Here is a 288,358-nt window from a genome sequence, read left to right on the forward strand (position 1 = left end):
TTTCCAGATGGTTTTGCATGGTGGATAAAAAAAGAAAAACAAAATCTATCAGTCAGTTTTGACAAGCTGAAATGCATGAAAGAGCTTCCACTGTGTTTTACAGATGGCTGTAGACACTCACTGTTGTACACCCCTCCTGACCTTCTAGATACATACTAGTGACAATTTGAACCAAAAATTTCAAATATGGATTCATCACTCCATAAGACCTGTTGCCACTGATTTTCAGTCCAGGTTAGTAGCATTTCTCCCAGTTTTCCTTCCTTATGAATGACTTCTTCACAGCCACTCTTCCACTGAGAGATGCTTTCCTTATGTCCTAATGCCCGATTTCTGGCACTTTTTCTTTTGTCATCCACTTATCCAAATGCTGCGTATCATGATGATGTTTTCACTAATAGTTCTTAGTGAATCATCTTGTTGGTGCAAAAATACTATTTCATTCCCGTCAAACTATTTTTTCCTCATCATCTTTTACAGAATCAACTAAAAAATGTAAGCAAATTATGCTAACAAAATTCCTGAAGCTACAAGTATGGCTCCTTGTAAGGAAAATAGAAATGAGGAGTAGCTCAACACTTTTGCACAGGAAATTGTAGCTCCTTGGATGTTGTGCCCTTGAATAACCTCTTTTCAGTTCTTGAATATTTTACTAAACAAAAACAACAACAAAAAACATCGTAGGTAACAGTCATAATTGCTGTTTATTAGCATAACATTTTTTTGTATCTAATAAATATCAAAATGTTAGGGATAAAAGTTTGATTACAGTACATTCCATTTGCAGAGAAGCAGAGTCAAACCTACATGAATCCAAAAGAGAACAGTAGATCTGTCGGGATGAGAGTTATGACCTTTTCCTGGTTTAGGATTGCATCAGCTGATACCAGCAAACAGCACTGCCATAACTTTTTTATATACAGTAGCATCATTTACTGCCATCCCACACTCGTGCAATTTCTGAGGTAAAAAAATACAGCTTTAGTATCGATACATTCATAGAAATATAAAAGCGTCTTTATGTCCTTATTGTGCTTTTATGTGGGGATATTGCCTTCACTCTGAGCAGTTGAGAAAGTGGATCTCAGGATTGATGACCCTGGAGAAAAAGTCTACATTGCGGATCATAAACCAGTTTGGCATCGGTAATATTTGCTCCAGGCCTTTTCACAACATGGGCGACTATCTTGTGCTAAATTAATCAGATTTTTTTTATAAACTAAGCCCACATCCAATAAATATGCATCAGTAAAATGCCAGGTTCAGCTATTAAAGACTGAACTGTGTTTCCTTTAAATAGATAGATAAATGGCAAGCTGGATTTCCACAGGGTGACATGCAGCATGTTAATGTTTGTCTACAGGCACTACTCAAAGGCTCGGATAGGCATGCAGAGAGAGAGAAAGGAAGGAAGGAGAAAGAGAGAGAGGTGTATGGAGAGAAACACTGGAAAGGAGAAACGGAGCGGGAGAAAGAAAGTCCCTGTGCTCAGTGTGACAGACAACAGCAGGGGCTGTGGTGCCTGAGGCACACCATACCCTACCACCACCTCCTTAACCGTCTTCTTCCACCCCCACCTCCCCCACTTTCCTGAGGCCAGCGGTGAAGAGCACAATACTTCCCATCTCTCCACTCACACCGTTCTGTGCTCCGAGTCCAACCAGTCACTGTTCCATGAAATCCAGAGCATCTGACACTGGTTGAATGAGCAAGGAAAAAGGGGTTAAAAGAGAGGGTTGCCCTCCACAACACACCCTCACCGCTTGTTCTAAACCCAGCACTCCCAGTGCTTTCTCCTCCTCCAGCATGAAACCATTTTCAGTCAAAAGCAAAAAAATAAATAAAAAAATCTTCTTTTTCTCCTCCATCCTACATTATGGCACAGGCTTGCTGTGGGGGAAGGACTGGAGGTAAGCTGATAGTTGCCACTACGGACCAGAAAGACCAGAGCTCCACAACCGATCCAAGCCTCTAACAACACGTAGTTTCTATAAGGTAAAGCTAACACACCTAAACCTTCTGTACTTGTTTTCATGCAATGGGAATTTGAAACACGTGCCTTTAAACAAAAAAGAAGAAAAACATCTGAGTTGTGTCCCTGTAAACATTTTCCAGTGGTAGAGGGGACCCCAGTTTATCAGTCTTAGCTTGAGTTTAGGAAAATATCCCAAAAAGTGTTCTTGAAAAAGTCTTGCAGACTCCAAGACATTTGTGATTAAGGTCTGCTACAAATCCTTGGTTGGGTTGTGGTTGACATCCCCGAGTCCAGTTTGAGGAGAACCACCAGAGCTCTGAATAAGACCCTCATGTCCTCCGTCCTGCGGAGGTGGACTGTGTGCACCTGGCCTAATGGAGCTAGAAGCCCTGCCTCTGCAGTGGGGAAACTCTGGAGAGCTGAGGTGCGACAAAGGCATGTGTGGCTCTGAGATCACAGAGGATGGCTGCACTTGAAGGGCCAATGAGCTGGCAGTTGGAGATGGAGTTGAGCTGGGAATACCTATGTCCCCCAAAAGGAGGTCCTGGGTTTTGTGTATGAGGGAGTGGCACAATGTGCTATGCTGCTGGGACATGATGAGGGGGGAGGAAGGTAACGACATGGGTGTTTCTGTCCACACTGTGGCAGTCTGAGAGGGGAATGGTGAAGGGAAAGTCTGACGGGAGGGGGAATGGTGTAGGTATGTGTGGCGTGCTGGGGAGTAGTGTGTGGGGCAGACTACTGCAGGTTGTGGCACTGACGTCATGAGGGTCTCCATGAGTTGAGCCATTCTCTTCATGACCTGCCCCAGGTCGGCCACTTCTCTCCGCAGGGTGCTCACCTGCAGAAACAAACAAGAATCAAGAGACAATCTGCCTGCAACTATGACTGGTATACATCATCCAAAGCACTCCACAAGTATTGAGAATAAAAAAAAATATTGTGTTGGTGTCATATGGGTTACAATGTTTTTTTTGTTTTTGTTTTTGCAGAAGCAAGCTTGTAATTTATTTTAAGTCCCTGTGTGGTAGCTTTTACTGGAATCTGCAGCTCCCGTCCTAGATTCATATGCATGAAGACTTTATAGAAAATGTACACAATAAAGTGCATCTTTATCCCACTCTTCCCACTGTATGTTCATTTTTAAAACTAAAGGCATTCAAATGCAAAAAAAGGGGGAAAAAAAAGGTTGGCTTGGTTTGTTTGTCCCAGCGGTTAGTGCGCCGACTACAATTAGACAACTATTTAAGTTGTTTTTGTCAGTGGATCATTTTGTTAGACTTTGCAGGAAAGTAGTGCAATAACGAGGATCCACAGTGAGCTGTGAAAAAGTACTGCATACCAAACAAACTGCACACCTTGCACCAAGGTACCAAAATTCCTCGGGCCATGCTGCTGAATACAGATCACACTCTCTGCCCCACGAAATCGGAACATGGCTGAAAATTGTTACGGCTGACTTTAAACAATGCTTTTTGGCTGCGTTATAAAAAAATATGCCACTAATGTTATCCATCTATCAGCAATACTGGCTTTATCGTCTAGAGGATGAGTGTCAAATGTAAGGCCTGGGGGCCAGAATCGGACTGGCAAAGACTCTAATCTGGCCCGCTGGTCGGCTTTGGAAAATATGAAGGAGGACATAAGTTTTTGGAGCAGCTATTCACACTCCACCAAAGTAGTTAAGTGACAGATAAACAATTTAATGACATCAAATTACTATTTTTCACTGTCTACTATAGAAATTTTATTTATTTAAAAAAAAGAACTTTTTCATCAATCAACAAAAATGTTATGTCTGTCTGGGTGCTGAGCTACCAGAACTTTTTCTGTAATTTTACACATATATCACAAAGAAAGACTGAAACGTTCTGTTGAAATTGCACTTCTTTTTTTATAATATGAAGATATTTTAGGGAAAACCGAAGAACTAACTTCCTCTACAGGCGGTGCAATAAACCAAACGGAGATGGTTCCTATAATCCGCTAATTTTCTTGATTCCTTTTCATACTCCCTCAGCAATTGAAGGGTGTTCCTCCCAAAGTGTACGGCGTAGTCTAAGGAGCTTGGAAAGATACTTTTCTTTCCGAGGTCCTTAGACTACAATGATCTGGATCACTGAGAACCTTCACATACAATAAAGCAAGCCAAATTATTCCATTAATATGCTCCAAAAGCACAAACAGCACCAGAACCATGGGGAGGCCCAGTTCAGCAAATCCGTGCAGAATTGTAATGAAGGAAGAAATTAGACACATAACACCAAAACTTTTACTAGACTGCAAACCAGTAAAGTTGGCCATTTCAGTTTATGGGGACTGATTCAGATCCAGCCTCAAGTGGCCACTGGAGGAACTGCAGTTTTTAGAACTTGAACACGGGCTTCATTTTGCAGTTCTGGAGGTTTATAGCTACAATCTACAAGACCGCATTTGCTTTATTTTGCTTAACAAATTTGACTTTAACTCTCACATTCCAGTCATTACCATCAAATTGATTTTTCTGAAGATATGACACAAACTTGTGAGGAGACACTGCTAATCAACAAAAAGCCACAGATTATGAATTTCTTTTTTCAGGTCAGCCCTTCCAGGTCAAATATCTATTTCGCGCCTGCCGTTTTGCATGTAACTTCAAGCTGCTATAATTGGTCATTACACTGATGAGGGGGGTTGCTGATTAGTAGCTCTCTGCACGTGGCGTGTCCACAGAAGGCACGACCATGAAGCGCTGCCAACGTGCCATCTGCTTCTGCCAGTCAAAGCACTCATGACCATTCATCAGGCCAATCATGCACGCCAGCGCAACTGGATGCACATCAGCCCCCAGCGGGACACACGACTCCAGGTGGGAATTGCTCCGGTCGCTGCATGAATATGTCAAGAGGTGATGAGGATGAGCACTCAAGTATATTGTGATCACGACAGACCTAATCAGGCTGGGAACTTCCATTTCCTCTCTCAGCTCACATCGTTATGTTGATATATGCCTAGGCGAATGTTGTCCAAAGTGATTATCCGGTTCAGTCGTTTTTAGGCAGGATTTTTAGCGTCTTACAGCATTGAGGTTGTTAAACTTTGATCACCATCAAATCCTACTTTTGCTTTTACCATAGAAAAACATCCCCCCTTTTTCAATCTCTCCCTCTCACATGTGGCCGGGTCTAAACTCTGACTCTGATAAAAATAGAAAAGCCAAGAGTGGCGGTCCAGTCCAATCTGACACGCTGTCAACGTGATTCTAGTATGCCCACGTCAGAGATAGCCGTCTGTGTAGGCGGGTTAGAGAAACAGCAGCAATGCAGCGACAGGTACCCTCAAAGTCAGTAAGAGCATAGTTAGACCAAACAAAGCTGATGTTTACTTATCCATGAGTGTTTTAAAAAAAATCACCCGAGTATGAACAAGTGTTGAGCTGTAGTGCTGCAGTGCATAAATATAGTAATCCAACATATTAAACAACAGCAGGAAATTGCATGAATACTAAAATCCTGATTGCTCTCTATGCCGCCTGGGAGATCATGCAGTGAATAAATTCACAGTGCTTTCCTTTGCTTACTGTTTAGCTTATTGCATGACATACATATGATTGATATGTACTCATTTTAGTTTAATTTAAGACAGGATTATTCAAATTTCTCTTATATGACAGACTGATTTAATTTTATCATCTGTTTAAAACTTCTGCTGTATTCATGCCTTAGTTTCAAGTACCTGACTTTTTCTTTGTTTCTTATTGTTCATTGCCAAAAGTGGGTCGCTACTGATGAGCAGGCATGCCTATTGTGTTGTTTCATGTCTTTCTAGCAGCCTCTTTTAGTAATTATGCATCTAATTACTCAAGCTGTTCAGGTAATGCTCCCATTGCTCCTGCTCTCCTATGTACATGATGATTTCCTTGGTGTAGTACAGAGGTCACCATGTTAGGCCTCATTTGAATTTGAATTTCTCCCACTGGATAAATAAATGGTCCTGTCATGGCGCCAAGTTGCAGGGCAAGTCTAAGAGGCCAAAGAGCAAGAAGTATGTCTTATAGCAGCATGAAGAAAAATCTGGAGTTAAAATGGTGAGAATGTGGTTTAGGTCTGAATGATGAAAAACACTGTTAGCCTTGATGTTAACCTTGTAAGCCTTTGGCTCAGATGGCCTTACTGCATTTTGAAAAAATAAAGTTCGAGCTTTGTTATTCAGTGGTAGTGTCTCCTTTGAATAAAGGCAGAAACAAGAAGTGAAAATTACCCCCTTGGATTATCATCTCAACAGGAACCTCTTCTGATTTTGATTAAAAATGACAAAATTGGGTATCTCACTAATGCTGAATAAATCAGCCAGTACTAGCATAGCTTAAAATAAATGTAATTTCTTTTTGCCTATAAATGATTTTTTTGTCTCCTTTGTCGTGCTTTTGTTGGACTAGTGTACGTTTGCATGGGGAGCTGATAGGGTTCAAATCAAACGCCCCTTTTCATCTCCTATGGTGATCGCTTTGAATGGATCCAAGTGTGGATTAACAGCCTACAAGACCATGCTGAGGTCCTTCCTGTTAACCACCGGTCACCCACAGAGACAGAGGAGGCACAGAGCCAGTGTGCATAGCCGTGAAAAGGCTGTGCCATTGTCTTTCACAATCCTCTCTTTTATAGATTTCTTTCATTACTCATGCTTTACACACATCATGTTTCTACTAGCAACAACAGCAAAAAAAAAAAAAAAAAAAAAGTCCAGAGGATCTCATTTATTTGTCTTTTTTTACAGGTTATCTCTTTCTCTTTTGCTTTTCTCTCTACCTCAGTCATCCCATATGATACACACCAAGGCTTAACAGGAGGAGGCGAACACTCCTCCTCACCTGCCAAGGGGTCTAATGTCAATTTAGCCGCCCGCCAATCAAAACCATAGGAGACAGCACGGCAGTCTGTTTGCGTGTATGTGTGGACATTTTAAGTTTGACAGAGCACCACAAGAATTAAAAATAAAAATATGACTAAAATCTACAGCATTTCAACTGTATGTTAATGTGAAAAATAAAAATAGAGAAAGATTAAGTAAACGAAATGAACTAATAGGGTTTAAAAATGCTTATTTGTTTGTCTTTTTTGCTTCATTACTTCCCTCAGTCCTTTCATCTGTCTTGTGCCTGACATGCTGATACAGCCATATGGTTTGTGCTTACTTGAGCCCACCTGTCTCTCTGTCTCTATCACTCTCTGTCTCACCACAGTCATGTTTCTATGAGAGCATTAAACTTAATCTGAGATAACAAACTCCTCTTAATTCTTGCTCTTACCATAAACTAAGTTTTTAACTTAAAATCGAATAATTTAATATTGTGTGAACTTGCTTTGTAATCCAAAAGGAGACGAGGTCCCTATAAACGCACACAAGATCCCACCTGTTGATCGAGGTGTCGCAGTTGTCCTCTGGTCTCCTCCGCTTTAGCTGCTAATTCGGCTGTGCTTATGTGCAGCATATCTGTAACAAATAAGAAATGTATAATTCCCTTCAATCAAGGACCAATATACACCCCACAGCTGATTGCACTACAGCCATTATACAGCCATTAAGCACTCTGTCTACAAAGTGTTTTTGCATCCGGGACAGTAAATGACATAGGTTCACGTCTGCAAATTGTGCTACATGAAGAGAATACCTGTGGTTGGTACTGAGGCACTGGTTGGTTCACTGACAGGATGGCCTTGATTAGAGAAGGAGAAGGCCAGGGAGCGCTCTGTCCCCTGACTGTCTTCAGTACCATCCACTATCCTGCAGAGAGATATTATTATATTATTGTGCAATAACACTACACAATGTACACATTTTGGTTATTGCATTATGGTGCTATTCCCTAAAATATTTTTAGGCCAGAAATATAAGATTATGTGTTTAAAAACAAACTGAAATTTTCCATATATTTAAAATTCATAGTTTTAACATCAACGCAGTATTTAATTTAATGTGATACATATTTGTGAATATAAAAGGCAATTTAAAAAAAATATGTAGCTGAATTCTATATATATTACAACAGATTTTGTGTATTTAGCCAGTTATTTTTATTTCTATATAAGATAGTTATATAAGTTATATAAGAATAACCAGCTTGTTTGATTTATACTCTATGTCACTGACAAATATTCATTCCATTAAGTTTATTATGTTGGCTAAATTAAAATGATCCAGTCTAAACCATGATGAGCATAAAGACTGGAAATGGGGTTACATCTTTAAAAATACAATAAAAATATCTCTTATAATACATTTTAAACCCTCTATTTAACCCTTTGTCCAACACATGTCATACAATAATGTGTGTTGGACAAAGGGAGAATATGAGTATGATATGAACACCAGTTGACACCAACCCACGTTCATCTGCTTCACTTCCACACATTCAACTGGCAAATGAGTCATGTGATTCCTACTTAAGCTTCTCCAGCTTGTCCACAGTTGCTGTGAAGATGCAAGCCACTTTGCAACCCACCTTCACCTCAGTCTTTCTTTATATATAATGTCTAACTTAACTAATACCACGTCTTCTGATGTCTGCTCTGTTCGTTCTGGGATCTTGCTGCTGCTCCCTGACTTCTGCTTTCCATGTACATGAGTGAAAGTGCATGGAGGTCTCTCATCAGGAATTAATAAATGCAGTTGGTTCCTCCTTTCCATAATGATTCATTCTTGTGTGTGTCATTAGAGAAAGTTTTAACACGACTCTATTCAGTGCTGTGAGAAACTAAATGCCTCCCATGATTCAATAGCTTACAGAACCACTTTTCGCAGCAGTAACTTGCAGTGAAGGTTTTCTGTACGACTTTATCAATAACTCCTATCATTGTGGAGGAATTTTGTCCCACTCTTCTTTACAATGTTGCTTCAGTTCATAGAGGTGTCATGTATGCACAGCTCCTTTACGGTCCTGCCACATGATCTTAGAGGATCGTAGAGGTCTGTTGTAGCTGCCGGACAGATGGCCTCATATTTGACTCTCGAATGCTTTGGTTTACAAAGGAGTTCATGGTCAGCTCAATGACTGAAAGGCTGATTACAGAAACACTTTCTGCTCATATGCTGTTTTTGGATTTTACCAAACATGTTGCTGTATAGCCAAATAGCTTCACTTTGGTCTCATCTGTCAAAAGGACATTGTTCCAGAAGTCTTGTGGTTTTTGTCATATGCAACTCTGCAAACCTAACCTGTGCTGCCATGTTCTCTTTAGAAAGAAGAGGCTTTCTGCGTGCAGTCTTTCCAAACAAGCCATACTTATTTTGTCATTTTCTGATTGTGCTGTCATAAAATGTAACATTTAATATGCTGACTGAGGTCGTCAGAGTCCGAGATATATCTCTTCCATTTTGCAATTTCTGTAAGAATTGCACGTTTCAGGGTATGAAACCTTTCTTGTATACCCTCACTGATAGATCACATAATATAAATTAAGAGGATTAGACTTCCACTAGTCTGGGACAGGGTTTAGTAAATACACATACTGTTTGGCACTGATAACACTTTTGACTAATTTCTAGTTTGTGGCATATGCACTCTTCCAAAGAAATATAAAAATAGACATAGCGTGGATTCACAGGGAAACAGGCCTAGGCAGGAAGTAAGACCAATCAATGGAGAACAAACTCACCTGGGGCTGAGATTGGAAGGATCTAAAGTGTTGAGAGTAATTTCCTGGATCTTCCTCCGAGACCTGCTAGAGTTTTGTGCCACGCTCTTCTGACTGGGTCCGCACATTGGAGACTTCTCACCAGCGTCCCTGAGGTTCGCTGCTCGTTTCTGCCCTGATAACAAAGATACGGTCACGGCCTCTTGCTCCTCCAGCTCCGCATCTTCCTCATGTTCCTCCTGTGCCTCTGTGATAGGTGGATAACCCTGAACCACTCGCCCGTTCCTCTTCACCTCTGACTGAAAATTTTTTTAAAATGAAAGAAACTTCAGAAAGCAACAGCAGATGAAGATCACAATGAATACTTAGACCATTTTGAAGATGACATAATAATAAAAAAAGCAAAATTAAATTAAAATCTAAAATCACTTTGGCTCATCTGCATACCATGGCCATTTCCCTTTTTTCTCTGCAAAGTTAATAAAATGCTTCTTTTTTTTTTTTAAGTAAACAAAATGTACTAATGACTTGTAAGTGCAACGAGTAGCCCACTCAGTTGGATAAAAGGTCAGATCAATAGTTTAGGTTGCAGATTTGTCCTGCAGAACAGTAAATGCAACACCTGACACCTGTCTCATTGAACACAGAGAGCTGCGTCTATCATTAGTGGTCTGCAATGAGCCTTCAGCTATAAGATGAGGTCTCAGTCTGATAATAGCAGAAGTAAAGACCACAGTCGCCTACTGAACCATCGTCCTCTGACAAAAATACCACCAGCGTGAGATTAATGTCTCATCGAGAGAGATAGACTCTTCTGTAAAATACTGGAACAGCTTGACAGTATATAGAGCATCTTATCGCCTTCTATTCTGGTGCCGCCATGATCTAATGACTGCAACTAATTTTGTGCAAAAGTGATCTATTTCGTCCTTCATCAAGTCTCAAACAATGATTGTGCCCATTATCGGTGACTGAAGTCTTCCGCTGAGTCACCCAACAAAGTTTTGCAGAAGCATTTCTTAGTGAGAGCTGATTAAAAGCTGATCAAGTGTATGAGCTGATTAAAAATTCGGTGATGGCTGTTAACAAACAACATGAACTGATCGGACAAGTCTTTTAAATTAATGGCACCTGTCTAAAAGCTGTTTAGCTTCTGCTTGTGAGAGTGAGAATTTGGGTACCTGCGTCTCTAGAGCTGTTGTGGACAGTCTGGCCTTAACCTGGAAGAAAGCCAAGGAGGAAACACAGTAAATGAACTGCAGATAAGAGCAATCAACCTGCCATCTTTCTTTTCTTGCTTTTAATTTACAGGTGAGTCAGTTCACAAGGTTATACAGTAAATTATTTTCTAAAGCCAGTATAAGAAGAGAATAGATGATGATGATAAATACCCTAATGACCTTGATATAGTAGTACTGTAGTGGTAAATGCAGGATAGTAAGACCAAAAAAAAAAAAGCAATCTCAACATCTCAGCCGCAAAACACCCCTCCATCTCCTGTCTTCATTTAAAGTCTATTGAGCCCTGAGATTTGGGCTGCCCCTCTGCACATTAGCCTCACCTAAAAGCCCTGCGGCAGGCAGTGCGAGTGAGTGTGTGTGTTAATGATGTGTGTGCGCATGTAAGTGGGCCAGCGGTGTTTGGGCAGGCAAGAGAAAAACACCTGACTGTAATTACAGCAGTTCAGCTTCTCCAAGTCGGTTCAGCTAGCTCTCTCTCTCTCTGTAATTGTAAAGTTTCCAGACCCTTCTTGCTTTGCCGTCTCTAAACTCATCAGTCATTCTCACACATTAGTACAGTATCGTGATTCATTTCACCGAGAAATTGGCGAGAGCACATTAATTGCTTCTCTTGCACAGCACTGCTGTGGGTAATACCCAGGCATCATTAATTAAACTTCTTTAATCTGAAAAAAAAAAATTTAAAAATCAGGATCTATTAAGGGTGTATGGAGATAATTAAAACAAATGAAAAATTTGATTTGGTGTTTGGCTTTGGGATCCCCAAATCTATTTTGCTTATTTAGTTTATTATTTCATTGCTATTGCTTTAGCAAAATTAACACCTAACGCATGTCTTCTCACATTTTTCTTTCTTTTCTGTAGTTCCTTCTTTTGGCATCACAATCAAAAAAATGGTTGATGGGGATGTATAGTTAAAAATCAGTTTAAATCTCCTTCCAAGGAAAAAATGATTTGATCCCGTGCTAAATTTATAACTTTCCTCATTTATTTTGCTTGGATATTCTTTCCACAATGTAAAATAATCTCATGAGATAAGCTTTAAGAAGCTCCAGACTGAGTGCTATTGCTGATGATGTAACTGTAAATGATGTAACTCTCTCCTTTAAAATGAAACTACCCCAAAGATTACAAACTGTTTATACTTATTTCCCTCGCTTTATAAGTTACCCAATTATGTGTGGAATCAATATACCAATACTTGGATGGACTCACGTGTGCCTCGTGTCCCTCTCTCAGGTTGTACGTGAGATCCTGCTGGATGTCCTGGACGAAGTGGTGAGAGTACTCAGGATAGAGGTCCAACACCTCATAGAGTCCTTTCAGGTTGATACACTGCAGGTCACAGTAGGTCAGGGCTTTCACATCTGCATTGGTTTTTATCACCCGGTTATCCAAGGACAGGTTTGCTCCGATCAGGTCACCTTTACCTGCTCAGGCAGAGAGAGAGTGAGATGGTCAGAAAAAGAGGTGACAGCATAATGCACACTGTGGTAAAGGGTGTTAGAGGCACAGACTCAGTAATCTTTTCTGCAGACGCATCAGGACACATCAGCGTTTACTGAAAAGTTTATAAGCTTGGAGGTTGGAGAGGTCCTGGAGCAGAGTAATGCTTAGACATTAAGAGGATTATTCATTTATTCAAGACTCAGGCTCTATAACTTATTCTGAATTCTAATTAGTAACTTTGTCACTATTATAGACTGTATGTCTTCTAATATTACACTAAGTACTGAGCACAGTGTTCGTTAAAGCAGGGAAGGAAGACACACTCAGCTTGGTAAAGCTGAAAACAGCTGATCTCACTGTAAGCCCCCACAGGTGATAGCTCAGCTAACACACTTTTACAAATCCTGATAGTAACTATTATTAAGGGTGCACTACTAAGGAACCTTGGACTACATATAATTGCTGCTGCCTCTGCAAGCTGCTTTGGAACCCACCTCCACCCCAGCTTCTCCTTCTCACGTGGTGTCTGACTTAATCAGTGTCACGTGTGTTGTAATTTCCACCTGTTCTACTGTGTACCTGGAGCCTTGAGGCTGCTATACCATGACAGAGCCACATACCACCAAACTCCACCTCTATCGAGAAAAGAAAGGCAGCCTGAAATTCTTTATTTGTTTATTACGCAAATGTCTTTTGCTAATTAACGTTTGCCACTGACTTCTCAGATGTTAAAGTATGAAGAGCATAAAGAGGCAACTGCAAATGCATCTGCAAGACCAAAAAGTGAGCACTCTATTAACGGGAAGGCTTCAAGTAATACTGTTTAAAAAGCTAAACACTAATGACCAAGTAATACCAAATAGGAACCAAGTTTAATGAGAGAGAATAAACAGAATATTGCAGCGTTGTTTTGGTCTATAATTATTATTTATAAATCACTTCCACTGCTTTTAGTCAGTTTTACAGTTTGGGTGAAGTGGCTGTGACAGCTGTTCCTCTCCATACAGGATAAAGATAAGTGCCCCTTTAGAGTTAATATCCCTTAAGCAGAGATAAATTATTCATTATGGTCATTTCGTGGTGTGAACGCGGCTAAATTACACCACAGCTGATGGAGTGGCAGTCATGACTGTTCATGTTCTCCTTCTCTGTCGCTTTCTCAGCCCACTCCTTCTCACCCCGGTTATTATTCCTCTCCTCTTTCCTTCGCTCCCTCTGTTTTTAGAGATCCTACTGGTTCAGATATATCAAAACCCTTTGTCACTGACTTTTCTTTCTTTTCCATTGTCTTCCTTCTCCTCCATTCCCTCTTTTTCTTTTCTTGCTTCTTTGTAATTACATTTTTCTGTTGTCTTTTACTTTCCTCAGTTCTCGTTTCCTGCTTTGTGTTTCCTGTCCGCTATTCGTCTGCTACTATGTGTTTCCCAAACTTCCATTTTATTCTTCACATTTTAGCTTTTGTTGCATCATTCTGGTTTTTAATTTGTTTATTTTCATTGCTTTTTTGTCTTCCTATTTACTTCTTTCTTTCTTCCTTGCTGTCTTTCTTATCTTTTTTGTATCTGTTTCTTTCTAGGTTTCTTTCATTCCTGTCATCCCCATCTTCCTTTTTTAAATTCTACTCTCCCTTTTCAGCTCACTACACGCTTCCCCTCCGCCTCCATCTCCTGTTTGCCTTCTAACCCTTTTATCTGCCATGTTTTACTTCTTTCTGAGTTTCAAGTTTCTCTGTCTTCTCCATTTTGTGTTTTCTTTCTTTTCATTCATTTCTTTCTGCTTATCTTTCTGTCTTGTTAACTTTTGATTCCTTCTTCCGTATGTTCCTTCCTTTCTCCCTTCACTCACCAATCTGGACCTCAGCTTGGCTCACTTTTACTCTCATCACTTCTTCTTCTTCTCTTTCCCTTTTTCTTTTTTCTTTTCTCATCACTTTCTCTCATCTCAAGTCCCATCCGTTTTCATTTACTTCATCTCATTTGATTCCTCTTGTTTTACACTCTTCTGCTTCCTTTTTTGCCCTCCCTCTTTCAGCACACATTCTCTCCATCTTCCCAAAGTTTCTCCTCATCCTCTCACTCCTCCTGTTTTTGGTCTTCTGTCTGTTATGTGGTACTGAGCTGTGGCTATGGACTCGCTGTGTGACAAGGAAGGGGGTGATAGAGAGAGACGAGAGACACATGCTGAGAGAGAGAAGCTTTTTTTTTCTTCAGACACTCGAAGTTAGCCTGACCTTCAGCACACAAGCACAGAGACAACGCTCTCCGCCTGTCAAGCCTACATACACATATGCATCCACCCACCCACCCACACACACACACACACACACACACACAAACACATGCCATTCAGCAGAAAACTGCAGAAAACAATTCCGCCTACTCGATACACACAAACAGGAAAACACAGAAACCTTTTTTTCCGTCTTTTTTAACAGGAGAAAAGGCATGCAGGTGTTGTTTCTACAAACAACTAGATACAAACACAAAGATAAAAATGCCAAAAGAGGAAAAAACCATGACAGATGGAGTTTCTTGAACCATCTGGCTGTCTTCTATTCTCTGTCACACGCACTTGTGACGGATAGAGTGTATTCTTGTGTCATGAAGGTCAGAAAGCAAAAGCCAGTATTGTCACTTAGGGCAAGAGGTTGCGTCGCACAGCAGATGTGCGTGCTTGCAGATACAGCTCGAGTGAGTCTACATCTCGATTTGTTCTGCACACAAAGATGGGCATCATTTTATGAACTTTCAGAAAATTCTTCATCTCTAAGCTGAACATACTGGAGATTTCTTTTTTAATCTTACTTAAAAAAATAGTCCATTACTTTAAGAAAAAAGTATTGAGCACTGAAGAAGTTGAATGATTACCTTTATAACCATGTTTAATGTGTTAAAGTCGTTTTAGGAGCAGATTTTGTGACTCTTTAGTTCTTTTATCTTTATATCATTCTACCCTATTATTCAGCTTTGGTATTAATAGTGGCAATGAAGATACAGACAAGACATGTGGGTGGAGAGAGAGCAGATTTGCACTTAATATTTAAGTTCACATGTCTTAGCTGCTTATTAACATGAATATTAGTTGCTTACTATCACTTTATAAGTCATTAGAAAGCATAATGATTTATTCTGCATGGCTGTGTTTTACAACTGCAAGCTCATTAACTAAGTGCTTTCCCTCAAAAATTTACTTAACCGCTTCTTCATAGTAACAAATCTATTATACATGGATTACAAGCTTAATATGGTTTGTTCAGTGTTGCATGTTTAAGGTCGCACAAGAACAACCATTTCTTAAAAAACTAAATAAATATGATCTATTCTCAAGTAACAAAAAAAAAACCCCAAACAAAAACAAATGTCTCTTCAATGTCTAAAAAACTCTTATTAAGACTACCGATTCTATAGAGAGGCCCTGATCATAAATAAGTCCCTCGCAGTTTGACATGTTGCACAGAGCTTTTTGATTGGGCTCTGCCAGTTTAAGATGACCATTTGATATTTGCAATACGTGAGATGTTTTTTACTCAGGCAAATGCATAATAAAAATGAATAATAAGGACAAAGAGACTTTGCTAAAGTGAAATGCAACTTCATAAATATGAAACGTCTGCAGCACACGTTTCTCTGTTTTATCTAATTTGTTCTTCTCAGGTGACACTACTGGCTGTGATAGCTTTTATCTTTATCAAGCTTTATTTTCCTTTATGCTTTATTTGAACCTTTTTCATCTACTTTTCCTTTCATTTGTATTTCACAAAGACTTCTGCTGTATAAGTAAAACAGTCCTTTTTAAATAATTATTGTAATTTCAGAACAAAGACAGCGATATTTTTTCTCGGTTCAAGCTGACTTGCAGCTTTTGAGCATGTTGTGAAATCGTTAATGAGAAGCCCGTTTCTATTTTAGCACGCAGCATACTTTAGAATTGCTGAATCGGGGGGATCCACCTACTGAAATAGACTGTTTTTTGTATTTTTCTGTTTCTGTTGTAGAAAACACAGAAGTCAGTTCTGGCTTCAGATGCTGTAATTAGCTGCTGCTTTAGCAAATCAAATATCGATTTAAAACTGAAAGTGAAAAAGCAAATGAATTTGGCCTGGGGTGTCACATAGAGACCTACTTCAGCAAGCATTGAGGAACTGGGATGAGCAGCACTAAAATGATCAAGACTAGAAGAAACTAAAATGACCTAACTCTGTGAATTGGACTGATTAAATGTGCTAGACTCAACTGGACAGCACAGATTAAAGCTGACAGAAGACTGAATTACACTGCTGTGGAAAAGATTTGATGAATGCTCAGCTGGACATCACTGGATTGTAATAGTTTAGCCTGGGTGGAATTGGACAATTATGGATCGAATGGATCACTGGTATACGATATAAAACAATCGGCAAAGGTTGAATGTCTCTTTCATCACCTGCCAGTCAGCTCCGCTCATCCTCTGTGGACTTCAAGACATCACAAAAACATGCAGCCCAGCTTAAAGAAGAATGCAGCTCCTTCATATTATGTGCACAAATTGACAAGTCCTTCTTTGCCTACTGCAAAAGGAGATTGCTCAAAAATGGCATTTACACTCACTGGCCACTGCATTTGGTACACATTTTCAACTGCTCTTTAACTCAAATGTCTAATCAGCCAATCACACGGCAGCTCCATCCATCCAGCTCCATCAATATAGGCATGTAGACATGGTCAAGGCGACCTGTCCAAGTTCAAAATGAGTGTCAGAATGAGAAAGAAAGGCGATATAGGAGACTTCAAACATGCCATTGTTGTTGGCCGCTGGCTGGTTTGAGAATTTCAAACACTGCTGATCTACTGGGACTTTCCCACACGACAATCTTTACGGTTGTCAGAGAATGGTCAGAAAAGGAGAAAATGTCCAGTCAATGGCAGTTCCCTGGGTGCCTGTTTGGCTCACAAGTTGAGCAGGCAATATGCTGCATGTGCTGGAGGGCTAAATGCTGTGGCCCGGGTCTGACTCAGATCCAAGGCTTGTTGCTGCATAGCCATGTCTCATCTTCACTGCACAATCTAATACAGACAAAAAGGAACCCCCAAGACATGCTTCTAGCTGATTGGAAGGCTGCAGAAGAATGTACAACAGATGTGCTACTGCTGCAGAAGACCACACCAGGTGGCACAAGAACAGGAAACTTAGGCTACAATGTTGCCTGGTCTGACGATTCTCAATTTCTGCTGCAATATTCGAATGAATTTTTAAATATGCACGGATCCATCCAGCCTTGTTTGTGTAAATTGTTACAACCAAGTGAGCATTGTTGCCTAACTGAGCTTAACCACAGCCTGAATATTGTTGCTGACCTATGACCCTGCACCATTATCTGATGGATGCTTCCAGCAGGATAACACACCATGCCACAAAGCTCAAATCATCACAAACTGGTTTCTTGAACATAACAATAAGTTCAATGTACTTAAATGGACTACACAACCACTAGATCTTAATCCAATAGAGCACCTTTTGCAATGTGTTGGAAGATTCACGTCCAGTATGCAGTCGACACATCTGCAGCATCAGAGTGATGATAACTTCAGAGGAATCTCTGCTGAGGCCAGTGAGTTGACTTTTTAAGAAGAGCTTAATAATAATTCACTGAAAATGCACAATAGCCTCTAGGACAATGTAATCCTTCAATTTCAAAACAGTTAGCCTATTTGCAGGATGGGCTTTTACACAAAGAGCCACACAGAGCTTCGTTATTAAGCTTGCTGCCGGGAGTTTCCTTGTTAAAATTAGAAAAGATCTGTTTTCCCTCCGTCTTCCCACCCCCGAGCCCCTTCCTTCTCCCTTTTATCATACCCAGAATGGCCAGCACCATGCCATCTTTCAGCACTTCCATGGATCCTGAGCAGACAAAGAAGATGGCCTGGAGAGCGTCACCCTGTCGAAGGAGGTACTCTCCTGGAGCACAGAAAGAGGTCTTGATGTGCAGTGACAGGGAGCGCAGGCAGCCGCGACTGGCAGAGGCAAACAGCGACAGCTCCAGGATCTCCTTGTTAAGGTGCATGGTGATGTCAGATCGCAGCTCATCTGGGAAGTCCTTCAGCAGCTGTAGAGATGGGGGGAAAAATAGAAACCAGAGAAGGATGTGAGCAGCATGACACTTGTAATTGTAAGAAAAAAACATGTACCTAAAGTTAAAAGATATTATTATTACTATCATTATATAGTAATAATTACCTTTATACACAATTACTAACCAATGCAACACCTGTGGCTGCAACACAGAAAATATAAGGTGAGAATCTGGAGAAACGCTGTCATTTGCACATCATCTATCTGTCCATCCCCTCATCGGGACAAAAATCTGCAGCTCAGCAGCATCACAGCTGATCAATGAGTCATCAGAGCAAGGCTGACTTTAATCAACAGGCCCATCTATAATTCATTTGTCTGGGTTTCATCATCATCACTCCCTCCACTCCCTGCTCTGTTTTCTGACAGCTGTCTTGCAGGCATTCACAGCCTAGAGGGACGAGTTGCTACTATACTGCTGACTGGTTGCCTCCGTTTCCCTGAGCTTGTCAAGCAGAGGTGTTGTTCACCCTGTCTTACTGTGTGTTTTCTCTACATGGTCCTGAAGCCACATTTGCACACTTAGATCTGTTTGCACATGTTTCCTTTCCCTGGATGTTGTCTTCAACATAAACAAAACAAAATCTGGTTTTGAAAACCAGCCTCGAATCATCATTTTTGAAACTGAAGGCCGACAGCTTGTCCTCTAAATATCATCATGCATGGACAAAAAAGTAATGTCTTTTTCTCCCTGTGAGTCAGTGCTCAGGGCTAAACACACCTGTGTTCACAGTGGGTAATCATAGTACCATTGATTGTATTTTCACCTCTACCATGAACCTAAATGTGGCTGACATGTAAGGAGTATGTGAACTTTCAAATGAGTTATCGGTCCCTGTGGGCTGTGCTGTTGGACATTTAAAGTACAAGTGAACAGGCCAAGTAGGGAAAGGGTTAATACCAACTTAAGTAATTACTGTATTTGATGATGATGATGGGATATCGTCAATGCAAAGACACTTCCAATTTCAGTTTAGCAAAAACCAATCAGGCCGTCTTCCTTTCATACCTCGTTACAGTCGATGCCATTGTTGACCGACCAGGTTGTTTGAAAGTACTCCAGCATTCGCTGCTTGAGGCTCTGCGGCAGATGATGGACACGTATGAAGTCCTTGAGATCTTTGGTTTTGGTGTGGTACAGAGACCAGCGTGAGTACATCCTCTGGATAATGGCTGTCACATTACCAAAGACCAAAGCGTGCATCAGTGCTGCAGGTAAGAAGAGACGAAGAAGGAGAGTTAATGAAGTGGACAGTAAGCATGGATGACATACAGTGAAAAATGTGCTGACACTGAATTGTCAAGACAGGGAACAAAAATAGGAAACCTGACTAAACTCTTTTCTAGACTGGTTTTGTATCTCACAGTAAACCAGCTCAAGTGTTACAAGTGCAGCACAATAATAGTAGAAAAACATGGAATTGGACTCAGATCATATGTTGCTCAAAGCAGGCCAGCGGTACATGGAGAGAAACATCTAGAAACAGGAACTCTGTCATATTTTTAAAATATTAAATAAGCAACAGGAATAAGGCTAGTTTTACAACAGTTCTGCCTCCACTTGATTTCTATGATCAAATAAACATCAAATCAACTAAATATACACATGCATATCCTGCAGCTCTGCTCCTAGAACAGAGGAACATTAGGATTAGGTCTGGCAGGGTCATATTTGATTGGGATGACAGATACCTGTCCTGTCCACCTAAGCTCATCCACTTTTCAGCGGTGCTGCAGCTGTGTCGCACGCTGCAAGACGGGAAAGTGGGACTGCTGTGACAGCGATTACTGATTGTGGCATGAGCCATTAATGAAAGAAAACTGAGCTTTAAGCTTCACCACTGAAAACTAATTACATTTTATGTTTTACACTGTTGTATCCCGGTAAGGTCATTTAGTCATATTGTTATTCATGTTCGCATTGAATGATGGAATAAAATGATTTAATTCAATTCCACCCATCCAGTTTGGCCTATGTTTCCATATAAATATGAACAGGTGCTTGGTTCTAGTTTTTATTTCGTGTAAACCCAACAGGGATAGCGTGTGTGTGTGTGTGTGTTTGTGTAAGCACATGTTTGTGTGGTGTGTCTGTGACAGCTACTGCTACTGCCCCAGGCAGCCAGGGACATTTAGCATTTAGCTGAACCAGAATTGGGAGTGTCCACAGGGAAAACCCCCATCACGGTGACCTCTCCTCATCCCCAAAACACAAATGTAGTGTAACAAGCCAGTTTAAACTGGATCAGACATCCTTGCAGTTGTCTGCCAGTGAAATATAACAGCTTACAGTGAAACAAGTGATGGACCAAGATCATCCGTCTATCCTGCTTCACTGCTTATCCGATTTCAGGTAAGGGTCATTTGTACAGGTAAGTATAATTCCACACACTGTTGTCTCAGTCTGATCTCATGATAAATGTAAGCATTTCCATCATTTCCAAAACACGTGTGCACTCAAGTTAATGTGACGATATCTCACGACTGATTGTTTGTTCGTGTACCTCCTATAAGCATGACACAAACGGAGAAGATCTTCTCAGCGTCAGTGTTGGCTGACACATTGCCGAAGCCCACGCTGGTGAGACTGCTGAGTGTGAAGTAGAGTGAAGAGATGTAGACGCTTCGGATGGAGGGACCACTGCCAGAACCATTAACACCTCCTGTGGGATAGTACGGCGACTCCAGACGCTTTCCCAGTTCATGCAGCCATCCTGTTTTAATATAGCGTAAACAGCAAACGGATGGTCAGACAGACACGTGGCATTTGTTTCAATTTCATAACAGCAGCTAATATAAAAATTTAACTCGACTTGTAACAAAATTTCCACAAAATTACCAGCCTTCATTTTTACTGGTTATCATGAAATCCTATGCAGTGAAGAATTTAGTTACACCCTAACCCAACAACACTGTTTCCTAGTTCTAGGAACTGTGGTTAGCTCTCCTATAGTGGAAGCAGATCAGCTTCTCAGGAACCAGAACTGGTCCCAGTTCAGTATAGTGTGGAGACATACAGCTGATCCCAAGAGTCTCCTGGAGACACTGATGAATGGTAATTGGATAGAAGCTCCTCATAGCCGCCTCACTTCAGTGCTTACTTGAGCATCAGAAATGTGTAATTAGAATGCAACACATTAATCCTGGCTCATGTACTGACCTGATATTTTATGACACTGAAATGCAGTAATTGGTGAAAAGAAATCTGCATTGCTCTCATGACCCACTGGATATTGACCGGGATCCAGTTATGAAGATGCAAGAACAAGGTAATTGTGAGCAGCACAGCTTATCGATGCTAACCAAAAATCAGCCCAACGGGCCTCGTTATATATAAGTGACCTGAGGACTAAAAGGGAAGCCTCGTGTTTAGTTATGAGAAGAATTAACACATTTGCACTGATTTTACAATGCACACACATAACTGATACAGTTATTGCTCTCACCTTTTTTTACGGCTCTACCGTAAAGGCTTAAAATCCTATATGAAGACCCTGATGACAAATGCATATACAGGTAAATATAAGATCTCACTTGCAGAAAAAAACCTTGTATCTTTGGTTTTAACGGCACTTCAGAAATTTAAATTTGACTTCTGTCCTGTTCAAGTTTGTCTTCTTGTGCACCTCTACACTATTGGTGATAAAAGCTTTTTTTTTAAAAAAGCAAAAAACAAAACAACCTACAGCCAGCGAGCCTGCAGGTAGTGCATCAGGTGTGAAGCATAAAAATGAACATGACTTTGAAGTTGCTGAGTTTTGGTAATGTCCAGTGTTGTCAGAGGGAGAACATTCATGGGCCAGGACAGCACAATCTTTACTCACCACAAATCCAATTAAGCATATTTCACTCTCTTTGAATTTGTCCACTTCTCCATAATGATATTCAAGTTGAAGGCTAACCGTTCTGACACAGTGGAGTAGACCCTACATGCAGCATAGATGCACAATTTGCAGGTGCACCAAAGAGGACTCTCCGGAGAACAGTCTATCAATTGCAGCTAGCACTGGAAGCAGTCCAGAGGTCAACAGGAAGGTAAAGCTGAAAGGGCCAATTTTAAACGAGTTAATGTTTTTGGCCTTTAGGGATACAGTTTAATCTATCTGTCTGTCTGTCTGTCTGTCTGTGTCTTTTATTATACTAGCCTTTATTATAGCCTTTGTATGAGTCTGAAGTTTTGAGCTGTTTATTGCACAGATTTTGGCCCATAGAAGCTCAGCGTTTCTTTTATACTGAGTCTGACAAAACTAGATAATGACTCCTTCAGCTAGAACAGAAACTGAGGCTGTTTTTTAGCCCCACATTTCGTCCCAGCATTTGATGTCACCGGAGTCAGTTTTCCATTAGCATCTTGTAACAAAGTTGATAACAAATCTCTGCAGGCACACATCACATTACATGTACACTGTTACCACAGTGGTGGGTAGCTCTGAGACTTATTTATTTATTTATTTTCACATGGCTACAATATAATGAATTCAATTAATTTTTGGAACAAAACACAGCAACAAATCTTTTTCTTTCTTTGTCTGGTTCTCTGTGATATTCTAGCAATATTTGTGGTGAATCAGCACATTCAATGTCTTCCTGCGAATGATAGAGGGTGGGAAGATTGTATTACATTACTAATCCAAGCACCAACAGCGCCTGAAGATGCTACAACTGATACTGGCAAAGTGCCCAGTGGCACCTGCGCTATGCTGAAAAAAAAAAGGTCTCAGTTACAAGTCATTGTTTGTTTTGACATCATAGGATTTCGAAGGTGCTCCGAGGAAGAGCACTACAGATGCAATCTTTTATGTGAGACTGTTGATGGAGAAGTATGGAAAAGGTCGAAAAAAGTGGCACTGTGTCTTTGTGAATCTAGAGAAAGCATATGATATGGTGCCAAAGGAGGAGCTCTGGTACTGCAAGAGGAAGTCAGAAGTGGCAGAGAAGTATGTTAGGGTGGTGCAGGACATGTATGAGGACAGATAGACAGTGGTGAGGTGTGCAGTAGGAATGACAGATGGCTTTAAGATGGAAGTGAGATTCCATCGGTGATCTGCTCTGATCCTTTTCTTGTTTGCAAGGGGACAGATGAGGTCAGGCAGGAGTCTCCTTGGACTAGGATGTTGTGACGACACTGAGATCAGCAGTGAGAGCAGGGAGCAGATGGATAAAAATATGGAGGTATCCTCTGGAGAGAAGAGGAATGAAAAACAGGAACTACGTGTGTGTGAATGAGAGGGAAACAAGTGGAAAGGTGAAGGTGCAAGGAGCAGAGGTAGTGAAGGTAGATAAGTGTAAAGAAATGGGGTGAACCATCCAACACAACGGACAGTGCACGTGAGAGGTGAAGAAGAGAGTGCAGGCAGAGTAGAGAGGGTGAAGAGTGTCAGGAGGGATTCGCGACAGAAGGATAGCAGCAAGAGTGAAAGAGAAGGTTTACAAGATCGTAATGATGGTAGGAAGCAGATGATCCACTGTGGCAAACCCTAAAGGAAGCAGCTCAAATAAAAAGAAGAGTTTGAAGATTTGCGGTTTAATTTAAGATTATGGTAAGATTTCCCCCGCCACTGACCAATATCCCAGTTGTTCGTGTTGTCCTCCATTTCCTTCTTGCCGATGATGTACCAGATGCAGGCCATCCAGTGAGCCAGAAGGGCAAACATGGACATCAGCAGGGTCAGAACCACAGTGCTGTGCTGCGAGTAGCGGTCCATCTTTTGGAGCAGCCTCAGCAGTCGAATTAACCGCACAGTCTTCAACAGGTGCACCACTGACACCTGTAGGTAAACAATAAATCAAGGTGAATCTATTTGTAGATAATGAAGTAACTGGTTACATACAAGTTTTACTGTTAAGAACTTTTACATTAAATTGAAGTGGAATTCACATTTTGGATGGTTCTTATTATCAAACAGTTTAAAAAACTGACATTCATAAAACTGACATTCTGTACTAAATTTCAAAGCCAGCATGAACTTTAAATGATTGTCAGTTATTAACAGTAGTCTAACCAACAAATTCTTCTCAAGAGATATAAAAAGAAGTGTCGAAGAACTAAAACATTAAATGTATTTTCAGTTTTCTAAAATTTTTACAGTGTCTCACAAAATCAAGCGAAGCTAACCAGCCAACTCGCTGGTGTTAAGAAGCTCCCCACTATGATATTTATGGGATGCATATCAAATAATAGCCACCGACTATGTTAATAATATTTGATTAAGGCACTTTTGTGCACATGCAGCACTAATTATAGGAAAAAAGAAGGAGGTATTTTTCAGCATTAGTTACTCAGTTGCTCTCTGATTCTATAATGTGATCTGTATGAAGATTTGCTGATGACATAACCTTGAATGCAAGAGAAATCAGCCTGTGTGTTGGTTTTGTGTTTTAACTTAAAATTCCCACCTTCAGCCGAGTTTGCTTCTCTGGACTTTTTATGCCTTTTCTGTTTTCCTTCATTCTGTAACCAATTAAATTTTGGCCCATGTCTTCTGAGCCCTCCTCTGACTTGCACCTGCTCCTCAGGCAAACTGCACGAACAGTCTATCATTTGGGACTTGCTGTCATCTTTCCCCACAGGAGATGTACACACCAGGTATTATTAAGAAGGATGTAGGACAAAGAGGACATGTGATACATGTTACATGTGTATTTGTGTAGCGAGGAGAGGAAGCAGGGAAAATTGGGTGGGAAAGTAGGCCAAAAAAATCGGATTTAAATACTGTATATAAAGATAGGGAGTAGTCAAAGCATCCAGACAGTTATCTTCACTTCCACAAAAATAAATAAATAAATAAAATAAATCATTCAGCTGTGATATTCCAATCAAGAAATGTCCTTAAAAGGGATTATGATCCTGTTCATATCAATTTAAGGAGAAGAAAAACAGGAGATCTCAAGATCACGTCACTATATTTGAAAACATAAAAGTACTTGGTTTTGGATTTCTCTGTGCAGTAGCAATTAGTCACTGAAGTAGTTTAGGTCATCTAAGAGAAATCAAAACACAAAGATAAACTTCCTTAACCCTTTATTGACCGGCCCTTCAAATTTATCTGTAAAATGGGCCCGCCGGTGGGCCCATGGTCAATAAAGGGTTAAAGAAAAGGAATTCTGCGTCAGCTGTGTATAACAGGGCCAAATCACCAACACTGCTGATAAAAATGGTCTCCTGCAAGTGCTTCCAGCAGCACCTTAGGGTCCTCTATACCGAGCAAATGGAACAAAGCATCAAGTGAAGAGTGGCACATTAGAATGATAAAAATAGTGTGCAGGAACACTGGGACCAAAGAGGTCATGCTAGTTAGGCCTTGCATGACCCAGGTTGTATGATATATTCTGTGCACAGTGTTTTATGTCTCAACTAAATATTCAAGGCAAGATAACAAACATCACATTGCAAACATTGCAAAGCTAGCCCCAAAGTATGTGGTACCGGACCCAGAGGTTTTGTCTTTAAAACTGTAGAGGCTGGGAAATTATAGAGAGTCAGAGTGAGGAACCCTATGCATTGAAGATGGGGCCCATCAAAGGTGGCCAGATTAGTACAGTGAGATTAATCAGTCTGTCACACTACAAACAGCCTCTGCCATACACCCAGAAAAGTCGCTGACTAGTCAGCGCAATCAAGACTTCAAGGAAAATGTCAAAGAAAAAGCATAAACTGCCAATTGTAGATAAAACATTTCTCGGTATTGCATAGGTCAGTCTCACGTCTAGACGGTCACTTTAACCTTGCATAGATGTGCAATGCATTGACTGTGGTGTGTTGTTGTAAGGGTACATCTCTGAACGCTAAGCTTATGCAGACAGAGAAGCTAAACCAGGGTCCATTAGAGTACCATGTGCTGACACACCGCTGCATACAATCCACACATTGTATGCAAAGCTAACCACACCATAACAACACAAAATCTGTGTGGATGGATGTCCAACATCTGTGTCCACAGCACATGCATTATTTAACATATGTAATAAAGACTGTCTTTTCTTTGGGACAATTTGTTTCTCTGGCCCCTGCACTGTAAAATGTAATTCTAGCTGTTTGTTATTTCAACATATTATTCTATATCAGTTTGACGATAGATGACTGAAGTTGTTGTTATAACATAGAATTACAAGTTAAAAACGTCCCAATTACACCAAAAAAAGCTAACTTGAAAACTCATGTCCAGCTAAATCAGAAACTTATGTGAACTTGACAATGCGGGTAAGTTGAGCACAGCAGGATTCAAAACTGCCTCACGTGACTGCTACCGAGGTGCATCATGGGGAATTGGCGGTTAACGACATGCTCACTTTACTTGGACGTTTTCTAATCGTCTTCTTTGGAATATGCTTTCAAGGTGAGTAACATTGGTTATAACTATAAGGAAAGAGAGCTACAAAAGTTGGAACATGTTTTGAATTTATGGCATGACGTGTGTTTTTCTCTTTTACCGAAATGTTTGCTTTAGCTAATGTAACTTTAGCCGACAAGGTCCAGCTTGTGTGTCATGACCAAACTTGACCTAATAAACTGACATATGGCCTTTTTTATGGGTTTAATGTGGCGCTGAGCAAATCACAAGTATTGTGCCGCTAGCTTTAAGGTTGTGCACTCACCCTGTTGCGATATTAGCAAGCTAACTCAGCTAATTAATAAAGCTTATTTCATATTGTCTCTGTACTTGTAAATTCCTTTCAAGTTCACAGGCTGTTGTATTTTGGTGGAAGTTCATTTTGGCAATATTTCCAATAACTGGCTGGGTTCAAAAAGACCTTTTTGGCAGGACTCGGATGCTTGTTGTCATCTGTTTATCCCTATGTAATCACTTAAGGTGTTATTAACTGCTGCATGCTAAGCTGCAAGAGTGCACTGAGGACAGAGACAAAATATGGTCTACAAACCAGCATTATATTAGTTTTTATCAGATAGTCCTCCAGTGTGCTTATTTTTTGCTTTAATTATAATGTGCAGTTATTTGTTACCCTGAAATGCTTTATGCTTAACAACAGTTCACTATTTTGACTTATTTTTGAACTCTTGTGATCAGTATGACTAGATTGTGTGAGTTTCCATACTAAACGAGCTGTAGTGATAAAATAATTGGCATCAGAGACACTGATTTTTGGCATGGTATACTGCAGAAGTTTTTTTTTTTTTTGCATAATTTACCTTTTAATTAAACTGCATTCTCTGTATTGTAACAAAACTAACATTGTTTATATGTCAGAAAATTAGCAAACATGAATAAATGGCGAAAACAATATAATTATAACATATATTTTTATTTTACTTATTTTAGGTCTGTGAAGCCAAACTTGATGCTGGGGATTTATTTTTGTCAGTGGAGTCAAATGGTAAGTTACAATTTGTGCATTTTGTCATACTGGAAACACCTCAGATTATATTGTAATTTAATAGCTCTGTAGAACAAATGATATAAAGATTGTAGTGTCAGGGTACTTCTTAAGAAGTAATATGGCACTATTGATGATCACATGCAGGTGGCATAAACTAAATATTCAGACGTGTTACCAACAAATGATTCATTAACAAAAGCAATGGAGCAGACTGTTTAGGTTCTTGTGGTTGTAATAACATCCATAACTGCAAGTTTGTCATTAATTTATTTTCACAGGTCTAGATGATCACATTTGACTTTGTCATTTAAATGAGGTGGACTTGCAAACTTTGCGCTCTTTTGGGTAAATTGCTGTCCACTACATATACACAGAATCTGCACAGTATTTCAGATCTAAAAAGGGAGTATGTAATGGACTTGCTGGCTTTAATGTAAAAAGCCTGTTGTGTAACTTTAATGAGGCAGTTGGACTAAAACAGTATTGCTCATCAAGGTAAACATCTGAGGAATAAGGAAACTGTTACTTGTCCTTTTACTCAGTGTTCTTTTAATCGCACGTTTACTAAAGTTTTACATCACATAAGTCATTTTCACAATCATTCTACTTTAAAAGATTTCAAGACAGAGCTTATTGTTCTCTGAACTTCCTTGTTTGCTGAACGGCAGGTAAAGTGCATCTTTTTGTTTGTTTGCTTTTGTGTGTTTGTGTTTTCTCTAATGGGCCTCAGATGACTGTTTGCTTAAATTTGGGTCTCAAAGAATCTTTTTTTAATTCTGCCTGTACTCTCCACCCCTCTTCTTCTATTGCTCAGGTTGAAGCAGAATTTGCCCGTCTTACATCTGTTGACCTGAAAGGGTTCCTTTTTGCTGTGCTTGACCATTATGGAGAGGTTCGTGGAGCTGTACAAAATCAAGAGCGGCATAGAAAGGCTAACTAGGCTCATAAGATGCTTCGGAGATGATGTAAGTGTTCAACTGCGAAATCTAATCCTTTGTTTAAGTTTTAGGTTATCCAGTTCAACTGATGAACTCATTGAAAGAAAGCTGATAAGTAAAGTCTGTCATCATATTTCACAACTGGACATTTAGTGTGGTAACTTTTACAGAATCTATGTATATTGGTGGTAGGTTGGATATCATATTCTACTTGAATGTCCTGATAAGCCTGATTCAAAATCTCCAATGATAATCATATATTGATGGAATTATGCATCAAAAAGCTGTGAATTTGGAGCTGTCTACATGCTTCATAAACACTGTTTAAAAAGTGTTTTTGTTTTCTTTTTGACTTCTTTGACCAGAGCCCTACACAAAGGAAGAGGACCTCATTTTCTAAAGGAAGATCCCTCACACACTTTCAAGACTGTGAAGGTTAGCATTGTTTCTTTTAGTAAATTTAATAATGACAGCACCACAGTGGATTTTAAATTAAAAAGTACATGTGTACTTTTTCCTCACCAAATGTATTATTACAAGATCTTTGACACTGGATTTGGTCTGGGTTTCAGAGAAACTAACTGGCAAGCTAGCATTGATATTATTAGTGTCTTGTGTTTATTCATGTCTTCACCAGGGTCTTTGACATTTCGCTGCTGTACTGTTCACTTCAGCTTTACGTTTGATTTCTCACATTGTATATTGTAATGGCAGAGATATTAGGATATTTAAGGGGCTGCAGTGGCTGCTACAGCTGTGGGGGGCAATACTTTGGTGAAATGTCCTGGACCCTGGAAAAGAGACTGTGTAGACTGGGTAAGCAATTAAAGGTTACTGGCCGAGAGTCATTGGGCAGCTGGGTAAAGGTGGATGTTGATATTCAGTGCCAATTATGCAACCTGTTCAGCCATGTCTATATGCTCTTTTTTCATGCTGTTAATATAGGGGGAAAAAATAAACTTTAATCAATAAACTGATTAATTCAATTCAATTCAATTTTATTTATATAGCGCCAAATCACAACAAAAGTCGCCTCAAGGCGCTTTATTTTGTACAGTAGATAGCACAATAATAAATACAGAGAAAAAGAGAAAAACCCAACAATCATATCATATGACCCCCTATGAGCAAGCACTTTGGCGACAGTGGGAAGGAAAAACTCCCTTTTAACAGGAAGAAACCTCCGGCAGAACCAGGCTCAGGGAGGGGCGGCCATCTGCTGCGACCGGTTGGGGTGAAAGAAGGAAAACAGGATGAAAGACATGCTGTGGAAGAGAGACAGAGATTAATAACAGATATGATTCGATGCAGAGAGGTCTATTAACACATAGTGAGTGAGAAGGTGACTGGAAAGGAAAAACTCAATGCATCATGGGAATCCCCGGCAGCCTACGTCTATTGCAGCATAACTAAGGGAGGATTCAGGGTCACCTGGTCCAGCCCTAACTATATGCTTTAGCAAAAAGGAAAGTTTTAAGCCTAACCTTGAAAGTAGAGATAGTGTCTGTCTCCTGAATCCAAACTGGAAGCTGGTTCCACAGAAGAGGGGCCTGAAAACTGAAGGCTCTCCCTCCCATTCTACTTTTAAATACTCTAGGAACAACAAGTAAGCCTGCAGAGCGAGAGCGAAGTGCTCTAATAGGGTGATATGGTACTACAAGGTCATTAAGATAAGATGGGGCCTGATTATTTAAGACCTTGTATGTGAGGAGCAGGATTTTGAATTCAATTCTGGATTTAACAGGAAGCCAATGAAGGGAAGCCAAAACAGGAGAAATATGCTCTCTCTTTCTAGTCCCTGTCAGTACTCTTGCTGCAGCATTTTGGATTAACTGAAGACTTTTCATCCTAAGACATCCTGATAATAATGAGTTACAGTAGTCCAGCCTGGAAGTAATGAAGGCATGAACTAGTTTTTCAGCATCACTCTGAGACAGGATATTTCTAATTTTAGAGATGTTGCGCAAATGGAAGAAAGCAGTCTTACATATTTGTTTAATATGTGCCTTGAAGGACATGTCCTGGTCAAAAATGACTCCAAGGTTCCTCACAGCATTACTGGAGGCCAAGGTAATGCCATCCAGAGTAAGGATCTGCTTAGATACCATATTTCTAAGATTTTCAGGGCCGAGTACAATAACCTCAGTTTTATCTGAATTAAGAAGCAGGAAGTTAGCGGCCATCCAGGTCTTTATGTCTTTAAGACATTCCTGCAGTTTAACTAATTGGTGTGTGTTACCTGGCTTCATGGATAGATAGAGCTGCGTATCATCTGCATAGCAGTGAAAATTTATGCTATGTCTTCTAATGATGCTACCTAGGGGAAGCATGTATAATGTAAATAGAATTGGTCCTAGCACTGAACCCTGTGGAACTCCATAATTAACCTCAGCATGTGAAGAAGACTCTCCATTTACTTGAACAAATTGGAGTCTATTAGATAGATATGATACAAACCACTGCAGTGCAGTACCTGTAATACCTACAGCATGTTCTAATCGCTCTAATAGGATATTATGGTCGACAGTATCAAACGCTGCACTGAGGTCTAGCAGGACAAGCACGGAGATGAGTCCACTGTCAGAGGCCATAAGAAGATCATTTGTAACCTTCACTAAAGCTGTTTCTGTGCTGTGATGAGCTCTGAAACCTGACTGAAACTCTTCAAATAAGCCATTCCTCTGCAGATGATCTGTTAGCTGTTTGACAACTACTCTTTCAAGGATTTTTGATATGAAAGGAAGGTTGGAGATTGGCCTATAATTAGCTAAGACAGCTGGGTCTAGAGATTGCTTTTTAAGTAAGGGTTTAACTACAGCCACCTTGAAGGCCTGTGGTACATAGCCAATTATTAGAGATAGATTGATCATATTTAAGATTGAAGAATTAATTAATGGCAGGACTTCTTTGAGCAGTTTTGTAGGAATGGGGTCTAAAAGACACGTTGATGGTTTGGAGGAAGTAATTATTGAAGTTAACTCAGAAAGATCGATTGGAGAAAAAGAGTCTAACTTAACATCAATGGTACTAAAAGTAGCTGTAGATAATATTACATCTGTGGGATGATTATTGGTAATTTTTTCTCTAATGATAAAAATTTTATTTCTGAAGAAGTTCATGAAGTCATTACTAGTTAACGTTAAAGGGATGGTTGGCTCAGTAGAGCTCTGACTTTTTGTCAGCCTGGCTACAGTGCTGAAGAGAAACCTGGGGTTGTTCTTATTTTCTTCAATCAGTGACGAATAGTAAGATGTTCTGGCTTTGCGGAGGGCTTTCTTATAAAGCAGCAAACTATTTCTCCAGGCTAAATGATGATCCTCTAAATTTGTGACACGCCATTTCCTCTCCAGCTTACGAGTTATCTGCTTTAGGCTACGTGTTTGAGAATTATACCACGGAGTCAGGTACTTCTGATTTGAGACCTTAGTTTTCACTGGAGCTACAGTATCCAGAGTCGTACGTAGTGAGGAGGTAAAATTATTAACAAGATAATCGACCTCTGTTGGAGTAGCGTTCAGATAGCTGCTCTGCTCTATGTTGGTACAGGGCATTGAAGATGATAACAGTGGGTGGATTATATTCTTAAACTTAGTTACAGCACTTTCAGAAAGACATCTAGTTTGATAAAGTCTACTCTCCACTGCTGTGTAATCAATTATTGTAAATGTAAATGTTATCAGGAAATGATCAGACAGCAGAGGGTTTTCAGGAAACACTGTTAAATGTTCAGTTTCTATGCCATATGTTAAAACAAGATCTAGAGTGTGATTAAAGTGGTGGGTGGGTTCTTTTACATTTTGAGAGAAGCCAATTGAGTCTAATAACAGATTAAATGCAATTTTGAGGCTGTCATTTTTAGCATCTACATGGATGTTAAAATCACCCACAATAATTATTTTATCTGAGTTGAGCACTAAATCAGATAAAAAGTCTGAGAAATCAGAGAGAAACTCTGTGTAAGGCCCAGGTGGACGATAGATGATAACAAGTAAGACTGGTTTCTGAGTTTTACAGCTGGGGTGGACAAGGCTAAGCATCAGGCTTTCAAATGAATTAAAAGTCTGTCTTGGTCTTTCGTTAATTAATAGACTGGTGTGAAAAATTGCTGCCACACCGCCCCCTCGGCCTGTGCTTCGAGGTTTCTGGTAGTTAGAATGATTCGGGGGTGTTGATTCATTTAAACTAACATAATCATCCTGCTGCAACCAGGTTTCTGTAAGGCAGAGTAAATCGATTTGTTGGTCAATTATTAAGTCATGTACTAACAGAGACTTGGAGGAGAGAGACCTAATATTTAATAATCCACATTTCACTGTTTTACTCTTTGGTTCAGATGTGGATTCTGTATTGTTCTTTCTTTTTGATTTTTTATGTTTAAGTTTTTTATTGCTGGTTTTTGGTTTGTTTTTTGTCTGTTTGGGAGCTGACACAGTCTCAATGGAGATGGTTTTTTGGGGGGGTAGCGGGAGGAGAGAAGCTGCAGAGAGGCGCGTAAGACTGCAACTCTGCTTCCTGGTCCCAACTCTGGATAGTCAGATTTTGGGGGGTTTAATAAATTTGTCCATATTTCTAGAAATGAGAGCTGCTCCATCCAAAGTGGGATGGATGCCGTCTCTCCTAACAAGACCAGGTTTCCTCCAGAAGGTTTGCCAATTATCTATGAAGCCCACATCGTTTCTAGGACACCACTCAGACAGCCAGCAATTTAAGGAGAACATGCGGCTAAACATGTCACTCCTGGTCTGATTGGGGAGGGGACCAGAGAAAACTACAGAGTCCGACATTGTTTTGGCAAAGTTGCACACCGATTCAATATTGATTTTAGTGACCTCCGATTGGCGTAACCGGGTGTCATTACTGCCGACGTGAATTATGATCTTACTGTATTTACGTTTACCCTTAGCCAGCAGTTTTAAATTTCCTTCAATGTCGCCTGCTCTGGCCCCTGGAAGGCAATTGACTATGGTTGCCGGTGTCTCTAGCTTCACATGTCTGAGAACAGAATCACCAATTACCAGAGTTTGACCCCCGGCGGGTGTGTCGCCGAGTGGGGAAAAACGGTTAGACACATGAACAGGTTGGTGGTGTACCTGGGGCTTCAGTTTAAGACTATGCTTCCTCCTCACCGTCACCCAACCGCCCTCGTTCCCCAGCTGCTTGGGGTCTGCCGGGGAACAGCTAGCGGGGCCTACGCTATCTTCGGCTGCACCAGCTACAGGGGCCTGACTAGCTACGGGTGAATGAAGGGTGCGAAGCCGAGTCTCCAATTCCTGGCCTCCAGAGCTGCAAATATGCTACATTTGTTACAGGTATCATTACTGCTAAAGGAGGCCGAGGAGTAACTAAACATCTGACACAATGAGCAGGAAAGTGCAACAGGGACAGGTGAAGTAGCCATGGTGCTAACGAGTCGGCTACGAGCTAAGCTAAGCTAGCGAAACAGTAAAGAGACAGTGAGTGAATACTTTGGCTGTAAATTAGGTAGTGAGCACACAGAAAGGGTGATTCAGATGAAGCACGTTAAGATTATACTATGAAAAAGGGATGTATCAAAAGATTTCAATTAAATTGCTAAGCAGAAAAGCTACTCAGAAACACCACTGTGTTTGAGCAGGAACAGGAAGTGATACTCTACCGCAGAGCGAGCGAAACACCAAGTGACAGCGCCACCCAAAAGAAGCATTGTCTATGGAGCCATAATCTGATCCTGTAGTGTAGCTGCAGTTTGCACATTTCATGTATTCTCAGCCAGATTTGGTTTAGAGCACAGCCAATATTTAGCATAAGTAGATTTAAATTCACACACTGGTGATGGCAAGCTACATTGTAGCCACAGCCACCCTGGGGCGCACTGACAGAGGCGAGGCTGCCGGACACTGGCACCACCGGGCCCTCTGACCACCACCAGTAGGCAACAGGTGAAGTGTCTTGCCCAAGGACACAACGACTGAAACTGTCGGAGCCAGGGCTCGAACCGGCAACCTTCCAATTATAAGACGAACTGTCAACTCTTGAGTCACGATTCAGTCATCCACCCATGTGTGTGAATGACTGAATGTGTAAAGCACTTTGGAGTCCTTAGGGGACTAGTAAAGCACTATACAAATACAGGCCATTTACCATTTAAATTGAAAATTTTGTTTGAATTCTGCAATTGAAGACATGCTCAGTTATTTATGAACATGGTCTTTGTTTAAAGCAAGAAATGGATTTGTAACATGGGGGTGCATATCTCATTCTGAAAAAACTTTAACAACTAATAAGTGTTACCCAAAGCCAATCACCATCATCCAAAGCATCAGTATGGCTCTTCTTTGGAAAGACATGAATTGTTAAGCACACGGGATATTGTGTAATTGTAATTGTGTAATTTTTTTTTTTTTTTTTGTCTTTGAACCCTTTTATAGCCGACAGGTATTGAAGACACGTTTTCTAAGAGGATGAAAGTTGGCATTGCGATGGTGAAAGAAGAAGACATCGATGTGTTGGTTGTCCTTGAGGCGGCAGTAATCCTGTCTAATCTGAGGGATGTCTCAAGTGCCATTTCCATGCTGATGGGCCTTCTTTTTGCCCTCAACATACACTATCCAAAGGAACTTAAGGACATCTTTGAAGTCATTCAGAACATCCTAATGAACATTGGTGGAAGGCAGTGCATCTCACTAGTGCATGGTCTAAGAAACAGACTCTTGCAGAAAGCCATGCAGAACTGTAATTGTATGATCCTTAGTGTTAAGGACAGTTTTTATTTTACTGTTTGTTTTTTTATTCTTGCAAGTTCTCATTCTCACTTTTGTATGTCACTAAATGACTACACTTTACATTCCAGATTAGACAATTACTCATTTGTTCATGGTTTAAGAAACTTATGTGAACAACAATATAATGCTGGACTTTGCAGATGCTTATCTCATGCAAGTCAGTAGTTTTTCCTTTGTTTTGCAATTGAGCAGACTCAAACTAATGTTTCTGAAATATCCATATTATCAAATGTTTCAGAAGCATGCAGTCATTTTCAGAGATATTGGTTCTGTGGAATTTGTTGCAATTGTAAACGAAGACAAATACAAGAGTTTGATGTCTTAGTTGTTATAAACTGATCTTTACTGTCACTTATCAAAGGTTTTGTACTATTTTAATATTTTTTTAAAGTTTTATGCTAACAGGTGTGACTGAGCACAATGAAGTTTAAAAATTTTGTAAATGTAAAGAATAACTTTTCTAAAATAGCAAGTGTCCCGTTGATACATTACATTAATGCAGACTTTATGTTGTTACTTCACAAGAATCACTACTGCTCCTAGAGTATTGGTCAGAATTTCATCTTCACCCAAACTGGGCTCAAGACCAAGTTCAAATTTATTGTTTCACAGGGAGCAGCCTTTGAGTTTTGATGGATTGTGAGCCTGATGAGCTACGTCACTGATTTTTCTGTTTCTCAGATGACTAAGATGGCACAATAAATGGTGAATGTTGGGTGCTCATGAGTAATTGTCTTGTCATATTCTTAAAACAAACTTTCTGTATGAAATGATCAGATAGACTTTAATGGAATCTGTGGGGTTTTATTTTTTTTATGTAAACAACAGAAAATTAATTTAAAGGAATGTAGATATTTAAACCTGAGATCTAAGATAAACCTAACAGGTAGTTTTGCTGAAATGGATGTTAGAAAGCCAAAAAAACCAAAACAAAACTTAAGATGTTTAATACACATTTTTCTTTACATCCAGTCAATCAACTCTGATAATTAAAATGAAACTGATTTACAAGTTCACTCAGCTACCTTAAGGAGCTCAGTTAATTAATAAACTTAAATCAACTTAGCTAACAGATTATGTTAGTTAAGCTAAAATAGATTCCTAAGTTAAAAGAACTACTAAAGTATTTGAATTAACTAAAAAACCCAAGTCAACTGAACTAGGACAAGAGTTTAAACAATAGATTATTTTAATTTAGCTGAAAGGGTTTTCCCAAGTAAAGATGACAATTAAAGGAGTTGAACTGACTAATAAATCTCAGTCAACTAAACTAAGATGAAAGTTTAGACAACATGTGATTTTTCATTAAGATAACAATTGGTTGTGTTATAAGAACAAACTCTATTTCTTGACTTAACTTAAAATTTTAAGGCAGCCCTTTACCTCATATTTTTAAGTTGAAACAACAAGTTATATTTTACAGTGTGGGTTACATTCGATGTGCAGACTCAGATATTTTCTCAGGCTCTGTGCTGATTATCAGCAGGGCACCATATAACTATTTTATGTAGTAATAACTAGAATATATCAAGGGTTGTTTGTGTGTACATGGGTGCATGTGAGGGGACAAGGAGGTGAAGGAGGGAATTACAGTGCTTGAACAAAGCTAAGAGGAGGAGATATGTGGACTGTCCTTATCAGAGCTTCTCCTGCACATGTCTCCAGTTTTATGGTAGCTTGTCCTATCGCCGTGAGAAATAGAGAGCTGGTGCAGCATGAGGCGTAATGAAGCCTCCTACTGAGCCCAGGGGAGAAGCACCATCTCCTCTCCACCATCTATCACCACCCCACATCCCACCTATGGAGCGAGCAGGCTGCGCCACGTCCCATTCTCTCCAGCGCCATGAGTGGTAAGCAATATAATGTAGCCAGCAATGCATATGTGCACCACCTGCTACTTTTTCCTTTAACTTTTCCTCCTGTCACTTCCATCTCACCCCTGCCATTCACATTTTCATTTCCTCTGCTTATCAGGTGTGAAATATATATGCTTTGCAGCCTGATTGCTTACTTCTGCTTTTTGTGCGCGTGAGACCATAAGGTTGCAGAAATGCTCATTATTTCTCCCCCTTTAGCCACGCCTTTAGCCCTGCACGCCTATCACAACAGTATAACCAGTCATGTTTATTTATTTATTTATTTTATTAATGCCACGGTATCGGGCCAATAAGCATGAATAACATTGTTCTCTAATGCCAACAGGGCATCCAGCCATGCAGACCCAGGAGACCTACTCACAGCAGCTAAATCAAGCGGAGGTTTCTGTTTACATCACCTATGTACTGCTGAAAAAAATGTTCATATCAGTAAAAAGCCAGATTATCTCAGCACACTTTTCATTTAAGAAGGAAATAAGAAGTGAATGAAATGTACATTGGTGGTAAACATTTTCAAGTGAAGAAATGCTATTCAAATTTCTGCTCAGGACAAGTTTTTGGACTTCCTGTGTTATTTTCTTGAAAAAATATTTCAGTCAAGCAGATAAAACCAAAATTTCTGTGGGGACTAAAATGTACAGTTGTGCATGGAAATGCACACAAAATTTCAAGGTCAAGGTCAAGTTTATTTATAAAGCACATTTACAACAGCTCATGCTGGACAAAGTGCTTTGTAAACTAAAAAGCAACTAAAATAAGTAAAATGCACAACAATGATGTTAATGGGGCTGTTAAAACAAAAAATGTTTGGGCCAACGTGTGCTAAAAGCCAGTGGATAAAAATGTGTTTTCAGTAAAGATTTAAAATGTTCGAGTGTTTGTGCAGATCTAATATTTAGAGGCAGACTATTCCAGAGTCTGGGTCCTGTCACAGAGAAGGCTCTGAAAGAGTAACGTTTTAAATTGGATCCTGTAAGGAACAGGATGTGGGGAACAAAATGATGCACAGAAACCTTTTCATATATACACTTTCAGCGATTAACCAGTGTATAGACACCCAATATATACATACAAATTACAGCACCCAGAATCATAGACTTGCTTTTGCTTTATTCTATACTTTTCCCTCTGTCCCCTTCTGTTTCCTAAACTTGTGAAATATGTACAAATATTATCTGCATTTTATAATACACAGAGCAATGATCATGGAAAATGAGAGCATTATAGAGACTATGAAAAAGAGCAAGAAAGTGCAAGTGACACAAAACAACAGAAAAGTCACAAGATAGAGTGCAAAACACACTAAAAACAGAAATGACTGAGACATATGACAAAAACAAAAGGGAAACAAAAGAGAGGAACACCGCTGAGGCCCCGTGGCTCATTTCGGTGAAAGATGGCTTCTGTTCTCAAAAGGGACATCAGCATGAATGCTCCCGTCCTTAGAGGAGACTTCACGCAGAACGTTCCTCAATTACTAGCCATTCCTGCTGATCCCAGTGAGGAAATGGAGGAACTCATGGCCTGGTACCCCTACACACAAATCCTGGCCTACTGGGAGCATGTGGTATTTCCATTAATAGAGTCTTGTATCAAACCGGTACCACTGCCTGCAGCAGCCTTTTACTACTCGCATCCTTTCCCTCCCTCCTTACCTTGAAAGTAAACATTTTTTTTCATTTTGCTGATTTTTTTCAAACAGCGGCCTAATTCTTCTATTAACCGTCTCCTTTCATAACACAGATCTGTACACTTTCTTCCTGCTCTTTAATACCTGTTCTGTTCTGAGCATTTATTCAAACATGCACCTATTTGAGACTGGATGCTTGTGTGCATCCATCCAGTACTCCGTACTGAGCTTTTGATCCACTCTACAGCAGCTGAGTGAGCAAACAGTGATATACAGCACAGTCAAAGCATCCCATTCTCTAAATTAGAGACCAGAGAACGAAAAGTTCTATAAGCAACCAATCAAAACCTCCCTAAAGTGCAATGCTTCGACTCAGTGACATCATTCAACCGGGGACAAGACAACACAGTCTACCTAATTGCTCCAGATCTCTGTTTCTTCCTCCTCTCAATTGTTCTTTAGGGGGATATGTATTTTACTAAAGCAACAGAAAAAAAAGTTTTAATGATGCAGATCTGATAGTTATGTCAGTGCTTGCTCAGTCTACGTAATCAATATCCCAAAGAGACACTGAAAGAGCTCTGGAAACCAAATTATGTTGCGGTATTAGGCATCGAGCCAGTTGCTACTCACCACGCTGACTTTCACGGCATAGAGCAGGTCAAAGGGCAACGCGGCCACCAAGTCGATGATAAACCACGTGGTCAGGTAGTGGATGCATATCTGTCGTGCGTCGAAGACCACCTGGCCTGACTTGCTGACATAAGTGGTACGAAAATTGAAAACAATGTCTGGCAGTTGAAGAAGAAAGACACACACAGGCTTGGTGGTTATTATAAAAACTCAATTATTTACAAGTGACAATAAAACAGTTTTAAGACAGCAACCGACCTATGATGAACAATATCTCCACGGCAATGTCACTGACGGTTGTGCTGCGGGTCAGGTCGTCATCGTTACCGATGAAGCACACGTTATAGGGCACTGTCACGGCAACGTAGAACGTAGCGAGCAGAATCAGCCAGTCCCATCCTGCTTTGAATGTGCTGTAGTGTAGTAAGATGAATTTAGACTTCTTGGCATCTGCTACCTTATATTCGGGCAGAGCAGGTAAGTCGCCAAACACATTCTGAATGGGACAAGATAAGGGGAAAAAAGCCAGTTTATCCACCTATTTCCACCTAAAGTCAAGCAAAAAAGAAAGCACGCCTTCTTTTAATTATAAAGATTTTACATATCAGGATATTATGATATGAAAAAAAGTCAAAATTATTATCAAAATTATTTCAATACAGTCACAGATGAATAACAACAATCTGCACATGTTATTATTTATCTAATAAAAATGAAGACAAAATGTAGACAGTGTGTGAAAACACCCCACGATTCAATAACTTGATGTAATCATTTTCTGTATGACTTTATCATTCTCTCACATCATGGTGGAGGAATTTTGGTCCACTCTTCTTGGCAATGTTGCTTCAGGTCATGAAGGTTTGACAGCATTTATTAATGCACAGCTCTCATAATGTTCCAGCTTTACATTTCAATCAGGTTGAAATGGTCACCGTGCTAAAGGTTGGTATGAGTTTGGCTTTCACCAAGTGTGGCGTTGCGCATTATTGCCAGATATCTCTGCTTTGGTCTCATCTGTCCAAAGCACATTGTTTCTGCAGTGTTCGGTTTAGTGAGAAGAGGGTTTCTTCTGACAGCTCTTCCACACATGCTGTCATTGTTCTGTCTTATTCCTATTCTACTGTCTTTAACTTTAACATGTAGAGTTTGAGATGTAGCTCTTGGACTTTTTGCAAATACTCTGAGCATTGCACAGTCTGACCTCGGGGTGGATTTGATGGGACATCATGCTGGCAATTGTCTTGAATATTTTCCACTTGTGAATCTATTTCACTGTAGAATGATGGACTTCAGATGGTTTAGAAACGGCCTCATAGGCAGCAACAATTTCTCTAAGATCATTGCTGATGACTTTCCTTCTTGGCATTATGTAACACACACCTGAATTCTGCAGACCAACAAACTGCCAGAACCTCTTCTTTCATAGAGGTGCTCACACTTGCTAATATTCAGTTAATCAAGTACATTAGATTAGCAGCACCTGGCTGCTACTGACCCTCTTTTGTCCTACTTTTTTCTTCATTTTTACAACACTGCTTTTGCATTTGACTTGATTTTTTGTTAAATAAATAATCACATTATTAATACAGGAATGAAATTACTCAAACTATTCATATTGTTGTAAATTCACTGTTTGTGAGAGATATTTGCTCCTAGCCCTTGAGTGTGTCCATTGTGCTTCACTAACAGCAGTTATCTTCTTAATTCCCAAATTGCACAATCTGTCCCCATCCACTTTTTAAATGAATCCTTCATCACGCTGCATCCTGTCCCATTGTTTGAAGAGGCTGATGATACCTTGTTGAGTTTAATCTTGCTCTTCTCTCTGCTGTGTAGGTGCCCAGAGATGTGGTAAAGTACGGTACTGCTCCGCAGACGAGCTGAGCTGAAAGGAGAGCCTGTTTTCACCCTGCCGCGCCGTCGCTCTGGAAATGCACACAGGGAAAAATTAGTACACACCGATCTACAATACTTTACCCCCCAAGGTTAACTGATGACTGAACCAGCCATTATACTTGATGAAATACATAATATTCTGTCTTGAATAGGAAAACATGAATATGCAGCAGTGGGAATAATTCATTTCTAAGCAAACTGTGTTATTTGATCAGAAATGCAAAGATAGTGAATGATATTTACAGTCATTTGGCCTTTGTTTGGTCAAAAAACATTTATTATGCTTTCATCCGCTGTACTGGACAAACCCATTGACTGATAATGTCTTATTGTGTAAGTACCATCTCGAACAAAACAGTGCAATTTTCAGCTTTGATAAGTCGCCACTGGGGCAAAGAGGCAGTTCAGTAAGGTATATTTTCTGTGGTAAATTGCTACTGGTGTGGGACTGTGTGTAGCAGATAAAGTAGATAGTGCAGGATAGTGCAGGAGTGATGTGTTCAGACTGAGGAGTTGGGTAATGGGAGAAGGCACTTTATTGCTGCTGGGTTCTGGGCCTCATTCTCACCGCTGCGCACCCACAGGAAAGGACTAAGGCTAGATTGGCTTGAAAGGGGATAACGACGATAACAAAGCTGCAGAATAGAAGTGATAACTGCTTCTGAGTGTCCTTTGGAAAGTATATGAGTTCTCTGGTGTGTGTTGTGGGTGTGTGCGCGTGTGGACCACAGACAAGGCGAAAAGACAGGGCTCATCCATAACACGGTGCAGCCTTGGGGGACGCGACACGGCAGGAGCACAGAGGCAGAGACATGCTTATTTTTAGATCTAATGAATTTCCCTCCACTTTTAAAGCCACTCTTGTGTGGGTAGAGGGGGCACACAGGTAGGGAGGGGTGGATGTTGTGCATAAGTAGGGGAAGCCGTCGACAGATTGTAAAATCAGATGGAATAGATGAGAAACTCATGGAGGGATGCAGTTGTGAAAAAAGTACTCAAGGAAGCAAAAAGTCAGGTAGAGGTGAGAAGCAGTTTTGCCAAAGGTGAAAATGTTTGTCATAAAAGAAGAGAACAAACAAAGGAATGACAGGAGAGTGAAAAGATACACAAGAGACTCGTCTTAAGAGCTTGAAAGTTTTTTGAAGACTCTTCACCTCTCATTCAAGAGGCTTCTTCAGCTCTAAAAGCAAAAGGTGGAGAGTCCCACGTATTTAAACCCTAGTGAGTTGTCCCTCGGGAAGTGGTTGTTGACCAATATTAATCATGAAATAAGGTGTGAAAAAAGGTGTGGGTCATTACCACCGGAGGTTTTGGGTGAAACCACTGTCAGACCTTGCCCCACCCTATCATCTAACCTAATGAGGTTACTTGACACATGATTTGTGTGGGGGGTAAGGTGCTTGTGAACGGAAGAAACAAGAGTGACCTTTACCCTTTAGGTGCAGTTGTACAGCTGAGTCTTGTCCTGTCGAGCTCGCTCTTCTATGTTGTGTCATGTCTTTATGTAGTGGCTGTTTGGGTTTTTGGTTAAAGCATAAAGTAGAGGTCATCACTAAACGGAAGATCGGTGGTTTGATCGAGTCTGCATGCCAAATATCCTTTGGCAAAATACTAGATGGCCTAAGTTGCTCTCCAAGTCATCCATGGGAGTGTGAATGGTGTGACTGTTGGAGAGCAATTAACCATAGAAAAAAGTGCTTATATGAATGGGTGAATAAGACAATTTTTATAAAGCACTTTGAGTGCTCAGGTCAAGTAGAAAAGCAGTATGTAAGAATGAACCAGTCCATTTACCATTTACCTTAGTTCACAGGAAGACACACATGATTAATAGTGGGTCTCGAACCCATTATACTGTGCTGTTTGTCTGCGTCAGAGGCATGCAGCATCAGCCTCTTTCCTTTTCTATGAAAAGCATTTCATTATATGGGCAAAAATAACTTTGCTTTCTGCTTCCAGTTCCGCCTTATTGACAGAGTAATTAGGCAAATCCAGAAGAGGAAGGTCTGAGATGAGAAACGTGAGTTTGCTTACTTCACAAGCACATATATTCACACACATTGACTCTGGCTTTAGCTTAGCTTCTTTTTGTATTGATGAAAATTACAAAAGCTGGAAACATTGATTGAAGTTCATTTTTAAATTCCCTATCAGACAGAACATGCTAATCCTGACCAAAGCACCTGATCAAAGACTGGTTTTAGATTAAAAAAACAAAAACAAAAACCAATCTATTGTCTTGAATCACAAGTAAAGGCTTTATACATAATTTATTTAAAGACAGGGACTGATACAGTGGTTAGCACCTTTGCCTCACAGCAAGGTCTTGTACTTGAATCCACTGGACATCTGGGACCTTTTTAGGGTTTATATGTTCTTCCTCATGCTTGTGTGTGTTCTCTGTGGTAAACTCGCAATTATAATTTGACCGCTGGGATAGGCTCCAGCTCCCTGACGCTGAATTGGATGGATGGATGTTATATTAACTCTTGGTCTTTAGTTTGCACTAAAACCTTTTGCCCCACAAACCTAACTTGTACAGTATGCAGTAAAGAAAGATGAATAATAGTATAAGGGGACCTTACTACTTTCCGTTGGAGAGATCAAACACACTCAGCTTCAACACATATTTTATGCAACAGCTTAAGGGGATTGTTTTTGTCTACATCATGAAACACCAGTTTAACTATTGAATCCGATGGATAAGCTTTGGCTGCTTACATTATAAAAATCCACATGCAAAATGAAGATTAAATATTTGGGGGTTCTGGTCCCCGCTCTTTAGAGGACATAACTTCCTGTACATAAATGCACATACAGACCTTCCCTCTTGTCTTCTTGGATGGCTTTGACTTTAGTGTCGGTGATGTCCTTAAATGAAGCCAGAAAGAGCACCACGTCGCCTTTTTCGTTCTTAATTGGCACAATGTCCAGCAGGCACCAGAACAACACAGCTAAAAGGGGAAAACACACACACACACACACACACACACATTAACACTATTTGACACAAAATCTCTGGATTTTGAAAAGATTTACAGTTTGTGCATATACTGGTGTGTTTATGCAAAAGCAACAGTTCCAACGATTTAGACTTATTAGTGAGCCTGTCTACAGCTGGATGCCCCTCGGGGGAAGCAGAGACTTTAAATAGATCAAGCCACTGTTCTCCAGGCACAGCAAGAGATGAACCCATCTCTGAGGTCCCATCTCCTGCTAAATAGATTCCTTGTCAAAGAGACTACAGGTCAGTATTGTGGGCAGTGTTTCTGATAAGAATGAGTGTGCTCGCTGTGGTTATTGTGCACTTGTTAAACGATTGATTTACCAAATGAAAGTGTCATAGGAGACAGATTTGTGCATCCAGAAAATACAAGTAGACCACAGTGTATCATTTTGTATGTACTGTAGATGAGCCAAAAAGTTAACAAAATGCATACTGTGGAATTATCTCCAGCCTGCAGTCTGCCTCAACTTTGTGGAACATTTCTTTTTAGTTCATTGTTTTGGTTCCACAGATCAAAACTTTGGGACTGTTTTTACAGCTCTCATTAAAAGCCACTGTACGCTGCCTGCCGAGCACCGAACAGCAAACAATTAGGAGCATGCTAGTGAGCACAGTGGAGCATTCAGTAGCTAAGGGACAGATGTTTTTCACAGAATTTTGATGAGACTACAGCAGATTGAGAAGAAGAGCAAATATTGGGCTTGGATGGACTGAAAATTTGAAATGAAAGTAAATTGTGTTTCGTGTCCTCTGGATCTGCATATGTGCAGCTGTCTTCTTATGAGTTTACTCCATCAGCTTAAAAAGTGATCAAGTCAGGGCTGTATCTAAAAGCGAGTTTGTGTTCCTTAAGGACCGTCTGGAAGTCTTCTTTATGTTAATTATTTAATCACATCAAATTATACCTAATCCACATCAAGCTGGGGGATTGTGCATGGTTGGCAGTAAATAATAAGGACAATATTTGATAACTTTCATTTACATTTTTTATTGCTAGGTAGGAAGGTGAACATTTTAGTTCTTTAAAAGGATTCATCTTTTTTTAGCACACAATGTCAATGTGACAGTAGAGATCTTTGCTCTACCTTTACCGCTTTTCTGCTCAGTAATTAGAAATGAGTTGTTGATCAAGAGGGATTTCCCATGGAGTTCCCTCCCATCTCTCCCACTCACTAAATCCCCCTCGCCTCATGATAACTAAATCACAGTATTTTTCGTCTCCCCGTGTGTGCGTGCGAATATCTGTCTGCCTGCAAGACAAGGCAGCACTATCAAGTACACAGTGAGAGAAAGAGCCTTCCTGATTGCGATCATGCAGCGTTGGCTTTTCTCAGGCAGACAGACGGAGGACAAACTGAGTCAATCAGCCGCGTTTACTTTCGGGACGCTGCTGTGACAGACGAAAACGAGAGGGATGAGGCAACACAAAAAGGCTGAGGCAGGGGAGGAAGCAGCAAGATAAGGAACAGAGACATAGAAAAAGCGGTGCCAAAAGAACAATGTGGAGATGGTAATAAGACCGGGACTGAAACAAATGGCATTGCCATGAGAGAAAGAGAGAGAGATGAAATGTAACAAAAGGGCTGAGTGAAAAGAAAAGGAGATGGTGGCAAAGACAACAAAGCAAGAGAAAGATGCGGGTAGAAAATCACATCTGTGATGCTATTAGCAAAGCTGTGTATACCCTGCACGACCTGCTGAATTTGCTTTAAAAGCCAATCAAAAATAAATACATGCAAACATGCTAAAAAATCTGACATGTGCACGAATCACCATCTCTGTTTTACTCGTTTTGAGAGAGCATGCAGCATGGCAAATCATCTTCACAGCTGCTGTCAAAACAGCGTAATCACAAACAGCTTTTGATCAGTTCACACAGTGGTGTTTGCAGATCTCTCAATTTCTAAGTCCTCTGCAATATCAGACAGGTTTGTGTTTTTTGAACATCCTCTATTAGGCGTGCACTAAAGTGCAGTAAATATGTTGCATGTGCATGCAAACTTACATTATAAACAGCAGTGAAAAAAAAACAAAGCAAGTAGTAAGGCAGTCACACCTGAGTTCTACTTATTGCCAAACGCACAGGTACAGGAACATCAATTACCCCATGGCTAGACACTAATTGGACTTTTATATTAGTAACCCATCTACACAGGAAGCCTTTAGAATCTCCTCTGTGGTTGATGCTGCTGTGTATTGCCTATTTGATTTTGATGTGAATTTGATGAATGTTGTGAGTTTCGAGTCGATATCCTTTTGGGCTCCTGCAGCTGTCCAGGTCTTTAAGATTTTTGTGACTGGTGGAGCATCACTGGTGAATATTTCACTCATATCCTAAGTGGAAGCTAGCCATTGGTGAAACACCAGTGGCATGTGCTTCATTAACTCTGTGTTTAACTCCCTGATAAAGGTTTGTATGCACTGGAGTAAACATGACCATACCATGAGAATAAAAACATATTTGAAAAGAGATTGAATTGGACTTCTTTGATTGTTTATCCCTCCCAAAGAGCACCTCAAACAGAAACAAATGGAATCCAGGAAGCATTCTTCCTAAAAAAAAATGTTGTTTTTCTTTAAGCACAGGAAACTGTATTTTTGGTCTTTGTAATGAGTCCAAGTAGAAAAAAAGCTCTTTTTGGTTAATTAAAATCTTTTTTCAAACGTCGTTTTAGTCTTTAGTTTACTTTTAACCAACTACAATAACCTTCTGGGCAGGACTCGAGATGTGACAGAACATGTAGGTAGAACAACATCAGTCAAAGGAGAAGTTGGACTTCTACTGTTGACTTTTACTATTCTGGAGATGAAGAAATTTGTGCGGTAAAACCAAGATGGAAAATAATGATTTAGCATCCAATAATTTGGTTACTTTTTAATAATTTTCTGTCTTTCCTCTCACACCCAACCAGTGTTGGTGGAGTCTGGTTCTGCTCGCGGTTTCTTCCTGTTAAAAATGAGTTTTTCCTTCCCACTGTCACCAAGTCCTTGCTCACAGAGGCTTACCATTTCTTTCTACTATTGTTGGGTCTTTATCTTTCAATATAAAGTTCTTGAGGAGTTGTCGTGAATTGGCACTATAAAAAAATGGAACTGAATTGAATTGAAAGTAATACAATGGTCCTCTCAGCTGTAATCTCATCTACAGTATACACTGGCTGAGCCCAGTGCTGTGTTAATTGATGGCAGCTTTAGAGACATTGAACCAACACTGTTTGTTTGAATCAATGTTTAGAAACAACAGCTCGTAAAGTGACAAGCTCATTTGATCAATCTAAAAACATTAACAGCTGCTGGAACTTGCGGTTCTAGCAGCTGTTGCAGGCTCCATCTCAGTGCCAACAGAAAATAATGTCGAGGCAGGTTCATTGCTCACCACTGATCTGTTTGGACAAAACAAAACAGAAATCTCCACAACCGAAAGTGAAAAATAAAGCAATCCAGTCAGATTATCAAGGAAGAGACTTTGCCCAGTTGCACAAGAACAGATTTCTTTTGTTTCCACAGACTTTAAAGATTTATCAAATGTGTCATGTTGAAGGCTCAGTTGGAAACTCACGAATGAGCCCTAATGTGAAGTGAAAGAAAGCCACTAAACTGATAAAATGAATAACTTTCCTCCTGGATTGTGACAGAGGAACTGCTGAGGTATTCACTACCAAATATAACATTTGGCTGGCTGGGTGGAAACATGTTTTTCTAATTATTTTGTAGATTCACAACTGGATCTGTTAAAAAAAAAAAAACCAAACAAATAAGAAATAACAGAAACTCTTAAATGCAGGGGAACATAGCACCATCTCAGCTTGTATCACAGCAAGTGTGCATCCGCTGGTGCCCTGATGATCTCATTATTTTGACTCCATTTTGTTCATTGGCCGGCTCGCTAATCAGTGAATCACACACCAAACCATACTGCACCACAGCTAGTTTCTGGTCTCAGTTTAATTGAAGGAGACGGGGTTAAGGAGTCACTAGCAGACAGCTATTAAAGTTTAATATGTCTCAGCATTAAATAATAACTGTAGGACATTCCCGACTGGTGGCTTTGTTTAATCACCATTTAATGAGAATGGCTCAATAAAAGAAGCAATACATCCATGCCTTCTGCCATTGCTTCATCTATCGACTGGCCCATCTACGCCAGTTTAAATTGACCTTCTTCAGAAATAGCCACACACAACTGCCATCCATTCGTGGAAATCTGAAAGACAAAGTACCCCATGGTGCAGTCACTAATAGCTTTCTGAGCCTGTCTACCATCTATGATTCCACAACCTAATTGGCAAATGGTAAATAAAGGCTCAGACTCTGCACTGCATTGTGAAGCAACTCGGCATGAGCTGAAAACAAATGATAAATGAAGGGAGCCAGCAATAATTGAGCACGCAACTCAAATACTACAGCTAGAAAAGTGACATTTGACTGCATACCTGTCTTTTTATAGAACATGATCTCATCCTTAAACTCTTTGCGCTCCTCCAAAGCCTCGTCAATGCTGAGGATGATGCTTTCGCTTGTCTCAGGACCATACAGGAACTTACAGGCGCAGCTCTTCTGCATGACCTCTGCCCGAGAGAAGCCTGTGAGCTCACAGAAGCCATCGGAGCAGTAGACAATGGGAAATCCCTTCGACACCTGAGCATTGGCCAGGATGAAGTTGCTGTCTGCAAGAGAAAGAAAAGATTGCATTATCAAGGTTATGGTAGAATTTTGTTTTGTTTGTTTTTTTCTATTTACCTGGACTTAGAAGAAATAATGAATGCCTTTTATGAGGTTTCTGCTATAAAGGAAAAATAAATGGCGAGCTTAGGGTAGCTTAGTTCAATTCATAGCTCCTTTCCAAAGAAAAGGAGTGCACTGTTACATTTGGCCAGTGACCGAAAGTAGATATAAAACAGAACTCTAAGAGCAAATTTCATTTTAACTCTTCTTTATTTTGCTGCTTCAAGAGGCCCTTCAGGTCCCAGAACCAATCTCCTAGCAACCAAAAAAATACACCATCTAAATTCACCATTGTTACTAACATTTCTTCTTTTTCTCCTCTTTACCTTGGTGCTTGGGTAGTAGTGTACAATTGTTTTTTAGAGCATTTTCACAGAAAACAGTAGTTCTGTATGTCTGAAAAAAAAAACGTTGATGAACCAAAGCACTAAGGAAACTAAGAGACAGCCTTTATTGCTGAAAAATGAGGCCAATGCAAAAGTGTCTCTAATGGCCACTTGAAGCTCATTCCAAAGGCGAGTCTGTCCCAACAGACTCCTACGACGAATTCAAGAGTATTAAAAGCATGTTTACAGGCTGGTACAAAAAGCAGTTTTGGCCTTTATTCTTCCCCATTTTATGACAACAGTACAATTTAGTGAACTTTTTTTTTTTAATAACTCATCCATTTCGTTAAAGCCTATAATTAGGGGTGTGGTTGCATTGACTGCTTTGGGTCCTGACAATTAATTTATTTCTAATACTGCTTGTACCTTTGGGGGCCTCCTGAAGCATTTTAATGTAATTATCTGAAAAATGACTGACAAGGATCTCTGCAGTTACTTAGCGTTGCAGACCTTTATGCACTATGCACCTGAGAACTCAGTGAATCCACACTGTAATTTTATGTGGTTTTTTACTTTGTGGCAGAGTTGCTGATTCTTAAAAACAACACAGCTTACACTTAACATGGAATAAATTTGAATAACAAAGTGTCATCCTATTACAGTATCAGGCTCAAATTCAGTGAGCTCTTTAGAATGAAAGCTTGCAAAAGCCGATTGCACCTGATTTGAAAAATTAAGATAGGTGGCTCCATACTTTTGTCCATATAGTGTAACCTCTGGTTTTCCAAAGCTAACATGGAAATGGTCAAGACTGTAACATCAAGGATGTCAGAATGTGCAGCCCAGAAGCCAGTGGATGACATCATTGTGGGTATGGCTGTCTTTTTTATACAGTCTGTGTAAAAACCCCAAATTTGCTAACAGATGCCAGCATGCTTCAGAAAGCCAGAAGGAAAACCGCAAACGGGTGTCAATTTTTTTTTTTACCGGCCCACATGCCTAATATGAGACATCTTTCATATTGCACACTGCCATCTCATCCATATTGAAATGAGAAACTAGCTATCATTATTTCTTTTTTTCTGGAAAGCTGAACATTATGAACAGAAATTTGGCCTGCTCATCTGTGGAAACTGTACTGCCAGCACTGGGACACCAAAATGCTTTTATCACCACCAACTTCTGAAACTTCAAACAGTATAAATGGAATCGTTTTCAACTGGTCAAGGAGTGCCTCTCTAGCTGTTTCAATGACTTGCTCTCACTTAGCCACTGCAGTGATATTTCAACACAGAAAAACTAATTCTGATAGGATGGGGGTTTTGTTTTGTTTTTTTTAGCTTAGACACATAAAGGCCTGTGTGGGTAAAATAAAGGCTATTTAACTAAATAAATGAGGGATTTCTGTGTACAAAGAGCAGCAGAAATATGCCTATGAAACTCCTTGAAAGTCCCTGGCTTCAATAAACACTGATTTCTCATTTGTAATACTCTTAGTGAGAGTCGTGTTAAAGATAGACCATGGACTCAGGAGAAATTTTGGTAAAGAGTGAGAGAAAAATCTGGAGAAGGGGATCAGTAAGGGAGACGTGACGTGATACCAGTGAAAAAAGAATCACTGTGCTGAAGTCTATCACAATTAATTAGCCCATTTGTGTCTAACTCTAAATACCCAGTTGAAGTGGACCAGCTGTTTCTACCTGAATCCATCTATTAAGGCACACAAACATACACCCATGTGTGCAAACAAACACCCACAGTGGCAGGATTGTGCAGAATGATGCTGAGCTGTGCTGACAGACAGCTACTGTTTACAGTACAATGCCCATTATACACAACAGTTGACTATGCTGCTTTGACAGTTTCTATAGTGAGTGAGTGTCTATAGGTCTATGTATTTGCATGTCCACTCCTGTAATTTGATAAGCAGTCAAACCAGCAAATCCTTGTCCATGAATTACATGATAAAGTAAGAATACAGATACATGTATGGTTTCATTTGGTATTGAGAAATTATACAGAACCCAGACAAATTTTGAGACATTTGTATAATCAGAGCAAATAAATGAGCTGCAAGCACTTTACTCGATACACCGAACACAAACCCACAAAGTGACACGAGCTTGTTTATAATCACTGGTTGAGACATCCTGCAAAGTGACTTGTTCAATTACGTTTCATTGCAAAAATCAATTTTCTGCATCAGTAAATCTTTTTTTTCTTCATCCCAGGTAATTAATAGTTTTATGTTTTATGTCAGGGTTTGTTGAAGGCAGACACCTTAGATCTGAACTGGGAATTCAACTACAGGGAACAAAAATCTTGTATGTGACACAAGAGGAACGAGCAGCTTGTTCCTTTTCTCTAATCCCATCAAGAAATCAATAATTGCTTCAGCACTCTGACAGTGCTCACTATAAAAAAATATAAATGTCATTATACCCGATGCTCTTAGGTTATTTAATAACAGAAACACACTTGCTTATTAAAGCTTTAGTATTATTTCCATCATCACTATTACTTATTGCTTAATATTGGCTAAGATGTGGGAAAACAGAACAGTAACAGGAAACTGTTTTGGACACTCACTAGCCACTTTATTAGCTACACCTTACTAGTACTAGGTTTTACCCATGGTTTAATGGTGTTTATGCCATGTTCTGATCCTACTCCAAATGTCACAGCAGAAATAAGACCAGACAACATTTTCCAATCTTCTATTACCTAATTTTGGTGAGCCCATGCAAATTTCAGTTTCCTATTTAAACTAGAAATTTTGTCTTTCTCAAACCTCTGTACATACTCTGTAAATCCTAGAGACAGCTGTGTGGGAAAATCCCAGCAGATCAGCAGTTTGTGAAATACTGGTATCGAATGTGCTACAAAGCACAATCCCACGTTGAAAGTTGCATAAATCAACTTTCTTCCTCATTCTGATTCTTGGTTTGAACCCCAGCAGGTTATCTTTACCATGCTTGAATAGATGTACCTAATGAAGTAGTTGGTGAGTGTAGTTTTGGTGGCAATTTGAACTGTAATAACCAATAAATAACCAATAAAAAACAAAATAGTCTTTAGCCTTTCCAAGTCCACAAGTCTGCTTGGGTCTGTTTGATGTAAATTTTGTTACATCTGTGGATTTGGACCAACTACACATGCACCCTGGGTGGTGGACATCAAGCAGAGTTCAAAGAATAACAGCAATGACTACATGACCATCGTGTCTCTAGTCGTCTGTGTCCAAAACAGAGTATAATCTATTTTTTACTCTGTCTTAAAATACTTTCTGGCTATTTGAATACCAATACAGGAAAACAAGTAATTTACAAAAACTTGCATAATTCACTTGCATTGACAGAAAAATTGAAATGTTTTGGTTTTTACCAAGAGATGTGGTAAGCATGACTAGAAAGAAAAAATGTAACAATGTTTTGGATTCATTAGCATACAGAAAAATCAAATTGACAGTGATCCCAATTTGTGAAAAAGAAAAACACATATGAACGTGTCTACGTCAGCCGCAGTATTTGGCCTGAATGGCCCAGACAGATGGTCAGAGTGGGTCTTAGCACTGGGACTGGCTGTCAGGCGTGAGGCCCCTAAGGCTGAGGGTATGCAAAAGAGAGACAGTCAAGACTGTTGGAGACTGAGACTCGGGAGTCCTGAGGAAAGGCCCGCAGCCTATCTCGTGGCAGCTCTCAGAGCACAGGAGGTTGGTGTTGACAAAAAACTATACTGTGTTTGACAGCAGATTACTTTGTTTGCTTAGAATTGACAGATATGCAATATATTGTCTGCACATACAGTATACTTGTACTGGGTCACATGGTGGGGAGACAAGGTCATCTTAGGTAACTTGTTTTACCTGGCATGACCTTGTCTCCCCTCCCCTCATGATCACACACATAATATGAACATACTCTAGAACAAAGCAAACATTAAGCTAAGCATGTACATTAAACTCTATTTTCTTTTCATGCCCCGTGTTAAATTCAATATGTTAAGAACTATATTTAGCCTATAGTTGCTTTCGCACAACAAAATCAGGTCAGGGCAATGAAGTTTTCTTCTCACATGCAGCTCACAGCAGGGAATAGCTTCAGACAAATTCTCACTACTGGAAATTCTCTGTTTGGTTTTGTCTAGGCAGCTGCCTGGTGTTCGGGAAGCAGGACACATGACACCCACTCATTACTGTGAATTCACCAGAAAATTACCTGTGCTATTTTTCCATGGGTGCAACTGAACTTCACATGTGCTTTGCAGTATGCAACTAGTAGGTTAATGACCAGTTAATTTCTGGTCTGACTGTGTCTGACTTCTGACATGCACCTAACCTAACCTATTGGGTTATCTATAGAAAGGATCTGGACTAAAAACACCTTATAATTGCGTCTCAGAACACATACTTCCAACTTACACTTGCTATTTTGAACACATAAGAGCACTCATACCAACAAGTTAGGCTATAAGAAGTGGCCCGATAAGTTACCCATAATGGTCCAAGTTGTAAGTGGATATAGCTGCACACTTCTTAGTCATCAATTATTATTTATTGCTGGGTCTGCTTTAGAGTGGTTTGCATTACATCTATCTGAACCATTCTTTTCTGTGGCTGCCTTTTCCTCTTTTACTTTGCTTACCTATGATGTGCCACAAGGTTCTGTTTAGGGGCCCTTATTGTTTTGGTTATTTCAGTTATTTCTGCTCTTTCTTCAGCACGCTGTGAGCACCTTTAAGGACATCTGTTATCACTGCTATGCAGATGATATTCAGTTATATATCGATTTTAAGTCCCAAGAGCTTTTGCAACAGTGCGCCCCAGACTCTGGAAATCTCCCTGTAAGCTTGAAATCCGTTGACTAAACACCTAAAAAGTCATATTTTTAGACTTCTTAACTTTTGTTTTTATCCTCTGGCATTTTGTTGTGAAGCACTTGTGTGATGTTTATCTTTAAAGGTGCTATAGAGATAAAAGTTTACTTACTTATTATAATGGATACATTAGAAAAAGGGAAGGTAAAAAAAAACAACTACATCATCATTTTTTTGTGTAGAAGATAGATGTGTGGTGAGAGGGTCCAGTAGTTGTAAATATTTGTAAAAATGCAGGAGCTAGAAGAACAGCTTTAGTCACAGTTTTTAACTTTTACACTTGAATTTGTGTGTAATGTAATTAAGTACAGTGTACAGAGTGCTTTACATGAAAGTGTGCTACCATTACTACTACCACCACTACTAAATATTATTATTTTTGTTGGTTTTTTTGTGGTTATTATAAACTTTATTTATATAGTGCATTTCAAAACACAAGATGCTTCACAAAAATAATCATGGTAATACTATTAGTAAAAAAAAAACATTTGAAAAGGAAGAGCAGTAGCCCATGAACATTAAAATAGAGACTAATTATCACCAAGAATTCAAAAAAGAAAGAACATCACAAATTCTACACTAGGAAACAGTCAAATAGATTTTGCATCTACTACTGTAATAACTGGACACTTGTTTGTCATCACCACAAAACTCATTTCAACCTTTAAAAAATAATAAATAACGAAATAAATCTGTTTTTTCAACTAAATTTCCCTATACTTTTCCTTCTCCTTCCTAACCTCCTAAATTTCAGACTGTTACTTCCTTTTCTTGCTCCTCCACTTTCTCAATCACTCCAACTTTACTCCACTATCAACCTTTGCTCTCTCCTTCCTTTCCCCTCCAACTCCTCATGATGTCCCTCCTACCATTTTTGGCTCTCTCTACCTAATTACTCTTCATCTCCTCTCTGGCCTTGGAATTCCATCACACCTTCCTCTTACCCCAATCTGCTTATTACCTGCATTTTTGCACACGTCCACCTTCTTTACTGCCTCTAAAAAAAAGTATAAACTATCTAAGTTTACTTTATCCTTCCTCTGCACCCTGAATCTCTGCTAAACTAAAATTCAATCATCTTTCCTTCTTACTTCTTCTCTGTATCTTTTACCTTCTGTCGTACCCTCTTCACAACCTCAAGTTGTTCTGTGTTCTCCATTTAAATTTTCTTTTGGCTAATTGCTCCAGTGTGGAAGCCAATAGATCATTTTGCCTCATGCTCACATTGCTGCATGACAGCTGCTGGTGAAACCCCACAGGTACACAGAGGATAGAGGGAGGAGAAAAGGCAGTGACAAAGAAAGATAGAGCAGGAAGGCAGAAGAGGAAAGAGGTCAGGAAAAGAACAAAAAGTGCAAGAAGAAGCAAGACACATGTAGTTACAGAGACTACTTATGTAATTAAAGTTAAGTGAAGGTGGTGAGCAAAAGATTTGCAAATGATTTGTGATCAATGAAACTTTCTAGTGTAAATAGTAAAACCAAAATACTAAAAAGACTGTTTTCAACTGGTTTGCTATTTACTCACATACAGAATTTAGACAAACACACAAAATAACCAGCGGTATAAATCTGACGGAAAAGTGCTCTTCGTAATTATGCAAATAACAACTGTTTTCATCACCTTAATAAGCAGGTTTTAGTGAACATAGGAGTGTGGCTCTTGGAATAGAAATTCTGCTTGGTCACTGGATTGGTTGAACTCTGGTCCATATTAAATACCTCAGCAATTATGTTTGCATTTTTATTCAATGTGCGTAGCCTCACAGAGGCACTAGCATGTCTCATGTACACAGAGTTGTTTTATGGGCTTAAACATAAACAAACTTAAACAAAGAGAACATGAACCATATCAGCAGCGGCTAAGGAAACTTTAATTCTTAACACTGTGAGGCTTTAAAACATGCCTTTACAATATAGGAGCTCCATGTCAAATGATCATGTTGGTCGATTTTGTCAAGATTTGTGGTGGAGACAAGACCCAAATCCAGAACACAAAGGCAGACAAAGTAAAACAAAGCAGAGAAAGGAAAGTCCAAAATAAATAGCAGACAATCTGACAGGGAAATGAAGAACCAGAAGGCTATATTTACTTGGAAGACTGAATGAAGACATCAACAGTAGGTGAAAATAGTAAGCACAAAGGAAAAGTAGAAGAAGACACCACAGACACCACCAATTATTCTACAAAGTAAAACAGGGAAATGTCAAAAGACAGACGACATTTGGACACTAAACAGTCTGGGTGAAGGACACAAACACATAAATGAGATCGAAGGAACGCAACATGGAAACGCTGGGGAAGCAGAAAAATAAAATCAAAACAGCAACCAAAATTCAATATGTCACAAAACAACACAAGAACAAAAATGAGTCTGAATTTTAAAATATCACAAAACTAAGGCTCATCAGGACTTTAATAATCATCATCACAGGAATCCAAAAGTTAAAAACAACAGATAACCTCGGGACTGTGAAAGCATTCGTTTAAGCAAAGAGAAAACAGGTTGGGTTTACTACAGTTGATCAGTGTATTTTTTGATGAGTCAGAGGAGGCAAAGCTGAAAGTAAAGTCTTTCACCACCATTCCTTAAACCAGACCCTGGCATTATACAGCTCACAGATCTTTTTCAGTCCTTTGGTTGTACCTGACCAAAGGTGTGTAGACAATGGGGAATTAGCTTTCAAATGTGAAAAGTATAAGAAGCTTTTGACCAAGCTTTGCTCATCCAGGGATGGAGCAGCTTTGTGACAGTAAGCCACTCTCTGATGGGGATCAAAGACTGTTTGGTGGAAGCCACACCTCTGTTGGTGAAACCTAACAAGACAGATCGGGAACACTGAGGGAAATCTGGAGCTTCATTTGAAAAATAAACTGATCAAGCTCTAGATGAGAGCTGTGATATCTGTAACGCAGTCCAATTGCACATCTTTGTTTGTGGACTAACGAAAACTTTTGAGATTACAGAGGAACTGGCAGCAATGCCCTCAGTGAAAAGGTCTATGACAGGGAGTGATTTCTTTGTGGAGGTGACTGCATGCTTGGATAGGCTGTGGCTATTGGGAAAAATGTGAATGCTGATGAAATAGTGAAAAAATGTTGACTATTCCAGTGTTTCATTGTCTAATTGCAATATTAGCCCTTACCATTTCCAGTTTATAAAGAGATAAGATTAATCTTGAGTTCAGCTTGTTGGTGCAATCCTCCACAACAGTCCCAGTTTCTTGTGTGGCCCCTTGGGAAAATGAATTGCCCACCCCTGCCTTAAACAGATGGTATATTTGGGAAGAGGTGAGTGTGTGTTTTTGCTACCTTGTCCGCACACTGTTTTGTCCCAGTTTTGGGGATTTTAAACATACACACACACGGGGAGCAGCTCGTTGTCAGCCTTGTGCCGTCACTGCAAGCAACCCCAGAGCTATTTAAGTCACGACAACAATTCCTATGATGGGGAACAGAGCATGAGGAAGCAGTGGAGAGTCAGCGAGAGGGAAGAGAGAAAGTAGGGAAGTAGAATCGGACAGCACTGCACAGCAGGGAGAAGAAAAGATGGATAGCAAATATGATGAGAGAATGAGAGAGAAGGGGGATGTGGACAGATAAGGGGACTAGAAGGGGAGGTTGAGAGATACACTGTGGCAGACAGATGAGGGTGTTAGAGGGGCACAAGGTGAGGGGGTGATTTGGAAAGTTGAAAGTAAGTGAGATGGAGCTGTGAGAGGCGGAATGATGAAAGATGGAGATGGAGTGTGGTAAAAATTGGTCAGGAAGTGGGGAGATGGATGGAAAAGACCTCACCACCTTTTTGACGAAAATCATGTGGGCCTCTGAAAATGCTGCTAGAGCAGCAGTTACATAACCAAAAAAAAAAGTCACTCTACAGTTGCCACAGTAACCACTGACACACACCATGGCAACCAAGGTTACACATGTACAGTTTGTCTTAAAAGTCGAGTCAGTCATTGTATGGGATAATGAGATTAAGTTTCTGTGCTGTATCAACAAACTGTGTCTCGGTTATTAGTCAGAGCATAAACATTCATACAGTATATGCGTGCACATACTCTCGCACCCATTCTAACAGTGGTAATCCTCTCACACCCTGTAACTGAAGAAGGAAAATCATTACACAAATCCACAGCCTTAATCACCTCTGTGCCCCTTTATCATACAATCCCCAGAGCTCTCACCAAATGAAACATTACAATGTGCATTACATTCCTGTAATTTGCAGGTCGCACACCTGCTGTTCCTTCCATGTCTGTCTCAGTCAGTGTATTTTTCACGCTCCATTGTCTATTTCCCCCTCTTCTTCCAAATGCATAAAAAAAAACAAAAAAACAAAGAAAACCTTTCCTCCTTGCCTCACAAAATCTCACTCAGTTAATTGAGTCTAAAAATGGCCGACTTGGCCCAGGCTTCCTCTAGTGAAACCCAGTTTGTCGATCGTTCTGGACAGTCCATTAGGGATGGTGATTAGGAGAGGAATCTCGCTAATTAGGAGGTTTAACAAGGCAGAACGTCCACGGTGATGGGGAGGCTCTCAGAAGTCCCAGAAGTTTGGTGGAACAGACGAGAGGCTCACGCTCCTTTAAGCTCGCGGTAATAATCAAGTCCAGTGACCTTACAGCGAGGACAGCATTTCCCAGCTAAGTCTGTACTGATGAGGGTGGCTGTGTCTTTTTAACTGAATACTTTATCAAAGCCAGTGGATAGTGCTGGGTTGCTATTAATGTGACACTGAGATTTACATTTTTCACAGTTGGTTTACAGTGAGTATGGAGCTGGCTGTGTTGTAGGAAACAGTTTGTTTGGGATAATACAGGTTAAACAGGTTGTCTAGCAGCTGATACAAAACCTGCATCTCTTTTAAAATCTTGTCAATCTCCCCTTCAAAATCATCCACTCGTGCACCTCTGAACTGCTTCCAGCACAGCGGCTCTCTTCTGTGATTTCAACACAGACATGCAAAGTCATCAAAATACTTCTGTTTGTTTACTTTTGTTTGGAGGATCATTGCTTGTGATGAGCTGGGTCTCTGGTCACGACCGTGCTAGGGATTTGTTGAGTGTGGTTTTTTATCATTTACTGGATAAGTCACCAAATATTCAAACCATCAATGCAGATTTCTATGGCAACATCCTCAGGCACCTGATGAAGAATGTTCAGCAGAAATGACCTGAACTATGGCATGGGACACTGTGTCACACCAACACAATTATCAGTCACCACACACTCTAGTCCCTGTGAATTTATCCACTTCCTTTAAATAAAAATTAAGTGGAAGGATTTGTGTTTTGACGCACTGCAAAGGCACAGCTGGAAGGGGACAGAAGAGGCTTTACTGGGAGTAATCCAAAATTAGGTCTCGTGCTAGAAACCATATTATCACAATAGTTCACTCACGATGCAATATTGTCGCAACTTTTAATATTTTGCAATATGCTGACTGTTGCAATAACATATATTGCAATCCATCACATTTTTTAAAAAGCTAATTATGTCCTCAAAGTCAAACTTTATCAGTATCTCTTTTATCCAATAACAAAAGGTTTTCCCACTTTTCTGTGACGTTAGATCATTGAGCAGACCAACACTACTAGCAAAATCCTCCATAAAACTGAATCAGTCTGCTATTCGGCTGTGATTCAGTGGGGTGGAGTCGGCAATCCCATGTAATCGGTTTCTGATAATACAGCAATTCTGTTTGATAAAAAGTTGACAAATCACTCTTGCTGTCCACATAGACATTCACATTTTACATAAATTTACATGTAACTATCATATTTGCCTTTGTTTTGTATAAGAATAGAACCAGAATAGAACCAGTTGGCAGCCAGTTGAGCCGAGTCCCCTCAAGTTGTGCTCATTGACAAAGACTCACTCAGACTGATGGCAACATGTTGGTATGTCTACATTCATAAACCAGATGACAATCTCTCTGAGAGCGATTGCAGTCAGACAGTGACTGTTTGCAGAAAGGTTGCCTCAAATACTTGTGCAAGTGCTTTACCTTCAAAAGTAGTTGCAGCACTCTGGGCAAACACTTAGCCAGCACAAGTTGCAATTCCTATTTTTACTTATGTGACTGAGCCATCAGTTTGCTTTGAGTGTGTGTGTGTCCGCTGTTTGATGGATTTTATAAGTTCGCTCAACTAACGTTATCTCAGGATGGCGTTAATTTATTTGGTTTACCTGTATTGAAACAATATCGCTACGCAAAATATCGAGATACTGCGCTGTAATGATGTTTCCTCACCTCCCCAAAACACTAATCATACCCAGGAAGTTTAGAAACTCCACCCTTTTGGTCTGAATGGCCTTATTCCACCTTCAGATCAGAGAGAGGATATTTTAGAATATAACTAATGGATCCTGCGTTTAAGTGTGCACACCAATCCTGTGTGGGTAAACACAATAATCTTTACTTTAGTCGTTTTCTGCTAGAGTTAAGCTAAGAAAGTGAATAACAGACCTAGTTACAGATGCATCGCATGGCCACAAACAAGACTTTAAATGAAAGCCAGCGCCTCTTTGTTTCTGGTGGATGTGTGAACAGGCAGCTGTCTCTTTAACATGATGGATTTTTTAGAGCTCCCGAGCGTGCAGCACAGCACCATTACTTTTTGTTTTGTTTGCCCTAAAATGTAAGAGTCTCAATATTAAGTGGGCTTTGGAGAAAATTGGAACAGTAGTGGCAATCCACTGCCAAATAAGTGAGGGCCCCTCTGCACCCTGCAGCACAACAGTCAATGATGATTGATTACTCCCTCACAGTCTCATAACTGCGCTCATTATTTCTTTCACAGCCGTTCTCTGACCGAGGACAATATCGGAGCTGCCTTTTTCACAAGTTTGCATCTATTAATAAGCATCTGTTAAGAGAAGTTAAAGTCTTGCTCTTGTTTCTGTTACTATATGACATATACAATCTTGGTTGATTCCAGCACACAGTCCAGGCTTTCCTCACTTTTATAAACTTTCCTCAAACATACTGTATGTGCGTCAGTGTGCGGTCTGTGGTCTTTTATACTCGGTAATTAGCTTCCTCTGTCTTCTTGCAGGTCACGGGGTTGCTGTTGAGACAAAGCCGTAGAGACACCAACAGTATAAACTCAGCTCACTGGAGGCAGCTTCCTTCATTGTGTAAGAAACTCCAGTAGGCTCTTTTAACATTCACCTTGCAGCGAGTAGTAATCACAATATGGATCCCTCAGCCACTTCTTAAGCATGTAATTAGGTGTGCTGCGTTAAAGAACGTTAATCAGCAGGGAGGAAACTTCTTTTTTACTTCCCTCACGTTCAAAGGCAGTTGAGCAGGAACTACACACGGGCAGTTCGGTGACACAAAGCAGCCAAATGCAGAAAATGTAGCATACTCTCCTGCTTCTTCTTGCTCTCCGGTCTCCCTTTGTTTCCTCTTAAACACATGCTCTCTATCCTTCTCTCTCCCTCTCTCTCGTTTTCATTCACATGCACGCTTAAACATTACGACTGGCGTTGTGTTCCAACTCAACACACAGCTGTTTCAAGTCTTGGCACCAGCAATCGTGACAGTAATTACGTGCCTAGTGGAGGTGGAACTAGTCTGTGCTGAGAGCTAGGAAATAGCAATCTGGAAGAACAGTGCTGCACGGGAAGAAGGCAACACTCTGTGAGACAACCAGACCTTCTGCTTAACTTGGAAGCAGGACACCCCAATATGGTCTCCTTACGAAAGGAGGGCCAGCATTAGATTGCAGAGCCAAGGCAGCAAGTATTGTGTTTTTCATGATGAGGCCGTCTTACCATTAGCGTTGATATATTAAGTGACTGCTGTTTAGATAAATGTAGTTAAGATAACTAAAATAATAAAAATGAATCTTATGCCAAATGAAAAATAAGTTTTGGATGTTGAATGATTAGAATTTCTCACATTGAGTTTTGGAGATTTGTCTTTTTAAATTATTACTAAATCTATACTCTACTCCCCACAATAATTAACTACCAGTGCTGGACAGGTGGTAAGATTAGTCACCTGGATGGTGTAAGGTTGTAGTGATGACAGAAGGTATCACAGCATAAGCCACAGCCATATTCTGTTATTTTAATCACAGCATGGGCAAACAGACCAAAAATAACAGTGATGAGCACTGTACTAAAAAGAGAGTTCATCATATCGAGGGATATCTTTCCATTATCTGGATACATTTAGTCTAACTGGTGATCAACTCACTAACGTAACCCAGGGTTTCCCCAGCATGTTTATCTGAAAGGAGTGGCAACATCTGACCAATCACAAACATGGAGAAGTGTACTGGCAGCACAGAGGCTGATTTTACAAATAAAAATAAAACCGTTATAAAAATAAAAACATGTTTAAAAAAAACAGTGCAGACTGAAAGCAACACATGCAGACAAAGCTGTGAGTGTGTGTGAGTGTGAGAGAGAAAGCACTGTATAGTACTTCAGTATTAAAAGTGTATGAATGTGTGAGTGCTGTGAATGGTTTGGTCAGCAAGACTGCAAAAGAGCTACTATATTAATAAAGTTTAGCCTATCTAAAGCCAGAAAAGAATGCCAAGAAAAATGCTGACTGTGTAAGTTAACAGACTTGTTAGCATCATTTATTATTGTTAGGACCATTTATTAATGCTCATAAAAAACTAAAACTTTGGAAGATTGTAGCCAACAAGAAAAAAAAACATGGAATAAAGTTGTGTCTAAGAATGTGTTTTAATTACTGATGCTCATCAGAGAAACACAAAGACTTTAGATGCTATTAAAAAACTAGACCGTCCTGCTGTCCGTGCACAGAGTTTCAAGCCATCTTCCAGGAATGGTGACGCTATTTTCCAAAGAACTGGTAAATGGACTGGTTCTTATATAGCACTTTTCTACTCTGTCTGAGCACTCAAAGGGTTATATACAACATGCCTCCTTCACCCATTAACGCAAGCAGCTTTTACAATGCTGACGTGGATTGTATCTTACATTCACACTCTGATGGAAACATCGGAGAGCAACTTGGGGTTAGTATCTTGCTGAAGGATATTTGGCACGTGGGCTGGAGCAGTCAGTTGTCAAACTGCCAACCTACTAATTAGTACATGACCTGACCTGTACTCTACCTCCCAAGCTACAGGATCACTAGACAGTGATTTCATACCTGTTGATCTCTAACCTAGAGCATAACCTGCTGCAGAGAAAGTAATCATGTCAGTTACCATAGTAAGACGTGAACTAATTTCATCCAAATGTAATAATATGCTTTAAATACTTACAGTAAACACATTATGCTCATTTCTACCTGCACATTTTTATTCCTTGAACACACAAGAGTAGCTTTGCATAATTTATGGTTCCTAATAATCCTTATTTATCTTATACTCTGTCTTTGTTTTCCCTGCCTTAGCCACTTAATCCAAACCTTTTCTGACTGGCTGCATTTTGCAAACAGAAGATTTCTTCTTCACAGCCAAAGCTTTGCTCCTGTGACAATATTTAGGACGTCTTCTCTCAGTGACATCATACAGGCTAAGAGTAGAAAAAATTGTCTGGAATGAGGCATTTAGCGCAATCTGAATTTAACATTTTATATCCCCATTTGAACAGCTAATCTGAACAGGCATCATCTGTTTTCTCAAAGCTGTTAATAGAATTAATTCTGAGTGTTTTCAGTTCTCTGTAGACTCTGGTTGTGAAAGGGCAAACTCGGTTAATTCAGATAACAGTTGGTTGGAATATAGAAGTTAATATTACTGTCCAGGAAAAAAGTGAAATTAATTTAAATGACCACCACTAAATGTAAAAATATTTTTCCAAGAACAAATCAGATCACCTTAAACAGCTTTCCACTATTGCTTTCAGCCATTTATCACTGTTTAAAGGTCTGACCTGCTCTTGGATTTGGTTGATATGATAGGAGATCGCATAGCAGTGAAACTACCTCTTCCCTTATATTTGCTCTTGGCCAGGCCATCATAGCTAATTTGTCCCGTCAGGCTCTGCTACCTCCAGTCTGCCCCATCTTGCAGTTCAAATCCAACATTAATTTCCTTTACTTCACCAACTCAAGGACAGCAGTTCATTCTCGGGAGCTTGACAAACTGCTTGTGCTACAGGTACAGTACAACCCCAATTCCCCTTTGTTAGGACAGCCCTCCTGCCAAGGCAGCTTAATAGTTGTTGCCATCGTGTGCCTTTGCTGGTCGTCAACCAGCAGATATTTAGACAGAAGTACTGATAAATGTCTCTGGTTATTATTGCTATTCTCCAAGTGAACAAGCAGCAGGAAAGGTAGAACATCCCAAAGAGCACACATACCAATGAGCTAATATGTTAAAATGGAGCTTGAATCAGCCCTAAATGTAGGAAGCACTGTGATGTAATAAAATGTGGCAAGTACTGGCACAGAGAGAACAGACAGAAGTGAGTTTTTAACAGGTTGTCATGACAATTTCTAGTAAATTTAAATTTGAATCACCAATCACACAAAAAGCTACTGTTCATGTGTGTGTTTTTAAAGAAAATGATCAACATACAGCATTGCCTTTGTTCATTCCTGTTTACTCTACAATATAACGATTTGTATTAAAGAGCAAAGACGGGAAAATTCAGCCACAAAGTCCATAATAATCCACGCCTAAGGGCATGAGCAGTTGCCCAAAACAAACAGCAACAGAGCTGAAACAAAGCTGAATGGAAAATGAGAGCAGAGCAGTGCAGATGGATTGATTCTATTTGAGCAGCTGATGATTCCTGAAAAAATAAAATAAAATAAAAAAGAATTCTCAAAGAGAAACACGAGATAGTTGTGAAATACGGTGCTTGGTGTTTAGGAATCCTCATGGTTATTATTGAGAGAGGAAGCAAGAGTTCAGAGTAAAGTTGAAGAAACGTCTGTGTGGGCTTCGCCTGGGGAAGGACTTGCTGTAATGTCGCCGTCGACCAATTAAGTTTGATAAATGTGACCGCTGCTTTCAGACCGGCGGGAGGAACGACTGCAGTAGGCGTCTGCAGGATTTAGCCAGATAATAAAGGTTAACTTCACTGTAAAGATAAAAGAGTGGAAAGCCACAGAAAGTTGGGCTGTGGTTTTTTCTTTCTTTCAAAAACACAAATATTAACACTGGTTGCAAGTTGTGTGCATGCTGCCCAAATGCCTGTCGAGAAGCTGTACTGTAAACTGGGAGTGGACCTTTGTCGCTGTCTGTGGTGCTGAAAGCCTCAGCGCTGTCTGCTTTGGATACTGGAAACAATTTTGGATTACCTTGAACTTTAGTGAAGTCTCTCTTTGGACAAGGAAAAAAGAAATAGAAAGAAATGTGAAATACCTGGTGATCTAATGTCGCTATCTGTATCGAGGACAGCAAGCATGCAATCATACTGAAAGGCACTGACAACTCCCTATTCTCTCTATTACAGGTGTTGGGCGTTTTGGATCAGCCTGCTTTGTCAAGCTTATTCTCTGGAGAATCCCAGCCGGCCAAAAATAAAGAAGGGGGAAAAAAGGAACTTAAATCGCAAACTATTACACATCCTTAAAGGAGTCAATGATTTAAAATATATGGAGATTAAAAAGCAAACTTACGAGTGCCATCAAACCGAGTGGCTATAGTGTCCAGAAACGTGTTCTGCGGCGCTAGTAATCCCTTCATCACAGGCATTTTCCCTGTTTAATGTCGAATTCCCCATCAAAGTTACTGAAGAGATGGTGCAAGTCGTCCAAACGCTTGAGGTGCTCCCATCGAAGGTGCTGATGGCTATATGACCGAGCAGCTATCCAGTCAACTCAGCACAACGCAAAAGCCCCTAGCTGGTGGGGAGCGCACGTGACGCGCTCACCCGTGCGTCTGTTGCGTGTGTTAAGGACAGGAGAAGAGGGAGACCACAGGTGCTGCTCAGGTAAGAGCGAGGGACAGATTGACACTCCCTGTCAGCGATTCCATTATTATGTCGGTTGGAGCCAACGATCATCTATCCACAGCGTGCAGCAGTGAGAGACGAGCATTCTCAACAGCTGTGATTAAAGCCGCAAATCTGATAGTTTCTCGGCGTGGAGACACGGTGACATCACAACAGAGAGAAACAGCTGACTCCTGAACTTTTATTGAAATTTTGATTTACAGCTTTTTAATTAGTTTTCTCCCACTTAGCGCGTCACTCAAGTGAGTCGTGAATTTCTCTTATGCTGTTGCTCAGTGTGCTCTGCTTAAGGACACCGCGGTGTTAAAATAAAGCCAATAAACTACATCAGTTGTGCAGACTGCAAATAAGTCACTTTAAGTAGGTGCACGACTCATTCACGTCGTTGTGTTGGAAGCGTGTCCGCACTGTTTTAGCGGCATCTGGTGGTAGGATCAAGGTACGGCCTGCATGGAAGGCACGGCAAGATGGGCTGAAGTCTGCCATGAGCCGCACAACAGCGCTGCGCAGAACGGATCCGCTGTGCTACATCGCCATCCTGTGGATGGTAAGATACAGATCTCCATAAAGCCTGTAAATGTGCAGCACATAAATGCTGCTTAACTAGTTACAGTTTCTTATATAGATATGTGCATATAACATTACTCACACTGCACTTTATGTACTTTATGTACATATGAAAAAAATAATCTGAGTGTATTTACTGTATATAGTAACCATTTGTAAATAGTAGAAAATACTGGAATAGTTTTGAGGCTTTTATTATTTCTATTTTTTTCTCATATATTTCTCATTCCCTTCTTCTTGTTGACCCTTGTGCTGCTGTAATGTGTGAATTTTCCCAATGTGGGGTCAATGAAGTCTATGTCTTTGTCTAGAAAAATCACTTAAACCATTAAGTGAGACATACAATGAAAATGACATTTAAGAAGCTGCAATGGCAAGACTCAGTTTTATCAATTTCATAACAGTACGGTCGAGTGATTTCAAAAGCAACATCCCATGAAAATGTTTGTCTTTTTTTTGTTTTTGAGGGATCTGGACAAGCATCCTTTTTGTGGCTACAGTGGACCACTTCTTAGTGTATCACTCATTTATCAGCTAAAAGCTTCATTGAGATAAAAATCTCTTTTCTAAGAGAGACTATAACCAAGAGGGCAGCAGAAATTACAAAATATCCTTCTGTTGCAAGATGTTTGGGGTTTTCATTTATATGTTTATATGATTGCTTAACATGGCCGTGGTCAGGAGATATAGTGAGTCATCTACCAACAGGAAGTCAGACATTTGCTTCCTAGGTATGGAAAAAAGCACTAGTATGAATCTATATGTGTGTGATTGGGGGAATGAGACTTGTAGTAACACCTGCTAGTAAGTATGAGTCCATTTAACATTTATTTTAATAGGATTCAAACATGGACTATACTCTTTCTGAGGCACTCTTTAGTGGATTTCCTCCTGTGCTTATGTTGTAGAGAGGCCCACTTCTGATTCTGCTTCAAAATTTTGGACAGATGGGCTCACATCTTTAAATTCTTTGATACGATACACAATTTATAGTTGAATCAATAGCTGCACACTGCCCAGCTCCTGAGGCAACAAGGAAGCCTCAAACCAAACATTTCCACCGTTGTGTTTCCCAGCTGATATGAGGCTCTTCTCTGCAAAAGCTGTTTTTGGTCTGCAGCAAATATGTCTGTTGTTATTGTGGCCAAACAGTGATATCTCTTATTCACTGATCCAGGATGTGTTATTCCAAAAAAAAAAAAAAAAGTTGGTATATTCAGTAGTAACATGTACCTTTGCTCTAGTGTTCTTTATAGATAGCAAATGCTTTTTCCTGATACGACTCCCATGCGGCTCAGATTTGGTTTTGACAACAACATTAGCGACAGATCCTGGAGACTTCTTTGTGCATTAAACAGTTTTGTTCTTAGGCTGAATTTTCTGGAGCGGTAGGTCACGGAGAAACTGACAGTCATTAGAAATCACTGCCGCTTGTAGATGATTTTCTTGCAGTGGAATGATTTGATGTTCTTTTTTCCACAGACTACCAGACTCATAAACATCCTCAACCTTTTTCTAAAGACCTGAGAGAGCTTCTTAGAAGCTGATGACACGGCACACTTCAGAAGTAAGACAGCTCCAGAACTGGCAGAGTACTAAATTAGACAGTTTCCACTTTCCCTACGAGTTTCTATTTATTGGTACTTAATCTGCAAGCCTAATTCCTAATTTTATGGTTCTAAAGAAGGAAAATTTGTACTTTTTCCACATCATTAATCACTTTTCTAATTAAAATCTGCCTTTTTTTCTTAAATCCATGTACTGTTATATACTGTTTAAAAGATGATAACGCGAAGTCATTCTGTGCTGCTGGGCTTGGTCTTTGCTGTTGGCTGTGGGCACTTGTGGTTTCTGGGTTTGTGCGGGTTCTCATCGCCACTCTGTGTTCTGATGTTTTGACTCTAGTGATCAGGGGAACTTGATGGAAATGGGGTTGTCTTTACAAACCACCACACTGCTTGTTGTTGCCCCCCTCCCTCGTCCTGCGGAAACCCTGATAAGGATAAGTGGAAGAGGATGGATGGATGGATGGATGGATGGGAGTAGGACACCTGTAAATACTTTCTTGAAGCCCAAGAAAAAAAGAAAATAAATAAATAAAAGATCATCAAATGCTTCACTTGTTTGGATATTGTTCAAATAGTAAATTTTCTCATGATGTGCTTCTTTTCCACATGATAATATCTTCTAAAATGCAAACCTTTCCTCAACAGGAAACATTCAGTATAAAAAGCAATTTATTTCAGCATAAGCTCACGGTGCTCCTAAGGAGCAGAGTTACTGAGATATTGGCTAACAGTAAGAGACTGCTACTAAAAAGTTGGGCAGGAATGTTTAAGAAACTGCCTCGTGTAATAAAATCCCAATTTGCAAATCCTTATTTTCTCCAGTACGTAAATCAAGAAATAGGACTACATCCAAGTTTTCAATTTCAAGGTTCATGCTGCAAGTACAAGATACCTCTAGGAAATATCTTGAAACCATTAGTAAGTTCATGAACCCACAAATACACACATGTTCAACAAAAGCCATAACTAAACTCCATTCTAGGTCAGTCCCATTACCTACATTGCTACAGCATGGGCCTGAACAGCAAAAGTCAAAAACAGTGCCTCCTACTCAGCTCTTTCCCAAAAGTGAAGCAGCTGTTTTAGTGTTTATGTCATGTGGAAAACGTGTAGTCATCAGGCGCTCCCAGGCCCATCGAAATGTGAATCATATGTCTCCTCTGTGTCTTCAAACAAGCTCACGAACTGTACGCGCATTCCAACAAATGCATTCAGGATCCACATAAAGAAATATGTGAGTCATGTCCCCGAGGTGAGCCAGAGCCAAGTAGTTAAGCACACAGAGCTTCTTCCATAAATGTGTCAGCTAATAAAATTAAAACAGACAGCCAACACACTGCGATGCTCCACCTGAGTAATTAAATGCTTAATGCATCGTTTAATCCTAATCACTGCACCAAATACACATCTTACGTGCATGTGTGTGTGCGCCTCACAGTTAAGTTCATAGCAAAGTGACAGTCGAGCCAAAGTGAGTCGCTGTGGATTCCAGTGTTACCTCACCAGAAATGTTATTAAACCTCCAAAGATTAGAGCCAATTAAGCTTCCGCGTAATTATCAATCAATCACTGTAGCTGTGACAATACTTAAGGCACTAGAGAAAAATTATTTGGGATATTAAAGAAAAACAGTTTACTTGCAGAGCTATCACCATGCTTTTTATAACATTTACCTTACCCCAAAGGGAGAAAAAAATGTATTTCCCTCCACACCACCTCCCATCTGTCCAAATTGTTTTTAATGCTTGCAAACATGGCAACTTTACACTGAACTTTATTATTAATCTACTGCATGAGGTGACATAAATAAACCTCTCTTACAGCAGATATTTTCTCAGCTCAGGTGTAACGTTTTAAATGGCTCTCATTTGGACGTGTCAGTGCCGGAGTGCTGCACACTGGGTCATTGTTATTGATTACTGGGACTGAGGCTTTGTTTACATTATTCATTACACCTGAAATGGCATGTCAGAATGTCTGTGGACATCCTGACACGTGGAGGTAGGGGGGCAATGTGTATTTGTGTTGCAGAAAACATTAGACAACCCTTGTCAAAATTTGGTGCAATGGATAGATTTCTTCCAGCCACCTTTCCCTAAGTCAGATAGCACCGCTAGGGGGCGCCAAAGTTACGTTTCATTAATCCCTCAGCTGGATAGGGATGTTGGTTTAAAAATGCACACAAACCCATTAATATGCACCAATTACAAGTGAATTTAAGATGTTTGAATAGTGCACAATAATAATAACTGTAATGAAGATCATTTTATGCCTATATGCATTTGTACTGTTTTACAGTAATCTCAGCTCCAGCTCTGAGTCTCTCTGTGTTATTTTGGTATAAACAGTTGGACCCTAATCAGATCTGACCTTGTGCTTGTATAATGTACAGTCATGCATTTATGCTGAAGATTCCTTTGCGGCATTAAAGCAACACAATGCTAGCATTTCAACTTCACGTTTTTTGCTATGCGCGGTGCAGGCACACCTAATGAAAGAAACACACACACCTTTGCAGCAGGCTATTTTACATGAAATATGTACAAAGCCACGTTTCCACAGAGCAATACTGGCATCCTCACTCACAATCAACACTGCACGGGATCTAATAATACAAGCAATTACAGAAATGTCACATGACACATCACACCTGCCCTCTTCTAACCAGTACTTACACTTCCTATCTTTTGTCCTTTCTTTCTTGTCCTTTGTTTCCATTATTCCCACAAAACAAAACCCATCAATTTTTCAATCAAGCAAGTAAGTAGGGCAGCATCTCGCATCTGATCCTGAGCTCACAATCTAATCTGAAACCTGGAGGCTCCTAAATTCAAACCTTTTTTTTTCAGAGACTTTCTGATTTGTATACATTTAACAAAGCCACCTTAACCCAAAGCTATGGTTTTTCAGGCAGTGTTTGATACCCATGCTGGTACATTAACAGACTGAGGAGCCTGCGCACGCCCCAGATCAGGAGAGACCTGAGGAGAGACAGTCGCCTTAAAGCCAAGCTATGATACAATGTTAGAGATAAGATTATAGTATGGCCATCTAATATGTTCGCAGAGAGATTTTTTTCTGGGTAAAGATGTTTCATATTAGAGCAAATGATAACAACAGTGGCTGAATAAGAATGAAGTAATATTACCAGAAACTCACAGCCCAAACCCATTGCAAGAGAAAGCCCTGCATTCAAAACAGGAATTTTAGACACAAAAACACTTGGTTGTGCAGAAAATTGCCCCTGACATACATGTAATTCTACATTATATCATCAAACCTTTAATGTGAACAAAAATTCAATAAAGATTGCCGTGTTTGAGTCGATCAAAGTGTAGCTAGTTGTTTACTCCAAGGACATGTAAGATAGCAACACACAAACATCTGTTGATACATTTAAGGGGCCCAAACTAGACACTGGTCATTTGTAACAGAGTCAAAAGCAAACAGCTCAAAAATAGAACTTTTAGCAATATGATGAATTTTATCATCTGATCATATTTTTTTCTCCATCCATCCAGTTTATTAACTGCTTATCCAATTTAGGGTCATGCAGTGCTATCTTAATTTATAACTGATAATTACGGCTGCCAAATACATAACGGCTCATAAGTTTGGAGAATGACATGAGAGCTTATGCTCAGATTCATCAAATAAATTGTAACATTGATAGTAAATAAGCAAAGATATAAGCAAAGTTTTTTTTTCAAAGTAAAACAATCATTTTGTCTTTTCATCACATTTTGCAGCATCAGAGCCTGAATGACCTTTGACACTAGATGTAAGCTTATGGAGGTAATATGGTTATGCTTTTCACTCACACTTCTTACAGGCCATGTGGTCAGCTTGTTTCCACAATAGTTCAGTGACACTGAGATCCATTAACTATGTTTGATTTTCCTTTTTTTGTCCACTGCACTGGACAAAGACAGCCAGCTGCTTCTGCTCTTGTATATTTTGTAATAGTTTGGAGCTATGTATAGGACCATTATCCTGCTGTAAGCAAACAAGTGTCCTAGGAGTATGTCATAGAATTAAATAACGTAGCTAGCCTTCTTTTTTTTTTTATCAAGATCACTTTTATCTTGTACAAATCTCCTACTTTAATCCCACCATATTTATATTAGGCTTTTGACATATTAGGCCTCCTCCTCAGCACCTTTTTCTTTTTTTGTTCCACATCTTAAAACCTTAGTTTTTTTAAAGACAAAGATAGGAATTGAAGGAATTGTCTGTCAGCAAGATGTGCCTGGGGCACCCACACCAACGGGGGCCCCCAAGAGCGCTTGAAACGTCACAAAAGACAGTTTGATTAAACATATTTCTTGTGCATGTGACATATCAGTAGTACAAGTTCATGCTACTGCTATAATCATTTTTACTGTCAGAGCCAGGGTCATGCTCATGCACAGTGTAAGTATTTGCAAGAAGATTGGTGTCCAAGTAAGTCTCAAAAAATGATTTATCCCCCTGGGGCTAAAAAGAAAAGAAAAAAATCAGAGAAAGAAAAAAAAAGGAAGATAAACGTATGTTTCTGAGAATAATCACATATAAGCAGTTAATCATTAAGACTGGCTAACAGTGACATTAGCTAAACAAGAGCTTTTGGTTCAGTCAAGTTGTAGTGAGCTTAGGTAATGCTGCATGGAAACCACAGGCATTAAAGTTAATAATCTAGTGCTAGCTCTCTATTTAGTTAGTTTCTGTTTAATTTATTTAATATTGTCTGGTTTTACATTTGTCATGTGGGATTCGTCATGTAAAAACGAAAAATTAAATTTAGGTCATTATAAACTCTTGTTGTGCCCTTTTGCACATTTAAAAAAATAATTGACTTGTTTTAAAAGGGCACTGTCTGCTCGTTTATTTTATTTCTTTCCAGCACACTAGAAAAACATGATAATGGTTTACTAGATGCATAGTGATCAAGCATGGACAACATATAGTTAATAATGGTGGCACTGAAGTAGGCTGTTGGTGATGAGTTTAGCTGGGGGCGGGCCCGAATCAAATTCTGCCCAGAAATATAGAGAACCAAGAGTGACATCTTTTAATAATTCATTAAATGTGTCAGGAACTAATTAAAATTGGAAATAAATAATGAATTAATTATGTTATTAATTCAGTGAACTTTGAATTAATTAATTAATAAATTAATAAATTAATTGAACGTGGCATGAACTAATTAAAAATGGAAATGAATAAATAATTAAATATGTCATTAATTAATCAAATTTGGAAAAATAAATAAATAAACCTGTCATTAATGGATTAAAATAGAAAATAATTAATTTCTTAAATCTTTCACTAATTAATTGATGTTGGAAATAAATAAATAATGAATTAATTAATTTTCAAATATGTTGTCGAATTTTCCACATAGAGCCTATTTGCAAAAAGTTCTCTGATGTTTTCAGAGATGTGATGTTTTGTGAAAAGAGCAGTACACCCCGCTGCATGAAGTCCGTAGCCTTTTGGCAATTTCCCTTAACTCTTTAGCGCAAGCTCATGAAGAAAGCTTTTTGGGTGGGATTATATTCTGGACATGCAACTCCCCCAGTTTATTGTTTCTTTGATAAGCACAAGAGATTTCATCTATGCTAAGACAATGAAGACTTTTTTCTAAATGATTAAGGACCTATTTACATTTATGTAGATGTAATCACGTAATGTTTATGTTATGTAATCATGTGATAAACCTGGATGAAGTAAAACAACAGGACGCTGTAATACACAGGTACGATGGTTGCTTAGAGAGCAACAGGACTGCTTTTCTTTCTATGTGACCCAGAACATCTGAGCTAAAATTGAGGTCACTGTATGCGCAAGTAATCCCTATGAGCCAGAAGCTCAGCCTTCAGGCTGCTCTAAATGCCTTGCTTCAGTCAGTATTTGTAATCCTGGGTCTGCATGACGTCACTGAGAGTGAATATTTTGGAAATGTCAGTCACATAGCTCTGGCCGTGAGTATTGGAGCCCCACCTACCAAACCTCCCGTTTAAAAGGGGCAGCCAATTAGAAGAAAGCTGGCTCAAAATAAGCATGACCTTAAAGGGAGAGGAGCTAAAATTTCTTCTTTCAGACAGCACCAAGTGGCAGTACAAGACTAACGAGTATTATTTTGAACTGTGAATCACACAAAGCTACTTTAGTGGAGTACCGGAATAAAAATGTGAAGCGTAATAGGTCCGCTTTAAGATCAGGGAGCAGGCGAAACAAAACTGTGCAATACTTTGTGCCGGTAATCCATTTCCCCTTTAACACCCTGACGTGTTGCCTCCACCCATGTAACGGCAGCCACCTCACTAACCACATCATGAGGTTATAATAACCACATCACATCTATGGCGAATGAGGTGGCGTGAAAATCTAACCTAATTTGGGGAGATACGCGACTGTGTGAGCAGCAGGGTGTCCCCTGAGATGAGGCTCCGATTGAGGGAGCTGTGCGGTGCACTGCTAGCACGCTCTGTGAGCGTGTAATGGTCTTAATTATCATTTAGCACGGCAGCCTCATTGATGACGTATCAGGCCAGTGATGAAATAGTAGAGCAGAGAATAACAGAGGGGAAGAAATTTCAACATATAAAAACTTAAAGGCACGTGCACACACAAACTAGTAGATGACACACTGCTGCGAACCTTACTTAGCAAAATACCCAGAGGTGCAAGGGGAATGCTGCAAACACACACATATATACACACACACATGTTTCCGCCCAGCTGAGTGACATCTCTCTCTGTGAATTAGTCACGATGAATGATGTGTAACCAGCCATGACTCGTTCTGGCTGGGGAGATAGCTAATTCACTTTGTTTAATTAGTCAAAAAGTAGTAGAGCACACTCCCGCTCCCCAAACATACACTTGCACTGCACACCATCCACCCTATAATGAACCGGTGGAAAACAGACTGTCTGCCAGCATGAGTGATCTCTGACTCTTCATCTCTTTCTGTCTCCCTCTCGTGCACACACGGAGCGCACACTTCGCCCGCTGCTTTGTGATACCCTCACAGAGATTTGAAGCACTGTCTGAGGATCTCAGCTTCCGAGATGGAGTGCACCTCCTCTGCAGTGGACCGCATGGGGGAGGTCTGCTTACGCTCGGCTGCAGCTTAAGGTTGCTGCAAACAGGGGAGAAGACAAGTTGGTTCCAATGATAACTCATGCAGCCATATCAACACTTCGAGGTACACTGAAGAAGTGAAGCCCCTTGAAGCACTTTAAAGTGAAATTTAGTCATTAAAAACAGCGAAACAGCCATTCTGAGTGTACAGCAATATACCAACTACTGTATACTTTAGCTTAGTATAACATTTACACATATAATATGAGCTGTAGTATAAACACCCTACACTACTGTAAATTTAGTATAGAGCTCATTCCCGCTCTTCCTGTAGTAGAAAAAAGTGATCTTCTGCATATTAAAAATGAGCCTTAGATAATCTTGTGACAACATCAGCGTTCAAAAGTTAATATCAGTGAGCCAGTTCCACCTTGCCCTGCTCCACTTTGTTACCATGGAGAGCTCCAATACCCTAAAGACAATAATAAGTGCGTGCACAGCATGCGGCAGAACATAATAAATAGATTTATGCGCAATTGTCACATTTAATACATTTACGGAGCGCGCTAGTGAATTCATTATTACACCATATGTTAATGCAGCTGGGTCCGTGGATTTTAGAGACTGTGTAGGGAGGTCTCCCCCTCCCCACCTCTCTCTCTCTCTCTCTCTCTCTCTCGCTGTCTATCTCTCCTCGTGCGCACAGCGCTTTGAAGTGTAACCAACAACTGCTCTCCCTGAGTCAGTGGTCTAATATATGACAGGAAATATACTCCAGGAGCTCCACGGCGCACATTGTTCTTTGTGGAGCTTGATCCACAGAAGCAGCGTGCCCCGGTGCTCTGGCTGGGAGGTCGCTCACAACTTGTGCTGAGGCCAGTTTAATCGGAAAGCAAAGCGCTGTCGGGGAACAAGGGAGGATCGATCGAGATAGTTACTACTGACACAAGGGGGGAAAACGAGACAGTTCAGATGGTAAACGGTTATTGTGAGTAATAGGACGCACAGGAGCGTGTCGCGGGACATACAGCCGGGAGAAGCGGATCTGTTCTCCAACTAGAGATCTATGGAAGCGGGGAGAACCATATGGATACAGACGCCGTCTGCGGGAATGGGCTGCTGATGTACGATAGCGGGTCGGGCATGCACGTTGTGCAGACTGAAACAGGTTGGTTTCGCCTCAGTCAAACTTCAGCAGAATCAGACGTCGGACTGTTTGTTTAGCTGCTAAAATTGAAGCGAATCAGCGGCGCTTACAAGCGGCGAACTGGGAGGCGACGGCAGTTTATTGTGGGGAAACTGCGCTGTAGCATTCACTGCATCTTTGTTGTTATAAGGGATTTCAGTGGTTAGCCTCAAAGAGGCATCTGGGTGAAGGTCATCCCCGATGCTGAGACGGATATTTAAACCTTTGCGTGCACGTGTGTTTTTAAATATATATATATTATTATGGCTACTTTATGTGGCAGTTTCCAGCTCACATTCTCTTGACGTTCACTATGTATGCGAATGTTAGAGCAGTTTGCAGTTATTTAATTGGTGTCTATGAGTACATATAGAAAAAAAAAGTTTGTCAATAAAAGTTTAAGGAGAACTGGTATAAGTGACTTTTATTAGCTTACCTTGTGTAGTATTTGATGTTTAAGCGTCTTTATCTCTGTGTTAGTGTAAGACCACAGATGGATCCCTTGTGTAATGGAATCAAGAAAGCTGAGGGCTGTGATCTTGCTGTAGACCCTCGCCCTCCTCCTGCTAAGCTGGCTCGAGTGGAGCAACACGAGGGGGGACCCTCGACCCAGGAGAGGAGCAGACAGGGTAGTCCTGTGGCCAAAAACCCCTGCATGGCACAGAAACCCACCACAGCGAGGTCACAGGGAAAGAGCTGGCACAGCAGAGGTACATGGGGTGAAAAGATGAAACTTAGGGTTTGAACCCATATATGTATTTTTTTAGTTATACACGGATCTTCTGTGATTATGGCTCAGCTGTGTTATCAAATTAATTGAGCTTATCTCATAACCGTAAATGTGTTTTTTAATTTCAGCTAGTTCTGATGCAAATGCATGTATAAAAATATAGCAGTTTAAAAAAATGTACTTTGTATAAGTTGATGAATTACTTCTAATTACCCAAATGGTTTGGTATATGGCATCATGCGTGTCTGTCACTGCAGGGAGCCTGCTGCCGGTGTTCTGTGTGGTGGAGCACACGGAAAGCCCTTTGGAAGGAGAGAGGAGAGAAGAGCATGCTGAGTTTGTGTTGGTTAAGAGAGATCTGCTGTTTAACCAGCTGATAGAGATGGCCCTGCTGACACTGGGATATTCACACAGCTCTGCAGCACAGGCAAAAGGTAAAAAATCACTTGCAGTGCAAAGAAAGCGCCGCTTAAACTCTAAACCTTCCTTATTTTTACCTATGTATGTGTGTGTGTTCAGGTCTGATCCAGGTGGGTAGGTGGAACCCGGTGCCTCTGTCCTACGTAACTGACGCTCCAGATGCAACAGTGGCAGACATGCTGCAGGATGTTCACCACGTTATCACACTTAAAATCCAGCTGCACAGGTAGAGAGCAGACAGCACTCATATCAGTATGTTTGCCTTCAGGGTCATATCTTTGTCCTGTTTGTGTGAGGTATACATTGCTGCACAAATGTGCATTCAGATGAAGTTTACAGTGGTTAAATCACAGATTTTAGTAATGACACTGAGTCAGCATAAGCAATACCAGCACTTTGACGCCAAATGTACTTTTCCTACTGTTATTTTTTGTTTTAAATATCTTCTATGAAAACAGTGTACTGCAAATAAAGAAGGACCTGATATCATTATTGTTATCTGAAGCTTCTTGAGCTTAAGTGTCCTTGTGATTTCTTTATTGCATTAGACAGTACATGTGCTTCAGCATTTAGACAACAATCCAGGTTGGTGTCTTCTTGAAGGGATACTACTGAGCTTCTCTGGCTCTGACCGGAGCTTTTTCAGTAAATAACCATGTTGAGAGATTCTAATGAAATATGCCATTAAGTTACATCATGGAAGGTCTAGTAGTGTTTCACTTTGTTGTCAAAGTAAAACACTGCTGAGCTTGAATATACCTTTAAACAGTAATATACTAAAATCATTGTTCTTTTTTTTTCTTTGACCTTTGTGTAGCTGTCCTAAATTGGAGGACTTGCCAGCCGAGCAGTGGAGTCACTCGACGGTGAGAAATGCTCTGAAAGAGCTCCTCAAGGACATGAACCAGAGCTCACTGGCCAAGGAGTGCCCACTGTCCCAGGTATACAAAAGAGAGATAATAATCTAAACTGGACTGAAATTCAAAATGAGCATTTAACATGCATGCAATTTAATCTTCCGTGCCCTCTTTGACATGTGGCAAAGAGTAAGCAAAGGGTCCAGTAGTTAGACAGGAAGTCCAGATGCAGAGATAGATAAGGTGTGGGGGCAGAGCACAGGAGGGAGAAACAGATAAAGAGAGATGGTTATCTCCTTAAAAGCCATGCTGCCTGCTTGCTGCCTATCTTGATCCTGTTGATTTTCAGTCCTTTGCTGTTTAGCCTTTTCTGCACTCTGGACTGATTCAGCAATAATCTAAATGTAATATCTTCAATTCTTGTGTGTTTAATTAAGCAAATACAGACACAACTGCAGAAATAATTGTCATTAATCACGCAGTGTTTGGGGAAGGCCTTTTTATGAATATTCATAATTATCAACCTGGTCGATCTATTATTTTGCCCGAGGCGTAGGACATCTACAGTCTGATAGAGGATAACTGTTCACCGTTTTCTCTCTACCTCAGATTCCTCTCTTCTCTGCCGTGTTAAAATCTGATACAAGCAAATCCTTCCTCCCCCATCTCTCTTCCTCTCCTATCACTACCTTAACCCCCCTCTCTTGTTTGCGGGAAGCAGATTAAAATAAATATGAGAAGATGAAAGGTGTAATAAGATGTAAAGATTGCACAGGATAGTCTTCAGGGACAAACCGTGTGTGTGTGTGTGTGTGTGTGTGTGTGTGTGTGTGTGTGTGTGTGTGTGTGTGTGTGTGTGTGTGTGTGTAAGAGTGAGTGAATGAGAGACAGAGGCATAGTCTCTGATGACCTGTAGTGTTTTGTTTAACTGCACACTCACACACGCATGTATGCATGGATGCATGCATACCCACACAGCTCACACACTGACACTCTCATCTGTCTTTATTATCCTATTTACCTGGGGGTCTTTTTAATAACACAGATCTGAGTTCATTAATATCAGATGTGTGAACAGCTGAGACACCCAAGCCGCCCATAGCAGGAGCTCAGAAAATGTAATGAATTTCTATTGTCTTTTCCCCTCTGTTTCAGAGTATGATATCGTCTATTGTAAATAGCACTTACTATGCAAATGTCTCAGCTGCCAAGTGTCATGAGTTTGGCCGATGGTACAAGCACTTCAAGAAGTCCAAATGCTTCAAGGGTGAGAGAACTCAAAACACACCTGTGAAGTTTTACAGCATGTCTGATACATTCTAGATACTGATTATATGAGCTTTATCCTACTAACTAGGTGTCATACACTTTTAGCAGCTTGAATAAAAAAATGAACACTTCACCATTTTCATTTTATCAGGAAATTTTACAGTGCAGTAGCAGGGAAAAGCTGTTGAACCCTTTAAAATAAGCCGTATGAATTTGTTTTTAGATATAGCCAAATCTTTGAATAAGTTATAACTATGGACAGATACAATTTTTTATCAACTTTTACAAAAATAGTTGTATTCTTCAAAGTAAACCTTTTGATCTTGGTTACACACAAAGTTCGGTGCGCTTTGCACATTTGTGACATTACTGTGGTGACAAAAGTTCACAGACATCCACCAAAACATGCAATTTAAAAGTGCCCCTTAATTATAATTCAGTACAGTATACCACTGCCAGTTACCTATAACCTCAATATTACACATAAGCCGAATTATTACCAGTACTCCTCAAGGGATTTGGATAAGATTGTCCAGTGTTGAGTTGGTGGGGTGATGTCAGTGGCTTCTGCTCCTCAAATGCAAAAAAATCTTAGCTTATCTTAGCTTAAGAATCATTAACTGTTCAACAATGTCAACAAAAAAGAAAATATTGCATGAAAGCAAACTTTATGATAGAAGTGTTGTATGAAATTGCATGCTATTAGATTAGTACTTGATAAAGTAAAAGTTTCCCACCATTGTAGGTGTCTCCAAGACCAGTTTGTGCAAACCGCACAAACCACCTGTCACAACTACTAAACATGTACAATACAGATTAGAAAAAGTCTCTGAATATCTTTGCTGATGACCACAAATGCTATTTAAAGCCAGGACTCAGTAAACATGGAGACTAATCCTTGAAATATGAAAGGAGTATGTCTTAGAACAACTTAACTTATAAATTAAAGATGATCTTGAACAGGAATCATATCAGTTCCCAGACAACACCCATCTACCATCTGGGGCCAGGATGTTGGTGTCAGCTACACAGCTGCAAAGTCTCATGACTGTATTGTACATGATTGTGATGTAACCATGAAGGGACAGGCTTACACACCTGCCAAACCTGCCAAAGTTCCCAGAACTGGCTTTTTTTTTTTATTCAGGGTGAGGTTTTACCAGTATGACAAACAGTAAAATACAAAATGCACAACAATAAAAAGAACCAGAGCCCAGAGAGACAGTTAATCAATGAATTGTTTATGGAGAACACAAACCACTACTTAGGGCAATAAAAGTGGACTGTATTCCAAAGTGAAACCATGATCCCATGGGTGGAATACAGTGGAGGGAGTATTATGATACATCAAGATGCTTAACTAGCTACAAAATGGCTTCAAATGAAGAAAATCTATCTTCTGGTCCAGTCTAAACTTAGGCTTAAACCTAACAGAGATGCCAGTTGATGACCTGAAGAAGCTTATTGTGTTTTTCTTTACTTAAACTTGCGATCATATATGACCTGGTGACCAAATATTGAAGAAAACCTGGGTTCACCCACTTTTTCCTGCCACAATATAAATCATCCTGTGACTTGGAGATGTTATTACCACTTGAACAATGAGTAAAAAATAGTTCTGTCTCTTCTTTCCTTGTCCTTTACCAGACATTGACAACTTTTCTGACCAGTCCTCACATATGACCCTCAGCCAGCCAGCCACTGGTACCCCAGCTGACCAGAGCTCAACTCTCCTTTTCCCTCGTGGAGCAGTTGCCAACATATCCAACTGCCCACCCCTCAGTCTGCGCCCTCCTGGGCTGGTAACCCAGCCTCTGAGCTCCCAAATGGTCAACCAGCAGCTGGTGATGGCCCAGTTTCTAAACCAGCAGTATGCTGTTAGTCGCATGCTTGCTGGCCAGGGTTTGGCATCGTCACCACAGCAGTATCTGAACCATCCCCCTGTAGGGAGGGCTCCTGCCAAGGTCTTCTCTAAAGCTCCTGATCCCCAAGCCCTGCAGCAAGTGCAGTGCGGCCCGGGTGGAAGCTCTTCTGCCGGACTGCAAAACCAGACCTCAGCTGCGTCTTCCGTTGGACCATCAGAGGTGCCGATTGACATCTACCAGAACGTGAGGGAGGAGCTCAAGAGAGCAGGCATCTCCCAAGCCATCTTTGCTCGGGTGGCATTTAACAGGACCCAGGTATGGTTGCAGGAGAGAGCAGAATAAAAGATGCTGAAATCAAATTTTAAAGCAGTTTTCAACTCTTTGGTGGTGATTAGGTTGCTCGCGCTCTGGTGCTGCGGTGATAGCTAAGTGTGTTCTGTGAATATGTGAGTGTGAGATGGTTGGCACACTGGCATGGCCTTTGCCGTAGTGCCTCCTCCCCCTTGTGCATGTGTGTTTGTATGCGTGTGTGAGTGTGTGTTTGTGCCAGCTCTCTGCGGCACAAAGCCGGTGCCAGCACTGAAGCAGCAGCTGGGCCAACTAATCACAACCCCTCAGAGAACTGCTGCCTCCCTCTCTACCTCTATATCTCGCTGTCCATCTCACCACCTTTCACTCTGGCAGCCCTTCTATTCATTTAATCTCTAACCCCCATGGTCAATCCATCTATATTTAATCTCTCCCTTACTTTGTCCATTGGTCTCCTTCATTTTGTATCCATATCTCCCTCTACTATCGCCTCCTCTCTAACACTAAAATGCTTTGTTGTCTGTGTCCATCATCTTATATTCACTAGTGTGCCCACAGAAATGGGGCTCAAAGGACCGGCTAAGCCCGTTGTTATTATTATTATTACCTTCATTATCATTTTCATCACAATAAGCAGAGTTAGTTATTATCCACCCCCATGTTTCCCTGTTGCCAAGTCCAAGGTGCTCTGGTGCCAGCCATACAAGTTGGGCACGATGCCAAAACGTCATCTAAAAGTGAGGGAAGCATTTGTCATTTGACGACTCACATCAAGCCTCCATCTCTTCAGAAGGCAGGGTTTGCTGGGCAGCTCCAACCACGATCTATTATTTGAATAAGAAGGCTGTTTCCTCTAAAGCCATTTCTCTGCCAGTGTGAAATCTGATTTCCTTTCAGGGAAGGAATCCCTAAAATTTGCATGTGGTGTTTGAACGCTTCCCTGTATAGACAGATACAGACAGAATAATGCTAGATGTACAGGCGAGCAGCATGCTAAGCACTGACTAGAAGCTGGCTGTGAAACCCTAAACTGCAAGGTTTTGTCAAGATGCCACTGAATAGGATTCAGAGTTGGATACGAGGCTATTGCTAAATTCCTTTAGTTTCACAAGAAACTTTATATTTATCATCTTTAAATGAAGACAGTGAAAGAATACATAATATTTCATGAGACCTTTTCCATTTCTGGTTCCTGAGAGACTGGAACTTGTAATACCTGACCTGAATCATTTTGTTTGTGAAAGCTGAACATTCAACATGAAGGAAAAGAATTCAGGTTTATGAGTTCATATAGCTTTAAAGCAGAATTACAATATCTGTCATCCCTCTGTACAACTGAATGCTTACTTTTCCTCTGCTTCAAAGAAATGTTGCAGTTTGGAGTTAGATGAGATTATCAGTAATGCTCTCATATTTGATGAGATCATTACTGATTGTTATCTTAACTCAGTAGTTCTTCTGGCATAAACCTTTTCAGAAAATGTCTATCTACCATTAAGAATGAGAAATGATCCATAAGTAATTCTAGAAGAATAAAGGTCAGCATCACAGCACTGGTGAAGACCTGTTTCTTTTTTTTCTATCATATATGGTGATCATCGCTAACCATTTCTCACTTGAAGGTTGAGATATTGTCTTAAGTTGCCGCTTGTTTTAAATTATGTGAGTTTTGAATAAACTGAAGAAAGCAAAGTTGGTGTCCCTTAAACCATTTTTATACCACTAACATCATGTATGTTATACATTACTATATATAGATCGACCTGGAAAGGATGTGCTGCTAGGACATGTACTAACATGTACTTGAGAAGCCAGAAGCTGTACTTTGAGGAGGTGGTGAAGGAAGGAAACAAGAGAGAAACAAGGATGGATGGAGTGAAGAAGTAAGGGCAGCTATGAAGAGAAAGGGGAAAGGATTCTCCAGATGGCAATCCTGCGGAAGTAACAATGTGCGGTAGAGAGGGCAGTGGACTTTTTGACCAGATTGTATAACACAATCTTGGAGGATGAGAGGATGCCTCAAGAATGGAGAAGAAGTGTGCTGGGACCACTTTTCAAGGAAGAGAGAGTACGTGAGTGAATGACAGGGAGACAGGTGAGAAGGTGAACATGCAAGGAGCAGACTTAGAGGTAGATGAGTTTAAATACTTGGGGTCAACAATCCAAAGCAATGGACAGTGCAAAAAAAAAAAAGTGAGAAGAAGTGTACTCAGGATGGCTCTGGTGGAGATGAGTGTCAGGGTTGTGACAGAAGGATAGCAGCAAGAGTGAAAAGGAAGGTTTACTAGATAGTCATGAGACCTGCTGTGATGTATGGTTTGGAGACTAGCAAAAAGACAGGAGGCTGAGCTGGAGGTGGCAGAATGAAGATGTTAAGATTTCCATTGGGAGTGACCAGACTGGATAGGGTTAGAAATTAGTACATCACAGGGACAGCTCTGGTTGAGTAGTTTGAAGACAAAGTTAGAGAGGAAAGGCTGAGATGGTTTGGACATGTGAAGGATGTTGAATACTGAACTTCCAGGCAGGAGGAAAAGAGGAAGTCCTCTGAGGAGAGGACGCTCACAAGGTTGATGTGACAGAAGAGGATACTAAGGATAGGGTGAGATGAAGATGGTCTGCTGTGGTGACCCCTAAAGGGAGCCGCTTATAGAAGAAGGAAAAAAATCCATCACAAGTATCAACTTACGCTGATTTTTCTGTGTGTTTATCAGGGCCTACTCTCTGAGATCCTGCGAAAGGAGGAGGACCCGAAACACGCCTCCCAGTCTCTGCTGGTCAACCTACGGGCAATGCACAGCTTCCTGCAGCTCCCAGAGGCTGAGAGGGAGCGCATATACCAAGAGGAGAAGGAGAGAAGTCTGACTGGATTCACACCCAGCTGCAACAACACGCCACCGAGGTCCTCACAGGTCAGCCAGCAAAAGACTGAAAGACATGAAAACAAAAGTCTTGTAAACCAGCTGTGAAAGGTTAAAGTTGTTCATAAAACAGCATTGAAATATTCAAGTGTGAGTTCTGTCACTTGGCTCAACTATGCCTGTGTTAGCTCTCAAAGTGGAGCATTTTCAAATAAAAAGTCTAGCTACACTGACACACGTAGCATTACAAGAGAATCATGAACAGAAATCTATAAGAGAATTCTGTAATGGAAACTATAGCAGGTGTCCCATAACCTTTGCCCCAAATAGCCAATCAGCAGCTGAACAAGTAAGCATGTGAACCAGTATTGTGTGAATATGTGCAAAGGATCAAGACAGCTTGGTTGCAGACATAACCATATAGTATTATTATATCAGCAACCTGGACTGAGCTGTTAATTAAGTTGTAGTGTTGTGTAACCTCTGTGTTGACTCCTTCTTTGCAAGATCTTTTACATTGTTCTGTTGATTTTGATATAGGCATCCCTAAGGATACATAAAGGATATGATCCATCAGTGACATTACTTTTACAAAAAAACATAAAAACCTTTGCCTGTTATCTGTTTCATAGTCCTCCTATTGCCCATTACGTTGCATAGCCTGTATTTAAACCCGGTTTTCCTTCTTGTTTGCTTCTTTTTAGTCAAGACTGTCCCCAGTTACAGCAGACAGAGGACTGCGGACAGACAGCTGCGTTCTCAATGTCAGTGCCTCTATCTATGAGGAGATCCAGCATGAGATGAAGAGAGCCAAAGTGTCTCAGGCGCTGTTTGCGAAGGTTGCCGCCTCCAAGAGCCAGGTACTTTGCTTCTTGTTAGTTTAAATCTGAGCATACAAACCACCCAATCGTTTCTATCGCTTGATGAAATGCTCAATTTTAGCATTCATTTATGACTCCATCGCCTCAGTTAAAGCAGCGATGGATACCGTGTGTGGAGGAAAGCCCAGATAATCAACCAGCAGCTGTACTCTGCAGAGGACTATCATCAGTGCATCAGACTGCTATTGTGTCCTAAATTATCACTTTAATAGTCACCATACACACATACACACCACTCGCTTGTGCACACAAACATACAGTAAGAGCACATGCAAGTAAAACGTGATCGCGCGCACAGAGACACAGCAACACTAATACAAATACACACACACAAGCACGATTTGAGTGTTTATTGTTCTCATTTTTATGGCGGCCCCATAAGCTTGTTATTGCCTTTTGTTTTGAGGATAATTTCCCTTCATGGAATGGGGGGATTTTAGCTGTCTCATTTTCTCTTCCTCTCGAGCACATCTCCAATTTTTAGCTTCTTTCTTGCTTTCTTTCTTTTTTCTTTTCTTTCTTTCTTTCTTTCTTCTCTATAACTCCTTATTCTTTCTACTCATCATCAAGATGTTTGGAGGTCATTCAGCGGTCATGCCAGTACAGCCAGGTGGTCCAAAACCCCTGAGGTTCTTTCACTGGCCTCCATTTTTTTTACCTTACTTTCTTTAACCCCCACCCCTTTTTCCCTTTATTCTCTCACACTCTCTCTATCTTTTATCCCCCACCCCACCCCCCGTATTACCCGGTTGTTTGGCAGGCAGAGCCATGCAGCATCTCCCTGTTCTATCTGCACTGTGCATCTGGATGGCATTGTGTGCTAGAGTTGGGCTACAGCCAGGTGTGTGTGTGTGTGTGTGTGTGTGTGTGTGTGTGCGTGTGCGCGCGCGCGCGCATGCGCGTGTGAGCATATCAGCTTGCTTGCAAACATAATCATCCTCAGTTCATGAATCTGAAACTAGCTTGGCTTTACGTTCCTCAATCTGTCACTCACAAGTTTCTTCCTTCGTGATACACAAACAATTCATGCTGATAAGAAAATCTTGCTATAATCTTCAGATTATCTGGCAGATCCTAATTTTTTTTATTTTGTATGTATATTGAGAGCACACTGAACCAGTTTGGAGTCAATGTATAGAGAAAGTTATTGTGAATTCATTTTTTTTCTCCCTTTGGTCAATCCCTTTCACTGTATGTAGGGTGCCAACATACATAAGCAAATTAAATGTAAGGCTGCAAATGCTGTCGCTAAACATGCATCTTCAAATTTCTGCTGGCTAGCTAACAAGTCCTTCATCACCATCTTCAGTATTTCCTCCATTGGCAAGCCAGGCAGTCTACAAGGCTTAAACTGAACCCCAGCTTAGCCTCTTTTTTAATGTGTGAGTTTACTCATGTTCTGCAACCTTTAAATGACCTTTTTTATCTTATCAGTCTGCTGTACTGTACTGTAAGCATTTTAAAATAGACATAAACAGCCTGAAAGGGTTTGTCAAACATAACAGCATAGGCATATTGATATGGTCACGTTGTGCGATCTAAATGTGTCGTTGGGGAGAAAACAGCAGCACTTTGTGCTGGAAATTTTTCCAGTGACATGACAAAACACATTGAAACCAATCCTAACTGAATGTAAGGCTGCTTATTCCCTTGCCCTTTATTAGTGAATGTGCTTTTAAGATATTTTAAGAGTTGTTAAGCAACTGTAGCCACCTTGTGCATATGCACATATTTCCTGTAGGGATGGTTGTGTGAGCTGCTGCGTTGGAAGGAGGAACCCAGTCCAGAGAACCGGACGCTGTGGGAGAATCTATGCATGATCCGCCGGTTCCTCAGCCTGTCCCAGAATGAACGAGATGCCATCTACGAACAGGAGAGCAGCAACATGACTGCACAACAGCACTGCATTGACAGGTTCACCCTGCTCAGCAATGACAATACATTGGTAAGACTTTCAAAAGTGACAAACATTACTATCAACAGACACTCTGACTTCAGTAGATCTTGCTTGAGAAGAAAACTATTATGTACTAGTGTTTTAAACAGCTATATACATGGCAGAAAACACTTGAGGCTAAGGTGTACTGACTTTAATTTTGTAATTTAAAAAAGTTATGGATAAAAAGTTATCAGAAATCTGAAAGTGAATACATCACATTGAATGCCAATAGATCTCTAGGGCGTGCAATGGAAAAGCAGCAGAGTAATGACAGCTAAATGCCAGAGATGTCAGAAAAAAAAGATGATTACCACATTAAGCAATGATCCGTGAGGCTGATTAGTTATTTTTCTTTCCCTTCCATTGCTTGTGCATGGATTGATGGCTTGATTATAGCACAAACTCAAAGATAACGTGTAAAAAAAAATGGTTGCATACCCTTCTGTTTGTGAACATACAGCCCACTGCCTAGCATATCATTGCATCATTGCCCATGTAGTGTTGACAAGAAAAGTCAACACCGCATGGGCAAATTCAGATCCTGATGTGCATTTGCAGACATCAGTTCTGGGTGGCTACACTGCAGATCACCTCACATGTGAACACTAAGGAGATTAAGATCAAACGGTCTCCACTACCCTTGATTTCACACCAGCCCAGATCATCGTGTCCTGTGCCTTTGCTCATATAGCAGCAAATCGGTGTTTAAACTCTGCAGATTCAATTAGATATGGTAAAAAAAACACAAAAACAAAACACAATGGATGGGTGTGCATGTTAAGTAGTAGTTTCATTTTAACATAAAAGGTGACATTTCTTGAGCGAAACAGTCTCTGTTGACTTCACTTTATTTCATTCACAACTATTTAAAGTCAAACATAGTACTGCTCACACTCAAAACTAGAAATGAGCTTCTGCTGACAAAATTAAAATACCAACCTTTTTGCTCTAATCACTTCTAATTTCTCTCATCAGTACCAACGCAGCTCTTTGATGCCACAGCAACACCATCTACAACCCCATCAACCCCTTCAGCCCGAGGCAGGACCTCACCTTTCCCCGACACAACCCTGCGCTGCATCGCCAGCCGAGTCTGATGCTGGCGGTGCCTGGCAGCACTTGAGAGTACGTTTGCAGGGCAGAGGCAGCAGCAATGGTGAGAGAGGGGACAGTAAAGAATGGGTTGAGGGTGGAAGAGAAAACAGGGACAGTTTGGGTGGGGACTGGGGTTGTGCTGGAACCGTGAGGGACAGAGGTGCAGAAAACAGCGAACAGGTATGGGATGGAAATATAGGGAAGGAAGGCATAGATGACATCACGGGAGATGGCAAAAAAGGGAAGGTTAAGGAGAAGCTGTCTGTGAAGTGGCCCAACATGAAGAATGAGGAACAGTGTAGGGCTGGGGTTTGTTCAGAGACAGATAATGAGGTAGAAAGTTACAAGGAGGTCCAATGTCAGGGGTTAAATGTGTCCAGAGATGCCCTCGGTATCCTGCAAAGTTTCATCAAGGACGTGGGCCTCAACCCAGACGAGGAAGCGGTCCACACCTTGTCTGCCCAGCTGGGCTTACCTAAACATACAATTCGCAACTTCTTCAATAGCCAGGACCAAGGACAAAGCCAAGATTACAGCCCAAAACACAGTCGCGACCACAAGCATTGCTGCACAGACCCAAACATCTTGCAGGCTAATGTGACTGCACAGGAACTGGAAGGTGGAAAAACTGAAACAGAACAAAAGGAGGAGAACTCAACAGGAAGAAATGAAACAAGTGAGATGACTGTATTAAAAGAATCGGATGTTGGCACTCAAACTATTCCCCCTATGAAGGAAGAGCAGGAGAGCTACATTTAACCCGCATACATCCAGTAACATACAGCAGCTTGGACAAGCCATACTTACCATTTAGACCCAGGACCAGGTGCTTCTCCTCTCTGAAACATAGCAACTTTGGTGCAAATGCTTCTCACTTAAAATATTGCTCTAGTCCAGAGTCACAGCGTGTTGGTATTTACGTGTTTATAGGCTTGCATTGTTACACACTGTGGAAAGACTAATAAAATACTGTGTATACCACAGCTTTCATAACCAGAGACTTAAGTTATGTAATTACATAAAAAGCTGTACTGTGATTTGAGGATTCTTGATGCACTTGAGACAGTTTACTGTGACTGAACTTTAGTACATAGTTTCCATGTATAGTTATATTTCTGGGTGGAGTGCTGGGAACCAATACAATGAGCCTCAGATTACATATCTCTATTTAAAAAGAGTAAGTGTAGTTGGTTGACTGACATTTTTGAAAAACGGCCATACCAGAAATGCCTTGAAGAGAGTGGCACTGCCAATCATGTTGTTCTTTTGTTTTTTTAGGTGTACCTTCACCATTTTTGTTTTAACCGTGCTCAACAGTGCTTTGTGGTTTGGCTTTTGTCTGAGTCGTTTACTCTTTACTTCATAAATTTCACTGTTCATGTTCCGCTCTTATTAAATAACAAGTTTCCTGTTGTAGTTTTAAATTAAATACTTATTGGGAAAGGACTGGATTCATGTAACACCCATAGTATGTTACTAGCCACATGATGACATTAAACAATATGTCATCTTATAAACTTCAAGTATAACCATTTGGAAGCAGTTATTTTCTAGGGAGAGATGCTGATGTTGACATTAAATTGGTAAAAAAAAAAAAAAAAAGCCAGTGTCAATATTCTTTATATATAAACGGTATATACAGACATGTGACAAAGAAAGTTTGCGTACTGGCCCACTCTTGCTTACAATGTTGAGTGAGTTTACTGAAGTTTGCACTTTTGCACAACTCTCCTAAGGTCCTACCTCATCATTTTAATCAAGTATTGAGGTCTGGACTTTAACTGGGTTATTCCAACACATTTCCTTTTTCAGCTATTCTGTTGCAGTTGTGGGATCATTGTCATGTTGCAAGATGCAATTTTTGCCAAGTTTAAGTGGTAGGAAAGATGGCCTCACATTTGACTCTATAATACTTTGATATACAGAGGAGTTCGTGGTCAACTCAGTGGCTACAAGGTGTCCAGGTCTTGTGGCTACAGAATAAGCCCAAATCATCACCTCTCCACCACCATGCTTGACAGTTGGTACAAGTTGTTTGTACTGATATGCTGAGTTTGGTTTTCACCAAGCGTTGCACTGTGCATTATGGCCAGACATCTCTATTTTGGTCTCATCTGTCCAAAGAAGCCTTGTGGTTTGTTCTTTGCAAAGCTAAGCTGTGCTTTTTAGAGAGAAGAGTCTTTCTCTTGGCAACCCTTCCAAACAAGACTGTACTGTACTGCATGAACTTTAACATTTAACATGCTAACAGAGGCCTGTAGAGTCTGAGACGTAGCTCTTGGGTTTTCTGCAGTTTCTCTGAACATTGCACAGTCTGACCTTGGGGTACATTTGCTGGGAACAATGTGTCATTATGTTAACTCACACACACGAATGCTCCAGACTGGCAAACTGCTAAAAAATTCTGCTTTTATAGAGGTGCTCACATTTGCTGATGATCAGTTAATCAAGTGCATTTGATTATCAGTGGGGTCTTTGTTTACTAACTATCCAGCATTGCATTTTACTTAACAGCCTAACACAGAGACACACTCCGCTCCAAACAGTGTTGAGACTACTGTAAGGTGTAGTGACACCACTTCTAAGTTGCCATATGCATAATTTTCTTCATTATGTTCTGCAAGAAAAAAAGGTATTGTGTTGTCACACATCACTAAATTTACATGATAATGCTGATATATCTCTGATAGGCCGACACTGGCCAATAACATCAGCCAAAAGATGGACAAGCTCCATAAACAGTGACTTTTGAATTTACAAAGAATAATACAGGTTTAACTGCAGAACCTACTGAGCCACTAAATAAAATAAAGGACGAATAATCAATCAGAATGGTATATAAAATGTCTGTACTTGAAATGGTGCAATGTTTATTCCTATATCTCAAGATTGTCCAGTATCAGGCTTATCATTATATGCTAACGAATGACCAAGTTTGTTTCTGAAACAGTGTACACATAGAATTTCTATTCATGTTTGAATCTGTAAATCTCTCAAAATATACAGTCAATATTTTAAAACTCTTTTAAAGTTTAGTTCCCATTTTATTCTTCCCATAGAGTGGGCTGCAAGTGTGCGCAGTGTTTAAAGTTTAGCTCTGAAAGAAAGACTGTGAACAGAGTGTATATTTTAAAAAAAGAAATTTGAAAAATGTTTAACTTTTCACTGATTCATTATGGAGTGCCAAGAGTGACAAAATGAATGAATTAAATACACCATTAAATAATTAATTAAATGTGTCAATAATTAATTAAAATTGGAATTAATTAATTAATTAATTATGACACATTTAATTAATTATTGACATATTTAATTCATTATTTATTTGTTCGCATTTTAATTAATTATTGACACATTTGATTAATTATTTACTGATGTATTTATTTAATTCATTTTAGCAGTCCTGACCTCTGGCTGTTCATGAATTAATTTTATCTGTCAGCCTCACCCATCAAACTCAGGGGACGGTGTTAACGCTGCCACTGCAGCTTGTCTAACATCTGATTGGTTACAGTGCAAAGTAAGGTCGATCCTAGATAATCGATTGCTATGAACTGGTGGTAGTGTGGACCTGAGGCAGCTTGGTATCCCAGAATGCATTTCAAATCCCAAGCAGCAATGGTGCCGGTGCTCTAAACTGTAGGTAAAGTTTTAAAATACCCTGTTTTTCTGTCACCAACTACACTTTTAATGTTTTAGCCGCGAATGTAGTGGCGTAATCTTCATATGCCTGGTCAGCTTGTCACAGGACACAGACACTGTAATTGCTGACCTCATATCAAATGTGTACGTAGACTCAGGAATGTGTTTTAAATGAGCATCGTGCTGTACTAAAATCTCTGCGCAAACAGTGCCTGGCATTGTCACGGGAACATGCGTGTATTAATACATTTATTAAATGTATAAATGCTATTATACTTGATTCTAATCTGCTGCTGAGTCTCTTACACTGATGGAAATGCAGATAACATAGAACATGCAAGAACACCTGTTCAGCCAATCACATTCTTTCCACTTTGATCTGCAACAAACTGAAGCGTTGATCTCTTTTACAGCATAGTTGTGTTGTACTGCTATATTTTTGTGTTCTTTATACTGTGGAGTTCACGTCTCTGGAATAGTTGGCAGTAATAAGGATGATTTTCTGTAAAAGAATATCGATATGACCCGTGAATTAAATTCGTAGATGACCGTTAGATTAGTTTGATGCTGCCGACACTTTCATGTGACCGAGCTTGGAAACTCTGGGTTAACTTAGAGAGCTGAAGATATCCTGGATATGCTGACCTCGCTCCATGGTATACTGGTCTCTGAGGCACCAGCTTGACTGCCCGTTTACTCTCATGATTAATATTCACAACAAAAATATTAGTCGAACATCGTGAAGTCTGTATGTGGTTCACAGTGTCTAACAAGCTTTGTACAGTTAAACCTAGCAGTTACTACATGATGGAAACACCAACATTATCTCTTTTAATAAAGTTTATGCGTCTATACACAGGTCATGCTGATTATTGAACAAAAAACACAAAGATCAGATGTTAATCAGATTTATTTGCTCTCTCCTTAAAGATATTTTAATGCTAATTATAATTCAGAATTGACCACTGAAACAAGTATGACACATATGAACATAAAGACCTGATAGATATAACCTCAGTAAATAAAGTCGGTGCACAGTCAGTGGAGGTTATGACATTTGTGTACCGGGACCTGAGCTTTGTCGGCGGTATAACAGCTCGAGCGTTTGCGATGCGAGCAGGTCTATCACACACTTTGCCGTGAGACTGGGCTGGGCAGACATCTCCGAAATCGTCGAAGCACTTTTGCAAAGAGGCTCTTTGACAAACTGACCAGATATCTGATGATTAAACCACTACATTCTCAGCTAAAAAAATATTAAAAGTGTATTTGGTGACACACAACAGGGTTTTTTTTTTTTTCAAAGTACAGTTCAGTTAGTTTCCACATGCCGGTTGCTGGTGTGGAGAAACGCACACTAAAAAGAGTGGCCACCAGGCCAAAGCAATGGTTTTGACTTGATCAGAGTTAACCCCGCCCCCTGAGTTTGATGGGTGAGGCTGACAGATAAAATTAATTCATGAAGATACGGGACACAGGTGTCAGGACTGCCAAAATGAATTAAAAAAAATACATCAATAAAAATTAGCTAAATGTGTCAATAATTAATTAAAAATGCGAAATAAATGAATAATTAAATGTGTCAATAATTAATTAATTAAATGTGTCATCAATATTTATTTAATTAATTAATTCATATTTAAATTAATTATTGACATATTTAATTAATCATATAATGGTGTATTTAATTCATTCATTTTGTCACTCTTGGCGCTCCATATTTCACAAGTATATTTTTTGTTACTTTAATCTGTTTCAGCCTTGTCATCTTTCAGTAGAAAAGCATTTTCACAAAATTTAAGTGACAATAATAAAGATTTAGGCAAGATTTATCTTTTGATAATGGCAGGAAATAGTTAATCTAGAATCATCTCTGGCAAGCTCTTTTCATCAGATATATTAAAAGTAAAACAGAAAGTGGCACATCATATTTCCCAGGTTTATGGCCCCCATGTGATAAAATCTGCAGAGGCTAAGATAGCTGGAAGGCCACCGTGCTATTACTGCTTTCTGACAAATAAAAAGAGGGTTGCATTCATCTTAAGTAGCATATTGCCTCTAGATTACATTTGCACTTACTAAAATACCGCATTGGGATGTTAGCAATGTAAAGAGCTGGATATGAAGAAAGGATGAAATACTTTAAAAGACACTACGAATCAAGTAAGAGAAGCAAAAATAAATACATAAAAAGATTAAGCTCATTCATCAGGTGACCATGTTAAGCCTGTTGTAACAGATCTGTTAAAGACTGAATCAATCAGCCCTTGTTATGCCCACTGTCTGTATTATTGTTATTAGTACTAATGATTTTCTCTTGTATGACTGTCCCTGTGTTGGTGAATCGGTGTCATTGTTTCCAGCCATCAGACAATATTCCTCTGTGCTGATCACCAGTTCACTCTGTACCAGTGGATCTGTGACTCCCTGCAATCACATGACCCTCAGTACTGCTGGAGTTTTCTGCCTTATGTCTCTTTTTGCTCCTCTTTTATTTGATCTGCGCGAAGAGCTATTTTCATCTGTGTTTCTGTCTCCCGCTCTCTGCCCCTGACTCTCATCTGTCGCTCCTCAGGACTTCTTACATTGATGCTTCTATACCCCACTCAGACAGTGCAGCATTCAAGCCCCATTTGGTCAGAATAGCTTCATAGTGTAATTCAATAAAGCTATGCTCTTTTCTGTCATCTGTTTCCATGACAATACCTTAGTCAGGGCCAACAAAGAGGCCATGAAAGCCTCATCATCAGTAATATTAGCTATAATAATGATGATAATGGTGCTCTTGAAATGCCAGGCCTGTGATGATGATGGTAATAGCGATAATGGTCATTATTCCTGCTTTGTGTTAACCCCCCATCAATGCACAAACACAGCACCACCACCAGTGCACACATTTGAATCAGCAATGTTACTTAACGGCTCCACCTGTACATACCAGGTGGATTTACGCTTTTCCCCATTGTGACCATCTCGCTGCTTTGATTTAATTATATTTTTGTGCATCTTGTGTTTAGTATATTGGAAGCATTTTGTGATAAAGCGGTTTGTTAAAAGCACTCCACGGATAAACTTGACTTGTTTGACCTCAGAAATTGCTGTAATTAAGTCTACATAAAACTGTTTTAATTAACCATCACGTTGTGTAGCCCCTTCGGTGTTCTTCCTCATTCAATGATGTTTTTTATTTCTCCTTGGTGGTGTGATCCACCTCAACATTCTGTGTTGCCATTACAGATTAAGATCATTATTCTTTCTTTTTTTTTTACAGCCTTACCACCCATATTTTTCTTTTACAAAGCAGTATGTTTTAGCTGATGCAGATAAGTGAACTGAAAGGCATAATCTTTGTGCTGATAAATCGGTAACTGAATTTGCAATCTCCTCTGTCTATTTATCTTTGCAATCTAAAGTAGCTGGAGTAGTCTCAGTTTTTTGTTGTTGTTGTTGTTGTTGTTGTTGCTTTTTGCAATCCTGCCTTGTGGGAAGACTGTGCAGAACTGTGGGAAGAAGTACAATCTGTGACATGTAAGTGTGCAATCTGTGAGAATCAGTCCTCTCTCATAACTCATCTATGGTTATTCCTGTTGGTGGAAATATGAATAACTTCATATCTTGCATGTTTCATTCAGAACTATGAATATTACTGGAACTCAATCAGAAGTTGTTAAAGCCTTATCACATTCTAAGAGGTGTCATTTACTGGGCATTTATTCTTCATAGACTGGTTATAGTAATAAAAAGTTCAACCTTTGTTTAGTCAGGTTGTTTTTTGTTTCTTTGTTTGTTTTTTAAAACTTACTGGTTGTTGCTTATCCTCTTCCAGCAGCCAATTGTTTGGGTCCTTGTCTTTGCAGCCTGCTGTCTGCTATCTTCTAGGGCTCTTCACAAATGAAATGAACGTATAACTTCACTATATATTACAAAGAACTTATACAAGTAATGCCATAAAGCCTTGTTATTAATGAATAATTACAATTTTGCTGAAATATATTGACCCCCTTACTTTGCATTTAACAAGCAAGTAAGGCTTAGCTTTTGGACAAATCTAGAACAACCAGCTACCTGCAGGCAGCCAGTAACGTCACAGGCCGGGGGTCACGTGACCAGTCAGCTGGTCTTCAGCCAGTCCGCCTGACACGCTACTGTTTACAAATCAGCGGAGCCCGAGTGAGCAGAATGAGACTTCCTGCGTGATCCGAACAGGTACGTGAATAAAAACTGCTAACGCATTGCTTTTTGGTGCTAGTTCCCGAGCGTGCGACGCAACTTTGTCTCGTTTAAAGCAGAAGCTGTGTGTGTGTGTCGGAAGTAATAACAGGGCCCCGAGTTGGCTCGCTAGGCTAATGTCACATTAGCCTTCCTGCTTCCTGTCGTTTCAACTCTTATTCAATCAACATGAAGAGCTTCAGCTGCAAGAGTAAGTTTAGTTCATATTTAGCTTTGCTAGCCGACGGACGATACAAGCTAGCTTAGCTGCTGTTTGGCGTTTTATTTTGCTTTTTTAGCCCTCTCTGCTTCGATAATCTTCCTGGCAGCCTCCATCCGTGCTGCATCCCAGACGGACCCTGTGTACGTTTTGCTTCAATTTGGACATACCTTGTCATTGATGTAAGTTACGATGTCAAAAAATGTGGGGAAAAACAGCTAATCGTGGGTTTGCTAAATGGAGGACTAACTATGGGTGAAAGATTCAGTGACGAGTTCAGGGCAGTGCAGAGGTTTGGTAACAGCTAACACCACCTGCCTGTGTAGTTTCGTGCGGTTTCACACATACTTCTCCACACTGCCAAGATGAAGTTCAGTACAAATGTCCGTGTGGGAATCTTTCTGCAGGATACTGTGGACTGCAGAAAGGCCTTTTGGACTGGAAAAGGAAACCCAGGGCTAGAAAGGAGCGAGACCCGGGACTTAAACACACCGCCTGCTAATAATATTGGAGGAAATGTTCAGTACTTGCTGACTTGAGTGTTTCTGTGCATTCAGAGTTTCGTTCCCTTTAGTGCAGTGCTTCCTAGCTGTTGTTGGTGGTGGTGTTTTTTTTTGTTTGTTTGTTTAACTTGTGATCTTTTATATGAGGTTACATGTAAATGTCACTGAGTAGTCCAGGCAAGATGTCCCCTTAGTTTGATCTGAATAGCTTTTATCAGCCAAAAGGCACTTTAGAAATGCCCATTTTTAGATTTACCTTGCGACTGTTTGTGGATGTCCTCTTCCCCCATGTTACTAACGAGTTGTCCATTTCAATACAGACAGATGTCTGTCAGATTTCATCTTTGGTAATTAAATCTTTCAGGACCCAGCAAGTTCTTGGAATTTTGGTAAGGTTAAGGTTCCAGGCATGTTCTCAGTCTCTTGCAGAGCATGTGACCATAAAGGCTCTTGAGCTCTCACTGTGTGCTGAAGTAGAGGCATGTGAGTTTGTTTAGCTGGGGTGTTTCACTGTTGCTAAACTACAATCAGCCGTCTTGACTGAAGCTGCCAGTGACAGTTCCTATTAGCGCTGTTTGCTGGATTCTCTTTGAATATTCATCCTGTAAAAGCAGTTTTCCCCCACTTGAAAATGCTGAGACTCTTGTGGATCGGCTGTTACTGTTTATTAGTACTTTTTTAAAAAACCATCTGAATTTGAATGCAAAATGATAAAAAGCATATCCCCGAGCTGAGAGCAGAACTGTAGTTGCAGTTCAGTCAGATGTCTTCAAATGGAAATACTGCAGGCACTTCAGCAAAACGTTTAATACAACTGACTAATCTGGGTTTAGTTTCCAGCTTGTTTAGCCTGGTAAACTTGGAACTAATATATATATATATTTTAGACATCAGTCTGCAGAGTCAGCTTTATAGCTTTACATGTTGAAGTTGCCACACAGCACCAAGGTCCTGGGTTTGAATCCACCCCAGCTGGCCTTGGCCTTTATAGAGTTTTCATGTTCTCCCCATCTCTCTGTGGGTTGTCTCCAGATACTCTGGCTTCTTCCCCCATAAATTAACCTAATTAATTCGGTTAACTAGTTAACGTAGTTATTAAGTCATTTAACTAAGATCAATAAACTGGCAACCTGTTTAAGGTGTTAGAGTAATATATCTCTGATTACCATTGCTAGCTTTGATCTTGTGTCTTATAGGGACAACCAGAAATTGTGTAAACCTTTTAAAAAAAGCAGCTTGGATGCTGCAACCATAGATGATATAAAAGCTTACCATGAGGTCATCGATCATCTTCTGAGTTCTTGAGATTACGGTTTTCCCGCTCTGTTTTTTTTTTTTTTTTTTTTTTTTTTTTTAATTTACATGAAACACTTCATTCATTGATTGATTTATTGATTATACTTTATTCATCCCGAGGGAAATTGGGTTAAGGCTGCCAGCCGTGCCAGCGCCGTCTTACCCATCCGACCATACATACATTACACAAACATCACATGGGGAAGACAGGTCAGAGGGGTATAACATGGAAAAGCACAACATGAGGAAAGATAAGGAGAAAAAAATAACTCCCCCCAGACTGAGCTCCAACAGGGAGATCAGTTTGAGAACAGAAAAAAACACCTCTGCACATAGCACATGAAAAAAAAAAAAACTCTTAATACACCAAAGAAACACATGACAAGCAACAGGGGTGGGTAAAGGGTAAGAGACATCCAATGTAGACAGTACATCCGGGCTCCATGATCCACCGTCAGCATCGGAAGGGAATAAGCGTCGAAGGCGTTTGGAGGGGGGAGGGGGGATGAGTGTATATCTGCATGTGTATATGTCTGTATAACACCATGGAGCCCTGCTCTCAAAAACCGACGTAGATGTAACGCTGTCTGCAAAGCTGCATTTAAGAAATAAGCGCTTAAAGTTTTTAAAACATATTTAGAGCCATGCCCGTACAGAACATGTCATCACTGGGTTGGTTGGTTGTGGTCAGTAGACTGTCTCTTTTGCAGTAATTTGCTCTTCATTGTTTGGCTGTTATCAAGTTAGAGCAGTTTTCCCATAGATTTCTACAGCACCAAAAGTGTTTTTGCGACCACAGATATCGCCATCTGGTGGTCTGAAGTTTGAATGCAGGTTGAAGGCACTTCAGAAGTGTCTTTTTAATTGTCCGTCACTGAAACGCAAACTCAGCTGGATTCTTGGTTAGCATTCCCTGGTACGCATGTCCAAAATGAGGTAATTTTGGAAACCACAATGTCATCGCTCAAACAGTGCACTGTGTAATAAAGGCAAGTGGACAGGAATCACTCATTGTTCTGGTTCTAATTTTAATTTAAACATGTTTAACTCTGGGGATTCATTAACACTTCACAGCTCTCTGAAAGACAACCCATGTGCTTCAAAGAACAGTTGCTTTGCTGTTGCCCAATTATCAGAGCAGACAGGCTTTCCCTGGAGGGCGGTAGTAAAGAGACCATCTAAAATGAGGCATTTCATACAGCTGGGAAAAGGAGGTTCTGCAGAAGTGTACAGTATGGTATGAAAACATGCCAAGATGTGGAAATCTGTTCTAGCAGACCCCAAAGATAAAATCATGAACCTATAATTGAGCATACTGTGGGCTCTATTTAAAATGTGATGCTTCTTGGCTTAGATCAAATGGGAAGTGTTAGTCTTGTGGTTTTTAAGCTCACTTTCAGACCGAATGTGTGTGATGGGAAATGAAAAGTGAACTGTTATGTTGCACGCGTTATGGAAGACTATTAAGGATTGAGGTTTAGAGTGAGACTGTATGCTTAATTTTGAAATCATTTCAGTGTGCTTCCCACAGTCCGGGGCATCAGCATATCTCCTTTGAAATCCCATCTTGGGTAAGAACTTAAAGAAGCCAAATCCTAAAAAATCTGCAAAACTAACACCGGATGATGTCACTGCTACAGTTTGAGTTTAGCTTTGCAAGCTTTTGTTAGCGATTCCCAGTAAGTGATCTTCTACCTCCGAACAGATGGACTCACTGTTATTTGCCTGTTGATTTATTTATGCATTTCATTATGTATTGATTTGATTATTTCATGAAAGATTCGTGCTTTGAATTATTGAGGTGTCTCCAGGTGCCGTGGATTAAATTATGCAGAAGCTAATTTGCCTTGATTATTATGTAGTAAAGTTGGGATGTCATTTTACGTTCGACTCCGGGAAAAAGTAATGAAAGCAGCAGAAGGCTAAGAGAAGACTCGCTTCAGGCAAGGCTGTGCTAACACGGCGAGGCCTCAAGACGAACACCCGCGTCATCTTTCACTCGCTCGGAAAGGCTTGCGGAGACACGCACATAAGATATGCCTGTGCAAAGAACAAGTAGGGATGAGTGATCTCTAAAGTTTAGAGTCACTTTTTACTTTTGGAAAGAAGAGACAAAGCGACGAATGTGACTACAAGACTGTAGGGAAAAGAATTTTCAAAGTACTTTGCATGAGTAATTTTGGTCACAGTGATCATATGAATTAATATTCTATGCAAGATGACTACCGCTTGTATTTGTATTCACTCAGGAGACTTTAAATCTTTCATGCCAATCTTTGAAAGCAAAAGATGCTATTATTGGAAACACCTATTCACACCATTCTTCTGGGGGGGGGTTCCCATAGTTGTGGACTGGTGCCGATTATTTGATAGGATAATGTCCTTTTTAGGAGAGCAGGGAGGGGGGGGGAGCACACAGATTTAAGGAGAGCATTAGTCTTCGAGTAGAACAGATGTTCCCCGTGAAAACAGCCGCATACATTATGCATATAAAATAATTTCTATTTTGATGGCATGTGTAGCTAATTTATCAAGCAGTGTTTCATTCACATGGTTAATTGGTTTAAGAGATGCCTTTGTTGTGTTATTTCCACAATTATTAAATCGAAAGAAAACACAATGCTTTGTGGGCACGTGCTATTCTGTGGGCCTGCGTATTAGGCTAAACATATTCATAAACATGGAATAATCCCAAGCCGGATAAAGAACGAAGGCAGGATTGGTTAACCTAGATTGTGATGTCTCACAGAAAAAGTAAACTTCTCTCAGAAGTTGGCAGCGAGTACTTGGCTCACGGTTTACCTGGTCAGGATATTAATAGTGGGTTTTTTTGTTTGTGTTTTCTTGGAATTTATTTATTTATTTTTTTAATGAATCCATCTTTCTGTTCTGGTAAACCACTCAGTATGGCATTAAATCATTGGGAAATCTTTCTATTCATCCCCTCTTTTTAAGATGAATCAATTAATGTATTTGTATGTGAAAAATGAACATGGGGGAAAGAAACAAAGGAAAAGCTTCTCCTAACTTCTTCAATTAGTTTTCTTCGTATTATATGTTTGGTTGTTAATACGAAGCTTAATTTACAGTCAAAACAGAGAAAAACAATATTACATTATTATCAAACGGAGATTAATTTGCGGTGTGATCAAAGAGGAAAGCACGGTGCCTATTAAAATTAGAGTCATATCCATCATCGCCTTGAAGGTTGTCTCTTTGTGAATCTCAGCACCACGTCCAACATTCCTCCTGCATTTGGATCGCTCCCCGGAAGTCCCGTCCTGACCGCTCGCCAGAGCTGATTTTTGTTTCAGAAACACTGCTGTCCGTGAGCCACGCGAAGACAAGTTTCTTCACATTAAACATCAGTAATTAATGCATTAATTTGCCTACTTAATGACCTCATTAGCTTCACCAGTTATGTTCAATGTATCACAAAGAGCACCGTGGAACATCAGGCAGCTCAAGTGCTTCTTGTTAATTTCAGCCATTCTTCACTGACTGTAATCAATGTCAGTGTTTTATTTTATGTTAAGTTGAAAGTAATACATTCGAAGGGAGACTATGTCGTAGCCCTTTGTGCGATTGCCACAGTGTAGGAAAAAAAAACCTAAAAATACAACCCTGCTATTTTTTTATTTTCTTTTTTTTTAAGCATTGCTTGAAACATTGACTTTTTCCTGACATACTACATTAATTTACTATATAAAGCATATTTCAGTAGTTTTACTTGCTAAAAATCAGTATCAAACTCAAAAAAGCTAATATTGATCAAGTCGGTCCTTCATGAAAATACTTTTTGAGAAATAAATTGTTGGATTTATTCATCGCTATGAAATGCGTCTGCAGTCACTTTAGTCTGGGTCTTTAGTGCTGGGTATTTCTACAAAGCATTTCTTTTATCAACTTCTTTTAAGTTTCTTTCCATGCTGCCTACTTCTGCTCTACTGTATTATATTTCACTGAGTCATTTTTGGCCCTTTAGCAGCTTTGTCCTTCATTTCCCCTTTATTATCAGTCCTTCTCCCTCTACTTGCAGAAACGATCCTTTCCTTCTGAGTCTCAACTGACGAGAAACACAAAGCTGTGACAGTAAGTACCGAGATCAAATGGTGTGCTTGGAGAAACTTTGCTGATTGCGGTGGACTGATTTGCCAGCACTGTTATATAAAAAGAGGTCAGAGGCTACAATGTTCATGAAAAGCTGGCAAAGTCAGGACAGGTTCTGAAGCTGAAACTGAAGCTCTGTGTCCCTGTTAAAAGAAATAAGTTTAGTTTGTGCTTTAACACCAGGACCTTTTGGGAGATCATGTTCAGTTATCTTTCTTGTTTATATCTTTCTCTTTTTTGCTCTTACCTGCTACCTCATTCTCCAGGTCCAGCTGGGTCGCAGTCATGCAGCATCCCAATTTTGAGACCCCCCATCCACTCCAGAGTGAAGATCATCAGGAGACAGGTTTTGACCCGCTCCAGAGTTTCAACAAGAATGAAAACAGTATGTCAACTCTTCAGTTAAGACTTCCAAACCTTTGTTATAGATAACACCTGTAACCATTTCCCCTTCCTTGGACCAAGACCCATATCATAATATACCAATGCTGCAGTCTTTTTGGGACTAACAGGCTCACAACAATGGAGATGATAAGTTTAGGTTCATTCTGGAGATGATTTAAAAAGAAAATTTTGAGCTGACTGAAGTGTGAGTCACAGATGTGGCTCGCGACGCCCCCAGGCTGAGTGTGTTTTTTATGTTTACGTGTGACTGAAAGAAAACGTTGGTGGCTGGCATGTTGTGGAACTGATGAATATTCATACTGAGCGTCCCTGTGGAGCGATCCACTCCTGTAACTAATGCTGATAGACAGCTCTCCAACTTGAATGCATGTTCACCTGCAGGCCAAATTAGACTTATTACGGCCAATAAAGAAGAAACAGAGTATGTTACTTTACTTCCTTTAATCACCTTCTCTGCTTCCCTTTTTGCTCTACTGCGTGCCTTATAAAAGAATAACTGATGGGTTATTGTGATGCAGTAAAATTGTCAAAGTATGCATTTTTGTTGATCTCTCATTGCCTCGTCTAAAAAATATATATAAATAAATAAAAATTGATTTCTGCTTTGATGCCCTAGCACTTGTTGTTTACATCTCCCCCTTGTGGCTGTGTCTGTTCTCAGTAGGAGGATCTCTTGACAGCAGCACTTCGGAGTCTCATTCGACCTTTCTCTCATATAGGTGAGTTATTCCATTAATATCCCTTCATGGTGGTATCATGAACTCGTGGCCCACTTCTCTTAGCTTCTTATCTTGTTTGTTTACTGCTTGATGACACAAGTTGCCCAAGTTGAGTTGAAGCTGGTAAATCCCCTCATGCTTTGCCTCCACCACCCCCTCCCCAATGCAGGAAAGAATGGGACGACTTGTTTCTCAACAGTAATTACCTGGCCAGGATCCGGCAGGCAGGCATCAATGGGCGGCTGAGGAGCAGCCGCTTTCGGAGTGTGTGCTGGAAGGTAACTGCCAGTTGGATCAAGCAGTCCTATCGAGTTTGATTAAGGGGGCTTTGGCAAATTCCCTGCCACAGAAAAGGGAAGTTCTGGTGGCTTACAGACTTTTTCCTCAGTGGATATAACAGCCTCGAGTGTAGTTCTGAAAGGGCTGATTTGTCTGCATGCTAGTGATTTCTCAAAGATGAACTGTTGCATGGACTGATATGTGCATTGCATGTCTATAGCTGTACCTGGAGGTTCTTCCAGAGGATAAAGGGCAGTGGATAAACAAGACAAAGGAGCTCCGGGCCCAGTATGAGAAGATCAAGGAGATGGTGAGAGCACCCATCTGTGGCCAGTGTGGTTCTAAGATATAAATGTTCTCCATTAACCTCACTGCTCATTCATATGTAGAATTTATAGCTGCTTATATCCTGAAACACGGAGCACAATATGCAGCCCATGAGGAAAAAACTGATCACTTATCAAATCATCAAAGGTTGTAACTAATTGTTGTGCATTGTTGTTGTTTTTTTTCTGTCACAGCACATCACCAACCCCCGCAAGGCCGCAGGCCAGCAGGACCTTGTGATAAACAACCCACTGTCCCAGGATGAGGGGGTGAGTTTTCTCCACAAATGTTTCATGTGCAAAATATGACCCTGACACTTTGTGACCTTCTAATAATTATTGATACCGTCAATGACTTATTGGTTTTTAACATATAGATTTACACACTATATTGTCATTGTAATGACAACAATCTCTTCCCTTGATTTTCTTAATGTCATTTTTTTTCTGTCACATCCAGAGTTTGTGGAATAAGTTCTTCCAGGATAAAGAGCTAAAGGGAATGGTCAAGCAGGATGTGTTGAGAACGTAAGTATCTCTGTTACTATTCGCTTTTTTATTTTTTGTTTTCTGTTATTAACATGGCAGGAAAAAAAATCCATGCTCTTTTCGTATTTGGATTAGATTCCCTGAGATCCGATACTTCCAGGATGAAGATGTGAGGACCAAGCTGACTGATATTCTCTTCTGTTATGCCAGAGAAAATGAGCAGTTACTGTACAAACAGGTAACATTCAACATCATCCTGTGTGTTGTTTCAACAAGCTCACACAGAACAAAATGCCTTTTGTAACCTAAGCATTATAAGTGTCTGTAACAGGTGCCAGCCTGTGAATAGATGGCCAGCGTAGCATCTTTTTTGCAAACTGGAAGTGACACGTGGCTGAGCAGTGGCTAACAATATCTAAATTAAACCTGTCATGATGGATTAGAAACCTCGTGCATCACTATTAAAGAAAGACTGACCACAAATGAACTGTATTTGTTTCCTCTCCCTTTATGCATCTTACATTCTCTCTGCCTCTGTCTGCTTTTCTGTCTGTAGGGGATGCATGAGTTGCTGGCTCCCATAGTGTTTGTGCTGCACTGTGACCATCAAGCCTTTCAGCATGCCAGTGAGACGGCCAGCCCCAGGTCAGTTTGCATTTCACTGAAAAGCCATTAACACCTTCAGACCTGCTTCTCTGATGACAACATATTTTTTGTATTTACTTGTCCAAAGATTAAATTGAAAGATTCTCACTTTTTTTCAGTGAGGAGATGAAGTGTCTGTTAGACCCAGTGTACCTCGAGCACGATGCCTAGTGAGTATCAGCCGATCAAAAGGGTACAAAATAAGAAATGTTAGTACTTTTAAAAAATCTCACTACATTTATCTTTGCCTCTCTCTGTAGTGCCATGTTCTCGCAGCTAATGGAGACAGCAGAGCCGTGGTTCTCCAGCTTTGAAAGGGAAGTGAGGAAGGTCGGTTCTAATTTGAAAAACTACTTTTGACACTGAAATTGATTGTGCATTGTAACACAATACCAGCTGATTGCACTGTCATGAAGACATGACATTATATTAACGCTAAATTACAATGTTGAAGAGCTCAGTCCTGGTTAATTTGACCACTCAGGTGGTTACCATGGTAGCAGCAATTGCATTCTTATTACTATAGTGAACATAGGACGAGAGGCTTCGTTGTCAGAAATGCAGACGAGCAGCTGGATCTGTTTGATGTACCCAAACGATTTGTGGAACAAGTGCAGGAACAAACAGAAACCATGATTATCACTGACTGTCAGTCAAATTGTTACTTAAAACACTGAACAAAGTCCTGCCACCTAAAACACTTCATGTTTTGTGAACTTTTTTATTAGCTTTTTATCTTTTTCCACTCCAAATTAAGCAGAGGGTAGAGGCTCTTCAAAGCTCTTAAAGACAAATTTGCAATATAAGACTTTATACAGTCACGGATATCTAATCAGCCAATGACATAGAAGCAACTTGGTGCAATTAGGTTTGCAGACATTGTCAAGTCGACCTGCTGAATTTCAAACGGAGAATCAGAATGAGGAAGAAAGGGGATTTCAGTGACTTAGAACATGATGCCAAATGGGCTGGTCTGTGTTTCAGAAACTGCTGCTCTGCTGGGATTTTCCCACATGCCCATCTCTAGAGTTTACAGAGAATAGTCTGAAAAAGAGAAAATACCCAGTGAGCAGCATTTCTCTGGGCAATAATTTCTTGTTGACATCAGACATCAGAAGAGAATGGCCAGACTGCTTTGAGCTGATGGGAGGGGAACTGTAGCCTGGTTCGACGAGTCTCCATTTATGCTGCAACATTCAGATGGTATGCTCTTTCATGTTGGTGTAAACAACTTGCAAACATGAATCTAACCTACCATCTAAGAACAGTTTAGTGTGGGGAATTTTTGTGGGGAATTTGTTTTTTTTTGTTGTTTTTTTTTCGTTGTTGCCTTTGGGCCAATGTCATTGCGAGCATCACTTAAAGTCCACAGCCTACCTCAGTATGGGCACAATGTGCCGATCTTCTGATGACTGCTTCCAGCAGCATAAGACATCATGTGACAAACCTCAGCCCATCTCAAACTGATGTCATGACCATGACAATGACTTCACTGTACTCAAATGCCCTCCAGTCACCAGATATCATCCTATCCTGTCAATATGAATCAAAAGATCTAATAATTAAACTCCACCTTATTGAATCAAATAAAGTAAAGCAAGTATACTTAACAAAACTCAGAATAGCACATCCAGCTTCTTATTGTTGCTGATGTTCCTCATTTATGTTTGCATGAAGATATTTCAGTTGTGATATTTCTGCTTCCCCAGGGTAAAGAAGAAATGCTGACCACCATCCCATTCGCTCGACCCCAGGATGCAGGGCCATCTGTTGCCATAGTAACCAAAGTCAACCGCATCCAGGACCAGCTGGTGAAGAAGCACGATATAGAGCTGCACATGCACCTCAATCGGCTGGAGATCGCCCCGCAGATCTATGGGATGTCAGTATTTACACCTTTGGGCAGTCTGACTTTTTTTTTTTTTTTTTTTTTTTTTTCCCCTGATCCACTGCTGGACACAAATGCAGTAAAGCTTGTTTTCTGTGTCTTTAGCCGGTGGGTTCGTCTGCTGTTTGGCCGGGAATTTCCTCTTCAGGACCTGCTGGTGGTGTGGGATGCCCTTTTTGCTGATAGTATCACTCTGGACCTTGTGGACTACATCTTTGTGGCCATGCTGCTCTATATCCGAGATGCTCGTACGCACCATTTGTTACTTAAATAATCCAATAATGCCATGTGTTGTCTTTGTAGCATGTAATTTCGTAAGACATACATAAGTGGAAGAATGTGATTTACTCTGGCTCATTTAGTTAGACAGAGTTATATTGCTTTGGACTACAATTGATCTTTTCATATACATAGCATATACAAGCAGAACTGCGGTTTAAGTGCTTCTGTTATGCCAATGAGCCAAAACAATGTAACACAATGTAATTTCAGTCTGCAGTTAATGAAGCTTGTCCATTCGCACTTTTTTTATATATGAAAATAAGTCTGCAGGTTCTTTTTTTTTTTTAGTCTTATATTTTGTGGACTCTTTTTGTTTAGCTTTGTTTTTCTTGGAATGCAGAGTCTAGTCTGTGACAAATAAGTCAAATAGAAAACACTAAGGAAGTGAGACTACAGCTTGAAACACTCTTGGTGATTCACACTTGATTAAAGCAAAACACAAGCTGTTACCAGATTTTTATTTTTTTTAAAGATTCTTCTTAAATCTGTTTTTCTTTTTTTTTTTAGTAATTGCTAGCAACTTCCAGACATGCCTGGGCCTCCTAATGCACTACCCCCCAATAGGAGACATCAACTCTCTGCTGCAAAAGGCTCTGTTCCTTCGAGATCCCAAAGTAAGTTATTATACCAGCGTAATTAACTAGAAAAATAATACATGCTGGTTTTGCTGATAGAATTGACAATTGGTGATGTAAGTCTCTCTAAAAGTGCTGATGTGTGTTATGCGCTCATGTGTCTCTTTCACTGTCTAACTGGTCACAGGTTAAAATGGGGAAGAGAGAAAGAGACTCATGATCAAAATCAGAACAAACTTACAGTTAAACAAGCTCTTTTATCAAGTACTTACTGTAAAGGCGATGCCTCACTCAAAACAAGTTGCCTTGGGTTTTTTGTTTTGTTTTTTTTTTTGTCCCCATCACAGAGGAAGTAGAAGTTTTGCAGAAGTGAAAGACTCATATGCATAGTGGGCTAAAATCCTCGAGCAACACACTTTTAGCAAGGACCAAAAAACTTTTGTGGTGTTGTTGTACTCTCAGAAAGCGCTTGGGTGTAAAAAGTGAAGTTAAAATTGGCAGCAAGTATTTTAGTTTCTCACGCTTGAGAGGTTACATGTTAATGTCGGGGCACTTACAGTAAATACAGGAAACGCAGGTGGAGTCAATGAAGCGGTCACTGCAGTTAATGACAAGTAGTCGTAGCACAAATATAAGCGCATTTTAATCTTGGTGTGTAACAAATGGGCCTCTGTGTTTATGTTTGTGTATGTTTAATGTACAAATAAAATACATTAACCTTAAACTAGCAACCCTTGCATATAAGAGTTTATGGTTCGGTTAGTTAATGTTCAGCTCAGCAGTGCATGTTTGATTGTCTTTGCAACAGCACTTCACTTGTTCCACATTTTGTCATGTTTACAACCTTATTTAAAATGGATTAAATTCATTTTTCACCTCAAAGTCCTAAACACAATATCGTCTAATGGCAAAGGGGAAAACATTTGCTTCAAATTCTTGCAAATTTATTAAAAACAAACATACAACATGTATATAAACAGTCACAGCCTTTGCTTAATATTTTGCTGAAGTACAGTTGGCAGCAATTACAGGCTCAAGTCATTTTTAGAATGGTGGTTTATTTTTGGACAGTTTCTCTCATTCTTCATTGCAGAAGCTCTCAAGGTCATGGTGGGGAGCATTGGTACTCAGCCATTTTCAGATCTCTCCAGAATGTTAAGTCGGTTCAAGTCTAGGTTCTGGCTGCAACATTAACAAAGGAAAGAGACCCCCCCCCCCTTCCCCCGCCAGTCTGAGGTCTAAAGTGTTATTGAGCAGGATATCATCAAGGATGTCTCTGTACATTACTGCATTCATCTTTTCCTTGACCTTGAGTAGCCTCCCAGCTCCTGAAAAACATCCCAATGGCATGATGCTGCCACCACCGTGCTTCATTGTAGGGATAGTATTGGTCAGCTGATGAACAGTCCCTGGTTTCCTCCAGACATGACTCTTAGCATTCAGGGCAAAGAGTTCAAGCTTGGTTTCATTAGGCCAGAGAATCTTTTTGTTTCTTATGGTCTGAGAGTCTTTCGGGTGCTTTTTGCAAACTTCAGGTGGGCTGTCATGTGCCTTTTACTGAAGAGAGGCTTCTGTATGGCCGCTCTGCTACAGGCTTGACTGGTGGAGTGCGGCAAATTGGCCGGTGGTTCCAAACTTCTTCAATTTACATATAATGGAGGCCACTCTGCTTACTGTGACTTTCAATGCTGCAGAAACTGTACTCTTCCCCAGATCTGTGCCTCAATACAATCCTGTCTCTGAGGTCTACAGCCAGTTCCTTGGTCTTCATGGCTTGGTTTGTGCTCTGAAATGGACTGTCAGCTATGGGACCTCATATAGACAAATGTGGACCTTTCCAAACCATGTCCAATCCACGGAATTTACCACAGGTGGATTCTGGTGAAGTTGTAGAAACATCTGGCAGATGATCAGTGGAAATGGGATGTACCTGAGCTCAACTTTGATGATAAATGCATTGGAAAACTTCCAATGTAAAATTCCAGTCCTGAGTTTGATTATGAAAATCCCAAAATGGCACAATGATGCAACTGCAAGACAGTTAAAGTAAAAACAGAAGTACTTGTGCACTTGGTAAATGTGAAACTATGTGAAGTGCAAAACTCTCGTCTAGTTTAGAAATCCAAAAAAGACCTGATACATTTTTGCCAGGATTTTTTCGCCCCTGACCATACTTTTCCTGTCATATGCTTGTTTCTTTCCTCCTGCGGTCTTTCTGATTTTTGCTCACTTAACCAGAGGTCTGCTGTGCTGTTACTTCTCCCATGCAGAACGTTTGTAGTCGTCCCGTTTTATTTGCATGTGAGCTCGACGTTGTTGTGTGAACAAGTTAAATCTGACAGCACGGAGTCTTTGACCTTAGCGAACACCTCACCTAAATTATCTTTTGTTCCTCGTCCAAATTCATTGACCTGTATACTCAACAACTCCACCAAACTCCTGTTCACCACTCTCCTGAGATGAAATTTCAGGAAGGTGTTGATCTGACATGACAGTGTTACCCCCAGGTGAACAGCCATGTCACACCAGGTCAACATCAGATTTATACCTGGAGGGTGGTTGGGGAGGGTTCATCCCTAATAACAGTGCAAGAAGGGGCATGGTGGAGGTTTGTTGCTCATAAGTACTGACTCAGAAACATATATTGACTTATTTATGTAGTCATGCATGTGCACATATTTTCGGTTGACTTGTTTACTCTGACATTACTTGTTTGTTGTGCACAGCAGAGGTTTTTAATCTGTCTTGTTAAAGTTGTTAACAATAAAAGTTCAAGCTTAAGTTATTGTTTTTGTAGAACAACCCGCGACCTGTGAACTACCACTTCCAGCAGAACCTGGATTACTACAACACAAAGGGAGCTGACCTGATGAACAAGACACGGTAAAATAAGGCACACCCTTGTCTTTGAATGGACCTGACATTGCACACACATGGATGTAAACATATGGGACATACATACATACATACATACATTTTGGACAAAAATGCATGTTTCCAATTCAAAATTAATTGGACAAACTAAGAGATTTTAAAATATAAGGAATGTTTTTAATACTTGGATAAAATTCCTTTGCAGTCAAAGACTGCCTGACGTTTGTAATCCAACACATCACCAAATGCTGCATTTCCTCCCTTGAGATGCTCTGCCAGGTTTTTACTGCAGTCTCCTTCAGTCGCTGCTTGTTTGTGGGTCTCCATTTAATTTTGTATTTAATAACTGAAAGGTTATTAGGTTGTGATGAGGGGACTGTCTTGGTATTCTTTAGAACATTATCCATTTGCATTGTAAAGCACCATCTGATCAGTCATGCTGCTTTCATTTGAATCTTATCTGAGAGCATCGCCCTGTGGTGAAGTTCAGACCAAAGAAAATGAAAATTTTGTCTTTGTCCAGAAAATTATGGACTCAACTGTATCACATACAATATGGGTTACATTAGTGGCTGTTGATAAAAATTGCTTTAGTTTAGTTATGTGCAAGTAATCCCAGTGAGCCAAAGGTTCAGACTGCTGTTTCAAACTACCCTCCCCTCTATTCTGGGTTCTATATGACGCCCATGAGAGCTTGCAGAACTTTGAACCTTCACACATAAATGAGAGATGGGTTCATTTGACTCAAACATGGCTACGGTTTTCAGTATTTATCATTATTTATATATTCACATTAAAAATGTGTCTATATGTATAAAATACTAAAATCGCTCCTGCACTGATCCTTATGTTTTATTAAAGCATAACCTTACCTTGTAAGTCCACTCGCCATTAGTCATTTTATTTCCTGCTTTCTATTCGGACATATTCTTGCACATGAGCACATTCTTTAGGTCAATGAAATTGTATAAAAGTAATATAAAATAGGCAGTGTTTGTAGGCTCCCTTGTGTGCATGAGACAAGAATGCGGTCATTAAAAAAACCTCAGATGAGCTATTAGAGATCAGACCTCCACTCGGAGCATTAAAGTTTTATAGGGTCTAAAACTACCTTAAGATCTGCAGTCGTTAATATTGAGAACCAGATGTAAATTTATGTTAGTGTGCCGGGTAATCCAGGTTTTAAATTCTGGGATAACTGTTTTGCATTCAAGAATTGAGCGCCAAAAAAAAACAAACTCTCATGAGCCATTTTATAGCATTTTTGTCTTTGAGACTTCTCAGGCTAATCCCACATCTCTGGAAGCAGGGTTTAATTTTTATATCTTATAAAATATAAACCTCTGGATACCTTGAAGGTAGAACATTTGTTAAATAATGCTAAAAGTAGTAGTTTGGAAAATTTTCTGATAAAGATAAGATCAGGTGAAGTGTCTCATATCCTTTTCTTTTTAGCTCTGGCTCTACAAAAGCGGCTCCACTCAACATCAACAAGGTCTCCAGCAGTCTGCTCAACTTCGGCAGGAAGCTCATTGCTCCAGCCATGTCTGGTGCGTCTATTTCACCAATCAACAGTGAGGTACACTCCTCCTCTTCCTCCTCCTCGTCCACCTCCCCGGCCTCGGCCCCTACGCCCATCTTATCACACCCGCTGGCAGATCCCTCAGCTCCGACGCAGACCCAGGGCCAAGCCCAGACTCAGCACTATCGCCTGCTCAAGTCTGAAAGCATGCCTGTCCACCTGAGCAAAGGTGAGCACAAGTAGTCAAAACAGAAATGTTCCAGATTTGTGGCAGGACAGATGTGACATCACATACTTCTTACCATCTACTAGTTGGTGTATTATGTACCCGGTGAATTATCGGGTACATAATACCCAGTAATTTTTAACACTGGTTGTTGAAGTTTGTTCAGCCTTTTGGTTTGTGTGGTTATGGCAGCATCAGCTTTGACTCTCCTGTCTGTTAGATGGAGTTTCAGGTGGAGTGTCTCAGGTCTCAGCCCAGACTCACAGTGACACACAAGGTAACTGCTGTCATGGCAACTGCTTGTGTGACATGCCCGCCCTTATTTGTCCGTGCTTTCATCACTGCCGGCCCATTTCTAAGCATCCTGCATGTTGTACGCCGTTTGCTCGCCTGTCCCTGCTGTTGGTGTGCCAAATGTTACCATAAACAGACATGAGTGTGTGCTGCATGTGATTTTCAACTGTGACCACCAGAGGGAGATCACAGCTCGCTGCATCAGTGCAGATGATGGCATAGGCATCACTAGTGAGCTGCGACGTCTCTCATCAGTAGTGCTAAGACTGTGTCCTTTAAAAAACCAAACAAAAAAACCTGTCAGCAAGTTTCTGTTGTTGCATCACTGTGGCTGTAAACCCCTATTTGTCCTGTGTGTGTGTGTGTGTGTGTGTGTGTACCAGCTTGCTTTTTAGTCTGCAGTGACAAAGAAAAATGCAAAGAAATGGTTTATCTAATGACTCATTATAGACCAACAGATTTGCAGTCAATTAATAACTGCAAAAGTCTGTTATTAATTGATTACTTACATTTGCATTTAATTGCTGCATTAATGAGCATCATTCTCTGAGCAGCAGGGGCTGCGCCTCTCCAATCAGCTCCTGCTTTGCTCTGTGGTGGGGCGCACTGCTGCAGATTTGCATTATCTAAAAACAGATGATGACATGAAAGCTAAAAACTCTAGGAAAGGAAATATAACAGACAGACTCATTAGCACTACTAGACACTTTTATTTATTTATTTATTTATTAGATGCACTTGGGGAAAAATCATTTAAAACACAATGTATGTCTTTTCTACATCTCATTCAGCACTGGGAAAAAAATCTGCAATTCCAGCTTCATAGTCCAGATTTCAGAGTCTTGTCTTGCACTTATCTGTAATTTAGAAAGATATTAAACAGCTATTTATGAGATTTGGCCTCCATAAATAGAGTTCTTCATAGAGTTTAAAGGAACAATAGTTTCTTTCATGTTTATTTCCTGTGCAGGTTGTTCTCCCGTAAATTCAAATAAGGTGACGTCCGTAGGTTTTCAACTTCCTAGTGTTACTAATAAAAATGTCTGTCTGTGCTTCTTAGGCCAAAGCTCGAGGACGGTCAGCTCCTCTACAAGCATAGAAAGTCTCTCCGGTGGCCGTGGTCAATCCACCGCCTCCCCGCCTCTTCCCCCATCCAGAGGGAGTGATGTCAGCACTTCATCCCCGCCCCTCTCCGCCACCAAGAAGGAGTCCTTCTTTAACATCACTCGCTCGCGCTCCCACAGCAAGACTATGGGCAAGAAAGAGATGGTAAGTCTTTTTAAATTGTCTTTCTCACATTTAATTTTCTCTCACAGCTTTAACCATAATCCCTTCTTTGTAGGGTTTCCTTCAGTTTCCAATTTTCTCCGTTTGTGTTTGTGGGATCAACAGGAAGAAGACCTGGAAGCCCAAGTCTCTTTCCTGCAGGGCCAGATCAACGACCTGGAGGCCATGAGCAAATACTGTGCTAAGATGATGAACACACACATCTGTAAGTTCAGCCACACATGGTTACATGGCTTAAAAAAACCATTCAGTCTAATTCCACTCGTGCGTCAGCGTCTGCTGCAGGTTATATTTTTGTCTAACTTAAATTTGTAAATTTGCAAATTTCTAATTTTGCTAAAAATTTACTGACAATAATAATACTGTTTATGTTTTCGAATTGTAATATAGTGAAGCAGCAGCTGTTTCGTGTTTTTGTGGCCAATCAGTGCCTGACCACTCATTGTTCCTCTAGGTAAAATCCAGGAAGTGATTCTCCAAGAACACCTCGAGAAAGAGGATGAGGTCCTGGTCTCACTGGCTGGACTCAAACAGGTGACTGTGTGAGCAGATGCTATAAGTGTGTATTCATGTTTGTGATGTCCCTTTTATAATCATATTCACTAGCTCATCTCTGTGGCCTCCTTCTCCCTGTCAGATTAAAGACATCCTAAAGGGAGCGCTGCGCTTCAACCAGAGCCAGCTGGAAGCTGAGGAGAATGAAGAAATCACCATTGCTGACGATCACTACACGTCCACAGCAGCAGCAGGTGAAACTGTTCTAAGCACCAGCAGCCTCCACAGTGGCCAGCAACAGCAGGCAAACAACAGGCCGAGCAGGGACTCCGAGCTGGAAGGGAGCGCGAGCATGGACGAGAAGGAGGAGGAGGAGCAAGCCATGACACCACTTGATCGACAGGTCAGCGTTTTTCCTGTCTGCGTAAATTATTGCTCTGTACCTCTGCCAGCTGTATTGGCATCAAATATAGCTTAACGTTCATTCCATACAGGATTATGTTTCGTCGTCTGTTCTGCTGTTTGACCCTTTGATCCAGGATTCATTCATTTTAAATCCTAATCCCTTTCATGTCTGCAAGTCTGTGTTCAGAGTGGTTTTGTATCTTTCCAGGATTATGGTGTGTCATGCTAAATCTGCTCTCCTAAGAATTATACCATTTCTGAATGATACCGCCGAGCACAGCAAGTTTATCTCAGAACACTCAGCTTTAGGCCAAGGCAAGCGTGATCTCACATTTTGGGCATTTATGCAGTTTAAAAAAGAAATCTTGCATGCAGGTGGCGTCTTCTCTGGGCTCGGAGGGCAAAAACTGGGACGATTACATCGTTATTTCCCAGGACGGAGACCTGCAGGCCGAAACTGGAGGAAGGGCTGCATCCGAGCGCACTCCTCCAATCAGACGGGGGCGTGGCATGGTGCGGATGGAGCCTGAGGGTGCAGCTGGAACTTTCCAAGACCCCCTAATGGCAGGCACCACCTCAGGTTCCTCCAGCCCAGATGAAGGCTCCACCCACAGCAAGGACTCTGACTTTACCATCGTTAACCCGAACGACCTGTGAACGTGTTAAATCACCGCCCTTTTCCTTCACCTATACCCGTTCTGGTTCATATCCCATTCAGCGGGGTTTGATCAGAGAAAACTGACCTGGAATTGGTAAGGGGACTTTAGGTCGATGGTGGAGCGCCACTGAAACTGTTCTCGACATAGAAATTGCACACATGGACTGTGACACTTGTGTCACAAATGCCCGATACTCTCTCTTTAATCTGTGCCACTTCAGTCCTCTCTGAGCTGATGCTGTATGCTGTCTCATCTCCTTATTATGCTGGGCCTTTTTAGTGGGTACAATCTAACCTCATCTGTCACTCATGATGATTTGTAGTTCCCTGCTCTACAGAGAGAGGGCGCCATTGAACTGCTTACCCTGTCACTACAAGATGACTCTAAAGAGTTGGACCTCAAACTGCAGTTTACCTTCAGGAGGGGACTCCTTTTCTCTTACTGTAATGATTGAGAGTGTGGTGCTGTTGTTCCTCGTGAATGTGGAGCTCTGGCCATAACTCTGCCTGTGTTCTGTCTGCGTGTATGCCTCTAAAGAGGAAGCTCTCTGCTCTGATACTCAAAGGAAAGAAGGATGGTGTCGTCCTGTCACTTGTTGAGGGCAGCTTTCTCCCCCCTCATAAACCAGTGCCTCTGACCGTTATTCTTCTCAGCCAAACAAAACCTAACTCTGTGATCTATTTTTTTTTTTTTTTTTTTTTTTTAAGAAAACACTTTTAAAGAAAACTGTGTTTTGTTTTTGTTTTTAACCCTTTAGTGCTTTAATTTCCCTGGTGTATATGATTAAATTATGGAATAAATCTCCTTTACCTTTGTTTTAAAATTGATTCCAATATGGACAATTCAGTGTCGGTTATCTTTGCTCACGTTACAGGTAAGTTGTTCTCGTGTTCTGTGGCAAAATTACGCAAAGCAGCACACAAAGAATGTTCCTCTATAGCTGCCTATTCAGCCTAATTAACTCTAGACCAATAAAACTACATTGCTCTTGCTAAAACGCTGAACTTCTAGTGTCTTCTTTGGATTACTTGCTCTCAAGACTTTGAGTTAACACATTGTCCTCATTGGATAGCAGCAGTAAAAAGCAGACAGGAAGTGTGGGTAAATGGAGTAGGAGTATAACAACTGAACCATGGATTCGCTGCTAATGGTATTTGTGTACGTATGCTGTGTACTCTGAGCAAATTTTGCAGAGATATCAGTCTTTGTGGTTTATTTAAAAGCTATTCTGGGGTTTTGGTTAAATAATGGTCTTCATCTCCAGATATTATTCATTGTTGCAAGGAGCTGTTACAGATGTTTTTGATGTTTCTAACATATTTAACTGCAAAACCATCCATACTTACAGCAGCAGCATGGGTAAGCCTATATTTCAGTGAAACTGAGAGATGATTATGTCCAGGACAGTAAAAACTTGGATCTCATGCAAATAAAATGTGCATTTATACGTACAAACACTTACTAGGTTCACATTTACAACTGCTTGTTAATGTAAATATGTAATCAGCGAGTCACATAGCAACAACTCAATGTGTTTAGGCTCATAAAGTTGGTCAAAATGACCTGCTGGAGTTCAAACCAAGCCTCTGAGTGGACAAGAAAGGTGATTTGAGTTTGAACAGTTGTTGGTGCCAGATAAGCTGATCTGAGTGTTTCAAAAACTGCTGAGCTGCTGGGATGTTTCCTGCACAACCATCTCTACACCAAAAAAAAGGGGAAAATATCCAGTGAGCAGCAGTTTGGGCAAAAAATTGTTGATACCAGCCGTCAGAGGAGAATAGCCAGACTGCTTCGAAATCAACAACTCAAATGACTATTTATTACAACCACAGCAATTTTTAAATGCACAACACGTTGAACTTTGGAGATGGGCTACACCAGCAGAAGGCCATACCACTGTTGTTATGCTGTTAGCTAAGGAAAGGAAAGAGAAGCTACTTCTGTTCTCCAATCAGAGGAGAAAATTGGAAAAATGTTGCCTGGTCTGATGCCGTGATTTCTACTGCAAGATGGTAGTGAGAGAATTTGCCATAAGTGACATGATGAAAGCATTGGTTCATCCTACTTCTTATCAATGGTTCAGGCTAGTGATGATGTAATGGTGAGGCTGATATTTTCTTGGCACAGTTTGAGCCCTTTAGTACCAGTTCAGCATCATTTAAACCCCAGACTATTACCTGACTGTTGTTGCTGACACAGCTATCCCTTTGACTACAGTGTGGCCATCCTCCGGCATGCTTCCAGAAGGATAACATGCCATGTCACTAAACTCTAATCATAAACTAGTTTCTTGAGCATGATAATGAGTTCGATGTACTCAAATGGCCTCCAGTCAGCAGATCTCAATCCAATAGAGCACCTTTGGGATATATTGTAATGGGAGATTCACATAATGAATGTTCAGCTAATAAATCTGCAGAAACTGATATCAATATGAACCAAAATCTCTGCCAGTAAGATTTAAAGCAGTTGCTTGCAAGGTGTACCTAATAAAGTGGTCATTAGTGCATGTTTTGGTGGTTGAAATGGAGTCATTAATTGTGACCTTTCAACCGTGATGCACCGAAGCTTTATATGGAAGCTGTAATTAGTTTTTTTTTCCACTGCTCATTGCAGCAGCATCACAGGTCTGTTTCCCCAGCTGTCATCGCAGCACTCCTCTTGCTTGTGTCATGCGTCACTATAGCTGAAAGCTCCATCAACTCTTGCAGAAAAACAGAGGCATGCGCACAAGTCATTTAAAAACTAGTTTATTTTCATCCTGGCTGCTGAGGAAGGTAATCGTGAACTGACCTTTTACAGAACTGGTCGAGCCTCATTTATCCACACCAATAATATGTATCTGGAATGTTTTAATTCAGGATCAATAACTTATGTAAAATATTCTTTGCAGTAAAAGGATAGAATTACTTAATAAAATACTGTACAGCGTTTTAAAACACAAACATAACAGTATTAGTTCCCTCTAAGCACATATTTACACTTCTGGAATTGATCGTTTTGGTAGGTAACACCGGGTTCATTAGCACAAGCCTTTTTTTAAATGTAAATACAAAAATATAGAATACTGTATGTAAGACCGTAGTAAGATGGCAAAGTGGTGGTTTTTAGTAAGACAAAGGACCTCAAGTTAATTGAATCGAAGTTGAGTGAAGAGCAGCAACTGGGGACCAAAAGACAGGTAATCAAAATCTAGAGAGACATAAAGAGACTGCGTTGGTCCACAAGTAACGACCGAAGACCTCAAACATCCACACATTCTTTGACAAACTGTTTCTTTTAACTCACACGCAAGCTGTCTTACACACCAATCTGAATTTAATCACTGTGGAGTAAAAGTCACCATCATTTTTTCAAAAAGGTTTTTTGTCTTCTGGTTTCAATCATCCCCTTACCTCAGAAAACATTGCACATAAGAAGTGAACATTAAACATTTGGCTTATTTACAGTTTAATACAGTACAAACCGCTGAACCTTGGCTTCAGTAACTACATTCATCTCTGCAGCTTCGCATTTCATTAGTCTTCCCTTGGCTGTGCGCCGCCTTCTCTGGCTCGAGGGTTCAGTAACAGGTGAGCTTACAGTGGCTGCGTTTTGAAGACTTGCATTCATCAGTTCTCCTGTTTCTCTTTCTTAGAATCTGTTACTCTCTGTAATGCCTACAAAACACTTTCCCAGAGTGGGCAAACTATCAAACTAAGACAGTGTAACATACACGCGCGCGCGCACACACACACACACAAAAGTGAAAAGAGTTTTTCACAGCAGCTAGGTGCCCTCTTTTTTTTCTACTTGCTATGCCGACTGTCCTCTAGTACTCATTGCAAGTTTTTCATTGTGGCCTCTGCGTGTTTGGGAGCTTGCCCGTCTTAATCCGGCTCTCTCCTTGGTGAGGTTTCCAGCCAGAGCAGCATCATGGACCTGCTTCATGTTCTCCAGGACTTCAGCCTTGGCGTGTTTCAGCAGGTCAGCCTGGCCCTGGGGAACACAAAAATCAGGAGGCAGGGGTTACAAAGAATGAGGGTGAGGACAGGGAGGTTGGAAAAACAAAGTATGAGCAACCAGCCAGAGGCTGAAACATGTTCTGATACTCTGCCCCGATTGGCTGTTGGGGTTTTCAGCGTGCATGAGTGTATAAACTGACCTTAAGGATGGTGATGTTCCAGCTGAAACGCTCAACTGCTCGGCTGACCTTGGAACCTTTCAGCCCCTCTTTCGTACCCAGGCTCTGCAGTTTTTCGTGAAACTCCATGGCTAGAACCAAAAAGCAAAGAACCACAGCAGATCAGACTTACAGTTCCAATCTCGTACATTTAAATTAAAAAAAAAAAAAAAGAAGTATATAATCCTTTACAGGAACATGGTGCACTTTTCTCCAAGGCAATCAACATGGCTAACAGGCCATACTAACATGACAACACCTGCTAAACATCACCACAGTGCCACTGTTGTGAGCATGTTAGCATTTATTTCAAATTACTTCCATGCCTCAATCTAGACTCTCATTATGAAAATAAAAACAAAAATAAATCATGTAAAATAAAATTCTTTTTTTTTCTCCCCAAGTGAACAACACAATTATCCACTGACGCAGTAGCCTTCAGGTCTCCTACTTCTACACAGAGCTGTGTCCAATATGAGAACATTTCATCTGACCTTACTCTGACTTTCTAAGGATTTCATACATAATTTAGCTTACAAACAGAGACAAGCTCTTTTTTTTTCCACATCATTCGCCCCCAAAAAAAAAAAAAATTAAAAAAGAAAATGCTGCCCCTTCACACCACTTTTTGTTAAATCATACAGCAAAAGAGTGGAGCAAAATCTACCAGGAACACTGAGATAATCATGCTAGGGATGTGCTGGGCATGTCTCTCTTGAGTACTAAAGCTTACCTGCATCACAATCTAAGATAGAGGAAAAAACTGGAATTACACGATTACTACGATTGAATGTCGTAGTGACCTTTTATATTAGATGCCAGCTCTATTCTTTCAAACATCCATCCGTTCATTTTCTTAAACCTTCATTATTATTCATTTGGGGGTTATTGAGGGGCTGGAGCCTATCCCAGCTGGGATAGGGCCAATATTGATCATGGCAGATAGTTGCCCCTCCCTGAGCCTGGTCCTGCTGGAGGTTTCTTCCTGTTAAAAGGGAGTTTTTTCTTCCTATTTTCACCAAGTGCTTGGTCACAATGGGTTGTCTGGCTGTTGGGGTTTTCCCTGTATTACTGGAGGGTTTTTACCTCACAATATAAAAGCGCCTTGAGGCGACTGCTGCTGTGATTTGGTGTTATATGAATGTAGCTGAATTTTGGTTAAGATAATCTTCGTCCACAGCTCGCACACATTGCTGGCCGGGTTTTATCTTTCCAAAGTGATTGCTGCAGTCAGTTGCTTTGTGTGCTGCAAATTCAGAACTGTAAAACATCAGTGTCTAAACATCAAGCTTGCTTGAGTGCACCCTGCCTTTCTCTGATGGGTTTTTTTTTCCTCAATCACTGACACTTGCAGCTACATTTTAACTTGTGCTGCATATTTAGCTTCTCACATTACCTTTGCTCGGCTGTCCCCACATTCAATGTTCATATCTGCCCAATGATCTTTCTGCTCTGGGTCAATCAGTGAGTTTCAATATTACATCTGCAAGCTTAAGCCCCAGAAGATTCTACACTCACCTTTGGATCGCATTAAGGAGGTCTATTTGACTAACTCTGTCTCTGTTCAGTCAGTAAATACTGATGGCCATTTTTCATTATTCTCAAGCCTGGAGTCTTCTTCCAGGCTTCTTAAGCCTGGAGTTGATGATGGGGGTTTTTGTACTTTTTAACAAACCAAATTCTAGAAGACACAGGTGGAGGATGTGTACCTGTGTGATCTAGTGTGTAACACAATAGCCAAATACAAAATGAAACTGCCAGGCGTCTGAGAGACTGAGGGAGAAAGACGCAGAGAAATTAAGACAGCGTCACAGAAGTCAGGCCGGCAGCTAGTTAGCCTGTGTGCAATGAGTTGTGTTCCTGGCTTCCTCTGGCCGCTCCGGGCCACTGTCCCACTGTTACCATGGAAACCCGGAAGTGGGTTAACATGGGGCACACATCATTGTGAGCTATCAACAAGAACCCAGACGTTAGACATGCCAACATGTGGACCACACACACACACACACACACACACACACACACACACACACACACACACACACACACGCAGAAGAGTGAACAGATTGGGTGCTAGTCTATTTCACCCATCCCTGACACATGATTCTTCCCGGTCAATAAACGTCTGCAAACATGGACACGCACCTGCACACACATACGCTGTCACTGCTCTACATTCACACACACCTACATAAGTTGCCTGAATAATAACCTTTACTGCGTGGTTGCTAGGCAACTCAAAGCCTACGTGCCACTGTAGTGTGCGCGTGCGTGTCTATTTCCCTGTGAAATCAAGCGAAGTCGAGGGTGGGGAGGGGGGTATTTTTCAAGCCAATATCGTTCAGTGTGTGCATACACAGGCAAACAACACTCCCAGATACAGGGTCTTGACCCAGAGATAAAATAGCCTTCAGGGCCAGCCAATCAGCATGTGACAGGTATTTCGTCATCGTCACTTTATGTCCTCAGCCTGAACCGTGAAGCAACTGAGATGGAAATGATCCGACTTCCAGCAGAGATCTCGTCAAGAAACGACCGGGCTGTGAGCATCTGATGAAGTGTAAAATCTATACTTCCAGATGTCACACAGAGGCCAGGGCCCTGAGGGAAAAGCAGCTGATCAGCTGGGGTTAATGAAGGACAAGTTCTCCCAAAATTACAAAAAAAGTGGGTATGACTCTATACCCCTTGGTGGCGCTTTTCATCTGTGACCGACCTCTCCATACTGGAGGAACAAACTGTACTCCTCCAAATTTTATGCTCCCGCAATTAAGATAATTTTACTACCTAACAACCAATTTAAAGAGGCCCTCAAGGAAGGAAAAATGTTGCTGTTCTCCAATAGTCTTTTTTTCCTGACCCGTTTCTCCTGTCGTCACCCTCTCAGAAGAAATAAGGAGTGAGAGAATAAATCCAGGACGAATGATTCTGTCCAGTTTGAAGACGGAAAGGAGAAACACAAGAAGAGCAGGTGATAAGGCGCGCAAAGCTAGGACTACTGTGTACAGGCTTCCCTATGAGCCAATCAAATTTTCTTCTGGATTATGCTGTTGTTTTGAGAACTTATTATTTCACACAAAGAAACATCAATGCAGGGAAAGGAGAAAAAAACAAGTGCCTTTTAAAATCTTAAACTGGGATCAGGATGAGATGAGAGGAAGGTTATTTCTCAGAAGCAGAAGTTTTATTGACGATTGATGATTACTGAGATGGAATGGAAAACAAAAAGATAACGATCCATGTCTGGGCTTTACACAAGCATCTGCTTAGAATGAACCTTTTTCTGTCCTTTGTTTAGATTTTTCATTTAGTTTTTAATCCCATTCATTTGAGCAGGCAAGCCTTACAGATTCATTTTACTGCTGGATTTGGGGCGATCGTGGCTCAAGAGTTGGTAGTGTGTCTTGTAATCAGAAGGTTGCCGGTTCGAGCCCCGGCTCGGACAGTCTCGGTCGTTGTGTCCTTGGGCAAGACACTTCACCCGTTGCCTACTGGTGGTGGTCAGAGGGCCCGGTGGCGCCAGTGTCCAGCAGCCTCGCCTCTGTCAGTGCGCCCAGGGCAGCTGTGGCTACAATGTAGCTTGCCATCACCAGTGTGTGAATGGGTGGATGACTGAATGTGTAAAGCACTTTGGGGTCCTTAGGGACTAAGTAAAGCGCTATACAAATACAGGCCATTTGCCATTTACACACATCCAAGAGAGACTAGAATTATATGTGAGGTGTTCACAGCAGCAAAAATTAATCCCAGTGAAAACTGACAGTGCATTTGAATCAGAGTGATGAAGCATCGTCTCTGACAGATGTGAAACTTAACACCCACAAGAATCTTGCTTTTGCTTTTTCTTTGAGGTTTAACTTCTCACCTTGCTGCCTGTGCACTTCAGGGTGTGACAGAAGTGAAACTAGTGTAGCTCGTGAGCAGGAACAGCAGCAAGGCAACAGCTTTTGAGGCTGGTGTTATAATATTTCCACACTTAACAAAATGTAAGTTACAAAGCATCTAAATAAATATACATGTATACCACTAGTGACAGCTGAGGATCCCCTCCCCTGCACACTCATATACTGGAGTGGATTTCCTCTTTCTTCTCCCTTGGTGTTCTTGTCTTCCTCCCAGCATTCCTTCTAGCCATCCATCTCTGTCATTCATCTTCCCACGGCTTTTGTAACGGCTGATGCAACTTCCAGCCATGTATCTCTGTCACCAATCATCCCGTGCCCACCCAAGTGACTGGATTATGCCTTCTCGCTGCCAACTCCCTCTTCCCAGGCTTAGAGGTGGACCTCCGCCTTTGGGATCACTTGATCACCATATTTCCTTTGTACACAGGAAGAGCTTTGCTCACAAGATCAGGCCTAAGGCTCTGCAGCAGCTCTTTATCAGATGAGTGCAGAAAACACACACTTTAGGGATCTCTTGGCACAGAGTGGCCACCGCTGTACTCGTAACTGCGAAAAAACAGATGAATATGTCAAATGCAGTTTGATCGCAGAGTCGAGCAGCGGCCCCGAAAACAGGAAAATAAAGTCCAATGGAGGATGTGATGAGTTGTCTGGGAGCAGAGTGGAGGAGTCTGCAAAGTTGTAAACAACATTCATCTCAGTCAAATACTTTGTCTCTCCTCTGGAGTGGCCCCAGCTGAACCATCATCTTTCTCTCCGAATATCATTTGACTTGGAGTTTAACTGGAGTTCTCTCTTGTGTAGTTTTTTTTTTCTATTCATATTTTGCTCAAGGGTGGCATTGGAAAAGCCAACAATTTTTTGCATCATTTCAAACTGCAACATTCTTACAAAGCTCATGGACGCTTTAATATTTAATGTGTACCAAGAGTTCTTTAGAAGGGAAAACAAAAGTGAGACATTTGTAAGCGCAGCTTGTGAAATTCACCACCTTCAGAGTCATATATATATACTGTGAATGTTTATCACTTTTTTTTTCCTTTGCACCAAACCGGTTAACGTGTCTAAATGTCAGTCAAGCTGTTTCCTGGGTGACAGCCAGACACTAAAACGGGGTGATGAACGTGATGTGCATAATGTGTTGTGTGCAGCAATGTGTTTGAGGGGGTTGTTTATGGCCTCTATGACAACAGTCTGGCTAACTAAGTCAGATGACCCAAGGGATACTGCTGAAGTAAACAAACCTCTGCCAAAGATCACAGAAATGATATCGGCAGGTCAGATTTTATGCCCTTCACTTAACAGACAGATGGGTGATGGATGATGGGAGTTGCACCAATTTAAAATCTCCTCCATCCAAAATATACACAGACAAACTGAGTCAGTATAAAGCCTCATCTAACCTTGTCTAACAGCAGTGATAAGAGAGATAAAATATAGTGGGAGAGGAAAGGAAGGGAGCTGACGGCAATCAGCCACTGCAGCCATCTATATAGCACTGCTAAAGAGGCTGTGTGGGAGTATGCTAGAAATATGGAGATAGACTGGTTTATACTCATTACACGCACTCTAGATAGAAGAATCTCATTTATACACACACACACGCCTACACACCTGTTGTCTGTATATGTAGGATCTTGTCGTGGATTCCATCTGAGAGCTCCATCACTGCTCTGCTCGCCTGGACCATCTGCAGACAGGGAAGCATCAACATGATTCACATTAAAGAGCATGAGGAGAAGAAATCACAGAGTTTAACTTTGAAGAAATGTGTCTAATCTGCTGAAGAGGAATATAGTGCACAGTACTGTGCAAGTCTTGAGCCACCGCTCAGATCTTTATATTTTGCTTTCAAGTCCTCTTAAACAATAATTCTCTAGATTTTCTTGGATTTTGGCTGCTTTTTCATCCATTTTCAGAGGAATGTTTGTTCATTTGTTAATTAATCTACTTAATCTACTGACTTTTCTCTGAGCATGCTCTGCAGTGTATCCTTAAAAACTGTTAAGAGACCTGGAGAAATTGAGGGCAAACAATGAACTTGCTTAAAGAAATATGAAAAAAAAAAAAAATCTAGCAAAGACCTGACACAGGACCTGACAGTTACATTTGAGCCTTCAGTTGGCCCATCTGCTGTTCTCTGAAGGGATGGCTGTCAAGAAGCCATTTTTACAGAAGGGAAACAGGGAGAAAAGGCTGAGGTATGCCAAAAACACAGCGGAGGCTCAGTCATGGTTTGGGTCTGCATTTCAATAGGTGGTGCTAGACATCTCGTCAAAACTGCCAATACAGCAAAAGCATACCTGGATAAAAATAAATAAATAAATAAACAAACAAAACACATAATGGAAGACTATCGGTCATGGATTAGCCTCCCCAGACCTCAACATTATTGAATCAGTGTGGGATCATCTTGACAGAGAACAAAACAAGAAGGCAGCCAACGTCCACATAAGAGCTTTGAATGTCTCAAGAAACCTGGAGAACTATTCCTGAAGATTACTTAAAGTAATGACAGGAAAACTTACCTAAGAAAGGTCAGACTGTGTTAAAGAATAAAGGTGGACATAATACATTTTGACTTTCAAGCGCATTATAATCATGGCCAGATATATTTCTCATTTTCCCAGCAAAATTTAAAGAAAACTTCGGTACAGTACTATCTGTACATACCACACTGTGCACTTCAACTTAAAGAATGTAGTAATAATAATAACAATAACAACAACAATAATAACGTGTTGTACCGACATTTAAGGGATGACTGGAAATTGACAGATGCATGCAAATAAAGTCATCCACAGACTAATATGGCAGCTCTTTGAACATGACCACACAAGACAAACACACAAAGACAGATAAAACAAGTAGCTTCTTCCTGATCAACTCTCACAAACCCTTCCCCGATCTGACCCCCACAATGTGCGGTGGAAAAAAAATGCTATTCAACAAATACGGGATTAACCACACAACATTACTATGACCAGATCTCGTTTAGCAATACAAACAGACACAGAGACACACACACACACACACGCAGATTCATTCATTCAAACTTGCTGTCTCTGTTGTTTACCGCTCTCGGCAGGCACCAGAATTGAGGTGTGGAATCCATTTATGTGAACATTCAAATCTATGCAAATAGTATTCAGCAACAGCGGGAGCTTTTTCAACTCTGATCTGCTCGGCTGGAAACGAGTGTGGCTAAGCGCATGCACGCGCACACACACACACACACACACACACACACACACGCTTACATCCTAATTCACAAATAGACAGCCACCCGTCTGTGCAGAGGCTAGATGCATAGCATTGACAAGCTGTAGTTAAATTAAGGGGTTACAAATCATTCTGCTAAACATTAATCATGACTCAATAAGAAGAAACCCATTCATTTTTCTCCATGACAGCAAGTCTCTTTTTCTCATTCACACTTGCGCAGCCACATTTCATATACTCTCCAGATAGCGCTACTAACTTTGCAATTCATACCGACTGTCCATCATCCTGCCCGAGAGATTCCCGGGAAAGATCTAATATGAAACGGGAACAAGTGCACTTTGAGCAAATATCAATTTCAAGAAATAATGCTGCAGGCAGGCAGATGGTGAAAGGAAAAAGAAAAAAAAACAGAGGCGTAGCGTTCTTCACCACAGCAACACTTTAACACTGCAACACAGGCAAAGCATTCCACTGAATGCTAGCCCACAGATGTACAAAACCCACTTATGCCGGACAGCCACATTCACAAAGAGACACCAGAGAGACTGAGAGAAGGCAGTAACTGCAAGAGATTAATCAGTGATAGAGGAACTATGGAGGGCATTGAAAGATGGAGGCAAAAACCAAAGGGAAAATTATTGAAAGTGTGATATAAAAGTGAGGATGGAAAGAAAGACTCACACACTCCATCCTTTCAGTTATGACACAGGAAAACCCACTCGAACACACTAACTCACCCTGCCTTATCGACTGAATGAAGAGTTAACATGCAGACCAATTGACCCTGCTTGTTTTTTTTCCTCCTCTCATTGTGTTAGTTTCCACGGGGGAAGTTCTTCTTCAGTGACTGGATTTATTTTTAGACGCCGTTACATAAATTCAGTCAGTTAAACCACTTGGTGAATGAAACTCTGCAGTTCGTTTTGGATGGAAACACAAAGTGGATTTAGGTCAAGGTGAGGATGTCGCCAGCGTGTTTATGAGACTTGAACAAATGGGGATGTTGCCCGCTACATAACAATGAAAAGCTCATGTCGGATTTCAGAAACTACTGGCTAAAAAGGAAGCTTTTGTTTGGGAGGGGAGCTTTCATTGTCAAGCCAAGCGGTCGGGAGATGACTGATACGTTGCCTTTGTTTGGTCTTTCCTTCCTTTTGATGAATTTCAGATTTATGAGTCACATAGAGCCCTTTATCTGGTGCGAAAACAAACAGAATATTAACTGTCAGGTCTCTTCCTTTCTCACCATCTCATAAGTAGAGACAACCCGGCGGAGGACATCAGGCAAAGACCCCTGGGGCTCCAGGGTGGGGTACTGGTCCCGCAGGTCAAACAGTAGTAAAGGCATCCCCTCTGGTTCTGAAACTCTAGAGCTCAGAGCCAGTATGCACTGCATGAGGTTAGCCACAGCCGACACCCCACACAGCTCCCTGAACACTGCGACTGAGTTCTGTTTAAAAGAAAGAAAGAAAAAAGCAGGAAGGACACGTTTAATCAGTAGATAAATAAGAATACATGATCTTCTCCTATTCATTTTCATAACTGGATGGAAAAACAAAACAAAACAGAGGCACTGAATTGTGTGGAAAAAAAGACAAGAAAAAAAATCTCTCCTACACTCTCCAACACAAGTCTGCAACTTGATTTAGTTTCATTCTCTGTCACACACATGCACACCCAACACCCCAAATCCTGCAACAGAGCTATTTGTATTTTCTTTCGCCCCTTGATTGCTCTCCTGCTGCTGTGCTGTGGCAGTAGTTCAGAGTGAAATGGAAGCAATCAAGAGATGTGGATGGCCAACAGTCTCATACACATTGACAGAACATGTAATTACTGTTTGGCATAGGGTAACAAAAGGACCCACAGACAGAACTGCCGCTTGGTTCATAAAGGTTAATTCGACCATTAATGAAAGACAATGAAGCTTCTGTGCAAGTTCAACACATTCCCGGGCATTTGGGTTAATAATTTCCTTGCCTGCTTTCTGGGAGCTAAATCAGCCTCTGTCCCTGGTGATATAAACCTGAGTGCTCTTCTTTCATTTATCTCGACCTCACCCTGGTCACTCAGAGATCCTCATCCAAGTCTCCAACCTGCTTCAGCTCAACCATGTTGGGACTCTGCCATGTAGTTTCAGAGTTTAAGGTTAACCTCTATTAATAGTTTACAGAGGCTGATAGTTTATTAATCCAACACTCAACTTATAATAAAATAAATTCAACTCTTTCAGTGACCTCGTCACTTGTCCCTCTGCATCGTCAGTCTTTAGCTCTGTTTATCACCTATGTAAGCTTCTTTAGTGCAATGTGAATTGATATATTTATATTTATATCAATATACAGTGTCTTCTTCACTCACTGCTTTGTACTCTCTGTTTTGCATTTAATTATTAGTTATTATTATTCTCAGACTCTCTTCCACAGCGTGTCTTTTATCCCATCTTTGTTCATTCACCCCCAACCGATCATGGCAGATGCCTGCCTCTCTCTGAGCCTGGTTCTGCCAAGGGTTTCTTCCTGTTAACAGGGAGTTTTTCCTTCCTGCTATCACCAAGTGCTTGCTCATAGGGGCTTGTTTGTTGGGATTTTCTCTGGGGTTTTTACCTTACAGTATAAAGCGCCTTAAGGCGACTATTATCGTTGTTACTTGGCACTATGAAAAATAAATAAATGGAATAAAAATGGGACTGAAGTGAAATATGGATCAACTTATATCTATTAATCTTTAACTGTAATTTAATTTCCTCATGAAAAATAGATCAATTCAGTCTTAAAGGATTCCTATGGTTAAAATGCAGAAATTTGCAGGTCAAACAAACAAGTTTACAAATTGGCAGACAAAAAGCCAACTTTACTTTCTATGGTCAGTTTCCTCCACCACAGCTGGGGGATGCATTTCTCAACAACAACAGTGTGTAAGATCTTACCACTAGATGTCATTAGATTGAAGACTGCAGTCAACTGATTTCTGTTTTCTTACTCCTCTCAGTTCAAGTGCCTAATCCTAGCTATGGTGGCTGCTTTAGGACAAATAACTCTGGACACCGTTCACCTGTAGTGAGTGTAGGCTGTCAGTTTGCCGTTTACCTCAGCTGTCAATATGCTGGGTGTTCTCATCTTTTTACTCGGGAGAAAGCTGTAAAACTTGGTGAAAGGAGTCCAGTACGTGTCGATTAGTCAGTCAATTCTGTACAATAACAGCGATATTCAGGTGAGTTGTTGAGGATCTCTCTTGGTAAAAAACACTATTTATACCACCCTTAGACTCTGATAGCTGCTGCCTCTGCAAGCTGCAATGGCTCTAACATTGATGGACTTGGACACTTAGCGAATAAACACTCATGATTGACTCATATGAGAATGTACTCAAACTGTTTATTAGAGAGAGCCTAACATTAGCTGGCATAATGTTAGATTATAACCAACTGTTGCTGTTTAGCTGGCTAATCCAGAGATGAGAGGGTTGCATGTCTAATCTGCTGACAGTAAGTAATTGTGGCAATATCGGGAATCAATTAGCATGTTTAGGTACGTTTTCATGTGCTAGAGGCCTGACTAGGAGGAGGAAGGAGTGAGGAATGAGGAGGAAGAGGATGACATTTTATTAAGATACTGATCAAGCTGTTTTTTCCCGTGTTTTCAGTTCTATGTTGAAAGACGACCCCTTCTCAATTTGTTGGAAGACGTAATTACACCAAGTAATGTATATTTACTATATATGCGTTCTCGTTTTGTAGAATGACACGTTTTACTTTATTCTTGTTTTCTTCCTCAGCAAGAGTGAACAGATATCGTTTTACACTTCTAGTTCCAAATACCATGGAAATAGCCCAAAAAACACTAAAGCTGATCCCAAACTAAATGGTGACATTGTGCTGGCTGTGTCCAGTAATAGTTTTCCTCACCTGCATGTTTCCCCTCAGATCGGTGGCTTCTCTCAGCAGAGGAGCAGCCATTTTGAAAACTTCATCCACTGCTCGAATTCCCAAGTCCCTCAGAGCTGTATAGTCCCTCCCCTTTCGGGCCTTGCGTACTGACAGACCCCTTTTGTGAGGTTTTCCTCCACCTCTGCGATTGGTAAGGGCCACGTGCACGAACAGCTTGGCGTGTGGGAGTTCCTCTCCTGTCAGAGACTGCAGGGGTACATGTCGGTAACCAGGCTGGAGGCACTCCAGAGGTATGGTATACTGACCTGTTGTGGTGGAGAAATCACATACGCATTGATTTCATGGTTGCTACACAGGAGCTGTGGGACTCCTAAATAAGTATAAAACTTGTGCGTACTGACCTATGAATTCATCCCCAATAAAGTCATCATCCAGCACCACAAAGCGAACCATAGCAAGCTCAGGCAGGTTGATCTGGAACTCAAAGCTCTCATCGAAGATTGGGTTGTCTCCATTCTGGCTCACAGTCCTAGTGCGGCGCTCTGTGCAGTCAGCTGGGATGCCATGGATCTCCACATATACATATGGGTCCACCACGTCCCCTTTAGCCCCAGAACCTTTGGGCTTTGGCAGATTCTGGCCGCTAATGACCTGCAAGCGAAAGGTAGATCATTTCATTAATACAACTTTGATCTTTGTCGTTTTGGCCACTGAAGTATAAAATTATTAAGAAAATGAAATGACTGAACTGTTTCAGTCATTATAAACTTCTTGTTTATAATAAAGTAGTTAAGCTAGATTATATGACTTTGCTTGGAAGTAAAAGTAGAAGCATGCACTGTCCAACTGAATCCAAAGGTTCAGATGTTTAAATAAGCTTTGCTAGACTGATGGCTTTTTTAATGTATATGGGTATGCCATTCTGACATGTTATGGGATTATATTGTTACCCAAAGAAATGAGGGCAAAACTTCAAAGGACAAAGTTCTAATAATAATTATTATTACTGCAATGTCAAACATTATAACAGAAATTTTAGAAAACTTAAACTGCGGTCTACACATTATTCCTGCACACCTTCACGTGGAGCAGCTGCGGAGACACACCAGGCACCGTGTCTCTGGTGTCAGCGCTGAAGTAAGACACCTCCTGCCGCATGATGGCCGGACGCAGAACGTAACCGCAGTTCCCATTCTGCCGGAACCAGGCTGTGTTTAGGTCCATCATCAGTCCTGCTGTCTGAAAATTCATTGACACTATCTGGCAACCGCACTTCCACAGGTCCTGGGGGTTCATGTTGCTCGAGTCAATACGCATAGGGTTGGGGTACACCCGTGACAAGAAGTGCTTGTTGTGGTTGACAAAGTCCCCAGGGCTGTCGCTAGCAAGACGCACTGCTAAAGACTCGTGAAAAGAGCACACCTCCCAAGGTTTTTGGCTTTTGGACGAGGTTGGAAAGTCAATAAAGGTGACAGACTGGCAAAGATTTACTAAGTCCGAGAGCTCCTTCAACAGTTGGAAACGTTTGGGGGGAACGCTCGAAGGACTAGACGTGACAACGATTTTCTGCACAGTGTCCTTCTCACTTCCTCCAGGCGCTGCCCCTCCACTATTAACTGCCTTTATCTTCTGGCACATCTCTGCTCCTTCATCCTCCTCACTTACCTCTCCATCTTCCCCATCAGAACTCGGCACTAGCTTTTTACCCTTTAATAGTATTCGATGTCTTAGGGAATGCGGGGATGGAAGGTATGAAGCCTCTTCATCTGGAGGATCTGTGTACAGCCTCTCCCCTAAAATCCTCATGAGATGCTGCCACATCACTTTCTGCTGTCGACGTGAACAGTGGTTTTCAACACACAGAATTAACGGGTACTCCGATGCTGCGAAGGCAAACCTTCCGATTGCTTCTAACACACAGTGCAGCAACAGCGGCGGGGAGAGGCTGTGGCCAGTACACACCAGCGGCTCCTCATCTGCACCATCCCAAACATCTAACTCCACGCACCGGCAGCCCATTTTGAGGGCACGAATATAGCCGGAGATATCCGAGGGGCCTCGAAACTGGTCTTCGATGAGGTAGGTGTTGTGGGACGAGTTGATATAATAGTGAGACAAAGGCTGAGTCATGTCCTGGCATATGATGCTATGCTCTTGGTCAAAGAGGTGGCACTCCGCCGAAGTGAGGTAGCTGGTGAAGCCGTCCAACGACAGGTATCCCTGCTCCCGCCCCTTCTCCGATGGCTCATGAGCCTGGATGAGTTTCAGGCTGGTTTCCTCACTCACCTAGAGGGCAAGAAGAGTAAACAGACATTAGATAGACTAGGATTATATTTGTCCAAGTACTCCTGAATTTTCTGTGTGATTAAGCTAAGTTACCCACTTGAGCCATGCCCTGCTCAGCCTCAATGAACCTCATCAGGTCTTTGGTGTCCAGGAACTCTTTGTTACTGGAGAACTGCACCAGGAGAAAATAGATCTCAGGACGTGTGCAAAAGTCGTGGAAGACCTCAATGAACTCCTGCTTGGTGACCCGCTCATTTCTTGCAGTTAGCTTTTTGTTTTCGCTGTAGTCTTCAAGTCCAGATCCGTTATCTATCGTAAGCTCGCACATCCTCTCTCTGAGTCTTTGAAGCTCCTTAAACCTGTGCTCCACTTTGCCACTGTTCACCCCGGGGTTCACGCCTTGTATTAGCTTCATAGCCAATTCCAAATGAATCCCTTCTGTCACGTCTCCCCGTGTGTCCTGGTTAGCAGCAGTGGAGAACAACTGCTCCAGCCAGCCAAGACGAAGACTGTTCTGACTGCTAGCAAGCATGTCGAGGGTATGTTTCCCATACTGCATCAGATACCTAAAGACAGAAAAATGTAGAAGCACTTTAAAAAAGAAAAAAAGACTGAGCTATTGTAGGACACAATATTTTTGGTATGAATGATCAAATCTACAGCACAAACATTTCCATTTTAATTTATATTTCAGACATCTCGCACAGTGCTTGAAATATAAAATACAACTACTGCAGCAGTAAAATCAATTTAAAATCCGGCCATGTTTGACGGCACAAGCTTTCATAAAAAGAAAACTCAAAAGGACTACATAATAAAGGCAACCGAGCAAAATCCCACCATTCATCTCAGTACAATCAATACCAAAAAAGAACAAGATAAAAGAAAAGTGACAAGATATGAAAGTGAACTGGCACGAAAGAAAAACACACTTTATATCTGCTTAACCTTCCCTGCAAGACAAAAATCTCAGTTCAATCACACATTAAACCCTTCGTCACTTCTTGTTCACCGTAACATCAGTCAGACCACCAGAGGATTGTTGGGCTTTATTAATAAAAGCAGCCTGACTAAATCATGGATGGAACACCGTCAACATGCACATTGTTTGCAGAGATGGCCAATATTACAGGGATGAGCTTTGATGAAGTCTATTACCAAACGTCTGGCTTACAATGAGTGTGAATTACAGGGCACATAGCTTTTGAACTATACTAGACTAGCTTTGCATGATTTAAAATCCAAAATAAGCCGTGTTTATCTTGTTAAACCTTGTTAGTTCATTCAATGTCTGAAACAAGCTCGCTTCTCCCTCACCAGGAAAACACTGCTGGAAACAAACTGTTTTGATAGTCTGAAGATTTGGCTCATAGGGAATACTTACACATGCACTGATCTCAATATTGAGTGTAGGCATCTTTAATATGAACAAAGAATAAGGAGAAAAACATTTAAATTTATGTTTGAACTAGTCCTTCAGACTAAACTGAGTAACTTCAAAACAATAGGCTTAGGATGCTTTATGTAAATTTCACACACAGCTGGTTATTTATGTCGTATGCTGCTTAAGAGGTGGAAAACACACAAGGATTAAAAGCTTAAGAATGAGTGTACAATGTAAAACTGCTCTTTCTTCTTTCTGTGTCTTACCTCAGGCCAATAACCCAAATGTTAGCCACCTCTGCAGAGTTGGCAACCAGGTCCAAGCTTTCATAAATGTCTCCATAGATGATGGAGAATGCACAGTCCTCTGAAATCTGGTCATAAACTCCACTGGTGCGGAAGGTCTCCGTGTTACGACCTGTCCGTACCTGGAATTTGAGACACCCGAAGATAAGGAAAAAAAAGAAGAAATTATCCCAGGTTTAATAAAATCAAATGAACTGTTATCCACCGTATGGAAACGGTTACAAACTTGTACAGCTAATTCATTTTAAAAGACTTAAGGAGGCATTTGTGAAACAAATCCATGGTGGGCTGATTTAGAAAAGTCTTTCCCTTTTCTTGGACACCGACCTCACGTATAGAGGAGAGAGAGATCCGAGCTTTGTCTGACTCCTTCTTGGATGGCTCCCAGCATAGAGCCTGGAGGCCGGCATCAAGGAGATAGTATCGCTGATAAACACGGGAGTTGGGTCGGATTTTCTTCAGCTCGCTCCCCTCAACCTGGAAACCAGATATGGTTAATCACTCACTAACTTTCAGAGCAGAGCTCAGTCGACTTCAGCTATGTTAGAAAGTAAGACTTTGATCTACCCGAAACCCTTGATGCATGGATACTACCTTAAATATTTCATGTACAGCTATATAAAGCTTATATTTTATGTAAAGGCTCTCACGGTAGCTGACCCACCATCGAGTGGATGCAATCAGAAGCACTGCTGATCTTTTTCTCTGACAGACTGCTGCTGAAGGACACCGTCTTCTTCTTCTCCCGACCAGCACGTGATCCATCCTGAAAAGGAGGGGGAGAAGAAGGATGTGACAGATAAAGAGGAGGAGGAGAAGGGGGTGTAATAATAATAAGAAAAATGACTCAGGCAGACAGCGATCCCTCTGAAGAGTACTCTTTGCTTAGTCATGACAACAGTTTTTCAGCGTTGAATGGATCACAAAGGATTAAAATACATATCAGCTTATATAACCAAACCTAAATGAGATTATTGGGTCTACCTCATAGAGCCACCTCCTCCCAATTTGTTATTGTTCTTCCTGATACCAGGCTAAAAGCCTTTGCTCGTTCTTGCCCTTCACCATTAATCATACCTGACTAGACGGAAGCAGCAGGCTCCAGCATTCTAATTCTGCCCCTCCACAATGACACAGGCCGACCCAATCGGTTTATCTGAGCACACCATCACAGCTCATCCATCTGATTTATTGACCAATCAGATGTCGCCCCCGCAAAGAGCCTCATGCTTGCAGATAAGAGCATATATGTGGGCAAATATATTCAATAATGGATATACTAGTCCTGATTAAATGAAATCAGAGATTTAATTGACGCTCCAAAGATGAGCAGGATAACTTAATTATAGCTGAATGGCCTGACTGAGAACACCCACAAACTCAACCTGCTGGTGACTCTCACAAGCAAGGAGGCAAAATGTAATTGATGAGAAATAGAACATTGTAGGACTGCAATTACCCATAAATTTTTAATTAGAGATTATTGTACCAGTGATTGTTTCTTAATTTATTTAATCAATATTTTATGCCCTTAAAGTGGACCTACTATCCTTTGCCTTATTTATGTCTTATACATATATTGTTATAATGATAAATGGACTGGAAGTTGTATAGATCTTTTCTACTGCAAGCCTCATTCACCAGTTTATATGTACCATTCACACAAGCACTTTTGTCTGTACCAGGGCATTTGCTCAAACACATACACACCGAGCTTCAGTACCTTGCCCAACATAGTGGGCATGTCAAAATACTGGAGTAGCCGAGGGAATCGATCCACCGTCTGCTTGGGTGGATGAACTGCTCTACCTCATGATCAGCAGCACTATGGTGGATAAACATGACCACAAATGGTGCAATCATCACATGTGGAAGTACTCCCTATAAGTAAAAAAAAAAAAAGCTTCTTGATTTGGATGATGCACAATTAGAACTGATATCCTTAATATGGCACACAGCTCTGGCTGTTAGCACAGCAAACCTTCTGTTTGCAAGGGACAGCCAATCATAAAGGTCGTGTTAAAGGGAGGGGGTAAAATGGCTTGGTTTAGACATTGGATGAACTGAGATGTACCTCCTCAGTTCATCCAGTTCATGTAGTAATGGTTACAAGGTTGGCTTTGCATGATTCACATTTCAAACTGGAAACTGGAATTCTGCAAAAAGACCAAAAATAAACAAAGAAATCAAATCAAATCAGTTAATTCATATCATTTTTAGCTGTTAACCAAGTAATTAACCAATTTAAGGTATGAAGCTGAGGTGCACAAGTGCAATATCCCTGTCTGAAAGAGTCATATATTTGCGAGGGTTGTTTTAAAATAGTGAACAAATCAAAGCAGCACAGAGGAAGATCAAATCCAGCACCCTGTTGCTCCGTAGCTAACAAGCACACAATCCTTAATTTATTTTTATTTTTATTTTTTTAAATACAAGCTTTTTAAATACAAGTCTAACAGATTGCAGCTTAGGAGCATAATGTTTTCGCATTCAGAGCAAATATATGTGAATATTGATCGGCAGCTGATGAATCCCTACTCATCTGCACAACTCTGGTTTCATTCAAATAAGACTTCATATGAACCTCGAGAGCACTTGTGTCTTTTATGAGGGGAGAGAGCGGCAGCACTTGATATGAAGGAAAGCCAGCGGACATGAAAGGCAAAAAGAGATAAGAGAGAGAGGGCAAAAGGGGGGAGGGAGCTGTGTTTCATCTGAGGAATATGAATGAACACGTGATAAAGGGGGGTGGGCATAATTAACAGAGGACGAAGACGCTCCCCTCAGACGGAAAGAAGGGCACATAACCATCCCAAATCCTCACAGAATCAATCGCCTCATTAGGACAGGAAAGTGTTTCCAATCACAATAACTCTTTTTTTTGAGTCACTTTAATGAGGGAGTGCTCTAAAAATACCCCTGGTGCCTGCAGGGATGATACAGGGAGTGAGAGGGGGTGTGGAGGAGATGCCCTTCCAATATGAAAAATACAGAATGAAAAAGAAAAAATTAAAAACTGTCAGTTTAAGCCCTTGAAAAAGAAAAAAACATTAAACAAAACAAGCAAATTCATTTACACAATAAAACACTGGCTTGTAATTGATTTCGTTTTCTCGTTAAAAAAAAATAAAATAAAAAAATCACACACCCCTGTGCACCACTGCAGCGACACCTCTAAATTTAACTCAATTAGAAAGACTCAGATGCATCAGCAGGGAGGAAATCTGAAAATCAAATCAAGATTCTGTCTTGTTAAAATAATTCATTTGGAAAAACTGGCAAAGTTCCCAGTGACCCAGAACGAGGCACGGCAAACAAAAATGGAGATGGATGCACCTTTGCACAGCAGTTTGGAGGACCACCCGATCATTCGCGAATTTCTTTTCGCCATCATGCACTACACTGACAGGCACAAGAGACTTATGATGGCCTCAATGTGCATCACTTCCTGTCTGTGGCATTACCAGTAAGGGTCTCTCTCTGTGGTTGGATCTGCACCCAATTGCAGTGCACATATTACCCATCATCATCATCTCTCTACTGACATTTGCACGTCACTTGACCACTAGCAAAACTCAAGATTACGACAAACTAAATCCTTGCCATGCTTTGCAAAAAGCTGTGATTGATCACCCCTGTTATCCTCTGACATAAATTACTGACAGAAAGAGACAAAGAGCTTAAACATCAAACCACCCAGCACTGACGTCAGGTGCTAAATAAATTATTTTGGCAAGATAAAACTGGAGGGCACATGTTAACCCCGCAAGTGGATAAACAACTGAATAAAAATGCAAATGCAAACACATCGATTTTTCTTAGAAGAAAAAAAAATAAAAGAACATGCACGTTCTTAAATCAGACTGGAACACCCAAGCACACACACACACACAGGAAAAACAAACAAAAAAACAAGTTCTGCCTCCATTCTTGTGTAAGATTTCCCATTTACTTTTTACTTGTATACTGTAGGTCTCAGTCTGCTTTTTTTCTCACACACAAAGATGAGCCTCTAAAACCACCAAGTGCGCTTCAAAACAGGAAGCCTGTCAGCCCGTCACAGAGAGTTTCCTGTGGGCTCCACCAAGACTTGAGTAAAGTGACGATAGAGAGAGACAGAGCGGGAAAAAAAATAACGTGTGAAACCCTTCTACTTGATATGGTTATTTTTAGGTTTAACAATGTGACCAACAAGTCATGAACATGACTATGAAGAAACTGATCTCTCACAATTTTGCAATACCAGCCATGCAGACTAACAGTCTTTCTTAATTATTAAACTATTGACACGTTAACAGTCATTTGCAGTTGTCCTTCCACACTGCACGAAAAGTAGAAAAAGGGTAGAGTTGCTCACATGGGCAAGATGCATGAAGTGAATATCTATTGTACCATATGGGCTTTAAAAGCATTGAAAGTGTTGGAGTTTCCTCCTGAAACCAAAAACAACTGATTAAAAAAAAAGAAAGAAGTCACGAGAACCAAAACTGCAAATTCACTGACATTTAATACCAAAGCACGCAGTGAAAAGATGCTAAAAACCCTTCTTCGTGGTTTTTATTTTTTAGACGACGCTTAGTTGGATAAAAGTTGTCTGTTACTATCAACAAACACTACTGATATGAAAAGGTTGAATATATAATAATCTAAAAGAAAAGTAAGTTGTTGTTTTTTTTAAAAAATTAGGCTTTGTCTGCAAGTTTTTATTTGTTCAAACTACACAAAAGATTACTGCAGATAGATTTGGATTATCGTGAGACTATGAGATTACTGATGTCCCTGTTAGGATTTCGACACTGACTGAACAGATGGAGAAATCCGGGATGGATGGATGGACGGACGGATACAGGGATAGATAGATGGATGGATGGAGAGTGAGAGAAATGGGAGGGACTGGGTGGCAGAGCACACTAGAGGCAGTTTTTAAGGAAGGACACAGAGTACGAGAGATGTTACAGCAAATTCTAGCTTACACAGGAAAGAGGAAGCAGATAAACTTCTGAAAAATAAGTGCAAAGAGAAATAGATAAAGATGTTCTCTAGCTTGATTGCTAAATATCTTTAGTGCACACGATCAGAGGGTTTGCACTTCATGGTCTCCTGCAGGGTTCGGGACGTGGTGCAGCATGGTGGTTTCATTAGTCAGAAGAAGAAGAAAAAAACGAGTGCACTGTGTCATGTATGAGCTTGCGAGATGACATAGCTGGTACATCATACTAGCAGGATGAAGATGTAGGTCATCAAAGGAAGTTGTCTTTGATTTGTTAAATGAGACAGAAATAGAATGAAAGACGGCTGTTTAAGTGAGAGGAAAAGAATAGAGGAGTGAAAATTGGAAAGGGGTCCTGCCTTCAGACTGTTTGACAGTGGATTATGGACTCTTAATAGCATAGATTTTTTTTTTCCTCCAAGAGTCTTTTACCCTGGAGCACCGTGCAACCAGGGGGGGCAAGGATGTGATTTAGAACCACATTAAAATGTGGTGAATAACAGCTGGTTTTCTAATGAAAGGATTGTTTATATTTTTCATGTATATGGAGACGTTTTGTTGATTGGAAAAAAAAAAAAGAGAGAGAGAGAGACAGAACCGCTTTTGGCCCCTTTCTGACATTATATATTAATTGAACCAATTACCTTTCTCGCCTTAACTGATGATTTAAACAGTTGCACATTGCTGCACTAATCAGGCCAATTCTTCATGCATTAAGGCAGGCTAATCGCACGCTGATCTTGTGTTCACATGCTCGGTATCTGTGCGTTGGGTGGGGTGACGGGTGTCGGGTGCACATGTGTGACCGCAACAGAGCCCAGGACACTGGAGATAAATAGAGCAGACGAAGCAGCGTGTGGTCAGCTCTGTCTGAGGCTCCATGTATGGGAAAATGTGGCAAGCCTTCGCAGTAACTCAGCTGCTCGCTCTGACTATGAACGCCTGCCCTTGTGGCAAGAAGAGCAGCAGATGCTCTTTTACGCTTAGAACCTTTTGAAGTCCCATGTGTGCGCACACGCACACAAACACACACACACAAAGTGAAACAAGCAAAAGGTTGACTTGAAAAAGGTCACCTTGTCAGAGAGATAACCACAATTTCAGCTGACAAACGTCAGAGACGCATTTACTGAAGAAAGAGCGGGGCCGTTAATACCAAGAACAGGCTGCTGAGGACTTAAGTTGGGCAACACCTGCAAGCGCATAACCAAGTGAGTTTCTCACGTAACTCATCAGCACCTGTCGCTGCACTTATATGGGGTCCTTTTGCAACGAATTTAGAGTGCATGTGTGGAGCGGCTAAAGCTATGAGCTGTCAGCTATTAGGGAGACTGTCCTGCAGCTCCGTCACAGTCAGTAGGAAGCTTGATCCCCTCCTCGTGCTGTGCAGGGTCATGCTTATGCAGGCTGAAGCGGTACAAAGCTGACTAAAGATGTTGATGTGAACTGTGCTCGGGGGCTCACTCTCACTCCATCAGCTATCCTCCCCAGCTGTGTTCACCTCCAGCAAATGCTGCTCCCTCAGTTTGAAAAACACGCAGTGACACGCACGTTCCAGGCACACACCCGGATCGCACTACTGAACGTGACCATGGTAGAAAATGCAAATAATGTGTATACACACACTCTATACACCAGCCAGCCACAACATTAAAAAACATTTTCAGGTGACGTTTCAGGTGACATTTATCATTACAAAGCGATATGCTGCTGGGAAACCTTGGATCCTGGCAATAAAGCCAGATGTTACCGTGACACACACCACCCATCAAGACATTGGTGCAGATCAAGCAGAGTCCTCATAGTAATGATGCTCACTGATGGCAGCAGTCAACGCCTACTGCAAAGTGCCCATGGCATTAAACCAGCCTCCCATCTCCTCAAACCCACATGTACGAACATCCAGACGTACAAACAGAAGCCACGGCATGCAGAAGCCAAAGTATTTGCTGCTAGAACACCCCCACTGGTCCTGTCTCCATGCACCCAAGAGGTCATCGATGCTTTGGCAACACATGGGGGGGGGGGCTTCACAATATATCAGGTAGGTGGAACTAATTTATTGTCTTGATGAGAGCTAAGCTACAAAAGCGATACCAACCTCCTACCTGACTGTTACAAATTACACCTAGAACCCAGGGAGCTAATGCTTTTTGCTTTCAGTGTTTACACAAGGCCGAGACGACCATTATTCAGGCTTAATAGATATACGAGTGCTGTCTGTCTTCTAATATAATGCTTGGCGAGAAAGGAAGAGTAATCCAAAATGTCAAATGACTCCTTTACTTACTCAGACAAGTGTAAGTGTTACAACACACTGCATAATTTATAAATGCAGAGGAAAAGCAGCTCATACAAAAAAAAGCAAAAATCTTTGAAGATATACAGTTTGTACAGGACTGCAGTATCCACACATATGCCTTGTGTCATATTAAACACACACACACACACACTCATACAAACATGCAGCAACACTTTCCGGGTGTTTTCTAAAGTTATGTTGGCATGAATAATGAGTGAAGTGGAAAGCAGATATCAGCTGTGCCAAGCTGTATTTTACTAGAAGGCAGGTCTGTGCAAGTGTGCGGTGTTTGAAACTCGGAGACTACCTGATGGTTATCTACATCAAGATGAACTCAAAGCAGGCATAAACTCCTGATCATGCACATGAGAGCATGGCAGGAAAAAAAGGGATTTGCAGATGGAATAAAGCCCACACTGAGGAATTACAGTTGCTGAGACCTCCTGATACTGCAGCCGAAGCTACTGCGAACATGCAAACGCAGGACATGAATCCCTGACTCCTGTTAAAACCGCTCTGGAATGTCATGCTTCCTGTTTATCTACCTACATACCACCCAGACTCCTGTTGTGAGCAATCCTGTGTTTTGCCATAGTCAAGCAAACAAGTGTTGTGTGGTGCTGTTGTGCTGACAGATGCACTCACAACCCCTCGCTTTTTTTACACTGAGCTCCATCCCTCTGAACCCTATAAACGCGAGCACCGAAGCGTGATCGTTTTTTGCTTCGACACAAAGGAGGCATGTGATGCGTACAGCGAGCTTTCCCACGCTGTCCTTCATCACCATCCATTGTAGCAGTGGGTCAGAGGGATGTCCCGGAGCCATTAAACATCACACATCAAACGTGGCGCTGTGTATCAGGTGCGGCCCTCGCCAGGAGGTATTTGGACAACATTTGCGACCCACAATGAAGCAAAGAGAATCTTTTTTTAATGTTTTGTGTCAAGCTGGCCACGGCGTCCAGGGTAACAGAAGAAAGACAGGAGCCGGCCTGCGTGTGGGCGAGGAAGTGAGAAACATTTGCCTGTGTGTGTGTGTGTGTGTGTGTGTGTTCCAGTGAAAGTGACTTGTCATAACCAACTGTTCATGACTTAATAGCAATATTGCAAAACGAACTGTGTGAGGAAATTGGCCAACAGGCTGGCTTCCTGTCTTGCTGAGTTACAGCCAATGGTACTCGGACGATGGCATGTGCAAATAATCAAGTCCTTACAGGCAGCAGCTCTGGAGACAAGTAGCAACCGGAGATCAATACAAGACCTCCCACGGGTCTAGAGGGAGGCCTAAAACCATAAAAGGACAAACTCAGGGGATAACTCATTGATTAGATGTTATTGATCTGGCAATATCTGAAACGCTGTTTCAGTGGGTTGGGTGTGGGTGTATGGGGGGGTATGATTAAGTCTGAAGGCTTTTATTCAATAAACGTTTGCTCGCGTGGACACTCCGGTAAGTGTGGGCAGAGCGGTTAATTGAACATGGGGTGGGGGGTCTTGTAGTCTACTGTGAGCCACAGAGGATGGAGTGAATGTAATTTCCCATTTTAATCAAAGGCTGCAGCAGGTGGTTTCACCTATTAGCTCCTACTCTGGTCTTGCACTGACAGGATGCCTTTAGGTAACACTGCTTGAAGCTGTATGGCAAAGCAAATTTGGAACTGTGAGCAAGTTTTGGTTTGAAGTCGGGCAACACTTGTCCTCTAAATATGTGACACACACACAATCATCTCCAGTGTGACAGGAACTAGCCTGATGTGCATCTTAATGCACAGCATGCCTTCATCCAGCAGCACCGACACACGAGGTGAGATGAGGGGTCTGATTGTTGCCTATTTGGCACACACGGTCAGGAAGTTAACAGAATGTGTCACAACGCAGCGTAACAGCTTATTTCCAGATTACAACTTGATTCTATCGAGTAGTGTTGGCGAGATATTCTTTGGTGATAAGTCGCCACATCTGCGCACGGCTCGGTGGAGCTTTTATTCTCACTTAAATCAACAACAACACAGTATCAGCGTGGCGTTTCTGCACTGCTGGTCGTGCCGCTCTCTAATTCAAATGCTTTGCGCTATATGAGACATGCTTTCGGTGTTTTCTGGAGTTGCAACAGTTTGCATTCTCCCCCCCTCCCTCCAATAAGGAAGATGAGCCGTTTTCTGCTGATGAAACTGGTGGCCTACCTTGATCAGACTGCTGCGTCGAGGGATTGGTTTAGCAGCTGAGTCTGGACCCGTGCTCTCCCACTTCGGAGACTCGCAGCTGGACTCGTTCTGGACCTTCTTGCCGGCGTTTGGCACACTGCAGCTGCCGTTCGACACAGGCTCTCCTCGGTGCGTCTCCAGGCTCGTTCCGGTTCCCCCTGACGCAGCTTTACAGCCAGCAACCGGTGGACCGACGGCGCTCTTGTTTTCTCCAAATTCTGCCATGGTGTCACTTTCGGGTTCGGGTTTTTTTCCGTTTTCCTAGCTTTCATGAAAGCAGCCGAGCTTCCAACAGCGACAGCGATAGACACTGACACAGCCGTGCCATCGTGTTACGTGAACGATCGGCGACCGTGCGCCTAAAGACAGCGGAAACTTCTCTCTCTCTCTGTTTCACTCGTGCTCTTTCTTTTTCTCACAGCCGCTCGCGCGCTGAGGGGGGAGGCGACAGGAGGGACAGCAGTGACAGACACACCTTCAGACCTTCGCCGACTGCAGCTCTCACATCTCGCCGACAGCTGGATGTGCGCTTGCGTTCAGGAAATTTTAGATGCAGCTGGGCCGGCCCGCTCCGCCCCACCTCTCCACCACGCCCACCACCATCTCCTCCCCTTACTCCTCCACCGAGTCCTAAATCTTAAATGAGAGCACTGTGTCACACAATTGTGCAAACCATTTATGATTTGTTTTTATTTCGTGTCCAGACTTGATCCTTTGAAGCTAGATACGTGCGCGCGCTAATAAAGTCGTCACGTGTCGATAATCTCGGGGGCGGGTTTTTTTTGTTTGTTTGTTTGTTTGTTTTGGGGGGTTTTATGCTTTTTTCGTCCTTCCCAAGAAACGAGGCTCACAGAATGCGCTTTTTGTTTCATACTTGTTTTTTGTAAGCCAGGGCAGCTTGAAATAATCAGCTTTATGCGTATTCACAACTTCTGGGTTGTGAGAAACTCCCATTTTGCCATTTTGGACAACCTGTTACTGCAGTTACTGAACAGTTGCCACTGTTTTCAGTAGCCTTGTTATGAATTAATGTGCAAGCTCTATGTAAGTGTCCGTGTGGCTGATAATGCATTAACTGGAAACAGACGTTGACTTTAATGTGCAGCGGCATATCCTCATGATCACCCAGATTTAGGAATAAAGGCAGAACTCATATTACAATAGTTTCGTTCTGCCGAAATAAGAATAAGAATCCATAATAATCTGTTTTAAGCGTGTGTGTGTGTGTGTGTGTGTGGGGGGGGGGGGGGGGGGGGGGGGGCTGGAAACCAGTGATATTAAAATGCTATGAGGATTGTTTTTAATACTTGAATGAAAAATCCTCTGCAGTGAATGACTGCTTGAAGTCTAGAAGCCACAGACATCACCAAATGCTGCATTTGTTCCCTTGAGACGCCAGGCTTTTACTGCAGTCGCCTTCAGCTGCTGCTTGTTTGAGAGTCTTTTCATTCAGTTTTGTATTTAATAGCTAACAAGCTGATCTGCTGGGTAGAGATCAGGTGACTGTCTTTGACGCTGGGCTGTTTTTGCACTATGCTTTGGGTCGTTATCCACTATCACTGTGAAGTACTGTCTGATCAGTTTTGTAGCATTCGGTTGAATCTGAGCAGAGTGTCGCCTTGTATGCTTCACAATTCGTCCTGCTGCTTCTATCAGCCGTTACATCATCTATAAACACTAATGGCCGATTCACATGCCATAGCATTGCCTCCACCATGTTTGACAGATGATCATCATCAGCTGTTTCTCTCCTTTTCAATGCTTTTCTTTCCTATCATTCTGGTACAAGTTCGTCTTGGTTTCATCTGTCCAAAGATTTTGTTTTTTCCTTTTGTAGAACTGTACAGGCTTATTCAGGTGTTCTCTATTACACCCTAATCTGAAATTCTTGCACTTGAGTGTAAACACTGGTTTGCACCTGTGTGTCTCTGTTTCCATCCACAAAGGTGTCTCTTAATTGGAGGCTTAATTGAAGTTGACAGTGATTCAACTACCAACTTGAGACTTTTCTTTACTTGGTTAGAAGTGTGAGCTGTTTTTCTTATTCGAGGAAATGATTCTGCGATCATGCACTGGCCTCAGTCGCCTTCAGGCCTTTTGGTCTTCAGTCTTTTTAAAAGTGAATCAGAATGTCGATTTGACCACTGCTAAAGTCTTTGCTGCCTCTCTGATTGCTTTATTTTGGTTTTTCGGCCTAATGATGTGTTCCCTAACTTACTTCAACATCTCTTTGGACCTCATAAAACCGTCCAGTGAAAACTATCAAATGCAAGCTCAACACTTAGATAAAGGACATGCAGTTGATTCCATCTCGAAATAATGAGGGCACATGTCTCAGTTGGCCATGAAAAAGTTTGTCAGTTAGTTGTCCAGTAACTTTTTTGCCTCTTGAAAAGAGGGATTGTGTTTAAAAATGGCTGTTATTCCTAAGCAAGTAATGCAATACTTTTGTTAAACCCTTTGAATTAAAGCTGAAAATCTGTACTTCAATCACATTTTCATTGCTTGAGCTAAAATCCACCGCAATATTGTAAAAAGGCATTTTTTACAAAAAGAAGAAGATGATGATTATGTCAATGTCAAAGCAAAAAAAAGTGTCATATCCAAAAATTTATCGTCCTAAAAAACACAGAGGACAAAGTATTGCCCTTTTAAAAGTCATTAGAAAGGTTGTGGATTATGCTGGAGAACACAGGGGCAATTTACTGTGATGCATTACTTACAGGGATAGCTGCCAAGATGATTTCCTGAGTGGAAAAGCCAAATAAAATAGATCCATTTTTTCTAAGAATAAAAGGACACTCAGAGAAAGGTGTAGCCAGATCATATAATGTCACTCTGTCCTTTGCTGCACTGTTTATGTGCTTCTGCAGGACAAACTTGGTCTAAAGTACTTTAAAAAAAAAAACCCTGGTCCTTTTAATTGTTGACTCACTGCCATTCTTGCACAAAAACAAGCTCAGTGCAACAGCCACTGTTACATTACAAAATCAAACAGTTGTGTGATTAATGAGACAGCAGTTCCCCCATTTTCAGTGTAATAACACCATAATAAAACACAGTATCATATATATACATATATATATATACAGTTAATCATTAAACAGTAGCTTATCTAAAGAGGCAGGAGAGGCTTGCATTTTATCAGCTTTGCATTAACATAACATAATGACTGTGGACTCCAGGGTGCCGTTGCTCATAAACCTGAAGCACAATTTCTGTAGTCCTATTCTGGCTGAACGAAGGTGTCACTCTTCTATCAAGCGTAGGAAGAGATGCCTGTGCTTTGACGGTTCACTTTGGTCATTTTATGAAAGGGATGCGATCATATTATTCTCCTGGGGGCTCTTTCTGGTAGACATTTACACATTAGCTTAAGGAGGCCTGTGGTAAGGAGATAAAGGCTTTTACAAAGCTGGAATCCTTAATGTTTTGCCTCACTGCAAGAGTTCCCCAAAACACTGCGATTCTTCTGTATTTTTTGAGAATATATACACTGCAGACCACAGCTGCTGGACATGCGTCATCACTTAAGTTTGGAGCATTTGACACATCCACCTCCATCAGCTCCATTTTTATTACACATATATTTAAGGTTGCAATATTTTATGACCTAGGCAACGTGGTGGGTAATGGTGCAGCAGCTGGATTCAGATGTCAGATTATTTATGTTTAAACTCACAAGTGCTGACCACAGGGAACATCAAGCAATGCCGACATAAATACAGCCAGCGAGCACCACTCAGCAGCCACCTGATCTAAAGTTATTGTGTTGGAGTTTGTGAAACTACACCCTGGGGTTTCAAATGCTAAAACAAATCCCTTTGCAAAGGTTTAGATGAGCCGGGTCTTTCATGAAAACATTCAATGGTGATTTGTGGCATCCCGTATGCAGAGAATATGAATCCAATATTGAATTTCAGCATTTTATAATTAGACCATAAATCTGCTGTCATGGGGGAAAATTATTGTCACTTCAGCCAGTTTTCAATCATGGTTGGTGAAGCAGATATTTGGCATCATATTGGGCCTGAGCGGAGATAGATGACCTGCTGTCATGCTTGCACAAACTTGAATCTGCTTGCTAGAAATATATCAACACTAGTGTTTCCTTTCAGAGTTATCTGATGAATGGACACATGAATGTTTGTTATTTGCAGAAAATGTATCTGACTCAAGATGCATTGTGCAAAGGCATTCAGTATTGTGAGTCCCCGTTGCACTTTGTTAAAAATGATACAAACAGTGCTTTTCCTTTGCTGCCATCTAGTGTTTGATTTCAATAAATCCTGCCACTCATTCAGCCTGATAAGGTGCACTCTTATATTTTGATATTTATGACTGAATTTTTCCTACACAGATTGTGTGGTGTAGTGGGTTAACAGGTGAAAAGAAAGATGACTCCATTCACTTGTGACAGTTTGATGGCTTTACTAGAAAGAAGTTCATGGTCGGTTTTGAAATGTTTGTTCCTTACGGGTTTAATTTAAACACAGTACTTTCACCGCAGGCATTCTTGGTTCCCGAGAATAGTGCCTATCGTATATTTTCATTTTATTCTACTTGTCCAGTTCTGCAGGACTCACCCAGCACTTAGAGGTGTTTTTGTATTTTCCTATTGCGCCATTTAGCTGTTAGCACAAGTTTGTCAATGACTCCCATAGGAGTCTGCACCGTTCCTTCGTTTGAGGAAGGACAGAGTGCAAGCAAGGGGAGGGAGGGATGGGTGGTCTTTGTTTTTGTTGAATTTTTGTTTGTTTGTTTGTTTGTTTGTTTGTTTGTTTTGGGGGGGGGGGGGGGTGTCTATTCACTTCTACCATTAACAACTGATTACATGTCCCCTGTTATCCAAGCTTCATCAAGGTCTTTCTCAGTCAGATTTTTAACTTGGAACGTCAAAGGCCTTAACAACCTGGTAAAGCGCTCTAAAATATTTTCAGATCTAAACCCAGATATAGTATTTTTTTAAAAGAAACACTCCTCCAGGATACACATCATTTCAAGCTCAAGTATTCATTAGTTGGGGAGACCTTCATTCAGCTTTTAACTCTAAAGCCAGAAGAGTAGCTATTTTAATTAGTAAGAAGGTTCATTTTACAGTTTTTAAAACAATAAAGTATAAAAAGTGGTAATTTCTTATATTTGCTGGTAGTGTATTTCATACTCCCATTTTATTAGTAAACATTTATGCTCCAAATGTTAATAACCCAGATTTTACAAATAACCTATTTAGCACTCTTCCTTTTATTGATACCCATTGTTTAATTCTCGCTGGGGACCTAAATTGTGTAATGAACCCTGCATCAGACCGCTCCTCACCTCATATCTTTACTCAGTCCTCTATGTCAAAATCAATCTCAGACTTCATGTCTCAAAATGGGTTTGTAGATCCTTGGAGAATGCATAATTCACAAACAAAAAATTTCATATTCCCGTATAGATTTTTTTTGTAGATGGTTCTCTTATGCATAAAGTCATGTCTTCTGAATACTACCCAATCGTTATATCAGACCATGCTCCGCTAAACCTTGATATAAACTTCATTGGTAGACTTCGTTTAATACTTTCGTACTATCTGATAATTCATTCAACCATTTCATTTCATTCATTCATTTCAACCATTCTATCAGCAGCTGATGACTTTCTTAATTTCTTAATTAACCTCTGACACCTCAGACACTTCACACCTCCTCTATTCACCCTGCTCACTCCTCCCCACCCCCAACAACAGCATCCAATACACAATCAACACAAGGCTCCAGCCTGTCTCTCTCAACCACCCAGGTTAGGAGGGAACTGAGGAGGATTAATGGCAAGAAGGCAGCGGGTCCAGATGGCATCAGCTCGAGGGTCGTCAGGTCCTGCGCGGACCAACTGTGTGGTGTGATGGAGCACCTCTTCAACCTGAGCCTGAGGCTGGGAAGAGTCCCACAGCTCTGGAAAACCTCCTGTGTTGTACCAGTGCCAAAGACTTCACGCCCCAAGGACCTCAACAGCTACAGGCCGGTGGCTCTGACATCCCACCTGATGAAGACCCTGGAGCGGCTGGTCCTGGCTCAGCTTCGGCGCCTTGTGAGCTCATCACTGGACCCACTTCAGTTTGCCTACCAGCCTGGCATTGGAGCGGATGATGCCGTCATTCACCTCCTACATCGCTCCCTCGCTCACCTGGAGACCGCTGGGAGCACTGTGAGAATCATGTTCTTTGATTTCTCCAGTGCCTTCAACACTATTCTTCCCTCGGTTCTGAAGGACAAGCTGGAGAACTCAGGAGTGGACCATCACCTCACTACCTGGATTTTGGACTACCTCACCGACCGACCACAGTATGTGAGGACTCAGGGCTGTGTGTCGGACAGGGTCGTCTGCAGTACGGGGGCCCCACAGGGAACGGTTCTGGCTCCGTTCCTCTTCACCATCTACACTGCAGACTTCTCCCACAACTCCACCCAGTGCTTCCTGCAGAAGTTCTCTGATGACTCTGCTATAGTCGGCCTCATCACTGATGGGGACGACAAGGAGTACAGAGGACTGACTCAGGACTTTGTGGACTGGTGCCAGCTGAACTACCTCCAGATCAATGCCAGTAAAACCAAGGAGCTGGTGGTAGACTTCCGCAGGCACAAACATCCTCCACTGCAACCACTGAACATCCAAGGTATGGACATTGAGACTGTGGACAGCTACAGGTACCTTGGTGTTCATCTGAACAACAAACTGGACTGGACTCATAACTCAGACGCCCTCTACAGGAAAGGGCAGAGCAGGCTGTACCTGCTGCGGAGACTCAGGTCGTTTGGAGTGGAGGGCCCACTCCTGAAGACCTTCTATGACTCTGTGGTGGCCTCAGCCATCTTTTATGGTGTGGTCTGCTGGGGTGGCAGCATCTCTGCTGGGGACAGGAAGAGACTGAACAGGCTGATCCGAAGGGCCAGCTCTGTTCTAGGATGGAGGTGGAGGTTGTGAGTGACAGGAGAATGGTGGCTAAGCTGTCATCCCTGCTGGACAACATCTCCCACCCCATGCATGAGACTGTGACAGCACTGAGCAGCTCCTTCAGTGGGAGACTGCGGCACCCACGGTGTGGGACGGAGAGATTTCGCAGGTCTTTCCTCCCCACTGCTGTCAGACTCCACAACAAAGACTTTAACTGATCATACACACACATCCACAAATGTGCAATAACACAAATGTGCAATAATCTTTCTGGCACCGTTGTATTTTTCACTCTGTTGTATATAGCATTCGTATTCTATTTTTATCCTATTGTATATTTTATTCTATTTTATTCTACTGTATATAGTATTCTATTTTTATTCTATTCTGTACAGTTGAGTACTGTATTTATTCTTATTTTATTTTATTCTAATTGTCCTTCATAACTTTTGCACTGTCCACTTCCTGCTGTGACAAAACAAATTTCCCACGTGTGGGACTAATAAAGGTCATCTTATCTTATCTTATCTTAATTTTAATAAAAGTGATTCAGTCTCCTTCTCACTATTATGGGAAACACTGAAAGCATATCTGCATGGCCAGATTATCTCTTATTCAGCTAATCTTAACAAAAATTACAGCGCCAAGGTAGCAGAAATTTCAGCAAAAATTCAGGATATTGAGAAAAAAAATGCCATCAATCCATCACAGACCTTATTGAAGCAATGACAGGATTTACAGACTGAACTTTTCCCGTGTTGCCTATTACGAGCATGGTGACAAACCAAGTAGATTTTACTGCAATCTCTACAGCTCTGAATGACAGTCAGTTTCAGATGAGATGCTCGCCTTCCTCCGGAATTCATCAATAAGCTTGATGCTCCTATTGAAATAGAAGAAGTTTTTGCCTCAATCAAATATATGCAGAGCGGTAAGGCCCCAGGCTCAGATGGATTCCCAGCTGAGTTTTTCAAAAAGTTTTAAGACAAGTTAGCCCCCCTCCTTCTTGATGTATGTAATGAATCACTGGGACGTGGCCTGCTGCCCCCCACCTTAACGCAGGCATCCATTTCAGTTCTATTGGAAAAAAGGGAAAGACCCTACTGCCTGTGAGTCCTACAGGCCCCTGACTCTTCTAAATGTGGATTTTAAGATTTTGGTGAAAGTACTTACAGCTCGGTTCGAGACTGTTCTTCCACAGATTATTTCACAGGTACAGAATGAATTCATCAAAGGCTGTCAGTTGTTCTTTAACACTCGTACACTGCTAAACACAATTTTTTCTGCTCACTGCCCCACGTCTCCTGAGGTGATTATTTTTCTTGATGCAGAGAAGGCCTTTGATTCGGTCGAATGGGATTACCTCTTTACTGTTCTGAATAGGTTTGGGTTTTGAGAAAGGTTTTTGTCTTGGATCTTTATACATCTTTATACATCCCCCTCAGGCTTGTTCCATCACCAACTCTGTTTAATCTGACTATTTCCCACTATGCCTTTGCCCTAGACAGGGATGTCCTCTTTCCCCCCTCCTGTTTGCTTTAGCCATAGATCCTCTTTTTGTTGCACTGAGATCCCTCTCTTCTTTTCATGGAATTATCCATGAACGTGTTGAACTTAAGGTATCCTTGTACGCAGATGACCTTCTTTTGTATGTTGCTGACCCCATCCTCCAATTTTATCTGTCCTGGAAAAATTTAGCTCTTTCTCTGGCTATAAAATTAATTTACTCAAAAGTGAATGTTACCCTGTAAACTCTTTAGCATTAGCACTTAAGCAATCTGGCATTCCTTTTAAACTCAGCCCCTCAGGGTTTAGGTACTTGGGAATTAATATTACACAAACTTTGCCTTCACCATTTTCTGAAAGCTTTGCCCCCCTGGTCTAACAATTTGCATCAGATTTCCAGAGGTGGAACTCCCTCCCCCTGTCACTAACAGGCAGGATTAATATTATCAAAATGAATGTGCTACCCAGATTTCTTTTTATGTCAGTGTATTTCTGCCCAAACAGTATTTTAAGTCCCTAGACCAGATGGTTTCTTCTTTTTTGTGGAGTGGAAGGGCCCCTAGACTTAGTCTCTCTCTAATGCAACAGTTCACCTCGAATGGGGGTCTTTCCCTACCCAATTTTTTAAGTATTACTGGTCTTCACATATTCATAACGTGATCTACTGGCTAAATTCAACTAACTTGATTTGGTGTAAGCTTCAATTCAATCAATTTCTCCACATTTTCTTTACCTGCCTCTCTTAGCTATTCATCACTGCCTATTAAAACATCTTCTGTTACTTCAAATTCCATCATGCTCTCTACACTTAAGATATGGTTTCAGTTCAGATACCATTTTAAATTCATATCCCCCCACTACCATTCATTGCACAGAGAAATGCCTTTTTCTCTTGTGACACATGACAATAAACACTTTGAATCTTGAATCTACCATATTACCGTTGTTAAGTAATCATCTATTTCCACCTGCCACTACCAATGCCGGATATTTGATTTGGCACGAAAGAGCCATAAAAACCATGAGAGCCCTTTACAAAGATGATGTCCTCCTTAGCTTCTCAGAGCTGCCCTCAAAATTTAATCTACCTCCTTCTCACTTGTTTCTCTACTTTCAAATTAGACACTGTGTCTCATCACTGTTTCTAAATTTCCCAATTTTCCCTGCTGACCCACCATGGGTTGGCCTTCTGGTTCTTAGGCCTAACAAAAAGTCATACTATCATACGCTTATGGCGATCGAATCTGACTCATCAAGTAAAATCAGAACTTTTTGAATCATGGTGGGAAAAGGTGAATCTCCCAATACGTTCAAGTACACCATGTGTTAGGCTACAGCTTGTACAGTTTAAAGTAATAAACAGAGTCCATTTTTCAAAATCCTGTTTATCTAAAATCTTTCCTTCAATTCTAGACCAATGTGACAGATGCCCCCTTGCCATTTAAGCCACATGTTTTTCTTCTGTTCAAGTTTGCACAAATTTCTTTTCTGTACTTTCAGGGGTTTTTGGAATTCAGATCCGAAAAGATCCTCTAATTGCCATATTTGGAATTCCAATGGCCCGTCTTAATATATCTCCCCCAGCAAACTGAGATCTTGGCTTTCTGTTCCCTTCGAGCTACGCATAGTATTCCACTTCTTCGGAAATCTCCCACGTCTCCATCTGCATCTCTATGGGTTAATACTGTAATAATTTTATTTAATACTGTAATGCTTTTATTTAATGTAGACATAGATTTAAGTGCCCCCCCCCCCCCCCCCCCACCCATAAGTGAAAATAAAATATTTTTGTTTTGTTTTTTCTAATTTATTAAATTTTTCTTTCTGTTCTTGTGTTGGTATGATGTTTTGCATATTTCAATTTGTTTGTTTGTTTTACAAGAAAAGTTAAAATGGTTGGAGAAATCTAAAGTCATCTAAGATGCATAAAATGTGTATAAGTCCCCCAGCAGGCACTGGTTTTGTAAAGAGGACATACATACATATGTTTTCATGTCAAAACTTGTCCATTTCTCCTGGTTTACGCTTGATGATGGGCAAAGAGTCAAACAGAATCTTGGGGAGAGACTCTCCGATGTTCTGCCTGTCCCAGCGTGCCCCTTCCATGAACAGACCTTTGATATAAGCTCCGTCCTCTGGCTTTTCATCCATTTGCAACTGTTCCGTAGTTACCTGGAATACAGCTCAAAGGTGTAAGTATAAAATATCTTTAGATCAATCGGAGTGAATATGACCAAAAACACAGAGGGAAGTTAAAAATAGAAATACATGCCTCAAATTCAAAACTGGTTGGCAAAATCCTGAGATACTCCGGTAAGAAATGACTAGGTGAAATAAAGCCAGAGAGCCACAAGACGTGTAGGTTGGCCGTTATCTATCTAATTCTGTTATGACAGACAATAAAAAAATAGTCACAGCTAAAATGCAGCATAATAGATCGTTAGTAATAATACATATTCTCAGTGTTTTTGCTTGTACTTTTTCTGCATGCATTTTTTCTGAATATCTGAACAATAACTGAAGACCTAGCAAGCTGCACATAGTATGCTGCTGACCTTCAACTCTTTAGTATGTGCAACACTTATTTTGGCAGTCATATTCCAAAGATGGTCATGGTCTAGGTGACTCACAACAATCATAAATCTTACTTGTAGAAACTGTAGCCTGGCTAACAGATCAGTCACGTAACTCCCCATATGATTGAAAGAAGTGTACGACTTGGCCGCCCACATAGCGGGCACCTTGCCCACCAGCATGCTGTTAAAGATGCTCTTGAGTTCAGAAGACATAGCAATTTGGCCCTTCAAAGCTTTTCTGATTTTTACCAGCTTGACACATCTGTAAGTCTGACAGGAGGGGAGAGCAATTCAGGGTGAATTGTAAAGAATTTCAACAGATCAGTGAACACAACACATTTGTTTCCCAACTTCAGCTACCTGCATGGCATCACAAGTTAATACTACCCGTTAAATCGGATGACTTCTTGCCTCAAAACAGTGTTCATGGACTCTTCATACTTGACTGGGTATTTATCAATCACCATTTTCATGTCAAAGTCTGTGGGCAGCTTAGACAAGATGTCCTCTGCAAGCTCATCTACTAATTCCTACAACACAAACAGACAAGAACATGAAGCCTCATGTAAGATCCAGTATAAGACAGTAGGTTTACATATGGAGTTTCACTATAAGGAAAAAAATTCAAATGAAACTTGAGTGCTTTATACAACTGATAATGCAAACCTGAGGAGACTTAACCCCCACCCAACTGCCTGCAAAGTGTCAGCAGTACTCCTTCTAGGAGCTGATCGGTCTCTTGATTGTCCTTGGTGATGTCCGCGTTACTGTGAAGTCTGAACACACAGGGATCGGCAGAAATTGGCAGGCTTCAAATGTAGTCTACATAAGTCTGGAATACATAAATATATTGTTTTTGTATTCAACTCTTTATCAGATCGGACTATCATGGACAGACTGGTTCTCCAAGGCCCAAGATAATCTAGATTTAATTACAGACAAATATTACATTTGCTAATTAAAAACAAATTAATCCTTCTGTCATGATGTTTTGTTAAGAGTTTGAGTTTTGGCTCCTCTTTTATTTAATTGTTATCCTTCTCATATTTGACATTTTCTCAATGTCAGCTGTGGTTGTTTGTCTCCCCTTGTTGTTTCTGTGTTCATCTCAGTGACATTTACTTTCGTGCTTTTAAACTTTCTTTCTTTGCGTCTAATTGCTGTACTTTGTTTCCCACCTTTTTATTTTCCACCATAGTTGTTTCAACCTGTCTTGTTTTCTGTCACCCCTCATGGTATATCTAGTCCTGTCTCACCACTATAATTTTGTCTGATGAAATACTTCTATGGCTGTATCATTTGTTGTGAAGTTAATTAAATAAATGTTAAGTGTTAAGTGTCTTGCACTTGGGTCCTCCCTTAAAACTGCTGGTGAAACATAACACCTCTGGGTTAACAATAAAATCTGTGGCTATTGTGTTCTTTTATTAAATCCAACTGTATGTACTTTAGGAATAATGGCCTGATAATATGGATGCTCCATCTAATATCACTGAAAATTATGGATATCTTACAGTGTAGAGTTAACAGATGACAAGGTCACAAAAAAGGTCACATAAAAAAAATCACATTTCCTCATTTGCTGCTGCTCATTTCATTGGTGTTAACTGATAACCTGCTCAGTAAACTGCTATGTTACAAACTGTAAGGTATGTAAGGGCCTCCAGTTGAACCTCTTCATATTCATTAAGGAACATCTGGAGCATAGAAGAAGGTTAGGCCGAACAGGAGCTTCTGCCAAATGACCTGTTTCTTGGAACCACCAAAAAAGTCAGGGTCAGAGATGGGGATGACTCTGGTATGAGTGCAACGGGTTGGCTTTAATCCCTTTAGGAGGCTTGTTTGTCATTTTCAGCCCATTCTGCAGGATATTGACTGGGAACTTATCAGATGGGTAACTGGTTAACGATAACCTGAGTGGAAAAGCATAAATGTATAATTTTGTTATTATGTTATTGATGCAATAAATTAATTAAAAAAATGACTGTGTAGAATCTGCTACCTAAAGTTTGGGTGTGTCTTCTCTGGAGTAAAGGTTTCCTCACAGAGCCGCTCCAAAGTGGGCATCCAGCTGGTGGCTCGATGACAGTTCTGCAGTACCACCCAGGTGCCCTCCTTGATGGCTTTGTCAATCATTCGAGCTGCTATGGGTCCCTGCCCTTGAACAAGGGAGGTGGTTTGGGTCTTACTGCCCCCCATATCTAGGTCAAATTTCAGCAGACCTAATGACACAAAGCCAGACTTTATTAAAGCCTTTTATAATTCAGATTTATAATAAAAGAGTCTTTGTAGCTCCCTTCCAGGCCAAAAGCAGGGGGTTAATACCGATGGGAGTTAAACACAACAATGCCATTGTCTGTGGAGAACGAGTCCACTGGCAATCTCGCAATTTGCCATGCCCTGATGGCCACCTGGCTACTCCGGGTGTTAGTGAGGGTAAAGTCCTCAGAGCAGGGGATTTTCTTCTCTTTACATACAATATGCCACTGTGCCTGGCATGCTACACGATAATCTACAGTAAAAGCCCCAAGGTAAGACAGACAAATATGATACAAACCCGATTAATGCTAAAACTCAGGCACACATGACCATACATCTGAACTAACAGTAAAAATGAGCACATCATATACGTATTTTCACATACCAAATTTCTAGTTGCCTTGCAGCCTCTGTCCACCTATCCTTCTCCCCCCAGTCCTCCTATTAACTTCTCTGCCCTGATCAGTTTCTGAGAACACAATTCGATGTTGTCCTCCAGTTCTTTCTTCTTTTTAATCATGGCTGATAAGTCATCATTCAGGCTCTGTAGACGGTCTTGCACTTTTTTTTTTTTAGCTCAGCTCTTTTCACAGCCAGCTTTTCCATCTGCACAACCAGCTCATTCTCAGTCAGCTTCAGTCTTTACTTTTTTGGGGCTACAACCTTGGCTACACGCTCATAAATCTCCATTGCCCTGACCCATTTGCAGAGACCCTCTCAAGCAGAGGACACATTTTTGATCACAGAAGGTTGGAAGTCGGTCGGGGTGTTCAATAAACTTCTCGAATCTTCTTGATGTATGAAGAAGGAATATTGTCTTTGTCAAAGGATTTGACACTTTCCAAAAACTTCAGGTCTCTTAGACGCTTCTTAGAAGGGCCCCAGAAATCCTCAATCATCTTACCTGTAACATGTATAGTTTACACAGTAATATTGAACTAAAACTTACATCAAACATACATCAAATGTAGCCACTGGGATCAGGTTCTCTCTCAGGCTTGATACCTTTCATGACACAGATGGACTCCATCACAATATGTCTGTGAAGGTTCTCAGTCATCCAGGTCATCGTAGTCTAAGGAGCTTGGAAAGAAAAGCGTCTGGATTTCTTTAAGTTGCTTGAAGACGTTTCACCTCTCATCCGAGAAGCTTCTTCAGTTCTGAAGAACTGAAGAAGCTTCTCGGGATTGTGTGAGACATTTTCATTACCTCTCTTAGGAAAGATATTATTCTTTTTGAGTTTGATGGTTTTGGGCCGAGGGTGCTCATCATACATGTCCATGATCAGTTTGCGGTAGAAGACATCAAACTTCTTACGACTATTTCCAGTTATGGTAACACCAAGAGACCATACCACAGTGAGTAGGAAAAGACCCTGCAACCACATGGCTATCTGCTGGCTGACAATATTCTGTGTGGTTTCTGGTGCACATATTTCATCTGGTGTTGACAGAAATGTTAAAACAAACACATCCACACGCAGTGAGAAATATGAATACATTCTGACCAACCAATTATCAATTAGAAGTCATTCTTACTAACCCATCATGCAGGAATACAGTTTTTATACGCTTTGTGCCAAGTGGATAGGCAGTAGCGGTTTTAGATACGGGCGACACGGGCGGTTGCCCGGGGCGGCATCGTGGTGGGGGGCGGCATCACAGGCATCGGCAAAAAAAAAATGCTCGCACTCATGCTGCCCCGACATCACGCCAGTGCATATTGGGAATGGCATAGGCACCGATCGGTTTTCTATCGCCCATTTGCTGGGAGTAAGGGCGTCCTCCGTTTGCGAGGTGCGCCTGCTGCTTGCGGCACAGGGAGGAGAGGGCGGGGCGGCGGGGGATTCTCTGGCTGGCTGGAGCAGCATCTAATAACCAACCTGCAAAATAAAACAAAATAAAAACAAACCAACAAACACGAAAACAGCAGACATTATGATACAGACTTATAATTTGCACCGATGTTTTTTCTAAATTCTATACGCGAAAAGTGAGCGCGAGAGCCCTCGGTGCGCCTGCTCGCTGCTGAAGTCAAAGTGAACTTTATTGTCATCTCCGCTACATACAGTCCAGTATATAGAGAGACGAGACGACGAGGCTTCTGTTACAGCAGTGCAAGTAAACAAACAATAAATATAAGAAGAGTAAGAAAATAAATACACACTTTAGGACCAGGGGTAAAGGGATCAATAACAATTTAAAATGTATATTTTATATTTTGTTGATTTAAAGTCTCACACACAACCCGTTTTTAAAGTTTAAAAAAAGAGAAAAGAAGAGGAGGAGTGTAGCGACTTCCACAGTCGCTAGAGGCCGGGGATGGAGCCTGCCTATTTGCCTGAGCGCTGTCAACTTTACGCAATAATGCGAGAGGTGGAATTGCTTGCTTGTTTATTAAAGTGCTTGAAAAGTTTACAGAGCAATGTGATCGGCTCGCGATTCAAACTCTTAAAACATCACAGCTCTAATGCAACAAGGGGAAACTCGTTGTACTGCGGTCAACAAAAACTACGGCTACCCAGCCCTCCTCTCTGTCAAAATCAAACCAGTGAAAGACAGACTGACAACGCCCTCTTAATAATGTCACCGCTAGCACCCACGTGACTCCCGTTACACATCACCATAGCAACCAAACAAATGAAAACCCAGTAATCATTAAAATTCAATACATTTAATTATGGCTCCTACAAGGAGAAACGAGCAAAAGATACAGGTAAGCAGATGTGTCATTGGATAATGGCAGGTCATGTATCCTAAAACATTAAGAATCAGAATACTTTATTAATCCCTAAGGAAATTATGTGGGTTACAGTTCCTCCAAGAAGAAATGGTAAAAATAGTAACAGTAACAGACTAAACTCCAAACAATATATACAATAATATAATATTAATTAGTCAGTGTCAATTGTTGATTTGTCCTGTTCCCATTGTATGACGAATTATGATGTCTGTTTGGTAGCCGTTTGCATACTATGCATACTCTCTCTCTCTTCATATATAGGGTCATATATGTGTGTGTGCGTGTGCGTGTGTGCGTGGGGTGGGGGGGGGGGGGGGGGGGTGGTGGCGCCAGAGGGCGTGTTCGCCCGGGGCGCCAAACAGGCTAGGACCGCCACTGTGGATAGGAAATGTCAGCACTACAAAGTGACATTCTCCATCTATAAAGTCTAGACATAGTTGAACCAACCCGTCAAACAGGTCCATGATCTTTGGGACAAAAGGTCAAACCATCAAAGATGATCCACTGTCGATCTTCTGAGGTGGAGATAGGCGGAGATGATCCCTGAAGGAGGTGGCCAGGACACCATCAGACCATTCATGGCTGGCTGGATCGAAGCAACCATACAATTGAATTGATCCATGGCCTAGGGGTTGGTGATGCAAAAATTAACATGAAGTTGGCTAAATGGAGATAATTTCCATAACAATTTAAACAGAGGAACAAAAACATAACATAAAACAAACACATTTAATTAATCAATAGCTTGCAATGGGCCAAAAATGTGGCGGTCAAAGAAACTTGCTGGCAATCACAGTATAAACTGTGTATACTGTGTATACTATAAACTGTGAATATTTGCCATTGTAAAGATCTCCAAGTGCAGGAGTAAGAACTTTATAGGCAGAAGTCTTTCCTCCTAAAGGATCCCCTACTATCATGAAGCCATGACGCACCAACATCATCTCATACACCTGTATATACAGTAAAATTAATTCTGCAAACATTTATAAATTTGAATCAATACCTGGATGATTTTGCCAATGAACCATGGAACAGGCTGGAGGTTAAGCTTTGCAATGTTGTCACTGAGTGCTTTGAGGAGGAGGTCATAGTCTGGATTTGGAAGGACAACTCCAGGAAATAAATCAGAGATGATGCCGTGCAGGGAGAAGCAGGAGAATGATATGTTAACATGCCCTGATTTATAACTAACAGACTCAGTCTATCAGTGGACGTGGTACAAAATCTGACACCTGAAACAGTGGCACATCCTGTGCCAGACATTTGGCCATGTTGACATCTATCAGCGCTCTAAGCAACAGCATGATTGCATTCTCCTAGGGATATTTCAGCTTTAGATTCCCTGCTGCAGTCAGCACAGATTTCACAGCTCGCATACCGTAGTCGTAGTGGTGCTGAGAAGACAGCTGCTCGGAGCACAAACGGTAGGTGGCCGCAATCTTCTGACTAATAACAATATGAAGACGTACTAAAATTGTTAAAAAAAATACTGAAGTGCTCTTCACACTAAATAGGGCAAACACTATTCCCTATTTAGTGATCTATTTAACTTTAAAATTTTCCATCTTCTTTCCCTCTGACATATCAAGGTTGTACATTGCTTCTTGTTGTTTTGATCCGTCTAACACCCCAGGACCCACCTGTAAGCTCGAGGGGGAGAATCTGTTTCTAACTGCGTATTTTAGAGGAAGACAGCATTTATACTATATTAGGTTTAAATAGGGTTCGTTTCAATTGTAAACTGGTTCTCATATGGCACAAACATAACTCAGTCACGCATTCATACACACATTTGGCCTAATTCTTTACCTCAACACGATTAAATTAATTCAAACATGCCCAAGCTCCCGACTGAGCAAGTCCTTTGAAGAATTTACTCATGGCCTTGTAGTCCAGACCATCTGATCGAACACCACACACTAGTGTCACAGGTGTATGCTAGAAGGGAAACCCTTCTAAACGGGACGAGCAGCAGGGGATGATAGCGGAAACAGAAGGACATTTAATACCCGGTTAAAATAATTAATAAAAATATATACTTTATTTACAGCATAAAAATACCCCGATCAGGGAAAAGACTAATTAAAAAAGACATAAAACTAAGGATAACAAAAGTCCAGTCCTCAGTCCGCGAGCTGAAGCCCCCAAGGGTCCCAATCAGTCTCCGCCACACTTAAGGCCACTAAAAGTCTGCCGAACTCCACCAGTGGGGCCAGGCCAACAGCATCCTCACGTAGTGTCCTCTGCCACTCTGCTACCGCTAGACACAGGAAAGCAGCGGCAGTCACCCTTCCTAATTTACCGGGGATATCTTTATGCATTTTAACAAACGGGACTTACCCCGCGAGGGCGGAGCTCCAAACTCCGCCCGCTGCTGTTCCGTGCCTTAAGCTTTTTAGCTGGCGTCTTGCTACCACCTGGAAGAAGTCTGTCACCCACGGACCGAGGGCCCTCTCTCCTTCTCCTGCGACTGCGGCCGCGACCTGCTGCCTTCGGCTGGGTCCTCTTTTTATATTTTATAGCATTGCACTTCAAGCTAAAACCATAAGTGACCAAACCAACTGAAAGTTATCTATAGCAGCGATCAGTAAGCGGTGTGATGACCAGACGGGGGGAATTGCCCAGATATTCATAGCCATATTTCAAGCAGGTTGTAATCATCCGCAACATCACTTCTCCATCCTCCCAAAAGTAACGCAACTGAGAAATCCACGCAAAGTCATTCAGTGAGGAGATACTGTCCTCTGCAAGTTTTGCCACAACATCTCAAGCTAGGAGAGAAAAAACAAAACAGGTTAAACACAGATAACATATTACGTTAAAACAAAATCTAATAATTTTGATATTTAGAAATTACCATGAACATCAATCGCAGTAAGAGCACCAAGGGTCATCCTTGCCCCTCCAGGGAACTTCCCACGCACCAGGTCCACAATGTCAGCAATCTGGGCATTGCACTTCTCCACATAGGCCTTTGGAAGATGAAACCAATAAAAAATTAGAGTCAGTTTTAAAGAAACCCACACAGTATCATTTCATAATTACATTTTTTTTCAACTTTTACATTTTTTTAAAGACTGACAGGCAGAGGGTTGGTCTGGATGGCTTCAGACACTTGGCTGGTCTAATATATAGAAGAGGCACAAATAAGAACTTGGCCAGGCCACTGCAACACCCACTTCTTCCGGGGAATCTACATGAAACAAAATTCAGATAAGTTTGAACTCTTGATAAAATAACTGAAAACACTATTTGAATATTTGAATTGGGATGATAGGAGTTATAGTATTCTTTAATCATATTTTATAACCCCTCTATATTTTAGAGGGGTCGATCATATGCTTTCTCTAGATCCACAAAGACTCAGTGCAGCTCCTTCTGATCTTCTCTATACTTCTACATCAACACTCTTAAAGCAAAAAAAAAATCTGGCATGAAGTCGCACTACTGCTCGCTGATCATCACCCATCTTCTTAACCTAGCTTCAACAACTATTTCACATATCTTCTCACTTTATTGTGTTATTTGTGTATCTCCCACAATGTTTTTCATTAGTTATTCCTGAATACCTCAGCATATTGAATGGCTCCTTGATGGATGACATGCTGAACACTTCTGAGCATTGGGTTCTCCACCTGCAGCAACCATTTATATCACTAGTAATCACAAAGTAAGCATTTATTTTGTTAGGAAAAGATTTGATGGGCATAAAAGTCAGAGTAGCATAATCCAAGAGGAAGCTGAGATGCCTGGTTGCCTCATCAACCTCGTCTATCAGCTTGTGAATGGTCACATCCCTGGTGTTTTTAATGTACTGGTTAAGAGACAGCAACTCTTCTGAAGTTTCGGGGTGCCTCTGACCATCTTCGTAATTTCCTCATACATTTTACATATCCCAGTGAAGAAAAGGACAGCTGACCAACCATTTTTCCAGCAAACCCTAGAAGTGATAATAATAAAAAGTCACAAAATATGGCCTCTGCACTATGTGAACTGAAAAACTGCAAAACAAAAGTATAACAATGTAAATCAGATATGAAACAGGAATCTATTTTATGCATATGAACTATGTAAAATAGTTAGTAACACAACACATGCTAACACTGTTTTGCTGTATACCTTAGCTTGAGCTGGATAAATCTTCTCTGTCAAGGGCACTGTCTCCTTTTCAGAGTTGATATTTTGCCAGTAATCGCCATGTCCTCAGTAAATTCCAGCTTTGCTATGCCTTCAAAACACTTCTTCAGGTGGGGTTGGACACACAGGGGGTCTCTGGTCTGTGACAGAATCTCCAGGAGCTCATCATTAGACAGAAAGAAGAATCTGGAAACACAGTGAACAAAGAAAGCTGAAACAGCCACTTGAGAAGATCCTTAACAGTATTTCTAATATTAGTAAATTAATTAAGTAACTCTTCCATATTTATTTTTCTGTATTAATGTAAGATTTTCCTACAGGCATCTACAGCACTGTAGATGTTTCTGCTTTACGTTAGTTCTATTTTTTTATTTTATTTAGCAAACATAGACTGTCAATGTGTATTTTGGCCTACAAATAGGAGTCAAAATAGCTAAAATATCAAATATTTGAAGGTACTATCAGTGCCACTGCCGTGGAAAATAGAGCCTCTTCTTTTCCAGGTAGGTATTGAGGCCTTTTTGAATGTCATCCAGAAGCACATTGGACTCCTGCAACTGTTCCAGCATGTTGGGCTGGCCCGTAGCCACTAACACACGCGTATCCTTAACCTGGAAAGTGTTATCACACAGAATTCGAAACAAAATTCATGAGATCCAATTACAGAAACTAAAACGCCTTTTGACAGTGTCATAGGGATTATACCGCCTCAGTCATGATATTGTTCCAGTAGCTGTCCACAATGGCAAACTTGCGTCCCTCCTCAGGCATCTGGGCAACGATGTCCTCTGAGCTGAAGATGGGCTCAAGGTAGAGCCACATAGCCTGACACTTCAACATGGCATCTAGTATGTCCTGCATATGTCCTGCAGCTTTGCTATTTAGGATTGCTATTTAGGAAAGTATCAGTAAGAATAACACAACTGCATTAAAAACGAGCTTTTGTTGTATCTCATAGTCATAGCATTTCTAATGTAGAAATTACCAACGACTAAATTCAGATAAATGTCTTAAAGAATAAATACAAGACTAGACATGTACATAACTGTAATATTAGCATGGGAGAGCATAAAAATGGAAATTCAGAAAAAAGGATAAATATATTGTAATTTCTTTGCCTGAGGCTGTGCTTAAGCAGGTCAAGTAATTTTGTTCTTGTTGGAAATAGAGCTTGCATATCACTTACTCAGACCGCTTTTTAAACGGAAGTGCACGCTAATCCCACAGATGTTTGAATTTGAATTTTAGCAGTGCCAGTGCCCCATTATTACATCTAGTACGCATTCAAATACAAATATTAAAATCAAAGTAAAACACCTGCATCCATTATAAAGCAGCAGGAGTGAGCCATCTGCAGAGTTTCATGTTTATGTAATTACACACTAGTCACAGTGGCACTATTTTTGCATGCAAAATTTTGGAACAACATGAATAGTTATGCTGCTGCTTTATTCTATAAGCAAGGAGAGAATGAAGAAATCATGTCTGCTCCATATCTAGCAAAGCCTGTTCTTTGTGGACATGCTGTATGGAGGAAGAACAACAACAATCGTGCAGCACCCTCTGGCCTTACAGGATAAAGAAAGGTCTATGTTTTAACAGGTACAAAAACTATTTAAGCTACATTACCGAATGAAAAGATAACATGTGTACTTTAAGGGAAGTAAGAACGTAGCCTCTCTAACCTCCAGCTCAGTAACAGTATCCACCAGGTTGGTAGTGATTTGAGTGAGATTTCTCACATTGTTCTTTATTCCCTCCATGTTCATCAGTTTCTTTTTCTTAAAAGCCAGAATCTCTTTCTGCACATCTTGCAGCCTCTGGTTAAAGGTAAAGACCCTGAAACAGTCGAATGGGGACAGGGCAGTCAGTTTGAATTGTTGGTATTTACATTAAAAAGAAGCTGGGAAAACAGACAGTAAAGCTGCATTTCTTCCTCTTGAAAAGTACAAATTCTAGTGTAAAAAAAATACGTGAGATGGCTGGGAGAAGCTGAGGAGGGAAAAACAAGAGGCAAAAACTGTTCGTGTGAAATCAGAATTGCAAAGTGTTTGGCCTCTTACCTTGTTTGAAGGTGGTCCTCAATCTGTTTTCTGATTATTTCCAGACTTGCTCTGCTGTCTTCAAGCTCAGTCACGATCTCTTCTGTAGTTTCTGGGGTGCCTCTGACCATCTTAGTAATTTCCTCATTCTTTTCACATATCCTAGTGGAAAAAAAGGACAGGTGACCAACCATTTTTCCAGCATACCCTAAAAGCGATAACAGTAAAAAGTCACAAAATATGGCCTCTGCACTATGTGGAGTGAAAAACTGCAAAATAAAAAAAAAAAGTATAACAATGTAAATTAGATATGTAAATCTATTTTTTACATATATGAAATATGCAAAACAGCATTTTTTGTGTTACTAGCTAACACTGTTTTGCTGTATACCTTAGCTTGAGCTGGATAAATCTTCAAGGGCACTGTCTCCTTTTCAGAGTAGATCATGCCAGTAATCGCCATGTCCTCAGTAAATTCCAGCTTCGCAATGCCTTTAAAACACTTCTTCAGGTGGGGTTGGACACACAGGGGGTCTTTGGTCTGTGGCAGAATCTCCAGGAGCTCATCATTAGACAGAAAGAAGAATCTGGAAACACAGTGAACTGATGACACTGTAATTAATAGATACACTGTTTTTAATTCTTTACAATCAGATGTTGACTTTCCTTCTTTCGTAAGAGAATGCTTTCTTTTTGGATCATATATTTAGATACTATTGTTCTAATTGTATTAACATATAAATATATTTTGATACTTTTTTGTATCCGCAAATTATATTTGTGTCAATTTGTCCATTTTCTTAGCTGCTTATCCAATATAAGGTAAAGGGGTTGCTCAAGCCTGTCCCAACTGTGACAGTACACCCTGGATAGGTGGTCAAAAAAAACTTTGTCAGTTTTTATCAGCAATGCAAAGACGACATTGTGTACTTTGATGCCACTGGAAGTATAGTAAGAAAAGAAAGTGCTGGAATGCCACCATACTATGTGTATGAGTTGGTTGTCAGAAACCCATCCAAAAGTGCACCTCCTCTTCCTGTTGCTACATATGTCATGTGTGACCATATTACAGCCTCTGTAACATACTTCTTGCAGGCCTTTCAGACAGATCTGGTGAGAGCTTTTGTAAATCGGGCCTACAAAAGGCCTGTCATGTTCATGTGTGATGGATCACTAGTACTCCTCTGATCCATTTCCATCACATCCTGCAGAACAAGTCATGAGGATCTGCTGCAGAAGAACTTTCTCTTGCTCACTCGCAAACATTCATCACAGACATTCAACGTTCCCATTCTTCATCGGTATTTGAGCCATGTCATGAAAAATGCCAAGGACCTTTGTAAAAAACAGTATGCACATTTACATCAATAATTCTTTGAGAATATAACATTTCTAATTTAAAGGTACTACTAACAGTGATTCCATTTACTTCTTTCCCCAGCATTCCAGAGAACTACACTGAGAACTACTACTATCTATTTGGGCTGCTTGCATGTTGTGCTAACTTAAAAGACATGGATGAGGTTGTCCATAGTGCAGCAGTAGTGTTTTGCAGTCCTTGTAGTGGAAGGAATATAACAAAGTACTACAACAACCTGAAACTCCTTATGCAAAAAAGGGTGGACCCTAGATGTGGATGAAAAGACTGTGATTGCTGAGGACTACAAAGTTAACTTATATTTATTAGTAAAGTAATATTAGTAATAAATGTTTATTTGTCTTTGTCCCATATCAATTCATTACTTTATATTATTAAAAATAACAATGTATTTTTTAAAACTCAATCATCTGTTAAAAAAATGAAATAATTATGAAAACATACTTTCATATGTACATACTTTAATGTAACTTTTTTTTTTTTTGCTTTGAGATATTACTGAATATATATAACTGTTTTACAGACTGATGTTCAGAATGCCCCCTTGAAGACCCATTTCCAGGAAATTGTTGACAGTGCAACACTGGACTGTGAGGGTGACAGAAACCTCTTTTATGCCGAAATTTATTTCAGGTCTGGTAAATCACCTTCTACCACATGCAACTTTGTTGTCAGCACTGATGCTCGGTACATTTTATTTTTTGTATTATTTTTATAACTTGTCATTTATAAATAACTGTAAAAGTGACAAATCAGTAAAGATTTGTCAGTCAGTAGCTTTTGTTTGTTACTTATATTTTTGAAGTATTTGGATGCTCCTCAGGGGATCTTGGACGTCATGGTACTGGTCCTGATTAACTCCATGGTGACATTCAGCAATCCAAGAACCAGGTATCATGAAGAGAAGAATAAATGTAAAAGAAACAGAAATTGTAGATAAAATTGAAATACATAGATAGTGAGTTAAACAATGTACTATTACATTACATAATTTTACACAAGACAACAGAACCCAGGGAATCATGGAGAAAAGCCAGTAGGATATGAAAAGAATCCATATCAAGAGAAGGAGACTGACACGGCTTGATGACTTTGTTAACATATATCAAAAAATGCATGATGCCCTCCTTCTTGAATATGCAAACACGAAAATATCAGGAAAGAAAGTATGAACAACTTCCTGTTACTGAAAATGATATTTTATACAAATAGAGCAACAAGGTCAGAACCAGTGAAAATATTTGCCTATGTACAGAAACAACTGGTGATGGAATCTGTAAGCATTAAAAGTATGTCTGTATACTCAACAGGCATGGAGAAATGGAAAGACAAACACAGTCTGAGTGACCCAGGTTCCATGAGCAGTTGTGGACTTGTATAATATCTTATATGTATGGTTGCTGCTATGTTGCTGTCCCTGTTTCCATGCTTACATGTATAGGCAGGTGTTTGTGTGTGGGTGCGGCTGTATCCGGTAGGCCGGGCTACAGGCACCTTCAGGCCTGGTGGGTGTGGCCCTGCCAGGTGGCTGGCCACACCTGAAGATGATGCCACGCACCTGCAGCTGATCAGCCTTGTCAGGGGAGCTATTTAAGGGTGTGATTGAGCTCCTACTGATGTGGGATTGTTGCGTGAGACTCCATGTCAGTTGTCTTAGTGAGCAAAGGCTATTGAGTGTATGCAAGCTGTAGTTGTGTATCCTGACGGCTGCTCTGTTATTTCCCCCCCCAGGCGGAGCATGGAAACGAGAGGGCAGCAAGCACGGGGTGTGCGGAGACACGGGAGCTGAAAATACAGAGCACGGACTTCGGGAGTAGAAAGACACGACAAGGGAGTCAGGGCAGCGCACGGGGATCTATTGTGTAATATTCACAGCACTGTAAATAAACGCACTGTTTTCTGCACCAAAGAGTCCTGCTTTGTGGGTCCTGATTTCCCCACATCCCCACGGTCTGCCAGCCGTGACACTGTGTATGTGTCACCATTACTGAAAAAAGAGGAAACTGAGGTATTTTTTCATGTTCCGTTAATTTCAAGAATTAAATGACAACCTGACTTTCAATTCTTTAAGCTCACAATTATCCTTTCGTCGTTCTATAAAATAAACAAAAGAAGTCATTCAAAAATGTTATTTGTTAACAGAGACACAACTCCCACGGTTCCTGTCAAAACCTTGGAACAGGAACAGCTCAAACAACATGATATTGTCTAAAACCAGGTATTTTTACGTTTATTTTATGTCTACCGTTGTGTGTTATTATCGTATATGAGTCTGATGATTGTCACATGTCTGTCTTTGTAGGATGAAAGCCAGGAACAAGTAGCTGTTAGCCAGAAAATTGCAACATACATGGCTAAGAAAGTGTCAGTCACATTTTGGAAAGGAGATTTCAGTGCCTTCGAAATGGCTGCAATTGTGAATGATGCTAATGGAACTCTTTCTCACATGGGCAGACTTACAAAGGCACTATTTGCCACTGGTGGATGTAATATCAAAGCAGAGAGTGATGTCTTCATTGCCAAAAATGGCAAATTAAAGACAGGACAAGTAGCGGTAAGCAGGGAAACTACCTTGCATGAAGCTTATTCATTTGGTAGGCCCATGTCTGCAAAATGACCCAACAGTGCGCATGATATCCACTGCTAAAATAAAATAAAATGATAAATTAGTCCACAAAAAGTAGCAGTCATTAAATAGATTCAAACTATGTTGTTGTTTTTCAGCTGTTATGATTTCTAATCCAACACACCCCACAAATATGTGTAATATATCAGCATTAATAAAGTGTAATTCATGCGAAAGGTACTGTAATGTTTTCCGGAATAAAAAAGAAATTAAAAAGATCACAGCAATAAAAAATATTTTCTTCTCAATACAACCCTCAAATCAAGGTGCCAGATGATTCTCCATCTCAACTGGAAAGGACAGAGCACCTTGAGAGAAACACAACAGGACTGACAAAGGATACTGCATCATAGGTGATGTTACAAAATACAACTCCAATTCAAAAACTCTTGTGTGTTCGAAAACCAAGTTTTGTTTGCACCTATTTTTATAATTATATATTAACTGTTATATATATCTGTTGATGAATGAAAAGTACAGATCACAGAAAACTGACAAATTTCAGTACAACATTAAAATTTACAAGTTACTGGCCTTAATTTTACAAGAACAAGAGTAACTGAGACAAGTTTGAATTTCTTAATTTTGTTTAACATCACAAATAAAACGCATTTCAATTATTGGACTTTATTTATGTAATCATGTAAAATCTGGAGATATTTTGTTGTTGCATGATGTACATTAGTTTTAAAAAATACATTTAAAACCATTGTAATCTATTACAATGAATGTTCTCAGAAGAATGAGTTTTTGAACTCCTAACAAATTACTATTCTGTTGTTGACTCACAGGTCACATATTTGTGGAAACACCATGAAACAGAAGTTGTCTTTGTGGTCCTGTCTCAAATTAGAGGTAACGACTTCATCATACGTCACAGTGAGCTCCTGTCCCTTAGACCACACAGCTGGCTTGTAGGAGACGTATGTACTCCTAGTATAAAAAAAACAAAATTATTGCATAATGTTAAAGCTGGGGCAGATAAAAGAAGATCACAAAATTTTATTTTGTGATCTTCTTTTATTTGGAGCGATAGAAATCATCAGGAGACAAAGTTTGTCCAAGGTAAATTTTTATTTCATATATTAGAGATTTCTGATTTTGGAAATTTTGCAATGTCTTTAAATAAATGGAAAAAGTATTTCTGCAGATTTGTTATGAATTTCTAATATGTCACAGGTGAACTTTGACAACTACCATTGTACCATTTGTACACATTGGAAATATACACGGGAAGTCTGGTTAGTACTAGCAACATTTTTGTTACACTAAAAAAAGTTTTTCCATTAGCGGTCTTCATAATTTTTGTAATTTTAAAAACTATATATCTATCACAGTACATAAATGCAATGACAGCTCTCTGTATTTGGTCGATCCTTCAAGAAAATCTTTGGAGCAGGAAGAGTCTGACCGGGTAGCCCAAAGATTCTGGTAATTATGCATTATTTACGTCTTTATTATTATAACAAAATATTAGGTACTCTGTGATGTCATTAGAAAAGTGACAGGACCAAGGGCCTTTATCTAAAGCGATTCAGGTGCTTTCAAACTGCATGACACAGACTGCCCTCTAATATAATTTTCTGCACTAAAGATAAATAAAGAATTGTTAGAAAACAGTCACCTTACATGAATTACAAAGGATTGGTATCTGAATAGGGCATTCACCTGTTTATGGAGGACATCTGTTTCTATATTTGAACATATGGTTGGAGATGAAAGGGTAATAAAATCCATGGTTATCAGTTATTTAAACAATTGAAACAAGTATTTCCAAACTAGACACAAGCAATTTCCAAAAATAAAAATACCCTTACAATGCTTAAGGGGATAGACATTAGCACTAGGAGTTAACAATTTGTAGATTTAAAAGAACATATTAGTATTTTTTTTAACTTCATGTAACATAATATAGAGCACAGGGCATTCTCACACAGCTTTAAAAACATGTTAAGATTCATTCATGTGTCTGTCTGATTCATGAAAAAGAAGAGAAGGATCATTTTGTGTGTAACTTTTATCATGCAACAGAAACTGTACCTACTGTACTGATGTTTTCATTTTAATTCTATTTTTGTTTTTTTGTTTGGATTTTTTTCTTTTTCAGATGACCAAAGCAGTAATGGAAGCATTCCCAAAGAAACCTGAAATTACATTTTGACAACTTAAAAAGAGATGGCCAGGCACAAAGGACATTGGCGCAGACAATACTTGAGGCCTCAGGTGTTGTAACATCTTTAAGTTTCATTTATTTATTTGTGTCAAACTGCTGAACACTAACATATATGTATATTTTTTATCTATTAGTATTCAACAGTGACAACTGTGTCATGTGTGCAACAGTGAAACCACCCAATCCAGGACCCTCCATCACTGACTGGGTAAAATGTTTTAAAAATAGTTTTATGTTGTCTAGGACGACGTATTTGCTTCTGTGATTCAAATTATTTTATTTATGTACTTATTTACTTTGTCTTTATGAAAACTCATGTATTTGTTGTTCACAGATTCAGTGTGATAACTCTAACCGCTGGTTCCATTCTGAATGCCTGGACATGGAAAAGGCACAGCTCATCAATGCACAGAACAGAGTGGAAGTGTGTGCTTTACCGGTAATTTTCTCTGAAACCATACAGTTGTTTGGGCTGTGAGGTGGAGGGTGAAGAGTGAGGGTGACTCAGAGTAAGAATCCAGTGAAATATTCATGTCACTTTAACAATTTTCTTGTAAGAAAATTTTTAAAATACAGATCACAAATACAATACAGGAATTTTATTTAGCTGGGGATAAGGTCAGGTTGAACAGAAATGTTCAGTGAGAAGACAATGCTTTGGAAATATATTGTTACCTCTTACAGTGTAAGAATTCTAAGCTTGACTGACTTTTCAAGTGAAGGCTCACTTGACCGCAGTAAAGTTTTTGTGAAGGAATGGGCAGCAGTGTGCATTTCATGCCAGCATGCAAAGTTTCCATAAACACAATAAGGTGCCCCTTGAGCCGTTCCTCATCCCCGGCAAACGTTTTGATCATGTGCATATTGATCTGGTGGGTCCCCTTCCGCAATCACAATGTTTCACGGACCTTTTGACCGTGGTTGACCGCACCACCAGAGGCAGACCCCCTGGCATCCATGACCGCAGCACTGGTGGCCAGGGCACTTTTGTCAACTTGGGTTTCGCATTTAGGTTCCCCCCCCCACTGACATTACCTCTGACAGAGGCCCCCAGTTTGTTTCGGAGCTTTGGTCTGCCATGGCTTATGGGTGATTCGGGGTTAATGGACTCTGGGTTTTCCCCCTAGGAGCACCCTTCAGCTGATGGAGCCCAAGCTTTCTTCAGCCTTTCCTGCCTGCCCACACCAGCCTCGTTCACAGGAGAGAGCTTCCTCTTCCAGTTCTCTGCCTCCTAAGTCGTTTGCTTAAGCCCAGGGTCCTGGACTCCGTGGTGGACCACCAGGTGGTTCCACTCACACCCAGTGTGTGGAGAGGGTGAGGTTTTGGCACTTTCAATGTTCAGTTGTGTGAAGCCATGATTAAAGTTGGAGTGAAATATTAAGATCTCTCATGTCGTCTTTACATACCTCCTCAGCATACTAATGTTGCAAATCACATTGATTTTATTTTGGGGCTTCAACTACCATAGATTTTATTTTATTTTTTTTAAATTGAGAATTTAGAATCTTTTTAAAATTATTTTGTAGACAAAAGATCTGGAAAATTTCTCTGAGACCAGTCATGTTTTCATTGCAGGGTATTTGCAAGAACATTCTTTTTGTCATAGACTGATCAACTAGTCATATATTATTCACAAACACTGCTCATTGTGCCTATTACTAGTGGTATCATATGCGTACCCAACTCGACAGACATATAGTGTCTGCTGCCAAGTATGGTTGGGAATAGAAACCAAATCCCAGCACAACAAAGGTAACCATGCAGGTAGGAGTTATGCATACAGGAATTAACATACACGTAGACATAAACTACACCTTTCTTAGCTGCTACTTCAAAGCACATTGTGCGCTGTCTGTCCTGTGTGCTGCACAACAACATTCAATATTTAGTATTTACTGCTGTTCACACTTAGCTAGATTAACGGGATGGTGTTGTGTTTAGTATGTTGCTTTGTTTTTTGTTTTTTTGCTTGTTTTCTCTTCTTTTTCTCTCAACAGGTGATCCAGGAGATTTTTTTTTTCTTTTTCTCTTTGTCTTTGTAAGTGCCCTTTCTCACTGTCCCTCTTCCCTTCTGTTTTTCTTTTCCTTCCTCTCTTTCCTATCCCCCAGTCATGTCTGTCCCATCTGTAACAACTGAAAATAAAATAAATAATAACAACAAAGGTTGATCAAATGGACCAATACGGCAATGCCATGATGATCCATTTGGCAAAATAAATCCATTTGGTATCCTTGTTGGTCTTCAGACAACAATTCTGACGGCTAAAGAACCAAATGGGACAGACAAAAAAAAAAAGGAATTAACATACACATGCTAATTTCTACAGATTACAATGGCTTATATTTCAGTGTTCTAGATAGAAATCCCAGAGAACTGCTAAATGGTCTAACCTGAAATACAACAAAGGTATCGATGGAATCCCAAAAGGTGGCACTGTAAGCGATCCCTGAAAAGGAGTCTGACATGTGCCTGCCGGAGTGAACAGGGTTGAAACATGAGCCAGCACCTACAATCGGATTTGCCTGGGCACATACCGCAGCTCTATGCCAACGTAAAGCTACACTACAGTTATTAAGTCTGGACATTAGCATACAAGTTTCAGTGACAGGCTGCCTGTTTTGAGGCAGTCTGTTAAATTGGCAATACTCACTTTTGAATCAGTTCGTCTCTTGTACTTTGGCACTGTCTCTGGACAAACTCTTCAAACTCAGATGGTAGGAGGGGGAGGCTGGAGGAGAAAAAGGTCCTCCAGCTTGATAAACCTCAAGGAAGAAAAGCTGAAAGGAGATCAAAGATAATGACTTGCAATTCACACTTTAAAAGTTATACTTTTAATTGGTTCAGTCAGTTAATTAATACATCTTAGTACAGAAATTCAGCTTCACACCACAATACTCATGCTGTTTCTCTTTGTATCTGGCGTAACATTGCTTTACATCTTAGAAACTGAGCTGAATTAGCTGTGGGGGAGGCATGAGGTTGTTTCCTGTGTGCTCAGTATGACAATTTACAAGTCAAATTCTTCACTGAAAATATCCCATGCACTGCAAGTAAAACAGTATAATCTAAGTGAACAGGAAGAACACATTACCTGTTTAGCCACATCTCCTGCAGTAGGAGCATAATATGAGTGACAGCAAAGAGATGCTGGCTTTGCCACAACTTAACATCCCTGTAGCTGGTTGCACAGGGCACTGGTGCGCGAAAAAACCTCCTGGGAAAACGCTGAGGGACATATGGATAATCGATGAAATTCAAATGGGTCCATGAGAATGTAGTCCACTGGTCAAATGATCATGAAAGAATCATTAGTTTTTGTCTGTTTAATTATAGAACAAATGCTAACAGTGGAGATGTGTGCAATCACTGAGGATTACTATCACTGTTTAGTACCTACGCTCTTCAAGCTGAAGTAAAAATCTCTTTTGACTTCCTTTTCCATGGCAGCACTCAAACTCTGGAGGGGTTTACTATCCTTAGTGTTGGGAGACAGCAGCTGCATGATGTTGATCATCTGCTGGCAGGGCTGGGGGGCCAACACTGAGCTGGGAACAGTGTTGATGTAGTACATTTACCTCTGTGACAGCAAAGTCAAGGTCATTCATGTGTTAAAAAAGGGGGTTTAAATCAGCGTCTGACTAATTACACACTAAATTCAGTGATACTTGCTTCCAGGTCTGTGTCATTAGGTTCTGCCTGAGTGGCCCTGATCATCTTCTCTTGCTCAAGCATTATGTCCAGCTGCTCTTCAGGACTCATAGGTCGCCTGCTGGGTCTGGGCAAGCTTCTAGACCTGGACCTGAAATGATACATGAGGAGATGCATCCCTATGAAAGGGTGAGTGAATTAGATCAAGTGTTTTAAGAAGAAGAACACCTTAAAGTTAAGTTACTGATGTAATTTGTTTGCTTAAATGTATAATTACCTGCTCCTTGGGGTTATTGCTTTCCTCTTTCCAGGTGGTGTTAGTACTAAAAGCCTCATTAAGATCAAAATATATGCTGAAGTGAAGTTTCTCAGGCAAGTCTTAAGAAGTACAAAATTATCAGATAGCAAATCAAAGAATACTGCAGTCTCACATCGCTTTACAAAGCCTTCCACTTTTTAATCCCACAGCGAGACAAGCTCAAAAGGATACAAGACCCCGCTGGTTTTGCCAAGGATTGATGGAGAGTGTGTCGTCTGCGCTGGAGCTGATTAATTTTCAGATCCTTAGCCCGGGGCCTGTAGTTGTTTCCAATGGACTCACTGGGGGTTCGGTAGTGATGCTGCTCTTTAAATGGAACTGCCAGCGTCCATGATTTGATCTGGAGAATGGTTTGGTATTCGCTGTGCCTTAAGACGATCTGAGTTCAAATAAAAGGTTAAAAGGTGGCACAAGGATTTTTGCTTTTAACTCCAGACAGTTACTTAACTGACTTTTCTAAAGCACTAGTTCATATGCAGCACAGTGAGCATTATTCTTACTTGATAGAGTTCGGAGGGTTCGCAAAGGTGGGGGAACAGAATATTCTCTCTTCTGACTTGTATTAAAAATGGAGTCGTCATCCATCTGTAAATCGGATGAAAACAGTGAGGGTTGGAACACAAAGACACTTAAACACACACTTAAAGCTTTATTACCTTAATTTGCATTCTACATAAACCAATTGTTTTGATCTCTCAGTGCTTATTTTTCAATGAGGACTTACTGATAAAAGAAATATTACAAAAATGCTGTAAATTAAAAAAGGATAAATGCATAGGCAAGAAAGAAGGAACCGATGCAGTTAGAAGCCAGAGCCTTTTGTTTGTTGCTGGAACCAACACGACAAAGTTTTCCCTTCCAAACGTTTATAAACTGGAAGCCAACGTTAAATTTACATTTACCATCACGTATATTCTGTGGACATCGACAAGCCTATATTTTAACCCAATTTCTCTCTCCCCTATAAACCAAGTAGAGTTCGGCGACCCGTGACTGAGTAATTTTCTTTATTTTATTTTTTTTTACTTTTTTCAGCCGTTCCATTTTGTTCAGCTTTTCTGTTACAAAGGAAAATGAAAGCATGGGAATGTCGTGACTATAGGAACAAAAATGATATAAATTCACATTCACATCTTGTCATATTTAAAGACTAAAGCCGGAAAAATCCAGGCGTGCTGTCAGTTACCTCGTTTCGGTCTTTGTAATGTTATGCTAGCAGGATTTTTGAGCAGCGCCAGGTTAAATTTTCCATTTAAAAGTCCCGCTGTTGTAACTTGTAGCTCGGAAAAGCGGCGGTTGTAGCAAGTAATAATCCGCCACTCGCACATATCTGCACACACTCTACCTCAGTCTATCTGCCATTTGCTCTGTCAAGGCTTCAAATCAAGAATAATCATCATGTACCATAAACTGAAACACCGTTGATCTCATTCGGGACGGTATCCGAATAAATTTTGTCTTATGATAGAATATACCACATATCAAATATACTTCTGATATAGCATTAACATTGATGTAAAACGATGAATATATATAGTGCATGCAAAATACCAAATACTTAGGTACACTGGCTTGCTCCTCTTAGATGTAGATGGAGCTGAGATGAGGTGGTGTGAATGATAGCTATATAATATGTTTAAATAAATATCTATCTATCTATCTATCTATCTATCTATCTATCTATCTATATCACATAAATTCTGTTGCATATGTAAAACACAGCACCAAGTCAAATTGTGAGTCATCAAAACTTTTCACATAAGTTTACAAACGATTGAGAGATTTTAATTTGCAGCTATTTCGTTATTCCATGCTATTTAACTTAACAAAATTACGAAAATAGTGACATTACTCACGTCTTGCTTTGGTTAGTCACGTGGACTGGGTGGGCGTGGTTTCACCACGGGTGGAGGTCGCTGTTGTCGGGCAGAACAAGGTCGACGGCGTACCTTTCAGTGTGTCTGGTCAGGTTTTAGTGGTTTTAGACATGGTAAGTTCCACTGTTAAATTTCTGCACCCGACAGTGTAGCACAACAGTCTTAGTGATGCAGGTTATTGTACTTGTTAACTTCTTAATTGGTACGGCGGCTCACCACTGTGCTAACTTTCTCTCAGCTAGCTAGTTGATAGCTTGACCTTGCCTGCTAAAATTAAAAAGGCGCACTTGCTTTAGCTAACGTTAGCTTGGCTAATAGCCCATTCAAGCCACATTTAACAATAACTGTAAAAAAAAAAAAGTCATGTTAACATAAGTTACATGGCTTTCGAAACAAACTTGTGTTGTCATACTGTTTTATTATTTTGTAGTTTCTATTTTTTTAAAGATTTATATGTCAAAGTCCTCAGTGCACTACTGCTAGCATCGGTGTCTGAACAAGCTGATTTTTTTTTTGCGGGAAATCACAGTAAAAATAAGGCTTAGACACTATATGATCTTTACAAGGGTAGTTAATGCTAAATCTACAGTAAAGTTTTATACGTTAAATAAGTCTGCACTTTTAAATTGGTTTTAGTGGTTGGGCCAGCAGCCATCACATGGTGGCAGTGCCGAGTAGCGAACGCATGTTAGGCACACTCGCGATCTTGTAGAGATACGTATATTCCCGAAATATAAGCTTGTGAATTGAGATGGCTTGTTTGTTGTTTTCTTTCTTTTTTGAATTTTAAGGATATCAACAAGCCCCGAAGCGCTAACCAGACTTTGCCTTCTTTGAAGTTGTCAAATGGATACATCTTACCTGAGGGCAAATTGACTCCTAATGCCCTCTTTGTTGGCGGGATCGACATGAAGGTAATGCCGAAGCTGTCAAGCCAGAAAGTATTATCCGACATTTGCCTAAAGCCCGCCAGTATTTTAAGTTGTTGTAAATGACTTGTTGAACTTTACGCTAACATATATCTCATTAATGATAAAAAGACATTTTGAGTCACACAGAATAATCCTTTCATAGGGTAGAAGCAGCAGTTGTTTTTTGAACTCTTGTATATCCTTTACTTATTTAGCTAAATACTAGTTAATATTAGAAATGTTAATTTCAAGACAGCTGGTCATAGGGCAGCAGAAATTGCAAGAAAAGTAACAAAACAGTGATACGAATGTATTTTCAGTGGCTAAAAAGGACTCGATTGATTATAGTCTGGAATACAGAGTAGGGTAGAAAAACGCAGACTCTTAAGGATGCTTGTAAAAGAGGTCATTTCTTTTTCTTATATGTTACAATTTGTGAATCCTGTTTACTAGAGCCCATTTACCAATATAAGCTAAAATATGACATTAAAAATTATTAATAAATAAAATTTAAATCACTTAAAATTATACATAAATGCCACTCTGGTGTCATATCTTGCCTGTAAATTTGGTGAATTGTGTATAATCATTTTTATTTATTTTTTTGGTTTTGTTTTTGTTAACGTATTAAGCAAAAAATTTAAAGAAAAATAATTTGCTTTCTTTAACCGCACATATTTCGAGAAGGAAAAAAAACCTACATGGTTCTTTTAAAACGTATTAATTAGAACATGTGGCAATAGCCAGGGACTGCAGCTCACAGTAGAGCCACTACTTGAAAAGAGGAGGAGACCCCAGAACATGGGACATGCTGGAGAGATTACATCTCTCAGCTGGCCTGGGAGGTCTGGGAATAATAGGACTTTTCTGGGCATTTTCTTAAGAATTTTTTTTATAAATCTATTGAAAATCACATGAAAACAAAGAGATTTGTCAGAAGCCTGTGGAGTCAGGTGTGATACACCCTGGACAGGTTACCAGTCTGCTAAAAATCTGGTTTCTCTCTTTACTTGTTTTAATCTTTAGGTGGATGAAAATGAAATGCGGGACTTCTTTGCAAGATATGGTACTGTTAAGGAAGTAAAGATTATCACATACCGTGGAGGAATCTGCAAAGGGTAAGTTTTTGCTGTTCAGAGTAATTCGGGTTTTGCTCCCAGATTTTGAAGAGATAATGAACTGACTATTGCTTCACTTTCTGTTTCAATGTACTGAGGTTAAATTTTGGACTGTGATGATCAGAGTATTGAACATGTAGAAGTATTAGTGAAGTTTATTTTGCCTACAAGACATGAAAATTCATTATCTTATAACATAATCTACTTATATTTCAGACTGAATGTTATTACTTCTTCAATATATTTGGATATTCTGATTTATTTTGTGTGTTTGTTCCTAGTTATGGATTTGTGTACTTCAGTGAAGATGTCAACATTCAGTCAATCATTGAGGTAAGAAGCCCGTCATTGGATCTGTTTTGTGTCTATGCATATGTCTAATGTGGAATAATAATATACATTTTCTGTAAATATTTTTGCCATAGCAACAGATCAGTTTTAAGGGACGGAAACTCAAGTTGGGCCCTGCCATCATGAAAGAAAGGGTCTCTCGTATGTATTCTGTTTGTTGGGTAGTGCATATACTTATTGTTCTGTTTTCACTAAATAGGTTTATAATGTTAATGCCAAACTGATATCTCTCTCTCTATCTCTCTCTCTCCCCCCCCCCCCCCCAAATCCAGGGTCGATGCCGTCGCGTCTGGTTGGCCCCGCTCCTTGGGTGAATCCCACCCAGTACTTCTACTGTGCTTGCTGCTCACCCATGGGAGGTGGGGTGCCACAACCTTCGCCCATCATAAACGGAGGCAACCCATATAATCAGGTATCTTACACTGAAATTACCTTCAGGTTGTTATTGAATGTTGTTAAATGCTGATCATTTGTAATCGATAAGCGCTTGCTCACAAACTACATATTGCCATAACCACCAATTTTATATAAGAAAACATGGTTACCTTTAGATGGATCATCAAGAAAGTGCCAAAGCTATTGTAAAACATAAGTCAGGCGGCTGCTTGAGCAAAAACAAAAGAATTTCCATGTAGAAATTGATACAATAGTGTTTCCTTGGGACTGGTGGTGGTTTTTATGGGGGATAAAGTAAAGAGCAGGCTGAAACATTTGAGATGGTACTTGTTGTATCCAGTGAAACAGCACAAGTGCGGGAAAAAAAAGAAAGTTTTTACATCAAAATAAATGTGGTTGGGAAAAACAGCAACAGACCACTAGAAAAGGAAGAAAACAGGTGGAAGATGAGGGCAATGTGATTTGTCAGTCACAGATGAGAAACTCCATGCAATTACTGGAGGAAAAAAAACATGCATGGATGGAATAATGCCAAGAAACTAGTGTGATGATGTTCAGCGAAGTTGTTAACCTATTTTAATGAATGTGAGTTTAACAAACGGAGCTATTCAAGTTTTATCGTTGTAATTTGTAAAATGTTTAGAATTTTATTGTCATGTTTTTTTTAGTTGGACTCTCTTTTTAAGTATATATTTTTGTTTTGTTTTTATTCCAGTGATAATACTTCTGAAATATAAAATGGAACATGTATTTGCTGAGACAGTTGGTTAATCCTCACAAAGACTAAAGTTGCAAAGTGTACAATAATGTATAACTTTAACCGAAAAGGCAACAATTGTAAGTAGTAATAAATATATATATATATATATATATATAGAGAGAGAGAGAGAGAGAGAGAGAGAGAGAGAGAGAGAGAGAGAGAGAGAGAGAGAGAGTGTGTAATCTCCAAATTGGCCGGTTATTCAGTAAATGGTACGTTGTTTGGCTCTACAAACTCTGTGCTGTGGTTTCATGTGTTGTTACTGGCTTTGATTGCAGCCATACTCCTATGCCAACTTTGGAGGGGTCATGATCCCACAGATGCCAGTGAATTACGCGCAGAATGCCTATGCCTATCAGGTACACGCACACAAACACACACCCCCACACAAAGGGTCTCGCAGCCATTGCACATATTGCACATGCATGTGAGATGAGGGCTTCAATCTGGTTAAAGTACACCTGGCCCTGCTTACCCCACAATCCAACATACCCTCCCTTCCTCCTATAGTAGCGAGTCTGGGTTTGTCTGTTGCCCTCTGTTTGACAGCTGACGCCTCTCCCCTCATACACAGTACACCCCACCTCCCTGGACGGCGGACCAGAGGACACGGCCTGTCAATCAGGTGACTGCATTGAATAGGAATAAGAATAGCAGTCATTAAAAAGAAAGACTAAACAGATGTCCTTTGAGAATTGGGTAACTATTGCAGATGAACCTTGTTTTTCTTTTTTTCTTTTTCTTTTTTTTTTTTTCTTCTTTTCCCTCCTCCGTTTTTGGTTTGCCCCCCCTAGGAACAAAAGTCATTGTTGTCCACGAACTGTGATGTCCATGTACACCACTAGATGGTGTTGTCTGGCCTGTGTTGGCATCCTGAAGAATGGCTCAACAATGCACTCTAACCTTCCCTTTTTTCCACAAAAGTTAATTTTGTGTACTTGACAATTCATGACACATGCAGTGCTTTTCTGTTTGTGCTTGTTTTTGTAGTTGTTCATGTCTTTGGAGCACATCTATAGGATTATTCCACCAAACTCTTTTTCTTGTGTTACACTTTGTTTCCAGAGCTTTGTGGACTGTGGAGTCCAGACCATGCTGACTGTGCTGTAGTCCACAGCTACTGAGAACCATGCCAGGTAAAGCAGAACCACTGCAAATAGTTGTATTTTCCTAAGAACTTTATTAAAGTCACACAAAGCAGAAATGTTTGACCAACGCTTTTAAAAAGACTTTTTCTGTTTGTCTGTGTGATTTGAGAAAAAACTTTACTTACTTGTGATTTATTTATTTGTCCTTTCTCTTCCTCACATGCAGGCCTCAGGGAGTCAGAATTTAGACAAGATTACACCTTGATTCTCCGGACATCTGAAGTAACCCAACTCTTCAGGCTGTTTTCCAAGTGCCCTCGCCTCTCATTCCGTGCCTCAAACATTTGAGAGCCATTTTAACACCAAACTGCATGATCTTTCCACTTCAGCTGATCTGATCCCACAACTACAATTTGTAGTGCTGACCTGCAGTCAGCTGCTTTTAACCCACATGGATCACAGTGACAGCACAGGAAGAGCTGAGCACCCTCACCAAACCAGCTGGCACATGGGATCACATTTTTTTTCTTTTTTGGTTTCTTTTTAAGTATTCCAAACATAGAACGGGACGACTTTTTTAAGCCCACCTTTTGTGCTTATTTATATTTTAGTTTTAATTTACTTTTGGAATTATTTTAAATGTTTGGTTGGAGGGTTTTATCCTGTGCTTGGGCTCTCTGTACATATGTATATATTTGTATATTACTACAATGTCCTGACCTCAATCTGTTTTTTTCAGCATTGGCATATTTGTCTTCTAACTCAAGTTCAGGTCTAATGCTCCTCAGATTAATAATCTTCATTAACTTGTTTACTATAGCATAAGAGCACTTGGTCATTCCATTAATTTGAAGCGCACCACCCTCATTTTTTTCTCTTTTTTTCTTTTTTTAAATTCATGGGGTGTAGGTTGAGGCAGTAAACCAATCTCAGTCGCCTCATCATTATTACTTACTTCTCATCTTCATCATTGGTCTAATGTTTGTCCAATGGTTGCAGGGTTCACACTCAAGGACAATCACGGCATAATTTTTGTTTACAATAACTCATTAATCAACTCATACTTAAAAAATGAAGGACATGATTTAAAACAATATGCTGTATTTCATCTCTTTAAGACAAGGTTCACTGTTAGGGTTTAGTTTGTATTTGTTTTGGGGTTTTAGTGCAGTTTACACCAAGTGTTTTACAGATATGTCAGAATTGAGAAATGTTTTTAGGCATTTTTCCTCCAGTAAGTGCACTTAAAATGTGTTTGAGGTTTAATAGTAGAAGTAGCTTTGTGTGATTGAAAATGCACATCGGCGTGTGTGGTATACATCACAGCTTTTCTTTGACCCAGTTCTGTGTAGTTTAATATGGAGATTGACCTCTGAGGTCTTGTTGCTGTGCGCAGACATGATTGTGTTGTTTTGTTCAGAGAGCCTGGGCACAGCACTGTTAGGGTTGTTACTGTTCATGTTTTGCAGGGTTTGTTGATAAATAAAAGTTGAAATGTGTTATCATTTGAGGCTGTTAATGTTTTTGCATCTCTTTAGACGCTCTTGCTTATTTTGAAACTTCCTGTTTGTCATACTTTGGTGATCTGTGTGGAGGTACAGACAGGCAACATACCGGCTGCAGCTGCTGCTCCCAGGCCTCATAAGTGTGTCGGTGGCTGCTAGTTTTCAGTCAGGGTTGGATTGCCTGTCTTTCCCTGGCAACAAGCCCATCATCTCCTGGTCACAGCGTTTTGTTTTTGTCACAGTCTGGTGGTGTGACAGGGTTCCCCAGGGTGCTCTGTTCAGCCCCCTGGCCACCCAACAAACCACACCCACCCCCCCTCAGTCAGACGTTTCTGAATTATGGATAAGTCTGGATTGCTTCTTATGAAATATGAATTTTAAAAGGGGGGAAGCCCTTGGAAAAACAAAAGTCTCAGAGCCTAATGACCCCAATAGTACCCAGAATGTGACTTGTGACTACCTATTGGAGCAAAAACATCTGTAAATGACCCTGGGGTAGTCACTAAGGTAACTTTTTTTCTCCCTCATCTAAAGGGGTGCATATTTCTCCTAAAGTGTTTCAGAGAATCCAAACCTAGAGCAGCGAGTGAGGAACAACAGGAAGGAGGAGAGAGGATGAGATAAACCGCCCTCTCCTTCACTCGTCTCCACCACACGCTGCTGCTGCAGGGAGGAAGAGGGACTTTATCGCTAGCCTGCAGTGAAGTCAGTTGTTTCTAAATGAAGGATTCGTGTTTTCTACCTATTGGAGCTGTCAGAGAGGAGAGTGAGTGTGTCTCATTCCAGCAGCAGTGACTGGAGCGCACACAGCAAAGAAATAAGAGGGAGGAGAGGGACGCGCGTAGACTGACTCAAGCGTGAGGAGGCTTCCAGTACACCGTAAGACCGGGACTGGCGTGATCGTGAGTAAAAACAACTATAGGATTTTCTTTAAGTAATGGGAGCAATGTGTATATGATTCTTGGCGTTTTGAGTTTGCGCATTTTTTTTTAAAGTGCACATAATGTTTATATAACTTTTCTCACTGTTGAGTAACTTATCTTCTAGAGCTTACAGCTTTCAAAACAACTTTAAAGGCGGGGTTGCGTTTCCAAGAGTAAGAAATCCTTCTTTCTTTAGTTCTTTTTTTACTTTAGATTTGGGAGCCTTGCACTATAAAACACCGGTGACAGCTAGAGAAATGCTTTTGGTTTAGACGTTCAGACAGTCATTTGATTTGTGTGATGTTGTGTGCCATTTATATTCGTGGCGGAACGAAATGAATAAGCCTTCTGCTCACTGTCACAGGTTGAAGTGAACTCAAGATATAGCGTGACGGAGTAAGCTAAATGTGCCGAGCGGAGATGGAAAAGCGCATGTGTGTGTGCGTGTGTGCGCGCGCGTCACAACGTGAAAGATTTGGTGCGTAAGCGCACTGTCATGTATCATTTCCCGTTCACTAAACTACCGCCGTTAACGGGCTCCACCAGCCAGCCACGTGTTGTGTGTGTGTGTGGTTGGGGTTGAACACACCAGAGAGGGGGGGAAAGGAAAACCAGAAACATGTAATTTCAAGCTAGGCTGCGCTCACAAAATGCACGGGACAGCGATTAGTTACACGGGTATGTATGACTGCTCACTGTACAGCACCAGCGGTGACTGACACCCAGTTTATCATACTGGCCGTGCTAAGAGCTGCCTGATGTTCTCTGTGTCACCAGTTATTCTCGCTCTTCTGAAATCCAGTCTAATAGGCCCGTGTGTGATGGATTCAGGAACCTCGGGGCTTAGTAAATTGATGCTCCAGTCTAAGCCATCTTCCTTTGTTCATAAACTGTGCTTTAAAAAAAAGAAAAGAAAAGAAAAATAGGCTGTGCGAGAAGCTGTGAGACAGACCAATACATCAATGTCATAATTTGTTTTTATCCTCCCAGTGCATCCTCATTAAAACACCGTTTGAGGTGACTACTTTGTTGCTTAGGGGGAGTCACACTTCGCTCCTAGCAACTTGACATGCTCCCTCTCTGCTCCCTGCCTGTCTTTTATCACTCTCTCTGTCTCCTTTTGCCTCATTGTATTTTTTTCCCCTTCTCTTTCCTGATGATCAGCGTCCATCATTCTTGAATAGGATCTGAGTGGAGCTCCCCACCCAGTGGGAGGTGAGCTGACGCCCCAGGGCTTAGTCTGTCACCTCTAATTTTGATATTCAGTGAAATACTGTGCAAACGCATGTATGTAAGATAGCTAAAATAAGCATGCAGTTTTCATTATAGTGCCTTCATTTACTGTTAAACAACTGCGTGACTTAAATCAGAGTTCCAAACTATTTTGGGAGCCAAGCCAACTTTATTTATAAAGCGCTTTAAAAACGGTAACCACTGACCAAAGTACTGAGCAACGGACTTAAAATATATCATATAAAATAGAAAAATAATATTTGAAACATATTTTATATAAAATATATATAAATTCAATAAATACATAGATTTTAAAGGGGAATAAGTCATGCATGAAAATGTTTACAAAAGGGATAAACTAATAACAAAACCCTGCATGTACACTAACCTATTTATAATGCCATCCACTCACAAATCGTGCAAATTGTGGCTTTTAAAGTAGGCCCATAAAGGAAAATGGAAGCCAGCAGTGACTGTTTTATTTGCCTCCTTGTAGCTATAAATCACTTTAGCGCAACAGATACACAAGATAACAAGCACTATATGCTTATACTTGCTGCAAAAGGCAGCTAACACTCTTCTTTAACTTCTGGTAGCAAGTATGGTACAATTTCAAGCCCCTGTTATATTTTTACTATCCCAGAAACTGTAAATTTCTGTAATCATTTGGTTTAAATAAGCATGCGGTTTTCATTAGAATTAGGTTAGTATTTCATTATGCTAGTAAATAATGAAGAGATGTTAATGTTATTACTCTGACAATAATATACTTAAACTAAACCTATGATGCTCATTTCCAGTTCTGTATTTTTAATTCCTGAGTGTATTTGCATGAGTCACAGTTTAGAGTAATGCTTGCTTATTTTACGCTGGCCCAGAGTGCATCCCTCCCTCTTCTTTTAAGTCAGTTTTCTTGTGATTGGCTGCCCCTCATAAGAAGAAGATTTGAATGGCTGGTGGTTGGGGATCACATCCAGAGCTGTGCACCTGAGATGACCATATAAGGTGTGTCTGCTCTGTCTGACAGCATAAAGCGCTAAGAGAAGTGAAACCTGTCTGAATCTGAGCCTTACCAGTAGTCAGAAGACTGACCTTTTAGTTCACATGGTTTACTTGTAAATATGCTGATCCATGTTTCCGTGTATGATGGAAACATCTCTATTTTTGTAGCAGCACATACTGGAATATATTGCAGCCAAGCTCTCTGACATTCTCCATTGCTTTTAAATAATTGGCAACTTGCCCTGATCAGTCAGCACACACACACACACACACACACACACACACACAGAGGTAGGATTTCCTCTTTTGTTCTATTGTGTTTTTGGAAGATGTCAAATGTCAGTAAATGATTTTAGAGTGTATTTGTGTAGAAGGTTGTTAAAGAAAAACCTTCTACACATTCAAGAAGTGCCACATTTATATGCATCTGGGTTTTTTTTTTTTTAGTTTATTTATTTTTATTTAGTTTATTAAACAATAAAACACAAAAACAAGAGTTCATTTAGCTATGTAGACATGGTCAAGATGTTCAAAATGAACTTCAGTATGGGAGGTTCATCAAAATGGGAAAGAAAGGAAATTTAAGTGACTTTGTATCTGGTATGGTTGTTGGTGCCAGATGGTCTGGTCTTGATCTGATGAGACTGTTACACACAACCGTCTCTAGATTTTACACAGAAAGAGAAAATATCCAGTAAGCAGCAGTTCCTTGGGAAAAAAATGCCTTGTTGATGGGAGATGTCAGAGGACAATGGCCAGACTGCTTTAAGCTGACAGGAAGGCAACAGTAACTCAAATAATCCCCCCTATTTACAAGCAGGATATGCAGAAGAGCATCTCTGAACACACAACATATTAAACCTTGCCGCAGATGTGCAACAGCAGCAGAAGACCACACTGGATGCCACTGTTTTCAACTAAAGTGATTAATACAATAGACTATGAGGGGCCTAATGCAGGTATGCTATTGAGTTAGATCTAAAACAATAACAGTGTTCAGTATCAGACAGAAAATGCCAGTTTCAGCTTTTCACCATTGTGGTGACTCCCCAGTGGTTCTATCTGCATTCACTGTGAAATTCCCACAGCCTGCGTCCATCATTTAGCTCTCACTCTGCTGCCGATGAATATTGCTACTTGGAAATCGGGCATCCCGCACCCCCACCCTCCCACTCCTTCCCGAGTGGCACAGGAGTTAGCGGAGCGGTGGCATAGTGCAGACGGATTATGCTCTCGCGTAAATCTGCTGTCATTTCAAAACTCTCTGTTACAAGAGATTCTCTAATGAGAAGCCCTCTGCTACTCCCTGTCTGTCTCCCTCTTCACTCTGCTCTCTCTCTTCTTCTTTCCTTTTATCTGTCTCCCTCTTCTGTCTCTACCCGTTTAATGGATGTTTTTTTGCTGTCAAGGCCTTTTCCTGCCTGTGTGTTTGCGCGACAGCAAGCGAGAGATTCTGTTTGAAGTCGACATGTAGAGAAAAAGGCCTTGCGTGTAGTGAAAAAGGCCTCAAGTCTTCAACTCAGACGAGTTTCTGTTGCACTACAACCTAGGTTTTTCATTTCAGTGTTGCGTCCAATTACAGATACGGAATACAACGAAAGGGATAATGAGATGTCAAATAAATAGAATAGAGCAGTTGGCCAGTCAGGACCAAGACCAATCACAGTTTATCTAAGAGCAACTAAATCAGCTGTTACTATTAAACCAGTAAGTGTGTTATCCCAAGTCGTGACGGTTTCCCACTGTCGCAGTGATGTGTCTGAAGATTTTGCATGGAATGGGGCAAAACTTGGAATCGGATGATGAGCAGATCCAAGGGAAGTGATGGAAGACTGTTGTCTCTCTATATGATTGTACTCCCTATCTTTCCTCCTCCCTCCTATATTTGATCCTACCATCTACTCCCAAACCTAAATCCCTATTCCCTAATCAGCCAGGATGAAGTCTGCTAAACATCCCCACATTACCCTACCTTTACCCCCCTCAGCAGACAGAGTGTATTAAAGTAGAGCCCAGGAGGAAAAATATTTTGGAGTGGATGTACACGCTGTAACTCAGTCATAACTTGGGGCCTACTCGACTGTCTGTTTGCCTGTCTGGAGACACTGTAATACTTTTACGGGACTTGGTAGGCTCTGCAGGGGAGACAGGGAAGACTCGTGAGACAACAGACAAAGGGAGTGGATGGCTAGAGGACAGGGAGTGTGGAAGGGCACACTGTAATGTTATATTGTAAAGACAGAAAGGATTAGAGATGGCATATGGCAATAGATGCGGCAAAGGTTTAGTTTATTGGAATTCCCATCAGCTTAAGCTCTGCAGCATCTATTCTTCCTTGGGTTCACAGGATGATATGAGGGACACAATGAGAAGTGAGGCTGGGCAAGGTGAGGACTGAAATGGCAGGACTAGAGAGACGTTAAGAAAAGAAATGTGGTTGGATGAAGCAAATGTAGAGGTCAGAACTGGTGGCAAGAAAGAGGATGTTGCAAGTCTTGCAATCAGACGGACACAAAAAGCAAGAATGAGAAAAATGAAGAGTTTACTGTAAGGAAAATCAAGGCCATTGTGCCAACAGTGTGCAAGGAGTGGCCCTAATCAAAGATGGTGGACAGAAGAAGTAAGAGCGAGCGTTCTGCAAATTAAGAACAGGAGACTGCGAAGATCTAATGGTTTATGGGAGTTTAAGAAGGGTCAAGAGGAAAAGGGAGACAATCTGATAAGATATGCTGTTGACTGTCTCCTTCTCCTTCCCCCAAAGCATCATCCCTCCATCTCTCCTCATTTGTCCTCATTATGAAGCAGCATGTTGTATTGAAAGAATAATGAGTTTTAATTATGTGCTCTTTGCAAAATTTATTATAACTGAGTGTACTGTTTTAAGGCAGATGACCTATAAAAATATAACAAAGCTGCTCCCTTTTTAATTTTTTTTGCAACTTTCTAACCTTTCAAAAATGCATGTACAATACTATAAAAACTGTAAGTCACCCAAACCCGCATAACGCACACACACATAGACACGCACATGCATGCATGCGCAAACCAGGCTTAATGTAGTCTGTTAGGATCGTTAGCCGAGTTAATGTCCATGCACTTGGCCCAATGGGAGCGTCTGTGTCATTCTCCATGCTCCCTGAACAGATATGGCGATACAGATATAGACCTGCCCCTGGGGAACACACATACACGCTCACAAGAACACACTCGCACCCATAGATATGCAGATGCCCACCTCATCTTGTGACTCTTACGGGCCGTGGCAGACGGGAATATTAAGCTTATCTGTGGAGATGTTTGGAGAGTGCCAACCCTGTCACATCTGATTAGCTTGATTTTGGCCACGCCCCCCAGTCTCTTGTCATTTAGCCCCTTTCTCTGCCCCCCTCTTTTTGTAATTCTACTTTCTGTTCCCAATTATTTATAGCATTTTCCAGAGAAATTTCAAGCCATACACCAAACTGTTTTTCCAATCACCTGTTCTCAAGGCAATCTGGTGTCCTTACATCATTTTCTTTCTTTTTTTTTTCTTTTTTTTTACATTTATTAAAAGAACACGGATTTCTTTGTGCTTCAAGGCAAGCTTTGGATCAACATATAAATTGGTTAGCGGTACAACATGCCTAATACCTTGGTTCCCCTCTCCTCTCCTCTTTCTATCTAGTCTCGTGTCGCTCTGCTTGACAGGGCAGGAAATCAGTCTCATTTCTCCTTTAATTCGTTCTGATCAAACATGTCGCTCTCAATCAGCCCTATTTGATTAGGAGATGCCCGTATCACAGCCCACCAAGCAGGTAATGGCTGACGCTCTCATATTTCAGTGCGCGACAGCAGCACATGTGTCTGTGTGAGGTTTGAACGTGCGAACGTTAGATACACACATTACCTCCCCCCCAAAAAATAGATTTAGGCTTGTGTGTGACTATCACACACTTTATTGGAAGTGCTAATGCATTTTGTATATTTAGAAACTCAATCGATTCCATGTCTCCCACTCAAGTCTTTGTTCCATGCTTCTCTGTTTTTTTTCTTATCATCGCAGATCTTTTGAACAAGCTTTCTAATCTCACCCATCTCCTCTCCTCACACAGAGATATGGGGTGTAGGCTCCCAAAGTTGCGCAAGACCGAAGAGAGGCACAGCCCAGGAAATATCTACTCCACCCTCCGACGTCCTCAGGTGGAGACCAAAGTAGGAGTGGCCTACACCTACCACTTCCTGGATTTCCTGTTGGGAAAAGAAGGTATGAAGTGCAGCTCCACGTCCTGTCAGTCATCTCTGTTTAACAGACAGAAACATATCCCTATTTATGTGTACAGGTGTTTTCTTTGTTCTTCTTGAGAGCTCGAGCTGGCCCTGCGTAATCTCGCTGAAACACATACGGCAAGATCGCTGTTCACATCAGCTCTGTGAAGCTTTTTATCAGCATCTTTCAGCTCATTATATTAGTTATACGACCTACGCCTTTACGGTTTTGATGCCATCCTGTTTTCTACGGTGAAAAAAAAGCTCTGACAACCTGACTGTGAGCTCCTGCCAAGTGCCAAACTGACGTTAAAGCGAGTGAGTGAGTAGCTGGCAAACATAGGTGTGTAATTAGCAGCTAAAATAGCCAAATACAGTCCACGGTTACTAGAGGCCAAAACTGAAGGAAGGAAGAGCTGCAGGATACTTGACTCAGTTTTCCAGCTAACCAGTAACAAAAGTTAAAACAGATGCAGAGAGTTATTCCTTCTTAAGTGCCAGAACCATAAATAAGAAACTAAGTCATCACCCATTAGCAGTATCATCTGTCTGTTCCATATTGTCAGATTGTTTCAGCTTAGTCTAATAGCTATTGGCTTTAACAAGAGCTCTCTCAGTATTTGTTTCCTTTGTAACCGATAGATCGGTTTTATAATTGATTCTTGGCAGAGTGAATCTAAAGATGCCTTTACAAAATTTAGTTCCCGAATCCTTCTGCTTGCTAACAATCGTTATGACGGTAATGAATGAGTGACTGACTAAATGAATGACTGATAGAGATTTCAGACGCAGCTCAAATAAGAAGAATAAATCTTGGCCCTGAAATGCAGCAGGCAAGCTTCATTCAGATCTGATTCCTGTTTGTCCCAGTTCCAGTCTGGAGGAGGCTCCGAGGAATGTGCCTTCACATTTGGCCATTCCAAAGTGATTCGGAGGAATTCTTTAAACTGAGTCTGGTTGTTTGCTGCAGTTTGCTGTTTTATGTCGAACTCTCCTTTGCTTTGTCATCCTGAACTCTGGTTACAGATTTGTGTGCGTGCATGTGTGTGTGTGTGTGTACTACTCGTAAAATAGCCACAGTAGCTATTCTAACTTTAAACAGTCAAGTGAAATGTTTAGGTCAGCAGCTCTTGTCTTTTTTTTTTCATACATTAAGCATCTTGAGGGAAGAAAGTGGCTTATAAGTTGAAGTTGTTTCTGCGTGCAGCTCCTGTTGCAGTGAGTTCAAAGCCTCTAATTCTGAGATTCAGCTGTTATTGTGCTGCAGCAATGCCCTCTAACATCCCTTTGCTGCTCCCTCTCACAGTGACAGTGTACTAAAGCTGACGAGCGTGCGCGACATGCCGCCTTTGGAAATGCGCGTTTTTGTTTGCACCGATTTGCAAATATGAACAATTGTGTGTCTGATAATGCGTGGGCGTGTATGCTGACTGCGTCTTTAGAACATTTGATGAGAATCCTCAAGAGGCATTTGGTTTCTAAAAATACTAATTCTGCCATTATGCCGGTGTGGTCTGTGGAGAGAAGGCGTGAGGGGAAAAATAGGGGTGTGAAGGAGAAACAGTTGCGTCGAAGCCTCTTTGCCTTATGGCTTAATGTTTCTAAGACCCTCTGCTGTGCACTTCATCACCTGACAAGGAGAAGCAGGTGCGAGAAGCTCACCGAAATCCTTTTTCTGTTCGAGTTTCAAATGCAACAGTGTAACAGACAGCAGGCACAAAGCCACAGCCAAGTGGCACTGGTCCGGTTGCCAGTCGGCTTCGTTTTCAGCCAGCCCTGTTATGTTTGGCAAGTGGGTTAGGCTCTAGTGTTGGCAGAGAGAAATATGGCAACCCCAAATGGTGGTGACCAAAACAGACAATAGACATGAGGATTGCTTGTCTTCCTTGTTGCTGAAGGCGGTAGCAGATAAATTGTCTAATCACATGTGCCGCAGCATACACACATATAGATACAGGAGGACCACACACACTCTTACACAGTGATCATATAAGCATCCACGGTGCTACATTCACACACACAAAAAAACACTTCATAGCACTTAGTCAACAGAGTTAGTGTTATCTTTCAACAGACAGGCAGGTCATTTATATGGTAAACTCACTGACGCCACCTGAGCTGCTTAAGATTGGTAGACTATTTTAGGATAAACACAGCTACTATGAATTGATTGTGTGTGTGTGTGTGTGTGTGTGTGTGTGTGTGTGTGTGTCTGTCTGTCTGTCTGTCTGTGAGAGGGTATATGCCGGCCCCTCTCCCTCTCTCTCCATTTGTGATAGAGAGACCAAGAGAATTGAAGGATTCCTGGAGGATTATCTGATTGTTTGTGGAGATTGAGAGACCTCATTCCCAGCAAAGGGATTTATTTGTATTTGTGTGTGTGCGTGTGTATGTGTTTGTGTGTATGTAGGAGGCAGATAGAGGAATCTGTATGTCAGCCTGTGTCATTGAGGAAACCCACGGTCAAATGCGTGCTTTAATTCAATTTGGCTTCCATTAATAGTATTATTTCCCTGCCAGCGTGACTTGATGACTCCTCCACAGTAACGAAAAACAAATATTTTCCCCGGTGCCGCTGTGAAATATGGGAGACTGGATGGCTGTTTATTAAACTAAGTTGTGTTCTCGGGAAGAGGAACTTAATGTTCAGAGTGAGAAGGAGCACAGTGTGATTTCTAACTTGACCTTTGACCGCTGAGTGATGAAACTCACCAGAAACAATGTTGCTGATAATACAGTGTCAGCCTTTGTTTTCTGAGCTCTCGCAGTGCTTGAGCTAAAAAAGAAAAATATTATTTGTTTTCCATGTGACTAAGCCCAGCTCCGGGTCATGGCAACCCTGTGATTAATCCAAGGAGGATGAGGAGAAATATGTTCAACATTTCGGGCATTTGCCCTGCGGTTCACACATGGCCATTTATTTGATTTGTCAAGGCGCGTCTCGTCACGTGACTCCATTCTAATGTCTCCTTCTATTCAGCGGTCTTATTACTCTCTAATCACCAGTCTGCTGTAGCTTGACAGATCGTCTTGGCTTCGCGAAAGGTACCATGATCTTCATTATCGCTGCTGTAACACTGATCGGTTACCTCGACGTTGTCAGCATGAATGTAGAGTATGAAATCTAACAGCCAGGTGTGGCATTTAAACCCAGCTGGCTTTGGTGTGGAAGCTCTGCTCAGTAATGAACAGAAGAAATGAAAAAGAATGGAAAACCAGGTAGAAAAGAGTGGAGAGTGCAGTCATGGTGGTTTATTAGAGAACAGAGGACAAAAAAAAAAAGAGTTGTGGTGAATGCTAGCTGGGTCTGGTGCGGGGAGGGGAACGAGCAGCTTGTGAGTGAGGAGAGAGGAGAAGTCGAGAGAGAGGGAGCTAGAGGTGTGAGAACGAGTGAGCGGGAGCCAGGACTCTGCCGACGTGTGAGGAAGGAAGTTAGGTGTGATGCTGTGTGACTAACGCTGGTCTCTGGAGCAGACAGCGAGGAGCTGAACTCTGCTGATGACTTTCTGCTGCCCTGCAGAGATGGAGACCCACTCGGCTCATTAAAACTTACAACATGTGTCTAATGCTCAGCTCTGTGTGTGTCCCTGTGTGTGTGTGTGTAGCTGGAGCTGTTTGCGGTGCTTTTGCATACCTGTGGGCAAGTTTATTTTCGAGCAGAGTTCTGCGCACAGTTTTTGCAATGGTTTTGCGTGTATAACTGAAGTATTGTTTGTGTACTTGACTCACACCACAACGTTATGGCGGATTTTTCCTTACATGGCCTTGCTATTAGAATATCTCATGTGATGCATTTGGCATGCCACAGATCCATCACTTTGTGGCATCTGCACATTGCCTGACACATTTTTTTTCAAGGTAAGCATATCAACATTTTTCAAAACGGAGAGCTTGTCAGCCTGACATAGTTCAAATCATTCCATTTTTTTTCTTATGCAGTTTCAGTCTTATTGGCAAAAGGCCTTGAGAGAATGCCAGCAAAGATGGCAGAGAGATGCTATGTGTCAAAAGTGAGCCAGACTGGAATTCACAGCATCACAAGTACATGGGCACTGTATGTGCCTTAAGCGCCACACTGTGTTCTCACCACAGCAAAACCTTTTTTCTCTGGTTTGTACTCGTCAGCCATCTTTTGTGAACCCGACGCTTTCTCTGAGACATTTCTCATAAAGTGTGTGTACTGAGGAGATCGTTCCTCCATTGTCAAAGCTCAGATACTGACCGGCAAAACTCATAACTTGGAGCTACATTCCTCAAACAGCGGGGGAGCTCCAGGCTCCTGGAAGTTGATTATTTTATAGTCACTGTTTTGGCACATATCCTCGCCTAAAACCTCTGCAAGTCATTAGAAGGCTATTTAAATAAACGTGAACCTCCAGCAAGCAGGGGGATAAGCCTTGAGGGTGGCTGTAAGTAGTAATCCCAATGCATCACCTAGCAGGCTTAGCGCAAGCGCTTTCTTCCTAACGCACGCACACACTCAGACAACAGAGGCAAAAAGATGGCCCGCACGCACACGCGCATTCGCTCGCACAGTGATACTGTGGCACACATACACTGCAAAATATGCTTTACAGTCACACATTGAAATTCTGGGATTTGTACAAGGAATTAATAAGCCCTTTCAGGCAACTACAGGAAGGGGATGACTCTCACGCTCTACATGTAGCTTGTGAAATCATGGGTCAAAAAGTGAGACATTGCCTTTAGCCCAGTGTGGCAATGATGTGGTCAAAACTGAGACAAAAATAGAAGTTCCACAGAACTGTCCCACAGTTGCTTCTTGTGCCTGTGAAACAATGTATCCTTAGATTAGTCTCTCCTTTAAGCAGTTGTAGTGTATGGATGGACATTTTGATAAACATACTCATACTTACTTAAATGTGCACTTTGCCCTCTTAGTTTCAAACCCCCAAAGTCACAGAATAAAAAAAAAACAGTTTGACACTGATGCACCCATCAGACTCTTTCACCCTTCTGACAATAACCTCCCTGGCACCACAAAACTCCAGCCGGCTTTTCGGCCCTGAGCTGTTCCCATTCTGGAGCAGAATCGCATCCTCCCTTTTAAATCCCACAGTGGCAGACAGTATAAATGAAGTCGCTTCCCAGCCTAAAGCGCTTGCAGAACACCCTAATAACTTTCTGTATTCCTGTCGGCATTAGCTGCGATGCCTCGCCTGCGTCTCGTTGGTGGGTGAGTGCCAGCCGTGCAGAGCTAATGACGGCTAATGACTGTTTACGGTGACAGGATCGTTGTTATCCCCCCCCCCCCCCCCCCCCCAACCACCACCACCCTACCCCAGTCTCCAGCTGTTATTATTATTATCACTGTACTGCTTTTGATAAGTCCCCACAGACACCCTTTTAAGTGTTTGCTTGATGAAAGGCTCTTGTGGTTCCAAGCATTTATGCCAAAATGATGTGATGGTTGGATTTTCTCTGGGAGTTTTTTTCCCTTTCTTTCTCCCATTGTTTCACTGAGATGGGAGTCAGGAGAATGTGTCCTCATGTGCTTGTATCCCTAACATACTTGCCAGCTTCTTGGGTGTCTGTATGTGTGTGTATGTGTGAACATGCCAGATGATGAGGAACAAATTGAAAATGAGATGGTTTGCACATTTTTTTTTCCCTCTCTCTCTCCATGTGTGGATGTCTGTGTGTTTTGTGCGTGTGTCTAGTTAATTTATTCAGGTTATTTTCTCTTCTCCAGACCCATGCAAATGAGATTGAATGGGGAAGGATGACAAGCATTCAGGCACAAACAGACAGCCTCATCTCTCGCTGTCTTTCTCTGCTCTCCTCCTTCTCCAACCCAGCTCTGCTAACCGACTCGTTCTTTCTGTCTGCTGTTTTCTTTACTTGTCTTCTCTCTTTTTTTTATTCCCCTCCCTGCCGTCCTCCTCCCTCTCACACACCTGGCTTCGCTCAAACACCCAGCCACACGTGCATGCTTCCTTAAAAGCCTGTAAACAGGCAGAGAGCCTTACTACAATGCACCGACCTCAAGAGGGTCGCTCTCACAAACATTGCGCTCTCCCTGGTGGATTTGCCTCCATACGATAAGCCCTGCTAACCATTTCCACTGAAGTAAACGGGTTTCCTTTCCATTGTGTTTGGTAATAAGAGAAGCAGCTCTGTGTTAGCGATTGCTGCTAATACCGTACGCCCAAACAGGCGATGTGATAGCATTGTCTGTCAAACCTTTTGATGTATGTGTGTACGTGTGTGTGTGTGTGTGTGTCGGGGGGAAAGACGTGTTAAACTCTCTGTTAATATGGGCAAATGTGTTTCCAAATAAGCACTTTCCAGCATCTGTCCATGCATAACAGTGTGTGTCCCTGCACACTTGTGTGTGTTTTCCAAAAGCCAGACTGTGCTGGTGACAGTGAGGACAGAGGCTAATAGTTCCGGTGTAATTAGTTTCAGATTTAGCATGAAGATGCCATGTGTTGCTGTTCAGTGTGAATTATCATAATGAAACATGCTCCATCTTTGTTCCTTCACACCCTTTGTCCCTTTCCCCATCTCTCTGTTTTTTTTCTGCCCCCACCTCTTTGTTTCAGCTTTTATCCACTCCTATGTAATTCTCTGCCACCTTTTACAACCTGCTCCTTATTTCCCATTACCCTATCCTTGTATAACCTTGTTGTTCTCCCTTTCCTCTCACCCATTTTCCTCCCTCCAGAGGTGCCGGTGTCATCAGTCCTTTGTCTGTCCTCGGTCAGAGAGCTGCCGGTTCAGGTCAGGGAGCTCTACACACAGGGTTTTGTCCTGGTTGCCGTCCACCCTTTTGTTCACCCCTGCGGGCCCCGCCAAGCACACATCCAGCGCCAGCTCCACCGGGCCGTGCTGGTCCGAGAGACACCGAGGTAAACGTATTAAACATGCTTATGCCTTGAGCAACTGTACCCAGCTTTAGGGAAGAAATTGTAACCTGTAAGATTATTCACTCTAGATTGATTAAGATAATTAAGATGATTAATTTGCAGCCTCATTTAGGCACTCGTTTGAAGCTGCCAGCCTATGTGACTTCATTGTTTTGACATGGAAGCCAATTGAGACTCATTATCACAAGCTTCCTCACCTGCTTTTTTTTAATTGCTGGTGAGTCAGCCACTTAAAATGGCTAACTTTAGCTCTGTATCCCAATTCTCTCACTCTTGACTATAAATGTAATATACTGTACTGAGACTAAATCGTGTAGCTGTCTCATCTGTAACCCAGTTCCTCTTCACTTCTTGCATGTTTCCAACCTGAATTCATTTTCAGCGTCTCATCAAAGAAGTTAATGAATCCAAATATAAACCATATACATACTGTGCAAGCTGAGCTCTCCTAACACTGTTCATTATTTATGAGTATATATCATCATATGTGTAGTCCTGTTGATGTGTTTATTGATGGCTCTGTCTCATTTTTATCTTTGCATCATATTAAGTTTTCCCAATCTTCTCCGTCTGTTTTCCTGATATTCATTTATCCTATGTTGACGTTCCTGTTTTTTCCAGTTGCCTCTGCTAGCTTTTTAGCCATTTTGGCACAGGAAGTTGTCTTGAGACTGTTTGTACTGTAAGGTAAAGACACTAGAATATTATTGAGAGAACCCCTCTAGTCAGACAATCCCCAATGAGTAAGCACTTGGTGAGAGTAGAAAGGAAGAACTCTCTTTTAACAGGAAGAAACTGCAGAACTGGGCTCAGAGAGGGTAAACTGTCTGCTGCAATTGGTTGTGGGGTGGAGGAGAAAGAGCGAAAAAAAAAAAGGAGCACAGACAAAACACAAACTTTAGGAGACAGAAGAGAAAAGTTTATGAAATGCTACTGTGGCATGAAAACGAGCTGGCAATGAACAATGGTGAAAGGAGGAGGAATGCTCAGCCAGCCTAAAGCTGCACAACTAAGTAAGGGTTCAGTGTCATGTGATCCAGCCCCAATTATAAGCTTTATCAAAAATGAAAGTTTGGACCCTAATCTTAAAAGTAGAGAGGGTGGCTGTCTTCAGAGCCCAAACTGATAACTGAAGGCTCTTCTTCTGGAAATTGAAAATATGCCTCTGCACTCTGAGATTGAAGAGCTCTGTTGGGATACGATGGTACTATGAGGTCTATAAGATATGATGAGGCCTTATTATTGAGGAATATTGAACCAGACGTTTAGTACATTTCCCATGGTCTTCTATATGATCAAACTTCTTTGGACAACCAGAAGAGTTTCCCGTACTGGCTGTTAGAAACAAAATAAGTTTAGGGCACTGCTGCATATTACTTTTCAGACCCAGGGGATAGATCAGTTTTATAGTTTGTGGAGTACTAAATTTTATGATGACTTCAGTTGCTCCCAGTAGAAGAATAATGTTTGGCTAGTCTGACCATAAGAGGTTTAAAATGTTTCTCCATTTTGTGACTTACCTAAAAATCTGCCTGACTAAATTTAGAGAAACATTTATGTTTCAGGGATTCACTAAGGTTTAGCACTGTCATCAGTTCAATTCAATTCATTTTTATTTATATAGCACCAAATCACAAAAACAGTTGCCTCAAGGTGCTTTATATTGTAGGGTAAAGACTCTACAATAATAGAGAAAAAACCCCAACAGCCAGATGACCCCCTATGAGCAAGCACTTGGTGACAGCGGGAAAGAAAAATTTGCTTTTAACAGGAAGAAACCTCCAGCAGAACCAGGCTCAGGGAAGGGCAGCCATCTGCTGCGACAGGTTGGGGATGATGGGAGAGAGAGGCCAAAAGACAAACTGTGAAAGAGAGCCAGAGTTTAACCATTACTGATGGAAAGAGAGGTGAGTGAGAAACACCTCAAGGGTTTTGCAACCACAGCTTAACCCATCTATTGGCCTTCAGATTCAAGGGACATCTGCATTAGCTTCTTTTTTTCTGACCTGGAAGTTATGTTCATGCTTTTTACAGTCTATGGCAGGGGTATCAAGCTAATTTTACACTTTGAGCCACATAGCCACACTTTGATCTTAAGTGGGCCGGACCAGTGAAACTCCTCTTTCTGTCAGTGTGAAGAAGTTAAACTACACATTTAATCTCTCAAATATCATAATATAAGAAAAAAAAGTTAAATTTCAACATTTTTTTTTATTGACAGAATTTTTTTTTTCTTCACTGTGAAAATGTTACATTTCTATTTTAGTGGGGAAAAATGGATATCTTCTGTCATTAATTTTTTTTTACCCATTAGTTGATTACTTTGGTGTAATATGAAGTGCCATGGTGGAGGTCTTTATCATTAAGAAAAGCTTTAAAGTGGTGAAAATACTGTTCACATTTTCCAAAGTTTTCAAGTAGGCTGGACTGGAGTCTTTGCCAGGGTGATTCTGGTCCTGGGACACCTCTGGTCTATGGTTAGCAGGCTAGCATGAGGAAGTGGTGCTAGCATAAAAACAATGGTGTGCCTCATGTTGGAATTAGCATGGCTACAGAGCTGTAGTCTATAAGCCCACCAGTATTTTAACAAAAAAGAAATTATCTCTTTAGATATTTTTTTTAGATGGTGGTAGTTTATTGCATCCCATTTCTGTCATTATTTTTTTTTCCATTTTCAAGATATATGGATAGGATCTGATCCTTTTAACAGCTCATGCTCTCTCCAACAAGTCATCATCTTACTAGAACCTTTTTAAAATAATAATTTGAATAAAGATGTCTCATGTAGACAGGATCATTCCTTTGTCTTTCATTCAGAGAGCTTTGATTACATAGTTTGTAACCTCCCATTGGTTGTCATCTATAGACCATGAAATTAAAGGCATTACTTTGTTTAGTCTGCAGTTTTTGGAGAGCCTTCTCTCTTCCTCTTGTGTGAATTCAAGCAATGGTTTACACACACACACACACACACACACACACACACACACACACACACACACACACACACACACACACACACACACTGTAGTGTACCGACAGGTGCCAAGCTGCTCCTTTGATGCCCCTCCTGCCAAGTGGTCCTGCTGCTTCCTGGCACCTGTCACCGTGGAGACGGCTGATTGCATCATCAGCACTCGCCAGAGGGGAACGGCACACTGAAAGAGAGAAACCATCTCTCCATCCTTTCATCTGCTTTCTTCAGTGATGACCGTCCCCCACTTTTCCTTTGTCCTCGTCACTCCCCCTTCGTCCCCTTTACTCTGCCTTTTATCTCCCCATCACCACCGTCCCCTTTCATCAAAAACCCTAAAAATGAAAGGGAAAAAAAATATGACAGATCTACTGTTTCAAATCTAGCTGAGAATGTCGCTCACGCCTCAGAGCACAAGATATTACCACGGCCTTCCCACTGACCTCAATCCAAATCTGAAGAGGCGTATCTGAATACTCCTTTTATGATGGTGTCTTGCAGCGGGAGCAGAAGGAAATTCAGTCCTTCTTCTGTTTAATAAGTCTTTTGTGGTTTTGATGAATGTGTGTTCTCCTAAAATGGAAAATTCTCCCTGTATCAGATTTGACATTATGTTTCTGCTGCAATCATTTTGAGCCAATGAGTGCTTGTGAACAGGAGCACATCTGCCAGATATATATAGCTGTGGCTCCTTTAGACTAATGCTACTATATAATGCTACTTGGTCATGCTGTGGCTATAATGACCAGGAAAAAACTAAATGAGACCGTCTAGCATAATGTCATTAGAGAGCCAGCGCATTCTGGCATTTTCTACTTCACAAGAGCAGAATTTAGCTAAAGTATAAATTTCTCACCTTAAATTTATTTCTCACCCTTTAGTTCAGAGAAAAACCAACTGAGATGGGCAAGAAATCGTCTGGAGACAGATGTCTGTGTGGCTGGTCATCAGGCCGCTGACCCAGAAGTCATCCAGAGCTACGTCAAGAGGGTGAGTTCAATTGCAAGTGTAGGCAGCTCAAGCTTCACTGTGTCATATAGATGTAAAATAGTATGTCACTTTCATCGCCTCGTATACCCAACACATCATCCAGTGTTACTTTATTGAAGCCGCATGTGCAGAATGCTGGTCCTCATGTTTCTACAAGTATTTGGAGGAAAGGCCTTGTTGTGAAAAATGCACACAGGTTGTTTCCTGCTTGGTCAGAAGAAGACAGGAAGACATTAAGTATATTTAAAATTATTCTTCTTTCATGGTTACCTTACCATACTTACCCTCCTTGCTCACTGTCTCCATACCTGTTGCACTGTTTCTCTGCGTGTGTGTGTTTGTGTGTTTCACGTTGGCACAGCACGACTGTGACGGTAAAGGAAATATTACCCTGCTCATATGGCTACAGGCAACTGCCTATAATTGCCTGTCTGTGCCATATGGTAGCTCTGCCTTTGGTACTGGCATGCAGATCGTCTTCATTTCAAATGGGGCTTTTCCATTTTAAAATCTTGCAAATTCACCTGGCTGAAGAGATTTTAACAACCCATTGTGACAGGAGCTGAGCAAAAACCCAAGCCCAGATGTCATACGTAGGACCCAAGAGGGAGTTTAAAAAAAAAGATGGAAGAGAAGAAATCAGCAAAAGACACTGGATTTTGACTAGTTTCCAATTACACTGTTTGCTAAACCCGTAACAAGGAAACCAAAGGAGAAGGAACCATAACGAAGAGAGTGTCATTATAAACTACAGAAAGAAGTAAGCCCCAAAGATGGCATGCCAACACAGAGCCTCATGGTTGGCATTTATCAGCTGTTAAACTCACTTTTAGTCTCTCTGCTCATGAATTCTCCAACAGTTCTACATTGGGAAATGAAAATGTGCACTATTGAATAGATTGGCATTTGAACACCCAGAGAGCACAAAGGAAAACCTGATTGGATGGAAATGCACATCACTGAGTATAATATGATAGGCTTCGGCAGCGTGACATGAATAACCAATCAGATCACAAGCTGCCAGAGAGAGTTCGAGATAAGAACCCAGGAGCTGCATCGAGCAGGCAGACTGATGGAATATATGTGTGTGTGTGTGTGTGTGTGTGTGTGTGTGTGTTCAGTTTTGAAATTTTATACTTTTTTTTTCTCGCCCCACTAGCGTACCCGCTCTCAGTCTGCCTCTGGACATACTCATCAGATAAATCTGTGTGTAAACTGTGCGCGTGTGTTGGTAATAGCGAGTGTTTTTAAAAATGTGATATGCATGTATGAACGAGTGAAGTGTCAAAAGTAGCGGGTAATAGGGGAAGATGTGTCTCATTATTGTTCAGTGTTAGTTTGCAATCTGATTTCTCTCCTGTCGAGTCTGTCTAAAACTGTCAGCCCAAATATCAGCTGACAATTAACCACCAGAGCTCCATGGGAGGGAGCAGCATGCGCACACATACACAGACGCACACACAAACTCTGTCACACATGTACACACACGGGTGCGTTGAGATAATGAGGTCCTTTTGTCATTTGAATATTTGATCTTTGCAGATGATTAGGTAGGTTGTTATTTTGCAGAATATCTAGTCTGCGTATGTCAGCCTTTGTTTGTGTGTAAATGAGGTTTTGTTTGCCTATAGTAAAAAAAAAGACTGCAAATTTATTTGTGGTGCGGTGAAAGACATCCTTTATATGTATGCATCACTCAGATTTGTTATAATAGAGCGTATGGGTGTGCGTATATTGCCGTTGCAGATCCAGGATGTAGCAGAGCAAGGTGTGATGTTTGTGGGCTTTCTCCAGCAGCCGGGGGGAGGACCTTGCTTCTTAGGAAATTGGGATCCCGACGAGCTGTCGTCCTTACATTCAAGCCCTTCTCCCATACATCGACACCCCTTCAGTTCCAACACCAGCCCAACGGATCCTACAGAACCTCATCAAAATGGTGCTGAAACTGATCGGTGCTCCTCTGAGTTAGATCATTGTGAGTTTAAATGTAATCCACAGGAGCACAGCACTTTGGGCCCAAGAGAACCAGACTTTAGCCTCGCCCCAGGAGAGTCTAGTGAACAAGTTCTTACCTCACAGATCAGCTTCAAAGAGTCAACGAATGAACCTCAAAATCACGTCAAACTTGGTTTAGACACAGTTCAAAGCTCTGCAGAGACCCAGGGGAACGGGCTAAGTCCGACCCTTCCAGAAACAGCAGGTTCAACAAGGCTGCAGGAGCGTGGTGTACCAGGAGCTAAAGGAAACTTGAGTGGATGCATAGAAAAACGTTCCAGCCTTCCAGACCAGAGAGAGAGACGTGGTTCAAGCTCAGACAGCTGGCTCAGCTCTCCAGAGCTGGATCGTAACAGTGAAAGAAAGTCTGCTCGTGCACGTGGGCAGAGCACAGTGACGACGCACAACAACAACCACATCAGGCTAAAGAGTTCCGAAGAAGACAAGGGGGCAACCTCGCCACTGGCGCAGGCCAGTAAGTACGCAGGATCCTGTTTGCTTGTTTACTAGTTGGGTTGTTTCTGCATTTGTGAATTTTACCTGTTTGCATGTCCTGTAGGAATGCAGCTCTTTGCACTGTACAACCACACAGAAGAGCTGAACAGCTCTCTGAGGTTCTACTCACTCAGGGTGCCACTGCAAGTGCAAAAGGAGGCAGGGCTAATCACAGGAGTTGATGCACACTGGCTCGACCACTTGACCCAGCATTTCAACAGCGGAGCACACCTCATTGATGGGTTTTTCCATCTCGGAGATGATAACGGTAAGTCCTGTAACCATAGCAATGCAACACCATTTTTCCATGTACTGTCATACGTAAAATAAAAGTTGACAGACCAAGGTTGTGCTTCCACTCCTTTCATGTCTTTAAATGATAGTTTTCACTTGTTTGATTTTAGTTTCAAAACTGAAAGCATGGAGTCATTTTGGCTTATTTTTATCCAAATCAGTAATTAATCTAAATGAATCCTTTCATACTATATGCTTGAATAGATTCATGGTGTGGAAAGCACCCAGCTTTAACATAACCAATACAATAACACAAACTCCTCACCCACTACATCTATGACACTGCATTTTTTTAACCTTTAATACACAACCTCTCTGGCATAAGTAATCAGAATCTGCAAACACAATCATGATTTGCTAGCCTCCTTTTTAAAGTTATAAGGTGACTAATTTGGACAAGAAGCAGACACAAAACAACAGGATGTTTCTGTCCACCTTGCAAATCTTATTCCATTTTTTCCCATGTTCTGTCGTGTCTGTATAATGCAAAAAACAAAAAAACCCAGAATGCAAACTTTGAAACTGAACCAAGAAGCAGTGTAGCAGCAGCAAAGCCTCAAAAATCTAAGTACATCTCTAGGATTGGGCTAATTTACAGACTCATTTGATTTCTGTAAAACACTGATTATATTTCAACGTGCATGCTTTAACCTGAAAATTCCCACTGTTTGGGTGACACAGGGGTTTTACATGATTGGGGTGGGGGTGGGGGCTGCTCAGGCTGTAGATCCATCCTTCACTGTTGAGTAATGGATGATATGCATGGTGTTATGTGCAGAAAGTCCACGGCTTATGCCATAAGTCACTGTTCAGCCACCCATGGAATAAGCAGGCTTAAGTCGAGTGGAACAGGGGATGAAAAATGAGAGATTGGAGAATAGAGATTTAGTTTTTAGTTCCTCTTTGAATCCCATTTATCCATTTGTGTTTATCTAACTCTTGTCTCCAATTTGTCCCCTTTTTCTCTCCAGCTAATGGGGTTTCATCTGTGGATAGCGTGTTCATCCTCCAGACCTCTGCTGAGGAAACTGCAAGCACTTCTTATGATGCTATCGTAGTTGAGCAGTGGACAGTTGTTGATGTGAGGTTTTTCAGGCTTTTAAAGCTCTAGATAAAATGTGCTCTTTTGAGCAACCATTTTGGCCTTAAGCTTATGCCATTACCTACCTGCTTGCATTTTGCATGCATATTTGTATGACTGCATTCTTTATATGTGAGCCATTAGCACTCTTTCCTCTGTCCAGGGTGTTATGGTGAAGACAGACTACATCCCACTGCTTCAGTCTTTAGCTCCGTATGGATGGAGACTGATGTGCGTGCTACCCACACCCATTGTCAAGACAAACAGGTACCCAAGAAAAAACACACAACTGTCCTACCATGCACCCAGATCCACTGAGTCAGTACGTGCTCTGAATCGTATCACCTAAACTCAGCAAGGACTACGCTTTGTAGACTGATTCTTTCTCCTAAGATGTTGCCTGCCTCATTGTTTTTAGGATTAGGACTGACAGCGTGGCTTAGATATGCAGGACAGATGGTCCAAGATCTGACAAATCTTGATCATATGCTCATCTCAACATGAAACCGCTTTTGAAATCAGCCAGGGCTCGCAAGCAGTAACGCTGTCATTGAACTGCTGTTGTCTTGTAACCTGTCACTTTTACAAACTGCAGCATGCAGAAACTGGATTTCAGTAAATACAGTGGCGTGCACGCTTCTCGCATTACAGCGTAGCGGGTTAACAGTAGTAAAAGTGCAGCTCTATGTCTTTGTGCAGTGACGGGAGTTTGTCGACGAAGCAAATTCTTTTTCTTCAGAGACCCGTTTTGCAGCGCAAGAGAAAAGACTTCAAGGTTTGTCTCCCTTTCTTCTTCTTCAATCTCCGCAACAAACCTGTCACTCTTCTTCTGTTGTGCCTTTAGGGCACGTGACTTTATGTCACAGAAGGTGCCATTAAAAAGTCATGTTTCTAAATATGGGATGTACAGCGAATATATAAATCCACTCCGGAAAAGTCTAATAATAGGCAAATAGTTGGCCTCAAACTGTACAGGAAGAAGGCATCAATAAAAGAGGCTTTGTTGTAGTTTGTCAGGTGTCTGGAGAGATAGAAAGAAGAAGACATGACACAAAGCACAAAACTGTCTCAAACACATGTATTTGATTTCAGATGCTGAACCTCAGGGGTCGCAGCAAGGCAAAGAAAAGTGCTACTGGAGAATTGCTAGAAGAGAGAGAAACCAGGTCCCCTTTGATAGAGACAGAGATGGACAGGTTAAGAAGAAACTCAAAAGAGGAGGAGGAGGAGGAGGAAGAGGAGGTGGGAGGAGGAGGGAAGAGCAGGGACAGCGGAAGGAGCAAAAGAGCAGTCCTGCAGCAAGGTGGGGATAAAGGGGAAGAGGATGCACCACATCAAAAGGACTTCTTGTTCCTGTCGAAGAGCAGGGCTTCTCTTGAAGACCAGGAAGAGGAAACTGACATTGACAAGATCCCACTGCCCAAGCAGGAGAAGTCAGTAAGATGGACAGATTTCTATCAGGAAGCCAACGCAGGACCCAAGGAGGCGGCGAGGGTGGAAGAGCGGATCAGACAACAGCTCTTTTCTGGTGTTTGTTGACATATTCGGCACAAAGCGGGCAACCTGGTTAGTCTTTAAAAAAGCTTTTCAACTTTTTGTTGACTTGCATTTTTTAGTTCTTTGTGGACAAGCCCAGAAATAACCACTGTATTCATATTGCGTTCTGTTGCTAACGCTTCTATCTGCTCTGTTTAGGGCATTAACACAATGCCTTTTGAGGTCGTAGCTCCTGTAAATGGGAAAAGTGTTGTGCAGTCTTCTGCTTCGGGTTGGTGCTGCTATGTGTCTTTATATGAAATGAGACTGTACAACCTAGAGTTAGCCTCCAGTCCAAGCCTTAAGTATTATTCTTTCACACTGTTGTATTTTACTACATTCTTGTAATAGGACTGTGAGTTTTGATTTCAATGGGCTCACTGTATTTTTATATGTATGAAAAAAAGTATAATTTAAGAGGAAAAACAAGTGCGTAGTACTGCATTACAGCCTAAATCGATCCGTTTGTGTTAGCTTATGCGACGGCTGAAGAGTAACAAGGATGCAGCTCCGTGATGTTGATGGTATTTAAATCATTTGATACGTTGTTTTGATTCCAGTTTGTGAGCGCTTACTTTTAACTCTGTGTGTTTTTGCTCACGTATCTCAGTCACGATTGTTAATAATCTACCCTATTTTAAAGGATTTGTTTAGAATGAATAATAATAGCACATATATAATTATCAGATGGCTTAAATTCTCACTGGTGCAGGAAAAAGTTTGTTTTTTTCATATTCCTGTAACAACGTGATCTAATATGTCATCAAATTTATCTAGTGTGAAAAGTAGAAAAAGAAAACCCAGTTAAATAAAGGTTAGATATTATGTGACACTCTCTATTGAGGAAAGTGACCATTTACTGGTATGACTGGGCCATTATGGCCTAGATGCCACAAAAAAAGCTTCAAACCATAAATCTACCAACACTAGGTTTCACATATCAGACGAGGTTCTTATCCTTCATTCGGGTGCTTTCAAAAAGACATTTTTTTTAGTCTCATTGGGCTACAAAACAGTCTTCTCACTTGTGCATGTGATCTTTAGTAAACTGCACCAGTGTTCTTGGAGAGCAGTGCTTTTCGCCTTACACTCCTCTGCAGCTCACCGTTATTGTTCAGTGTTCTCCTGATGGTAGGCTTACAAACATTATCCAAGCAGTTAGCCTGGGTTTCTTTGGGGTTATCGTACTCCTTTCTCTTTGTCAGTCACTCCTGGGGAGGGCAACACTAGTGGGTGGGTTTGCATCCTTTTCAGGGTGGTAAGCATAAACAATTGTTATTCTGAAATCCTTAGAAATTCCTTCCTTCCTTTGTACGTACAGCGACAAAGGGTAATTATTCACTTCCCTAAATGTGAGTTATAAAGACTAGACTTTGATAGTTTTATAAATAAAAACAGAGAGCACACACACAGTCAAGTTTTAGCTGATTAAAACTGGAAATTCTTAGGTTCAGATTTCACCTACCTTTGCCACACACAGACATACAATCATGGATCATTTTCCTCAATAACTAAATCAAGTTAATAAGTAAGCATCTTTTTAAAAAAAATTTAATCTGTAGTTAGGACTTTTGTTAAAATCCGGTAACAGTTTGGATCTAATTTATGCAGAAATATAGAAAAAACTTTAAGGGTTTATAAACTTTTATCCTGCAACATCAGTATGAATCTCAGATAAACAGCAAGGGTCGGGATTTGAAGTGCACTGAAGTCTTGAGTTTTTTTTATTATTGTAATAAGGTGTCGGTTGCAATTTGTCAGAGGAAAAGATATCAAAGCCTGTGTTAAACAAATCAACTGTCTACATGGCTACAAACTACTAGAGGCTGTTGATTAATTGACACTTTTTTGTAATTAGGGTAAACTTGACCTTAGAAAATGTGTAATTTAAAAATCTGATATTTACGACTCATTTCCTGGACCACCTGTGTTGTGTATAAGTAGTGTAACATGTAGGTCTTCATATAAAAAAAGAGTCAATAAAGTCTTTGCAGGCAGACTTGACTCAATTTTCTTTATTTCCTTTAAAATCATAAACAGCTGTCCTCATATGAGGAAATGCACAAACAACTCAAAATTGAGTCTCAACGGCACAACCCCCCACTGAGAGATGACAACAGGAAGCTTGCAACCATCTCTGAGGGATGTTCAGTGATCCGAGCCAATTGCAGACCACCTGGAGGTTCCATTACATGGCACCATGGGATATTTACTCTACCCTGTGATGAGAAACCGTTTATGGGTATGTGAATGCCTGTGGCTGAAGAAGAGGCTGTATAGGGGATGGGCGCCGCGCATGCATGTGGTAACAGCGTAAGTGAGTAAAGCAGGGGGGGAGATACTGGCCAATGTGTGGGAGCCTGTGAAGTTTTAAATCTAAAAATATGATCAGTGGTGTAAAGCTGAGGAGTAATATGTGAAAAACAAATGCTTTGATGCAACTCCATCGAGCTCATCGGTGAAACAACTCTAAAACCTGCGGCTCTTTAAATAAAAAGTGTCAGCACACTGAATATAAACACTGTAATACTTCTAAGTTACATTTTATCAAATAGGTGAGGTACTGTGTTAAAAGAGTCATTAAAACGCTAATGTACAGCGTAAAATTAAAGTACACACTGCTAATGTTTCAAATATCTCTCCATTTCCTTTAAATAACTTAAGCACCCAATAAGTCCATCAGCTATCACTTCTAAATCTCTCTGGTTACACTTTACCTAGCACTCGTTTCATCAGTGCAGAAACTGTGAAAAAAAGTCACTATTTTACAAACTGTTTTGTATTGGAGTATTTTTCAGTTAGCCACATATCCCCTCACACTCATACACTCCAACTTTGTAATCCAATTTTAAATTTAGCAGATCAATCTTTTCAAAAACACCAAAAGCTTATTTCCCAAAGGAAGAGTTCTGTTTCACAATTAAAACCCTTCAAACATGCTGATTTTTCAAGCGGTCTTTGACTGATTTTTTGTCATTTCTTTAGTCTCTCCCCTCTACATTGGTTCTTGGTCCCCTTGTTAACGCAGTTTTTCGCTGAAAGCCTGATTTGACATTGCAGCAGAAGTGTCTGCAAATGTGAACAGATCTGAAGATGCACACATGCACAGGACACTGGAATTTCACTCATTTTGCTGGTTTATACTATAGGAAATATAAATAATCTCTATTGTCTTTGTGTGTCAGCTGCTAGCTGAGGCATGGGCGGTCCCAGCGGTCTATCGCAAATCAAGCACGGGTTGCCGTGGCAAGGATCAGAGGATGAGTTTCCTCATCTACACAAGCATTCATACTGAAATCCAGATCACTGGGACATTTCACTTGCTTTCCATTCTCCCAGATGTACACCTTCCCCACTGATGACAGCAAAAGGCAGGAACTGGTTTCTGGAAACTGTAGGAGGGCCCCTACCACCACTTCTCGAAGAGGATCCTATCTTTGGGGAGGCTGAGGTCCATGAGGGTTTTTGAAATTGATTCAATCATCGGCGGGGGTCCACACAAGTAACACAGAGTTTTTTGTGGGTCCACGTGTTTCCGCAACACCTCCTCTGTGATTCTCCCGTCTGATGAGACACAAGGGAAGCAAATCAATTAATTAAGACGCGGTGCTGCGGCACATATCGCCTCTCAGTCGCCTACATGGAGACTTAGCCTATGATGACACAGATAAATCAACCAAGACAGGCTGTGGTTGAATGTGACAGTTACTCAATCATCTCATCCAAACAAAGAAAAGCGAATGTGCAGTATTTACGGTTGACAAACGGCAGGAGTTGCAGGTCGACGTCTGTGCTCTGCTGCGTGACATGGAAGTCACAGGAGAACTTGTCAGGAAACTCTTGGCACACCTCAATGATAGAACTCTGGGAACACAGAAGGTAGGATGTTGAACATTTATAAAAGTTTATGAAAATAATTAAAAAAAAAAAACCCAAAGACCTTCTCATAGATTTTACACACATGGAAATTTTCTAACGCATACCTTGAACAGCAGCTCTTGGGTGTTCCTGGCACTGTAACAGAGGTGGGCGGAGCCTATGTTGTAATCCCGGCCACCTGAAGCTCGATTGAGACGCAGCAGATCTGCTGTGTGCAGCATAACTGAATACAAGGGATTGATCCCTACACCTCCAGCCACCAGCAGCAAATCCACAGAGGGTTCAGATGGCGATGGGTCAAAGAAGAATTCCCCGCCGACACGCATGGCCACTCTGGAGCCCACTGTACACTGAGAGGAAGAGGGAGAGATGGAGAAGTGAAAGGAGTTTGAAACAAACTGCAAAGCCAGCTAACTCGGATCCATCCCTGATAAGCAGCTGAAAAAACATTTTCAGAGACTGCATCTAAAACCAGCCTCAACAAGTGTAAAGAGCCAATTTTAGATCATACACACTACAAATCGATGTTGCTGCTGTACGAGTGCAGCCAATATTACAAGTTACAAAAGGCCTTTTGAAGTCGAGGAGAGCACTAAATATGCCTTTATCTGCTTTAGCACACATGACCACTCGCCCACATGATAATGCATGCAGTCGTAATCTGCTGTGATGGTCCCTACACTATCCCTGTAACACAATATCAAACAAAAGGATCATAAAGTGATCTCAGAGCTGATAGATGTAAGTCTCAGTACACTCAAACACACATCGCTAGTTCCTATTTACACACAGCATAGTAGCTCAAAGCTATTTTTTGGGCCCATCATCAAACAAAGAAGCTGCAAACAAACATGTAGACTACAGAAAGGGAGAGACAGAGCTGGAAGAAAACACTGTTAATATTCATACAACTACCGGCACCAGTGGAGTTTAAAAAGGATGCATTTGTTATCTATACACACACACACACACACACACACACACACACACACACACACACACACACACACACACACACACACACACACACACACACACACAGTGTTGTCATATATTTGCTCTAGTATTTGATTTCATATATTAAAAGGGAAAAAAGCTATCCATACCTATCTGGTCCTGTTTTAAAAAAGTAATTGTCACCCTTGTCATTTATTCCTGCGGTGTACCATTTATATTTTATTCCAACAGAGTTGGTGTAGATCACCGAGAATTTTGTTATACATGTACAATAACAATAAAAGGCTATTCTATTCTGTTTAAGGGCACCCTCCTGTACACACAGTCAGAGGTGTTTATTTGAGATGACAAAATTATCTCCATCTGCTCTTGATGACATCATTAAGAGCCATGAGTTGGGAGCAAAAAAACTGTTTGACACTGAGCATTTAGAGCGGTCTAAAGTCTGAATTTTTGACTCGTGTTTGCTGACCTCACTGTGTGACATTTTGAGCCATGTTTAAGATGAAATCCACCATTATAATAAATAAATGACACAAAAAGAAAGATACAAGAGAGCTCAATTAATGGTTGTTTGCAGATAATAGGGTGTGCACAGTGCACACACACACACACACACACACACGTCAAACAATTCTAAAAATATCAGCTCATTTATCTTGTTCCATTCAACACTTGTGTGATTATGTCGTAATGTGGATTGTAATGCTGTAACACCTTATAAATTATTGGGCTTAGCCTCATGATTTTTGAATCTCTGCTGTTATAATATTCCTTTCAGTTTTCTTGATTTTCCTACAAAACCAGAGATCTGGATACCATAAAGGACATGATTATTTTACTCACTGTAGTGTGGACCCAGTGGGCTGGTGGGTGTTTGGCATATTTGACAGCCAGTTCAACAACTCCCTCCCTCTGCAGCAGACCTGGGCTGGAGCACATGGAGAAGCCTCCAACCTTCTCCACATCAGGGATAAAGAAATCCACCCTGCAGACACACAACAGCAAAACACAGCATTTAATCATTCAGTTTATTGATTAATTACATTAGCAGATGTTTGAATTTGATCCATAGATTGTTTCACTGATTTTATTGTCACTTAGTTATTATTTTTGGGAACAATATAAAGATGTCTTTGAACATTTAGCCAGCGCAGAAGAGTAATACATTAGACAAACTTTGGGAAATTGATTGGGTCTAGCCATCATAAGGGCCAGGAATGGTGACTGTAGCACAAATTGGTACATGCCTACTGGCTAATAGTTAATAAAACAGCAAAAACAAAAACAGGGCCAAAGTTTAAATGCTTATAGAGTGTTTCCATGTGCATCGACGCAGCAGAAATCCTCTTTTGGAAACCAGGGACAACAAAACAGAACCAGATGTAAAGCTGATCAGTTTATTCAAAGTGAAGCATCTCTTTCTTACACATAGTCACATCTGTCAATCAGTAGGAACAATAGAGTAGTCACAGTGGGAAAAATGCAGTGCTAAACAGTTGGACTAATGTTCCACCAACACAATGACCTACTGTTACACCAGAGAGACCCTCAGAGGCATCATAAATATGGATCCGCTGTGAAATCATGTACATATGTTCCATCCACCTCCTCCTTCTCTTCCTCCTCTCCCACCTGGAGATGAACAACTAAACAGTCCCTTTTTTCTTAAAAAACATTGCAAGTCGAGAATTTCCATCTATTTACATTCATTATCAGCCGCCGCAGGGCAACTGGCTGCCAGTTTTATTTCTCACCACCGCCCACCAACAGTATGGGCTCATGTACATACTGCATGTGCAAGCTACACTAATTAACAATGGCAACACTGACTGACAGACCAGGACTGAGAACAAAACAGAACCAAAAAAAAAAGAAGCTCTGGCTCATTGAAGAAGTTCCCAACCTGCTATTGGAAGAGTCTCTTGATGTTAGCTTAAACATTTCCTCATGTTATGCATCGGTCAAAAAGCTGCCAGTATACGAGCAACATCAAGGACGATAAACGCTTCCCCATGTGTCTATTTTCGGTCATCCTCATCTGACTCAAGGCTTTAAATGATTAAGAGGCTTCGATCCTTCCTCCGGTTGATGGTATTGACCAATATGAGGACTATAGCTGAAATTTACTGGAAGTTCTGTAAGAAGTGCTTGGAAAAGATGAATCTGACACAACCCTGCCCCCATGTGGTGATTATAGGCACTACATGACAATGACTGATGAAGGAAGACCTAAGTGCTATTACTATATTGGGTTTCTAATGGCACCATGAAGAAAACAGAAAAACTATTAGCTTAAATTTTAGTAGTAAACCAAATATACTTGTAATTACTTTATGAATACATGCTATGTAATTTATTGTCTTTTGCAGCTAGAAATCAAAGAAGATGGGAGTGTATCCACTATTATTCCCAAAGTCTTTAGAAAGAGAACAGGCCTTTGTGTGTTAATGGACGCATTTTTCTTTTACAGCACTACAATTTACGACTGAAAGCCAAATCTCTGCCCATATTACCAGGCTGCACTCTCGAGTCACACCAATAATGATGCAGCTCTGTTGCCTTTTGTTGTCCTTGGTTTTTCTAAATTGACAGACGCTATTACAACCCAGTGTCACTACACAACAATGCTATTCGTACCTGCACAGCCAATACGGCCATTTTACCTCAGGTATATAGCATGACGGGCCCAAGCACTCGTGTTTGGAGCTAACAATGCTGTTTATACCCAATTACACATAAATTACAGTGTAATAAAACAAAACAGGGACACGCTCTTGTTTGTGTGCCGTGCTGTAGAAAGAAAACATCATGCATTATATGCCACTTAGTGTACTTCCCATATGGCAAACGCCATGGGCATGTCTGAAAAAACCCACTACTGCATAAACAGAACGACAAAGCCAGCGGTGTCAGGATATGTATTACAAGTCTGAACAGACGGGTGTACTACGAGGCCAGATTAATAGCTTCGTAAGCCATGTTGAACTCAGAGTTTTCTGTATCAGAAAAATGGGTCTCTATCTGGCTAAATCACTGCGGTAACTTATGCTGAACACATAACCTTTAACTTTTAAAGTTAAAGCAGCGCAAACTGCGTTGCTTTGTCAGTGTATTTATGTATTCATCTGGTGATGCGGAAAATGTTTAAATGTTTTTATACTTGTTTCTAATCTGATGACTAATCTCTTTTATATTGTTGGAAATGCACCTATTAAGGCACAGAAAACACAACAAGAATACCAGCTGATTCAATAAATCTAATTTCTCTTTGAGGCGGCCATAAACCAAAGCGATTCCCAGGTCTCCTTTATTAGACTATGGGACAGTAAACTTTAATCTTAAAATGTATCCAGTTTAATGTTGCAGAGCTTTAACGTGCAGGAGCACCGAGAGCGCACTTGGTGATAAAACAATTACCTTAAATTAAAATGTTTATTCTTCCGCTCGGTGTGCTAAATGACCAGATTAATGATTTTCTGCAGCATTACACTCCTTTATTTACAATTTACTGGTATTTGTTTATGTTCTTTGTAGATTTTTAAACACCATTTTATCTGTATCATCACCTCTGATTGGAGTAGGACACACTATCAGGGCTCATTTGTGTGGAAGAAGAGTCATATCACAGACAATGAAGCAGAAAGCCTGGCTTAACAAAGAAAGCTTATAGTTACTGTTGTGATACCTGCCATCTCTAACTGAGGTTTTAGGTTTTGTCAAGACAAATAAAGCAACGAAAGCCTCAGGGACTCTTATCCCATGCTAACTCTTAAACATTTCCAAGTTGTAGCACAGTGTGTGAATAGAACCGTTTTACTCTGAATTATTCAAATGTTAAAAACTGACACTGACCAACACTGAACTTCTGACATCACTCAGCTGTGATATGTACTCTGCAACCTTTTTACATAAGAGATCCCCAGTCTCTCAGTCATTTTAAACCACTTTTAAAAACATATTTGTTCTTGTTTGCCTTCAAGTCTAGTTGAGCAGAGTAGAGTATGCAAACTAGGGGTGGGTTTTGATTATCGATTTATCGATTAAAATCGATTCTGGCTTGGATAACGTGATATTGATTCATTAAAATCCTGAATCAATTTTTTTATATAAATTTATTTTGCCCGAAATGCCAGAATCTCAGGTTAAACCTCACAAAATTTCAACAACCACCAAACAGCTAAAACAGTAAATGAGAGCAGGATTCAAGGATTCTGCACAAAGACGTAAACACAAAGCGCGGACCCAACGGATCAGAATCAGTGAGATGTCGCCTTTCTCACCCGACTGCACGGACACGGTCGGGGCTGAAAGCCGACAGCTCGCTGATTCTGATGTTTCGGCGCGTCCGTGCTTTGTGTTTACGTCCTTTTTGTGCTAGATTCTGAAGCTGTAGGTTTTATCTCTCTCCAAACAATATTGATTGAACCAGCAGCAAAAGAAGATCCAAACTACGCTTCACATAAACATCGTCATGAATTCCCTCTTACTTTTGCTGTTTTGCTTCCACCACGATAAAATCACACTTCATGCACAGCTCTCTCTCTCTCTCTCTATACTTCAAGAACAGTTTCCTGTCTAAAAATCTGTTTTCTTCATTATTCGCTTGCGCACAAGTCTACCGTTGTTTCCAGCGCTGTCGGCCGCTGTTTTTTTCCTTTTACTTACTTCCGAAAAGAAAGCCTCATTTCTGCTGTTCAATAGGCTACTGAACAAATTTAAACTTTTTAAAATTATGCAAAATTGCAAAACGCTTAGCTGTGTCTCTAATAAAACCTCTGTAACTTTGCTCTGCTTCACTTCAGTAGCATCAGGTAATGTTCATATGTTGATTAATGGTTTTCTTTCGTTTTTGATCGACTCCAGAATATTTTTATAAAATCTGAGGCCAGGAAAATCACCTTCACATTTTTCTGTGTTTTATCCTCAGCTACTTTGACACAAAGGCATCTGCTGTGATGCTTACACCTTTGATAAAGTCTCGCAAGTGTCAGCTTTCTTTTTATAGATATAAGAATATGGAAATGTACTGATGCATGATCTGAATTATAATATTTCTGACTGTCTGAGGCAAGATTTCCCCGATTCAAATCGAATCGAATCGAATCGTGGATCAAATCGATTCTAGAAATCAGTGACGATACCAAGCCCTAATGCAAACACTCTTATCTACTCATTTTATTTGATTTTCAGTGTATAGTGAATGGTGATTTAGTGACTGGAATATATATAGCACATAGGAATGAACTCTGACTTGACTTTTACTATGAATGTGCCAACCTGTGTTAATAGGATAGTAGTAATCACTTGGGTAGGAGATGTTCAGTCGGACAAACTTTGTCATGGCACCATTTCTAAATCACCCAAGCATTGTGTATTTAAAAAAACCAAGAAAAAAAAGTTTTAATACTGGCATGCCAATAAATATGACAGAATGATCCACATTGGAGATACTGTTCAAATACAGTCTATAACTGTCTATAAGTTGTGTTTGATGTACTCCTAGAGTGTATCCCACTCTGGGATCTTCTACCACTGACTGAAGCTGTCATGTGAGTATTCTCACAGACATAAGTTTCAGAAAACTGCAATCAACCCTGGTACTGTGTGTAGTTTGACCTGGAAAATGCTGATTTCAGTTGTACCTTGTCTTATTTAATGTTTTAGGGTTTTTTTTGGTTTTGGGGGGCCAAAACTTAATGAGAGTCTACTCACCACTGCCCTGCTTTGAAGGTGAAGTTTGGATGCACGGCTATTCTCAGTCTTTTTACCGTCTCTGACTCGTTTATAATTCCACATACTTGTGCTGGATACAGAGTCTAAGTCAAAAACCCAGTTAAAGACACACAGAGAAGAGTTCAGTGGTGGGTTAATAATAGTGTGGCACAGTTAACAGACATCAAGATCAGATTCCTCAGCTACACACTGTAGACTTACATTTTGTCTGTAGTTGTTCGAGGTCCTCTCTAGGTGGTCCATTTGCCTTTTGGAGGACATATTTCTTCTACTGAAAAGGAAACAGTCTGGTCACTTGTCTCGTATGAAAAACACTGTGTCGTGCAGTGAAGAGCAAGAAAGCAGCCACATGTGACACACACACAAGAAAAAAAAAGAAAAAAAAAAAAAAGGCGGCAAGTGGAGTTTGCCCTCACTGTCAACAGGGAACCATAGAGTTAAGGATCCAGTTCATCAACATTAAAAATACAAAAAACCCTAAAACAAAAACACGGTTTCTCACTAACTCTTCGCAGTTCATTCACAGCACCTCGCACACTGTGGTGTGCACAGGGCACCAAGTGCTGGAGGGGGCTCCAAAACAGGCTAATGATCATCGATCATAACAATCATAAGAACTTATTTAAATTCAAGAAGAAGTACATTAGGCACCGTCAGACAATTAGAAGCAATATAAATACTACAATGAATTATGGTGCCCCCTACTTCATCTCCCTGCGGTTTGCAACAGACCCGCTGCCTGCTACCATGATGTGCACACACACTACTTAATGAGAGTCACCAGTAATGAATGCAGCCTGGGTTTAACAAAACAGCAGCTGACGTAGTGCTTGTTGCTAACTGCTGACTTTCTTGTGAGTTTATTAAAAGCATGCAGATTTATAGGGTTACTTAAAGCAGCAGGATCATTAGTGTGTATTACTACACCCTGCTAATACAGAATAAGACACATAATCTTTTCATTATAATATTATATAATTTTTTGCTTCAATTTTATTTGCAGGTTACAGTGGACTACTCCACATGTTTACATGGATGCATTACTGATACATTTGTATATCATTTTTTTGTGGTGGGTAAACAAACTCCATATTTTCTTCTTCTATTTGATTTTTCATTAGTTAATGAATGATTGTTTTATCAGGGTTATACCCAGAAACATTTCACAAATGCTGAGAAAAGCCACAGGCTGAAACATGTAACCAGAGAGCTGCATGTATTTACACATTTAGCACAACAGCAGGATCTTTACTAATTATTCCCATAATTTAATCCAAGCAGAGACTCCAGATCAGTCTGGACCTTATGCACGTCTCACTCTGTGTTATGCACCTGTAACACAGAAAATCACAGCAACCATTCTCCTGAGTGCCATCACAGCTGTGGGAACATTTTATATCACTAAAGGTCAAAGGAGTTTGGAAAGAAAAGCGTCTGGACTTCTTTAAGTTGCTTGAAGACGTTTCACCTCTCATCCGAGAAGCTTCTTCAGTTCTAAGGTCAAATGGCCGAGAGTCCCAGATTTAAACCCAGTGGGAGTATCCCCCCAAAGAGGGACAAAGGACCCCCTGGTGATCCTCTAATCACATGAGCCAAGGTGTGAAAGCGGGTGTGGGACCTAATCAGCCAGGGTTTCGGGTGAGCTCATTGTGAAACCTGGCCCCACCTTGTCATGTGAATTCCTGAGGTCAGATGGCCCAGGATGTGAGTGGGCATTAAGGCGTCTGGGGAGGGAACTCAAAACTGGATTATAGATGGCAGACAGTTGGTGTCGTAAACCACCGCCTCTGTTCAAAGATGGTCGCTCACAGTGGACATAGATGGCCTCTTTCACTCCTCTTTCAAACCATCTGTCCTCTCTGTCCAAAATGTGAACATTGGCATCCTCGAAAAAGTGACCTTTATCCTTAAGATGCAGATGGATTGCTGAGTCTTGTCCTGTGGAAGTGACTCTCGGCCATTTGACCTTAGAACTGAAGAAGCTTCTCGGATGAGAGGTGAAACGTCTTCAAGCAACTTAAAGAAGTCCAGATGCTTTTCTTTGCAAACTCCTTTGACTACGATGACCTGGATGACTGAGAACCTTCACAGACAATGTCACTAAAGCTCTTTTGTGTTTACTAGGGGCCAAAATATAATTCTTATTGAGTTTTTTCAGTTTATTCAAAAATCGATATTTAAGGAACGGTCATTATTGGGCACATGGATGTTTCTCAAAGTGTCACTGAAAAGTTCCAGGAATGTGACCATTAAACATATAAATCACTTCCTAGAAGTTTCGTTATGCACCCTTGCTCGTGCTCTTTGGCTCTAAAAAGGATGCTGGATCTCCACCAGTATGTCAAAACTGTGATCCTTAAACCTGAAGTTCACTTTGGCAAAGTGGACAACCAAGTTGACAGTATCAGCCTCGAAATTAATTCCTGTTCCTATTTCCCACATGGACATAAATGAAAACTATTCGTTTGTAGCTAGAGACCCTACTCACCACCTCCAATGATCCTACACATTGAAGTCAGGACAGTTGGTACCAAATGATGATGATGTTTGCTCTCTGCAAATGTTTAAGAGCCACAGTGAAATCACAGCGCAATGATCATAATGGGACGCAACAGAAATATATAGGAAGCGATATTAGAATGAATTTCAAGGCTGATGTAAGGATTACCCCTTATAGGAAGTGATCTAAAAATAACAGCAATGCTGGAGGTAGTCTCCAAGATCTTGAAGAAGAGATGAAGACAAAAATGAGAACAAAAGCCATAATCTGGCATTCTTCCTCGTTTCATTTAGGCCTGTGGATAGTTTAAATCAGACTATATGGGCTCTGATTTTCTGTTGCTCCTAATACAAGAACAGGGGAGATGGGGGTCCACTCAAAAACATACACTTCTCTCGTTGTTTGAATCTACTTTGCCCCCTCAGGAAACTCACCTCACGGGAGAGCCGGGGCTCAGCAGCCTGCAGCAGAGCAGACCGGCTGCAGGACACGACAGACTGAAGCTTCGAGCAGTGGCGGACAGTAAACAGGAGACCCTCATCGCGACCTGGGTTCATGTCAGATTAGAGCAGAAAACACCTGGAGTTAGCTTTCAAAGCCGGAGTCTGTACCTTATGCTTAGCATCAAATATGAGTATTGTATACATCCATTTTTGTTTCTTTTCAGATCAGTATACACCTCCATGTATTAAAATCAGACTGTTTTTTAATGGAGTTTGGTGTGACCGCCTCCATCATGAGGTTAGCCGGCTAGTTGAAGCTAGCTACCGAGTAAATGCCGGTTACATTTTATTACTTGACACAAACTAATCATATTTTTCTTCTTACCGGCATAAGAGAGGACTTTACTTCTGTCAAACGCTCTTCATAATTGCCTCCTGTACCTTCGGAATAACCTTGGTGGTCTTATGATGACATGACGCGACAGGTGACTTCTTCGTCGTCGTTTTTCTGCGGCTGGCGACTTCTTCTGTTCTAGTAACGCCCCCTGTTGGCAAATAGCATCCAGCGCCTGACCAGAACCCACATTAGTTCAAAAGCAATTGTACTCCCTCAGAAAAAAACACAAACACAACCTAAATCCATCAGATGTCACTTGTGCTACGGTCTCATTATTTTAATAGTGACTTATTCACCAAAATTTAATGTTTAACGTTGAGCTCTGCAGGAGATTTTTGCCTTCTCTGTTATAGGTGCCATAGTGTATTAGACAGTCTCACAGTGTATATAACCCATTTTTAATGGATAGAATCCTTAAAAAATGTTTTTTTTTAATAATTTAATTAAACAATTAACAAAATGCCATATTAATGAGGGCAATCCCCAACTTAGGTTTTTGTCACATGGCTGCTCTGTTGAATTTTACTTATTAATGCATGGATAACAGGCAATATAGAAATAATTTTGGCTCCATCTTGTGGCCATATAACAGTGAACATTGCAACACCAGAGGGTGAAATTGTGGTAGTGTCAAGGCTGGCTGTGGAACAGGCAAGAATTGGACCTAAATGCAGGACTCAGAAATTAGAAGCACAACCTAAAAAGTGGCTTTATTAACTTAAACTAAGCACAATATAATAAGCTGAAAAAATTAAATCTACAACTCTTCATGGAAGAGGATTACTGCAAGGGAAGACACAACAAGGCGGGAGGATGAGACAAAAAGCAAGGGAAGACTGAGGCAAATATATACAAACACAGGATAACAAGAGGATGGGAAACAGGTGGGAACACAGCTGGGGATCACTAACATATTGACTAGGGAGGAAGTAAAACCAGGCACGAGGCTTAGTGAAGACAAACACCAAAAAAAGAAGGAAGGAACAGAATACAAGAAAAGAAAGGCAGACATGACACAAAGACAGAAAGGTAAACAAACACAGAGACAAGACACGGAAACACATTTAGACAGGAATAACCAGGGATTCCTATACCACACTGAAACCAGTAAATGATACTTAAAGAAAGTATGAAACCAGAACATAAAAGACTAACCCTTAGGCCACAGATAATCAAAAATACCAAGGTAAAGAAAACTCAAAACATGCCCAAAACTTAGAAAGCCTGGGACCAGGACACACAGCTTGCCACTTCTTTTAAAGTCTCCTTCTTGTTTGTTTAATGTTTCTTAATGATTTCACTAATACAGCCACATGCTTTTTGCTTTTTTCATAACTGCTTTCACATTTTTTGATGTGGAGGATAAATGATTGTATAATACAGTACAAAAGTCTTTAGCCACCCCTCATTTCTTTGTGTCATTTCTTTCCCTCTACTTATTGACGATGATTTGTAACAAATAATTTGATTTGGATCCATCATTCCATAAGACCTGTTGATACTGATTTTCAGTCCAATACTGTGTAATTTGACAGCCCCTTCTTCCCATTTCCCTTCATTAAGAATGGCTTCATGAGATCCACCCTTCCACTGAGGCCATTTTTTAAAGAGGTTTCAGTGAACAGTAGATGGATCAACTGCAGGGTCAGATGGATCTCTCAGGTCCTGTGTTAGATCTTGGCTGTTTTTATTCCTCTTTCTTATGGACATGACTTTCAGATACTGTTTTTTTTAGGCCGGCCACTTCTTCTTCTGCCTGAACTTGTCCAGTTTCCTGACATTTTCTAAAGACACAGTACACAGCATGTGGTGTTATGCCCAGTTTTTAGATAATAGCTCTTTGGAAATCACTTTGTTGTTGCAAAAACAGAATTTTATGCCTGTCAAACTGTGTTTTCTTTGGCGTTGTTCATAGATTTGACTAAAAAAACTGAAACAAACTCTGTGTTTTTGTAACAGGCTGCTCGTAACAAAGTTACATTTTAAAACTGGTTCTTTGCTAAGCTGTAGACATAACACTGATTCGTCGCTTGAGTTAGGTGCCTTTTTATACTTAAATGGTTCAAAGGTCAGTGTTAAGTGGCTTAACAAACACGTTTGTAGTGCAGTAAAAACAAGTGCAAAGTGCAGCCTTTTGTTATTTTCCCTGTTGAAACCCATTTAAACATACTTGACAGTGACATGTATCAAGTTAAAGAAGTTCCTGGTAGTTTGTTTTCCAAAAAAATACTTATTCAGATACATTGTATTTGTATTCCAATTGTTATGAATTTAAATAGTTATGACATTTTACTATAATTTACATAACAAAGTCGTAATAAAATTAATCAACTGTACTCAAAAATTATCTCGTGTCAACCTGTTCCTGTCAGTCTGAAAACCAATTGTCATTTAAAATCGCTCAATTTGACCTTGAGCGACAGGTCAGAGGTCAGCTGTGACACAGTATTTTAAATACCATCCTACGTTAAATTTTATGTTACTTTATACAGCTTGACAATACACACCACCCTTGTATGAATAATACGTTGTAAGTTATAAGGCTTTCCATTATAGTTTTAAATATAAATATAATTTAAAGACCTTGGCAGATATAAGCCAAATTTTAATGGATTCCAACATGACCACACAGAGGTAATGCTGGTTGGTTCAAGACCTTTGTACAATAATGTAGATCAGTCAGAAATTTAACCAAATGCTGGTTTTGTCATTGGTTAGCAATACTGCCTGGCACCAAGTAGTTTCCTGGTTCGAAGTTTGCATGTTGTCCCTGTGAGGGTTTCCTGGCTTGCTCCCACAGTCCTGGACACATGTTCAGTTAATTGGCAATTCAAAACTGGTCATGGATGCGAGGTAGACAAAGCACTGTATGAAAGTGAAAAACATATGACTTGTAGTCTAAAGTCTTTGAGTGGTGAGTAAGAGATAAAAGCACTGTATAAATGCAAGTGCATTGCATTACTGCCTTTCCTTCAGTGAATTAATAGCTGCACAATCGGTTATAATAACTGCAGTTTGAAAACATTGTGTGACATTTTATACCTTTATTAACACCATAGAGAGAATACATTGTGGTCTGTTGATTACTTGCTAGTGCTATTTATGAATCTCTGGATTGCTTAGTCATTGCCAGGAGGTATTGTATCATCAGAAAAATAATGGAAAGATCTAAAGATAAAGGCAACTGGAATTAGGCTATTTTAAGATCCGACATGTAGCAGTGTTGTACATTAAGGTCAACCATTTCAAAGCCAGTGCAAAGTTACCATGGGTAGGTGCAGTTCTAGGTTCATGTGCGTGTATCTGCATTCTTTTGTTTATATGCCTGTTACAGAAATAAAACGAAAAAGAAACACATTAAATAGAAAGAAAAATGGCCGAGAACTGTTGGATTCCTTTCTGCATTCTTGGACGTTCTCATAGCGTCAGTAATCACAGGTGAAGCTAAGGTGAGTTTCTCGCTGCTTTACTCATAGTTCCAAAAACATTGACTGAAAACATCCCAGGAATGCAAACTGTTTAATTAAAAAGATACAATGCAAATCCAAACTCCACCCAAAGGTAACCAGAACTGTTACTATTTTTGTTGGTCCAGTTCTTAGTGGTATTTGACCTCTACAGTCTTTAAGCTGTGATTCTGAATTTATCACTGAGGTGGCCTGTGGTTTTAGGGCTCAGAGGGGTTCATGTTGTCTGCAGGCAGACCTGTGTTTACATCATTACTATCCTTAGATACAGTAACCACTCACTTCTTCTGCTGCTTTTTCTTTTTTTTTTTTCTATCTGACTCTACCAGTCTAACTGGCTGCTTTCCTGCTCTCTTTCCCATGGCTAGCACACCTTGGTTCAACCAGTTGTTCAGTACTCAAAAAAGATTTTCAGGTTTATCAAATCTCACTCATACGCACAAGGTGTGATGCAAACGCACCGGCGTCATCGCGTATGGAAACACGAGCGTAGGCAGGCACACGTAAGTTGAACTGTGTGCGCATGTGAGTCAATGTAATTGTTTATTTATGGGCTTGTAACCTAATGGTAAACTCATTGTGTCTTAATCTGTCATAACCTACTAAAGAGTCATGACATCTATATATAAGTTTAGGACTATGTTGCTGACGATATATGACTTCCTGCCAGTGGAAAAAGTAAAAGAGCACTCAAATTCAAGTACCAAGTGTACACATTTACTAGATTAAACTCCATTTAGATAGACATAAAGTAATTTAAAAATGTTTTTTATACTTGACAGAGCACAAATATATGATAATTATTGGTATTTTAAAACATTACCTCCCTAAAGTGACTAAAGGTGTTCATTTCCTTTGCATGGCTGCTGCATACTTGTGACTGTGTGGCTGTCAAAGTGAGAAAAAAGTGGTGATTCATTATGTTTCTAATGGCACACAGTCAAATCACACAGAAACAGATACAGATGGAGGGAACACCTGCAATACAGGTCATTGTTTCAGTGTGTTGCAACTCCAAGTTTTCTACTCACATTCTCCACATGCTTTACTGTTTCGAGGGGCCAATGCTCTTCTTCTGTATTTTCACCCTGAATAATCAGTTCAGTGTTCTCGGGATTGGAGGCTAATCTTTATTTTGCAGATCTCCCTCTCAGAATAACTGCATGGGTGCTTTCTTTATCTGGTGGGGCTGAAGTTAAATATCAACTCCCAGCAAGGCTGCCTGCAGCATTAGGGGAGAGGAGAACAGATGAAGAGATATAGGAGAGAAAGCTGGAAGAAAAGACTGGGAGAAGATATAATATAATAGCATAATGTGATGCAGTTCTAAGTTGAAATATGGCACACATGGCAAAAATGGCAAAAAAAGCTTCACAAATGTGAGAAATTACTTCACGAAAGCAAGTGGAATGCCAAAACATGACACTTGAAGGCATTGTGTTTTTGTTTTAAAGGCCAGTTCATTATCAATCAGTTTATTTAAGATCAAAATGTTTATGTGCAAGGTTGCAAAAAAAAAAAAAAAATTGTACTCTAAAAAATTGTATTGTTTACTTGGGTGAAAATGCATAAATGGTGGTCGGTTAAGGATTCATGGTTACCTCTGTTTGAGCACAGGAAAAATAAAGTACAAACACAACCAGCTTTCTGTGCGGACCGGAAAGAGGAAATAACTCTAGAGAGTTTCGGCCCAGACGGGAGAGGAGGAGAGGGAGTCTCCCAGTTATGCAGGACACTGACTGAAACAGAAAGAGAGAGACAAAGAGGAACTGCAAACAGTTTCCCGTTGCCATAGCAACAACTTTCACCCGTGTTTCGGAGGAGGGAGATAGAAAGGATTCCCTGATATTCTTTCTATCTCCGTTTCTGTGTTTCTCAGCTCAGACTGGGTATTCCCTGTTGGCAGCAAGCCACACAGAAACCATTTAGGCTGGGAATCCGTGGTCAGAGAAACTGCTTTCATAAGCCCAGCAAAGAGGTGATGCAATTTCCCTAATTAACAAGGGTTAAAAGGTAAATTGGATCTTGGTGTTCATACTGAAAATAAAATAGAAAAATAAAATCACTGAATTTACATTTATGTATCTGCCTACCTATCTGCGTATCAGCCACTTTGGACTTTACCTTTCACTTTTGCTCCAGTTGTTATTCCAGCCTGTGGTACTTCATCTATCACAACTAATGTCTTCTGCTTCTTGGCCAGGACCTCCTTGTCAGTCTTAAATTCAAAGTCCCACAGGACAGGACTGCTGTCCTCATCCCATCGGGACTTGAAAGACTTCTAGTCTAAGCCTCACAGATCTTCCCGTATACTATCCCAGCCACTTGAGTGTCCCAGCTTGCATCTTGCTGATATGTGCTGGACGGGGCACCTGTGCACAGTCATGAGTGCAAAAATTGCAGGCCCTAATTGCCTTAGTTAAGGTAAGTGTTCATGACTCCACCATAAGAAAGAGACTGGGCTAAAATGGCCCCGATTGCAGAGTTCCAAGACGATTAACCACTGCTGAGCAAAAGGAACACAAAGGTTCATCTCAGTTTTGCTAGAAAACATCTTGATGACTCCCAAGAAAATACTCTGGGAAAATATTCTGACGATACAAAATTTGAACTATTTGGACGGTTTAAGTCCTGTTGCATCTGGCGTAAAAGTAACACAGCATTTCAGAAAAGGAACATCACACCAACATCAAAATGTGGTAGTGGTAGTGTGATGTTCTGGGGCTGTTTTGCTGCCTTAGGACCTGCAAGACTTGTTTTTGTAACTGGAACCATGAATTCTGCTGTCTACCAAAACAACCTGAAGGAGAATGTCCAGACATCTGTTTGTGACCTCAAGCTGAAGCGCATTTGGGTTCTGCAGCAGGACAGCGATCCAAAACACACCAGCAAGTCCACCTCTGAATAGCTTAAGAAAAACAAAATGAAGACTTTGGAGTGGCCTAGTGAAAGTCCTGACCTAAATCCGACTGGGATGCTGTGCCATACCTTAAAACGGCGGTTCATGCTCGAAAACCCTCCAATGTTGCTACAACAATTCTGCAAAGACGAATGGGCCAAAATTCCTCCACAGTACTGTAAAAGACTCAAAGCGAGCTATTGCAAATGCTTGATTGCAGTCGTTGCTGCTAAGGGTGGTCCAACCAGTTATTAGGGTTAGGGGCCAATCACTTCTTTTTAAATGGCGACATAGGTTAGATTTTTTTCCCCCTTAATAACAAACACTTTCAGTTGGAAACTGCATTTTATGTTTACTTCTTATCTTTGTCTATATGTATACATAACAGGTGAAGTCAAAGCCTGAGCCTCTAATGAATAATAATAAAATAATAATAAAACTATAACATTATGACACATTGAGCCTTACTGACAGATTCCAGAGACAAAGTACAATGCAGGGACAAGCAAATGTACCCGGAAGGAACACATGAGAGTGCCTCGGTGGATGAAACTGAATGAAGCTGGCGCAGAGCCAAACTGTTCCCATTAAATGTGAATTTACAGCAGCACTAGCGCACGTTTAGAGCAGTAAAATGACGTAAACAGACACCTGAATTGTAATGATTTTTAACTCAGGCTATAATTTAAATCCATGCAGTTGAACTGAACGCTACCGAGCAGCAATCCAGCCACGACGGGTATTAATTGCGCTATTAACTCGTTGAATAAACGTTTCACTACCTCATTCTTCTCCTTTGCACGACAAGCCAGAGCCTAAAAAACAGGACGTCCAAACACTGAAACGTAATTTGGCTCTCTGGCTTAGGGTTGGGCCGCTTTGACAAAGGAATCTTCTTCTTTCTTTTTCTTTTTTTGTTACCGAGGAGGCTGCATGATCCCGTGGGTCGTGTTGCCGTGCAACGATACGCCCCGCCTACCATCTCAATGTATTCACCTGAACCGTGTTCACGTGACAAGCGCAAAGCGTCCAATCCAATCAGGATGGAGGACAGGTGTTTTTTTATCAAAGTTTCGGAGGCGGAAACCTGCTGGTTTAGTGTAAGCCGCTCCTTATTAGTCTGTCACTTCATTTGTTGTCTTTTATCAAGAACTGCTGAGGAGTAGAGCGGAGTTATTTGATAAGAGCAACATAAAAGAAAGAAAAGGTTTTGTTGCTGGGAAGTGTAAGGAGACAGAGTACTTGGCTCGTGCGTAAGATGGATACGTCTACGAACCTTTGAAGGACTGTTGTCACTGCTGTTCCAGGTGTTGCATCAGTAAAGAAGAGGAGAGCGAATGCTGTTTATAGATAGCTCGTCACGATTAAAAGCCCGACGCTGACACTTTTATTAGGGTCGTTTTAACTGTCCACACCACTTCTTGCAACACAGGTAGGATAAGTGTTTCTGAGTCCTTTTTGCGTATTGATCGCCTGTGAATCTCGGTTTGGGTTTGCACTTCTATTCTCAGACTCATTAAACCAGTTTTACAGCGACGCTAAATATGGTTACACTGGTTATTCATAGGATTAGTTGGCAAGACACCTCTCACCCATCTAAAATATATGTAGATAGACAAACATTTAGGTAAAGTGTAATTTAAGACATTAAAACAGAAATTACACTTGTCGTGATTATGAGAGTGGACATAAGGCGTTAGAACAGCATATATATATATATATATATATATATATATATATATATATATATATATATATGATAAAAGTATGACATACTGGCCCCTCAAATTGGATTATATTAAAGGACAAATACTGTAAAAGATGATAAGATCTTAAAATCTTAAAAATTATTGATGGGTTGTGTTCCTCTTTACAGGTCACTGCATCCCTTTAGTCAAAGATGACAGAGAGGACCCCATGGTGGAAGGCATTCCTGCCAAAGAAAAAGACCTCCAAGGAGGAGACTTTTGACCCTTGGGTAAAAGGTTTTGACCCTTGGGCAAAAGCCTCTCCTGCAGCTTCCAAGACCTCCCAGCCGGTGTCCAACAACAGCTCCAGCCTGCTCAGCGATGAAACCTTCGACGACTCCAAACTGGACTCGGTCTTCAATGAGCAGACTTGTCGCAGGAACATGAATGTATCGCGCTCAGGCCGATTTAAAGTAAAGAGGGTCAACCGTTCAACTCTTCCAATAGAGCAGAAAGAGAACGTGACGTCTGGGAGAGAGGACGCACGGTGACAGCAAGGAGAAAAAAGCCAGGCGATCAAAGACTGCTTTACAGAGATGCTTGAAGCCGGAAGAGAAGGAGAGATCAAGGTCTATGAAGATGTTTCACTCTCATGAAGCATGCCAGGAATTCTGCTGATTTTTCTTTTTTTTTCTTTTTTTATATGTTGGTGATAATGAAGATGATGAGCATTCAAGTTTTAGCCCAATACTGGAAAAAAAGGATGATTTTAGACATTTGTTGATGCACTTTGCCAGAGAGCCAAAAAAACAGTGTCAGCAATATTACACGTAGAAATCAGGAGGTACAGCCTTGAAACAGTCAGCACTTAAGAGGCCAGTGTAATTATTATCCTGTACTACTGCTTTAAAATGCACGAGCCTCGAATGCCCTTTCTCCTTTCAGTGCTCCATATGTGTTTCAGGAAGGAACTGCTCATAAAATGTTTACATTTTTTCTGTAATAAGATTAATAGAAAATAATATCTAATAATATAAACCTAATAATGAAGGATATGTGTAACAATAATTTTACAGTGCTTTTTATAAGGGCTATAAGGGTGTTTATGAAGGTGTAAATGGTTCCTTTATGTATGTGTGTGTGTGAACAAAACAGAGAGAGAAAAAAATGGTTTGTTAGCAGCGCTTAGTCAGATGCACAAAACATGTCAGCAAAATGCGTAAAATATTTCAATGAAGGATTCAAATTGACATATTGCGCAAAGCCTTTAGCAAAGCGGCCACTGCTGAAATATCCAGGCAGATGAGATGAGGACAAGGAAGTGATGTCAATTTCTTTTTAAGACTTCTCTGCTTTTGGATGGCTTCTGAATAGTTTTACATGAAGGCAAAATATGAGAAATAAATCTGACATCTGCTACAGCTGATTGGTGTGTGTCTGTGTGCTTCACGAATCCCCATTTGTTGATGGATTAACCCACGCAGTGCAAAGTTTGCTTCTTCATCCCCATTAAAAACAACTTTAACACAGCAAAGCCCATCAACAACAACAACAACAATAACACCAAATAAAGAAATAAATAAGAAAATCTGAAGATTGAGTAAAGCAAAAACCACCCCACCTAAAAACATGTCTGTACATTTGGCAGCTGTGTTGAGAGTGACAACCTTGTGTGTTCTCATCACAATGTCTAAAAAAAGCACTCACAAGGAATTACAGCTAATTAAATAAAGCAGGTAGTAGATGTTAAGCCCAGGTGTGAATCACAGGTAGTTAAAAGGAGGAGTATGCCAGTGTCGCAGCATTCTTCTGTTACTGTTTAAGGTGTGTATCTGTGTGTGTGCACAGTGCATGTCAAAGGTTATAATTGATATACCTTTTACAATGAAATCACATTCATTGTCGGCTGTCTCACAGCTGCTCTGTATATAAAGTGCAACAGTTAAACGTGTAAGTGTGAAGTTGAGCGTGCACAAATGAATAAGACCGACTTGTAATACAATATCTTCAACACAAGGGGCAATAATGTACCGCCAGCAGACTGTCATACAGCAACAAACTGCAATGAACAGGAGGAAGATATACTTAGAAAAAACAAATTGTAGTTTTGTAGGGGGCAAAGAATTTACTTCAGACGTCTTTACCGCGCAGTCAGAATCCACAGTCATGGATACACAATGCTTATCTCCTTCCACTGGTGTAACTCAATAAGAGGGAAAGTTTTTTGGCTCCTTCACTATGGACGAAGCCAACGAGACACTGATCCTGTTTCTCTCTCTCTCTGTCTGTCTCTCTCTGTCGTTGACTGTGGAGCAGTGAGGTGTGGCTTTGCTCTGTGCGCCTCCGACGCTGCGCTCTCAAGAGAATAAACCGAAAACAGTCAGGGCTGTTGTGCTGCAGTGTCGTCAGCGTCTCCGCTATAGACTCAAAAATTAAGCAAAAATAAAGTTTGTGGAACTTTTTAAGATATCTGCAAGAGCACCACAGAGTTCAGCCGCCGACAACCCAGGCGTGTGATAAGAGGTGTCCTCATTTGACTAAATATAACCTGGAAACTTTCTCACAAGTGTCCCGCTATGAAGAGGGCACTGCGCTAACGGACCACACTGAAGTTCTCTCTGCAAACAGGTGAAGTTCTGACATTTTCTGAAGGTAGAGCGATTTCTTAACGAGTGCACTTTTGCATGTAACGGTTTGATGTTTTTATTCTCACAGAAGTTTGTAATGAAATGTTTAAAAATGCAGGTCCAAATAGAAATGTTTATAGCAGATGAATTGGATTTATTCGAGCTCCCTGCACAGGCATGGAGCATCAAGTGTACCCACCGTTTTTTAATGTCCTTTCAGATACATTTTGCATTACAAAAATGTATTGGAAGTTTTATGGGCAATAAATAAATAAATATATATTGAAATAAATAAATAATAAAACTAAAACAATGAATGAATAATATAAAAACATAAATAAATAAAACATATATGGACATTACTTAAAACCACTGTGTTGTGCTAACGCTGGCTGTTACTCTTGGGCTGGGTTTGCAAAATCAGCCATTCTTTGTGAAGACTTATCACAAATTGGTTGGGATTTTTGTAAAGATTATAAAATATGGAAATAAATTACTAGAAAATAAAAAGTGTGATCCATCTTTTTTTGGCTGCAGCAGCTGTCATATCAGATCTTCTTTCTGGGGAAGATTAAGCTCATACTTGAGGTACAAAGAAAAGCAACAACTGCTGTGAGAGGTGTACTCACCTCACTTACTTCCCCACCTGTTCTGGAAGACCTCAGCTGACCGGTGTCCAGCTTCCCCCCTTTAGAGAGCTAAACTGGCAGTGTCACTGAGGCTGCTTGACACAGTTATGAAGATAGAAATAGCAACGGAGGACAGCCTGCCAGTTGCAAAGAGGGAAAGCATGAACTGCACACAGACAGAAAACCAGTAGCATGATTCAGATCCTTTACTTCGATTACAAAAACATATTCAAGTAAAGGTATTTGCTAGCCATAAAATTACTAAATTAAAAGCACTTATTGTGCTGTAAAATGTTTATTGACAGTGCTTTTAATATCGCTTGTCTTTGGATAACTTAAGCATTTTATGGCACTAAAGCTTTACAGTTCAGGTAATTTCAGTATGCTTTCTGTGCTGCTTAGTTGTTTAATCCACAACAAAGAATCATATTATGAGGTCATCATATGTTTACATGTTTCCACCAAGTGAAACTCTCCTGATCTCGGAAAACAGTTGTGTTTTCAGCTTCTCCTGTCTAATACAACAGGGCTTTAAATGGAATAAGAAGTAAACAAATTTTCCCAAACCAAGCCAAAAATTAATTATGCCATTTGGAGATCAATTGATTGAAAGTGTATGGGAACTTGTAACTGAATAAAACCTAAATCATCGAATAAAGTACACAAGTTTAAATTTGGACTGAAATAGTGTACTTGAGTAGTTGTGCTTAGTTCTCTTCCCCCAGTGCAGATGACAAGAGAGATGTGTTCAACAAAAACAGGTTCTGTTGTGTGCTTTATTAAATTGCTAAAGAGGAGCATGTGCAAATTCCACAGCCAGAGGTTTGTGCACAACCCTCTGGCTGTTTTCAGCCCGTCAGCCGAGGAAGACAGCTTATCAAAAATGCATGATGTCAAGATAGTGGGTGGACATGTCAGCGACTGTCACTGTGGACCATTTACTAACTGTAGAAGCTGAAACATGTGACATGACTCTGGACACAAGCTGTTTCTGGAACGCTGTTGTAGTGGACATTTAGCGGGGCTTTGATTACTGAACCAGTAGCTCTTAAAAGCTTTCTTTGCACAGTTACACTCAGTACAACCTGAAACATAAAAGAATAGAACAGTGTGTTGGGACACGGTTGTTGTTTCCTCTGGACTTTCCTTAATTTCTTTTCCATGAAGTTCCATGCAGTTACTGCAGTAAATGCCTTTGGACACTGACTCGAATAAAGGGTAGGGGTCCATTACTGTTCACACAACACTCTCCATTGTTCCAGCCTGAAGTAATCTGCCATGGGGCATTGTGGGAAAAGGAGGAGATGTGTCAGATTTCTCTGGAGAGGATGGAGCGCTTTGCTGTTTCCTGTTTTGTGCTGTATGGTGGTGAAAGCTCTTCCTGTTCAGGGGAAGAGGGTGACAGGTCATCGAATGCACCCGTACACAGTAGCTTCTTCTGACGAGGAGCGAATAAAAAACCTCGAAGCACTGCATACAGGGTTTCCTGCAATAGAGTGCGTTTTGTCTTCTCCAGGTATTTGAGGCCGAGGCATGCCGGTTCCCCCTCCTCCCCCTCCGCCTCCGCCTCCGCCAGCAGCCCCGCCACCCCCACCACCACCCAGTGCTGCCCTGCCACAGGTATAAGATTCTTCTAGCAACTCTCTTATGCAATTGTAAACACTCATTGTGTTCTTCTTGCTGATCATCGACCATCTGGAGCTCATTTGCATTATTAATTGAGCTAGTGTACACACACACACACTGACTTAGACACACACAACCCAGACAGCAGACTGTCAGTGGCAAAAGAGTGTTACGTTACCACAGCAGGCTCATAGTGTCCTCTTGTTAAATGAGCTGCTGCACCCAGCGAACAGGGCAAAGACATGGCTCAGTAGATTCTGGATACAGCAGTAACGTCTGGCTGCATAAACAAAAAAGTGATCCTCTCCACTCCAACTTCTTTTTTGTTTTCACACTTTCTTCACCTTCTCACTCCTCAGTAGCTTTGCATAATGGTCTCACCTCAGCTGCATAGTAAGAGTTCGGCTCATTAGTGCTTAAAGTTTCATTTTTTATGAACTGCATATCTTCTACTGTGAGAAAATTGTGATCAAAAAAAGTCCAAGGTGATGTGTTCAAATTTCAAAGTTCTGTTTTTCTTCAGTGTCCATTAGATCCTCCCAAGGTCCAGTTTAGCGGAGGAGGAGGTGGTGGAAGGAATGCCCTGCTGGCAGACATCCAGAAAGGAACCAAGCTCAAGAAAGTCACGCAGGTCAACGACCGCAGCGCCCCCGTCGTCAATAGTAGGTCCCACAACATGACCATCCTATAGCCTGCACATATACAGACGCACTCAGTGTGTTTTCGCTAAATGTTACATCCTTACAGCTCAGTAGCGCCCACTCAGCCACTCTCGTAGGTGAATGGGTGCTTCATATAGTGTGTGTCTGTAGTTTGAAATATTCCAGTGTCACGTGTTATCGTGAAACACTCGACATATTAAAGTGAAGGACAAAGAAGGGGAGAAGACTGGGGGATGTTTGGTGTCTTTGTGCTATATTTGAACTCACAAAGGCCAGCGCACACTTCAGGAAGGAATGCCCTATAGCTGATTAAGACGCAGGAAGAACAGACAGACGCTACTACATACACTGACACAATAGAAAAGGCAAAACACTGTGCATTGTCACCACTCAACACACCCTGTGCAATATCACTAAAGACTGTGAAACAGATATGCGTGTGTGCTGTGTGTGTATTTTAACCTTTTTCCGTCTAATTTAAGTTCTCATATTTTTTTATGTTTATGTGTATAGATGAAGACAAGATCATTAGGACCCTGTGAAAATTTTATTTTCCAAGTCCTTTTAAACAGAGCAAGTGATTTTTAACATAGCTTTTCTAAACATTGTAGTTTTATTTTTTGGATGCTTATATTATTTGACTTTGCACAAAAAATAGTTTCACAAAAAGAAAAACTACCAGGGTCTTCAGTTCAACCCACATATTATCAGTAGATTTCAAGTCAGTCAGTAATGTTGACTTTGGTCTTCTGGAGGTTCTTCCAGGTTTGCTACTGACTGCTTGAGGTTTTCTACAAGATCTTCACATATTCTTATTTCTTCATGATTCCTTCCACCTTGGCGAGATTCCTAGATGCACTGAAGGGTCCCGACAACACAATACTCACACCACAGTGTTTCACTTTGGGAACCCTGTTCTTTGGGTTGTACGTCTCTCCCTTCTTTCTCCAAACATAAGCAGAGTAAGCAGAGCTCTGGTTTAATCTCATCTGACTAAAGGACATGTTTCCGGTTTACAAAATCTTTCTCCAGGTTGTACGTGGCCTACTCCAGTCTGGCCTGAAGGTGTTACTTTTGCAAAAGTTGAGTTTTTCTTGTTCTGTAACCTCAGACTCCATTCCTGTGCAGGGTTCTAGTGATTATCTTCCTTGAGACTACAGTTTCTGACAGTTTCTGATTACAGTCATTCATCAGTGTCAAATTCTTTGAGATCTTTTGCGTCTTACCTCTGCCAGGCTTGTTCTGTACTGTGTGGCTCTCTTTGAAGTTTTTAATGATACATATCACTCACTGGACTTCTTGACACTGGGAAAGGTGGTGATATTCATCTCCTGTTTTGTGAGCATCAGCAATTCTTTCTTAAGTCTAAACTGATTTGTTTTTGATTTTGGCATGATGCTTTAATCAAGTGACAGCTCAGCCCCTCACTGAAGCTTCCAATTTATGTAAATTGGAAGCTTCAGTTTTAACTTGATTTTTAAAAGCTTTGAGCATTACAAAGTTAAAGCACATCATTGCACAGCAGTGGTTTGCACTATGGTTCAATAAAGAGGTCATTTTCTCAGGGGGCTAATAATATTGGGAGGTTAGGTAAGTGTGGTGGTGCAAAAGTTGCACATGCTTGAGTTTTTGATGTTAGCTTCATTAGGTTTTTTCCAGCACTAAAAACAAGCTCTCGTTGGGACAAAACTCGTGACCTTATAAGATATACAATGTTATGTATGAAGTGAATACATTTATAATGATATTAGACCAAATATTGTGATTGACCACATGATTTATTAAGCTTTGATGCCTTTGCACTGCTGTTATTTCATTACTAACATGTGCATATGGCGCTCCCCAGATTCCAAGGCTAGCACAGGAGATTTATCTGGAAATGCTGGCGCTTCTCAGGCCTCATCGGGTGGCATGGCACCCGTGGGGCCATCATTGAGTGGGCTATTTGCTGGAGGGTTCCCCACTCTCAGGCCTGCAGGACAAAGAGACCTAGCAGGCAAAACCAGAGGTTGGTGCAAAATGTCATATTCTTGCGCATAGATATATTTATGATTTGTCAGTAGTCACAATAATATTTTTTCCCTTTCAAATGGCTTTGTTCTGTTTAAGTGTCTCGGTCGAGCTCATCAGTCTCTCTGAAGCCTCTGTGGAACCCTCCTTCATCGGCCGACTCCAGCAGCCTCGCTGAACCCGACAGGAAAGCAGAGATCCAAACCTCCGTCCACCGCCTACTCGCCCCCTCGGCCTCTGCTCCTCCCTCCCCCTCTCACAGCAGCATGCACCCGCCGCCTTTCCCTCCTTCCACTCAACTTCCACCTGCCCCTCCCTCTGCTCCTCCCCCCCCTCCCCCGCCTCAGGCCTTCCAGGACCGGCCAGGTAACAAGCCTCCCCCTCTCCCCTCCTGCCCTCCACCTCCGCCTCCATCCCAGGCTACCAAGCCCATGTGGCTCCCCATCCAGCACTCGCAAAACTCATCTGTCTCCCAGCCCTCTCCTCCTCCTGCTCCTCCTCCTCCACCACCGCCACCAACTGTCCAGCCTCTGTCAGCTGTCCCAGGGGACCATTCTTCGGGGTACTTCTACTCTCCACCTTCATCTGCAGTCTACTCTGAAACTTCAAGGTTCCCTGTTCTTCGGGACAGCCCCCTGGGACCGCCTCCCCCACCTCCGCCTCCCCCTCTGCCACCTTCCATTACTCCAAGCTGCCCATCCACCCTACCTCCACCACCACCAAAAATGGCTCCAGTGCCTTCCCCAGCAATGCGCTCTCTGCCTCCCTCATACCCTTGCAACGCTCCCACTCGACGGCCACCAGCTATACCCAGGAGTGCAGGTAGGTGGACAACAGGATGTAAAAAATGCTTCTTTAATGCCACTTGTGTTTATAAATATAAACCTGTTGCCTGTTACAAGTTTTTTCCATAATTGACACGGGTAAAGTCTGTATGAAAGATAAAAAGTTTAAAACACTGCTTCATGCCTTTGGAAAATCTTTTGAATTCTGTCTTTATGCGAGAAATGATTCAGTCATGTAAATGGAGCTGACTCGATATATTAATGGTGATGATATAAAAAGAAGGAAAATTAAAAGAAAATATGAAAGAAAACGATTGCTGAATTCAAAGCAATGTTTTAGAGATCAGAAAACAAGTTCAGCTAAGGGCGTGGCATAAAAAAGTTCCCAATAATAGTATGTAAAAGGTGAAAGTAGCCACTGTGACCTCACTGACTAGTTAGCGAAGGCTTGTTGTGAAGCCCCAAGTTTCAAGAGCACTTTCACCATTGCTATCTGCTTTTTAAAACTGGCCATGATGTTTGAGGTGGAGGACCTGACTGAGAGACCAAGGGACAATATCTTATCCTAAATCATACCTAGCCATACTTTACTCTAAATGTGGATTACATAATGGTTAAGGTAATTAACTCATTAGGAAGTGTCTACTGAGATAAATCAGGTAAGTAGTGGTGTCATTTTTTGGAGAGGGTCAAAGTTCAATAGAATCTGGTATCTTTTTGTTCCAGAGAAGTCAAGCCCTGTTTGCCATAAGAAAGAAGGCAGGTTTAAATCCATCCATGTAGATTAGAATATCTTTATTGCCACTATTACACGCAACAAGTACAGCATAATTAGCCTCAATTTCAACAGTGCAAAGATCACTCGCATCATAAAAACTATATAAAACTGTATAAGAGATAAAGGCAAATACAAAAGTCAAAAGCAGCCTCCCTCCATTCTCCCAAATTGCACAACCCATTCTTGCACAAAGCACATGTGGCCATTGCAGCATTTAATGCCTGTATAGAACTGGGATAAAAGCTGTTATTCAGTCTGTTTCTGCTTATTTTACTTGTTCAGTACTGTCTACCTGATGGTAACAATTCTAACAGGGTGAAATAGATCTATTATAGTATTATTATTATTTTGAGAACATTTATATGATTGATCCCATACATAGATCCCACAGTGTAGAGTAGAAAGTTGATATTTACTAGCTGAAGAAGCTCTGTTACACAATGTTATACTTTAAGATGTTTTTTATCTTGTAAAAAACCAACCTAAAGCATGCCATGTCTGTTTAAGTATTTAATTCAGTTCAATTCAGTTTTATTTATATAGCGCCAAATCCCAACAACAGTTCCCTTCAGGCATTTTACATTGTAAGGTAAAGAGCAATACAATAATACAGAGAATACAGAGAAAACAGAGAAAACCTCAAAAATTAGATGAGCCCTTATGAACAACTGACAACAGTGGCAGAACCAGGCTCAGGGAGGGACAGCCATCTGCCGTGAGTAGTTGGGAGTGAGGGGAGGAGGACATTACAAAGACATGCTGTGGAAGAGAGCCAGAGATTAATGATAACTAATGATTAAATGCAGAGGGGTGTGTAAACACATCGTGAGTGGAAAAAAACAGGTGTTAGGACTGCTGATCCAGCCCTAAAAGCTTTATCAAAAAGGAAAGTTTTAAGCCTAATCTTAAAAGTAGCGAGGTTGTCTGTCTCCTGAATCCAAACTGAAAGCTGGTTCCACAGACGAAGGGTCTGAAAGCTGAAGGCTCTTCCGCTCCCATTCTACTTGTAAATACCAAACAAACCACAAGTAAGCTCGCAGTCTGAGAGTGAACTGCTCTGTTGGGGTGATACGGTATTATGAGGTCTTTAGATGCAGGAAATCAGAGGTCATCCAGGTTTCTATGTCTTTAAGGCATTCCTGCAGTTTAAAAGCGGAATAAAAAGCCTCAACAGAAGACATTCAGACTATTACTCTATAAAAAGGGTTCACCTGGTTTAAGCTTTTCCAAAAATAATTAGACCTCACCAAATAAAGAGATTAAATAAACAACTATTATAAATATTTCTAGCAATTGTTAATTCGTATTTCTTCTGTATCAGAAACCATGTATAGATTAGAAACTTGCATTTGTTACCGATAATTATTTAAACCAGAAGTATGTGTTGCGTAACTGTAGTGCTTTTTCTTAGAGAAAAATAGAATACGGCTCACGAGGCTGAATTACAGTTCCATAAAATTAATATTTTTTGTTTTTATTTTAAATGTTTTTTTTTTTCTGATGCCCACTTATTTACAGGTGCGGGTCGACTGGCTCCTCCTCCTGCTCCCCCTGCCCGTTCCCCCACCACAGAGTTGTCCACCCGCATTCCTCCTCCTCCACCTCCTCCCATGCCCCCATCCAGTCTCAGGAATGGACATCTTCAGAGCTTAGGTAAGATTTTAAAAGGATTTTTACTGTTCAAATGTATAACTTTTATGTAAACTTTGAAAGTTAGTTTTTGCTGCTCAGTAGAAGGACATTTTTTTTAAAAAAAGGGTAGAAACTTCTAATCTGCATCTTCTTTACTCCAGCGGATGACTTTGAATCAAAGTTCCAGTTCCACCCTGTAGAAGACTTACCCCCACCCGACGAATTTAAGCCTTTCCCACGGATCTACCCCAGCAAAGAAAACAGAGGTAGCCGCAAAGCAAAGTTACTACGCATCAGCTTTTCTTTTCTCAGCACTGTAGTCTCATCTGCTGAGCTCTGTTTTTCTTCTTCCTTGTTCTTTTACAGTGAACCCAAAACCACCAGGGATCAGGACACACCTCCGATGAGTCATGATTTCAGCACCATGACACGCAACAAAAAAGGACAAATCTCAGTATTCCTTCTCCTTCTTACGAGTCCTCACAGTCAAACTGACATTACTGCCATGGGCTTGCATGGATAGAGGCTTTGTGTGTGTGTTGTTGTGTTTGGTACATTTGTGTGTGTGCATGTGTGTGTGGTTGTGCATTTTCAAAGCATCAAAACAAGGACCCATCTTATTCTGACTATGTGACCTCTGACCTTTTCAAGTACAGAATGTTTTGTGTGCGTGAGAAGAGGAGAAGCACTTGCCCTGCTTGTGCTCATAAGCTCCATTCAGACTCTACACACCAGGCTAGAAGAACAGGGTCTTCCATTAATTATCGCGAACATGACTCTTGACATAGTTTGTAATATGTTAAGCATCATCTCTGTGCACTTGTAATTGTAAAATTTGCATTTAAGCAGGCAGTTTTTGTGACTACAGTAGCTATGACTACGTTGCTAAAGACAAGCAAACATACCTCAGTCTCAGCTCTTGCCTTGGTGGCGGCAATTGGGTAACTAGGTGTACCATTTTCTTGCCCCTCATGTATTAACCAACACTAACACATGGGAGGACAGTGCCACCTGCTGGTTTGATCTGTCACCAACAAATAAACCAAAGCAACTAAAAAGTTTACACAGATACTTTAAAAAAACAACAACTAATAAATGTATCTGCCTTAAACAGTGGTCCTTTTTTGAGTTAAGGCTCATGATCCATTCAAACAATCCCAAAGCTACACAAACAGGGCTGTAAACATGTGTGTGTTATCTCAAAATCCCCATTAAAATAACAGGTAAAGTTCTCCTGTGTGGATTTGAGTTATTCTTCATTGTGTCACAACATTAATTCAGTCTTCCCAAGTTTGCCCAAAATTTATTTATATTTATAAAAAAAGGCAAAAAACATAAACCTGATATTTCACGACAGTTTTCACAGAGATATTTTGACTTGTAAAAATCTAGCTAACAGTGGTCCCAAAAAGGATTTTCATAAACAAATCACAAAAACAAATTAATCTGCAACAAAACTTAACCACACACAGCGTCACACAGGATGGATTGCAGTGCCACACAACACAGACTTAAAGCTTCTGTAAAACTGAAACAGACAAAAATAACCTCAAAGAGTCTCTGACAAGGACTTCCACTATGAAACACAAATGAGCACTTCATGGGACTTTACAGTTCATCGTGTTTGTAAGTGAACTCTCTGGAGGATATAAAACCGTCCTTGTTCTCATCCTCTTTGGCAAAGATATCCTCCGCCATGTTCTCGTGTAGAGTGTCGTTGGGAGGGTAGCCGTGACGCTCAAACTCCTTCCTTAGATACTCTTTCACCTGGCAGACAAGAAAAGAACAGGACGACAGAGAATGACTGGGACTAAAGTACAAACATAATAAGATGAATTAGAAATGACACTTTTCCCTCTTTGTACAGAAAATAAAGTCTAGAGTGACATTTTCCAGCCATTACATGACACCTTATGAGAGCTTCGGTGTTTAATTATGAAGGGTCATAATCCACGCTGGAAGGGATATGTAACCGATCCATGTAACTTCATATGCGTTTTCAATGGTTATCTTCACCTCATGCTTGGAGAGCTTCCAGTCATCGTTGAGGTCCATTTCCTGAAAGGACTCATGTGACCTAGGTCCATTTCTGATCTCTAGCACCTCGATGATAAAGGTAAGCGTGCTTTCAGGTGGAATCTTACCTGAATACAGAGAACAGGAGGGTAATGGGCAGCGATGTCAGTACAAACTGAAACTGAATATTGCCAAAACTTCCTGTAAGCATACAGGAAGTTTTCTTCCGTTGAAGAACACAGACGGTAAAAGGGAATAAAAAGCAAATCTATTGCTGTGAATCTGTTGGCATTAGAAAGGTTAGTTAGAAACAGAAGAGACAGATGTTATGGGTTAGAGTGGTTTGTGCTTACCAGACAAAAAAAAGCACAGTATTGTTCACATGCTCCATGTAGAGAAAAAGTGGACTAATGTCACTGAATGAAACCTTCATTCAGAGACATTGAATGAATTCATTCCTAGAAAGCAATAAAAAAAACAAACAAGAAAGACAAGTATAATAAGATGCATGCATAATAATGTCACACTGTGAGAATTGGAGACACCAAGAAGACCGTGTCATAAAACATGCAGTGAAACTTCTTAGATATAGATGAAGCTTCTGTACCTTTTCCTTCCTTCCCATATGCCAGTTCTGGAGGTATGACCAGTTTTCTCTTCTCTCCTGAGCACATGTTTTGCAGGCCTTTATCCCAGCCTTTGATTGCTTCTCTGATGCCCAGAGTGAACCAGATTGCCTGCTTGTCACCGCTGACTCGACTGGTCAAAAAACACAGAGAAAGATTGAAAAGTTGAGTTGCAGAGAAGGTCTCGGAGGTGTCATCAAAGGTCAGGGGAAATTATGATGCTTTTCTCAGAGTTATAATGATTCCTGCTGATATGAATGCTCCAATTAGACAATTTTTCTACTGCAGGCTCTATGTGATTTCAAAGACTGTGGACCTAGCCAACCCCACTGAGAGAACATTAACAAATCGACAAGCTCCATCTCAGAAGATATCAAATCCCGTGAACACTATCTTTCCAGCTGGAACTGTATGCTTCTTTAAGAACAATAAACCTTGATCACCAGTGACCCGAAAGAACTGCTTGTTAAAAAAAAGACGCCTTCATGTCTGGAGACAAGGGAACTGAGGAGAGTGCAGCATGAAGGGCATTCTGCAGCCTCCTCCTTCAGTAAACACCCTCATCACCTTCAATGATTTTGCCCTTCTCCACTTATTCTTCATTAAAACCACATCCACCCCACATCTGAGGAACCACCCCTGCTTGTCTGTCTGTCTTCTGGCCTGGTTAGAAGACAGCTGGAGAAACTACACACTACAGCAAGGATGCTGACCCTGATGGCATCAGTGCGAGGTTCTGAAGACCTGTGTTCGCCTTGTGTCTGTGTTCCTGAGTCACTTTTACCACCTGAGTCTAAAGCAAGAGAAGATAGCTGTTTTATTGCATCATAAAAAAAATATCTGTCTGGCAGAGAGTCATCTGGCAGTTGATGTTATTATTTATGGGATAAATAAAGTATTTTTCATTAATTAAAGAAGAGGGATATTATTTTTCCACCCACCCAGTGTCAAAACCTTACATTTGCGAGGTTCAGCCAATCTGAAGACTAAAGCTGCTTGTTGTAAGCATTGGATGCACGAGAGCTGCACTAAAACATATCATATGATAAATAAGGATTATTACAGAGTATATAGAGCCCTAAATGTATCAGAGTGACGCAGTTTTAAAACCTAAATTCAAAAGACCTAAGCTGGCTGCTATGTAAGCTAGGGCAGAGATGGAAAATGTTTTATTGCGGGGTACACAAAGTCCACTTCGATCTTAACAGACTTAATACCTGAGATGTCTTAGTATTAGAAAAAGAAGTGTAACAGTACACAGGTTCTCGGTTTTTCTGCACAACAGAGAAATATTTCTCTAGTAAATGAAAAACATCTGTTGCCACGTCTCTTTGGGCATTAATTGTAAGAAAGAAATGTGTACAATTATAGAAAATGTTCTGCTAGCTCATTGCCCAGACAGTCCTGTAATTGTAAAACAGAAGAATTTGTTAGTTCACAGAAAATCTACTTTACATTAATATTATTAAAACTTGTTAATTTTCTATTTAAAATGAAAAAACAGGAAGGTTTCTGTTATTTAATTGTTAAACTGTTAATTTGGTGTAATACGACTGTCCATGGGGGAGGCCTTTATTCTAAAACTTAAAATACAGTTAAAAGTCCAAAATTGATCCTAATCACATTTTCCAAAGCCGGCACTGGAGTCTTGGCTGGGCCCATTTTTGGCCACGGACCTAATGTTTGACACCCTTGCACTAAAGCAGGGACGTCAAACTCATTTTACATCGTGGGCCACATACAGGCCACTTCACTGGTCCAGCCCACCAGTGAAACTCCCCTTTCTATCTGTGTAAAGAAGTTAAACTACACATTTTATCGTTCACATGTCTTAGCATAAGGAAAAGAAGCAATTTTTAATAGTATGTCTCAGTTTTTCTACATGATAAAGAAATTCTGCTGTAGTTCATGGAAGAAATCAGTCAGCATGATTCTTTGGCTGTGAAATTACAGAAAAAGTTCTCGTTGCTAGTAGCTTACCATGTAATTTTTTTTAAAAAAGGTTTTTGCTCATTTTAGTGAAAAGACTGAAAATTTTCTGTCATATAATTTGGCTATCTATTACTTAGTAACTTTGGTGTGGTATGAATGGGGGGGGGAGAGAGTCTTTGACAGTAGTTAAAAGTTTTACAGCTATGTGTTCAGTGGACCAGATTGGAGTCTTTGCCCGGCCTATTTTGGCCCACGGGCCTCATGTTTGACATAACATTTAACTTTGGATCCCTTGCAGATAAATGCTAACATTGACATTCGAGTGTTTTAAATCTATAAAAGCTGTTTATGAAACCAGGGTGACGTCACTGCATCTCTCTTTTAGCCAGCTCCTTCATTGCTTCCTTGACAGAGTTGCATCATCATATTTGAGCGTTATAAGCCTCGCGTTAGCCATGAAACAAACCTGGAGAAAAACATGGTCCCATTCTCAAAGTATCCTTCATGATGCACCAGCAGAATGTCTCCATACTTGGACTTTCGGTGACAGAGGAAAGGTCTCTGCAGAACTTCTATCGTCACTTCAGCTTCGGGCAGCTTCCCCCCGCTGCTGACGGACACCAGCATGAAGGAGCAGAGCCAGCTCAGCACAACCAGCAGCATGCTGACACAGTCAGCTTTCAGAAGAAACAGCCTGACGAACAAAGAGCTAAAAAGTTTCTAACAGACTTGCTGCAGCATGAAAACGTGCAGCTGTTCCTCTACGTGGCAGAGACAAGTCGCTGCAGGAAGTTTTCCTCTGATTGGATGATCTTTTTTCGGCAGCCCCACCCACAGACAGTCCCCCTCACAACTTTCCTTTGGCAACATCTGAATGAATCTTTATTAGTGTACAGTGCTTCATGAAACGTACAGTCATGCAGGCAGATTATCAGACAATTACAATTTAATGAATGATTTGATGTATCCCCCACATGCTGCTGCAATAATCAAAGATTATCCTTTTTTGGATGACATTAATTCCCCCCCCCATCTCTTCCATCTGAGTTATTTGGACATTCATTTCTAAAAGGCCTCACTTTGGCTTGGATATTTACAGCACTGGTTAAAGCGGTCTGTCGTGCACTAAAAAAAACACATTTACATGCAAAATGACAGCATTGCACTTCATCAATATACTGCATTTTTTTGTACTATATTGCACAGGAATAAACACACTTACACACCCCTGATTTGTATACTACAGTACATATATCTCTATATCTTTTTCATATTAAAAAGTGCTTTATAACACAGCTTATTTCTGCATTAACAGTCAGCAAGTCATACACAACTATTTCGTATGATACAAACATGAAATCATTAAAACGTTTCCCAACAGTTCCAGTGTCCGTAACAGTGCTGCAGCCGATGAAGTGACACTAGCAAAGAGCTGTTTTCTGAGGTCAGTTAGAGATCTCCCGTGACCTTTCGTGGCTCAGAACAGGCACAAGAGCTTCCCTTAACTACTCTTTCTCAGTCTGTCGGTTTTTTATTTATTTATTTTTTTTAAAGTGGTGAGACTTCAGTTGAAATCTGAAGTACAATCCCTTTGATCACAATGATCATCATGAGGATTTGCAAAGATCCACTGAGGCTGTTTTCAAACCTCTGAATTCAGGTGAAGTACTTGCAGCCAGTAGAATCAATGAGGCATGAGTCGGTGCATTTGAGATGCCCAAAGGACCTGCAGGACACACAAAAACTGGTTTGTAATACGTGCAATTGATGTGCTGCATTGTCTTACAGTTTTCATGAGAGGACTAGTTTTGGAAGATAAGCATACTGACTTATTTCTCAAAGCAGACCCACCATTAGATGAGCTCTTATATTCATACAGTAACACTTACTATACTTACAAAAACGCTCTCTCTGTATTTGTTTGTATCTTTGTCTGCAAACTCCTCCTATACCAACAGAGGCCTGTTTTACAAAGCAGGATTTTGGCTTATCCTTAACTTCAGGGTTAACCCTGTGTTTTGTTTAGGTGGTTCACGTCTTACTGGGGTAAATCACCATAGTAACCTAATCTGGAATTCTAGATTAGATCAGACGGTATGAAATCACCGCCTATCCTGCGAGGAGAATAAGAGGACCTAAGGGTTTTCACTTACATCTTAAGTGTTTTTGTTTCCCTGATGAGCATCAGTAATAAATATAGATTTTTATGTGCAACTTTATTTATTGATTTTTCTTTTCTGTTGACAGTAAACAATTTCACAACAATTTTATTTTAAATATACCTAAACCTCATATTAAATTTGTCTGAAATCTGTTTTTCCATTTAATCTTTACTCTCAAACCCTTAAACAGCACAAACTGTGCCTCACACTGTCACTGGAATTTTTGTGTATTAATGTAGTGATTTATAAGATATTGTTATACTCAGTTCTATTCTGCCCCTAAGTCTCTTTTACTCTGGAATTGCAGCTACTAGAACTCAGGGCACACATCAAGAATTTCAGAGTTTCAGAGCTTTAATCTGCAGCCGTCACCTTACAAGTAAACAGCAGCACAGATCATACACTCAGTGATAAAATAACTAACTGTAATCAAAATGTTTATTTTACCAATTTGTGCACTAAATCCCCAGATTGAAGAATTGTTGCAAAATTAATCTTTTGTCTTTTTTACAGCAGCGCTGCATTTAGTGAATCCACATCAGAAAACCTGGGTATGTTGAACTTTCTTCACTGTAGAGGACCCAGGAGCTGAGCAACTGAACTTGTCACACATATGCATTTTAGGCCGCTGAAGGTTCTTAACTATATGACAAATTATGATGCCATCATAGTTCATAAAAAGGAGTTAAAAAACATGTTAAAAAACAAAAGATCTGCATGTGAGCATCTTTATGGCTCACTAATAACATTTTATGTTTTATATTTTTTTAAAGTCGGGACTCACAGAAATCCTGGCCTAAATAAAGTACGGCACTGAAAACCCCAAACTGTGCTTTTGCTATGATATAGAAATTAGATATACTGTGTTACATCACGAGTTTGCGCATATACCAGCTGTGTACAACTTGGACAGTCTATTGCAGGGCTAACAGAGAGAGGCAGGCAACCGTTCGCAATCACATTCACACCCAGGGCCAATTTAGAATTGCCAGTTAACCTAATCCATGCATGTCTCTGGACTGTGGGAGGGCCCAGCGTAACTGCAGAGAACATGCAAACTCCACGTAAAAAGGCCCGGCCAGCGGACTGTTTCAAACTGTGCTGCTCACAAAACATGTTTAAATTTCACTATGTCACCCTAACACTGATTACTACACTGCAAGAAGACAAAAGATGATGCAGTAACTAGCTCACTAGTTGCTAACACAGTACAAAATCTGAGATTGAAAACTGAAATCAATGTGAATGTGTGCCAAAAACTTCAGTTTCTCAAATGGCCATGTGAAAATGGCTCCAAATAGTCCATCATCACAGAGTCCCAGTTTTAGAAATGCAGTTTTTGACACTTTAATGGATTCATCTTGAGTTATCTGGTCTCTGGAGCAAGTCTAAATGAATGGACACTACATTTGTGTTCTGAGAGCTGTCTGTGAACATACCCAGGGAGATAAGACTTGCAGGTCTGGTAACCAAAGTCTTTTCCATCGCACTCCTCTATTCCTTCGTGCCTGTAGCCATCTCCACAGTAGGCCCACTTACAGTCTGTCACAAGGGAAAGGAGGTGAGAGGCAGCAGGAGGCAGAGGAGGGTAGGGAGAGAGAAGACATTACTAATTTCTTTGGCACTGCAGTCTGCTTCAGTGATGCCAATACAGCATTTTCTTGCTAATTTAATTGAACAGAAGCAGAGAGTAGGGAGAGGATGGCAGCAGAAAAAAGGGGGGGGGTTGAGATTAATGAAAGATCAAGGAAAGGTCTCACAGTGCTTACTAGCTTTCATCCTATGCCATGTGGGATCAGACTCTGTGGTGTACTGAAGTTATGCTCTGCAGGGTACCTCATCAGCAGCAAAACCAATCTACTTTACAGTTGGATACTTTTTTTTTTTTTTTTTAATTTAGACTAATGAAAAGCAGCTTCGTCTAAATCCACATAAGCTGGATATTTGTCAGAGATAAAGAAACATAAGCAAAGTGGGACATCTTGCATTATATGAGTTTTCAACCTCTACAGGCTATTTCCGCAGGTGTGCAAGTTAACAAAACAAACACGGAACTCACTGAGGCAAGAATCGGTGACAATCTGGTTTCCATCATCACACTCCTCTCCGTGCTGGGCTTGCACCTTTCCATCTCCACACACGCCAACTCTGTCTGGGACTTTCTCAGTAGACTGGTATGGCTGGAAGGGCTAGAAAAATTGCAAGAACAAGCTCCAACTTCCTCTGAGTCTAGTGGTTTGCGTGTATGATATCAAAGCATTGAGGCTAAAGTTGCAGTTTATTTTCTGGACAGCTTTTGTGTACCATCTACAAACCCCCCCCACCCTACTTTCATCTAGCGCTTTCAGCCTCATACCGTTGTCTTCATCAGTACATATAGTCATACAGTTGACTTGCTGCTGCTCAGTGCTGCAAATGCTTTGAAATTACCTGTATGGGCTTCCATCCATCTTTGTCTTTAAAATAAAGCATCCTCTGATCCTTCCTGAATGCTATTGCATTCTCTTGTTGTAGATGGCCCATCTCCTCCTCACTGTTTACCACAAATATCTTGTGGTGAATATGAAACACATGCGTGCGCACACACACACACACACACACACACACACACACACACACACACACACACACACACACACACACACACACACACACACACACACACACACACAGATCAGTGAAAGCATGCCGATTTAAATACTCAATAACAGTATTGTGACAGGATGTGGTTGTACCGCTGTGACTTTATTTCCACCCCGCCGCTGTGTGTAACTTCCAAAAGGAGCATTATTTGGTCTGAGAGCACCTTCACAGTTACAGTGACCCGGTGGACCAGGAAGACCCTTCTCCCCCTTTTCCCCTACTAGATAGAGACCTATAAGAAACACAGTTTACAAAAATAAACTTGGATAACACACAAGCAGCCAGTGGGATACTGTGTAGTAAACTGTGGCTAACTGCTTCTGATTGTGTCATGTCTGCGAGTTACTATACCCGATGCAGGAGGACCAGGTGGCCCAGGGTGGCCAGTAGGACCTGGAGGTCCGGGAGGGCCCATCAATCCAGTGGCCCCAGTCTGGCCCTTCATACCCTTTGCAAATTATAAAATACCAGAAAGTAGATTACAAATCAATTATGCAAAAAAAAAAAAAAAAGTGCTAATCAATGGGAACAGCATCAGTGAGTGTGTGTGTGAGGTAAAAGACCCCACTTCACTGGCTATATTTTCCAAAACTGTTTTAAGGACATTTATTTTTTTCACCTGTTTGCCTCTCTTCCCCGGACGCCCAGTTGGTCCTCTCTTCCCTGATGTTCCTGGCTCTCCCTTTGGTCCTTTCTCCCCCTTTGAGAAGCAAAATTGAGGAATAACTGGATAAAAAGCAAATCTTTAATCTTCTTAAGTCTTTAATTACTCTTACCTTCTGTCCAAGCATCCCAGGCAAACCAATTGAACCCTGTTCAGAGACAGAATGGGAGCTTGTTGTGAGAACACTGACTTTATCATAACATGTACCTATGAAATACTTAACAGTAATTTATTCAGGCTCTGAAACAGCCAAACTAAGAAAAAGGTCTGAAATCATTTTAATTTTAAATTTAAAAAAAAAGAGAAGTGTATCAAACCTTATCGCCTTTTAGGCCTACTGGTCCAGGATCGCCTCGAGCTCCCTTATAAAAAAAAGAATTGGGATGAGGGGAGAAAAAGAAAATGTGGATATGACACTTTTTTAGGCAGAGCAGTTAGTTTAGAGGATGTGACACAGAACTTGCCTTCTCGCCTTTGTAACCACGTAAACCCTGAAAAGACAGAGAGTAAGAGACATAAGAGTACATCAGAGAGAGAAGGCTTAATAAGAATCAAACAGGTAGTCCTGTAAACATGCCACTAACCTTTATTCCAGGTGGTCCCCTCAGTCCTGGTAATCCCATGAGTCCGGGGTCCCCTTTCTCACCCTTAGAAAAAATACAACTAGATGCATTTCAGGTGTCAGGAGTAAAAAACAAAATGTACCCAAAAATGTGTCTGTGCCTGGAGGGAGAGTCATGACACTTACCTTGGGCCCCTGTGGGCCAGGCCATCCTGGAAGTCCTTGTTTGCCTGGCAGGCCTGGAGCTCCAGTACGACCCTACAAAAGCATCAATACCAGTAACAGTTTCTCTGCCCGCTTCAGTAAAAGTGATGTGAACACAAAAAGCTGCTCGTCTACTCTAAAACTGTACGAAGAATTTTGCTGCAAACTCAAAATTTGTTTTTGGCATTTAGAGTCCAACCTCCAACTCAGACTCAGCTCTAGAAGCTCTGCTAATTACTGGACGGGAATGAAAGCCTAATTGATCCCACTCCATTGCCAGTTCTGGGCAAAAGAGCCAAACATGATAGACAACAGCCGAACATCTCCGTGACACCCAGACAAGCATTGCAGAGCTGCTGCCATGCTAAGCAATGTGCTTTCATTTAACTGCCTTTCATTAAAACCGCAGCCCGTAGAGACACTACGGACCTGCTGTGTGTGTGTGTGGAGTGATTTATCATGAAGAGCAAAGGCACTTAGAGAGATTAAAGTGCAGAAGTAGAATGCTGGAGAGGCTGGATCAGCAGGACTAGAGTTTGGTATGAGAGCTACTGGAGCAAGGCCAAGGAAAAAGAAATATGGAGAGAGGAAGCCGGAGCAGAGGAGAAAAAAGGAACAGCAAGGTGAAGGGACAACTAGGGATCAAAGTTTGCTGCAGGCCGAGCATCTTCTGGGACTAATGCAGCGGGACCCATTTAGCAGCTGCAGAGGATATTCTGAGCACATCGATAGACAAATCACATCACAGAGCTCCAGGATGCATCCAGGGGGAAGAATAGAGGCAGACAGTGGGGAAAATCCTGATCCCATTACACCAAGGACAAGATGACGAGATGGACCGGAGAGAGTTGAGGAGCACAAGATGTGCAGGAGAGGATGAGCAGCTCACCTTTAACCCTGGACGTCCAATTTCTCCCTGGAGGAGGACAAATGGAGGGGCAGGAGATGGGGTGCTCGTTAGAGCAGAGAAGAGCACAAGGACACACACAAACACAAATGCTTTTACAGAAAACTGCATTAGAGACATAATTCACTCACCCCCACCCCTCAAACAAAACCCACAAAACACACACACACCTTCTCTCCCTTTGGTCCTCTTATGCCGGGCAATCCACTATGACCCTGAAAAATGTCACCAGATTTATATAAATCTCACATATCCCATAATGAGCATGGTACATTTGTAGAAAAATCAATACTAAAAATGTTTGCGCTTGTTTAACAATATACCCATCTGCTGTCTTAGAATGGTTTTGCTGTCAGATGGATGCTCTGTGGCTAAATCGGGCTGAATTGCTTTTAGAGAATGATTTTGTGCAGCAGCTTATTTATTTATTTATTTTGAAGTAAAGCCTTACCTCTGGGCCAGGCGGGCCCGGAGGTCCCGGAGGTCCAGGCGGACATCCTGGTATCACAGGCTTTGGTTTTATCTGCACCTCCCCTCCAAAAACACTCGGCTCCAACAGGCTGTTGCTGTCCTTCATTCGATCAGTAAACACACAATCAGAGAGAAAGTCCTTTTTAAGTCAGTGGCCTACATCGGTCAGGTAGGGGAGGCTGTATTATAGAAACAGGTGTGTTTGTGAAGACATACAGGGCTGCCCCTCTTCCAAAGCTGAGGCGGAGGAGGGAAGAGTGGTGGTGGAGGAGGTGACATGAGACAACAGGGGTCAAACCTCATCGGCTCAGCCAGGAACCTGAAGGCTGAGAGGAGAAAAGAGAGCAGTGCGCATCAGATAGAGTGGAACATGCACACACACGCAAAGCTGGACTTACCTGAGCGGGCTGAGAGGATGCTGTCCATATAGGAGTGATGAGATGAGGCCCACGCAGGACACAGAAGGATGAAAAAGGTAACGGCAATATTCTCCAGGTCCATGCTGCTGGGTTACTTTTCCTAAAACGCACACAGGGCAGCCGGTTATACACACAGTATACTCTATTTCTGTTCCCTGAGCTTACTGCAGTAGTTGGCACCTGTCACTTTTCCTTATTCCCTCTTGAGGGTGTCACTATTTCATCACTTCAGTCCACTAAAGCCTCTCTCTCTCTCTCCTTATAGCATCATAAACTTGTTGCAGCTCCACACTGCAGCAGATTTAAACACCGCTGTAATTCCAGCCATGCACCACCACTACCACCATCACCACCACCTACCCACCCTCTGTGCCAGAATTAGACAGAGGGGAGGCCACTGCTCGTCAACAATAGTAAGATTCATTCACACAAACCATTTTAACACGCTCACACTGCATGCGGTCAATGCAGGTCAATAACAGGAGGGAGAGAGAGAGAGAAAGAGGATGGCTTTGCATAAAGATGCTGATAAAGGCTCACGTGTCACTCCATATCATATCGTCACTGGCGCTCACTTCTTCTTCTCGCAGCCTATTGATTAAACAGTACATGCTGTCGAAACGACACAACAGCCCTAAACCACTAATAAATGTCATCCCGTGGATTTCATTTGCGCGATCTCTTTACCTTCAGCTCGAAATTGCGCTGCACTTGTTGTAGACACGCCGTCTGGCGCTCCTTTCGTCTAAATGAGATGCGCGCTGTGCAGTCCCGAGTACTGTGGCTCCTCTGACATTTGTGTAGCCAATCTGGAGAGCTAATAAATCCGATCCACTTATCGACCCGCTTCTTCACCGCCGGTCAATAACAACACAATTGCAGCTCAGAGGACCGTTTGTTTTTTCTCTTGGCGCTCCTCAGAGCCCATCAGAGAGAGACGCCACTGAGTGGAGCAGACACGGCGGTGTGCTGCTCAGCTCCCAGCGGGCGTGGATCGCGGGACCATTTACTGTTGTGTCATCTGGATCGAGTTCAGGACAGCTGGCCGCATAACGCAATTTAAGTTTGCGCGTGCCTGCACTGGCCTGGCACGTTCTGCGTCCTCAGTGGTGAGCTCTTTATTGGAGTAATGGCGCCCTCTGCTGGATAACTTTGTCCGTTGGATAAAATAAAATAAAGTTTCACTAACAGCTGATTGATCGAGCCTGTTGGTGATAATTGTTTGTAACGTGGATTTTATCTTTACCTTTTACCAATTAACCCTTTGGTTTTCCGATTAAATCGCACTATTTTGTACATAAAGATGAAAAATAAGACGCAATGCTGCTTCAGACACTGCAAAAAATATGTTATGTGTTAATAAAAAATTTTATTTGGATGTTTTTATATGAATATTTTATACTGACGACATAACTATATATCAGCTGTCACGCAAAGTTTGTGAACAATTACTTTTTTTTTCTTTTTTTTTGCCTCTGTACACCATCACAGTGGATTAAAGCAAAGCACAAAGATATGATGGTTGTCTTTCAGATTGAATTTAAGGGTTGTACTCAATGTTTTGTACAGTCATTGGTTGTACTCTACTTTCCAGCTCCAACTGCAGTTTCAACAGAGGGAGGAAATGAATCGATGACTGCACAGTAAATTCTCTTCAGTGTATGAACAATCCATGCAAAAAGAAAAGCCTGCATGAGTTACATCTGTCAGTCACACCAGAAACAAGACAATGGGAGTTCTGAATCAGCACATTTTAGCATTAAGTTGTGTTTTAACGCAGGATATTTACATATCTTTACTGTAAATGTAACAGTATGAATTAAAGCCCTCATGCCCCTTTTCGTTGCACGAGTTTCAGGAGGTACTTCCTCTGCAGATCACTTTAAACAGTAAATAATGGCAATGACTAGGACCTCAGACTCAAATAGATTTTAAAGGCAGGGGAAACAACTGAAGCAATAGATTTTTTTTTAACGTAAATCATAATAATAAATAAACTGATGCAAACCGCTTCACTCTGAGCCATAAGACTCTGAAAAACAATTCTGTTTGTATATCATTAGGTGTCAGCAACTAATTCACATCAGAATGATTTATTTTCAATTTTTTTTTATTGAACTTCAACCAGGAAAACTTCTTCTTGATTGTCTTTATGATTACACAACTCCCCAATTGTTCACTTGCTTTATTTATCTATTTTTTCCCCCCTTTTTTAGCCAGTTTCATCATCTGACAAAACAAAACAAAAAAATTGGTCTGGTCCGGGGTGGTCTCCTATTGTTGGGAATCTCAATCTTCTGCATCGCTGGTTCCTTTGTGTCTGAAGTGCTGAAGGCTTCTTACTTCTTACTTCTATACAATGGAGCCACCCAGAAATCCTCTTGATAACAAGTAAGGATAGCTATAGTAGCATTAGACAGGTCAGTAGCCTAGACGTTAACATTGTAAACAGAAGTGTGTCATACTTTATACATGAGTTTTTTTCTTCTAGATCTGAAGTGTAACTTTTTTCACCCCCAAAACCAAAATACACTAAATATTTCTAAGCTGTAAATTGCAAAAATGTCAGGTGTAGCAAAAATGATACAAATTAAAACTCAAATATGTAAATTGATATATAATTTCTTTAAAAAAAATAATCAAATGGATCAATAAACACTCTTTTTCTCTGTCACTGACTGGCAGCCATCCACTCTACCAGATGTGAAAGCAAGCTCAAAGATTACAAAGGGAAATAGACAGATAGACAAATAGGGCCTGGTGCAAGACACTTAACCAGCCTCTCAATCTGTTAGAGCAGGTGCTCGGTGCCTGTCTAGTAAGTGGTGGAGAGGGTGGCCAAGATTTTCCATAATGGATAGCAGATACTTCAACGATCTCCTCACCGCCACAGCTTCAAAAGTGTCCAATTGGCAGTCGATCACAGTGTAGGCGCCAGATGTCTGCTTTATATTCTTATTTACGATTGAGTTCATGTTTGTTTTATAATTCATAGATTCGTTACATAAGTCATCTTTTCAGGATTAATAAATATGAAAATTTATGTTGTGCTTATATAAAGTAATGATATGTCACTGTTTGGGATTGGAACCTAGAAAGGGGTGCCTGTCACTTTAAGTATGTAAGTGCAATAGCACCATGAAACCCAGTGTGAGGGGGAAGGGGAGGAGCGTAGACAGAGAGGTTAGGAGTCTCACGGTTTTTCTGACCGTGTGCACAGGTACTTCTGGATAACTGCTTTTTTTTTTTGGAACTTTCATGCTTATTTAGGAAGAAGTTCATTGTTACATCTTCAGTTTGTAATAAATAAACAGTCTTCAAATCATAATGCAACTTGAAGCATTTCTTTTGGAAACCAGGAACACGCGTAAGCCATAGACTCCTTTTTTGAACTTGGTTTATTGGAAATTACCCTAAACACAGAGCCAGCCGTGTCATCACCTCCGATGCTGTTCCCCCAGTAAGGTACACTGTACTCACCACAACTGACTGATAGAAAATCTCAAATGTTTTGCTGCACCCAGTGAAGTATGTAAATTTCCTTAGGAATAGATCCTGATCATCCATTGCCTGTGGGGGTGGTTGTCTGATCCAGGTGGTTTGGGAGGAGAAAGGAGAAAAGGGCAAAATCACTGATAGTAATCAGGATGTGCAGAGATAATGAGCAGTGTGTGATGGAGGAGCCAGCAGAGGACTGCTGGAGGATAGACACCTGCTGGAGAAACTTAGCTCATTTGCTCTCTCTGCTCACTTTTATCCAAATGTAACCTTAAACCCAGAGGATTCAGGATAGCTTCTGGTAGGTTTAAATTTCACATCAAATGCACACCGTGTTCTGATTTGCAAAGTAATTTGTCCTTCAAAAATATATGCTCTATGAATATATTATTAGTCTCTTGATCTAAATTTTTGTCTGCTAGAATCCTAGTGCTGTGTGGTGAAGCCAAACATATTAAAAACAAAGAAGTGCTTCAAGAAAATAAATGGCAACCTTAAAAAACCACACCAGCTGTGTTTTTATGCAAGACTTTAATATAACATTAACTAAACACTACAAGGTCAAAGTCAATGGTGTTTGGCAAATGCAAAATGGCATGCTACGTCAGTATAAAGAATGAGGCCTGTTAAATAAATCTAAGCACTTTACATTTTTCCTTATTCTCTTATCTTTTTTTTGTTAATACAACAGCAATCTATTTGTTGACCATCCTATCCATAAAAAAACAAAGAACAGAAACAAAAACAGCCATGAATTCAGTGAAAGTAAAGTGCAGCCCTGTAACAATCGAAGTCTGTAACACCCAGTGGTTTGAAAAGATGATTAAAAACCTCTTACACAAAGCCTGCCCAAATTGATACATCTAAACAGAAAAGACTTATGAACAGTGAACGTTATATAACAGAAAACAAAGTTCTAACAATGTTCCACACAAGCATCGATCAGCAGTAGTTTATGTGCCTCATTAGTAGCTGTAAAACAACAAAAATTAAAAAAAAAGCTCTCACAGAAGCCCTGACTTCAAAGTTTTTCAAAGATGGCTGACTTGTGTGATGATAAACATATACATCAAGAGAACACTTAGTTTTATCCATAGATGTGCAGTGTATTGTGCCCGTCTCTGGCTGTGCGTTCTGCATTGTGTGTGCTATTCGGAGGTGGCTTCCTTTAAGTAGGCTATAATATCCTTTCTCTCTTTTTTCTTTCTGATGCCACTGAAGATCATCTTGGTGCCTGGAATGTACTTTTTGGGATTTTCTAGTTAAACATTCAAAGTGTCTTCATCCCATACAATATCTAAAAAAGAAAACACAATAATTAAATTAATTCTTTGAGATTAAAAAAAATCATGTCTCCACAATTCTGCCTTCTTAAGTATGTAATATGTGCGTTTAAATTGAATCGCCTCATCTCAGAGCAGAGCTGTGAATCGGAGAAGAATGCTGGCTACTGTGCTACCTGTTCAGGCCTGCTGCTCTGGCCATCAGGTATGGGAAACATATCCTTTCTTAATATTATAGCAGAAATATACACACTACTGAGCACTGCAAGGGAAAACTCCCATAAATTCCAGTACAGGAGAGTTAAAATGCAGATTACAATTCACATTCAAAGCTCTATGAAATTTGTAAGATTATGAAGGTTTGTTCTGTCAGGATGTTGAATATGAAAACGAGGAAGATTGTAGAGGAGATTTGTGGATGTAGTGAGGACATGCAGGGGGATGGCATAAAAGAAAATGATGCTGAGGGATAGAGTGAGATGGAGGCAGATGATTCACTGTAGCGACCCCTGAAGGGAGCAGCTGAAAGATGAAGAAATAGTTCTTAGAGGATAGATTGATTATGATTGACTTTTTCACAGAAGAAACTAGTACTGGCTTATTCACTCCGCTTTGATTTTCCACCAATCTGATTTGCATCTTTTCACATAAAAAAGACTCAGACACAAAGCTTCACAAAGCTGAGATGCATGGAGATCAATCTGTCAGTCTAACCAAGATGAGTTCTGCACAGCAATGGTACCTTTATCAATGTTGGCCTGTGTATAGGAGTAGCCAGGTGCTTGCCCTGTCTGCCTTCCAAATAGTCCCCACAGGTTGGGCCCCACTTGTGGCGCTCCCCCTTTCCTACCGTGTGGCACTGGGAGCATTTCTGCACAAACACTTTCTTTCCTTTCTTGACATCCCCCATCACCATTGGCTGGGAGGAGACACAAGCAAAGTGTGCAACCTGGAGTGAGTCACACCCAAACGAGTAACATATGAAATGAGTGGAAATATACTACACAAAAATTTACACGTAACAGTAGCCCAGAGTCAAAAAAATCACTCACCAACTTCCGGGCTGTTAATGCAGAAGTTATGAAATGTGGATCAAGATGTTCTGGGAACAAAAAGATGTTAAAAAAAAGAAAAAAAGAAAAAAGTTTAAAAGAAAAAAAATCTGAAATAGTTTATTATAGAGCAGGAAGATTGACTCGCTTTTGCTAAAAAGTCAAAGTGAGAGAAGATTTATGCCATCAGTTATCCTCAAAAAACACATAAAAAACAAACAAATAAACAGTTAACAAACAAAAGGGGAAACTTTCAGATAGTGGACTGTGGCTGAAATACCTCTGCACAGAAATTCAGTGTTTAGCTTCAGCTTCAGCGTTGTGCCGGATAGTTTGAAGCTCAGAACAGTAAGATCTCAAATTTATAATGGGGGTGGTTGAGTATGCAGTAGTTTAATAGGACACTCCCACTGCTTCTAAAGGTAGGCGAGGTATGGTGGAGTTATGACTGCAGTGTCGGGGGAGGTAAAATGTGTGTGCTCATGCACGTGCGTGGTTGTGAAATCAATGAGAGCTACCTTGCTTTTAGGACTCTGCAAAGCCACACCCAGCCCACAATGAGGTCTTTCCTTAGGAAGAAAAAAACTGCCTCACATCCATTTCCATACAGAGACCTTTGCAAAGAGCCGTCCATGTTGACATATGTGGATGCCCTGAGCAGGACTGGGTCTTGTGTCGCAGATTAAATATAATAAATGCCATTTTTTTCTTTCTGTTTAGATGTGCGCTCAACTCGCCTGACACCCGCGATACTTATCCATGATCATTCAGTACAATGATTGGCCACCAGAGGGAGACCAACACACAGCCAAGGTGGTCACATTTTTCCTCAGTCTGGAGTAACAAAATCTGTGTCACCATTTTCAGAATCATTCCAGTGAATCAAGAAAGGTGTGAATGTATTTTTAACAGGTGGATGACATAAAGAGTTTCATCCAACAAAGCAATAGCGCCCGTAGTACAGGATGCACAGTACTAAGGAAACAGTGGGAGTGTGTGAGTTTTCTGTGTGCTTAATGTTTTGTGTGTTAACTTCCCTGCTTTATTCTGTAATACTAACAGTAATACAATGCAATGCAATTGTCTGCTCAGACTTAAATTACATTAATTGAATAAAGATAAAAAACCCCATAACTGCCTTGCTTTAATGTGGACTTCCTTCCCTATAAGCCTTCTGTTTTGTAAGATAACTCTTTAAAGTGTTAGAGATAGACTTACAAAGTATACATTTTCCTTTTGATAAACACCTCTATGAAATCTATTTTTACAGTGATCCCCACTTGCAGTTTGAAGGTTTATTTGCAGGTTAAAATGCATGTGTCACCATTATGCAACCATAATGGATTTATAAGCACAGCTCCTCATCTCTCATCTTCACCTGTTAAAAACCACACTGTCCAGGCCAGCCAGCAGATTTTTTATTTGTTGTGTTATCCAGCTAAGGCTGTAATGCAAAGGGTGTAAAACTGGCTACGGGATAGCCATACTTTATTTAATGCTATTGCAAGTTATGTATATTTACTCTTTCTCAAAGCATTTTCTATCTCACGTCTGCATCTACAACCAGCTTAGAAAGCAGTTAACCCTACACATACACTGAATCCAGAGGAAAACCCAACAAAGCCCATGAGAAGGTTTGAACTCTTGTAGTGAGGTGACAGCGCTAACCTCCACACCAACCTAGCCACTGATATACGAAACACTGAATACAAAATGTCAGAAGGATTTTTTTAAAACTATCTCATGATATTGCACCAATCACCAGTATTCTAACCTCTTTGGCCGTCGAAACAATACATATTACCCTGATGTACCCCCACTACTGACAGAGTATGTACAGATATAGTTGGTGGTATCCAGGACACGAGGAGTTTATTTACACATCACTATAGGAAGATAAGGAAGCATATTTTCTTTATTAAATATATATTTACTGGAATTATTATGAAAACAGTGAATTAATTTTCAAACTAGAGGCTGAGCAGAAAAATCACAGTGGTCACTTTGATTGTGTTTTTGTCCCCCCCTTGTGGTTAATCGCTGAACTGCAGGGTCACATGCCGTAAAGGTGCTCCTGTATCGGCAGGGTTTCAGTGGATGCCAGGTGCTAACATAGATAATTGCGAGGTTAAAAAAAAATTTCAACAATAAAATGATTTCTCCAAAGAAGTACTGAAAAGCAAAACTGATGAAAAAAAATTAAACAATGTCTGAGATAATCACAGCATTAGCTGGAGGAATGGACCACCATCACAGGGTATTTATGTTTGTGTAAATCAGTTTTATTCCCAATGGCACAGCCCACTGACACTCCTTTGGATCAGGACGGAACAGTTTGTGATTGCAGGGCTGAAGTTTAAACATTGCTCATGACTGTTGCTAGGTCAACTGTGCAAAGTCAAGACAGATGTAAGAGAAAAATTTCTATGACTCAGTATGAAATATGAAAATTTATTCAAATTGCTTTCCATCACAATATGTGTAACTTTCTTTAAAGAGACATACAAGATTTTCCTCAAATGTTTCACTTCAAGCACTTGTCTATACAATAAAATCAATAAATGTTGATATTTACATACTACAGAGCCCTATAGACAAAAATCACTATTTACTCTTTTTTTCTTCCAGCTCTGTTTCTTCATCTGAGGTAGTTGTTGAATCAAAATTTTCAGCCCTGTAGGAACAAAGCACACTGTTTGCAAATGCACAATGGGACACCCATCCCTTCTCAGGAGTGCACCCGAGGTTGAAGATAGATAAACCATTAAGGACATCATTTACCTACCAGTGCAAGCCAGTGTTTAATAACTGTTCACTGGCCACAGTCCTCAGAAGCTTCCAGTAGGGACTATTCCTCTCAAATCTTTGAGACAGCACTTGGTTCAGTGCTCGTCTGATGCTCGGGCACTCCGCACACACTTGAATCGCCTCCCAGGATCTTCCAAACCTCTGGGGCAGGTTGGGAGAAGAGTTTGGTGTCCTTTCATCACTGGGATGACTCTGTCTCCCAAAGCGCAACGGCATGTTGGCATGCAAGTGGAGGGGTTTGACAGTGGGCGGATAGAACCTGATGATGGTCGGGAGGCTGAATTTGCTGGTGGTGGGAGCCACGTGTATATTGAAGCTCTCGAGATCTAAGCTCCTGTGGATTTCATTTTTAGTCTAGAAACAAGAGATCAGATGAAATATAATGCACATTATATTGGCTTGCAAAACACTGTTTCAGTTGTTTTGCAAGCCAAACATTTGCTGGTTCACCTCTGGGTCAAGGGCATTTTTTTCCCACATTCATTAAAAATTTTTTTTTCTGTTCACAGCAAAAGCAATCATTAGTTGGCACCATAGGTTATGCTCATACCCCATACTTTTCTGCAGAAAAGTGAAACAATGCCTGCAAAAGCTAATTTTGGAGAGCCCAAGAATTGCCTTTTTTATCTGCTCAGCTATTCATTTAGCAATCTTGTACATCAGCTAAAATTACCATATGGTTACATTTTTAAGCTCAAGAAATTGAAGATTGTTTGAGGTTTTCACACTTTAACCAATTTCTGAAATATTAAATCAGTTCACAAAACATGTTTTACTCATTTACTAACATGTTATGGGTCTAATTATTTCTTACCTCTTGGTGTGGCTGTTTCCTCACAGAATATGTGCCGTCATTGCCGCTGAGCAAGGTTTTACCGCTGCGGACCGATTTCCCAAAGACGTGTACATCAGACCCTCCAAGACCCCGCAGCATCAGGAGCGCAGACAGAATCATTGTTACCAACATATTAACAACCATATTTCACAACTTCTCTGAGCACAGCCTTAGGACACATGGTTACCACAGTGTCTGCAGGTATTAAAGGTCCCTGAAAGCATGCGTCACTGGCGGTGTGTGATGAAGACAGTCAAACACATGCACATACATCTTCAGCCTAATTTAACAGGAGGAAATTCCTGACCCTACTAATTATCCTTCTCTGAAGGATATGTTTGAGGAGGTATGTATGTCCTAATTAGGCTGCTGAATGAACCAGTCAGTGTGTTTTCGGTTTAGTTTTGTTGAAAGCAGGAAGTTGACAGGAAGCAAAAACAGGTGTTCAACAAAGATACCAAATGGCCCGATTCATTTTTTAGCATCACAATTTGATTTACAGTGAGCCAGAACAAAACATTCCAAAAAATTACCCCAATAAAGGAAGGGCACTGTTTTTAAATAAAAGTGTTTATAAATTTTTGTAAGGATTTCTTGTAAGTTTTCTTTACAGTGTAACTAAAATGTTTACATTTACATGCATGTAAATAACCACGTATGAAACAGAAGAACAGGCTGATGACCTGAGAAAAATAAGAGCAATTATAATTTTATTCAAGTTATTCTAAATTCAGTTAGTCTGAATTATGATATTAAATTGTTCTATATGTTTTTTTTAAAATGTGATATGTATAAGAAACACCTTGGTCTACGCATCTACAAACACAGTTCTGAAATAGTTGGGATGCTGTGTAATATGTCAAAAAAAACCCCAAAAAACCCCAAGCCAAAACAAAACAAAACGAGAAGCAGAAAAAACATGCAATAACTTGCAAATCTCATAAAGGCATATTTTAAAATATATAAAATGTTGAAAATGAAAAAGTGTACCATTTTAAGAAAACAATCAAGTCCTTTTGAATTTAATAGCTGCAGCAGTTCTTGAAAGCATTGGGACAGGGCCATATTTCCCTGACCCTAGAAGAGAAACCCTAACCCCGAGGAGACCAGCTGCTGCTTTTTTTTTTTTTTTTTAAATTTCATAATGCCTCACACGCTTTCAGTTGGTGAAACATCTGGACTCCAATTCAGCACTTGGACTCTTCTGCTATGAAGCCATGCTGTTTTAATAGATGCAGGATGCGGTTCAGCATTGTCTTGCTGAAATATGCAAGGCCTTCTCTGAAAAAGACATGATCTGGATGGGAAGGTATGTTGCTCTAAAAGATGCAGACACCTGCAAGCTGCTAATTCCATAGGTACTAGTGCATCCCTGTAAAATCTGAGATGGGAGCTTTTGAACAGACATTGATAACAAACCTAATGGTCCTTCCCCTCTTTAGTCTGGAGGATGCAGCATCCATATTTTTCCAATAAGAATTTCAAATTTTGATTTGTCTGACTATAACACTGTTTTTACACTTTTCCTCAGTCTATTTTAAAACTTTGACAAAGAGAAGATGTGCGTTTCTAGGTTATGTGCACATATGGCTTCTTCTTTGCTTAAATTTAGCTTAAACTTAAATTCATGAATGACACCTTGTGGTGAACCGTGTTCACAGACAGTGATTTCTGGAAATACATCCCTGTTTTTAATGCAGTGTCACCTGAGAGCCTAAAGATCACAGGGATTCAAAACTGACTTTCAGCCTTGACAGTCTTTTGATATTATTATGTACTTTCTATTATGTATTATGTTTAATGAGATATTTAAAGTCTTCACAGTTTCATGTTGAGGGACATTATTGTGAAGTTGTAGATTAATTGTAGATAGTTTTTTGGTGAACCTCTACCCATCTTTACTTCTGAGAACCTGATAATGTTACTGAACCAATGCCAGTCAACCTAATTACTGTTAATATGTTCCTTCAGCTTTTTCTCTTCTAGCACCACTTACTTTTTTTGTTCCCTTCTCCCAACTTTTTTGAGATGTGTTACTGCCATTAGATTAAAAATAAACCAGAATTTCTCATGAAACAGTAAAATGTTTCATTTTAAACGTTTTATACGTTTCCTCTGTTCTGTTGTGAATAAAATAAGAATTTATGAGGTTTGCAAATCACTGATTTCTGGTTTGGATTTTTAGCTTAAGTGCTGAATGGCCTGGCGTGAGTATAGCCCCCTATTGCCGTGGGTAATCTGTCTGTCAGTAAGAAGGCTGTAAAACTGATGATGACTGTGGCCTCTGGCTCTGACGACACAGTTCCGATAACCCCTCTTATCATGTGACCCATTCTTAAGGGCTTTCTTCCTGGCGTGCAAAAACTGTGAGACACATGCTATTCAACAGATCATCTGTTTCAAATATGCTTTTGATTCGGCAGACTTCACTTATTGGGAAATCAGAAGGTGCACATCATCCATTAGAGTATACGATCATGAAATAACCCAGATTACTTTCTGCAGTTATGTGACTGTGCACGTGGGCTCTCTGTGGGTGTTGTGTAACATACCTGCCAGTCCACATGTCAATGTCATGTTTTGCCACGCCAGTTTGACAAATGTAAAAGTAAAAGTTGTTTTAGTTCCTAAACCGAAGTATTTTTCTTAACCACTCATCTGACAGGCCACCAGTCTATCAAAGGGTTGACACAAAGAGACAGCAATATAGCTTGTGTAGTTTATTTTAGTATTTATGCAAGGACATCATGACTTCATCATGACCAAGGACATTTTTTTTTTGTTATGCTGCATGAAGCCAGATGTATGTAATGACAAACTATATGGACAATACATTGATAGATCACAATGATAAATAGTGCATACAGCAGAAATTGATGTAATGATTGAGAAGGTCTGCTCGCTTGATGAGAAATCAAGAGGGAGAGAAAAAGAAACATTTTTTCCACCTCTGTATCTGTATCTAGCAACCGTTGGACAGTTCGGCTGTGACAAATATTTGCACCACAGGAGTATGGATGACCTCACTCATCATTCCTGTTTCTGAAGGTGTGATTAGTGTTTTTAGATGCACAAATGACTCACTGGAGCTGTCTACACAGACAGAATGTGAGGAATGCCTGTTGACAGGCAGCAGGTTTTAATGACGGCCTGCAGGTAAATTTTCATTTGAAATGAACGCGAACTTATCATTGTTGCTGTTTTCCATGTTGCCACGTCCAGTTCCACCTCTGTGCTTAAAGTATCTGAATCACATCTGGTTTTAGTGATTCAGAATAAAGTGTTTTTTATGGCTATTGTTTCAATCTATTTTTCTGTGTTACAACCCCCCCCCCCTCTTTCTCTTTGCGCTTTTCCTCTCTGACCCTGGCCTCAGCTTGCAGACTAAGGGGTTTGAGATTTACGATCATGTGTCGGATACTTATCTAGAGTCCTATCCGCAGAAGGCTTCACTATACCTCAAGCTCTCCCTTTGTTCTTTCGCTGAGCTCCCCCAGCACTCCCTTGAAGACCTTGTTCGCTGCCACTGTAATTCTCTCTTCTTAATGTTTTTAATGTTCATCCCTCACCACCCCTGCAGCCTTTTCATCTTTCCATTTATGTGCTTTAGGGCCCCCCCTTCCCATCCTCTCTGCCTCTGCGTACTTGAAAACAGATGCTGTTTGCTTGATAGAAATACGGCCCAAGTTTGATTTAAACCACGTCAGCCCTCCAGAAATACGTTTTTCTTGACAAATATTGCACTCGTGTTTATGATTACTTGTATCTATTAGGTTTATGAGATATCCCCTGAATTTCATGTGTGTCTTTTAATTTCATTATATTGCAATTCATTAAGAACTAACCTAGAAGATACAGTGGAAACAAAGCTAAGTAAATTCTGCAAATACAACTTTCCAAAAGCAGAATGCAATAATCTGCAAATCATTTTAATTTTATGGATTGCAGACAGATCAGATCACTGAATTCTTTTAGTATGGAGAATGTAGTTTGGCACTGTCTTGCTGAAATAAGCAAACCTTCCCAGAGAAAAGGCATCCTGCTGATGGCAGCATATCTTCCTCCAAAACCTGTATTTATTGTTCCGCGTGAATCGCGCCTTAGCAGATGTAGAAGTTACTGATGCATGTAAGTACTTACACACCAGTTGATGACTTTAGGCCTGAGCACTGAGAGCAAACTAGCTGCTTCCTTGCAGTTTATCCCGGAGCAGCTAAGCTGACTAACTGCAGAAAAATGTTCAATCCCACATCTCAGTGGCAGCTTTTCTCGATCTTGCTCTTTTTCTATATACGGTTTTGTCTTACATTTATAGCTGCAGAACTTTGGTCACTGAAAATAGTTTTCAAAAGTCTCCATTGTAACTAAACTGACTGATTTGTCTCTTGCACCCCTGATGATGAAAAGCCTCCTGAGATTCTACATACGGGGACATTACAGCTTTGCTTTTCTGCACCTCATACTTTATTCTGCTGAAGAAAGTGTTTAATACTTTGTTCAGCAATGGTAACTGGATTGCACTATGCTATAAAATAAACCCAGTGTCCCCATATGAAGACATATTCACCTTTTCTCAGCACTAATCCTAGCTCAGGAAAATTAAAAATTGATTCCTCTAAACCTGAATGTCCACACAGTCTTTTAGGGAGTGCTCAAAGTTTTCTATATTTTGGAACAACTCGGGCTCATTAGAATTTTTTTTCTCTAAAACACTCAGCCATGTTACTAATAACTTGTAGCACCTTTCCTCAGTTTAAAAAAAAACAAACATTACTGCTGATGTCAAATTCAAAATAATCGCCTGCAATTAAAATCATCTATTAACTGGAAAAACTGCAGTTAATAAAGCAAATACAGACAGAAGCGAAAAGAAAAGGAATGTAAACAGAGCAAGAAAGAAACAAGAATGAGTCCGCTGACTCTTGGTTGTCTCTTTCAGTGTCTGTCCGAGATTTGGCAAACTTCCCAGAATTCCTCTCAAGCACAGGGACACCCTCAGATTCCTGCGTTGATTTGTGGGAGCACGCTGTTATCGCCCCGTTGAGCTGATTTATGTCGAGTTTTATCTCCCCCCGCACTTAGACATCGGCCAGGTCATCATCACAACACTCCACATGCCTGTACACTCAGCAAGGAGACACATTCATCAAACCTTGGTGAAGGGGTATGGTATTATCAATGATCAGATCAATTTATGTGGAATTACAGCATTATAATGCAAGGGAAGACAAAGTGACGCTGGGCAGACAGACGCTCGAGTGATTCTGTGTCTCGGATGGTGGTGGATGCTGATAGATAGATCTACGTCTACCACACGACAGCCCTGAAAAAGGAAGCCCAATGAAAAGCATTTGGAAATATGTCTTAGCACATCAAGATAGAGTTTTATATAAAAGTATTTAGCCTTTTACACAGGCAGAAATTGACTGCAATGCCATTATTGAGATAATCCCAGGACAAGATTGTGAATTATCCCACTTAGATATGGTGTGACATGTGGTAACTGTACAGAACAGGATTACACAAAAAACAACAAATATTTTCTAATAAGTCCTAAGCAAGGACCAAAACCAGTAATGTATTTTTCACTGTTTTTCAAATCTAAATCCCCTCAGCTTTTGAGTGGCTATCAACTCTACTGCTAACCAATGAAGACAAATAAGGCAGCACTGCAATCTTTAGCAACAGCAACTACCCCATCTTTTAGGGTCTGTTTCATTTTATAATGTTAGCTAAATGCCATTATGTGTCACATTTAAGAGTTTAAGTAGCTTTTAAGGAACAATGGAGCCCTGCAGCACAGAGGAATAAACGTTGTCAGGCTTTGGTTAGATCAAGTCATTAGGATCTGTTGACAAATGTTGAGAAGAATAGACACAGATCATCACATATGGCCACAATAAAAAAAAAAACCCCAACTCCCCTTTGTCTAATTTACATATAAACTATATTAAGAAACATCCACTAACAAATCAGATGTCTGTCTAGGTGTCTCAGGAGCCTAAATAGAAAGCGACTGGACTTGTTGTCAGTTTACCTGTCACCCCGCAAATGTACTTTGATTTTATCAGCCCTGACTTGGCAATTTATCCTTCAGCGTACACACCGTCTATGATCTGTATGCTGAACTGATGGCTCCTATTCAGATGATGATTAGCCTGAGATGCCCAGAGAAAACTGAGAGCAATTTCACAGCATCTTCACAAGTAGCGTATTGTGGAGCTAACAAGTAATTTAGAGATTGTGTGTTTTGCATAGAGAAAAATCAGGGTCAGATTGCCCAAATTGCCTTTGATTAAACGATTTAAAGGAATTCATTAAAATGTTTTGGATCATAACCATAAAACAGTCTTCTAAAACAAGTATGCTTCTTAGATGCTGAAAAGCTGAAATTTTGATTATTTAACCCATGGGTTAAATAATGGGTCCTGGATACACACAGAGGTTCTAAATGACTGACAACCATCTGGTTTTGATTTTTAACACATTAGTCTGAAACCAGTGTACGTATTTATCATTCAGATGAATTAAAAAAAGCACAAATGATTGCTCCCTACAAAATATCTAATATAACAAAACATGGGGCAGTTTTTGTAAAGGCACTCTGCACTTGTTGGGAGCTCAAGCAAATGGAAAATGTGTCAGTTTCACTGAAGAAATATAGTATACATACAGTATACATACAATTATAACTTCTGTGGCTTCAATTTATTCTCTTAGAATGAATAAGTTCATGTTTTCTTCAGCTGTATCTTATTTAAAATGCAATAAAAAAAAATTCTTCTCAGTTTACTTTGACACTTTTTCTTGCTTTCACACGTTTTCCTTTAATTATTTATTGGCTTATTCTTTTTTGATGACTTTTTTAAAAAATGTAAAAGAAGCGCATTTAGTGCAGCATGTAGCGTTTTTAAGCCGCACGATGCTCAGTGCAAAACGCACTCTCCACCAGGTGGCACTCTTACACACCTCTTCCCCAGTTTGCAGAGGAGGAGGAGCACTTACTGGAGAGGCGGAGTCAGGAGGGGGCTGCCCTTAATAGACAGAGGGAGTGTCCCAGAAAAGGAGGAGGTGTTTAAAGACTGTCAAAGAGGGGGCGGTGCTCTCAGTGTAAACCAATCATAGCCTAGCAGAAACCCACCAATAAGAGCAGGAGAGGAAAAGCGAAGTCAGGCAGGCAGGAAGCTGAGCAAATGACCCTTGATGAGATGGAGAGAGAGAAGGGGGGGAGTTGGAGGATGGGAAGAATGAGGGGAGTAAAAAGGGGCCCAAGTAGAGGGTGTGTGTGTTTGTGTGTGTGTGTATGTGAGAGAGAGAGAGAGTGTAAAATGCTTTGGCCTGGTTGAAAAAATCTGCCACAGCTTTAGTTTGTCTTGTAAGATATAATCCTTTCACTCTAAGTATAAAAGCCTACAGTCTTTTCAAGTGGAAAGAGATAAACAACACGTGGATGGTGGCGAAGATGAGTGATTGAGGTCCGGCAATAAAATGTAAAAACTGAAGAAACCAGGCGGTGAGAGAAATAGAGTAGTGAGAAGAAGAAGAAAAAGGAAAACAGAAATAAATGAAATGAGTTTTGAAACACCTTCTGTTCTGCATGTGAAAATAAATAAAACAAGAAGAAACCCCTGCCACTTTCTTGCTTTCCTTGAATGTTTGCACAGCCATTTATCTGTTGAGTGACTTTCATTATCCTTGGGCTCTGGAAACATCTTTAAAGCCTGGTGAATAAATAGAAAATCCACTGGTGTCTTAAAAAACAATTCTTCTTATTCTTCTTCTTCTTTTACAATCCCCACTTTATTTTTATTGCCAAATTAAGACTTAGGCATGTAAGAAATATTTACGTTTTAGGAAGAAAAGTGAGATACAGAAATAAGAGAGGAAAAGAAGCTCAAGTTTGAGAAAAGGCTTCTTCTCCTGACCTCTGGGCCTTCTCTCTGCTCCCAGTTGGGCAGCCAGTTTGGCTGCTGTTCACCGGGTCAGAGGAGGTCAAATGGTTAAAAGACACCCACGCAGGGAGCTGCGCTGCGACCTTCGACCTCTCCCCAAGATGCAGCTGAACCCTCTGCAGAGCCTGAAGCAAATGAGGCAGGAACAGTACGTTTTTGAACATGCAAGGAAAAAAAAAATCTTATTACTTATAGTGCAAGCATGCAGATTTTCAGTCTCTTCAAAGTCACTTCAGTTTACCACATTGGGAATTCTTAGAAAAAAATGATTTTCTAAGAATTCCCAAAGCAACCATAACAGAAGAGATGTGTTTGTTCAGGATTATCACTAATTCAATACTTGAGACTTTCATATAGAAAGTGGGTGATAGGAAGCATGTGCTGCCTTGATTCATTTACTGCCACTTTATGTGGGGTTTTTACAGGAGAAGGAAACAAATCTGATTTTGAAGTAATACCTCTTTTTAAAAATATGAGCTATTTTTTTCCTTCAGTGTCCTTGTGGAGGTCAAAGCAAACGGCTTGGTTAAAAGCAGACACGAGCCTCATACGGTGCAGTATCAAGACATAATTTAATAAAATATTCTTCACCTAACTTGCACATTATGAGCTCACCAAATGCTGAGTTTGCACTTCACTTACCACAGGTTTCCTTTAGCACACCAGATGAGGGAAAAACAAGTCCACTGTTACATTAAGTGACTCCAAATGTCATTTTTTTCTTTAGTTGTAACAGAGTGCATGTCTGCTTTTGTCATAGTGTTGGAAAAGTCATGAAAAACCTTTAATTAAATCACTGCAGATGTAATATAACAGCTCTCTAAAAGTCCTCCATTCAAAAAAAGGCCTGAATGCAGTGTTGAAGTGCATAAACCTAGCTGCGCACAGTTACAGTATGAGCACTCATGTTTCACTTCCAGGAAGTTCTCCACCTCTCATACGTTAACCCCCCATAGAAGAAGAGTAGTTAATGTTCTATTAAGTGCTCCGTTGTGCTAAGAGTGCATAGCTCTGTGTAATCCCTTTCACTTGGTGTGTGCTTGTTTCAATTATTATTTTTCCCCCCATAATATTATTAAACTGTCTTGGAAAATGCAAAGACATGTTAATAATACTGGTTGAACATAAGAAGGTCTCATTTTCAGCGGTTATATCCTGTTTCAAAAGTTAAAAGTTACATCAGAAAATAAATATGCTGTATGTCTGCTAAGTGCCGAACATCATCCAAGTAATTTCGTGCTGGCCGATCGTCTGTGTTGAGTCACGTCCCACATCTCATTTTTTCCCCCAGTCATTAGCAATAAAAAAATAACCCAAGTTGGATTTTGGTGAAATATAGTTAAGCTTGATAGCATCTTATTTCCCCCCCCCTCCTTTTCCCCTCCTTTGCTATATATTTTTTCCTTCTTCAAAAATCATGCTTAACTCACTTAACTTTAAAATGACCTGCATTGGCTCTATGTACCGCACGACGGGCCCACCCCGCAGTTTGAGAACCAAGGCTGTAGCCCAACCCAGAGGGACTTAAAGAACAAAAGAAAACCAACTCTATATTATATTTTAGACCTTTTAGAAGACATCATCGTTTTGTTGTGAATGCAGTAGTAAGACATGACAGGGAGATCAGAGGAGATGCTGTCGACGTGCAAAGTTTTACACAGATTAGAAAAACTAAGATTTTCATTTTTCCTTTGTGTGTGAATTTTTGTTTTCTAGTTGCTGTGTTGTTCAGTTTAGGCACCAAAACAACTTCAGTTATTCTTAGGAAAAGATCATGGGTTTGGGTTAAAATGCACCCTTTCACAATAATAAGCACATGTTAGAGAGGCAAATCTCTCCCATATGCATCAAGCTTTACCTCTATTTTTCTTCATTACCTCTGTGAGGAATCCCGTGACAGTCACACTGCCAGCACAGAGCTCACTGCGTAGTAATGCCCTATTCATCACTTTAAACACATAAACTACAATCCACAGAAAACTGAAGACTAAATCTAATTTTATTTGTAACATATTTAAAGAGAAACAGCCTTGCAATGGGATCACAGCAGCCATGAGGCCGATGCATTCTTGGACCGCGAGTATTTTCACATTAAAAGGAATTTGGGACGTGGGTGAAAAAAAGGAGGGCCAATGCTCCTTTGGCCCAAGTGCTTCCAGGGTCCTTTACTCTTTACTCATGGACCACACACTCATCTATGAACTCGGCCTTCATTTTTCACTGAACTACAAGCCTGTAAAGTTTTGCAGCTGTGTCCTTCTCAGTCACAACATTATTGCATTGACAAAATCTGTCCACATGCACATGTGCACAGACTCAGGAGGTGAATTCAATACCAGCTGTCACAGTGTGGCTACATTATGGTGCAGTTAACCCATTTATAAACGTAGATGAATTTAAATCTCATGTGATTTGTCATGATTTTAGCTACTCTGTTTCAGACGAAACCCTTTAACTTGGTTTTTGCCAAAACAGAGAAATGTAAGTAAATTACTGAAAAATAACTGAGATCAGTATTGAGTTTGACAAAAAGAATGAATGAGAAACATACACCTCAAAACGACACTGAAGTGCGATATTGTCTGTATCGACTTTCGCTCCATTTCCACGGTGTGCGCACACGATCGGTTCTCCGTGTGGCTTCTTTTTGTGTGAATAAAATATTGTTATCCTTTGATTGCTTTTGATAGGCCAGCTGTAAAAGCTTCCCCGCGTTCCCTCGTTTCCCCTCCCTTTTCCACTCTTCCCCCATGCCATTCCCGGCAGCTACAATCGGAGTACACGGTGTGTGCATGTGTGTGTGCACATTTGTGTGTGTCTCGTATCCACATGGAGAGAACCTGATCCAGGCCGTGGCTTTTAACATGGTGTGCAGGATAGCCAAAGTCCTGAACGAAGACAGAATTAAAGAGCGGGAGACAGAGAGAGATTTGACCTCAGTGGAGCGTTTCGCACGCACACACACACACACACACACACACACACACACACACACACACACACACACACACACACACACACACACACACACACACACACAGTCATATGTGCATATTGCGTGAGTGTAGCACTGAGTGGTAGGGACAGCTGTGGGATAGTGACATCATCTTTAGTTGCCGCCTCGTGTATTTGATCTGGGCAAAGAGGGAGATTGAAACTGAAACACCAGACTGCTCTCTGGACCCACATCCCCTGCCAAAAAAAAGAACTGTGTGAACGTCTGTGTGTGTGCGCTTTTATGCATGTCTGTGTGAAGGTTTAAGAGCACCAGTAAACCACAACACCGAACCACACACCTCCTCCTCTCTTCTCTCTCTCTGTCTGCCCCTTGTTGTCTCTCTCCCTCCCTGCTGATTGATGAGTTGTATATATTCCTTGCTGTAATCAGATCCTTTTCTTCCAGAGGTTGCTGTAAATACGTTCTGCTGAAGTGCCAGCCTGCCAGGCAGACAGGCTGACTCTCTCTGACAGGGATTTAGTCAGTGCTCTGAAGCATCAGCATCATGCTGTAGAGGCCCCTTCGGGCATGAGGGAACTCACGATGCCTCCCTGTGATGAGATCAGTGCACGCTAACAGCACTGTGTATGTATGTTAAGGTCATCTGAGGTCTGTGTTAGCGTAGACGTGTAGCTTCATTAGACATTTGACTTGATTTAAGCACTAAATTAGCCATTAGATGGGAATGAGTGGAGAAGAGAAGTGGTGTGCTGATGTGACTTTTTGCGGTTTGGTGAAGATGACAGACTACACACACACACAGAGACACACACACACACATACAGATATACACCTGATATAATGTGAGCGTTATCTAAATCTCTCTCACTTTAGAGATACCTACACAGTCTGATTACCTCCATAATCTCCCAGAGCATCTATCAACTAAACTGTCAAACTAGCTAAGTCATATCTTTGTGTGTGCGTGTGGGTGTGTTTGGCTATATAAGTGTGGTTTTAAGCCCGAGCATGGGAAAAAGTGCAGCTTTAAAGAGAAGGACAAGCCACCGATGCCACAAATGCAGAATTCCACTTAAGCCCTTAAACAAAACAACATGTCGTGCAGGTTTGGAGACGTGCCGTAGGTTCCAAACAAAGAGCGAACAACATGTTGAACACTGAATTTCTGTAGTTATGTTGCCCTACCCTAATAAGTATAAACTGACCTCGTGCCAGAAAGTCTGGCTTCAGGAAAACTGTGGAAATTATATCTGTGGATGAAGATCATACAGTGAGGTCTGAAAACCTGCAGGTGATCTGAATGTGACATCAAACTATACAGACACATTCATCTTCGTGATTCTGAGCACTTTTGATCTTGGGCTCTTATTCTTCTGTATGGCCTGGGATAATCCCCTTAACGGCAATTACAATAGAATTACAGCTGTACGACATGCAAGGATTTGTGTAGAAATCAGTGTATTTTCAGCTTTTTGTTTAAAGAAGGCAACACGTCAGTGGTTCCACACACAGAGATGAGGACTCACAAATAGTAGTTTTCTGTGTTTATTGTAGAGGAATCTTACTGGCCTGCACACTGCCATGATCTCAGTCCCACTCAGTCCAAGTCTGGGATAAACAGGAACACCAATACCAAGCCACACCTTATTACCAGATTTCTGTGCAAAATTTGCGATCATTTAGGATAATTGGAAAGCCTAGTTTTGTGAAAAAAAAACATGCTTGATTGTTAAATACTGGTGTAATATTGAGGTTTTCACTTAGTTTGACTGACTACATACTTTTGGCTTTATATGTTATCTGTGAAAATTAGGCACCTACTATTAACATAAATTTGTGCACTTTGCTTTGGCAGCAATCTTAATTCACGCTCATGCCAGTAAAGCGCATTTGACTTGAAATGAATTGACACACTGGAAAACAAGAGCACGAGAGACAAAGAAACAGAGAGTGAATTAATCTAATGAAAGCAAGCAGAGGGCTACCACCCACTGGAGCAGACAGCATGCACTGTCTTACTCTTCAGAAAGTCAGCACAGACACAAAAGGTACAAAAGCCATCTGGGCTAGGCGGCTACACTACATCCAGAGACAATAGGGGCTCATTCACGCAGTGCATCCCAACCAGGGCCATCTGCTCTTGGTGAGAGTGAGTGGGAGATAGGACCCCCTGCACATCCAAGACCCCTGGAGTCCCAGAAATACAGCAGTATGGTAGTCGGAAATCAGCATAATATTATAATCGAGGCATGAAAGTATGAATGAAGATGAGCCACTTTATAACATAAACCAACACAATGGAGGTGGTGAATGAATCTGGCGTGCGGAGCTGCGTGAGCCTCCCTACGCTGGGAAGGAGAACACATGTGATGTCTTTCCGAGCGATGACAGTGAAAGCTGAGCAACTGTTACGACAGTGGGATAGACGAGGGCAGAAAAGGAGTGCACATGTATGCACGCATCTATACGTTTAACATGCAAGCACAGATGCGCGCACACAGCCACATAACAGCAGTCATTCATCATGGAGTGGAAAACCAACAAAGAAAGGCATGACAGTGACAGCAGAAAGCCTTTCACGTTTGTTTTATCTTTTGTGTAACTGCTTTGCAAACTTCGTCTAGTACTGTTTGAACACATAAGTGTGGTAGATTTGTGGAGATACAGATCTCTCCCTCTAGTGACTGAGAGTCTAAGCTTCGGCATGCGGAATATTCAAGAAATGAAGTCATGTCACGCCATAGCATGACGGCAAAGCAGCCTGAAAGAGAGAGCGGATCAAGTGTCGGGATGTGCAGCTGAACCCACATGGAAGGAAACCCACAGCAACACACAGGCATGCAAGAATACACACACACACACACACACACACACACACACACACACACACACACACACACACACACACACACACACACACACACACACACACACACACACACATATATATGATAAAATCCATCAGTGCACATACTGTCCATGTTTTGGAAGTCAGGACCATCTAAGTACTACTACTATAATGACAGAACATCTGTGACAGTTTTATGCTCATGAACACAGATTAATCGATGAGACCAGACCAGACAAGAGATGAAACCAGAGAGAATTCCCAGTTCTTTATGGAGCATTTTTGCATGTTTATTTTTTATTTCAGGCCCTGTAACGTTGACTGTAAGTTAATTTGGCAGAAGGAAAAGTTTACTTAGCAGCAAAAGAGACAGATATTTCCCTCAGATGGAGAGAGGAGACCAAAACAGAGCGAAGAATTGAGTTTTATACTTACCATAATCCTCCTGTTGGTCAAAAAAGAAAAAAAAAAAAGCCAGATGAATCATCATGCTGCTCTTTGTCTCCTGGGTGTACAAAGCACATAAGTGATTAAAGTTTAATTTTAATATGTACAACTTGAATAAACAGTGATATCAAAGAGTTTAAGGTTTACAGATTCTTGTCTTCTGTCTTGTGTTTTACTCTCAAGACCTGAAGGAACAACTACCCAGCACTTGTTAAACTTGTAGACCAACACTGGCCTGTCATCAACAGTAACTGATAAACTGTATCAGACACAATGACAGACTGTCAGCGGTTAGCTCATTTTTTCCAGATTCTATTATTTCACTGTCATCACTTTCAACCCGACAGCTTTTGTTTATCCACTCTTTACCGACACGGACTGTTTGCACTCTGCAGATCGCACAGACAGGTTAGCATTCCTTAAGTCTAAGTTTAAAGTAATTTAGAGACGATTGTGTACTTAGGTGGAAGCGTGAATGCATGCAACTGTGTAACCGCCTGCCTTTCATTTTTGAGCGTTTTGCTTAAATCAAGACTCAGGGACTCAGGGAAACACCTGAGTCAGCTGTGAGACTCTCTCTGAGACGACAAGGCGGGCACTGATGAGAGATGCCGTGTCAAAATTTATGCCTCGCGTTAATGAGGGGTTTTGTTCTCAAACCCAGCCAGAGACGAAAAGAGTGGAAGTCCCCCCTCAGCTGCCGACAGACAGTTGTCAGAAGCCTTAGATTAATGAAGGAGTCTCTCAGTCAGTCGAATCCCAAAGGCGCAGCTCACCCAGCTCACCCCTGGGGCTTAGGTTAGGTGCACACAAGAAGTGTGATCCATGAAATACATACATTTACAAACACGCTGTGTTATTTGTATAACCCCTCCCTATCCAGAGCTACTAATTACATACATTTCTGTCAGTTTAATGCTTGATCATTATGTCTTCTTCCATTAAAAAAATGATACCTTGTATTTACAGCATAGCTGAAAGATTGCATTTTTTTTGTTTGTGTTTGCTGATATTACGAGGAGTGCAGCACAAAGAAGGCCAAAAATTTGAGCCTCATTTCTTTTAAATTTCCCTGTTTTTTTAAACTATTCACTTAAAGCTCAATGGTGCTTCAGACAGTCAGAGCAGACAGGAGCTGTAATATCAAGAACTTTTAACAAGAGGCGTCAATGTAATTTAATAGAGAAAGCAAGTTCACAAAGAAGTTCTTGATGTAAATGTTTGGCTTTGTTTAATTGGTGGTGATGTGATATCCTGTATTTTAGCATGGCTCTGTTTTAAATCATATGCCTGTGATTTGCACCAGTGATTATAAATCACTTTTATTTGTGTTGGTTAAAGCATCTATGATTCAACTTGAAAGCATTCGCAGTGAACTTTTCCATCCTAACGAGAAGAAATCAACCTGCAATCCCACAATAAACTCCCATTTGGGAGCGAACGAGAAGCACGAGAGCAGAGCTGTATCCAACAAGCGGCTGTAAACAGCCATTGTGATGACAGTTATTGGAACATATTGAATCTGTAAGCTAATAGGATTGAATTTATGGACAATATATTTAATTTGTAGTAAAAGCAGGAAGGCTCCATGGACAGACTGAGAACCATCAGTGGTTTAGTGTCTCTGCTTTTCCCGAATCCTGCTTGTTAGAAGAATTGTGACTGTTAAATTGTTCCTGTATCTTTGCAAATAGCTCATCTACTGCACATGCACTCTCATTCTCTTTCTATCTGTCTGTCTTCTTTGGGTCTGTGTGTGTGTGTGTGTGTGTACCCGCAGGGCAGAAAGAGGTTTTTGACAGGCTTTGACAGGTATGGCATGGTGGAAGACCTCCCAGCTGTCAAACAAACAGACCATCTAAGGAAACCAGAGATAAAGAGCACCGATGCAGGGAAAGTGACTGACAAATAGCAGAGTAGGCTGGGATGGGTACATACAAATTACTGAACAACAAAACATTAGAATAAAGAATGATAATGTGTCACTTCTCATATGCCTTTTTCTTCTCCTCTTTCAGTGTGATTTCTCGCTCTGTTCCCTCATCTCTCAGCACCTGGCCCTCACCTGGACGAGTGGCAAAACTGCACCAAATGTTTGCTTCACGCCAGCGCATCCGAATGCAATCCGAGTACTCTGAGTGCTGAAACTTGCCTGAGCATGAGGCAAGTTGATCTGTGTGTGCAGAGCTCTCTTTCCATGTATGAACTTGCCAAGAAGATATACAGGCACAGGAGGCAAGAGGAGAAATTTGGTAAATGAAATGTGGGGGAAAAAAAGAGCAGTGAATTAACATTCTGGACAAAGTAATACAGTGTGGATGGAGTGCGTAAGAAAGAGAGGGACATGCGTATGTGGGTGTGTGTTTGTTATGTGTGCGCGGTAAAAGGCTGTCGCCTTGACAACGGGGCCTGTATTTCACTCACATGCTAAAAAGAGAGAGTTCGCGAGAGGCCCCTGGCTTCTAACCCCGCTGTCAAATCGATGTATAGGCTGACACGCACATAAACACAGCCTCTTATGCACATGCTCACACAAACATAGCAAATTCATTCTCCCTATTCATTTACCTCAGCCGGTTAGTGGTTCACTTCACAGAGGTGAACTCTCTCTCTTCACTGTCTGTGTAAATCTTATTTGAGAGCTTATATGAGAGCAGTAGCACACCTGGCATACAAGATGAAAAGAGTAGGCACATGGGTCATAGGAAGCAGCTTATTTCCACATGTATGTTTGCATGTTGTGAGGCACACAGGTGTGTTTGGTCTTGTCTGCATGAAAGCACACAAGCGTATTGCCAACTGGAAGGTTTCCTTCTTCTAACCTGTCACTGTATTTCAGCAGCAGCCGCAACCACGACTCAATTCACAGAAGACAAAATGGACAGATGAATGAGGAAGGGATACACTGAGAGTGTCGCTTGAAAGATGGATTTTCTGATGGATGCATGATTTAAGTGACAAGAAAAATGACAGATGTTGCTGGAATAAATGGTTGGAGGGACAGATAGATGGCAAAGACAGTCAGCGCCACATAGAAGTGAAAAAACAAAGAGAAGAGAATAGAAAGCAATAGATTATCTGCTGAATATCAGGACAGAGATGACAGGAAAAACGCCAAATCCGACAAGACTAAAAGTGAACTGAAAGTGATCCATTCTAATACACTTTATGGCCCAACCTGACGCCTGAAGAGTTGACAGTTAGTAGGGTCATTGAGAACAGGCATCTAAATGAGTCCTGGCTCTCTGTTGGAGAGTGGACTTCCGATTTCTTCTGCTTGACTGATCGGGCAAAAAGGCAGGATGGGATAGGGGTGGGGGGTGGACCCTCACATTCCCTTGATTCAATGCAATAGAGCCTGCTGAAAAGAGTAGATTCCCTCTCCCCTTGCCTTGCCTTGTCACATCTATCAATGCTCGAGCTGAAAGGCAAGACAAGAGAGCAAACACAGCTCTTAGAGCTCTCAGAGGCACACACAAACTCCTCACCCAAAATACACACACAAGAAATTGAGAAGCAGGGTGGGGAAGTTTGACTTGTACATCTGTACTTCATAATTATGTTGCGTGGCTTCATAAGGCTTTTGTCAGGGTCTTACTGTGAGTGTTGACATCTTGCTATTTATGTCCCCAGAGCTGGCCATTTGTTTCTGCTGATGTCTTGGTTTACTGTCTTTTGTCATACGAGACAAACTGTCTTGTAGAGGCTGTAATATTAATCACTGCGGTGAACATTTACTGCACACAAGACAGGCATCAAGCAGTGCTTTTATTTTTCCTTGGGACTGCCAACACTTGCGAACATTTAAATTTCACGTCCACAGAATAAAAAACAAATGTACTCGTAGTTATGATTAAAAGACAGACAGCAGCAGATTCAGTATCACTGGAGGTCCAAGCAGACCTTCATCGTCTCCAAGTCGTCCCACATGTGAAGTAATTTTCAGTGATTTGGAAACAAACATTCAAATCAAACTTTGCAGTCAGAAATTAAGACGATCTGAAATAAAAACAGAACATTTAAACCTTCACAAAAGTTGGATTTACTTCAAAGCCCATGTTGGAAACATTTAACTATTTAGACGTAGAGCTAATTTATGCTCCAAGCATTCATTAAGATATGGTAAACTGTGACCATAAAATGATAACCATGGTCAGCAACAATAGCTACTCAAATAAGTTTCTGCTTTCAAAACATTCAATACAATGCTATATCACCACCCAGTACTTTGTTTGCAACCATGGATTAAAGGTGTTTGGTGCCAGTATGGACCCTGCCCATGTGGCCCCCACCCACACGACCCAATTAGAAATCAAGATTGATCTTTCTCCAGTCTTTGGAGCCCACTGTAGCCTCAACTTCGCTGACACTAGTGTAAACTAGTTGTAACCTCAATGCTCAATATATTGCGCATGAGAAAAGTTTTTATCCTCACCGCAGGTTGAAAAGAGGGTTTTCTCAGTCACTGGAGTCTTTCAGCTCCAACCAGTTGCACAGTTTTGCTGAGGCCTATCAAATCAACAAGTCTGTTCAATTTATACAACTGCTATGGTCAAACTCTGTCCGTGGTGTCTTTTTTTCCAGCATTCTGATATTTCATCTGAATGTTAAATTAGACTTCTGACTTTCAGCCGCATGATTTTTTCCATTACGCCACCGTCTTTTGACCCAGTAAAGCAAAATTGATTTGTAAATAAAATTATAGTGATGTTTCTGAAGCCTTGAATTTAGCTTCCTGCTGTTTCCTTTTTAAAACTGAAAGTAACCTAATTTAGACATTAAAGCAGGTGTCATGTAATGCTAGCACTCTAGATAAATTTATTTACAATCTGCGCTCTTAATTCACCCAGTTTTTTTTTGAGGGAACTAATTTTTTTTTCAGTATGATCCAAAATGACTGACCTGGCCCAGAAACTTGGCAGGAAAGTGTTTGCAGAGGTCACGTCAGAAAGCTATATTCCCATAGACTTGTGTAGGACCCGAAGTGTTTTGCAACCACAGCTATCCCCATCTGGTGGCTTTCACATAAAATGCAAGGTTAAGGTACTTAACTGCACTGCACTGGCCATGTTTTCAAAGCCAGAAGCAATTTTTCTTTTAATTTTTTATTTACTTTCTATGGTCACTCCCCAGTCGTTATGAAGGGGGGATTAAGCTATAGAGACAAAACCAATTTAATATCACCAGGGTGTAAACATGTTTATTACTGCTGTAAATTGGGTAATTGTAACATGAGGAGTGACTCACTTTCATAGCCAGCCTCTTGGATCCATTGAGGAAACTGCGGGTTTTGGCTATTTAGGTAAATGCATGTTATCTGGATGACAAATATCCCTTAACTTCAAGAAAGTATTCATTTTAAACCATACTGTGAATATAATAAAGAACAAAGGAAGTTCTTTTTGTACCTAAACCCAACAAAATCTATACCAAAACACAGTCACAGCACTGAAGGGATTACACATCTCTGTCTGCCAGTACACTTGTATGGGTTTATAATATACACAGTAGGAACAAGTGACAAATATGTCCATGTAAGTTGGAGGACCTATTGCATCTAATCACGTTTACAAAAGCCAAAAGCTGCAGTCGAAATTCTAAGTTAGAGATCAAATGCGGTAAAGTAGCACTGGTCATTTTTGTATCCTTTGTATTATTGTAGGGTTTTTAACTTACAATATAAAACACCTTGAGCCAACTGTTGTTGTGATTTGGTGCTATGTAAATAAAATTTAATTTAATTGAACAGTTGTTTGTTGTTATTTCCTATTAAATGATACAAACTCATTTTTTGTACCAGCAAAACTTTTGCGGGAGAGATAAAGTTTTACTGCGCACTTACACTTTATGCTTGCTGGCCTTGTAGCAACATTTTGCTTCCTTCGGGGATCATGAAGCATGATTCTGATTTACTATTTGCTTAACATCTGGCAAAGACACAGCACAAACCAACTTGGCAGCAATTTTGTTTCGCTGCCTCTACTGAGTCATTCTTTGCAAGGTGCACATCACAGTTGGAACTACACCCCATCATATTTTACTGAAGACGGAGACATTTTTTTTTCCTTCTCCTTGCTCATAGACGCGGCTGAGCCGAGACGTTTCACTTGTCAGTTGGTGAATTTGATTCAGAAATTGTTATGAATGCACACGTGCAGAAAAAAATCGTGTCTTATTTTCCACTTTTGCTTTCTTGTGCAGACACATAAAAGACCAACACACAAATTAAGAAGCAGAGGAGACTTTAGACTTGTTGAATCATGTGGTTAATATGAAGCTTTGTGAGTTTCTCTCATGTCACTCTGCACTTCACAGCTGTGGGACAAGAGGTGGTGAAAAGATGCTGTATAACCTGCATCTGTGAGAATAACCACACACTTACAACCAGCCAATACACAATCACAAGGTAGACTCAATCTCAAGTTTGTACACTGTTTGACACATGTCCGCCAGCCCTTCAGTCTAGTCCATACTCACTTATTCAGGTCTCTTATTCATTAATCTTCATTTCAACACACACTCCGGCTGCCATCAGCACATATGCTCCTAACAATCACTTGGCACTGTGCACTCTCTCTCCCACACACACACACACACACACAAACACACACACATATAAACAAGCTCTCAGAGGGTGAGATCTGATTGCTGACACTGATATCAGGTCCCCTCCTGCTGCTGAGCTGTCCATCTGGTTGCCCGGTCAGAAGACAGAGTGGGTCCTCACAGTGGGGCTCCTGTCACTGTGCATTAGGAGCGGGCTGACGGCAGATCTGAGCTGACACCGAGGATAATATTGGCATCAACAGAATCCTTTGGTGCCGGTATCACACCGGGATTACAGTGGAACATGATGACATCTGAGGTGGCCAGGTCGAGTCGTTTTGAGGGCACAGTGTTCCCCTATGAGCCGGTGGAGCTTTTCCTGGATTTTTCAGGGGTTTGGGTCTCATCCAGGTTACACAGTTGTGTGAGCTATTAGTAGATAAGCTCTGAGAAGCTGGGACACCCTACTTTTGGTTTCCCCAATTAGCACAAGGTGCTAGTTTATCTTTTTCATTTTGCTTCTATGGCGTGATCATTAAGTATTCAGAATCAAATGATGTTGGCTTGAAACATTCCCGAATTGAAAACAGGCTATGTGCAAATCTTTCCAGTGTTGGTTTCCGAAGATAAAATAGTAAATGTCTGAAACTGTGGCACTCTTTAACCTTAATTGTTCTTGGAAGGACATTACATACACCCATTATAAGGCTGTGGTCTCTTATCCCGAGCAGCTTGGGGCTAACTTGTCTTGCCCAAGGGCACAGTGGCATATGGAAGGGCCAGGAATGCAATTAGCAGGCAACCCGCTTTACAGCTACAGGTGTCCTACGTTTTCTTGAATTCTGTTCCAGCAGGGATGACTGAAACCAGCCCTCTCCTAGTCATTCGTGTCAACAGAGACAAATAAACTCAGAGCCGACGTTTGGCCAAGCAAATCAGGCCTGTTGAATGATTCATTCTCATGGTTTATTATGGTTTTTACGCCACGAATTCCAAATGAAGGCCTGAGCACGAGCAGGCTTGAAGGAAAAAGCAGGCACTTGTGCTTTGTGTGTTTCTCTCGCTCCCACTTTTCTGCCTGCAGTGCTTTCAAAAAGCCTCTTGTTCTGAAAGATAAATCTGAAGTCTTCACCATAGCATTATAATGAACTCAAACAATGCTTGAAGGAAATCAGATAAATGGCTTCCCTGTTTTCCATAGGGCTGTTCATTCACAAACTGTATTGAACAGAAAGAGCTGTGTGGGCTGTGTTATTTTACACCAGCATCCCCAGCTGTGACTTGGCTGTCAGTGAGACATTTGGGCTGCTGGCTGGGGGTGACAGGAAGGTTTAGGTGTTGTAATCAAGCTCCCCTTATTCCTCCCAGGCTCGTTACAGTGCTCAAATTCTGCACTAATTGGCCAGCGAGTCCCATGGCAGCCAGGGACCTTGTCTGCCCAGCGACCCCCAGAGAGAAAGGGAGAGAGCGTTTTTTATTAGTTTCAATTTGTCACAATATATAACCTTTAAGTTGATTTTCCAGGCTTGTACGAAAGCATGCATCATGTGAAGTGTGGCTGTGTAAAAAGAAGTACAACGCATTGATTCTTTTAGTTCACAAGAAAAAGAACACCTTTATTTAAAAATCTATTCCCATAAAACATGCTGGTTTCACTTAACAACCCTTTATTACAACACTGAAAACACACACACACACACACACACACACACACACTGAACATTTCCCTGTGTCACGTTGGCCATAGTGGACAAAACAGGTTTTCACAGAGGTTCCTGGGGAATATTGGAGATGAATTTTGAACCTCATTGGATTCAGATGTGGCCAGGTACTAAAGATAATGAAGTGTAACACATAAACGATGGTGATGCAATCACAGGTTTTAAATGATTGGAAGTGGGAGATAAACAGTCTTTCTTCATCTGGTCTGCTATCTCTGTAACCTCCTTGTCTCGTGTCTGCCCCCTCCTTTGGTCTCCTTCTGTCTTCCTGCCTCTTTGACTGCTGAACTATTCCCCCAAAGAGCAACAAATGGATTCGTGGTCACACTTTATAAGCTGTCAGTTGAACCATGCTCAGGTCCACGACAGGTGAGGAATGTTTTCACTCACCTCTCTGTCTCTCAGTGGATGCCCCTCGTTCTCACATACACAGTTAAATGCATCTTTCTCTCTGCACCTGGGCTCCGCACTTTAAACATCAAAGGAAAGGGACAGCAGAAATAAGAGGTAGAGGAGAGAGGGAAATCTGATCCATCATCATATATAGTTCTTTTTAGTTCTCTAGCCACAATCACCCCATTTCTTCCTGTAGGGAGTCTCTGACAGAAAGCAATCACACATGTGAGCTTTTTCTGATCTCATAGCAGTATTGACAGGATGCCATCACTGGTGCCTTTCAAAACCCTTTACATGGCTTTTGGGAAAATAAACAAGTTTTATCATGTGGCACTTCTCTAGTTATCAGGTGGTTGTGTATGGCCCTCAATACCTGCAAAACCTCCAGTTTCATTTCATGTTATACTCTTCTTTCATTTGGCTATTTGGCACTCTCTGGGTATAATAGTTCAAATATCCAGAAAGTATTCTTTGGAAGAAATATGCTACTTTGTTAAAATTTACAGGATATTTTTTTTACCAATTGAAAAACAACATGTTTGAAATCAACAAACCTTTATAGTTACAGCCAGAAAACAACAACAACAACAAAAAACACACATGCTGACAGTAGGGAACTAATGCAAGTCCAAGGCTAGACAGCCAGCAATCATTTTGCTAACATTTCTGGGTAGTTACAGTCATGTGAAAGAAAATGTTTTCACTCACCCTCCAGTACCATGAATAACTAATCACACCCTAACATTCAAGAGCTCGCAGAGCCACATTTTGCAAAACATAATTTGAAGCAATAATTGTCTACAATTTTGTGTGAGAGAATTCTTACAATGCTTGTTCTGTTGATTGAGGTTTGCAGGATTTCATTTATGCACAGTTTTAAGGCCCTACTGTAGCATTTCAGTCAGGTTGAGGTCTGCACTTTGACTGGGGTATTGCAAAACCTAGATTCTTATTTGCTTTCAGCCATTCTGTGGTAGATTTACTGCTGAGCTTGGGATCATTGTCCTGTTGCATAAGCCAGTTTGAGTCAAGCTTTAGCTGTCAGACAGATAGCTTCACATTTGACTCTCAGATACTTTGGTATACAGAGTATTTAATGGTCGACTCAATGACTACAAGGTGCCCAAGTCCCATGGCTGCAAAACAAGCTTAAATCATCACGCCTCCACCGCTGTGCTAACAGTAGGCATGTTCGGTTTTTGTAAACCTAAGCCATGCTCCCGTTTTCTTTTGAGAGAAAAGAGGCTTTCCCTGGCACCCCTTTCAAAGAAGCCATACAGTCTTTCAGTCTTTTTCCAACTATACTGCCATGAACTTTAATATTTCACCTAATTTTGTGGCTTTGCCCAAATTTAAGGGTTAAATAGGTTTCCCCCCTGAGAGTTAAACTACCTGTGCATGTGAAAGATAAGCAACATGTTCATGTTTAGCTCAAAACTAGAGTGCCATCATCATCAGCATTTCTTGCTTATACTATACCAAGATAATACAATAATACATTTTATGGATATATTAAGCAAGAGTATTTTAATCACCATCTTTGCTACAATAATGACTATGCCTACAAAAACACAGCTAAACCTTGACTGGCTCTTTGGGCATGAGGGACTCCTGCCATATTTGCCATTTCTGAATTCTTTCATAGGATTTGTATTAGGAATATAAGTGTCTTTCTTATAATGTCTTACACAAATAAAGCAAGAATTTGCCTTAAAATACCATACAATGTGATTTCTCTTGAATATTGTTAATTTTCATGCCCTTG

At 40.8% G+C, this 288,358-nt stretch overlaps 10 protein-coding genes and 3 pseudogenes across 12 annotated transcripts; 5 read left to right on the forward strand and 8 right to left on the reverse strand.

The window, feature by feature from the left end:
- Positions 1-1,651: 1,651 nt before the first annotated feature.
- Positions 1,652-66,041, reverse strand: kcnh8 (potassium voltage-gated channel, subfamily H (eag-related), member 8). Its single transcript, XM_065470748.1, has 16 exons — positions 65,966-66,041; positions 48,901-49,134; positions 44,283-44,414; positions 41,362-41,489; positions 39,820-40,057; positions 39,562-39,719; positions 23,950-24,154; positions 20,891-21,100; positions 19,396-19,595; positions 18,111-18,360; positions 12,045-12,259; positions 10,770-10,808; positions 9,610-9,887; positions 7,626-7,738; positions 7,368-7,447; positions 1,652-2,816 (listed from the first exon to the last, which is right to left on the reverse strand). The coding sequence occupies exons 1-16, from the start codon at positions 66,039-66,041 to the stop codon at positions 2,226-2,228; spliced, it is 3,147 nt and encodes a 1,048-aa protein (XP_065326820.1). The 3' UTR covers positions 1,652-2,225.
- Positions 66,042-76,292: 10,251 nt separating this feature from the next.
- On the forward strand, positions 76,293-90,468 carry satb1a (SATB homeobox 1a). The gene is made up of 11 exons (XM_065469675.1): positions 76,293-76,671; positions 77,170-77,399; positions 77,677-77,853; positions 77,939-78,065; positions 78,657-78,780; positions 79,852-79,963; positions 81,613-82,145; positions 84,854-85,051; positions 85,705-85,860; positions 87,623-87,826; positions 88,796-90,468. The coding sequence occupies exons 2-11, from the start codon at positions 77,183-77,185 to the stop codon at positions 89,672-89,674; spliced, it is 2,727 nt and encodes a 908-aa protein (XP_065325747.1). The 5' UTR covers positions 76,293-76,671; positions 77,170-77,182; the 3' UTR covers positions 89,675-90,468.
- A 6,203-nt stretch (positions 90,469-96,671) lies between these two features.
- Positions 96,672-116,965, forward strand: tbc1d5 (TBC1 domain family, member 5). Its single transcript, XM_065471097.1, has 23 exons — positions 96,672-96,763; positions 102,825-102,877; positions 103,162-103,280; positions 103,962-104,019; positions 104,189-104,297; positions 104,519-104,608; positions 104,820-104,894; positions 105,085-105,152; positions 105,249-105,351; positions 105,670-105,758; positions 105,878-105,928; positions 106,019-106,088; positions 107,468-107,640; positions 107,752-107,894; positions 108,436-108,542; positions 111,301-111,386; positions 112,833-113,128; positions 113,346-113,402; positions 114,480-114,688; positions 114,812-114,911; positions 115,161-115,240; positions 115,344-115,604; positions 115,982-116,965. The coding sequence occupies exons 3-23, from the start codon at positions 103,181-103,183 to the stop codon at positions 116,261-116,263; spliced, it is 2,607 nt and encodes an 868-aa protein (XP_065327169.1). The 5' UTR covers positions 96,672-96,763; positions 102,825-102,877; positions 103,162-103,180; the 3' UTR covers positions 116,264-116,965.
- Positions 116,966-119,019: 2,054 nt separating this feature from the next.
- LOC135933144 (inactive phospholipase C-like protein 2) lies at positions 119,020-145,970 on the reverse strand. Its single transcript, XM_065471098.1, has 12 exons — positions 144,897-145,970; positions 136,086-136,187; positions 135,749-135,898; positions 135,383-135,543; positions 133,830-134,298; positions 132,524-133,732; positions 131,848-132,097; positions 131,465-131,751; positions 128,804-129,007; positions 125,947-126,022; positions 120,410-120,519; positions 119,020-120,243 (listed from the first exon to the last, which is right to left on the reverse strand). Exons 1-12 carry the CDS (start codon positions 145,140-145,142, stop codon positions 120,061-120,063), a joined length of 3,447 nt encoding a protein of 1,148 aa, XP_065327170.1. The 5' UTR covers positions 145,143-145,970; the 3' UTR covers positions 119,020-120,060.
- On the reverse strand, positions 145,333-178,307 carry LOC135932967 (dynein axonemal heavy chain 3-like; annotated as a pseudogene).
- A 43-nt stretch (positions 178,308-178,350) lies between these two features.
- On the forward strand, positions 178,351-183,786 carry dazl (deleted in azoospermia-like). Its single transcript, XM_065470775.1, has 10 exons — positions 178,351-178,355; positions 179,136-179,253; positions 179,932-180,054; positions 181,078-181,169; positions 181,451-181,502; positions 181,595-181,661; positions 181,793-181,932; positions 182,955-183,035; positions 183,251-183,301; positions 183,742-183,786. Exons 1-10 carry the CDS (start codon positions 178,351-178,353, stop codon positions 183,784-183,786), a joined length of 774 nt encoding a protein of 257 aa, XP_065326847.1.
- A 2,081-nt stretch (positions 183,787-185,867) lies between these two features.
- Positions 185,868-210,926, forward strand: rftn1a (raftlin, lipid raft linker 1a). 2 transcript variants are annotated; one of them, XM_065471099.1, is made up of 10 exons: positions 185,868-186,171; positions 192,519-192,670; positions 199,361-199,544; positions 203,418-203,526; positions 205,273-205,996; positions 206,081-206,284; positions 207,282-207,391; positions 207,555-207,658; positions 208,091-208,166; positions 208,484-210,926. In XM_065471099.1, the coding sequence occupies exons 2-10, from the start codon at positions 192,523-192,525 to the stop codon at positions 208,928-208,930; spliced, it is 2,106 nt and encodes a 701-aa protein (XP_065327171.1). In that variant the 5' UTR covers positions 185,868-186,171; positions 192,519-192,522; the 3' UTR covers positions 208,931-210,926. The 2 variants fall into 2 exon arrangements, with proteins under 2 accessions (XP_065327171.1, XP_065327172.1); XM_065471100.1 differs by lacking the exon at positions 185,868-186,171 and adding an exon at positions 186,849-186,870.
- Positions 210,927-210,931: 5 nt separating this feature from the next.
- On the reverse strand, positions 210,932-222,949 carry oxnad1 (oxidoreductase NAD-binding domain containing 1). Of its 2 annotated transcripts, none has more exons than XM_065471103.1 (8): positions 222,828-222,949; positions 222,434-222,546; positions 219,701-219,767; positions 219,479-219,582; positions 214,610-214,751; positions 212,911-213,156; positions 212,683-212,791; positions 210,932-212,491 (listed from the first exon to the last, which is right to left on the reverse strand). In XM_065471103.1, the coding sequence occupies exons 1-8, from the start codon at positions 222,831-222,833 to the stop codon at positions 212,334-212,336; spliced, it is 945 nt and encodes a 314-aa protein (XP_065327175.1). In that variant the 5' UTR covers positions 222,834-222,949; the 3' UTR covers positions 210,932-212,333. The 2 variants fall into 2 exon arrangements, with proteins under 2 accessions (XP_065327175.1, XP_065327174.1); XM_065471102.1 differs by having other exon boundaries at positions 210,934-212,491; positions 219,701-219,770.
- A 10,277-nt stretch (positions 222,950-233,226) lies between these two features.
- On the forward strand, positions 233,227-242,873 carry wipf3 (WAS/WASL interacting protein family member 3). The gene is made up of 8 exons (XM_065469677.1): positions 233,227-233,521; positions 235,666-235,769; positions 236,299-236,437; positions 238,284-238,445; positions 238,547-239,269; positions 241,529-241,663; positions 241,804-241,908; positions 242,009-242,873. Exons 2-8 carry the CDS (start codon positions 235,683-235,685, stop codon positions 242,047-242,049), a joined length of 1,392 nt encoding a protein of 463 aa, XP_065325749.1. The 5' UTR covers positions 233,227-233,521; positions 235,666-235,682; the 3' UTR covers positions 242,050-242,873.
- Positions 242,874-242,988: 115 nt separating this feature from the next.
- On the reverse strand, positions 242,989-246,975 carry LOC135932277 (peptidyl-prolyl cis-trans isomerase FKBP14-like). Its single transcript, XM_065469682.1, has 4 exons — positions 246,683-246,975; positions 244,266-244,417; positions 243,659-243,786; positions 242,989-243,409 (listed from the first exon to the last, which is right to left on the reverse strand). Exons 1-4 carry the CDS (start codon positions 246,877-246,879, stop codon positions 243,251-243,253), a joined length of 636 nt encoding a protein of 211 aa, XP_065325754.1. The 5' UTR covers positions 246,880-246,975; the 3' UTR covers positions 242,989-243,250.
- A 116-nt stretch (positions 246,976-247,091) lies between these two features.
- LOC135932274 (acetylcholinesterase collagenic tail peptide-like) lies at positions 247,092-255,338 on the reverse strand (annotated as a pseudogene).
- Positions 255,339-258,894: 3,556 nt separating this feature from the next.
- Positions 258,895-259,939, reverse strand: LOC135932283 (cytochrome c-a-like; annotated as a pseudogene).
- A 2,746-nt stretch (positions 259,940-262,685) lies between these two features.
- npvf (neuropeptide VF precursor) lies at positions 262,686-263,868 on the reverse strand. The gene is made up of 3 exons (XM_065469684.1): positions 263,704-263,868; positions 262,867-263,243; positions 262,686-262,755 (listed from the first exon to the last, which is right to left on the reverse strand). Exons 1-3 carry the CDS (start codon positions 263,866-263,868, stop codon positions 262,686-262,688), a joined length of 612 nt encoding a protein of 203 aa, XP_065325756.1.
- Between the last annotated feature and the right edge of the window lie 24,490 nt (positions 263,869-288,358).

The sequence above is a fragment of the Pelmatolapia mariae genome, linkage group LG22, assembly GCF_036321145.2.
Source record: "Pelmatolapia mariae isolate MD_Pm_ZW linkage group LG22, Pm_UMD_F_2, whole genome shotgun sequence".
NCBI lineage: Eukaryota > Metazoa > Chordata > Actinopteri > Cichliformes > Cichlidae > Pelmatolapia > Pelmatolapia mariae.

Excerpts from the sequence above, each read along its gene's own strand:
- kcnh8 (XM_065470748.1), bottom strand. The coding sequence starts at position 66,041 with ATGCCTGTGATGAAGGGATTACTAGCGCCGCAGAACACGTTTCTGGAC. Across the intron at positions 18,361-19,395 it reads ATGGCATCGACTGTAACGAG|CTGCTGAAGGACTTCCCAGA; the intron begins GTATGAAAGGAA and ends CCATCTCTACAG. Across the intron at positions 2,817-7,367 it reads TGCGACACCTCGATCAACAG|GTGAGCACCCTGCGGAGAGA; the intron begins GTGGGATCTTGT and ends TTGTTTCTGCAG.
- satb1a (XM_065469675.1), top strand. The coding sequence starts at position 77,183 with ATGGATCCCTTGTGTAATGGAATCAAGAAAGCTGAGGGCTGTGATCTT. Across the intron at positions 77,854-77,938 it reads CTCTGCAGCACAGGCAAAAG|GTCTGATCCAGGTGGGTAGG; the intron begins GTAAAAAATCAC and ends GTGTGTGTTCAG. Across the intron at positions 79,964-81,612 it reads GAAGTCCAAATGCTTCAAGG|ACATTGACAACTTTTCTGAC; the intron begins GTGAGAGAACTC and ends GTCCTTTACCAG.
- tbc1d5 (XM_065471097.1), top strand. The coding sequence starts at position 103,181 with ATGCAGCATCCCAATTTTGAGACCCCCCATCCACTCCAGAGTGAAGAT. Across the intron at positions 104,020-104,188 it reads TCGACCTTTCTCTCATATAG|GAAAGAATGGGACGACTTGT; the intron begins GTGAGTTATTCC and ends TCCCCAATGCAG. Across the intron at positions 105,352-105,669 it reads AGCAGTTACTGTACAAACAG|GGGATGCATGAGTTGCTGGC; the intron begins GTAACATTCAAC and ends TTCTGTCTGTAG.
- LOC135933144 (XM_065471098.1), bottom strand. The coding sequence starts at position 145,142 with ATGGCAGAATTTGGAGAAAACAAGAGCGCCGTCGGTCCACCGGTTGCT. Across the intron at positions 135,544-135,748 it reads CTCTCTCCTCTATACGTGAG|GTACGGACAGGTCGTAACAC; the intron begins GTCGGTGTCCAA and ends CTCAAATTCCAG. Across the intron at positions 129,008-131,464 it reads ATCTGAGGGGAAACATGCAG|AACTCAGTCGCAGTGTTCAG; the intron begins GTGAGGAAAACT and ends TCTTTTAAACAG.
- dazl (XM_065470775.1), top strand. Across the intron at positions 179,254-179,931 it reads TTTTAGTGGTTTTAGACATG|GATATCAACAAGCCCCGAAG; the intron begins GTAAGTTCCACT and ends TTGAATTTTAAG. Across the intron at positions 181,933-182,954 it reads GAGGCAACCCATATAATCAG|CCATACTCCTATGCCAACTT; the intron begins GTATCTTACACT and ends CTTTGATTGCAG.
- rftn1a (XM_065471099.1), top strand. The coding sequence starts at position 192,523 with ATGGGGTGTAGGCTCCCAAAGTTGCGCAAGACCGAAGAGAGGCACAGC. Across the intron at positions 205,997-206,080 it reads CTCGCCACTGGCGCAGGCCA|GAATGCAGCTCTTTGCACTG; the intron begins GTAAGTACGCAG and ends CATGTCCTGTAG. Across the intron at positions 207,392-207,554 it reads AGCAGTGGACAGTTGTTGAT|GGTGTTATGGTGAAGACAGA; the intron begins GTGAGGTTTTTC and ends TCCTCTGTCCAG.
- oxnad1 (XM_065471102.1), bottom strand. Across the intron at positions 219,771-222,433 it reads AGCCCCGGCTCTCCCGTGAG|TAGAAGAAATATGTCCTCCA; the intron begins GTGAGTTTCCTG and ends TTTCCTTTTCAG. Across the intron at positions 213,157-214,609 it reads CCCACTGGGTCCACACTACA|TGTACAGTGGGCTCCAGAGT; the intron begins GTGAGTAAAATA and ends TCTTCCTCTCAG.
- wipf3 (XM_065469677.1), top strand. The coding sequence starts at position 235,683 with ATGCCGGTTCCCCCTCCTCCCCCTCCGCCTCCGCCTCCGCCAGCAGCC. Across the intron at positions 238,446-238,546 it reads CCTAGCAGGCAAAACCAGAG|TGTCTCGGTCGAGCTCATCA; the intron begins GTTGGTGCAAAA and ends GTTCTGTTTAAG. Across the intron at positions 241,909-242,008 it reads CCCCAGCAAAGAAAACAGAG|TGAACCCAAAACCACCAGGG; the intron begins GTAGCCGCAAAG and ends GTTCTTTTACAG.
- LOC135932277 (XM_065469682.1), bottom strand. The coding sequence starts at position 246,879 with ATGCTGCTGGTTGTGCTGAGCTGGCTCTGCTCCTTCATGCTGGTGTCC. Across the intron at positions 243,787-244,265 it reads ATATGGGAAGGAAGGAAAAG|GTAAGATTCCACCTGAAAGC; the intron begins GTACAGAAGCTT and ends CTCTGTATTCAG. Across the intron at positions 243,410-243,658 it reads GGAAGCTCTCCAAGCATGAG|GTGAAAGAGTATCTAAGGAA; the intron begins GTGAAGATAACC and ends CTTGTCTGCCAG.
- npvf (XM_065469684.1), bottom strand. The coding sequence starts at position 263,868 with ATGGTTGTTAATATGTTGGTAACAATGATTCTGTCTGCGCTCCTGATG. Across the intron at positions 263,244-263,703 it reads GGAAACAGCCACACCAAGAG|ACTAAAAATGAAATCCACAG; the intron begins GTAAGAAATAAT and ends TCTTGTTTCTAG. Across the intron at positions 262,756-262,866 it reads TTAAACACTGGCTTGCACTG|GGCTGAAAATTTTGATTCAA; the intron begins GTAGGTAAATGA and ends TTGTTCCTACAG.